General features: G+C 53.6%; 6 protein-coding genes across 16 annotated transcripts; 1 reads left to right on the top strand and 5 right to left on the bottom strand.

The window, feature by feature from the left end:
* Positions 1-4,674: 4,674 nt before the first annotated feature.
* CNOT9 (CCR4-NOT transcription complex subunit 9) lies at positions 4,675-17,399 on the bottom strand. Of its 3 annotated transcripts, none has more exons than XM_073304963.2 (8): positions 17,238-17,399; positions 13,353-13,532; positions 12,390-12,505; positions 10,811-10,920; positions 9,050-9,159; positions 6,889-6,987; positions 5,937-6,027; positions 4,675-5,214 (listed from the first exon to the last, which is right to left on the bottom strand). In XM_073304963.2, exons 1-8 carry the CDS (start codon positions 17,259-17,261, stop codon positions 5,039-5,041), a joined length of 906 nt encoding a protein of 301 aa, XP_073161064.1. In that variant the 5' UTR covers positions 17,262-17,399; the 3' UTR covers positions 4,675-5,038. The 3 variants fall into 3 exon arrangements, with proteins under 3 accessions (XP_073161064.1, XP_073161065.1, XP_073161063.1); XM_073304964.2 differs by having other exon boundaries at positions 4,675-5,207; positions 5,936-6,027; positions 17,238-17,398; XM_073304962.1 differs by lacking the exon at positions 17,238-17,399 and having other exon boundaries at positions 13,353-13,565.
* A 30-nt stretch (positions 17,400-17,429) lies between these two features.
* USP37 (ubiquitin specific peptidase 37) lies at positions 17,430-70,234 on the top strand. 4 transcript variants are annotated; one of them, XM_073304955.2, is made up of 24 exons: positions 17,430-17,664; positions 20,181-20,397; positions 22,939-23,110; positions 23,665-23,765; positions 29,949-30,130; positions 30,508-30,582; positions 31,205-31,302; positions 35,794-35,878; positions 37,213-37,374; positions 38,302-38,433; positions 41,098-41,221; positions 41,578-41,783; positions 42,923-43,040; positions 44,462-44,541; positions 47,424-47,588; positions 49,819-49,884; positions 51,513-51,663; positions 55,914-56,169; positions 58,261-58,427; positions 60,894-60,954; positions 63,383-63,498; positions 64,947-65,016; positions 65,313-65,451; positions 66,190-70,234. In XM_073304955.2, exons 2-24 carry the CDS (start codon positions 20,242-20,244, stop codon positions 66,275-66,277), a joined length of 2,970 nt encoding a protein of 989 aa, XP_073161056.1. In that variant the 5' UTR covers positions 17,430-17,664; positions 20,181-20,241; the 3' UTR covers positions 66,278-70,234. The 4 variants fall into 4 exon arrangements, with proteins under 4 accessions (XP_073161056.1, XP_073161059.1, XP_073161060.1 ...); XM_073304956.2 differs by lacking the exon at positions 17,430-17,664 and adding an exon at positions 18,421-19,520; XM_073304958.2 differs by lacking the exon at positions 38,302-38,433.
* A 1,480-nt stretch (positions 70,235-71,714) lies between these two features.
* VIL1 (villin 1) lies at positions 71,715-114,493 on the bottom strand. 2 transcript variants are annotated; one of them, XM_073304961.2, is made up of 20 exons: positions 114,346-114,493; positions 88,291-88,386; positions 87,906-87,980; positions 87,015-87,211; positions 86,132-86,240; positions 85,373-85,483; positions 84,478-84,680; positions 83,155-83,233; positions 82,543-82,641; positions 81,690-81,843; positions 81,313-81,413; positions 80,484-80,621; positions 79,446-79,604; positions 78,707-78,886; positions 78,236-78,381; positions 77,106-77,250; positions 76,276-76,464; positions 75,387-75,455; positions 74,823-74,957; positions 71,715-73,294 (listed from the first exon to the last, which is right to left on the bottom strand). In XM_073304961.2, the coding sequence occupies exons 2-20, from the start codon at positions 88,363-88,365 to the stop codon at positions 73,181-73,183; spliced, it is 2,478 nt and encodes an 825-aa protein (XP_073161062.1). In that variant the 5' UTR covers positions 88,366-88,386; positions 114,346-114,493; the 3' UTR covers positions 71,715-73,180. The 2 variants fall into 2 exon arrangements, with proteins under 2 accessions (XP_073161062.1, XP_073161061.1); XM_073304960.2 differs by lacking the exon at positions 114,346-114,493 and adding an exon at positions 91,020-91,181.
* Positions 114,494-116,442: 1,949 nt separating this feature from the next.
* Positions 116,443-142,112, bottom strand: CTDSP1 (CTD small phosphatase 1). 2 transcript variants are annotated; one of them, XM_073304954.2, is made up of 7 exons: positions 141,761-142,112; positions 129,469-129,617; positions 126,245-126,346; positions 125,003-125,059; positions 124,090-124,182; positions 123,149-123,334; positions 116,443-121,903 (listed from the first exon to the last, which is right to left on the bottom strand). In XM_073304954.2, the coding sequence occupies exons 1-7, from the start codon at positions 141,825-141,827 to the stop codon at positions 121,775-121,777; spliced, it is 783 nt and encodes a 260-aa protein (XP_073161055.1). In that variant the 5' UTR covers positions 141,828-142,112; the 3' UTR covers positions 116,443-121,774. The 2 variants fall into 2 exon arrangements, with proteins under 2 accessions (XP_073161055.1, XP_078710884.1); XM_078854758.1 differs by lacking the exon at positions 141,761-142,112 and adding an exon at positions 131,141-131,818.
* Positions 142,113-160,351: 18,239 nt separating this feature from the next.
* On the bottom strand, positions 160,352-185,152 carry SLC11A1 (solute carrier family 11 member 1). Of its 4 annotated transcripts, none has more exons than XM_073304949.2 (15): positions 185,020-185,152; positions 178,250-178,377; positions 174,073-174,195; positions 172,776-172,895; positions 171,362-171,468; positions 170,383-170,453; positions 168,342-168,409; positions 167,037-167,192; positions 166,341-166,499; positions 165,619-165,708; positions 165,010-165,129; positions 162,613-162,762; positions 162,392-162,465; positions 161,734-161,887; positions 160,352-161,067 (listed from the first exon to the last, which is right to left on the bottom strand). In XM_073304949.2, exons 1-15 carry the CDS (start codon positions 185,036-185,038, stop codon positions 160,954-160,956), a joined length of 1,653 nt encoding a protein of 550 aa, XP_073161050.2. In that variant the 5' UTR covers positions 185,039-185,152; the 3' UTR covers positions 160,352-160,953. The 4 variants fall into 4 exon arrangements, with proteins under 4 accessions (XP_073161050.2, XP_073161051.2, XP_073161052.2 ...); XM_073304950.2 differs by lacking the exon at positions 185,020-185,152 and adding an exon at positions 178,509-178,705; XM_073304951.2 differs by lacking the exon at positions 160,352-161,067 and having other exon boundaries at positions 161,744-161,887; positions 165,619-165,688.
* A 9,668-nt stretch (positions 185,153-194,820) lies between these two features.
* On the bottom strand, positions 194,821-205,484 carry CATIP (ciliogenesis associated TTC17 interacting protein). Its single transcript, XM_073304942.2, is given in 10 exon segments — positions 194,821-195,080; positions 195,555-195,643; positions 196,350-196,426; positions 197,436-197,560; positions 198,552-198,719; positions 199,424-199,510; positions 200,362-200,417; positions 201,377-201,577; positions 202,739-202,807; positions 202,810-205,484. Coding segments are annotated over 10 exon segments (1,134 nt in total). The 5' UTR covers positions 202,859-205,484; the 3' UTR covers positions 194,821-194,867.
* Between the last annotated feature and the right edge of the window lie 7,765 nt (positions 205,485-213,249).

Genomic DNA, 213,249 nt, shown 5'->3' with positions numbered 1-213,249 from the left:
ACCCTACCCTACCCCCAGTGCCCCTCACTCCCAACCCGCAGCCCCCTGCTAGCCCAGTGCCCCCAATCCTGATCTGCAGCCCCCTGCTAGCCCAGCCCCCTCCCCTACCCCCAGTGCCCTCACTCCTGACCCACAGCCACTGCTATCCCAGCCCCCTCTCCTACCCCCAGATCTGCCAGTGCCCCTCAGTCCTGATCTGCAGCCCCTGCTAGCTCAGCCCTGGGCTCTCCATCTCCCCCCCCCCAGCTCTGTTGCTCCCCCCACCACTCTGGTATTATATCCAGCCCCGGTGATTTGAACATGGAGCTCCAAGCCAGACACCACCCTCCAGAAACTCATTTCCTTCATGATTTAATCTGGATTTGACACAAACCTTGGAGGGGAAAAAACCAGTGCCTTAAATTGCCCCCTGAACTCACCTCTCCTTCACTATGGGGGAGGGCAGAGCCCAGTGACTGGGGGCAGGGGGAGCTCGCTGGAGAGGTGTCTGAATCCGGACACCCTGCGCTCACAGCCGGGCGGCGCCTCCTGGGTGAGATGTGGAAGGCAAGTCCGTCTTTTGGGAACTCCCAGGCAGTGCTGGGCTCCTGGATGTCCTTGCAGGTCACAGGGCCAGGGTCGAAGGGGAAGCAGCATCTCCAGCGCCTGGCAGGTGGTTCGGATCCAGCTCGGAGACAGTGATTTGGGGAGTTTAAGGACCCAAACAGGTTCTGGGGCTACTCGTGACAGCCGCGAGGGGTGCAGAGGAGTCATTCCCACGCCACCGTTACCATCTGAATCTCTGCCCCCCTCTCCGGCATAGCAGCTCGAAGCCGCAGCTGACGGCGGAATCACAGTGTCGAGGTTTCCATCGTCTTCCCTGGGCGCAGGATCAACCCTCAGTCAGCAGCAATCTGGACACGGCCCAGCGCACCTGGGAGACCAGCCCCGGGACCACCTGCCCAGGCCTTGGGCCAGAAATGGTCTCTTCCCACGTCATTTCTCGTGGGCGCAACGCCCATGCACACGTGGAGCCAGGCCGCAGCTCCGGGTGGGTCGCTGGGCACTGCTGCATTCGGGGCCCAGGTCGGCCACAAGGAGGGGTTGGAGCATTCACGCAGCAGTGGGCCCAAGACGCCAGAGGACGCCCCAGGGGCAACCGGAGCATTTTCCTCCTACCATGCCCCAGCAGAGCTGTCAGCAGGCAGCGTGTGCCCGCAAAACCCTGCCTGCAACCCAACCCTCCCCCCTGCCACCAGCGATTAGTGAGGGGGCTTTGAAACCCAGGCGGGGGATGGAAATTCAGGGGTGCCTTCCGGGCACAGCACCGAGAACCGTGCGCCAGGGAGACCTGGCCGGGGCCCAGAGCGTGAATGTGATCCCCCCAGGGTGCCAGGAAACTGGAACCGGCCTGGAGGGAAGCCCCCTTCTGCCCTGGCTCCAGCAAGCAGGAGGAAGGCACCCGAACCCAGCAGCATCTGCCAGGGAGACGCCCCGGCCCCATCTCCTGCACCCCAGGGCTGGAAGCAACTGAAGGTGGGACCCAGACAGATTAAAATAGACTCTCGGCTTTGGCAGGGCCCCACCGGGACCTGAAAAGGCCTGGCCTGGAGAGCTCTGGGGCTGGGAAAGGGACGCAAAGGGCCGCGGGCAGGCAGGCAGAGGTCCTGCTCGGTCCCAGCCCCATTGCCTCCTGCTCTTCCCACAGGCCCACAGGGTGCAGGACAAAACCTCGCAAACAGTTTCAGGGGCAACCCCCATTGCAGGGGCTAGGCCAGCCAGAGAGGGTAGCTCAGAGCTACGGCGAGTAACGAGACCCCGTGGCCAGCAGCCCGACCGCTTTGCTCACACGCTGTAGCCCGTCCCCGGCTCCCACAGCCCTAGAGTGCGTTGGGGCGCGGTGCTCCTCAGGGGTCCCCGGAGAGCAGAATAGCCAAAGCAAAAAGGAATCGGGGGGGACAGCCGATGGACCGACAAGGGCGGGGAGGCTGCAAAGGATCCAGGCAGAGGTAGGGAGAGCCCAGATCACCTATGAGGAGCCGCCTTGCTCTACAGGCCCCACTACAGTAACACCAGCCTGAGCCGCGGGCAGCAGCTCACAGAGGGAGGTGGGAGACACAGCTTCTAGGCCCAGCTCGTCTAGCCCCGTCCATGCCTCAGTTTCCCTGCCTGCTACAAGTAGGCCAGGTGCTGTCAGTTCGCAGCTGGGAATGGCTCCGCTGGTCCCTACCCCGCAGGAGCCCGGATGGATTTCTGAACTCAGGTTGCCCTTGAGGTGCTGCGAGCCAGGCCGGGAGTCCAGGTACCAGCTGCTGGGTGGAGGATTAGGCTGTTTGTGCTGGCGGGAGCTATCTGCAGCCCCGACAGGCCCAGTGGAGCCCAGCTAAGCCTCTGCATCCAGCTCTGCTCCGTCTGCTGGCCGCTGGCGCACGGTCATGTCGACGCTCTCAGCCAGCGCAGCCCGGCCGCTCCCAGGGAGGCGCTTGTAGATTTCACCCCCACAGAAGGGAGGTAAATTTATTTTCTCCCTTGTGGGCAGCACCTGGCATCTTCCCATGGGACTCATGCCGACAAGGTCCACCACAAATCACCAAACTCTTGCCAGGGTCCCCCGCACAGGAAGGGGGGAAAGCCCCCATCCAAGAGGAGGCCACTAGCCAGGCTGAGAGAAGCTGGAATTGGGTTATGGGGACGGCACAGACCTAGTTCACGCCTGGATCCCAGCCTCATTTACCATCTGCCTCTCCATGCAGGAGCTCAGGAACGGCCCAAGCAAGCCCCGCTCTGGGATCTTGCCCCAGACTCGGCTTGTTTTATCGGAGGTCCCTAAATTGCACTTGAAGCAGATCTGCAGCCCCAAGTGAAATGCAGATGCTCTAGCAGGATTGAATCTTCAGGCTGGCATGGCGGGGCTTGGGCAGAGCCAGCGAGGGGCGGGTAATCTCTGCAGGGGAGCTCAGAGCTAGCTAGGAACCCCACCTAGGAAAGAGAGCACACGCTGTCTGTTAACTGCTCCGCAGGAGAGCGGCTGCTTTGAGCCCAGCCAACAGGCCCAGGGAGGGGGAGTAGAAAGGAACCCCACTCGCCTCAGAAGCAGGGCAGCGTTTCCCTGGAGGTGTTTCAGAACCAGAGATTTCCTCCAAAGCCCACCCAGCGATACACTGTAGGACCTGACAGTGGATGGCTTCGGCCAAATACAAGATTAAGAGCCATCGCCGTGTTCCACTCATGTGAATGGCGCAGACAACACACAAACAGCTCCTGCAGCCAGACGCAGACAAGACCGTGGGGTGGGTCTAGACAACGGACGGGTCGGGGAGAGGTAGGGAGACACCCACTGAAAACTGCCAGGATCCTCCCTAGAGCGGATTCACCCCCCACTGCTGAAGAACCAAGGATCTGGGAGCCTCAGGGTGCGCTTGGCAGGCCTCCCGGATCTCCTGCCTGCAGACGGCCCCCTCTCTGATCCCACACTCAGAGATCAGACAGGAGCAGTGATGCTTTGGGTTTTTCTTTATTAAGTTTAAGTTACAAAACAGAAGCATTTTTAAGTCGCGTCAAGGCGGGGATGGAAAAAATGAGACTATCTGTTATAAAACCAGAGCCCGGGGTAAGGGAGGGAGCCTGGCGCTCTGTCCCCGTTCCGCAGGGCTGGCTGCGGGCTGGGGGAGGAGAGACCTAGAGGGGGTTAAGACACTGTTGGCACAACAACATGGCCGATGATCAGCAAAAAGGGACAAAGCTTCTCCCCAAGGAAGCGCAAGATTTGGCTGCTCAGTGCCGCGGCCAAGCCCAGCTCTCACTGCAGGGCAAGGGCATGGCAGTCGCCAGGGGATCCCGGCTTCTAGCCTTGCTGGACAAGTTACGGCCAACCTGCCTTCTCTGCTGCCCAGCCTCCCCGCTCTGTTCGGCTTGAAAAGCTAGCCTGTCCCTCTCTACGCAGGCAGGGGCGCGCCTGCCTTTCCAGACGCCTTAACAGTTGCTGGGCTGAGGCAGATGCCAACCTGGGCCAGGGGAGAAGGAGGACGGACAGACAGGAGAGCCAGAGCCCTTGTGTATGGAGGCAGCCTTGAGGCCTGGCACCCGAATAGCTGATGTCCCTGGAGCCCTTGGCACCTGCCTGAAGTCACTCCTGCCGGTCCCCCTGCCGCCCAGAGGCAGGATCCCCTCATTCAACGGGCTTTGGACAGCAAAGCGGCTGAGCTCACACATGCACGAGCTGCTGCCTCTAAGCCTGGACAGCAAAGCGGGCTTTCGAACCCAGCTCCGTCCTGCCGGCTGAGGGCAGCACTAGGAGGAGGTGCTCTACTTCAGTCCAGGGGATGCCGGACAGCCAGTTCACGGTGCTTTGAGTACAGCAGTCACCCAGCAGCCGGAGCAGCTGAAATGCGCAATTTATAGCCCAGAAACACTACCCTGCTGTCACCTCCACCCCGAAGGAAGGGCCCAGAACCCAGGACGTCAAAGCCTTTCACACCTGGGTTAATTGCAAGTTCTCTCCCTTCCCTCGCTCCCCCAGCACGTGGAGCGCAGATGGGCCTCGCTCCAGCCATCGCCAGTCGCGAACGGAAACCACAGCCAGGGCAGGCACTTGCAGCAACCAGACACTCCGCCAGAAAGACGCTGCTCCACGTCGGACGGAGAGAGAGCCGCCCCATGGGCGAGACGCAGCCGGTTCGCGCTCTGAGGAGGGGATAAAACAACTGGGTCAACTTTTATTGAGCTCGCTCGTCTAACAGACTTGTAAACGGTGAGCGTGACAAGGAATGCGAGGGAGGCAGCCCGTGCCCCACGCACTGCCAGCACGGAGACTGCGCTACGGGGAAGAGTCCACATCCGGCCCGGCCCCAGGCAGGTGCCAGGCGAGCTGGGAAGAGGTGGTGCTTGGCTTTTAAGCTGCAGTAACAGTATGTGCTGGTGTCACAATCCCCCCGCGGCTGGGAGGCGGGCAGTCCGGAGGCCGCCCTGCGCACACAGGCGGTTCTGGAAGAGGTCATCGGTTCTTGGGTCTCTGTAAACCTGAGCTGTTTCCTCCCTGGTGCCCCACCCTCCGCGGGTGTCACTGCGGGGGCAGCGGGATGCCCCTGGGGTCGGTGACCTGACCCTCCTGCAGGTTCTTGACGAGCTGCGCCAGCCAGCGCTTGGTGGTAGTGTCGTCCTTCAGCACCTGGGCGAAGGTGGTGTCCTTCAGCTGGTCAGGAAGGCACTGTCTGAGAGCCTCTCGTGCCCTACATCAGGAGACGAGAAACAGGGGGGCCAACAAATAAACTCACATTGACAAGAGGGGAGCACGCCCCCTGCTGGAACATTACAGCCTGGGCCAGGCCTTCCCCGTGTCTTCAATAGCAGGCTGCTCTGAACGTGCCTGGGAACATGACTGTAGCCATGACCTCCCCTCCTTCCCCAAACCCAAGAGCTCCAGGCAGATCCCCCACATTAGACCCAAGGGCCCCCCCAGTTCCAACACATTCCCAGTCACAACCCCCTTCCAGGACATGAGGGGAGTGGCACGTCTGCAGAGTCAGAGGCTTCAGAGCCTGCCCAGTGAGGGACAGAGTAAATGCAAATATAGCGAGCCGGAGAAGTGGCCCCTCATTACTCCACCACTCTGCCTTCCATGAGCCCTTTGTAGCATAGCCCCACAGGAGCGAGGTGAAGCTCGCGCAGCAGCACCGGCCCTGGTCCCTACGTTTCAAGTTGCGCTGGGACAGTTGTAATTTGTGACCATTTGACCTGCCGAACCTGCGTTACAAGAGTCAGGCAGAGCCAGCGTGGCCGGCAGGTGCTGCGCGAGCTCATGGGTCTGTATCAAGAAAGGTCCCGTTCCGCTTCCAAGGCTGAGTGAGAGGCAGACACGCGAAGCGGGAATCCCAACGGAATGGCACTTCCAGCAAGAGGGGGAAGCACCTTTGCTCTCTGCCCCACAAGAGCCCCTGAAAACTCCTAAAATGTTTACCTTGGGTTATCGGAAAGGCGAAGGTAGCAGCGGACCACGTGTTTCAACAGCCTTGCGGACGGCTCCTTGGAGAGCTGTAGGACCATCTTACCCTGTTCGACAAAGGAGCGGCTCCAGTTAGAGAAATGGTGTTTAGAAAAAGGACTAGGAAGTGCTCGACTTCAGTGGTTTTGTTTCATTCTCCCAGGACTGGGACCGGGTTTTGGCAGCCACCAAAGCAGAGAGGACTGGTGCCTGCTGGCAGGCAGACTGTCCTCTTTCCAGTCTAGCTTGTAACACTAATAGGAGATGACCCCAACTCAAAGACCCTGCTCAAACTGGGGCCACTACTGTGGGGCTCTCTCCCACCAAGACCCACTTACAGCTGGATGGACCCAGCTGTCATTACAGATTATATCACCAGGCCATTTCCTTCAAAACTTGTTCATATTCAGCCCAGGACCTGCAAGAGTTCCATCTCCCTGATCTTTGGTCCAAGGTTCAGGATGGAAAGCATTTCCCAGGGCTAGGGTTTCAGCATCCACTCACTTGGTTTTCCTGCAAGTGACAGCATCCCTCTCCTTAGAGCCATAAAGGAGGGATAACGAATGTCTGATAAGCACTGGGCAAAAATCTACATAATCCGACCTCAGGCCCATTGGATATTAACTGATCTATGCGGCTAAAATAGCTCTTTTTGCATTGTTTATGTCCCACCTCACTCCCCTTACTGAGGGATCTTCCTTGGAGATTCTAACTGTGCAGGTTTTAGTCAGTCTAGTCATAAATATCCATGATGTGTTTTACACTCATCCCAGTAAGAGTTAGATGAGAAGCTGCAGGTGAATTTACAAAGCTGACCATGGGAAGCCTGCATAGGACGGATCCTTGGCAGCAGGTGCTATCATGAGTAAACACAAGCTGGTTGCTCCAGTGTAACCCCGTTAGTAAGTGAAGAGAGCAACCAATCCTACCAATATCATGGCGACATGAGAAAACCGCTCATAAGTCTGGCAGATATACGCCAATCCTGTATCATCCAGGAGGATCTTCTGTAGAATAAATGTAGCAACCTGGAACAGAGGGGAGAAATCACTTAACCAGCTGCGCCTGTAATGGACCACGTCCTGTTTGTTCTTCTGACAGCAACCCCTACCAACTGCAAAACGGACACATGCCAAGAGCACCAAGTATTTCAACAGGGGTGGCTAACAGGTTTACCCAGTTTCAAACCAGAAGGAACAGTTGGTCTTTACACAGCACATGGAATTCACTGTGAAAGGGAGAAAGAAACAAACAGATCAGGACCCACCAACTCAAAGGGGCACCAGACCCTGCCTCGAACAACAGATGCAAAACCTGCAGACATCTCTCCATAGCTACAGGGATATACACCCCGCAACACCTTTCAGGATCCCTGGCAGCTATACATACCTTTCACAACACATGGTGCACCTCATCCAATGCCCCAACAACAACGATGTGGGTGAAATCAATACACCCCCGTATAAACTCGCACAGGAAAATGATAAAAGACAAACACACCATGTGCCCTGCGGGCGGACACCTGTCACAAAGCGATCGCTCTCTATCTGACCTACCAGTCCTCGGCCTCAAAGGAAACCCACAGAGCACTTTCAAAAGACGAGCCTGGGAGCTTCAATTCATAACTTTGCTAGGCACTAAAAATCATGGTCTTAATAACACTGGATTTACGGCTTATTACAACCATCTGTAACCCACTAACCCCCTTTTTTGTCCTATGACTGCAGGGGTGCTAATGGGCCACTTCACCTTGAATGTGTGTGAACACCTTACATTAAACCATTTGTTTCACCTTGTATTTAGCTGCAACACATTTTGCAAACCCGAGGGAGAGCTCAGCGTAGCCCGAAAGCTTGTCTCTCTCCCCGCCAGAAGTTGGCTCAGTAAGATATGACCTCACCTATCCTGACTCGCCAATATCCTGGGGCCAACGCAGCGACAACAACGCTACAAGGGGAAGACAGGCAGATACAACAGCAGGGCCGTGTTGAGTCCCGTGTTCACTCAGGCTACGTCCGCACTACGGCGCTCACCACTGCACGACGCAGCTGCGCCGCTGTAAGATCTCTCGTGCAGCTGTTCTACGCTGGCGGGACAGAGCTCTCCCGTCGGCATCATGAAACCACTCCCCACGAGCGGCAGTGGAAGAAGCTCCCACGCCAACACAGTGCCGTGCACAGCGGTACTTATGCCAGCATAAGTTCGATTGCTCGGGGGGGAGGGGGCATGTGTGTGTGGAATATTCACACCCCTGAGCGACGTAAGGTTTGCCAGCGTAAGGAGCAGCATAGACATGGCCTAACAACTACCGCCATGCTACCCGAGGTAATGGGCAATTCAGACTGATCAACTGTTGAGAGAGGGGAGACAGGGAGGAACACCCCAGGCCACAGCCCTGCTTAGCCATATACAACCTTGCCCAGCTGGCTTGTGGCTTTCTTCTCAAGTGTTACACAGCCAGGCTGCCTTTCTGGAAGAGATGCTTTTATCAACCACGAGTGACTGGGCTAGGTACAGGCATGACGCAATACAATTCTCTGGCCTGTGCTATACAGGAGGCGGGACTAGACTAACGGTACCCTCCTGCCTTAACATCTACGAATATGGGCGAGTGGTGGGGGGAGCGTATATGACTGGGTGGGTCAGTGGTCGGCCTGAGGATGCCAGAAGAACTAGCAAGTGAGGCATTACTGTCACGCTTCAGCATGGCACAGTCACGGTGTTCACCAATTCAGGACAACGGAGACCCAAGACAGGCCACGGGAAGGTCATTCTCCAGCAAGGGGGGGTGGGGGAGTCACCAGCAACACGGCCCCTCACGCAGCACGAGAGCACAGCTAATGCGGGGGATGACGGTGGATAACATCCAGCTCGGATCTACAGAGCAACGTTTTTAAAGGAGATAAAGGGATCAGCAATTGCCCGTTGTTTTACAATGTCAAGTTGCAACAGAGGGAAGTTCAAACTAACTGGTAAGACGCGCTGATCTGCTGCCTGCAGGGACATGATGAACATAACACCTGGGAACCAGGGGGAAGCGGCCAAGAGGCCAACAAAAAGAAATCACTTAATTCAGCTAAAAGCAAATACCGTTTTGGAAAGTTCGCTGCCAGACTCCATGATGCGCAAGCAGAGGGGGATAATTTCTGTTGTCAACAAAAAGTTTATCACTTCTTGCTCATCCGTCTTCACCAGGGCCCCTAAAAACAGACAAAAGAACTTCAGATTTTAATCACTACTGTCTTGGAAAGAGCAGCCTGAGCGAGGAGCCAAATATTTATACGATCACAGTGATGACGAGAACACAAGCTTTGCTCAGGTTTGTCCAGCACAACGGGAGACTTTGGGCACAGCCTGAGTACAAAGAAAGAATATCTGAATGGTTACGGAGTGATGACTCAAGCAGCAGCTGTATCCCAAATTCGGCTTCTGAAACTGTTACTATCCGGTGGGGACAATCCTTTGGATTTCTAGCACCTGCTTTGCCGAAAGCAGCCCACCCACTCGCTTGTCTGGAACTTAAGAGCCATTAACCGGAGTCATTGTCAGCTGAGAGGCCTATCAAGTCCCATGCCACCTGGAGTGGATCTAGCTGACTTGCAGTGAGAAGCAGGAGGGGTTACTGGGAATACGGTACACATCTCATCGGAAAAGATTAAAGCGTTGATGCTACAAACGCTACCTCCTCGCTCGCTGGTTGTACCCCCCCCCCGTTTTTCTCTGTCTGACTTTACACTGTTTGCGTCACATGGCAGGGATTGGGCCTTTTCTCTATGAAAACCAACTAGCACATTGTGACCAACATGCCAAGCGACACACTGCAGAAAAAAGAGGAAGAGAACATGGCTTCATGCAACACTCAATGCCGGGTGACCAAAAAGTCCCTGGAAGCTGTGCTCCAAGTCTCTCCAGGGCATACATCCTCACCACGCTGTGCGTGGGAGTGCAGACTGCTTCTCTGAGACAACTAGTCTGAGTCGAGAACAGTGTGACCGGCATGGGAACATGCTACATAAACCAGTGCCTGTATGCCTCCAGGGATTTTAAAGGGGGCACTGAACAGTCAGTGCAATCCTCACGCTAAATCTGCGGACATTTCTGGCTAGAGAACTGCAGTGGTTCAGCAGAATGAAGCAAATATGCCATTTTTTAAAAGGCAGGTAAAGTCTAAGCTTTGTCTCCTCCCAGCAATAAAACAAACCCGATCTGAATCGTACCATCAGTTGACCACTGGCAACCTTCATGAAAAATGAATGCATTTTAGAGACGCTATCTTACTGTGCTGGGTTAGAAAGCTTTTGGGAAAAAAATAGGGGAAAATGACACCCAAGTAAATTCATGGCAAGAAAATGGAGAAAAACTATGGAAGTCTGACCCCCTCAGTAATTACTTCTCTGGATGGGCTCAGCTTGTAGCTGAAGAAAAAGCAGCTTCCCTGTTCCTGCAAGAGAACTCCCCACCTGCTTTGAGACCAGAACTTCCCAATGGAGCCAATTTTTCTTGTGCCAAACCAAGATGTGGCTTAGGTGCATGCTATCGATACATCAGCCATGCACTTGTATTCGGTGTGACAAACCCCGCCAGCAACACAGCCGTGGTCCAAAACTCTAGGGTCTTTTCTAGCACGGTCACGTAGAATTTATCTTCACAATTCCCACTAGTATTAATGGGAGTCACGCTGGTAAGCTCTCCGCACATCAATGGGAAGTTAGACATTATCACATAACTCAGAAGATTACGTAGGGAAGGACAGCAACAGTGATTTAAGGTGCTGCTACACTAAAGGAATGGGATGAATTGGCCCATAGGAAAGGAGGAGCCAGTGCTCCCAGTGTTTGCATGACTGCTTACCAATCACTCCAAGGCTGGTAAGCCGCAGGTATTCAAATGGACGAGTCTTGCTAACTGTGTGCAAGAAGGGATACAAGAAGAGAGGGATGTGAGCTGCAAGGAAGGCTGACCTGGAAGAAAAGGCAGAAGACACATTGAACATATACCATGAGAAGCCAAGTGGGCTAAACAGACCACACAATCCAGTGACACAGCGTGGTACATCTGCCTCCGCCTCACCAGACAGTAACACCCATCGCTCTAGGCGGGCAGGCAACGTATCCTCCTTTACAAACGGAGAGAGGGGAAGTGACATGCTGCGGGCCGCACCATCAGTGCAGGATGGGCAGGCAGGTGACAGGTCATAGGTATCGCTCCCAACAGGCTAAGGATCTCACATATCCACATTTCTGTATTAACCCATCTCCCCCATCCTGATCTGCTTCTTGTCTCCCCCACATTACAGCTGGTCTTGTAGGTTGCAGATGCTTTGGTGCAGCAACTTATTTACCAGGTGCATGCCCAGCCCCCGGCTGGATGGGACCTCAATCTGCTTGGCCTCCAGCTACTACTACAGTATAAATATTACACAAGACCAACCGTCACCACAGCACTCAGTCATCCCTGGCTCCCAGCCCCAGAACCCATTTCTGATAATGGGCTGGAAAGAATTCTGATTGTGGGAAGTCCCCAGATGAAGAGGTTCCCCTGTTGACATACCATTTCGAAAGCCCATCCTAGGGGAGCTCTCTCTACTGAACTGAATGACTGTGTTCAGAGTAAAGAGAATCCACCCTTCAGATACTGATCTTGAATTTTCATATTTTTATGTAGTTATAAAGGAATCCAGTGAAAAAACTGGACTATTTCCCTGAAGACTGGCTTAAGGAGCAGTGCTGTGAAACCTTGTTTGGCAGAGGCTGAAAGACATTCTGCTTCCTAATTGTTCCCACAGTTTCGTTACAGGGCCTTATTCACATGGAGAACAGAAACATGAGAGAACATGGCCATTAGGCCGGATTTCTTCTGGGTTTCAGTCACTGTTCTTTAGGGCGAGCCCCTGGATTATTCCTTTCCTTGTCGTCAAGCAACAGGGACAGTGAGGCCCTAGGATATTGGAGGGGCAGTGTTCTCCAGCAAATAAGGCACCTGACTGGGACTCTGGACGTGGCACTTCCACTGACCTGCTGAGTGACTTTGGGACATTTTCCCTGGCTGTGCCTCTCTTCCGCCCACCCATTGTTGTGTCAAATTACACTGCAAGCTCTTATTAGGTGCTAGCACAACAGGGCCCCAATCTCAGCTGGAGTGTCTGAGGAAGACCAGGTTTTAGAGATTAGAGTATTTAAGGAAATCTCAATATGCAAAGTCCTACGTTTGGGGTTTCTGTAAAGCTGCATGCAAAGATCCACAAAGGAACTAGTGACAAGACAGTGCTGCTGTCCATCGTATAGTGCCATATGCCACACTGCCTTTAACATGGAGGCAATATAAATGAACTTACCACTGGCCCAAAGTAACACAAAACAAATGATTTACACAGCCCGACACACAGTTTACAGGTACTTCGAGGCTAGCCAGTATGACTGATGACAATTACCTGGTTTCTGGATGCGACGCAACGCACTGCAGGAGCGCCAAAGCATTGCAGACTCGGTTAGATTGATGGGCTGTCAGGGTTGGAGGGTTGATTGATGGATAAATATTTACAATTTCCTGAGAAAGTTAAACAAAGCAAATTAAAGGAGAAAACTGGACCAAGCTGCAGAAATTCATTCGCCTGATAAGCGGCTGCAAGTGCCAGAGAGATGGCTGCCTCCTGTTTGCTACATCACTGCCTCATGCATCATTTTAAAAGGAAGTTATGTAACCTAGGGAACTCAAACTTTGCCCAAGTGAGGGCTGCACCATGCAAATTGCCAGGTATCAGGGTGATGCATCTATTTTGCATGTAATTAAGCAGATTACAGCTGCCTTTAATTGTCAGTTAGATACCATGGTAACTGATGCCCTGGAAGTACCAACAAACAACAGCGGTGCAGTTCACTGTGCCTAGAAGTCCCAGCATGCAAAGCTCTATCCTGATCTATCATATGCTGGGACCTCTCGTCTCCGTGAAGCGAAGATGCTATGGGTACCAAGAAGGATGAACTGCGTGAGCACAGGGGGCAGTTATAAGGAAGTGACTGAGGAGGAAAAGTCTGCCCCATGCCTGTCGATTACTAACATAAGCCCTTTCTGACTTTCTTCCCTTGCTCCACGTGTATGCTGAACAGGAGTTTCTCAGTGCCCGTCCCTCTTATTTTAATTTAATTCCTCAAAGGAAACTCCCAGGTCTCATATTCAGAGAGTCAAGCAGCAGCTGTGGAGTGTGGTGGACGGCTGAAGAGGTAAACAAGGAGGGACATGTGTGTTTTTATTCAAAAGGCTCTCTTGCAGTAGGAAGGGTTAAGTGACTAAGGAACTGAGGAAACCCATGAGACACCACATCAATGAGCGAGCTCTCCCCAGTCACCTGCACAGCACCCTGAGCATCATTTCAGTGCAAAGGAAAAGCACCCACCTGCAGAAGAGCTGCGATTGTGCCAAATGAGTGCCATAGCATTGGGGCCAGGTCCGGGACTGATTCACGCTTCTTACTCAGCTCCAGCAAGGCATTCTCACGGGTCTCGGGGCTGGATAGTTCATTAATCCACTGATAGATCTTCTCTCTATCCACCTGAGCCAGTGCTGTCGGCACAGGCTTGAGGGAAGACAATAAAACGTGTAAGTACATCACGGTTTTTTCGGATTCAAACCAGACCCTTTTTACTTTGAGAGAGACAGATGAAGCCAGGCAGTTAATACAACCTCAATTAGAGGAGGAAGAAAGCAGCAGACCTGCTTTTCTAATAGTGTTCTGGACACAGATAATGGTCTCAGGTCAATGCTTATCATTTCACCTGCCACGAAACATGGACAGGTGCTTTGCTTCAAGGAATAAATCTCTCGCTACTGTAGTTTCTCTGTATCCTCTGGCAAAATGTTATCTAGCAACTTCCTTCAACAACATTCAGCGAATCGCATGACTTCCCATCGATACAAGCAAAAGACTAGGACAGGTTATTTTTTATTCTTTTTCCACTAGAAATCTATGCTATATCACAGCACCAGCCCTGTCTATGTTAAGTATCTTTAGACCCTGCATTCAAAGTGTATGCATAATAAAAATGTATTTAAAGGAGTTCTTAAGACACGTTAGTTTAGATTCCACTGGTTTTAGACCTCCAAAAAGCTCAAGACAGCAGCTTTTCAACACAAGCGACTCTCACTCAAAACGACAATAAAATAAGGGTCCCACATAAATGAAAAAGATTCTAATTATTTCATCACCCTTCGCATGGTACCCCGGGGCATTTTAAAAGTATTGCTAAAGAGACATTGTGCTACAACTAGATGTTGCACAAATCCATCTTGCTTGCCCATGAACGTCAGTCTCTTCCCTAAGTATATATCTTAAAGGAAAACCCCTTATTAATTTGCTGTGTGGTAAAAATCCTTTCCAGAATAAGACAGAGAGAACTGAATCTGTACCCACACTCGGGTAATATTTTTAAGATTAAAGATGACAGTTTTTAGAAAGATATTTCCATACCCACTTTCTCACGAGATCAGTGAAAGAATAACATCTTCAGTGAGTTCTCAGGTAGAAAAGAATCACATTGGGGAATCCAGGATTTTAAGATCTCTCTGATTTCCTTTGCAGAAAAGCTAAACTTTCATTAAAAAACAGTCTCATGCCTTTGTGAATGCTCTTTACAACAGCAATACAAAACTAATGCATTGCTGCTCTATTAAACTGACAATCTGGTAGTTTAGGTTGAAAATTCAGGTGTAACTAGATATGAATAGGACTATTTTCTTGACGTTTAGACCAACTAGTTACAGTGTAGTTAGATTTAAGCATTCCCTTGCAGTGTCCTCTGCAACTCAACTCTTTCACAAGAACTAGGAAGTGAAATCAACTAGTACCAGAAGTGAAACTGTACATCAGGAACCAATCCTTACAGAACTGTTCAAGTTAGAGATGAGATGCGTATTAGGGTCCATCTAATTCTTTGGGATACCATTCCACAGCCTCACTTCTCAATATCAACAAGTGTTTCCTGATACTTAGGTAAAGTTTTCCCTCTTAATTTCATCCATTCGGCACAGTTATATCCCATGCACATTCTAACTAATCCTTCCCCACCCTTGGTATTTATGCTATTAAAAATCTGTAGACTTAATAACCCTTTGTTCTTATTCATTTAGAAAAGTATTTGTTTAGTGCCATCAGATTATCTGTAGATGTCACACACAGTCAATCCCTGCCCTGCAAAGCTCACTACACATTTTAACTCTTCATCTTTCCTCAAATCAATCCTTCTCGCCCCCTCTCCTCTCTTCCTGTTTTCCAGATAGCTTTCCAGAACCTCAAACCAGGGTATCTCTTGAATGGTGAAAAGTGAGAAATTTATTCTGTTTTAAGAGTGAGAAGTGTAATCCTATAACAGTGCTTAGAAATACATGGAAAACTGGAAGGTCTAATTTGTATTAGTTTATGACGATTGAACGACAAGCCCTTTGACAGATAAACATTCGGGTCTATTTTGCTAGACATATTGGAAAGTTCAGTTCAAGTTAACAGTTCAAATGTGATGACTCCTCAGCAATGCATGCACAAATTTATAGTGTCCAGTGCCTTCTTAAGAAAGAATCAAATTTCTCCCCAGACCCTACAGATTCCCATCTGTTTCTTTTCCCTGAAAGTCTCATCTGCTTTTAATGCAGTCATTGATAAAATACTCTAATTTTCAACTTGCTGTTTTCAAGGCTCACAGTCTCATTCTCCTTCCCTAAGATCCTGGTGAAGGTCAAGTGCTGTATGTAAACATTGCAGATACTTATCAATGATCTTACTAAATGTACTCTGTTGCACCTCATGTATGCAAGAGTGATGCCATAGCTGTCTTAAAGCACCACGCACTGAGCGCTTGTGAATCACTGAAGAGCCCACAACACATTTCACAAGAGTAAGGGCATTTACCTGCAGTGACCCTGCCAAATGGCAACTCTGATAATTCCATAACAACCTTGATTTAGCCAATTGGAGACTTCTTTAATTAAGAAACTGCCCCCCAAGCATTCTGGGTAAAAAACATTCATTATCACACAACGTTGCCGAATTGTGTGTGTTTCTCTACATATACTGTTAGATGATCAACCTGATAACACCAGAATGAACCTTTATTTAACAAGAATGAACTAGCAGGTCTGATTAATTTGTATTTTCACTCTCATGCTTCTATTTCAAGTTTTCTGTCGTTTATTGTTTGTGCTCCATTCTCTGGACCTCCCCTCTATTATGTTATGCCCCTTTCAGATTAGCATCTAAATGCAGGCTCTGCCAGCAGTCTCACTATGTAGAAGGCCAGTGCTCTGCCTTATTACAGTTTTGTAACAGCAACTTCTTCCAACCTAAAAAATAAAACCCCCTGTTTATAGGCCTAACAGCCTTGCCTAAGGATAGGGTTATGTACTGCAGCCATCAGCACCGGGCTGCATTTTGGGCCCCATTTACATTTCTAAATATAAATGCAGGTTGGTGGACAGTAAACACATTTCATCACAGCTCACAGAGCGTATATATATATTGAAGACTTTTTAAATTAGCACTCAACAACTTGCTCTCCATTCACATCAACCAGTTGTTTTTATTAGATAACTGTCTAAAAACAGTTTATCGCAAGGAAGCCCAGCCTATAGCTGGGGGCTTAATGGGAGGTACAGCAATCCCTTATCCACTATAAAACAGGATAGAAGCATTTTGCTCTGAAATCGTAAGGGACGGCTAAAACAGTTAACTTTCTGCTTTCACCCGTTTGCACTCCACGCATGTATTTAGTCCAGGAATGATTCTTTACAATCATGGCATTAGACTGGCTAGGAAAACTAAAGGCTGCTGGAATTAGATACCGCTAAGTGCTTGGGTGACTCATATTTGTTTTTGTTTTCTAAGTCCGACTAGGACTGGCAGTAAATGAATTTTAGAACATCCCTACAACTCCATCTCCCAGCAAACCAGCCCGGCGCCCGCACGCGGCGGCAAGGCCTCTGCCGGGCTCGAGGCGGGATGTTTCGCCCCGGGAACCCGCACGTGCCGCGGGGGGGGGGGGGCGCGAGAAGCCCCCCCCCGCAAGGTCTCAGCCTCCCCGCGGGCACCAGCGGTGTGTCCCCGCCCTGGCCCGGCAGGGACCCCGGCGCTCGGGGGGGGGGGGAAGAGGCGCGCTCTGGGAAGGGCCCCGGAGCAGAGGGTCCCGCGGGGCCGCAGGGGGGGCGAGGCGAGGCCAGGCCGGCGGGGGGGGGCGGGACCCGGCCGCTCCGGGCGAGCTGCGAACGGGGACCCGGCGCCGGGGGCGGGACTCACCGCGGCCGTGGCCAGGCTGTGCATGTTCGGAGCCGCCGCCGCTCGCGCCGCCCAGGGCCGGGATCAGGAGGCCGCCGCCGCCGCCGCCGCCATGGGGCCCAGGCCGCCTGCGCGCCGCCGTGACCCCTGCCCTCCGCCCTCTCGCCCCGTCACGTGCGCCGAGCGCGCGCAGCCGGCGGGCGCGGAGCGAGCCCGCGCGCGCTGAATTGTGGGGCAGGGAGCGCTCCCTGTCCGGGGACGCGGGGGGCAGCCGGCGCCTGCGCGCGTGCTCCGCGGCGTGGTGACGTGCCCGCGCCGGGCGGGCGGGCGTGCGTGTCGCGCCGCGCGCGGGGAGTCTCGCGCTGCTGCCCGCTTCCCGCCATCTGCCTCCCCCGCCCCCCGGTCTCCCTGAGGAGCGAGCGGGGCTTCGGGAGACGCCGAGCGGCAGGTAGCGGGGCAGGGGCAGGGGAAGCCGCGGGGGCGGCCGGGGAGGGGCCATAACCCCCCCCCCACACACACACACACACACACGCAGACAAGGGGAGCCCGGCTCCCCCCGGCGCTGCGGTCCCCCCCCCCCGGGGACCCCGGCCCGCCCGGCCGCCCACGGGCAGCCCCGGGGTCGCTCTCTAGCCCTGCGCGTTAGGCGCCCCCCCCCCCCACGCCACACAGGGAGCGCGGCCCTCCCCGACCCCCCCCCCTCCCCCCGGCCTGGTGCTCCCTCTTCGGGCTGCCCTCAGCCCCTCCCCTCCGCGCTGTGCCCCCCACCCCCCTAGGCGGCCCCTGAGCCCGGCCTGTGGCGTTTGGGACGCTCCGGGGGGGGCCCTGCCCTTGCCCAACAGCTAGTGTGAGCCCCCCCCGCCCCCCCCCACACACCCCGCGCTCCAGGCCTTGGTTTCCTCTGGATCCCCCAACCTAGGGGGGCGTGTGGGGAAGGGCTGGCAGGTCTAGCGACCCCCGCTGGCCTCAGCACCGCAGTCCTGGGGCTGGACAGAGGCCTGATGATGAAGAAGGTCAGGGCCTGTCTTCCTGGGGCCTATCGATATCGAATTGCTCTTTGGGAAAGAAAAACAAGGAGGAGTCCGGTGGCACCTTAAAGACTAACAAATTTATTTGGGCCTAAGCTTTTGTGGGTGTGAAACCCACTTCTTCATGCACCGGAGCAAGTGGATTTTTTTTACCCCCCCGAAAGCTAATGCCCGAATAAATTAGTCAGTCTTTAAGGTGCCACCAGACTCCTCGTTGTTTTTGTGGATACAGACTAACACGGCTCCCCCTCTGATATTTGGAAAAGAAAGTGTGCCTCTGATTCCCTAGTTCTTTCACCATCAAAAATGCGGTCGGGGGCAATGTCATGGTCAGAAAATGTTTCTCTGTTTGAATGTCTGAGGAGGTGTGAGTCTGTAGATTGCGGTCTTCCGTCCAATTGGCCTGTCTACATTGTTGGGAGAAAACTAAAGGGGAGTGGAGAGAATAAGCTGCAATAAAAAGTGGCAAAATACTTAAGTACTTAGCTTTAGCCATTGACAGCAGTCTGGTCTATAGATATGTTTACGCTAGACTTTTGCTTAATTTTTCCCTGCAGTGCAGCTCTACAGGTGCCATTAATGAAGGAAGCACTGGTTTTGACTAACGTGTATAACCTTGCTGAGAGCAGATCTAGCTGACACCTGTATCTTGTGTGTATTGGCGTCTCCCACCATTACTTTCACTAGCAGAGCAGAAATGGAGAGAGAGAAAGTCTACACTAGGGAATGGTGATGGAATGCAACTTCTTAGTCTTGTGTTTTTGGATAAACTGCATCGCCTTTCATGGAATTTGTGTCAGAGTTAGTGATGAAAGGGCAGGTTCAGTAAGGCACTCTGCTATACATATTGCTGCTGATTAACCTGCGGGAAACACCCTCATTGTCTTTAAAGAAACTCCCTTAAAACTGTGTTGTTCAAACTTGAACTGATTTGACCCTGCTATTTAGTTACTGTACCTTGTGTCTAGGTTGTAATTAAGAATAGTGTTTAGTCAAAAGTTAAATAGAAAAGGGTGGTTATGTGTGTGTTCCTATTATTAAAAACCAAGGAAAGACAGAAGCTTTGATCAGACAATGCCTATCAAAACATGAAGTATTTACAGAATAATTTGTCATGTTGTTTTAGTAATTTGTATTAGTATTGCTTAGAAGCCTCAGTCAAGTTGGAGTCTCATTGTACTAAGTGCTGTACCAATGTAAAAATACAATCTATACTCAAAAGTTTGCAATCTGGACCAATGACAAGATGCAACAGGTGGCTGAGACAGAGAAATGTGTGAGTTTGAGGTGACAGTGATTCAAGCATGTAAAATACAAAGAATAAATTTTGTTACTAAAAGCAGATTTCTCATTAGATGTTTCATTGTCTAATTTTGGAAAAAAGTGGTTTCCTAAAAAAAAAAAAAAAAAAAAGTGTTGTTTTTTCTCCCCTACCCATCATCATTCCCTGCTTGATCTTAGCTAAAGGTGGATTTGTTTTGGAAACTCTGTGGAAACCACATTATTAGATTTGCAAGATCTTTTGGTGTCTCACCCAACATTAAACATTTAGGGGTTAAAGCAGAGCTCTCCAAACTGTGGGACACACCCCATGGCTGACCAACCGGGAGGGAGATCCACCCACCTCTGCTCCTGGCCCAGTGCTCATCTGTGGCCTCAGCCCCCTTACCCTTGTCCACATTTCTCTTCCCCCCGCCTCACCCCCAGCCTGGTGGAGGGGGAGCATAGACGGGGTAAGGGGGTCATGACCCTTAAAAGTTCGGGGCCAGTGGGTTAAAGTAATGCTGTCCAAATTGTGGAAGATTTCTTTATCTATGTTTTGTTTAATGTATTCTATTTTTTCACTAAACTCCTGCAAAATACGCTATTCCTTATTTTTACACTTTACGCAGATATATTTGCCAGTTACCAATTTTAATTTTCTTATTTTTAACAGGTTTCAAGGTGAAGTAAATTTAGTTAATCTGTTATAAGTTATTTATTTGGGAAAAAAAAAAATGGCTCCACTGAAGGTGCATGGACCTGTCCGGATGCGTAGCATACAAACTGGGATTACAAAATGGAAAGAAGGAAGCTTTGAAATTGTGGAGAAGGACAACAAAGTGAGTCTAGTGGTTCACTACAATGTTGGAGGAATTCCAAAGACATTTCAGGTACTCCAAATATCAAGGTGTTTTGTATGAGCAATGCATGGATTGTTCGCTTTTGTGAACAGCTGTCATCTCCAAGACTACTAAGTATCACACAAACTTCCCCCTGTGACTCTTCCTTGGTTTTCATTTCCAGAATACTAATCCTTTTGTATAACCATACTTTAAATTATTCAGGTGTATTGTTGGGTGGAATGCCAAGGCCGGAGTGAGCAAACCGTTAACTGGGAAGAAATGAAAAAGCTTAAGACATGAAAGAAAATGACCAAACTATATAGTATCTTGCTTTTTAATTATCTTTTTGAAACTCTTTTTGCTTATTTGATAAACTTCCAGAGCACGTATGTGAAGACCTATTAGGTCACCTACACCTTGTCTGCACTAGCACTTTTTCCAGTTGAACTGCTGAAAATTCCCAGTGTAGACATACCCTTAGTCCAGGTGCAAGACTCTTCACTGTTGTACATGGACTACAGTGCTGTCCAGTCTAGATTTTAAATGTGCCAAGAAACCTGACTTCCACCACTTCCCTTGGGAGACTTGATAGATCTCGCTGTCAGGAAGTCTCATACGTTCAGCCTAAATTCTCCTTCTCTTATTTACATCCCATTCCTCCTAATTATTTTTTAAATTGCAGTGGGTGCCCCAAACACCATGTCCAGACACACATGAAGATACAGTGCTTGCCCTGAAGAGCTTACAATCTAAAAAAGACAAAGTATAAAAGCATAAAAGTTGGGTTGGAGCCAGTATGGCAAGTCCTATGTTTTCTATGTAAGAAAAAGATTAGCTTGTGTGATTCTTCGTCTAAGTGCTACTGTATATTTAATATCCCTAAGGACTGTCTGCCTTCTTACCTGAGGAGTCCTGGGGAGGGTTCCCTTCAGTGGATAGGATGGATTTAATGGTCCAGAAGGTACCTGCTGAATCTACATTAGGAACGGAAGAGCAAAGTTGTGTATTATTGGCAGGGAATTTGTTTGGATTGGTGAGATGAGTAAATCTAGTATCATGTGCTACCAAAGGTTTTAATGAGCATATTGGTAGAAAAATAGGGATCATGCCAACTGTAAGTTGATAAACAAAGTGTGTGAACTTAATTCTCAGCAATTTGGTGATATTCATGTATTGAAACAACAGTTCCTGTAATAGGAAACACTGGGAGAAATTTTAAAAGTCCCTTTTTCTGTCTTCAAGTTCAGATTAATCAGAAACCTCTTCATCTGCAGGTTTGGGAGACCCTATTGTCCTGTTATAGAGGCAAATTGAATTAAATCTTTCTCTCTCTGGAAGCTAGCAGCTCTTCATACTTGTAAAAAATGATTGTTAGTGGTTCCTAGAGGCCTCAGCCGGGTTGGGGCCCCATCATGCTAGATTCTATATACAGACATATATAGTCTCTTTGTCCAAGAGACTTTATAATCTAGTTTAAACAAGACACAACTGGTGGCTGGAGAGAATGGAGGATGATGAATACTGTTATGTCTTCAGAGCTTTTTAAGTTGCAACAGGAGGTTTGACCTTGGATGGTGACAAGATTGAGAGTCTTTTCTGGTGTGCTTGTTTTAGGAGAGAGTGGAAGATTTGAAGGCCCCACTTGAATTCTTGCTGTACTGAAAGTTTTCAGTTAATTAAAAAAGCAAGGGTTGGGCATAAAAGATGGTGGAAGGGTAGCTTCACCAAATGAAAAACTAATCACTGACTGAAGTGGATTATGTCCACACTAGAAATGTTACAGTGATGTGTAACTTGGTTCCTGAAGTTACCAAGAACTCTGTTTATTCATCTGTTTAAAAAAGTTTTCCTCAAGGTACGCGCAACCAAAAAAAGTATCATTGGTCAGGTGATTTCTCGTAGCCAACCTAGCAGAAAGTGAGAAGGAATATGTAGATTAATTAGGGAGGGCAACTTTTTTTTATGTTAACGTTGTATTTGTTGCACTAGTAAATTTTTTACTCTATTAAAAAAAAAAAAAAGAAACCAAGTTAAATGTGTACTGAATATTCAGCAGTCTTTTGATACTTACTGATTACCAAGCCAGTTTTTTTCCAACTTGTCAAGAATTTTTACCTTTTAGAAACTTTCATATAGTTTAGCCCTCAAAAGTCTTGAGTTATTGAACAACAGATAAAAATCTGAAAAAAAATGCTAAATTGATTAAAAGTTTCTTTAATTTTGATATCTCTGGCAGCTAAATGAAATTTTACTGACCTCTCATTCATTTAGGATTGAGAGAATCAAGAAATTTGAATCCAGTGAAGAAAGTTTCTGAATGTTGTAAACACTTGAAAATAGGGGCTTGTCAGTGATAGTGTTGCCTTTTCTGAGTGGCATTTTAAAAATTCATTAACCATATTAACTTAAGGTTTAGTGATGACTCAGTATGGAGGAGGGGGAAATACTTGTATTTAAGTACATTTTCTTTCTTTATAACTCTTGGCCAACATAACTGGTTTTGGAGTTTTTTTTTTCTTTTATTGTGGAAGTACTTAAATAATTTAATTTCTTACAGTGATCTACGTTATACCTTTACTTTCTTTCCAGCTAAGCCATAACATTAAAACTGTGGTCCTACGACCAAATGGTGGAAAATTGTGTTGCCTGATGCTAACCCTAAAGGATGCCAGCTTCCTGACGATTGATAAGGTACCATCTAAGGACGCAAATGAAATGAGGATGTATCTGGATGCAGTCCTCCATGACCGGGTTCATACTGGTAAGCGCAAAACAATGCAAATTGTGTTAATAGCAGGTTGGATAAAGATAAGATTTTGAATTAGTTTCAGTTCACCTTTGACCATTTTGTCCATCTTTGACCATCTTCCCTTTTTTTAAAGCTGTTTGTTCCTTTGCATTGCTTTTGTTTGAATACTTTTCTTTGGGCCATTGAACCCAATTTTATTTTAACGTTTATGTAACTTCCCTGCAATGTTGGCATGCATAGTATTTAATGTATAAGTGAGTTGGTATTTGAAAAATGGTTACCAATCATTTACCATGTTCAAAGACATGCACAGTTCCTTCTCCTTTCTTTGAACACTTGGGTTTGTTGCACATTAAGTACACAGACTGTAGGAGGAAAATGTGTAAACTTTTGCTTTTTAAACATATGCACTCCTGATGTTGTATTGTCTGCCAGATATAGATTCTGGTTTTTACACATACATCTGGTGAATGTTTTGAAAATCTAGCCTTAAATGATTTCTGACAAAGAAAGCAAGAATATATAAAACTACAAGTAAACTAAATGGCATGTGCATTTGTTGTCAGCTGTGAAACCGTCTCAGGGATCTGGCAGCTTTGGAGGTGTTCTGGGCAGCAGGACGACCCAGAAGGAAGCTAACAGGCAATTTCCATATATTGAAAACCAGGTTTGTTAAACAGTTTGTTTACACATCAGATCTTTGCTCTTCCCCCAGTTCCTTTTTATTACTTCCTCTCTTCCCCCCTCATTTTGTGTGTATGTTGCATATTGTAGTAGCACAATAGGTGATTCCAGTTTGTGTCCCAAGCCTTTTGAATCAGGACAGGCTTAGAGAGAGAGAGAGACACACCATTAGTTGACCACTTGGTAGGGTAGTGGGAAAAGTGTGTTCCAGTCTTCTGTATGATCCAGGAACATCATTGACTGGTTCTGGAAGGGTGCATTTACTCCTTGTTGGATAGGCAAGTCAGTCTGCTGGAAAAGTGTAGTAAAGGAGGAAAACATATACTTAAGGGTCTGCACCCAGCGTAGTTCTGAACGTTGCTTTAAGTTTTTTATGCTGAAACACTGCACAGAAGTTGGGTATGATAGATGAAATAAAAATGCAAAGCTCATGTATACGGTAATTGGCAGATTTGGCTGAAAGTGACATTTTGCATAGTAAACATCTGTTAAACAGTTTTTGGTATCAGATTAGTCTGATTTTAATCTTTCGTGAGATTCTCTTCAGCCTTTCAGGCAAAATCGTCAGACCTACTTTACTGAAACCCACCTTTCTTGAGGTCGCTTTTTGTTGACTCCTTTGCTTGTTGCTGTGACGGTTCTTGGGATACCCAGGACTGCAAGTCACCTTGCTCTACCCCCAGTCTTCACTGAAGGAGAGTCTTGTTGTAGCGGGGTGTCAGCTTCCTGACACCACCAGCCTTTCAGCCATTCAAGCACTCTTCTAGGCTATGCCAGCTCTAACTTTCAGTTTAACAGTAGCTGCAACCCATCCCTGAGTCCCTTTTACTCCTGACAGAATTCTGCCCCCTGTGGAGGTACAGAATTCATATGGCCCACATTTTCTTGTGCCCCCCTGCACAGAAAAACAAAAAATAAATCTGCCAGGGGACATGCGCCTCGTCCCTGGAAGTCCAGGCAGTGTATCTGTCAGGGGGTTGGACTAGATGACCTTCTGGGGTCCTTTCCAACCGTGATATTCTATGATCTGTTCCAGTGTGCCTAGAGCAGCCTCAGAGATGGGGGAGGGGGGCTGGGCATGTGTGCCTGCATGATTGAGCATTGTCTTGGGGGTGCAGGGCTGGGCTTACGTGCATGCCAACAAGCGAGAGAAAGAGAGACTCTGTTCCTCTTGCTTGCTACTGCAGCTCGCTGGCATGGAAGGGTACAGCTTTTTATTATGCATGAGGCAGGCTAGAGGCAGAAATGTAGCAGCCTGCCTGCTACTTAATTGATCTCATTCTCTCAGGCACAAATGTAGCAGCCTGACTGTGTAGTAATGTTGTTAAAGTTGCTGTTGATGGTTAATCGTTCTCATTCTCTAAGGCAGAAATGTAGCAGCCTGCCTGGTAGTAACATTGTTAATGTTCCTATTGTTAGTAAACAGTTCCCATTCTCTGTCAATTTCCCCAGGAATCTGTGAAAGTTTTAAGGCCGCTACATTACCAGAGTGGTGTAAAGGAGTCTTATTGTAAATGACAGTAAGGGAATCCTCAGCTAGGAAGATCTGTGTGCCTTCTCACTTTTTTTTTTATTTTTTTATTTTATTTTACTCTATCCATTTAAAAAAAAAAAGACTTTGAGGGCAAATAAAACATTTACCAAGCAGTCAATAAAATGTCAGGACAATCAGAACTAAACACTTCCCAAAGTACCCTGCTAGGCCCAGATGAAGTTACCAAAGGGCAAAGGGAAGAGGAGTACTTGTGGCACCTTAGAGACTAACCAATTTATCTGAGCATGAGCTTTCGTGAGCTACAGCTCACTTTATAGGATGCGTACTGTGGAAAGTGTAGAAGATCTTTTTATATACACACAAAGCATGAAAAAATACCTCCTCCCACCCCACTTTCCTGCTTACCATGCTTTGTGTGTATATAAAAAGATCTTCTACACTTTCCACAGTACGCATCCGATGAAGTGAGCTGTAGCTCACGAAAGCTTATGCTCAAATAAATTGGTTAGTCTCTAAGGTGCCACAAGTACTCCTCTTCTTTTTGCGAATACGGACTAACACGGCTGTTACTCTGAAACCTGTCAAAGGGCAAAGGGATATTCGTTCTTTTGCACAATGTGAACAGCCTTCATATCACGCATCAAAAACAGCTACACCAGCTTCTTGTGCTTGAGAATTCCCCACAAAACTTCATGCGCATGGGAACAAATTATTTTGCACATTGTGCAGTGTTGTTCTCAGTTATGACAGATGGTCTGTAATTATGGCTCATTTTGCATCAAAAAAAACCAAACTGAAGGAAGATGGGCTGAAGAGGAAGGCAGAAATAAACATCAGAAGACCATTACAAGTCCACTGAAAAACAAAACACCGTCAGAGAGAGAACGTGTGGAGGTGAGTGGAAATATAAGAAAATGTTATAATGCAGAAAAATAAGATAAGTAGCATAGAACAGTCATAGCGATGGGATCTTTCCACTTTCTTTGAAATCTTCAATAGACGGCTCTGTTTTTAAATGACTTTTTTGTAAATGATGATTGTCATCATTTACTATACTATAAATCTAAATTAAAATCTAGAAATTCAGAGCTAAATATATGAATAAATGTATTAATCTAAGATTAAAGCTGTTACATGGATGGTAAATCTTTGTGCTCACTCAAGACTTATCTAACTTCTTCTGCTTTCAGATTTGTACAGCATGCATGACGACACTAGCAGGTGCCAACATCCCCCTGTCAAAGACTGACCACCCGCTTGTGAGGGGAATTTCTTGACAGCAGGGTACAGAATGGTGGTTCAATTCCTTGTAGGACACAACTGACTGAGACGTACTTACCTGAAGTGTACCTCAAAGAAAAGGAAAACTTAAAGACAAGAAAATCACTGTTATCTTTGTTAACTATTGTGATGATGAGGCAAGATCAGTTCTGAAAGTACTGTTTGCACCATTACAGCCTTATTGCAGTGGGCATGTTAACTCTTTTATGGTGGATACGGTGTTTTAGATGCTGTTAATCACTCAGCTGTTTCACAGGCTGTACTCAAAGCAGTAAGTGAGTACCAGATTGATTATGCAAATGTTGTAGTAATTGATACTGACGATGCTAGTTACATGAAAATGTCATTTGATTTTGTGTTTTCTACACGGTTTCCAAATTCTGTGCATAATACCTGTTTGGCACATATTGTTAACTTAATTGGTGAATCATTTAGAAAGCCTTTTCAGCTGGTTGATACATTTTAAGGTGCTTCAAAAACATGTTCTATAACTCTAGTTGTAGGAAAGCGAGGTACCTCCGTTTCATGAACCAGAAACCACAAGAGGAGTCTCCAGATGCCAAAGCATCCATGCCTCCTAGCCCAGGTGGAACACGCTGGAACAGCTGGTTCCATGCTGTCAGGTATCACTCTAAGAACTTTCAGTTCTACAAAGAGTTCTTTAATGAAGAGTGCAATAGCAGCTCCCCAGTTTCTGTGCAAACTATTCTGAAAATGCTGAATGACCCAACTAAAGTACAGATCACTTTTCTAGCACGTAATTTTGTGAACAAATTCTCAGTTTAAATCTGGCATTTGAGAACATGAAGCCTTGCACAATTAAAGCATTTGACCTTCTGGAAGAACTACAGATATATACTACAGATATATTTCAGTTCACATCTAGAGCTCCCTTCAGAAAGCACCTCAGAGTTCTTCAAGTTTAAGGAGGCAGAAAACTTATCTCCTGTTAAAAGATTTGCTGGTCTAGATTTCTTTAAAGAGACATTCCATGAAGCATCTGAAAAGCTTGACAAATATTTGTCATTTGGACAACCAGGTCTAAATTCTCTGAAGGCTTGTAGGTTATTCGATCCTCATCATGTTTATATCCTGCCAGAGCGCTGTGAATACTTTCAAATAATACCTGTTTTTTCTGAGGTATCTGAACAGGAGCTAAAATTGTACAGGGAAAAGTTTGTGCCTGAAGCTATTCAATGTCAACCTATTTTTGTAGACCTCTAAGTGTTTTGGCTTTCAGTGACCGAGAATTCCAAATATCGCCAAACCGGCCTTGAGTTGCATAAATGCTGTCTGAAATTCTGCAGATGCAGAGAGAAATTTTTCACTGTACAATTTGATCCTTTCTAGCAGAAGGAAATCACTAAGTGAGAAAAACTTGAAGGCTCTTTGTTTTCTGTACTATAATTTAGATGACAATACTGGATTGCACTGAAATGCGGGACAATGATTAGGAATACTATGACTTTCATATGTGAAAGTCTGAGCAATTTAAAATGACATTCTCCTTTTTTTTCCCTTCTGTAATGTAATTTAAATGAAAATCCAGAATTACTACTGGAATGCAGGGTATTAGTTACCAAATGTTTGTAACTTAATTTTCATGTGTTTAGGAAATGACGAATAGTTGTTGTGACTTTTTTTCTGTATTGTAGTTTAAATATATTACCCAAACAATTGAAACTGGTGTGATTATATTGCATTATTTTGACAAATAAAATATGCGGAGTTTTGAATTTTTTTGGTGCCGAGTTTTGAATTTTTTGGTGCAGAATTGGCCCAGGAGTACACTTTGAATTGTTGCCCTGTGATATCCATCCCCTGACACTGGCTACTCACAGAAATTCCAGATCCTCTGCTCTGAAAGGTACAGTGTACCCCAGTTTACCAGTTTTACCTTAAACCCTTGGTCCTGTATACACACAGCACTTATGAGCATTTACAATAAAAATAAAGATTTAACTAGAAATAGAGAGTGGTGGAAACAAAAGGTGGTTATAATACAAAACAAAATCCACAAAATATGACCCCGGATCTGCACTTATTAATGGTTACCTTTCCTGTTTAATAAAGTAGATTCCCCCCAGAGTACAGCCTGTTGCAGAGCTGCCTAGTTTCTCAAGAGCCAGGATCCAAATGTTTCTGAAAGCACCCATGCTCCACAAGGGGGTTTTCTCAGTGAACGGATACAGCGTGCTTCTTTGTCTGTTATAGTGAAAACAGCATTTTGTTTCTGGTCAAAGACAGGGTGAACCCCTGTCTTGTGAAGTGCTACCTTTGAGTGTGTGTTTTTTGTTGTTGCCCCAGATGGTTTCTTCTTCTGAGATTTAGTATTGTGCAAGTCTAAACAATTGAGCCTTGCGTTGCATTACTAGTCAAACAGGGTGGAGTAACAACTCTCTCCTGCCCAAGTGGGCCATCACTGAGACATAGTGACTAATTTCTACTCCAAATCCATAAAGCATACTTTCAATGTAAATACATTATTCCTTAAATACTACCCATACATACGTCTCACAACGATGATGAATCTTGACATGTTATGAGCTTTCTGTACCTTATATGTAACTCTTTATGGATAAATATCCTGTAAGATGTGTTTGGTGTAGTGAGTTTATCAGGTCTGAGGTGAGAGTTGTTTGCAAAGAACATAGAACCCTTTGCCATGGTGCCTAGATCAGTCACTTTACTGTAAGTTTCACTCCATATTCAAAGGCTTTCAGTTACATAACAATTCTGTGAAAGTACCAAGTCAATCCTTTTATTGCAACCTGAAACGGAAGTTGTTTTAAGATTATTCCAAACAAATTTTCAGTGCTGCTTAGAGTCTTAAAATAAAAACTAATGCTGCATACAACCTGGTTAATCCCTCTAGTTCGGTCCTCAAGACTGAAACCTATCAGTATTACTTAGAATTAGCCATCTATGCCACCTCTTTCCATGGCATTACATTTGTTTTTGTTTGGTCAACAGCAACAGGACACTGTTCTTAAAAAATATCTGTCTTAATATTATTGCACTTTATTTTATAGCACCCAAAGGTGTAGTAGGTGCATCTCAGAAGACCTAAGACATGGTCTGTATCTGAAAGAATTAGTGTGCTGTAGAAACAACATCAGTGACGCTGACAGTGTGGGAGGGGAAGAAGGGTAAAGTTTGCATGGATACTTCGTGTATGCATGTCCATAATGTGGTGGTTTTTACAATGACTTTTCACATATGCAATCTTTACTCCATCTGTGCAACATTAAACTCTACTGTCCTTAAACTTTTGCATTTCCTTGTTTTCATATACTGCATTTGTGGGAGGTACATGTAAATGCCACTTTAGAATAACAATAGTCATTTTCAGTTTTGATTATTGTGGATTTCCCCTGCTGGATTTTGCAGGTTCCTTCCAAAAGAGTGACTGTGGAGGGAAAGGAAGAAAATCCATTTCGAAAGGTGCTGGGCAGCCCAAGTAGAACATCTGTTAAGACTTCCCCAGGAAGTGGAACACCTAGCAACAGGATTAACATTTCAGTGTCTCCCACTTCATCAACTCCTCACAGAACGGGCTTATTGGAAAACCGGTATGAAATAAAGTTCCTTCAATATGCTGTCATCAAAATTTAGCACTATACAAATGTGTAATCTTAATAACAATTTACTGCACGTACAAGTACGTATACGCCCTTTTGGTTCATTTTTATAATTTTTTGGTTTGCTTTGAAAAAAGTGTTAACAATCACATTTCCAGCTTACGGCTGGTCCATTGGCTCTGGGAACAACCTAAAAGAGCTGTGTGTACAGAATTCTTTGTTGTATTTTAGATTTTAAACTTGAAAATAGTGAAAGGTTAGCAGGAAATACAGAGAGCACATGAGGCATGCATGGTGGAGGAAGAGGTTTGACTTTGTCTGTCTGAATTAATGATTCCTTGAAATGATTTATTCTTGTGCTATGTTAGTGAAAAGAGGAAAAGAACACAGCCCTCTGGTTCAGAGATGAATGAAGATTATCCCAAAGAGAATGATTCTTCATCGTAAGTTGTTACTTATTTTTGTAGTTTCTGATGCAAATTCCTCCTGTGTGTGCCCACCTACTCTTTAAATATGAGTCTTGTTGAAAAGAATACCCAGATCTATCTTTGTCAAAATAACTCTGTAATATATGTTTGGAAAGGGTTAAGGCCTAGGGAGTGAGAGAGAGCACTATATAGGTATGTTAATTCTGTGTTAGTATGTTATCTGCAGACAATGTGTTTGCCTTGTAAGTTAGCACTAATCGAACACATCTTCTATAATGGTGTTGGATGCTAAATAAATATCTGGGATATTCGCCTTTTGGTGGTAATTTGCACTGGTTTTGACAGAAGTTGTCTTACTGGGTTTCAGCTTTGACTTGTAAGAGGTCACAGCACAAAGGGGGGTGGTATTTAATACAGCAGAGATATGTAGGCTGTGTGTTTGACATGATAGTGAAAAGGCCTTTTTAATGAATTAGTTGGCTAAATTTGTTTGCTGATGAGGTATACAACATAATTCATAGTTAATTATAACAAAGGCCAAAATGAAATATCTAAAAAAATTTAAAGTGTAAACATTAACTAGGAAAAAGCTGTACTTCACATAACTGCTCTGACTTCAGCTCCCATTTATCTGTAGCAATAACAAAGCTGTAAGTGATCCAGCATGGAAGTTTTTAAATAGTAGCAGAGAGAAACAGCTGAATCTGAAACAGACAGAGGAGAACAGGACATCAGGTAAACATGCATTTTATTTCCTTTCCTCTAGCCTAGAAAAAAATGTGGTCTTGCTCCACTCATATCCATTAAGAAAGCTGCTGCAAAAATAGTTTCCTAGCCTGTCGCTTTGACCATGTCAGCCATCTCTTTGAAGTCCCCCATTGGCTCCCCCCTCTATTACATCAAACGTAAGCTACTTGTATTCACTTTCAAGGCCCTTCACAACCTATCGTAAGAACGGCCATACTGGGTCAGACCAAAGGTCTATCTAGCCCAGTATCCTGTCTTCTGATAGTGGCCAATGCCAGGCACCCCAGAGGGAATGACCAGAACAGGCTATCATCTGGTGATTCATCCCCTGTCGCCCGCTTGTGGCAAACAGAGGCTATGGACACAATCCCTGCCCGTCCTAGATAATAGCCATTGATGGACCTGTTCTTTGTGAACTTACCTAGTTTTTTTTTAACCCTGTTACAGTCTTAGCCTCCACAACATCCTCTGGCAAGGAGTTCCACAGGTTGACAGTGTGTTGTGTGGAAAAAATACTTCCTTTTGTTTGTTTTAAATCTGCTGCCTATTAATTTCATTTGGTGACCCCTAGTTCTTGTATTATGAGAAGGAGTAAATAACACTTTCTTATTTACTTTCTCCACACTAATTGTGATTTTATAGACCTCTATCATATCCCCCGTTAGTTCTCTTTTCCAAGCTGAAAAGTTCCAGTCTTATTAATCTCTCCTCTTATAGAAGCCATTCCATACCCCTAATCATTTTTGTTACACTTTTCTGAATGTTTTCCAATTCCAATATATCTTTTTCTGAGATGTGGCGACTACATCTGCATGCAGTATTCAAGATGTAGGCGGTATTCAAGATGATCCCCCTTGTTCACATGCTTGTTGGCCCACTCAAAGAATTCTAGTAAATTAGTGAGGCATGATTTCCCTTTACAAAAACCATGCTGACTTTTCCCCAAGAAATTATGTTCATCTATGTGTCTGACAATTTTGTTCTTTATTATAGTTTTAACCAGTTTGCCCTATACTGAAGTTGGGCTTGCAGGTCCAAGTTTACCTATCATCTCTCGTTCACTATTGAATTCTCAACTTTGATTAATACCAGCCTCCGTTGGTCACATGCTGAATTTTCAAACAAGCGCCTTTGTGCTTTCTCCCACGTTATGGCTCATTCTTGGGAGGAGCTACCCGTAAACATCTGCTGCACATATTAATTAGTCTCCTTCAAATCCTTCCCTAGCTTTTGTTTGCCATGATGCCTACAAAAAACTTGGCAGTGTTTCGGGCACTGGTATGCTGGGACCAGTATTCATTTCAGTGTTCTTCGCTGCAAGTCCCATGAGCCAGTGGCGGCTCCCATGGACCCTAAGTGCGGCTCCCTGTTGATTGTGCTCTCTGGCAGCACAGAGGGGCTGCAGCTAAGGCAGGCTCCCTGCCTACCCCGGCCCCACGCTGCTCCCGGAGGTGGCCAGCATGCCCCTCCGGCCCCGGGGTGAAAGTGGGTGAGCAGAGGTCTCAGTGTGCTGCTCCTGCCTGCAAGCACCACCGTCACAGCTCCCATTGGCCGGGAACGGGGAACTGTGGCTGGTGGGATTTGCGGGGGTGGTACCTGCAGAGTGGGGCAGCACGCAGAGCCATGTGCCCTCCAAAGGCTGCAGGGGCGCGTTTGTCCCTTCCAGGAGTGGCGTGGGGCGGGGGCCACCCGAAGTAAGTGCCGCCTCTTCAATGGGCAGGTTCTGAATAGCTCTTCCACCATCCAACCTGAAGTCCCCCAGAGCCAGCCCGCAATACTCTCTCCTGCACCCCAAGCCCTTGCCCTAGCAATGAGCCCTTTCCCAGAGCCAGACCCCCATACCTCCTCCTGCACCCCAAGCAATATTACCAGTAACAGTAATATTACCATATCAACCAACAAAGAACTTGGAGTGTTCAACCGTCTGTGTCGGGTTGACGTGGCGCTCACATTGAAGGTTTTTTTTGCCAAAGTGGCCCCCACTTCAAAAAATAACGAAGAGCACTGATATATTTTTTTTGACAAATATTCTCTCAGGGAATCTTTTCACTACGGAGCTAAATTGGCACTGCTGTAATTGATGCAGCAGTATCGATTTAGCTGGTCTGGTGAAGATGTGCTAAATCGATGGGAGAGTGCTCTCCTGTTGATTTCTGTAGTCCACCTTCCCGAGAAGCATAAGGTAGGTCAGTGGGAGAGCGTCTCCCGTTGACGCAGCACAGTGTAGACTGAAGTAAGACTGAAGTGTAGACTGAAGACAGTGGTAAGTGGATCTAGTTATGTCGACATCAGTACCATTATTGACGTAACTGGAGTAGCGTAGCATAGATTGATTTACCGTGGTAGTGTAGACCAGACCTCATTGATTCCTTGTGCTATCCACCTGTTGTTTCTTGTCTTATACTTAAACTGGAAGGTCTTCGGGGGCAAGAACTGTCTTTTAGTCTGTCTTTACAACACCTAACACAGTGGGCTCCTGGTCCATGACTAGGACTCTAAGGCTTTATGGTAATTCAAATGATTAATAAAATCATAGAAATGTAGGGCTGGAGAGGACCTTGAGAAGTCATAATAAATAGTCCTGGCAAGTCAAGATAGTTAAGTGGCAGACACAAACTCTAATGCAATTCTTTTCTTAGAATCATGGATGTGTAGGACTGGATGGACTTCAGTAGGTCATCTAATCCAGTCACCTGCGCTCAAGGCATGACTAAGTAATAACTAGACCATTCCCGACAGGTGTTTGTCTAATCTGTTCTTAAAAAAAAAAAAAACTTCTGGTGACAGAGATTTCACAGCCTCACTAGACAATTTGTTCAGTGCCTATCTACCATGACAGTTGGGAAGTTTTTCCCTTGCTGCAATTGGAGCCTATTGCTTTTTGTCCTGTCCTCAGAGGTTAAGGAGAACAATTTTTCACCTTCCTCCTTGTAACAACATTTTATGTACTTGAAAACTGTTATGCCTCCTGCCGCCCCCCAAGTCTTCTGCAAACTAAACAAACCCAACTTTTCAATCTTTCCTCATAGGCCATGTTTCCGAGACCTTTAATCATTTTTGTTGCTCTCCTCTGGCCTTTCTACAATTTGTCCATATCTTTCTTGAAATGTGGTGCCCAGAATTGGACACACTACTCCAGTTGGGGCCTTATCAGTGTGGAGTACAGTGAAAGAATAACTACTTGTGTCTTGCTTACAACACTCCTGTTGATACATCCCAGAATGCTATTAACTTTTTTTTGCCACAGTGTGACACAGTTGACTCATATTTAGCTTGTGATCCATTATAACCCCCAGATCCCTTTCCTCCGTATTCCTTCTTAGGCAGTCATTTCCCATTTTGTATGCATGCAATTGACAGTTCCTTCCTAAGTGGAGTACACACACTGAGAGACAGCAGCCTGGGATAGGGATAACTGGCGTAGACTTGTTCGAGAGGGAACATCCACTTTTGAGGAAAATGGCCTTGCCCTGGTCGCAGAAAAACGCCATGAGTTTTTGAAGATAATCGTTAGTGGCTTGGATATCTCCTCGGTCAGCTCCTTCAGTATTCTAGGATGTAGTTTATTGCAATTCTAAAGGTTGAGCACCTTGTTCACAAAGGGGAATGTAATCTAGATCTGCCTTTGTGAGAAACATTGGCTGGTACAGATTTAAAAATGTGAATACTCTTCATTTTGGTATAGCTCAGACTACGATTTTGCTAGTCGAACAAGTAAGGTTGATGCTGAACTGATGAGTGAAGTCTTTTTTTAAAAGGATAGGTTTTAAAAGGACTTCAGAATTAGAAAGCGAAGTTCTCTGTTTATCTGCAAGTACAGGTGGCAGCAGTAAACGTCCTTCAGGCTGTGCAGTTCGCCTGAACTCTGCATCTTCCATCCCAAAACCATGATGAAAGTGAACAATAATTCTCTGAACATTTAATAGATGTGCTTGAATGTTGTGAAGTTATGGTTTTACGTGGCAACATTTATTATTCGAATCACTGGGGTGTGAAAATACATCTCATTTGAAACACTTCATGTTTTGCCCGCAAATATACATTAATTTAGCGTGAAATGGAGAGTAGGAAAAGAAACTTAATTTTCAGTACAGGGTATTTGTTTTGAATTTTGTGTACACTGTATTGGAAATCATAGGAAGGATTTGTGTGTCTATTTTTCATGTTTGAACAACTGACAAATACACATTACATTGTTTCAGTTGTTGGTTCCACATTCTAACAGCCCTTTTCAAATAAGCAAATCAGAATTTCAGGGTGGAGGTATCCAGTTGAACTTTAGCTTATATGAAAAAAGTACATGCACTTAGTATTTAGAGCTAGTACTTCCTTCATTACACAACTCTGAAAAAATTACTTGGTGAAAAGGTTTTTAAACCTTTTACATATTAAGTATAGTCATTTATCTTCCTCAAGTACAGTATGCATAGCTGAGCTAGTTGGAATAAATGACACATGTTTTTTCTGTTGCACTTCCAGGGGTTTTGCCTCTACAATCATCCTCCTTTTATGGTAGCAGGTCCGCATCAAAGGACTACTCCACTGGCAATTCCAACCTGGACAGGTAGGCATGACTCTGTAGTGTTATGTCTACTGGACAAAGAGCTGTTTTTCAGGAATTTAGGCATTTGAATTTTCGTGTGTTTACCAAATGCTATGCATATTTTATTCATGAAAACAAGTGCATCTCATTTTTTTAAAAATAAATAATGCAAGATTGCTGAAACTTGCTCTCATTTTGTACAAGACTTGGGTTGTCGTGTGGTCTGTATGCATATTGGGCTAGACGGGCTTCCTAAAATCTCTTAATTTGCACGTTGTAAGATTTCACCAAGAAAAACATGGGTTGTATTAAAGTCATATACAACATACCTCTCTGTTGAGAAGCTCTGCTGTTGAAGGGAGCTTTGCTGGTGCTGGGTATAGGAGTCACTGTGTCAGTGAAGATCAGAGCCCCATATTCAGTTCTATGGGCTTGATTGTTTCACACCATGTTACCTGAGGGATTTGGAAGAATCTGGGATCAAAACCAAACTCTGCAAGGAAAAGAGTGGATGGTTTAATGGTCTGTGTCACATTTAAAATACCTAAACTCTAGAATTCCTGGTTCAAATGCCAGTGAGATTGAATCAGCCTTCATCCTTCCCAGGTAGATAAAGTGTAGTTATTTTTATAAGAAGTAGCTGTATTCCAGTAGTGCCAGATTGGGGCCACGTTGTTCTGGGCACCAGACAGATACAGTTCCTGCCCCACATAGTTTCATATTATACCAGACAAAGGGTAGGGAGAGAGGAAATATTATCCATATTGTAGAGATGAGGAACTGAGGTATAGAGATTAAATGACTTGCTAGGGGGTTCACATGGAAAGTTAATGGCAGAGCCATAAATTCAAACTAGATCTCCTGACTTGTGGTCTAGTCATGCCTCAGACCATCCTTCCCAGAGTTTACTATGTGGGGATTTGTCCAATGGTACTTTAAAAACAAAAGACTTATCTGCTGTGGGGTTTGGTGGATGTTCTGGAGCAGTGTTTCCCCTTCCCATATGGAGCCCACTATTTTGCAATGTAGTGCGCACCAGTTGTTTGCCTGGCTGCTACCATTCATTACAAAGGCGGGACCATTTTATTAGTGAAGCGATTCCTGTATGTGAGTTCTGTTTTGAGATTCTTCAAGACATAATCTAATAAAGGTAGAGTAGGACAGCATTCTCTCCTGCAACTCAATCCCATTTAAATTGCCATAAGTAAATAGGCAGCACCTTGACATGTGCTATGGATAAGGCTGATACGATTGTCATTTTTGTCATCAGCTATAATTGTTGTCTTTGCTACTGTCTTGAAAGAACAGTGCACTTAAAAACTTACATTTTATTCCCCTTTTTTTTTGCACTGTAGGTCTAGCATATCAAGTCAGACGCCCTCAGCCAAAAGAAGCCTGGGGTTTCTCTCTCAGCCAGCCCCACTTTCTGTTAAAAAAATGAGATCGAATCAAGACTACACAGGATGGAACAAACCTCGAGTGCCCCTTTCCAGCCACCCACAGCAACAGCTACAAGGGTAAGTTTCAGCTACTTTGATACCAGACTTTTTTTCCCCTGTCATCTGAATGTGAGCAGACTGAAGTGTACTAATTACATAGAAACAAATTCAAGACCTGGTTCTGAAATGAGTGAGAATTGTGCCTGAGTAAGGAGCCCTTTTCCCAGTTTGGGAAAAGAAAATTGTTCGCTAAAATGCTAACCTGGGAATTTAGTAGTTGATATAGTGAATCCAACAAACTTGTGAAAGGAATAAGCTTGTTTGAAAATTATTCTCTGTACCAAATGATCAATCACAGTATTTTTATATCTAGATTGTAGAAATACCCATAGATGCTTTCCAGATATACAAGATGACTAATGGGTTGCCAAGTTTCTGATTGGGGTTGCAGGCTCTGGGGTGGGGCTGGGGATGAGGGGTTTGGAGGGCATGGGGTTGGGGTGTGGGAGGGAATATGGGGGTCCTGGCAGCAATTATCGCAGCTCCAAGGAAGTGGCTGCTAGGTCCCTGCAGTTCCTAGGTGCATGGGCAGCCAGGGGGGCTCTGCGTGCTGACCTCATGCCCGCAGACACTGCTCCCACAGCTCCCATTGGTCGCGGTTCCTGGCCAATGGGAGCTGCAGAGCTGGCACTTGGGATGGGGGCAGCGCCATGGAGCCTCCATAGCTGCCCATGTGCCTAGGGGCTGCAGGGACCTGGCGGCCACTTCCAGGAGCCGCACGGAGCTAGGGCGGGCATGCCGACTGGACTTTTAACCACCCAGTCAGCAGTGCCGACCGGAGAGTCCAGGGTCGCTTTTTGACTGGGCGTTCTGTTTGGAAACCGGACACCTGGCAACCCTACTAATGGTCTAGGAGGGAGGAGCTGTGTTGGAGCAGTTGGGATGGAGAACAGCAAACGGCTTAAAAGGTCAATGTTCAATAATATCCTTTGTTGTTGTTTTCAGATTTTCAAACTTGGGAAATACCTGCTACATGAATGCCATTTTACAGTCCTTGTTTTCAATTCAGTCGTTTGCTAATGATTTGCTTAAGCAGGGTATCCCTTGGAAAAAAATTCCACTCAATGCACTTATCAGGTAAACTTCATTTGCTTGGGTGCGATATTTTCTTTTATGGTAACTTTATTTAAGAATATAAGAACGGCCAGACTGGGTCAGACCAAAGGTCCATATAACCCAATATCCTGTCTTCCGACAGTGGCCAGTGCCAGGTGCTCCAGAGGGAGTGAACAGAACGGGTAATCATCAAGTGATCCATCCCCTGTTGCCCATTCCCAGCTTCTGGCAAACAGAGGCTAGGGACACCATCCCTGCCCATCCTGGCTAATATCCATTGATGGATCTAGCCTCCAAGAACTTATTTAGGGTTTTTTTAACCCTTTTATAGTCTTGGCCTTCACAACATCCTCTGGCAAAGAGTTCCAGAGGTTGACAGTGCACTGTGTGAAAAAAATACTTCCTTCTGTTTGTTTTAAACTGCTGCCTATTAATTTCATTTGGTAACCCCTAGTTCTTGTGTTATGTGAAGGAGTAAATAACACTTCCTTATCTACTTTCTCTACACCAGTCATGATTGTATAGAGCTCTATCATCCCCCCCCCCGTCGTCTCTTTTCCAAGCTGAAAAGTCCCAGTCTTATTAATCTCTCCTCATATGGCAGCTGTTCCATAACCAGAAATTCCTGTTTTACTCTATCTGCAAACTGGACCTTGGGGTGAATTTGTAGGACATGGTGCTTGAGTACAGGCATGTAAGAGTTGGTTGTGCCTTCAACCCTAGCTGGAATGTAAAATTAGGAAAATGGAAACAATTCTTGCTGTCTCTGAAAATCCATCATAATTTGGGAATTTATAAGTGTATTGAGGGACAGATTTTAGAAACATAAAGTAGGGTGCAAAGAAATTGCCGTACTGTGTCAAATCAGTGGTCTCTCTAACCCAGTATCCTCTCTGAGATTGGCAGAACCAGCTGTTTCAGAAGAAAGTAAAGCAAATCCATAAGACAAACATGAAAGAACTTCCCAATAGAGGAAGCATCTTTCTAGTCCCTGTCAGTTAATTGTTGGCTTATGCCCTAGCACATGAGGGTTTATGTTTTATACTTTTTTTACTCTACTTTATGTAACTGTAGAGGTTTACTGTCCATAAAGATGTCTGATCTTCTTTTAATACTACTAAGCTTTTGGCTTGTCTCAGTTATACCTTGTGGCAATGAATTCCACACTGTGTTTTACACAGCACATGAGTTATGTGCTGTGTAAAACTGTCTCTCCTCTTATCAGTTTTAATTGTGTTGCCTTTCAAATTTCACGGACTATCCTCTGGTTCTTGTATTACCAGAAAGGGCAAATAGTATTTGCTCTACCCTCCTTGTACCATTCAGTATTTTATATATTGCTCTCATATGCCCTCTTATTTGTCCCATTTCCCAGTTAAATGGTTCTAGTCTTTAATTTCTCCTTTGGAAGTCTTTTTATGTCTGTAATTACTTTTGTTATCTGTCTTCGGACCCTTTCTATTTCTGTTTTATCTCTCTTGAGCTCCTTGAACTCTTCCTGGACTGTTTGGACTTGGCAGTTCTGTATGCCATTTGAAATGTCCTTTTGCCAGGATTTTCAATACGACCTCAGTCATAGAATAACCATGTTGTGGACTCTTTGTCTAATGTTACTGTCAACTTTGCAGATAGAGTAAAATAGGAATTTCTGAAGACCACCCTTGTGCTCTCAACTAAGTCCTGTTCTTTCAGAGGTCTGTCAAATGGGCCATTGTGCATATTTTTCCAATTCTAGTTGTATAAATGCACTGTAAAGCTGCACTAAAGACGGTGCCCTATATCCTTACAGGCAAACTAGGTAGATAGCTCTTGTGACCCATTATAATAGGATCTTCTCATGGAGGGCCATGTGCAATTGAGTGTAAAGGTACAACAGGACTGACTTAAATGCATCATAGTGTCTGTCTTCTGTTGCTTTGTTTCAGGCAAATTTATCCAATTCTTTTGTTAACTAATAGTTAGTTTTCTTTTTCGTATGTCACTTGCATGTATATGTGCTGCTGCCTTCCTCAATATCGAGGGTTAATATGTGTCTGCATATATAAAATCTGATGTGTAGATCGTTCTGCTTTGAATGTATTATACTATGGGTATCTATCCATTGAAGAGCACTATGAAATTAACTAGATCACAGTAATTGAAGGTAGGGAGGATCACCTGATTATTAATAAAGTTACCAACAATAATGGTATATCTGAGTTAAAACAAACTTGTCTTGCCAGATTTCTTCAGCCTTTGTTATGTAAATGAATGAAGCTATATGTTGCAACTTCTTGTATTGCAAAAAGAAATAAGACTTGCAGCTGGGTGGAGTGTAATTTATAAAAGTGTTTATTGTCCATAAGAATTAGGGTTAATTATTTATCTATTTATTGTAATGGGATGTTATTTCATAAGAGATTTTACATAACATATTTTGTTATTGTGCTCTTTACATTGGAGGAATTTTTAAATGCCGAGTCCCACTGAAATGATGGCATCAGGAGTTAAGTTTTAAAACACTTGGAATCTAAGAGGGTGGGGACAGTTTGTGAGGTATTATACAAGATGAACCCCTCTGCCTCATCCTCTAATGGAAAACAGACTTGGCAAACGTTTTTAGAGAGAAACCTTCAGGTTTTACACTACCTACCATAAGATTTGGAAAGCCAGCCAACCAACCTTTCACTGCATTAATTTCTCCAGACGCTTTGCCCATCTGCTTGCAAAAAAGGATGTCTGCAGCCCTGAGGTAAAGAAAGAGCTGCTCAAGAAAGTAAAAAGTGCCATTTCAGCTACTGCAGAGAGATTCTCGGGTTACATGCAAAATGTAAGTGCTTTCTCTTCTACAAATTGCTTGTATGCTTTGTGCATTAGCTCAGCAGTAGTCTGTTTGACTTAGTCTATGCCCATTGTGCATTAGCTCAGCAGTAGTCTGTTTGACTTAGCCTATGCCCATTGGAGTCAAATTGATACTGATTGAGCTGTTAGTTGAATGGATGGCTCTTATCCGTTTTGTGGTTATAACAGAACTTACATGTGATCCTATATAAGACCATTGTATTCAGAGTTAGTCTGTGTGTTTTTTCTCTCATACACACACACACACACACGTGTATAGTAGAGAGATTGAAAGCAGGACATGCAGAGAATCATTCTAATCTAAAGTATTTACACCGTTTCTAGGATGCACATGAGTTTTTGAGCCAGTGTTTGGATCAGCTGAAGGAGGACATGGAAAAGTTAAACAAAACTTGGAAGAGTGAGCCAATGTCTGGTGAAGATAACTCGCCGGGACGGGCCTCTGATGACATCTCAGCCACTAAAGTTTACACTTGTCCAGTTATCACTAACTTAGAGTTTGAGGTTCAACATTCTATCATATGTAAAATGTAAGTATTTTTGAGAAAGACAATACTTTTGAAGTTGAAGAAGTAAAAGTTCTGCAGGTGGAAGGAGAGTATTTTCATATTCTGTGATCTTATTCATCCACAAACCAACTGCCACATGTAGTACTAAACAGTTTCCTTCTTTTCCTACATATGATATAAGCAGAAATGAAAACTTTCCAGGTGCTTGAAACTGTCTGCACAGGAGGATTAAGTGTAGTCACAGGGTAAACCCTCACACTACACTGCTCTTTACTGTAACATATTCGCCAAGCAGCCTGCTAGCTTTTAAATCTGTTTTTGCAAGAAAGAGGCCTTGGTTTCAGTGTAGGTGTTTTTTTTGCTTTCCCATCCATGCCCTCTAGACAAGATCAGGGCTTTACAGCAGCAAAGGGCTTGTTCCCAGAAGTAGGCAGGCCACGTTTTCTCTGTCATTCTCCCAGTGGTTTCTTCCAGGGAATAGCAGCTCTCCTGTGGCTCCATAAGGAGCTATGCCAGCAGAGGCTACACAAGGATGTGTCGAGTAAGCACATCTACCTGGTCATTCACCTCTATGGCCAGTGCCACATACATTTGGTACTGTGCTGTTGTTAATCATGTCATCATTCTAGACAACTGTTGTTATGTATGTGTCATATTGTGCTCTTAAAAGCTGTATGATACTACTTGGGTCCAGTTTTTATATCCTGAAATGAAATTAAGGTTTTTAAAGGTGTGCACATATTAGTATTTCATTTTTTTAAAAAATCAGATTTCCTTTTGCTCCCTTGTGATGTTGGGCTGACTCCTTTCGTCCTGAGAGGGATGATGCAGATTGGAGGGCTTTTAGCTATACTACCAGGCCTGTTGACTTTCCCATATGACAGATCCTTTGACCACTCCAAAGTACTTCTTAAAGATCGGGTTCATGTTTGCTCTCAAACTATTACTCACAGGAATTATTTCTTTAAATCATGAAAATACTGAACCCAAGTCCCAAAATTAAAGCGTAAGTTCAGTCAGTGAGAGACTTCATCATCTTGATGAGTTAAAATGGGCTCAGTATGTCAAGATGCATAAAGTTACTGTGAAATAAACCATATAAACTATGATGATTTCCCAACATACGTATAGGCAAAATCACATGTGCTTTTTTGTTGTAGGTGTGGTGAAACAGTCACTAAACGAGAACAGTTTAATGATCTTTCCATTGATCTTCCCCGAAGAAAGAAATTACTTCCTTCTCGATCCATCCAGGATTCCCTTGATCTTTTTTTCAGGGTACATAATGCTTATTTATTACTATTCACCTCTCTTTCTCTCTCACACACACACACACACACACCCCACATCAATATATATTGAGTAACAGAATTCGATTTTGTATATTACCATGCAATGAGAGGGGTAGTCTTACAATGCACATGTATCAGCATTTACTGGGTATTTATAGCGGGGGTTGTAGGCATATGAACTGTCCAACCTTCAAATACTTTGTAGAGATTGTGTGCAAACAACACACTAATGCTTTTAATCTTAAAATATGGTGTAGACACAAACTGATCCTCACAATGCTCCTGGGATGTACATGTTTTACTGTCCCTTAAATAGGGAGATTGAGGTGCAGAAGAATTTTGTAAATCCTAGAGAAGAGTCCACCTCAGATGGGATTAGAACTCATAAATTGTTGGTTCTCAATCCTGTGCTCGGGTGGTTGGACAACTAGTCTGTCTCTTTAAATCAGTACAGAGACCAGAGGCCATATATATCTGTTTAAAATATCTAGATACATGCACAGTAAATAGACCTCCAACATGAGCTTGTTCAAAACTGGAGATAAATATTTCCTGTACAATTCATAGTATTGCATTTTGGTAAGAGTCCCCTCTGAAATCAAAACTGATCAGTAGTAAGATTTTTTTTTTTTTTTTTTTAAATCTGTGAAATCTGCCATGGTCCCTTTTATATACACTGGTCTTCATTTTATTTTGATACACTGATTGGAAACATGGACTTATCCTTTCTAAGGCTGAACAATAAGCCCATTGCTTATGCTTGAGGTACAGACTTCCATCCTTAGTAGAAGAGTAGTGGCATGTTTTGACCCCTGGTTTGTAGAAATGAATTATATAAACAGTGGACAATGTCTAAATATTGCTGCTGTTGTATGCTTACTCCTCGCATGCTGCTTTTCATCTCCTCTAGCTGTCTGTGCTTGAAAATTCTGTTTAACTGTGATACATCAGTAATGATCCCAAAGGCAGAGGGCCTTTCAGGAGAAAAAAAATAGGAGCTTTGGACTAAGGATATGGAGAATTAAATATTGTCCAGTAAGGGCTATGAAAAGCTACATGGTAGATGTTTCTGAGAGGAAAAGCTGAAGGTCTTGCAAAACTACTGTCCTGTCATTTTGAGTACTAATCTTTCTTTGCCCTCTCTATTTTCTAGCTCTATGTTTTTTCCAGATTTGGAAAAAATAATTTCTCCCTAACTAATTCCACCTGTCTTAACTGACAGATCTTCAGTTGTGAGCTTATTTCTTGTTCTCTTATCTGATTCCTTTTTTAGTATGTCATGTTGAAATAAGTCAGTTAAGAAATAGATGACTGCCCTCTTCAGAAAAACACTGGACTGAAAAAGGCCATCTGCTTTCAATGGAGATCTGGTTGAGTCATCCTTATATTTTGCTTTGTCTTTAATAGGCAGAGGAGATTGAGTATTCTTGTGAGAAGTGTAATGGAAAGTCTGCTGTTGTTACACACAAATTCAATAGGCTTCCCAGGTAAGGGTAAAATCCTACTCTGGTGCTTTCCCAAAAACCATGTAATAAAAACAGATAAACGTATTGGTACATAGGACAGCGTGGAAGAGCAGGGCTAAAGTGATGAAGAGAATGAAGAGTGAAATGGTAGATGTAATTAGAGGATTGTACGCATCATTGCTTCTGTATGCAGAGCTCATTGTACACACCAGGGGAGTCTGACATTCCTCCATTCCCTCCCCACCCCCCAGCTTCTTGTGGACGACCGTTCCATCTCCCTCTGTTTCAGGGCTCCCTGCAACCCCTCTCCCTTACTTCATGCTGGGGCCCTATCCTTCATTTCCACGGCATCCAGTATATGCCCCTGTTCACCCTGTCCACCACATGCCCGGGTATTTCTGTGCCCCCATATCATTGTGTCCCATTCTCCTCCCCTGAATCAGGAGCTCTGAATGCCCCCCCCCCTACATCATTCCTCCCCTCCACCACATGCCTGCGGTGCTGTGCTCTGATGTCTCCCTCCCCCATTCTCCTCCCCATGCCTGTGGCTCTGTGCATTCCTCCCTCCCCCCATTATTTATTTCGGGGTACAGTGTACAATGGGGACTGTACTGGCATAGCTACAGTGCCTTAGCTTTGCTGGCATAACCCCGTAGTGTTAGACACAGCTATACCAACAGTAGCTACAGAAGCATTATTCCATCGACCTAGCTTTGTCTTACACTAGGGGAGTTAAACTGCACAGCTGCATCACTCAGGGATGTGGATTTTTTACATGCCTGAGCAATGTAGTTATGTTGACCTAAATTTTAAGTGTAGACCAGGCCTGGGAGATAAGTCATACATGTTATCAACATTTTAAACTCATTTGGGAAGGAGGGCAAGGCTGAGATGGGCAGTGGGGTGAGAATTATGCTGGAACTTGTTAATGGCTGCCATCAACTGATTCTTTGATCTACAGATTATGGTAGACCTGGTTGAAGCTGATACATGTGCTAGCCACATACCTGGGGCTCCAAGCAGTTCCCACTTTCCCCTTTCGGTTTTCCGATTTTTCACTAAAAGCAATAGGATTCTGTCCATTGATGCCTAAAACATTCCCTGAAACTTTGGAATAGATCAATTGTGGTGTTCAAAAGTTACCACTTTACACCCAGACTGACAGAGAAATGCCGTTGAGTTCAATGAAGGACCTCACTTTGCGTGGCCAACCATCCCTTTCACCTTGGTGCTTGCTGTCTTTCTATATCACAGTGAGTATAGTGGGGCTGCAAGGAAGAGTCCAGAGAGGTTTCTCCCCTATATACCCTTCCATCCGGAAAGTCAGAGCTTGCACTGTCTCCTAATAAGGATCAGATCTTTCCCGTTTGGGAAGAGAGGTTTATAGCTGCCAGCTTTGTTCTGAAGAAAGAGCAGAATATCTGGGTTGTAGCTGAGAGGCTAGACAGGCTGATATCATTAGAAATACACAGTACTCTTGAAGCAGTACTGATAGTGTGCTTGGTACTTATAATCACGTAGATGGAATCATTACATAGATTGTAAGCTCTTTGGGGCAGGGATCATCTTGTCATGGTGTAAGTTTTACAGTACCTAGCATAATGGAGCGTGGGGTCCCTAATTTGGACCCTTTGGTGATACCATCATTCAAATAATACCACGTGGTCCCTGCCCAGTCTAAATAAACACAAAATGCAGTGCAAGAGGGAAGGCTCACCACACAGTGAATATTTGTAAGGTTGGTGGTAATTTCATGAACAAAAGTTTTAGAAGTTAGGTAAAGCTTATGACTAATAAAAAAAAACAAACCAAAATTAAACAAAAAAACCCTCTGCCCAGTTTGTGTTAGTGATTGCTCTTCATCCTCTAGTATGCTTGATTTTCAGGGCCAACCAGTCTAAGGCCATGTCTACACTTACCAGTAGATTGGCATTGCTGCGATCAATGCAGCAGGGGTCTATTTAGCGGGTCTGGTGAAGACCTGTTAGGTCGATGGCAAAGCACTCTGTCATCGACTCCGGTGCTCCAACGCCCTGAGAAGAGTAATGTAAGTCGGTGAGAGGGCGTGTCTCATTGACACAGCCGTGTAGACACTGCGGTAAATTGACCTAAGCTACGTCAACTTCAGTTACTTTATTCACATAACTGGAGTAGCGTAACTTAGGTCGACGTACCGAGGTTGTATAGACAAGGCCTAAGTGTTGTTCAACATGTACGCTAAGTCAGTAGGGGATATCTTGAGGGAATATGCTGATGACACTGGTCTATGATCATTATACTTGGCTCTGTTTCCTCACTGGAAGCAATCAGAGTTATTTTCTAGCTCTCTCGTTAGCTGGTAGAAATGAGGACCGGTATAAAAGCCATTTGGCATAAGCTCATCCTGGACAAGAACAAAATGATGTTGATTGAATCAGGAAGTCTCTTGAGTTGACAAAGTCTGATTGCTCCATCGGAGCAGGATGTCTGCCTATTGTTAAAATGGTCTGCAACTTCAGGGTCTTGCTAGATAGAAGCAGTAACCAGAACTGTCTCCTGAGAGGATCAGGCTGAGAGCATATTACACCTGTGCTCTTCATTATGAACTAGCAGCCAGTAAATACCCAAATTAAGTTCAGGGGACAGTTTACTGTCTACAGAACCATAAGTAACTTAGCTCCCAGAACCCTGCGGGACCACATCTCGTCAAGCTCACTACACAACTAACTGTTAATGCAACCAAACATCTGTTGTCAGAAAGCCAAGAGGTAGAAAACTTTTTTTCTAAAAATAAAATGTATTTGAAACTGAGGTGACTATTTTGTGGGTAAAGCAAGCTGGGTTTTGAATGTGTTTATTTACTGGCTACTGTCTTTGGTTTTTAATTTAATGCAGTTATTCCTGTCTTGCCTTCTATCTTTCAGGGTCCTGATTCTTCATCTGAAACGATACAGCTTCAATGTGGCACTTTCTCTCAATCACAAAGTTGGGCAGCAGGTGGTTATCCCGAGATATTTGACCCTGTTATCTCATTGTACAGAAAGCACTCGGCCCCCGCTTACTCTGGGATGGAGTGCGCATTCTGCAGTGTAAGTGTGAAGTGCAGAATTTATCACAGTTATCTATTTATGAGTATTAAGTTCATGTATATGGCACATGGGAGGGGATGGTATCAAATGTTGCATATCAGATCTACTCTAGAGAGAGTCAAATTAATAAAAGACATTTAAAAATTGCTCCTGTCCCCTCAAAGGTCATTGTGATTCCCTTTATGAAATTAAAAGCCAAGTCTTTCGTCTGCTGCATTAATCCATAATGATACCAATATGAGACAATGTGTGGGGAAGGAGGATTACATCTTATGATGTAAGAATGGCGGGAGCTCCTTTGCTTTGAGATGTGTAAAACTAGACAGGACAATATCTAGAGAACACTCTGTAAGGAACAACTCTTGCCCTAACCCCTGCGGCGTGGACTGTTAGAGTTTACCAAGGGAAGTTCCCTGTGAGTCCATAATTCAGCTTTATTTCCAATACAAGTACTAGAATGATTGAGCTTTCATTTCATATTTGGTACACCATGATAGCTCTTACATTAAGATATAACTTCATACCCTTTCACTGCTGATCTTCCCCTGCACCCTTTGCTGTGCTGTCCTGTCCATTAATTTATTTATAGGTTTTTCTATGGTGCTTGTCACCACAGTATCTAGTACCTCACACAATGAATTTGTCCTCACAACAGCCCTATGAAGGAAGGAAGTATTACTTAAGAATGGCTATACTGGGTCAGACCTAACGGTCCATCTAGCCCAGTATCCCGTCTCTGACAGTGGCCGGGACCTGATGCTTCAGAAGGAATGAACAGAACAGGGCAGTCTTTAGTGACCCATCCCCTGTCATCCAGTCCCAGTTTCTGGCAGTTGGAAGTTTAGGGACACCTGGAGCATGGGGTTGTGTGCCTGACCGACTGGGCTAATAGCCACTGGTGGACCTATTCTCCAGGAACTTATGTCATTCTTTTTTGAACCCAGTTATTCTTTTGGCCTTCACAACATCCCATGGCAATGTGTTCCACAGGCTGCCAGTTCGGTGTATGAAGAAGTCCTTCCTTTAAACCTGCTGCCTGTTAATTTCTTTGGGTGACCTCTAGTTCTGGTGTGATGTGAAGGGGTAAATTTCACGTCCCTAGTCACTTTCTCCACACACCCGTCATGATTTTATAGACCTCCATCATGTTCCCCCTTCGTTGTCCCTTTTCCAAGCTGAACAGTCCCAATCTTTTTAATCTTGCCTCACATGGAAGCTGTTCTGTACGCCAAATAATTTCCGTTGCCCTTCTCAGCACCTTTTCCAATTCTAATATATCTGTTTTGAGATTGGGTGACCAGAATTGCGTGCGGCTTTCCAAGTGTGGGGTACCATGGCTTCTCATTTTTACAGATGGCAGACTGAGGCACAGAGTATCGTGCCCAGGGTCACATAGGAAGTGGGGCAGCCAAGGAACAAAACCAAGGTCTCTTGTGTTCCGGTCCAGTGCCCTAACCGCAATAGCATAGTGAGTTAGGATGTGTCTGGCATGTTCAGCAGGATGGCACATGTGTTCTTTATGCTTAGTTTTGAATGAGGGTTTTCAACAGTATATTTTTGTAATTTGAAAACTTTACTTTTGTAAAGAAAGAAAGGAGAAAAACGCTTTAAAGGGTCAGATTTGTAGTGGTTTGTAATGGAATCTGAATGTTCTCAGTCTTAATCTATCCTCCTGGCGAGCAGTAGGGGGTGACAAAAGGTGAGCTGGATGCAGCGGTCTTGGGTTTGGAGAGGAAGTCGGCTGTGTGGATTGGAAGGGATTGCTACAACAGCAGCCAGGTGGTTGGGTATGATGAGAGTTGATGGAATTGAGGGATCCGAGATGAGGGTCAGGTGGATCAGAAAGCTAGTGTGGCAGTTGTATTGGTGAAAACGTGGGCCAGGTAGGGAGCTGGTAAAGCCGCCAGGGCAGGTTGTGGGAGAGCAAATCATGAGTTGGCAGTAGGAGCTGGAAAGATGGTAGGAGTGCTGCAAGCTTTCAAACTGAGAGCTGTCCTAGGGTGTGCCACTAAGAGGAGAATCAAGTTGAAAGGGCTAATTATTTTTATGAACCGCTTTTGTATATTCATAGCATAGAATTCTTACTCTAAATCTCTGTGATTAACCAATACAAACAGGTATTCTCCTTATGGCTTTTTTGGCCATGGGCTGGCATGCAGTAGCCCATGAGTAAAATGCACATTTTTTTCAGAATATAACTGTGGCAATAAATACTTTGTTCTCTTTATAGTTCTCGACCATTGAAAGCTTCCCAAATGGTGAATTCCTGTACTGTAAGCACTTCCACACCTTGTAGGTAAGTTGTAATTCTGAAATGTCCTTGATTTGGGGCAGTTCTCTGAAGAACTTTTGAACATTTAAATAAAAGTCTTGCCTTTCTCTCCCACTTTTGTCTTCCTTTACCATTTTTACTCCTTGTTGATTTTTGTGTTATAAATTACTGTCTCTACAATGTTTTTCATGCTCCAAGAGTTGTCTTGAAATTGCGTATCCAATGGCATAAATATTAAGGACACTTTTAGTGTTCACACAGCCCAAATCACATCTTTCAGCATTTCTCTTATAAGCCTGTTTTCTGAGGTTTATAATTATAACACAGACTAGATTTTTTTCAGTATTAAAACCTACAGTAGCAAGGAAAACTGAACTTGGTTTGTATGGACTCTTTGATAGTTCGACTCCTCTTAAGAACTGGTTGTAACCATAACTGCCAACAAGCTGGTTTGTAAGTCGTTTACCAGAGAAGCAAAATAGTCTCTTATTCCAAGAGCTAGCTCTTTTCTCTGTTCTTATGTTTTGCGCACCAAAGTTGGTTCAGGAAGAGTCATTTAATCCTAGGCTTTATTTGTGGGGGGTAAAGGGACATTGTTTTTACACTTCTTTCTGAGAGGCCAGCTCCTGAGAAACAGTGATAAATGTAATGTAGTGTTGGATAACTTTACGCTGCATAAAAGTGAAGACACTGGAGGATGCATGTAGAGAGCACAGGTTTCTTAACCCAGTGGTTCTCAACCAGGGGTACATGTACCCCTGAGGGTATGCAGAGGTCTTCCACGAAGTACATCAACTCATCTAGAGATTTGCCTAGTTTTACAAGTCTACATAAAAAGCACTAGTGAAGTCAGTACAAACTAAAATTTCATACAGTGACTGGTTTATACTGCTCTATATACTATACACTGAAATGTAAGTACCATATTTATATTCCAATGGATTTGTTGTATAATTATATGATAAAAATGAGAAAATCAGCAATTTGTCAGTAATAGTGTGCTGGGACACTTTTGTATTTTTTCATCTGATTTTGTAAGCAAGTTGTTTTTTAGTGAGGTGAAACTTGGGGGTATGCAAGACAAATCAGCCTGCTGAAAGGGGTACAATATCTGGAAAGGTTGAGAGCCGCTGTTTTAACCTATAGAAAGTGCTTTTATTTTTCACCTTCGTGAGCCCTCCTTCCTTTTGGTTTTAATAAAAAGGCCAAATGGGAAAACTATTACACGTGTGAAATTTTGTCCTGCCAACACTATTTATGATCTACACAACTTGATTTCAGAGAATAATTAAAGTGTTTAAATAAGTTTCCCAAATTAAACAGCATATAATAATGTGTTCTGTACTCTAATGGAGTCCACTTAAGTGAATGTTCATAGAATGTTGTCCATGCACTGTAAATAGCTAAACGCAGAAGTGCAGGGAAGTTCTTTTAATGAATACCTGGTAAAGGAATACAGTAACTTCCAATGTACCAGTAGGTAAGCTAGGATGGAAAATTGATTTGCTAAGTAAATAGATTTTAAATATAGGAAACTGGAGTCTCTTCTAAATTTGCATAACTGCCTACCTGTTACACTCAAATTTCCTTTTTTAAAAGTTTAACAGGTTTCTACAGTGCTAGGAAATTATAGTTGTATTTTTAATTTTCAGAAAGTATACATTCAAATCTAAGAGCTCTGTGGCACTCTATGTGGATTCAGATAGTGAGGATGAGCCATTGAAACGGTCCGTTGCTCACAGTCAAAGATTGTGTGATGTACAGAGCAGAGAACAGCAGCAACAGCAAGAAGAGCCTGAAAAGGTAAAAGATTCTTTCCTCTCTGTAGGATTTACAATACATGTGCATTTTCTGTTATTGAGAGGGGAAAACATACCCTTTTCCTTTCACACGGAAAAAATCCCTTATATGTTTGTGTCTGGGCTGTCAGAGTCTATCAGACTGTGAATAAAACAGATGTAAATACAAGATTGGTTCATAATTAGCACAATTATGCTGCTTTGCCAGGCCATCTGATTGACCTCTCTACGTGTTGGCTTGGGATCCCATTGGCAGCAGAGGTATTTGTATTAGAACTGCACTGAAGTCTTTAGCTTAGGTGTGTCAGCTGCACAACTGTTTTACTATTCAGTCCTTAGCGGGTATTTGAATTGCCTTCTCTTGAAGCTGCTCCCTGACTGAAATAGGATGAAAGTCAGTCATTGGTAATAATTATCCAGTAAAATTCTTTGTTTAAATCTTGGGGCCAGGGTATGCATTGAGGATGGGGAAGAAAAATAATAACATACAATTGGAATGAGTTTGTGGACCCCCAAGTTAAGTGTTTTGGACTCTGTCTCTTAGCTGATTGAAAAGTAAAGCTGTCAGTCTCTGGTGATAAGTGCTTAGAAATGTTTAGAGACCTAGTTTCTGGTATGGGGGCATAATTCAATACATTCTGCCTGTGAGGTCTGTTGTGGCAGATGTTGGCTGCATCCAAAGAAGCTTCTTGCCTGTACAATGGCATTGTAAGTGCAGTAGAACAGAAATGAATCGGGATTGTATGGGAGGGGAATGACATCCTAGAATGGCAAGTAAGACAAACTTTGAGGGTTCTACTTTGCATCTGCCTTAACTGATAAGAGTGCTTCCATTTGCACTCTCCTTTAGGGATGGGTGAGAAAGATGGCAGTGCTGTTGTTGCAAAAATGGAGTAATGCAGCCAATTTATGTGAATAGCAAATCAATCAGATCTAGTCGCCCAGGATTGCTGTGGGGCTGAGTTGAGTAGTTATACTGTTGGTTTGCTCGTATGTAACGATATGCATTGGTGGTCATAAGAGCAGCCCTACTGGATCAGACCCAAGGTCCATCCAGCCCAGAGACCTGTCTGCCGACAGTGGCCAATGCCAGGTGCTTCAGAGGGAATGAACAGAACAGTCAATCATCAAGTGATCCATCCCCGGTCGCCCATTCCCAGCTTCTGGCAAACAGAGGCTTTGGACACCATCCCTGCCCATCTTGGCTATTAGCCATTGATGGACCTATCCTCCATGAACTTATGTAGTTCATTTTTGAAGCCTGTTATAGTCTTGGCCTTCACAACATCCTTTGGCAAAGAGTTCCACAGGTTGACAGTGCGCTGTGTGAAAAAATACTTCCTTCTGTTTGTTTTGAACCTGCTGCCTATTAATTTCATTTGGTGACCATTAGTTCTTGTGTTAGGAGGAGGAGTAAATAACACGTCCTTATCTACTTTCTCTACACCAGTCATGATTTTATAGACCTCTATCATATCTCCCCTTAGTTGCCTCTTTTTCAAGCCGAAAAGTCCCACTCTTATTAATCTCTCCTCATATGGAAGCTGTTCCATAACCCTGATCATTTTTGTTGCCCTTTTCTGAACCTTTTCCAATTCCAATATATCTTTTGTTAGATGGGGCAACCACATCTGTATGCAGTATTCAAGATAAGGGCCTACCGTGCATTTATATAGAGGCAATATGATATTTTCTGTCTTATTATCTATCCCTTTCTTAATGATTCTTAGCATTCTGTTAGCTTTTTTGACTGCCACTGCTCATGGAGTGGAGGTTTTCAGAGAACTATCCACCATGACTCCAAGATCTTTCTTGAGTGGTAACAGCTAATTTAGACCCCATCATTTTATATGTATAGTTGGGATTATGTTTTCCAACATGCATTACTTTGTATTTATCAACACTGAATTTCATCTGCCATTTTGTTGCCAAGTCACCCAGTTTTGCGAGATCCTTTTGTAGCAATTCGCAATCTGCCTGGGACTTAACTGTCTTGAGTAGTTCTGTATCATCTATAGATTTTGCCACCTCATTGTTTACCCCTTTTTCCAGATCATTTATGAATATGTTGAATAGGACTAGTCCCAGTATAGACCCCTGGGGGACACCACTATTTACCTCTCTCCATTCTGAAAACTGACCTTTTATTCCTACCCTGTGTGTCCTATCTTTTAACCAGTTACCAATCCATGAGAGCACCTTTCCTCTTATCCCATGACTGCTTACTTTGCTTAAGAGCCTTTGGTGAGGGACCTTGTCAAAGGCTTTCTGAAAATGTAAGTACACTATATCCACTGGATTCCCCTTGTCCACATGCTTGTTGACATCCTCAAAGAATTCTAGTAGATTGGTGAGGCATGATTTCTCTTTACAAAAACCATGTTGACTCTTCCTCAACAAAGTATGTTCATCTATCTGTCTGACAGTTTTGTTCTTTACTATAGTTTCAACCAGTTTGCCCGGTACTGAGGTCAGGCTTACCAGCCTGTAGTTGCCAGGATCACTTGTGGAGCCCTTTTTAAAAATTGGCATCACATTAGCTATCTTCCAGTCATTTGGTACAGAAGCTGATTTAAATGAAAGGTTACAGACTACAGTTAGTAGCGCTGCAAAATTTCACATTTGAATTCCTTCAGAACTCTTGAGTGAATACTATCTGGTCCTGTAAAAGTGGCAAAGAGTCCTGTGGCACCTTATAGACTAACAGATGTATTGGAGCATGAGCTTTCGTGGGTGAATACCCACTTCGTCGGATGCATGTCATCACCCATGAAAGCTCATGCTCCAGTACGTCTGTTAGTCTATAAGGTGCCACAGGACTCTTTGCCGCTTTTGCAGATCCAGACTAACACTGCTACTCCTCTGAAGCTTGACATCTGGTCCTGGTGACTTATTACTGTTTATCAGTTTGTTCCAATATCTCCTCTAATAACACATCAATCTGGGGCAGTTCCTCAGATTTATCACCTAAAAAGAATGGCTCAGGTTTGGGAATCTCCCTCACATCCTCAGCTGTGAAGACAGATGCAAAGAATTCATTTAGTTTTTCTGCAATGGCCTTGTTGTCCTTGAGTGCTCCTTTAGCATCACGATAGTCCAGTGGCTCCACTGGTTGGTTAGTGGGCTTCCTCCTTCTGATGTACTTAACATTTTTTTTGCTATTACTTTTGAATCTTTGGCTAGCTGGTCTTCAAATTCTTTTTTGTCCTACATGCATGAACCTGACCAACTACCGGTTATCACTAACTGGACCATCTCTTCTCTCTAGAATTTCACCCTCCTCTTTGAACTTCCTTTCCTATCCATGGTCTTGTGCCTGTGTCCTACAGCATCACAGATGGAAATAATCTCTGGTCTGAGTGTGTGGTTATGTAACCGGTGTGGTGGTCAGTTTGTAGTCTCAGCAGCTTGTGTGTTCAGCTGAATGATAAGCACAAACATAGAAGGCTACTGCAGCAGTGGACAAGCTGGCTAACAGACCAGCAACATAAAGATACAGCGTTAGCCTGAGTTTTCCGGGTAGAGTTGACAGGCCTGTCTGTTGTGAAAGAACCATTTATTTTTCTTTTATGCATTGCTATTTGCTGCCCTGATCTTCAGATTTTGGCCTGTCTTGGTCATATCTCCTGAGACTGTCTAAAGCTCATTTGAGACACTGAGTTCTTTTCCCTTCTCTTCTCATCCTGGCCTAGGTTCAGCGGTTCTCTTTCCATCTTCCAGTTCAAGTTGCGTTTATCTCTTGCAGCTGCTGTCCAGCTTCATTAATCGCCTATTGGTGATGACTTTGCTACTTTTATATGGAGGTTACCAGAGGGTGAGGGCTCACCACCACCTGGAAGGGTGTCACAAGGGGAAGGTGTGGTGATCACAGATGGAGAGAGAGCTGTAGCCTTGCACATCTTGCAAATCCTGATGGTTGCAGATCAGTGGTTTTCAGCCTGTGATCTGCAGACCCCTAGGGATCTGCAGACTGTAACATTTTCAAAGGGATCCTCACATTGAAATTTTTTAGGGGTCCACAGATGTAAAAAGTTTGAAAACCACTGTGTAGATCTATTATTCAAAGTTAACGTTCGTCCCTAAAGACATATTGCATTGACTCTGTATATGTGAACTGTATTTAGTATGGTTGATACCCAAACTCCCACTTCCTGACAGTTAACCCAAAAGAAATGTGCACAGTAAATGCAAACTGGATACGACACACTTTTAATTTTTTTTAAAGCCTTTTAGCCTGAATCCATTCATTTGTAGGCTTCAAAACGAAGTAAACCAGAGGGCGATAAATCTTCTGACTTGGGAAATGCTGGTTTCGATGGAATGAGCGAGGATGAGTTGCTAGCAGCTGTGTTAGAGATTAGCAAGAGGGAAGCCTCATTCTCTGTGAGCCATGATGAAGATAAACCCACAAGCAGCCCAGACACTGGTTTTGGAGAGGACGAGGTGCAGGAATTGCCAGAAAATCTGCAGTCTATAGAGGTGGAGAAACCCAAATCAACTACAGAATCAGGTAGGATGAGAAGTAACTTTATCTTAACTGAACAGATTCTATGGTGACTCAGAAGTTGGTATATACAGCAGCAGATCAGAAATATATGAGGCATGAATTGCATGTGAGTGGATTGTAGGCCGTGTCTGATGTACATGGAGAAATATGAATATCAAGTTTTTCCTATCTTTAAAGCTTTTTGTTTATTTAATTTTGAAAACGTTCTAATATCGAACACTTGTAATATGGCTCTGCTAAACTTAGTCATCACCAAAGTTTTAGTGATTTTTTCCATCTCCTGTTTAACAATCACCTCTGTCAATTCACTAACAAAAGAGTTTTACTCTTCCATATTCTGAGTACACTTTATTTTCTATAACTGTCTCCAAATCAGTTGCAATCCTGAGTAGCACAGTAGCAATATCCAAAGACAGTTGTTTTTGTGTATGAGTAATACATTCAAAGGATAAGGCTAAAATCCCTCTGATGCATAGTGAAAAATAAGTAGAATTGTAATTAATTTGGCCTTATGTGTATACAATTTTTAAAAGTTTTTTCCCCCTAAAACAGTACTTTATATTTATGTAAATCCTTCAGAATAAGCCCAACACACTTTTACAGATTGTGGCCCCAAATCCCGCAAATGTGCTTAACTTTACCACTGTGAAGAAGCCCCATTGATTTGAGTGTGGGGTAATTGGATCTCAGCTTTTCTAGTTGGTTAACAGAAATTTTTAAAAGCTTGTAATTTGCTCATGCTACTTGCTTTGGATCAAATTATTTCCGAACTCCACTATGCTGAAAACGCAGTCAGATGAAGTTCCTTCTTTCTTTTCTTTTCCTCTTAAGAGTTAAGAAATTAAATGTAAAAACCTTACTCTACTGAAGGTTGCAGTTAGCTCAAAATGTCAGGTACTGTCAAATGAAACTTCATGTCAGAAGTCAACACGTGAAATAATTCACACAACCTTGTCTGCTCCCGTATTCATATCTACTGTGGTGCATTTTACACAATCACACTGAATTTCATGTACTTTCAATGCAGGTGAAGGGGGAGACCTACCTAGTTTAGATATGATGGAGGGCACACTTTCCCCACTCCTCCTCATAACTGAGAGCTGTGTAATAGCCAGAAACCTTGTGGAGTATTGCTCCTTATAATGAAAGTCTGAGTCACAGACTTAAAAAGTAGAGTTAAAAAATTCTATGTTTTGCTATTCATTTAAGAGGATTAGACAGAGCTGGGTTACAATCCTGACTCGGGTGGTCCTGCATTTTCAGGATATTGCAGATGCTGGCATTTTGCTTCCTGTAATCCTCTGATAACTAATGAACAGATGTGGAAGTCTGCTTTTCCAATTCAAGGATGGGTTCACATTAAGATAGATGGCCTTGCTGTTTTTTTTAGGGGGATTCTGACCATTTACCTGTAGCCAATTGGGGGTTGAAAGTATGCTGCAGATAAGAGAGGTACATATAGTAATGGCAACAAATATTCCCTCCATAAGCTTTGTAAAACAGCTTCTTTCCTCTTTCCATTGCACAGATCTTAAAGGTAAACTACACAGTTGAAAATTACTTGTGCTTTTATACTACTTAAAAATCTGTAGATCATCTAGCTCTAAATTGAAGCAAAAAAATGACAAACCCTAATAGCGTTTAAGAGATTTTGCTGCTTCCCTCAGTCTTATTTAGAGGAAACATAGTGGGTTCAATTTTAGGTTTTTCTGTGGTGCCGGCACCATAGTATGTAAGCACTGTCTAAATCTATGTACTGTAACTCTGGCAAATGTCAATTAGCTGAACTTGGGCCACAGTTGTGAAAGCCTAGCAGAATGGGACATGTTTGTTTAGGCAAAGGCTGCTGGTTTTAAATGAAAGCATAGAGTTTGGGGAGAGAGGGTTTTGATAAAACCTTGCTCAGTCCCAAACCTGTAAGATTTGTTATAACATTCCCCTCTCTCATCAAATCCTTAGGCATTCCTAAGGATTTATTAGTTGTCCCTCTACCAGTAGATGCCACTGTGCTCCAAGGAGTTCAGGGGCATAAAGAGGACTTAGATGGTAACGAACAAGGGACCAGAAAAGCATAAATGTCCTCTGCTTCCTCAGGTCCTGCCAATTTCACTGAGATAACTAAAGATTTTGATGAGAATAAGGAAAACAAAACTCCGGAAGGCTCCCAGGGGGAGGTTGACTGGCTGCAGCAGTACGATATGGAGCGAGAGCGGGAGGAACAAGAACTTCAGCAGGCACTGGCTCAGAGCCTCCAAGAACAAGTAAGAGCTAATACTCCCTTCCCTAAGTCATCTTTTCTAACATCAGAAACCTGATGGCAAAATAAAAGTTTACCCTGGGCTTGGACAATAATTGCAAATTGTCTCTACTGCTAATATTTATCTTCTAGAAGAGACCAGTATGAAGAGCAGAAGATTATTCTAATTCACTAGCGAGTACATTCGGTGAGATTAACTATATTAATCACAGTTAGTATAAACTTTGAAAATCACACCTAGATATTTAAAAGGTTCACCTATACAAAAAAAGGCAAAGCTGTTCCTCACCTAGTTATGTATTGAAATTTAACAAGCCTCATTCTTTATCTTCCATACACCTCCCTAATTCATCCCCCACTTGAAGGCCTTGCAGTGTGTCCTGTCAAGAGACACAGGGAGAAGCAGGTTCTAATGCAGATGACCATCCCCTCAGGCAACCATGCCAGCAACTCTCTTTTTAAATCAGAACATGGTTAGCTCAAACTGTTCCTCTGACCTCAACTGCTGTGGTATCACATGAGGGATAAGGGCAGGTTTCTGAGATAATTAGGTCCCAAACCATTTAGGTTAATATTAGCACCTGGAATTACACCCTGAAACAAAGTGGGAGCTAGTGCAGATCACACTGCACTTCTGACCTGTGCTAAGCAAACACACAGCTGCGTTATGCACATGCTGTTTTTGAATAGTCTTCAGTTCTAGCCCCATGTAGTCCAGTCTTAGGGTTGCAAAGGCTAACTCAACCTTCTAGTCAAACACAAATGGGGACAGAAGTGCTACTTCTGCATCTGCAAACATTTAGAGCTCTAACAGCCCCCCTGGGTTGCTAATGTGTTACACAGATACTGGACAGACTGCTCATCTCCCCTTCATACACACAAACATTGAGGGGAGCAGGAACTGTTCAGCAGCACCCCATGGCCAGGACTGGAACCACCCCCGCACCTTGTGCCCTGTTGTCTTGGGCCTCACTGTCAGTGCTGCCCTAACTCCAACCCTGTCCTGTCCTGCCCTTCATTTCCAGCAACTGCATAGGTGTTGGAAGTAGGGGTGCTGCTGCGCCCCCTGGCTTGAAGTGGTTTCCATGATACGCAGGGTTTACAGTTTGATTCAATGGCGCTCAGCACCCCCACTATGCAAATTGTTCCAGCACTATTGAGCAGATGTAAAAATAAAACATTTTAAAAATTAAAAACAATATTTTATATAGATTTTTTATTTTTATCATCCACATTAGAAAAAAATAAAAATCTAATTTTGCCAACCCTACTTCTTTTCAGGTTTGAAATACCTAGACAACTTGGAGTCAACTTAACCCTTCATCCTTCCTGTATAGACAAATAGAGTTCAATACAGTTTACTGTGATAGGGAAGGAGATCATTTGTTATAAGTCCTTGAACTGAGCACCCTGTCTGCTTTGTGTTGATATTAGATATCATGGTACTCCTTGTAAGAGATGGGGTTGGCCTAGATATCAGGGGGCAAATTTCCCCACCCTCCAGTGTAATTCCTTGTGAGGCACAGTGATGGATTTGCTTCATTTCAGCTGTGCTATTAACACGTAGATTCCTAGTGCTTTTGGAACGGTGAGATGAAAAAACCCTTTGGCAATAATGTAAAATGGATTTAAATGTTACCTTCTGGCGTAGTCACAGTGAGGACCTGCCACCCCACCTGTGATTCAGACATGGCACGCATTCAGACCCTGAATTAAGGAGCCTGTTCATGCAGTAGTGCCGGCTGGCTTTGGAAGCAGCCACATCCAGTCTCTCCTGCTGGAATCAGTGTTGCTACAACACAGACCCCTTTTGAGGGTGGTGGGAGGAGACAGGGCAGAGATACAAAAAAAAGATGGTTTCACTTTTATTATCTATCCCAACTTGTTAAGATTCATTGATGTAACGTTTGCAAAATCCTTTTCTATAGTTGGGAAATACAGACACTTTTCCATGAATTATATATTTTTGTTAAGCTGTAGGCCAAGCCCTCTTTTTTAGCAATTTTAAAATAAATTGTAGCAGATTGTTTCACCTTTTGATTGAGGTTTGTGTCCTCAGTTAGCTTTGGGCAGAAAATTGTGTAAATGTTGTCGTAGGGTCCAGAACTTTATGTGTAAGTGACGGTTTTACTTTTCAAATGGTTCACAAATTCATTATGATGCTTTTCAGATCAGTGATCCAGAGAGTGCTCATGGTGTTAGTAGGGACTTGCTCTGCTGCATACCAAACTTTAGTAGCTTTGACAAGCTTTAATTAAGGTTTGTCCCAGGTCCTGTTGCACTAGAACATTGGATTCTTGCTGGTTGTAAACATTCCTTCACATGGAACTTTTAATGTACTATGTCAGGTTTGTTGTAGAAACCAAAGCCGCACAGTTTCAATGGAAAAAGCACACTACAAGAATTTTAAACAGTGAAGTGTCTCAGTGAACTAAGTTTTTTTTGTTTTGTTTTGTTTTCTTTCCATCAGGAGGCACGAGAACAAAAAGAAGACGATGACCTTAAACGAGCTACTGAATTAAGTCTCCAAGGTGAAATTTATTTAACCGCTTCCATAATGCTGCTTTTTAGGGGACATATATCCATGTGTGTGATTGCAACTCTGAGCATCTGAAAGGCAGCTGGGATTTCATGCCTTTATTTTGTTTGACTGTAGTTGGCTCTGTTCCATTCAGCTTTATTTCATTCAGTTATGGAAGTAAATGCCAGTGAAAATTCTTAACATGAAAACTGCAGTAGTTTATCATTCCTTAATTCAGTTTTTTAAAAATATTGTGTACACAGATATTTGGATCTTGAAACTCTTTGTTCCCGAAAAGCCAGCTGTCTATGGCCGAGAGACCCCTGCAATCTCACAACTGCAAATACCCTCTTGGCTGAATCAGTTCCCAAAGCCCTGGCATATCATAGTTCTGTAGTTTTGGATTAACATTTTAATACACTTAAATGTAACAGATTTGCCCAGGATCATGGATAAAATGCTTTATATCTAATAAAAGAACAGAGAGATTATCCACAGCAAGGTGTAGCCCTGGAGAGCACCCAAAGAGAGCAGGTATGCTGCCCGTGCATTCTAAACTGAGGTAACACATTCAGCCCAAGGCTCAGTTAAGCAGTCTTGTAGGCCTAGCATACGAGTAGGGCAGAACAAAGCCAAAAAACCCCACACCAGAAGAGGGGCAGTTGTGATGATGAAATACAGGAGTATTACTTAAAATTCACTTCTAATCTTGCCCAGGCTCCTTAAATAGTCCTCCCTCGCTTATTATTGAAGAGGCACGGGTCTGCTCTTTAACAGGAATAAAACAATATTAAACACACAACAGTGTAAAAGTATAATTCACAACTGTGATACATCACATTGTGAAGATTCAGCCAGTTACTACCGTGTACTCTTAACCAGTGTCCTGCATTCTTGGGCTCTCTTTGCAGCCCACAGCCTCACTCTTTTATCAGATATTGGGGGTGATGTTTTGGCAAAGCAGGTTCCTTCTCCAGCAGTGGTTGAGTGCATTCCCCCTGCAGCACTTCCGGCCCTTAGTAGGCTGGTAGGGTCCCGCACTGGGAATTTAAAATCCTCTTGATTTGCAATCACTTAATTTTGTTTGACATCCTGAATATTGTCAAATGCCTCTAAGCATGCTGTCATGTCATTCATAATTGTGACAGCAGGTACTTGCTAACAGGGATGCTAATACGTTTTCACTATGACACTGCTGTTCCCTTCTCACATGTAGCCAGCAGTTCTTTTTTTTTTTAAACATGATCCAGTGTTGGTGCTATTGGTCCAGTGTTGATGCTATAACAGTGTAGTAATCCCAGCACTATCAGTGTTTTGGGACTAAGGATTCTCTGTGATTGCGTCTCCATGAGTGACTCACTTGGACAGCCTGCATTTCCCTGGGACAATGTATCTTACAAAGCTCGGAACAAAGAGCATGAGATCTGGCAATAAAGCATTTTCACTTAAGAGGGTTCAACTGCGGAACACACCTGAGAGGAGATTAGACTAATTCAGCGTCTTGACTTTACAGGGCAAGTTGCATGAACCTTCCTTTTGACAAAGTATTTCCATCCTAGCTGGCATGATGACAGTTTTAAAAAACCAGGGAGAGGAGAAGAGCAGAGAACTCGAGTCCAATTAGGACTCACCATGCAAATTTAAATTATCTGGGAAAAGTTTAGGTGCTTCTGTAACAAGTGCTGGGAAAAAGCTTTAGTTGGTTAGCTGCAAAGTCCCAGAAAGTTTAGAACACTGTGTAGGAGAGCCCTTCCGGCTCTAACAGAAAGCCGTGTGCACTTTGCTCAGCCAAGCATTCTGGAAGTTCCTGCAGGGAGCAGCCCTTCTCACCATGTATAAACAATGAAAAGATGGAGGCTGCCAGCAGTAGGTTTAGATGCCAGTTTTAATTGATAAATGTAGTTTGTGAATAGAATTTCTAGTTGAAATATAGAGAAATGCTTCTCACCATGGAAACTTCCCAATCACCAAGCAAAATGGGTGCAGTTCATTTAATGTGGATGTTGACCATGGGCCACCAAAGCTTTTGAAAAACGTAGCTGTGCAGACAAATTAAATTTGCAAAAAAGTTTGCATTGACTGTTTCTGCTCCCTGTAACGCGGCCCTGCTGTAAAAGAGGGTGAAAGGCGTGTGTGCTGCTGCTACTTCTGCATTTTCTGCAGTTCAGGGTCTGTTTCTTGATTCAGAGTCACGGCATAAGTTACCACATTTTTTTGGGTGGGTAGAGAGGGGATGTGAGGTGTTTTTTGTAAATTTTCCAATATCCCTTGCTTTCTTCAGAAGGGAGAGCCTTTAGCTTTAGTATTTCCTTGGTGTTTGTTTATGAAGATTCATTATGAAGAAAAATCTAACCCAACCGTCTGTAACGTCTGTGGTCTGCTTTCCAGTATATGCCAAAAATTCTGACATGGCATCATTGTGTCTTTGTGCCATTTAGAATTTAACAGCTCCCTTCTGGACAGTGTTGGCTCTGATGAGGACTCTGGGACTGAGGATGTTCTCGACATGGAGTACTCAGAAGCTGAAGCTGAAGAGCTGAAAAGGAATGCTGAGGTGACGATCCATTGTTTCAAGCGCTGAATGGGGAACTAATGCCTCTTCACATGTTCACCACTAGATATTTTGGAGCAAGTGCATCTGTTCAGTCTTAGAGGACCTTGTTAAGTAGCAGCCTTCCCATTAGTACACCTCTACCGGATATAACGCTGTCCTCGGGAGCCAAAAAACCTTACCGTGTTATAGGTGAAACCGCGTTATGTCGAACTTGCGTTGATCGACCGGAGCGCTGCTTTACTGCGTTATATCCGAATTCATGTTATATTGGGGTAGAGGTGTATTGGGAAACAATGTATAGTTCAGTAATCTCCCTCTATAAGAGCGTGTCCTACAGTTAGAAGAGCTGCCAAGACCCCTTGGTTGCTGTGAGGGATCTTATGGGTGGGGAGGGGAACAGGGAAACAGAGTAACTTGACTACTGGAAGCATTCTGCTGTGTGAAACAAGTGAAAACACAGGCTGCTTAATTATCAAAAAGGGAGAAACAGCATTTCAGATAGTGTAGTGGTTTGTGATAGTGCGAGTAACTGCTGTGGGTTTCTAGCTCCTGGACCATTAAAGATCAGGCAAGTTGTGGAGGAGGCCGGCCTTGTGAGTCCTGAGTGGAATATAGCAACAACTCCTGCTGTCTGACCCACTGAGGGTCACTCGTCTATCTTGCTTGTAAGGAGAGTGTTGTATGGCATCTAGAAAGGAAAGGATTAATGTTTTTTATTGGGAATTCCTTTAGGGAAGTTTTACTTCCCTTCCAATTGCTGAACCTTCATCAGAGAGCTGTGTTTTCACACCGCTGTTGAACCCCAGTCTATCAGACCGAGGAGGACCAGGAAATCTCTTTAAAGCCAGTCAGCATTATCTGTTCTTAATTGTCACGGCTGAGTTGATGAGAAGAGCTTCATCCCAAATAAGAGGAGAGGGACATTTTCTCCTTAACACTCCAAGAGCAGGGGAAGAGAGAATCTCTAGGCCACCAATCCAGTCTTTCCCTATTGATTTACCTCATTTATCAAATGGTTTGTTTTAATACTGCGGAAATCAATATAGTTCTCTTTGATTGTTCTTTTAACTTCTCTCTGTGGACTTATTGATATCAATGGAAAGTGGTCATTCAGGAAATAGCTTGTCTAGACAAATGGCAGTGCAAAGCAAAATGGAGAGCTTGTATCTCAAAACAATGACTGCTTTGTTGCTGTTCCATTGGCAGATTGTGAATGGGGAAACAAAAACAAAATCTCATGGCATTTTCCAATTTTAAAGGGACACTTTTTCCTCCTGGCCTGATGCAGTGTGGCAGTTCTTATGTTCCTTGATCACATTTCTCAAACAGCTGAACTTTGTGTACAGAGTACCCAAAACCATATTCTAACATGCTGTAAGGCCTTTTGTTCTGAACTAAGTGGAATTAAGAGCATATTTAAAAGCAAATGATTGGATTGTATTTTCCAGATAGGAGAGCTCCCTCATTCCTATCGTCTCGTCAGCATTGTCAGCCATATTGGAAGCACATCCTCTTCAGGTAGGGAATATGATAACTTCGGTATCTCCGTCTCTCTGTTCATGTGGAGATTAAATAAATGTAATTGAAAATGGTTGTAATATTCTTTGAAGTTGCAGAATAGCGTTAAGATCTGTTTTCATAGTTAACATTAATTAGTCAAAAATACCCATTTAGTCTATAAGTGGTTTGTACAACATGATGGCATTTCAGTATTTAAATGTCAGCTAACTGCAACAGGGTATCTAGAAACAACTTACTGATTTGTTTTGAACTATAGCATGAAAATAAATATGGTTTCTCTTTTTATTTTTTAGGCCATTATATTAGTGATGTCTATGATATCAAGAAACAGTCCTGGTTCACCTACAATGACCTAGAAGTGTCTAGAATTCTAGAGGCCTCTGTTCAGTGTGATAGAGACCGAAGTGGCTATATCTTCTTTTACATGCACAAGTAAGAGAATCTCACTTCCAGTCAGTAATCATTTCCCAGTCATGAAGTTCTGTGCTTCTCTCCCTACCATCCTCTTCAGTGGAGTTGTCAAATCTAATATTTGCCAGTGTGTCTTAATTTTGATTTACTGCTGCATGTGATTTTGACTAGCACTAAAGCATCCTCTGAAAGTTCAGTAGCGCAGAATTATCCCTCGCTAATATATAGTGGTTTAGACATACCTTGCAGTCCCTTCTAACCCTATGATTCTGTGGTTCTAATTGTCATAATGAGATCATAGCTAAGAATTAAAGGCATGTTTAAAGAGGATGTTCAGTATTTCAGCTAAGTATTAGCCCTTAGTGTATGTTTTCCTCTGACATATAGTCATATATTTGTAAATTCCCATATTCCCCCCAGCTCTTTTACTAGCATTAATTTATTCTATTTTTGCTGCCCTCTTCCCTGCAAGGCTTAACACGCTCTTAGATTTGCTATAATTTGTTGCAAAAATCTTACTGCAGCTTCCAACTGGTTCTGAATGACTTCAGAATTTCAGGAACCCTGCTTAGAGACCTTTGGTGACAAAGTGTAATTCTTTAGGCTTAACTAGTAGGATCTATAATTCTGAAATTTCCAAGGCTTAAATTAAACCACTCATTTCCTGTGTGTCATTCTCCCTTCCCATAGGACTGTCTTCATCTTGTGCAGCAGCTCTGCACTCACTGATTTCATAATCTCCCTTCTCATGTTTTCTAGGGAAATCTTCGATGAGTTACTAGAAACAGAAAAGAATACGCAGCCGCTTAGCATGGAAGTGGGGCGGTCTGTTCGTCAGCCTCTGTGAAGAGCAAATCCCTTGTTTCTCCTGAGCATGGAGAATTCTGAACTTGCGCAAGACACGCAGGAGTAGCAAACAGCTCAGGGCCAAAACGAGACAAAAAGTAAGGCATATGAGATGCTTCACTTGCAGAACCACGCATGTAAACCTTGGGCCTGAACCATACTTGTAAACCTTTGACATCTCAAAGCACTCCTCCTGTGGTGAGATTTTTATTGTTCCAGAAATATTTTTGTCAGCATGGAGCCTTAAAGAGTTACATCAAGCCACAAGACCACAGCTGCTCATAAACTGATGAAACAATAGTGCAAAAAGAGGCTTGACTTTAAAGTCCATTAACTGTGATATGTGAATGAGGAGGATTTACATATCACGTGGCATTCTACTTTTCCCCTACGAGCAATTAAAGCAATACAGCCTGCAACCTGGCATGTATGGTGTCAGTAATATTCACTGGAACCCTAGATCACCAAGTACGCTATTGCCAGTCTGTCCTGCTAACAGGTGTGCTGACATCATTCAAGTTGACGCGTTTTGACATTCATGAGGTTGTAAATGCTCTGCCATTTACATGCCGTTCCAGGAAACAAACTACTGGTGCTGTGGAATTTATTGCATACCCTACCCCCACTGTGTCATCTTGTACAGGTCATTTTTGTCTTTGTTTAGAAATGAGATTATATTTCTTTCATTTAAAAAGTTTATCCTTTCTAACTGCATCTTCTTCATAGTGTCATTGCATATTGCAGTTTACATCTTTCTGTCAGTATGTCTATTTCTCACTGACTTTACATCACGTTGGGCTGCCTTGTTTTGACTCTGACAGAAGCAGCTAGTGGGGTGGAAGGTAAGCTTTGGCCTATTGGCAGATTCTCTTCCAGGGAAGCAGCGCCAGTGCTGAGCAGTAAAAGGAAGTGAACTAACAGCTCTTCTTTTTACCTCACACATCGGAAGAAGAGCATTCTAGCATTAACTCTTCAGGGTCTGCAGGCACAAATGTTTGTCTCTGTCATCCTCAAGTGGAAAGTCTGAAAAATTCTTTTAGCAGTTAGACCGATCCATAATTTCACATTGTCCCTACAAAGCCCAGGAATCACACAGAGACATAGATGTTTTTATTCTAGCTGCCTGTTGGTTTTTTAGGAATATGGGCTGCTCAACTGGAATAAACTAAATCAGTTTAGAAGCTTTTGAAAACCCATTTTGAGTGTTAACATAAGATATTACAGGGCCGAACTGTTACATTTTATTATCCTAATTGTACCTGGTAACGTGACGCTCATTTTATAGCTGGCTTTGGCAAAAATATCCAGTGATTTAATTTTTATTTGAACCTTCAAATGGTCTTTTATTTAATATGGGCAAGTATTTCCTTAATTGGTATTTACTTTTATTGCAAAGAAATTGTTGCTAATCATTGGAGCAGTTACTTTTCTACCCCTAATTTGGATTTTGTGATTTGAATAATTGGTTACAGAGAGTGCAAAGATATTTGTATTTAAACTGCCATTAGAAGTTTCTCAGGAATAATCCATCCAGAGCTAAGTAGACAAACCATTGCTGTAGAGGACAGCAGGCAAAATAATTCCTCCACAGATCTTGTCAAGTTAAGGCTGATCTTCTGGTCTGTGTACCAAGCGAATCTCAATGAGTTTTGTTACGGCTTGGATAATATCTTATTGGTTGTGTTGATCTCATAGTAACTGGTCTAAGCATTAAACTTCTGTCACAAACAGGACAAAGCTTTTACCTCATAAGGTGCAGCACCAGTAGTATATGACATGTTAATTTATTATAAATCATTATGATTTTGTATTGTCAACAGTGAATGTGTTAGTGGAATGTGCGGGGGGGGGAGTTTAATGTAGGAATTTTCTTTGACTGATAAGGGCACGTACCTATGAAAATGTGGCAAAGATTTCTTCCATCATAAAAGCAAAGCTGCCTTCCTCATCTTAACCAACATCACCCTTTTCCCTACATGCTGAAAGCAGCACCCATGGCGCTTTAAATAACAAATGTACTTCTCGCAGCAGCGAGTTAGCACTGCTGATTGCTTGGTGGGGAGCAAATTATCATGTTGAGGCACAGCACTCCAAATCAGTTCATTTATAATAGAAAACCAAGATTGCCCAGTTTTAGTTGTTACCCTAATTAATGTATAAAACCAGCTTTGATGTAGATCCAGAGTTGAGAGAGCTGATGCTTGAAACCAGATTTCATGGTCCCTCTAGTGAAAACCAGGATCTCACTTAGCATAGCTAGTAACAACTAGTGAACATATGTGTCTTTCACTTTTTTGGCATATGGCAGCTTGAGTGACCCTGTGAACCTTTTCCTGAACAGAGCTGGTTGTCAGTCCAACACTGTACGCATCCACATCCCCCGTCTAAAGATGGATTCTTTCTCTCAGCTCCAGGGTGGCAGTGAGGAAGGAAATCTGTACCTTGTCAAGGGGTGTATGTATAAATATATGCTTTGGGGGTTTTGCACAGCATGGCTAGTTCATTCAGAATCGGGGGGGAGTATGTGTTCCCAGCATTCTGTGTTATACCTAATTAGCTTTCACATTCAATACTACTTGTATTTTTGCAATAACTTTGAAATTCAGTAGAGCTTAGCTCTGTGCAACCTTTACAACCATATTGGATTATATGTAGGACAGACACAAACCAAATAAAAGCCAGCACATGTAAGGGATTTTAGCATCAGATATCTTGGAAAGGAAATCATTTAAATATCCTACAAACCCTTAATGCCTTTATTAAAATGGCCATGTTAATAGTGGTGAGACCTGCTAATGAGAGGTGGTCTTTCTGGGAGATAGTGGAGTGCTGTTGGTCTGAACTATGTATCCTATTAATTAGAAAGGGTTTCTAGAGAGTGCATGTTATAAAACACTCTTTGACATTTCCTGAAATATACAGAGTTGTCAGTTTCAAAAGAACCTGAGAGCCAGTTTAGTTTGGTCTGAGTGTGCTTCAGCATATAAAAAACAAAAGAAAACACTAATGTCATTCTTTCTTCCACCCCATCATCGGATGTCTGCTCTAACTTGTTCTTGAGTTACTCCTTCACTGTATTTGGCTACTTTTTATGATAAATGTATAAATGTTTATGTAAATGAACTGGAATTTTTGTCCCAGATATTGCTGTATGTGACTGAGTCCACATAGAGGACTGTTGTACTGGGATGTGCAAAAGAACAACAACAAAATGCAGGTACTAGCTTCCTAATTAAAGCTTCAGTCTATAATACGAGGATTTAATAATTGGGAGGAGAGCGTTCTGATGTATCTAACCTTGGCTGATTGCCTCCCCAGCCCTGTCTGCATCATGGTGTAAATGGCCTGATTTGGAGTGTCCTCTACTTCCTTTTCTGTGTGTGCTGTATCTGATGTACTGGAAAGATTAGCAGATGCTGTTTGCACTGCAACCAATGGGAGAAGCAGTTGATTATCCAGTGTTAACTTCTTATTTAAATTCACAAAAGGTTTTAGATGCCCGTGAAGAATTCTTTGGTTTGGGGCGGGGGGGAGTTGTGCGTGGCTAGAAAGAACTAACTGGGTCACTTTTTAACTGATCTAATCTAAGATTGTAATCAACTGCCAAAGAGAGAGAATAAAAAGGGGTTATGTATCCTTTGCACTCTGCTGTCAGTATTCCCCATCCCACCGGAGATCTTACGTGCCTCCTGACTACATAATTATTCTTGAAAAACTGGGGGGGGGGGTGGGGGGTTCCAGGTGTGTGTGTTTGAGTGCAGCCAGGATGGATGCCACGTGACTGGGTTAGATTCTGCATTGAGTGACTTTTGATTCTTTACAAAGTTGATGTGGAGCAGCACTTTCTCTGTGTTTTAGCAGATCTGTTCCTCGGTATTCTTTACAATTTTGCTCTTGTTTTTTCCTTTTTAAATGATGTGTAGATAGATTTTTGTGAAATTAAAACCTCTTTATTAACCCTCTGATGGGTTTGAATCTTATTTCCACAAAGATGGAGTTTTCTGTAGACTCATATAGATGTGGATAGTTGAGCACTTGACTCCACTCTGCTTACGTTGGGGGCCTGTACTGTACCTTTAGTGAAGAAGAAACTAGTTTGCTCTGTAGAAGAGTGCGGCTCTGTTCCATTGATATAAAACTACTCAAGATAGTTAAGTCCCAGGCAGATTGCGAAGAGCTACAAAGGGATCTCTCAAAAGTGGGTGACTGGGCAACAAAATGGCAGATGAAATTCAATGTTGATAATAAATGCAAAGTAATGAACAGTGGAAAACATAATCCCAACTATACGTATCAAATGATGGGGTCTAAATTAGCTGTTACCACTCGAGAGAGATCTTGGAGTCATCGTGGACAGTTCTCTGAAAACATCTACTCAGTGTGCAGCAGCAGTCAAAAAAGCAAACAGAATGTTGGGAATGGCAAAAGGGATAGATAATAAGACAGAAAATATCATATTGCCTCTATATAAATCCATGGTACGCCCACTCTTGAATACGTGCAGATGTGGTCACCACATGTCAAAAAAGATATATTGGAATTGGAAAAGGTTCAGAAAAGGGCAACAAAAATGATTAGGGGTATGGAATGGCTGCTGTAGGAGGAGAAATTTAATAAAATTGGGACTTTTCAGCTTGGAAAAGAGACGACATGGGGGGGATATGGTAGAGGTCTATAAAATCATGACTGGTGTGGAGAAAGTAAATAAGGATGTGTTATTTACTCCTCATAACACAAGAACTAGGGGTCACCCAATGAAATTAATAGGCAGCAGGTTTAAAACAAACAAAAGGAAGTATTTCACACAACACAGTCAGCCTGTGGAACTCCTTGCCAGAGGATGTTGTGAAGGCCAAGACTATAAAAGGGTTTAAAAAAAAAAACAAAAAACGAGGTAAGTTCATGGAGGATAGGTCTACCAATGGCTATTAGCCAGGATGGGCAGGGATGGTGTCCCTAGCCTCTGTTTGCCAGAAGCTAGAAATGGGTGACAGGGGATGGATTACTTGATGATTGACTGTTCTGTTCATACCCTCTGGGGCACCCGGCACTGGCCACTGTCGGCAGACAGGACACTGGGCTGGATGGACTTTTGGTCTGACCCAGTCTGGCCACTTTTATGCTCAGTAACTTTTTATTTTGTGCATTTTTTTTTTAGTGACCTTAAGTGCTAGTGAAAGCAGCTCTGCAGAGCATATGTAGGCTCTTCTCTTGTCTGTCAGTCGAGATGTGCATTTATTTCAGTTGTAGCCCGCTTTGGACAAGAGCGTCTAGTCTGTGCAGCTCCAAGCTCTGTCCGTGGTTAATAAGAATCCCTGCTATTCCAGTACTTACTCCCCTCACAAGCCCACGTTCCCTTCTCCCACTGCACTAACAAGTGAGGCTTTCTGGCTAAGGGATTTGCTTTTCGCCTTGGAGATCAGAGTTTAAATCCAAAATGAAGTCACAAGGGAAACTTTATTGTCACATCTCAGTACTGAATGGGAGGGAATTGTATTAATAAAAAACCATGCCAAGTGTGATACAGTTGGCAACATCTGCTGTAGCAAATAGGTCCTGCATCCCTAGGCCAGTGGCTCTCAACCTTTCTAGATGACTGTCCCCCTTTCAGGAGTCTGATTTGTCTTGTGTATCCCCAAATTTTCACCTCACTTAAAAACTACTTACAAAATCAGACATAAAAATACAAAAGTGTCCCAGCCACACTATTACTGACAATTTGGTTACTTGCTTGTTCTGTCTGGATTAAATTTTAGTTTGTACTGACTTTGCTAGTGTTTTTTATGTAGCCTGTTGTAAAACTAGTCAAATACCTACTTAAGCTGATGTACCCGAGAGACTTCTGCATAGTCCCCAGAAGGACGCGTAGCCTTGGTTGAGAACCACTGCCCTGGAAGATGTTACATCAGTTAGAGCTAATGTAGAGACTGACCTACCTGTCACCTTTTTCTCCCACAAAGTGTATCCTGCCTTAGACTGGGGCAGACTTTCTATGTGTTTGTACAGCCCCTAGCACAATGGGGCCCTGATCGGGGCCTGCAGGTGCCATGGTAATACAAATACGACAAACATGGTCAAGGTCATTAAAGTTTGCACTGTGCTTCAGTAAAGTGTATGGCATATGGATTTTTAAAATGTCACTCCCTGCTGTGGCTGGAACCTTTACCTTCAGCATCACAAATATTTGCATAATACTTTTCATGAAGGCTTAACAGCTAATGGAGGCTGCAGTAGTGGGCTGTATACTTTATCTTTAGGAGTGAGGTACCAGGACATGTGAAAATATAAACCGTTTGCTTTGCAAAGATCTGACATCTAGAAAGACTGAAGATCATTCTAATACCACAGAGCAACACATTACTTGGAACCTCAAACCACTGACTAGGGAATGTAAGTATCCCCGCCTTACAGATGGGAAAACTGAGGCAGAGATGTGCTGTGACATCCCCACGGCTGTACAGCAGGTCAGTGGTGGTGCTGGAATTACAGGTCAGAGGTTTCTGATTCCCACCTCTGTTGTTTCTCCCTTGTGTGCGGCCTCAGCACAATCCTGGGTGGAGGTTGGAGAACAAACAAAATAAGCCAGGGTGAAGGAGCCGTGCTACTTGAGAGCCTGGTCACCACTCACCAGTCCTTCCCACAGCCACACCATTTAAGGCAAGATCCCAGCACACAAATTATAGCTGTCAAACCAACCCAATCAGTTGGGTAGCTTGGAAAGTAAAGATTTTAGCCTAGTGGGAGTTCAGTGTTTTCCCTGCCCAAAAAATCACAATGGGGAGGAATGGTTAGCTGTCACCTAAGCAGGGTCAAGTGCACAGCCCCGTTCTCTGAATTAGCTTTAATTTTACTTTCTTAATACTAAACCAAATACATCTCAGGCCAAATCTCACTGCAGTTCTGCTTAGAAGAGGCCTTTTTCCTTCTTGAGCTTCTGTTGCTTCCACACGGGCAGTGCAGCAAAGGCGTTCTGGGGCATGCCGAAGACCATTTCGAAATCATCACTGGACAGGTGCTCCTGAGGGAGGCAGAGGGGCTCGGATGAGGTGGTGGTGGTGACAACTGCAGCCCTGAGGACAGGGCCGTCCTGATGAGCTACAACCTCCCAGCCCTCTGGCTTTGCTGGGTAGCAGGAATTGAGATGGAAGTCAGACCTGGGGCTTTGAGGTAATGCCCTGGGCTACCATCGCTCTCCAGGCTGGTATCCAGCTGCCAGCAGAGAGCTCCAGATCTGACATGTAGATGGCAAGAGCTGAGGGAGGCATGAGCCATTGGAGGACGACCTGGGCCACCAGTGAAGCAGCTGATTATCCTAGACCTTTGCAAGTCTCCCCGGGGACTGGAACACGAGGCCATCAGCTGGAGTTACTCCCTTTCCATTTCGACAGAAGGCCCTAGCCCTGTACGCTGGTGTCTCAAAACGGAGCACAGCTGCTTGCTCCTGGCACTCCTACCCTGCACGTCCCAGCTCCCAGACACTCCAATGACTGCAGCAGGTCAGCACTGGAGAAAGCATCGGGCCCGGGCCCGAGTCGCTACTTTCAGGATACTGCCCATGCTGTGGGCATTCAGAACTGCTTACGCTCCCTCCTCAACTCCGCTCACGGCTCTGCGGGCTGCCTTTCAGCAGACGTTGCAACTGAACCTCCCTGTGCCGGGGGAAGCCTGCAGGAGGCTGGCTCGGAGCCGGTGGCACAAGGCGGCTTGTTTCCTTCTGTTAAAACTCCCACTGAGGATGCTCCCTGAGGATGCTTCACACTTGGGTAATTCTACGGGGCCAGCTCGTGCTCCTCTGCAACCAGCAGGGGACAAAATGCCCCCCCTCTGCAAAGGAACTAAATCCTCTGCGGCAGCCCACCCTCTGCATCTCCAAATTGCTCTACGCGGGGCTGGTACCCCGGTGGACACGGTGCGCCCCCTGGAGGCCCATTTTTTACACCGTGGCTCTAGGTGCTTGGACAATATTTATCATAGAATATCAAGGTTGGAAAGGACCTCAGGAGGTCATCTAGTCCAACCCCCGCTCAAAGCAGGACCAGTCCCCAACTTTTGCCCCAGATCACTAAATGGCCCCATCAAGGATTGAACTGACAACCCTGGGTTTAGCAGGCCAGCTATCCTTGATGTGACAATGCACACAACAAAATTAACCCCGTTGAGCCGCTCACCCTCGAGCAAGACTGGCCCCAAATAATTAACACAGCCCCTTAGCTAAGCACCCTCCCTCCTCCAGACCAAACTAGGAGCTGGGGTTGACCCCTGGGCCCCTGGAACATCATCACCCTTGAACTCGCACGCTGGGTATTAAATTCCTTACTCCTCAGTGTATCTCCACTCACCACGGAGCTGGCCCTGGGACGGGGCTCAGATCTGTGCTTAGCTGGCTGGCTAAGGAGCTGCTCTTTGTTCCCCCAGGGCCCAAGGAAATTCTTCTGTCGCTGGGGCAGGCTCGGACCCTAAAAGCCCACCTGCACTACAGAGCAGGGACAGCTGCAGCTTTTGCCGTGGGCCATGCCCTGATTTCACACACACACACCCTTTCTCACCTCTTTCCTGCTAGGGTCCACTCCTGTGGGCAGCTCATCCAAGGACTTGTTCACCAACAACTCTAGGGGGAAGGTCTGGGTGGTTGCCGAGTTCAAGGTGGTGTTGGCAGTGAAAACCTCTTGGCTTGTGATTTCCTGGAGAGGGGGTCGGAGAGTCACATGGAGCCATCGCCGGACTGTTCCGTAAAGCCCCCACCCTGTGCTGTGTGCCAGGCTTTGCCAAAGTACCCACCGCGTCTCATTGCTGCCGTCCTGACCCTTTATCCTCCCAGGGACTCTGACCTCTAGACTGACCTGCACATCTCGGGCCCTGGAACCCCACACCCCGCCGCAGGGGGAAGATTTCTGCCTGGGGCTGTGCTGCCAGGTGTGGGCAAACCAGAAATCACTCCGATTCCTGACTGAGCCGGGTCCTGGCTGGTGTGGGAGGGGGAAGCCTGGGAGCTTTTGCATCCCTCAATAGCCACGACCAGCGGGCGTGCGTAGCATCGCGGGCAGCTCAGCACCAATGGCCATTTCCTCGCACTGTCCTGCAGCCAGGCTGCTTTTCCCCAAGATACTCACAGTTGTCAGCTGGCTGAACTTGCTGTCCTCTCCCAGCTCGGCTTTCAGCTCCTCGTAGGATTTCCTGTCCTGCAGGAGAGAAGCCAGATCTGAGCTGGGAGGGGCCAGAGGCAGGCATGTGGGGAGAGCAGAGCTGGCTGGCTTTGGAAGGGCTGCGTCTGGGTTACTGAAGTCAAGCTGGGCAGGTGCTGGGACAGAACCGGTCTGGTTGCTGCAAATCTCTCCCCCTGCCACGGGCCTGGCTGGGCCTCGGTCCCATTGCCTGGCCCCGTCTCCGTACAGCCCTGGGCCTTCCCTTCCCCAGCAGTTCTGAGTATATCTCACCAGAGGGGGATCTCGGGAGATCGTCGGGGTGCAGGGAAAGGTGCAGGAGCCCTGCCAAAGGGGCAGGCCCGCCCCCGCGGGGACCAGTTGGGTAGCGACGTTTGCTGCAAACACGGGGGGAAGTGTCTGGGAGTCAGTGGCACCAGTGCTTAGGCTGGAGGTCGGGGATTGTGCTGGGGGTCGTTAAGCGACGGGCACCAGGGACTGGCTGTCTTGGGTAGTTGGCAATGGGAGACGGAGCCTTTTGTGGGGCCAGCCAGCTGGTTCCTGGGGAATGGGTGTCTGTGCCCCAGAACTTCTGCCACACACCCGCCCCATTCACTGGGGTCTTGCTAGAGGCCCCAGACTGGTCTGCCCAAGATCTCCCTGGGCAGAGGCTAGTTGCGTGGGAGCCTCCCACAGGCCTGTGGATTAAGAGGGCATCAGGGCTACCCAGTTAGTCTCTGGATGCCCGGGTTGTTAAATCTGAAGGATGATGTAGCCTTTATGCCCCACGGTTCCCTGCCTGTGCCCATGTCTCCTGCCAGTGGCAAGGGAAACGGGGAAGCCCTGCACAGCCACTCACGCTCCACTTCAGGGGGTCCCAGGCCAGGAACCAGCCCGTGAAAGTTGGGGGCTCGTAGCCTTGTTTCACCACGATGATGGGCGTGTCGGGGTCGCGCCCGCTGGGGTGAGTTCTCAGGTACTCCTGCGCCATCACGGCAGCCGCCGCCTTCTCCGTCTCGTTTGCGTGCTCCCCAATCCAGAAGAACACCTGCGCGAGAAACAGCCCCTCCGTGACAATGCCAGGAGGCCCCAGGCCAGCGGCTTCCCACACCGCCCCCTCGCCATCCGCTAACATGGGAAAGCCCCAACTAGCCCATTCCTGGGCCGGTGGTGGGCCGCGTTCCCTGGCGCTTGGTCTCTTGGGGGGAGGGATAGCTCAGTGGTTTGAGCATTGGCCTGCTAAACCCAGGGTTGTGAGTTCAATCCTTGAGGGGGCCATTTAGGGATCTGTGGCAAAAATTGGGGATTGGTCCTGCTTTGAGCAGGGGGTTGGACTAGATGACCTCCTGAGGTCCCTTCCAACCCTGATAGTCTATGATTCTATGATTCCAGGAGAGGACGGACGGACCTGGGGCTGAAAGCAGGGGGCCAGCAGCCAGGAATTCTGGCTCTGGGCGGCCAATGCGGCCCGGAGGAAGACGTGAGGGGTTGGTAGATTCCCAATTCTAACCCTGGCTTGCCAGTGACTTGCTGCATGGTTGTGGGGGAGAGACGTCTTTCGGCTCCCTTGTCTGTGCTAGGGGGACTAAAATACAGACTCCCTGGGGGAGACAGTGGGGCTGAAGGCTCCCCACATTACCTTGTAAGACCCCTGGCCCTGTCTCAGGCCCCGTCCCAGCCCCACCCTACCTGGTCCCAGGTGTCCAGCAGGAAGATGTCGTCATCCTCCAGGTCATCCTGGATAAAATCGGTGATCTCCGTGGCAATGAATGTGCCGGTCTGATTGGAGCATTCGAAGAGGCGGGGCGTTATCGACAAGGTCTCCTCCTGCAGTCTGTGAACAAGGGGGGAAGGAGGGTCAGAACTAGAGAACCCAGCCTGGCCCTTGGCTCCAGCTCGACATCCAGCTGCTTGACCCCTGGGGGCCAACAGGTGCAGGGGCTGCCCACCTGGAGAACTACCCCGGGCCAACACGCAACGGCAGCCAAAGGGCTTTCTCAGATGGAAGAATATTTGGCTCTGGCCATGATCCTATTTCCTCTGGCTCAAGGTTCCCCCCACACTTGGACTTTGACCTTGGCGGGCAACAGCCTCGTGTTGCCCCCCAGGGATGTCATACCAGGCTGCTGCGTGTCGGTCCTACGTCCAGCACACCTCGGAGCGGTGCTGGCGGCCCGCCCCTTAGTCCCCGGGGCCTGGGCTGGGATGTGCCCGTGGGACCAGAGACCCGCCCGGCACGTTGCAGAGAGGTGGCAACTCGTGTTCTTGAGATGCCACCACCCTAACCTAGAAGGTAGCGCGATGGCCAGCCTGCAGCCAAACCCACTGCTCCCCTCCGGTTCACGGTGCTCTCGGGGGGTGGAGGCGGTGACCAACCCAGCCTGGTCATGACTGCTTCAATGAGGTCAGCCACTTGCCCTTCCTCCTCCTGAGGCTCTGCTGCCCAGGGGATAGAGCACCATACTGGGATTTACGCCTGGCTCAGCCATGGGGTGACCTTGGGCAAGCTGCTTCAGGGACTCGGTTTCCTCATCTGTAACATGGGGGTGATGGCACTGACGTTGACCTCTGTGGTGAAGCGCGTTGGGACCTGCTGCTGGGAAGAGCTAAACACGAGCTAGGGGCCGTTCTCATGGTTCTCCTCAAGTTTATTATAATACAGTGTCTCGAATGCTAACCCTACTACAGCTCAATCCCTCCCCAGAGCTCTGCGGGGCAGGAACCTTCTGGCTGGGGATGGCAGAGTCACGGACAAGACTTGCCAGGGGGATGGCCCCGCGCTCCGTGCCTGATGGGTCCCAGCGGTGCGCAGCCCTTACCGCTTAATGTTGGCATACTGGGATTTCCCACCCAGGGCCACCCAGAAGTTGTCCGGCTCCTGGCCCTCGGCTATTACCAGCTTCTCTGTTTTGGCGATGAGGTCGGCCACGGTCTTTGCCATCTCCCGCTCGTCCCCGCTGCAGCCCTGCGGGGAACCAGAGCGCAATCGGTCAGGACCCCCCGGAGGGTCCGCGCGGCCTCCCAGTGCAGCGCCGAGAACCCGCCATGGGTCCAGCCCGTCCTCAGCGCCATCCTCCCCGCTGGCAGGGGAGCGAGATGGGATCCCGGTGGGATGGCAGCAGGGGGCGGGACCCCTCCAGGGTGGACCAGCCAGGTGTCTGGGGGACCCTACAACGAAGGTGGCTCCAGGCCTCCCCCAGGCCAGGGAGAATACTTCTCTACCCCGAGCACCTCGCCGCTGGCTCAGGTTCTCCGGCCCCCAGCCAGAGGCTCCCGAGCACCATACCCACCTTCCCGTACCAGAGGTAGCAGCAGGCCTGCGTCTTCAGCACGAAGACGTCGTTGGAGTTGAGGGAGCAGGCACGCGGGGGCACCTCGATGGCCTTGGTGTTGTACTCGTTGGTGCCGTGCACGTGGAAGAGGCGGGTGGACGGCACCGGCTCCGTGCTGCCAGCCCGCGAGGTGCCGCCCTGGGGAACAGCGTCGCGGGGGGGAGGGGGGGGGGAGGGAGAGAAGACGTCAAACCGGCCTCCACCCTCACTCTGCGGCCCTGACGGGGCGGGGGAATGGGGTCCGCTATAGCACCGACCTAAGGCTAGGAGCCCCTTTGCCACCCATGAACGCAGCTCGTGGGCCGGTTGTAACAGCCTGGGGGAGCCCACCGCGGCTCCAGCCCCACGGATCAGCTTGCCCATTTCATCCCAAGCCCCACCTTCCAGCCAGTGCCTGAGGCCGGGGGTTTGCCTCGCTTCTGCCCCCCTGGTTTGCGGAGCAGCCTCAAGCAAGTGCTTTCTCCCCGTGCCTTGGTTTCCTCGTTGGCAGAGAGGGGACAGCGCGGCCCGCATGCCCGCTTGCCTGGGGCTCTGGGCTCCGTGGCTGGGGGGGAGCAGAGCTGTCTCCCAGGGGCTGGACTATTGCAGGCAGGTGGGCAGTGCCCGGCGCAGCCCCAGCACCCTCGGCAGAGCCCCGAGTGGCAGGCCAGGGGTGATGGCGCAGGGACCTCCCCCCGCCCCCATCCCTGGCACTCACCGCGTACACCACCATCTTGCCCTTGAAGATGGCCATGAGGTGGGCAGGCTCCTTCCCCATGGGCACCCGCACCTGCACGGCCGCGTTGCTGTACTGCTGGTCCAGGGCGACGGCCTGGTAGGCCGAGGCAGTGATCTCATCCTTGCTGGCATGGCGGCCCTAGGCAAGGGTGAGGGACGGAGGAGAGGGGCTCAGAGTGGGGATCGGGGCCACACAACCCCTGGGACCCCCAGCTGCAGGAGCACCGGGCCCAGGGCTGGGCAGCCGGTGCTCCAACCCCAGCGCCAACACTGACCCAGCCCTGGGAGAGTCACGCAATCCCGAAAGTCAGGGGAGTCGGCACCTCGGAGAGTGAGGTCGGGCCTCAGTTTCCCCATCTGGGAAATAACGATGACGATAAAGCCCCACCCCGCAGCGAATTAACAGCCTGGTTAGGACCTGAGTGGCACGTGGAAGATGCAAACCAGCCCAGAGTGGCCATTGGCTAGCATTAACTGACCGGGTAGAGGGAACCCCCCTGTGTTGTGACCTCACTCCCACCCCCTGCTCTGGGATGTTGCGTCGTGACTGCAGAGCGCTCTGGGGGAAGGGCTGGCCCAGGGTGCATCAGCTCTGGCCCCGTGGTTACAACACGGGAACAAGGAGACGTTACGTGAGGCTGAAATGGGGCAAATTCAAAATGAAGCCAAGGTGTTTACACCCAGCGCGTGATCGGCCTGCGGAACTCTCTGCCACAGCAGGGCGCTGAAGACGAGAGATGAGTCTGGACTCGTCCGTGGGTAACACGAGCAGGTAGCCTGGTCAGTGACGACATGATTTCTGGCAGGGAGATTAACACCTGGCATCGGTGCGAGAGCCGATCTCTGCCTGTTACACACGGGCCGGGATTCGTGGCGGGGGGAGGGGTCATCCCACGCCTGCTGGCCCTGGCCCCCGCTGGAGCTGGGATCTCAGCCGGGGGTCCGGGATGACCCTGCCCTGAGCCCGTCGGAGACGGGATCCCACCCCGCAGGCTGGGGCAGCGGGGGGCCCACGCACCTGCCAGATGTAGATGATGCAATGCAGCTTGTTATTGACCAGGTACTTGTAGAGGATAAGGTAACAGTCGCCCCCGTAGAAATGGCCCAGCCAGTGCTTGTCCACCGGCGCCAGCTCCAGGTCCTCAATGCGCCAGACCTGCCGGGGAGCTGGGAATGAGCCGGGGGCTGGCTCCTACCACCCCACACCCGCCCCCGGCCGGCACTTCGCAGCAGGGCCGTGGGGATGCTGGGGGGGCAGAGTCCAAGGGCTGGGGGCATCAGGAGCTGCCAGCGCCCCCTGCCGTGGGGGTGCTGGGGGGCAGAGCCCAGAGGCTAGGGGTCTGGAGAGCCAACGTCTCAGTCTCCATGTGACACCTGGAGGATGCGCCAGCCTGGGCAGGGGGCCCATGCCGCGTGGCCCTGCTCCATGCCAGCAGCGCCAGCCAGGCCTGCTAACGACGGGCCGCATGGTGCCCCATCACGGAGCTGGGCTGGGTCTGTGAGCCTCCTGCCATCGGCACCGGCTCTGCTCAGCCGCGCACTGGCTGGTCTGGCCTTCAGCATGGCCCCGGGGCCTCCCACTCCTCCCCCCACGGCACCTCGCTCTGCTGACCCTGTCAACACCCACCGGACAGCTGTGCCCCAAGGTCGGGGGTCCCACTGGTCACACGGGGGAGCCCATGTACCCAGCAGGTGTGGGGGGCCCCCGTGTCTCCCTCTGGGCTGAGCCACACAGGAGCCGGGGCTGTGACAGCCCCAGTCCCTGAGCCTGGCTTCGCAGCGGCTGCCGGGTCCCCGGTTCGATCCCCGCTGTTGGCCAGGCCTACGGCCGGCGGCCCGTTCTTTACCTCGACCTCCCCGGAGCCGTCGTCCACCATCTTCTGCTGCGCGGCCACCTCGGGCTTGGCGTGCATGGTGGTGGCGTCGAACTTGACCTGCTCCACTTTGGCTGGGGGAGAACGACGGGCACTGAGGCTGGGGGGAAGGGGTCAGGCCCAGCAGGACCAGTCCACTCACAGCTCGGGGGGGCGGTGGTATCGAGGGACACCCAGCAGCCCCCCAGAGCTGAGCCCCGCCCCCTTCCGCACCAGAATTTGGTGTGGCTGCCACAGGACCCTTCCTCGGCCCCCACCCCCTGCGTGGGAACGAGGGGCTGGCTTGGGCCGCTCTGCCGCTTCCTGGTGCCAGGCCCTGACCCGCTAGTGCCCAGGCCTCCGGCTCTTACCCACTTTGCCCCGGGTGTGGGTCTTGCCCAGGCCGCTGGTCTGGTTGTTGACGGTCCATTTCTGGAAGAGCTGCTTGAACATGGCCGACTCGGCCCTGTCATTCTCGGTCTGCACGGGGGTGCTGGGCGGGTAGTTCTTGGCTTTGATGAACCCCTGCAAGAGCCAGCACCCAGTGGGTGGGGGGGAGCCACAAAAGTGCTGGGGGAGCAGCAGAGAGAGGGCGTCCCCTCTCCAGCCCCTCGTCCAGCCAGCGACGTCACCGCCAAGCCATCGGTGCACCGGGCTATCGGAGAGCCTGGGGCGCTGCAGGGAGAGTGGTGCCCGCTCCCTGATGGGGGCAGCCTTTTAACAGCCCCCCCCCCAAACACTCCTGGGTCTCCACCCAGGTCCCCAGGACGGCAGGTACAAAGCAGAGTGTGTGTGTGTGTAACACCAGGCTCTGTCGCACGGCAGGTTCGACGCAGAGCTCTGGGGGCCTGTCACCTGTGCTGGTGTGAATCAGGAGTGACTCCACTAACAGAAGGGCCGTTACACTGGGTGTGACAGTGGAGCAAGGAGAGGCAGGGCCCAGGCGGGCAGCTCAGGGCCCCACCCACGGACACACCCTAATCCCCCAGGGCTGACGCAGCTAGGAGAGAATCACCTGTAGGGGGCGCTGCGTCCTCTCGGGGGTTTCCCAGCCACTAATCCACAGCACAGGAGCTGTCCAGACCCCAAGGGGTTAATTTCCACAGGGCTGACAGACAGCAGGGGGCACCGTGAGGTCACACCGGGGAACATGCAACCCCCACCCACCCACCCAGGGGTGCGCGGGGCACAGGGTCTCTCTCCATCCCAGCCCCTGCCACTCACCAGGGCTCTGCTCATGGCCTGCTGCTTCTCCTGCTTGCTGGAGTTCCTGCCTTTCCAGACGTAGATGGTCAGGCCACCCTGGTCGAGAATGTAGCAGTCCTGGGGGGTCGGGGGAGAGGGGTCAGGTTGGAGCCCCCCTGCACCACCAGCAACTGGTGGGCTCAGTGGGTCAGGATCCCATAGCCGTGGGTCCCCTCTGCTGGCTCAGCTCCCAGCGGGTCGCCCTGGGCACGTGGGACTGCCCGACGGAGGTGTCAAGTGGGCAAAGGGATGGAGACATCCTTCCTAGCCCGTCGGACCCTCCCCGTCCTCCTGGGCAGGGACCGCTCTGCTCAAATACTGGCGTGGTGGGAGAGCTGGAGAGACCGGCCAGCGGGGGCCAGGCACAGAGATCAGCGAGGTGATGCCAGCTGATGGGTGAGGGGGCAGCATAGGTAGCTGAACCATCCCTCCCGCAGGGCCCGGGGGTTAAAGACCCACACTGGGCCCTGCTCATGAATCTGCTGCGGAGTGACCCTCATCCAGGGCCCTGTCGTCTGTGCGCCCGGCTCCTAAGAGCTCAGGGGAGAGTCAGAGGAAACCCCTCGGGAGCCTCCCGCAGGGGCCACATACCTCGTGCTGCAGCAGATCTTGGGTCAGGGGGCGGGTGGCGACCTCTTGGATCACCAGGTTCCCCTCCGCATCGGAGACGCTGCGAGAAACCAGACACAACCCCAGCTCAGCCATGGCCCAGCGCACAGAGCAGGGCACGCATGGCACGGGGCTAAGAGGGCACTGCCCCTTTAGACGCTGCGAACCTGGCCTGGGATGCTAAACTGTATGGTGCAATTCAGCCACTCAGTGGGGCTCTGTGCGAAATACTTCTTTAACTCTAACCTCAGCCATAACTGGGACAGTCTTAAAAGTCCTTCCGATGAACACAGCTGGTGTATCTAAGCAAGCTACAGAAGTTCATGACATGGTGTCAGGAGTAAACAGAAGACAGAAACAGAAGGAAAACAGCCACAAAGGTTGCAACCAAAAGGAACAAAGCAACAAAGGTGGCAGAATCTCATCACCGTGCCCCAGTTCCGTGCCCCAGAGACAAACCCTCACAACGGACAGCGTGGAAATAGAGATTTCGCATTGCAGACTCCACAGACCCCCCGGTGATGTGCAGGGATCTCCTTTCATTTATGCTGTGGGGAAGCAGGCAGAGCAGATCTCTAACTCCCTGGACTTCCCTGCAGATGGTCACAAAGATGATGCTGAAAGGGATCTGGCTCTGTCTGATGCATGTTTTCTACCTCAGAGGAATGCGGATTACGAAAAAGCAGGTTTCCACCAGAGAATTCAAGAACCAGGGAAGAGCAACGTTTTATGGGAGCTGTGCGCACGTTGGCTGAAAAGGGTGAAACAGGCACACGTCAGAAACAGGCTGGTTCCTGAGTTCACGGCTAAAAACCTTTCACAGCAGCGACAACTGGAGAGAGATTTAACCCTAGCCACAGCTCTCCAGAGAGCAAAGCCGGCTGAGCTATTGACTTTAAAACTGACTTCACCTGACACCGCTCTGACTAGCCCCGGAGGGATTTGCTCCGTAGCTGTTCTTGCTGTCTCTGTAGGAGGAGTATTTCATGATGCAAGCACCACGGGGAGCTACAGGGCACGAAGAAGGTAATAGGGAGAAGGGAGAACGGAAATGCATTGCAATTAACTGGAGGAACTCACTGCTGCAGGAAGCTGCTATACAGCTAGTACTTTGGGGTGTGGATTGATGGGCCTGAAGCCCTTTTTAGCCTTAGATAAGATGCAGTGTGGGCACTCCAGGGCATGGGAGAGTCCTGGGGGGAGATCACACAAGCCCTGCTTGGGCAGGGGTCTCCTCTCCTGACGGGGCTGACAGCTTCCTTCTCCCCACGCTCTGCGTATTGGCCCCTCCCCTGGGTGACTCACTGGTAGAGCTTGAGAGAGGTTTTCAGCTTCTGGTCCACCACGGTGTCGGGGATGGCTGGCTTGATCTCCTTCCGGTCCCCCAGCACGTGGGTGAGAATCTTCATCAGCTCTGGGCAGACCGCCTCATCCTCGCCATCTACCACACCCACATCGGCACGCCCGCCCCGCTCGCGGTCTCGGATGTCCTTGGCCAAGTTCATGCCCTGCACCAAAACAGGCCATGGGGCTGGCGTCACACGTGAGAGCAACCCGGGCCGGGCAGCAGCCACAGGGCAGCTGATTTATGGAATAATACAGGGGGCTGTGGGTCTGGGGTGAGGGGCATCGACAGAGCGGTTGCAGGAGCCCAGGACTGGGCTAGCAGGGGGTTGCAGGTTGGGAGTGAGGGGCACCGGCAGAGCTGCGGGGGGCAGGGCTGAGCTAATAGGGGGTTGCGGCTCGGGAGTGAGGGGCATCAGCGCTGCCATAGGGGAGACCCACTCTCTTGGGGCGGGGCTGACTTGGGGGGGGACCAACCCATTTGGGCTCCCCACCATGCAAAGGGGACTTGCAGGGACAGTTGATCCATGTCCCGTCCCAGCTTCTCCCTCTGCGGAGGGGGTGTTTGGGTCTCCCACTCCCTCAGGTGAGAGCAGAGATGAGGGGCTGAGCCCCGAACACTGCAGGGATGGGGGGCTCCCAGGGAAGGATGAGGGCTGAGCAAACAGCGACAGCAGGCGAGGCCACTGGAGAGACCCCAGTGGGACACGTCCCCACCGGGGTCTCACTCAGTAGCCAGTAAGGGCTGGATGACAGGACCCCAGCAGCAGAGGCTGCCCAAGGCTCACAGAGGCCCCCGGGGCGGGGGGCGGGCGGGGGGTTCTGGCCCCTCCGAGCTGGGATGCTGCCATGCTACCTTCAGCCTCTCAGCGCGGTTGCTCTCCGGCCCGTTCCACTGGATGATGAGCTTGCCCAGATCCAGCAGGAAAACATCCCCCTGGTTGAAGCTGTTCCAGCTCATCTCCACCTGCAGGAGAAGGGCAGCCAGGTCAGTGGGGGAACAAGGGTGTAAAGCACAGGGCTGGAGGCAGAACTCCTGGGTTCTCTAGCGCCAAAGAGTTCTCCCTGGGATGGGAGTTAAAAGTGAATCCCCACCAGCTGGTGGCAGTACAGGGCCTATGACACACAGCAATGCAATTCTGAGTCCCCCCTTGCAGAAGGCAGCATTTCACATACCCTGAAACCAGTGCCTACAGCTCCTGAGCAGGCTCACCCTGACATGAACCTCTCAGGCCTCAGCTCCCCCATTACAATGAATTTCATTAGCTTCATTTGCGTTATGGCCACAGCATCCCCCACCAATCAAACGCAGCTGCCTCTGGGGTGGGGCGCGGCAGCCCTCCAACAGACACACAGCAACGCGGCGCAGGGATTACCTGCCCAGTGCGGAAATGCGGCCACCTCTGGGGTGGGGTGCGGCTGCTAACGACGCACCGCGGCTCAGGGCAAATGTTTAGGACAGGAAGTGAAGGAGAACCGCGTGTGTACGCTGCCCTGAGCTGGCTTTTGGCAAAGGGCCCCAGGAGCTGGGGTTAAGCCCCGAGCCAATTTGCGGCCGCGCTTGGACTGGGGGTTCCGGGGCTTGTGCCAGCCACCCTCCCCCACCATCACCCACCTCTCCAGCCACCACATTCTTCTTGCCCTTCACGTGCAGCAGCCGTTGCACGTTGTACGTGTTGGTCTCCACGTGCTTCATCCCCGAGGCGACGCCACCCTTCTTATAGCTGTGGGGGGGAAGGCCGGGTCAGAGTGGGGAGCCCTGGGGCCCTGCAGCCGGCCCCCCAGTCTGCCCAGGGCTTTGCAGACACGAAGGGGTTAAACTTCCCCTCCCCCCAGAAGGCAGCTTTTTCAGGATCGCTCTCCCCATTCGGGGGCTGGTCAGGGACATGCCCCCATCGCCCAGAGAGTGGGGGGTAGGGGAGGGGGGGTTAGAACCCAGGAGTCCTGCCTCCTCTGCCCCTGCTGGAGCCACTAGACCCTGCTGCCTCTCAGTGCCTGAGCTCCTGTCCCAGCGAGTCTCCGTCCCTGGGGAAACTGAGTCCTTTAGCTTCTGGGAACAGAAACCTGCTGTTCTCCAGGAGAGCTGAGCTGCGGGGGCCTTTGCTTATGTGGCGGGGATGGCCCCCCAGCCTGGCCGTCGCCTGCCAGGCCTGCCTTCCTGGGACCGCTCAGGGGTTCCAAGTCCCTCCCATGGGGCAGGGGCTAGCTGGCGGCTCCCTTTACCCTGGGCGGGTTGTGGATCCAACCTGGGCCCAGACAGCAGGGTCCAGATCCAAAGAGCCCTCCCGTGGCCATGCACCCGCACCAGGGCTGAGAGCGGGGATCGAACCCAGGACCGAGAGCGCCTGCCCCCTCCTGCTGCGGCTCAGGAGCAGGCTGTTGGAGTTCCCGGGAATGGCCCCAAGGGGGCGACATGGTCACACGCGCTATTGGTGCGGGTTGGGGGACGTTATGCCCCCCCCACCCCAAGTGGATCCGCCTCCCCAGCCCCGACGTACATGAGTCCCTGTTTGAAGTGGCCCTTGAAGATGTTGCTCTCGTGGCCCTGGACCTCGCGGTGCTGCACGGCCACTCCGCCCAGGTGCTCGTCCATCTGCGTGGTGTAGATGGCAGCCGCCCCCTGCTCGTCCTGCGAGGACTCCTGGCCCAGCCAGTAGTGGATGTCGTAACTGAAGCTGTTCCCGGTCTTTTGCGTCTGTGGCCAGAGGACACTGGGCTAGCGGCAGGCGCAGCTCCGCGCCCGTTCCGGGGTCTGGGGGCCGACGGCCCGGCCTGGGCTGGGATCCTGCCGTCAGCTAACCGGGAGGAGCCGCTCAGCGCGGCAGCCCCGGCAGCCGGACGCAGGCCCGGACTGGCACGCTCCTATTTAGATGCTGCCACCCGCTCGCTCCAGCCTGCACGGAGCACAGGCACCCGCCCAGCCCTCCCCTCCCCTCCCCTCCCCTTCCCTGGCATTGTGATGAAGCGGGCATATTCTGTAATAGTTTGAAGAGGCCCATGTGTGCCTCAGTTTCCCCTATACGGCCTTGCTCCCCAGAGGGTGGCGGGTGCCTGTTTGCACTCCTGGGTGGGATTGGCGCCCGGCTGTCCGGACTGAGGCACAAACAAGGCCTCCTAAAAATATTACAGCCTATTCCCCCTTCAGCTCGCTTGCCCGGGCTGGGGTGCACACCCCGGCTTGCATACCCGGTCGCCCGAGCGCACGTCCCCACTTGCTGTCACGCACACACTGCCGGGTGCTAAGCAACCCTGCCCCACGCCGTCCCCCCTCCCTCACAGGGCAAGGCAGCAGGGTGCCCCACGGCCCAGCTTGCCACCCACCCGGCCCAGGAGGGTGCCCCGTTGCCCCCGCCCCCGGCTCCGTCCCAGGCCCGGCGCAGAGCCCGTACCACGAGCACCACGTAGCAGTCCCCTTCGTAGAAGTTTCCGTAGGTTTTGGGAGGCACCGGCACCATCTCCATTTTCTGGAAAGAGAAGGAAACGCCCGGAGCTGAGGCCGGAGGGGGCCTCCCCCCGGGGAACCAGGCTCGTGGGGTTGGCCCAGGTACCCTGGTGCCACTGGCCTGAGCTCGCAATCTGTGGCTGGTTAACCCCACCGCCCCTGCAGGCAGCCTGACCTCCCCCGGCGGCTGCCGAGTCTGGGGTGAGGCCGCATCCCCGGGATGTTAGCGGGCGAGGCCATGCCGGTGGCTCTCAGTCCTGGGCACTGACGGATGCAGAGAGCCAGGAGCCCCATCCCTGGCTGGGCCCCCATCACCGGGTCCCACCACCCACCTCGATTCTCCAGATCTGCAGACCAGGCGTGGTTCTGTTCAGCGTCTTGGTGACTTTGGCGGTGAGTTCCGTCATGGTGGGCGGCGCGGCGGGGGCCTGGCACGGGGGAGAGGCAGCATTCGTGACACCCTCGTTAGCACCCATTAATGACAGGGAGACGCTGAGCCGAGCCCCTGCCTGGAGCCTCGCGGGGGGCTCCGTGTGCACCCCATGCGCCAAGGCACCGGCACTGGGCCCGGTGGGGGCTGGGCGGGGGCTCATTTCCAGAGCCGGTTCTGGTGCGGTGCCCCGTTCCCCCTGGTGGTCGGGGAGAGGGGACCCCTGGTACATGTGCCAGCAAGTCCCTGCGCCCGGGGGGCAGCACGGCATGGGGAAGGGCAGCGCCACGGCTGAGAGGAGTTGTCTGGGCCGGGGGGCTGTGGTGGAAGGTGCCAGACGGGCAGCTCTGGGGCAGGGGCAGCGGCCGTGCCCTTGTGCATTATCTGTGCCCAGGCCAGGCCCGGGCTCTGCAGCTCAGGCTGCGGTGGCTCGTGCTGTTAGCTCTGGAGGTGCCCGGTTTAATCCCCAGGCTCAGCCCAGAGAGCAGATGTCACGCTGGGCAGTGGGAGTTTTACAGCTCTCTGGGGTGCGGCGCGTGGGTGGGTGCCAAGCTGGCACAGGGAGGCATGTGGAAAAGCGGATTTCCCTGGGCGCTCTCTGCCAGCTGGGGCCCGGCTGCTGGGACAAATGGGCCCAGCCAGGCTGATAAACATACGTGCTCCAGATGCCAGGGGTTGGCTGCCACCTGCGTGGGAAGTGCCTGCTTCCGGGGGCGGGGGGGCAGGGAAGCCCTGAAGCATGGCCCCCAGCAGGGAGCCGCTCCGTGGGACCATGGGTGCCCCGGCGCATGATCGATGCTTTAGTGGGTTGACCGCGACCTGGATCAAGGGGCTGGCCTGGGGCAGGGCTCACGCCCAGGCTGGGCAGGGGGGGGTGTGACTGTCATCCTGGGGTGTATTAACAGGAGAGTCATGTCCCGCTCTGCTCGGCACTGGGCGGGGGCACCCCACACTCGGGTAGCTGGGGATAAACTGGCGAGAGTCCGGAGGAGAGCAGGAAAGCCGAGCGAGGGCTAGAAAAGCCGTCCCAGGAGGCAGGGGTAGCCGGGAGAAGGCAGGGTGCGGGGTCCTGGGCGCTGGAGGGTTCTAAGACCAGGTTGGACAAAGCCCTGTGAGGGCTGCTCCGGGTTTGCTCGGGCCTGAGTGCAGGGGGCTGGACGTGCTGCCCACTCGCGGTCCCTCCCGCCCCACCTGGTGATTGGCCCTAGGGGCTCACACATGAGCGCTTTGGGCAGGGCCACGTGGCGGGTGAACCTGGCCCTTCCTGCCTCGTCCGAGGGGCGAGATCAGGCGCCGTGTTCCCAGCCCTTCGCCGCTGCCCACTCACCCGCCCTAGACCTCCAGCCGATGAGCCCCCCTGTTCCCGGAGCCAGCGTGTGCCCTCCCTTCTGTGCCATCCAGCCCCATCGGCACCGGATTCCCCTGCCTGGCCTTGTGCTATGGCTGCTCACGGCTGGCTAGAGCCCTGAAGGGTGGCACCCCCCACACCCCGCCCCCGAGATCCAGGTGCACTCGGCTGCATGCCCCCCCATGCTGATCATGCCCCCCGCCCCCGACATTCAGAAAGGTTCAGATACTCGTCCCTCTTGCTCAGCTCAGGTCAGTTGGCCCCTGTGGCAGGACAAGCTGGAGCAACCCCCCACCCCAGGCCCAGACATGTCCCTTGTGGGCTCTGGTGCAGGGGGCCACGATCTGCCCAGAATGGGCCTTTGTTCTGGGTGTGGGGTTCAGCCTGCTCCCCGCCCTCCCCCACTCCCCGTGTGCTCAGCTGGACCCAGCCCTCACCTGCCTGCCCCACACTCAGCTGCGCCTCCACCCAATGGAGGGGCCATTGCCCCCAGATCCCCGCGCCTGTGCAGTGCCGTCAAACAGCGACCAGGCCCGGAGAAACCTCCCCGGGCGGCTCCGCCAGGCTCATCTCAGACCCTGACACCTTCTGTGGCCTGGCCTTGCCTCCGCCTCAGTTTCCCCATTTGTCCCAGGCAGATACCACTCCTGCCCCTCCTCCCCAGGGCTGTGTGGGCGCTGACGTGCAGAGACACACTGTATGGGCTCACAGGCCCTCTGCTCGCCGGCCCTGGGGCTGCCAGAGACACCACCAGGCCGGTGGCTGTCACCTGAGAGTTGAAGGCAGAGGGTCAAGGATCAAGTGGGACCACGGTGCATCCCGGCAGGGGTGGGGCCGGAGGGAGGTGCAGGCGATTGGCACCCATCAGAAATGCAGCCTGCACCTCCAAGGGGGAAGGGGAGTGGGTCTGATTTAGGGGGAGCCCAGAGGGGTCCCTGCTTCCCTGCCCCAGCAGGGCTGTGGGTCCAATCCAAAGCCCAGTGCTTCGGATCAGGCCCTATGTCCTCAGCCCCTTCAAGGGTGTGGGCGCTCGCCCAGGAGCAAGGAGCAGCCCTCATCGATTGGGGGCCTCCACTTCCCACCTGCCCCCCCAGGGCTGCCCTGCCCCCCACCCTGGGAGCAGAGGGGGCTGGAGAGGGCTGGCAGGTAGGTCCCAGCTGTTCGGGGCTGGGCCCTGAGATCCGCCCCCAGGGCCTGCAGGGCAAAGCCAGGCACAAGGGGACACGTGGGCAGGGGCCAGGCCAAGGTGCCAAGACCCGACCCCCCCGCCGCCAGCCCCTTACCTCTCCTGCAGTGCTAGCTTGGCACGGCAGCCTGGAGACGGCAGCCTGGAGACGGCTGGTACCTGTGCAAAGTGCTCTCCTGCCGGAGACGGAGACGGGGCGACCTTTGTCCCCTCCTTCGCCTGGGCCTGCGTTCGCCATATAAGGGCAGGAGCCTGGGGAGGGACACGCAGGCGAGCCAAGGTCCCAGGGTCCCTTGGGAGCTGCCCACTGCCGTCCTGGCACCGTTACTCCCTGTTTATTGCCCGGCATGTGGCATCGTTATCTCGTCACAGATCTGTCCCCGGGGCCCCACCCTGCCTCAGCCCTGCAGCAGAAGGCACCTGGAAGAGAGCGTGGGTCGGGTCCCTGCGGTCTGACGCCGAATCTGGCAGCGCTGGGAATCAGCAGGGACCCGGCGGGGCGTCGCGGGCAGAGAGGCACCGGGGAGAGCAGGCCCAGAGCACTCCGCCCGCAGCAGAGTCCCCGGTTTGGCCGCGCCACGGGCCACCGGGCGGCAGGGACACGCCGCTCTGAACGCGCTGGGCCCACCCAGGTAGATGACACCCCACCCGCCGCCGAGGACTCTGGGTACAGTGCGCCCACCTGCCGCCAGGCATTCTGGGTACAGTGCATCCCACACACCGCCAAGCATTCTGAGTGTGCCGGGTCGAGCGCACCTGCCTGCCATAAACATGCCAGGCGCCTGCCTGCAGGCCGAAGGGCCGCAGAGCCAAGCGGTGAAGCTCCCTGCAGGAGCAGAAGCATCCCCCGCACCGCTGAGTTCTGCATCCCACTGAGCAGAGCCCTGGGGCCAGAGGCCGTCCCAGCCTGCTGCTGGGGTCTGGGGAAATTCCCTGTCAGAGCCGCAGGAACCAGTCCCTGAAGGGTTTGCAGGCTGCGCTGACTGGACGCGCCATGCCCCAGTGCAAAGAACGCTGCCGTTTCCTGCGCCGGGCGATGCGGAGTCTCAGCCCAAGCTGCCGAGCTCCGATCCGGATCTGAACTGCCCTAGAATTTGGGATGGAGTGGGGCCTAGTCATTGCAGCTCCTCTGCAGCAGGAGACTTGATTCAGTGAAACCGGGCCTTCCCTACACCCCCCCCCAGAGGCCTGTGCCCCCCCGACCCCTGAATTTCCCCAACGCCCCCACAGTGGTCAACTAGTTACCAATAGTTCTTGCCAGTTTAGTCACTGGTTGGAAATTTGAACTGAAATTGACACATTAATACGCACTTTAAAAGCAGATATGAAGTACGATAAAACTTCAAAAACAGACTCCACGAGAGACTGCTGAATTGGAATTAATTTGCAAATTGGATACAATTAACTTAGGCTTGAATAGAGACTGGGAACGGTTGAATCATTATAAAAAGTAACCTATTTCCCCTTGTTTATTATTTCCCTCCCCCCCCCCCAGCACTGTTCCTCAGACGTTCTTGTTAAACCCTGGATTTGTGCTGGAAATGGCCCACCTTGATTATCATACACATTGTAAGGAGAGTGATCACTTTAGATAAGCTATTACCAGCAGGAGAGTGGGGTGGGGGGAGAGAAAACCTTTTGTAGTGGTAAACACCCATTTTTTCATGGTTTGTGTGTATAAAAACATCTTCTATATTTTCCACGGTATGCATCCGATGAAGTGAGCTGTAGCTCACGAAAGCTCATGCTCAAATAAATTGGTTAGTCTCTAAGGTGCCGCAAGTACTCCTTTTCTTTTTGATAAAATACTTGTACCTGGAAAAGTATAACAGGTTTGAAAAGTCTGAACAAAGACTAGCCTCCTCACACAGCTCTTGTTTTTGCTGACCATGTCGGCGCATTGGGGTCCGCGATGTTGGCCAACCTTATAATTGAGACTGATGATTTGTAAGCAAGGTGTGAATGAGCTGTCCCCTGACAGCTAGTGATGAGCCAGGGGGCGGGGGAAAGGCTTCAGGACCAGGCTGTATTTACATGAGCTCGCCTACTCTGCCCAGGTATCCAGCAGACAGAGCTGTGTTGCCCAAGTGATTGATTTTGGCAGGTGTTGAGTTTCTGTACTAAACATTTTTATTATATTATCATTAATTTTTACATAAAACATAAGAACGGCCATACTGGGTCTGACCAATGGTCCATCTAGCCCAATACCTTTGTCTTCTGACAGTGGCCAATGCCAAGTGCTTCAAAGGGAAGTAACAGAACAGGGTAATTATTGAGTGATCTATCCCCCCGTTGTCCACTCCCAGCTTTGGGCATACAGAGGCTCTCAGAGCACGGTGTTGCATCCCTGCCCACCCTGGCTAACAACCATTGATGGACCTGTCCTCCATGAGATTATCTAGTTCTTTTTTTTAATCCTGTTCTAGTTTTGGCCTTCACAACATCCTCTGGCAAGGAGTTCCACAGGTTAACTGTGTGTTGTGTGAAGCAGTACTTCCTTTTGTTTGTTTTAAACCTGCTGCCTATTAATGTCATTGGGTGATCCCTAGTTCTTGTGTTATGTGAGGGAGCGTTTCACTTTCTCCTCACCAGTCAAGATTTTATAGACCCCTTTGTCGTCTCTTTTCCAAGCTGGAAAGTCCCCCAGTCTTTTTAATCTCTCCTCATATGGAAGCTGTTCCATATCCCTAATCATTTTAGTTGCCTTTCTCTGTGCCTTTTCCAACTTCAATAGCTCTTTTTTGAGATGGGGCGATCAGGACTGCACGCAGTATTCAAGCTGCGAGCATACCATGGATTTATAGAGTAAAAGTGGAAGAGCTTGGTTTGCCAGACCGATCAGCAAAGTCAATGCTGACAAATGCTGTGAAAAGGCTGCAAAACACCAATCCTCGGGACTGCAGGGACATGCAGAAAGCCTTATAAGCCAGTCACTGTCAAAGCCAATTTTAGAAATACTTTACAAGGCTGGTGACACAACCCAGTTTATTCAAACAAACATGGCTGTCACATCATCCTTTCTCTTTAAGCAAGAGATACCACACGCTACAAACTGGAGGCCAATGTTAAGTGCATGGTCATTTGTTAATCTGGAAGTTGGACACTGGTTCCGACCAAGACCAGCAGATGCTCACTGTCTTTCTGCAAGAAACTCCGCTGACTGGCTAGACGCATGCAGTGCAACAGTGAAAGAGTCAGCCGTCGAAAAAGTGAAGACCTCTCTCACCACATTCAGAGAATGTGCATACGTGTCTGATGAATGCACCGATGCAAATGGCTGTCAAATGTTAAGTCACTGCCTATGTTATCTTGTTGTCAGGGGTCGGCCAGTAGATGAATTTCTAGATGTTCAGGTTATAGAAGACACGTCGGCTGCACCTCTGACAAGCCACGTCTTAGAAGAGTTAAATGCTTCTCAATTGAACCCCAGACAGATGGCTGCTTGTGCATTTGATGGAGCTGCAAACGTCTCTGGAAGACATAGTGGAGTACAAGCTTCGCTCAGAGAAAAGTGTAACTCTGGTCTCTCCCCTACACACCGCAGGGGCCATCTGCTCCGACTAGCGCTAGGACGAGCTGCAGAATCTTCAAAAGGCATTTCAGAAGCTATCAATTGAATGTCTTCATTACACTCTTTTTCAGTCAGAATCCAAAAGGACTCAAGGTCTTGGAAAATATAGAAGATGCACTGGGACTGAAGTTCAAATTAGTCCAACCTGGGAAAACCCGCTGGCTTTCTCATGAGCGATTCTTGACTGTTGTCTTAAAATGACTGCAACCATTGTTATTGGCTTTGGAAAGTATCTACCGAGATGGGATGGATCTGAGTAGTGGATGGTGGATTACTTTTGCTCCTACGTTCAGAGAAGACTATGGCCATTCTCTCTCTTGTAAGTCTACTGTTGAAACCACTTGGTTTCATTCAGGCATCTGCTACAACAGTAGTAGATCTCTGTCCAGCAATGGAAGCCACACTTGGATCAATCAGAGATCCATTGAAAACGTACTGGAAGAAGCAAAGACTTCAGTTCAGACGTTGACTAATTAGGGCACTTAAATTAACTCCTTAAATGAAGAAGACAAGAAGTGTTGTTAAGGCAGCTGAAAAAGTAAAGTACATGGACTTGATTCTTACATCTCTAGAACAACAACTTCTGGATTCCATCAACCTCTACGTAGCTTTTACAGCTGCCTGTCTTATAAAACACCGACAGTTGAGTGGAGTGAGGCTCTCCCAGCAATGGGGTTGCCACGGGACCAGGACAGAACAGAGAATTTGAACACACAGTGGAATACCATATGATGGACGAATGTAGATTTGACTTCAACTTCTTCTTTGTCATCACTAATGGTTTGACCCAATTTTTGTGCTCTGTTTCCTGGGATGAAGGAAGTAGGAATTCATCTCTTGCTACTCCCGGTCACAGCAGCTACAGCCGAGCGTTCTTTTCCCTCGTTAGATAGAATTTTGGATTCCGAAAGAAGTCGCCTTCTGCCTGATCATGAGCATGTCATGAAGGACTGGAAGCACCTGACACACGAGAAGCTACCAAAAATGAATGCACTGCGTTCAAGAAATTCATTAACGGAGCTGTGCAAAATTACAAGAAGGGACCAAGAAGGATGTAGGTATAGTGCTTCATAGTAGGCTTGAGTAGCCAACTGTAATTTGTGTGATGATTTACAAACATGAGTTAAATCGAATAAAATGGTTGTGAAACATTTTTCAGTGTTTACTGTGGTGCCATAGAGCCCACCTTTGCCCTCACGGTCTCACCCCTCATGGGTCCTCCCCCTTCCCCCTGTATTTCTGAACACCCCCCTAATCTGAATTTCTGGGGAAAACACTGCAGTGAAATATTTTTTCTGTGTGATACTTGTTTATATCACATTCTGTCAGCTGCAGGATTCAGCATCAATTCTCCTCCGAATGGAAATAGCAGGGGAGGTTGGTTGATTTTGCTAGGCTGCTTCATTGGCTCATTTGTTCGTGGGAGAAGCCTGAGCCTCTAAAGAGCTATTCCCCTCACCGAAAACACCATGCCAGCTTTTCAAGCAAACGCTTTGCCTCCCCACCAAGGTTTGGCTGAGTTTGAGATCCTCAGTAGCAACAGTTATAATCAACCGATGCCATGTTTTGTAGAGATCATGAGCACGTTACCAACTGCGGGCTCAGGTATGGCTGCAAAGCTTGAGCCACGGGGTGGAGGAGGAGAAGGTGGTAGATCTTCAAGCAGTGGCGGCAGGAGGGGTGCTTGTGCTGGTGGAAGCCGGGGAAGCCCCGGGGCCACCAGGAGCCCTGGGGAGTGAGGGTTGCCCTCACCAGTACGGAATAGGTGTAGCAGCATGCACTCCACACAGGGCCTGGCTCCTCTGGGGTGCTCCGTATAGCTGGCAGGGCCTTCCGCCCCTCCCCGTCTGCCATCAGGGTATTTAAGCAGGAGCCACATTATGGCGTCCACATGCATGGGAGGGTTTGGGGGAGGGACAGGACTTTTGGGCCCTCTTCTCACCTCCACCACCACTAATGCCTCTGTGTGACGGCAGCCATGTTTTGACCCTGTGACAAATAGATAGGAACTGCTTCTGCCAGGAAAAATTTCAGGGGAGCATAGATGGTCCTCAGTAAGGGAAATAGGAAAACCAAAATACTTCTTTCCTTTCTACGCAGCCCCCCACCCCCCAAGAATAAAATATACCTGCATGGAGACAAACCCATCTGGCTCATCTTTACCCTACAGACTTCAAAATCTCTTTCTGAACAAGCCCGTTCATCTCCAGTGAGATATTACCCCAGGAGCGGGGTGGAATCTACGCTCCCTTTGATCAGAACCTTTCTCAGTCAAGGCACCAGGACAAGGGCGTTGCTGCCAGCTGAGTGGATGAACTGTAATGGTCAGAGATTGCACCAGTATAGAAGTATATTGAAGGCGAACCCTAAGGAAATTAAGAGTTTAAATCATCCTCCACATGTCCCGTGTCCCACTACAATGAATCCAGGCAGGGTCCTTTGGAAGCCAAACACTTTATGCTTCCATCCCACCACACCACTGTCAAGTTTTAGCAAATTAGGACAAGTCAGCACATAAGAACAACCATACGTATCAGTAACTTGCTAATGGTAACAATTCACTACCTCTCCCTGCTACAGGTAGCAAGTCCCTACAGAGAGCAGTTTCACACACCCTATGGTGTAAGAAACTGCTCTCTGGAGGAATTAGCTACATCAGTTAGCAGTTTTTCGCAAATTAGGACAAGTCAGAAAATAAGGACAACCTTATGTTCTTGGTGGTGATGGGGGACTTCAACCACCCAGACTTCTGTTGGGAAAATAACCCAGCAGGGCACAAATTATCCGAGAAGTTCTTGGCATGTATTGGAAACAATTTTTTATTTCACAAGGTGAAGAGGCTGTTCTAAGGGAGAGGCTGGTCTAGATTTGATTTTGACAAATAGGGAGGAACTGGTTGAGATTTTGAAAGTGGAAGGCAGCTTGGGTGAAAGTGATCACGAAATGGTCGCGTTCATGATTCTAAGGAATGGTAGGAGGGAGAACAACAAAACACAGACAATGGATTTCAAGCAGGCAGACTTTAGCAAACTGAGGGAGTTGGTAGATACAATCCCATGGGAAGCAGGTCTAAGGGGAAAAACAACTGAAGGCACCTGGCAGTTTTTCAAAGAGACATTATTAAGGGTGCAAGAGAAAACTATCCCACTGCGTAGGAAAGACAGGAAGTCTGGCCAGAGACCACCCTGGCTTAACCAGGAGATCTTCAATGATCTAAAACTCAAACAAGAGTCCTTCAAAAAGTGGAAACTCGGTCAAATTACAAAGGATGAATATAAACAAATAACGCAAGTATGTAGGGACAAAATTAGAAAGGCCAAGGCACAAAACGAGATCAAACTAGCTGGAGACATAAAGGGTAACAAGAAAACATTCTACAAATACATTAGAAGCAAGAGGAAAATCAAGGACAGGGTAGGCCCTTTACTCAATGTAGGAGGGGAGTGGTGAAATAATAACAGAAAATGTGGAAATGGCAGAGGTGCTTAATGACTTCTTTGTTTCAGGTTTCAGAGTAGCAGCCGTGTTAGTCTGTATCAGCAAAAAGAGCAAGAAGTACTTGTGGCACCTGAGAGACTAACACATTTATTTGGGCATAAGCTTTCTTGGGCTAAAACCCACTTCATCAGATGCATGCAGTGGAAAATACAGTAGGAAAATATATATATGTACACAGAGAACATGAAACAATGGGGGTTGCCATACCCACTGTAATGAGAGTGATCAGTTAAGGTGAGCTATTATCAGCAGGAGAAAAAAAACCTTTTGTAGTGTGTGACATTATTGACATAAGCTGGGACCGTATAGATCATTGTTGCAACCAAGGTCCTGTAGTGGCACCAAATCTTGTATAAAGGGGGTCAAATGAGGTGTCCCAGACAAGGTTATGGTTTGCTGGTTATGATTATGCTGTCTTTGGGACACAGAAAGAGACCACACGGCAAGAGACTATACAAAGCTGCTGCAGCTCCTCCATCTTGTCTTCAATCCTGCTTCTGACCTCTGGAGGGACTTGGCTACCCTGACGCTTTGAACCAAGGACTGAAGGACCCATCCCAGCTGGGGATGTTCTCCAGAGACTTGATTTGAACCTGCCGTTTATTCCATCCCTGCTGCAAGCCTGAACCAAGGACTTGGCCATCACTGTATGTCATTGATTCCATTTCACCAATTCTAGCTCCCGTCTGTATCTTTTCCTTTTATGAATAAGCCTTTAGATTTTAGATGCTAAAGGATTGGCAATAGTGTGATTTGTGGGTAAGATCTGACTTGTACATTGACCTGGGTCTGGGGCTTGGACCTTTGGGATCGAGAGAAGCTTTGTTCTTTTACTGGGGTATTGGTTTTCATAACCGTCTGTCCCCATAATGAATGGCACTGGTGGGGATACTGGGAAACTGGAGTGTCTGAGGGAATTGCTGGTGTGACTTGTGGTTAGCCAGGGGGGTAAAACCAAAGTCCTCTCTGTTTGGCTGGTTTGGTTTGCCTTGGTGTGCACAGAAACCCCAGCCTTGGGCTGTAACTGCCCTGCTTTAAGCAATTTGTCCTGAATTGGCACTCTCAGTTGGGTCCCGCCAGAACCAGCATCGTTACAGTGGCGTAGTTGTGATTGGATCCACAGAACCAGGTCAATTAAGCTTTGGGTCAGAACCCCACACTATCCAAATTTGAATTTTGGTATTGAGAGTTTGGTTGGTTAAAGAGAAGTTGCAATGGGTGAGCAAAGAGCATATAAGGGCCTTAGCAAAAAAGCCCTGGAAGATTTGTGCTCAGAAAAGCGGATAAGCTTTGGAAAGAAAGCTACAAATCAAGAACTGCGAGATCTGTAAATGGCCAGTGATCAGGAGGCAGGAGCACAGCCCTTACCTGAGGATACAGAAGCTGCAGATGCAATTGGAATGCAAAAGGCAGCAAACAAATGGCAACTTGGGCATGAACAGAAACTAGCAGAAATTCGATGGCTGGGAAAGCAAAGGATCGCTGCTAAGGAGAGGGTTCACCAGCTGCGACAAGAAACTGCCAGAATTCAGCTCAAAGTCAAAAAAGCAATTGAGAAACTGTATCCTCTTGAAATTTCAGTTTGTAACAATGTTGGTATGTTATATTGCTCTGACCAGGGGGAGGGGGACGCTAACCTGGTGGGAAATAGCTGTTTGTCTGTGCAAAAAAGCAGTTTGTCTGTGAATGAAGTTTCTGAATGTCTGTCTAATGTCTCAGAAGTGAACCTGGAATTAGATCAAGAACAGAAAGAACTCATTGGTCAGGAGCTGATTAAAGTGGATGGTCAGGTTAAAGCCCTAACTGAGGAAGGAAAGGGTAGATTTTTGATGGGTGATGGATTGTTGGCTAGTACAGCTTGTGAAAGTGAACCTGAAAAGGGTAACTGATTTACTGGAAGTAGCTCAGGGTAGAGAGAAGAGCAGCAGTTTGTCTGTGGGGAGTGGCAAGGTGCTTGGTAAGGAAAGTCTGGATGAGCCTAGGCAGCCTTGTGAGCTGATGGCTGTGTCTCGTCAGCAGGGTGGGAAGGCGAGGAGAGTGGAAGATGAGTGTCCCTGGACCTTACCTGTTACCTGGGTGGAGAATTGTGACAGTGAGGGAAACGTGCCTGTGTCTGTCTGGGGTATTGACTTGCCTGTGGAGGGAGCTACCCCAATCTCCAAGCAGTTATCTGTGACCAGCCTTGTGTGCTGGGACCAGGGGAATGAGATCCCAAGCTGGGTGTCTGGTAAAGGAGAAAGTGTGTCCGGCTCTTCTGTGTCTGTGGAGCAGACAGAAGGGGCCTTTCAGCCTGTGATGGTTGAGAATGGTGCAGTTGTCTCAGAGTTTGTTCTGAATTCAACTAAAGCCCAGGAAGGGAAGGGTCCTAAGTTTGCGTCTGCTCGGGAGAATGGCCCTGTAACTAGGTCGCATCCAGTTAGTGTCTATGTAAAATCCCAGAGAGGAGACAATTCTGGCGCTTGTATTTTGCCTGTTGCTAGTGTGTTGTTGGGAAAGGCTGTAGCAACTCTGTCTGATCTGGGTGATACCCTAGCCAGGGCACAAGGAGAGCAGAAAGGTGATTTGATTGTGTTACCTACTGAGGGTGTGGAAACCTGAAGCAAGAAGGAAAAGATTCCTGAGCTTGTGTGTGGCAAAGGGAAGGAGAATGCTTCTGACCTTTTATCTGGGAAGTCTGTGAGTTTGCCTAAAAGGGGATTGTGTAGGAATCCGCTGGATGGACCAGAGGTAATTCTGGATGTCAGAAGAAAAGAAGTACTTGTGGCACCTTAGAGACTAAACAATTTATTTGAACATAAGCTTTCGTGAGCTACAGCTCATAAATTGGTTAGTCTCTAAGGTGCCACAAGTCCTCCTTTTCTTTTTGCGAATACAGACTAACACGGCTGCTACTCTGAAATCTCTCGAGAATGCAGGGGATGGCAGGTAAACTCTCATCTCTAGACACTTTGGATATAACTTGTAGTCTCTCAGTGAACTTAACATCTAATTCCATGTGGAAGCCGAGGTTGGTAAGGGAAGGACAACAGAACTTTGAGTCTGGCTTGTCAGTGAAAATGGATGGTATCTCTTTAAGACAGAGTCCTGCCTTGGAATCCAGCAGTTAAGGATCTGAAAACTGGTGAACTGGCACCTGTCTGTGGTAATGCAAATTACTTGGCTGTCAGGGAGAAGAAGGACTATGCATCCGATGAAGTGAGCTGTAGCTCACGAAAGCTTACACTCAAATAAATTGGTTAGTCTCTAAGATGCCACAAGTCCTCCTTTTCTTTTTGCAAATACAGACTAACACGGCTGCTCCTCTGAAACTTGCTAATAGCTGTTAGCACAGAGAGCACACCCAATCAGCCAGTGAATTCTGTTAAGCAAGAGAAATCAGGGTTTGATCCTTCAGGACAAGGAGGAAAAAGAGAACTTAATTTTGCAAAGGGAAGCCACAGGCTAACCCTAAAATGCCAAAACCCCAATGGTATTGAGCCGAAGGTGTGGCATGACAAACATGACTGGAGATGGACACTTGCAAAGGATTTGTTGTTATTGCTCATGGTAATTTTTGTGACTAATGTGTTGCTGTTACCAAAAACTGTAAAAATGTACAATGTGCCTAATCTTTTGGGAAAGCCCTTGGACACGGTAAAAGGAATACGTGAGAACTCACTTTATGCTAAAAGGCCTTGTTATACTGACGTTTCACAGTTAATGCCTGTAAACAGTCTTGGAACTTTTCACAGGGGAAAAGAGGTTCCAGACCCGATGTCCTGTACGAAAAGGGAAACTGAGACACGCTACCATATTGCTTTCATAGCTAAATGCCAAGATTCCTGTACTATGGACAACATTAATAGCTACATTGACTTGACGTTAATTGGGTTCCAAACATTTGCCAGAGTTTGTATGGATAAAGTAGCTATGTTCTTTAGCTCTTGGCAAGATCACGAGACATACAGGAACCATGGCGCAAAAGCAGATCCAATCCACTATTGTTCTAACCAAGTTTTACCTGGAGTTTGTAAAGAGATTCAATCACGTTATTGAACATGACTTTGATAAACCATTTCGGTTATACACCAATACTTGCTGTAGTAAGACAGAACCAAGGATGCGGAGCTCTTGGGATGCAGTCAGTGATGTTTGTGTCATCCCTTCCTGCATCAATTTTGCGTTGGGGGTGTGACGTTATTGACATAAGCTGGGACCGTATAGATCATTGTTGCAACCAAAGTCCTGTAGTGGCACCAAATCTTGTATAAAGGGAGTCAAATAAGGTGTCTAAGGCACAGTTATGGTTTGCTGGTTAGGATGATGCTGTCTATCTGTGTGTATCATTTTTGTAGTTAAAGTTAGGAATATTGGCTCTATGCTGTCTGTAGTTCAAACTTATGCTCTGCTTCTGGGGGACACCCCAGACAAGTTGGGGTCAGCTCTGCCTAGCCGGCTGGATGGCCCATTAAGGACCATCAGCGACACAGCTGACCCATTGAGAGAAGGCAGACATGCCTGGGGACTCAGCCAGGTGTGCAGGGACCTGCCTAGGGAAAGGACTCTGAAGTGTTTCCAGGCCATGGGATGGGCAGCTTGTCTTTGGGACACAGAAAGAGACCACACGGCAAGAGACTATACAAAGCTGCTGCAGCTCCTCCATCTTGTCTTCAGTCCTGCTTCTGACCTCTGGAGGGACTTGGCTACCCTGACGCTTTGAACCAAGGACTGAAGGACCCATCCCAGCTGGGGATGTTCTCCAGAGACTTGATTTGAACCTGCCGTTTATTCCACCACTGCTGCAAGCCTGAACCAAGGACTTGGCCATCACTGGATGTCATTGATTCCATTTCACCAATTCTAGCTCCCGTCTGTATCTTTTCCTTTTATGAATAAGCCTTTAGATTTTAGATGCTAAAGGATTGGCAACAGCGTGATTTGTGGGTAAGATCTGACTTGTACATTGACCTGGATCTGGGGCTTGGTCCTTTGGGATCGAGAGAAGCTTTGTTCTTTTACTGGGGTATTGGTTTTCATAACCACGTGTCCCCATAACAAGTGGAGATACTGAGAAACTGGAGTGTCTGAGGGAATTGCTTGTGTGACTTGTGGTTAGCCCCGGGGGGTAAAACCAAAGTCCTCTCTGTCTGTCTGGTTTGGTTTGCCTTGGTGTGCACAGAAACCCCAGCCCCGGGCTGTGACTGCCCTGTTTGATGCAGGTTGTCCTGACTTGGCACTCTCCGTTGGGTCCCGCCAGAACCAGCCTCATTACATAATGATAATCAGGACGGCCCATTTCCAACAGTAACAGAATGCCACTAGCCACCAGCTTCAGCCCCCAACTAAAATCTCTCCAGTGCATCATCAAGGATCTACAACCTATCCTTAAGGATGACCCGTCACTCTCACAGATCTTGGGAGACAGGCCAGTCCTTGCCTACAGACAGCCCCCCAACCTGAAGCAAATACTCATCAGCAACCACACATCACACAACAAAAACACCAACCCAGGAACCAATCCCTGCAACAAACCCCATTGCCAACTGTGCCCACATATCTATTCAGGGGACACCATCACAGGGCCTAATCACATCAGCCACACTATCAGAGGCTCGTTCACCTGCACATCTATCAATGTGATCTATGCCATCATGTGCCAGCAATGCCCCTCTGCCATGTACTTTGGTCAAACTGGACAGTCTCTATGTAAAAGAATAAATGGACACTAATCAGACGTCAAGAATTATAACTTTAAAAAACCAGTCGGAGAACACTTCAGTCTCCAGGTCAGTCGATTACAGACCTAAAAGTCGCAATACTACAACAAAAAGCCTTCAAAAACAGACTCCAGTGAGAAACTGCTGAATTGGAATTAATTTGCAAACTGGACACCATTAAATTGGGCTTGAATAAAGACTGGGAGTGGATGGGTCATTACACAAAATAAAACTATTTCCCCTTGCTTATTTTTCCCCTCGACTGTTACTCACACCTTCTTGTCAACTGTTGGAAATGGGCCATCCTGATTATCACTACAAAAGGTTTTTTTTCTCCTGCTGGTAATAGCTCACCTTACCTGATCACTCTCATTATAGTGGGTATGGCAACCCCCATTGTTTCATGTTCTCTGTGTATATATACATCTTCCTACTGTATTTTCCACTGCATGCATCCGATAAAGTGGGTTTTAGCCCACAAAAACTTCTGCTCAAATAAATTTGTTAGTCTCTCAGGTGCCACAAGTCCTCCTCATTCTTTTTTCTTTGTTTCTGTTTTCACCAAGAAGGTTGGTGGCAATTGGATGTCTAACATATTGAATGGCAGTGAAAATAAGGTCGGATTAGAGGCTAAAATAGGGAAAGAACAAGTTAAAAATTACTTAGACAAGTTCGAGGTCTTCAAGTCACCAGGGCCTGACGAAATGCATCCTGGAATACTCAAGGAGCTGACTGAGGAGATATCCGAGCCATTAGCAATTATCTTTGAAAAGTCACAGAAGATGGGAGAGACTCCAGAAGACTGGGAAAGGGCGAATCTAGTGCCCAACTATAAAAAGGGAAATAAGGACAACTAGGGTGACCAGATGTCCTGATTTTATAGGGACAGTCCCGATTTTTGGGTCTTTTTCTTATATAGGCTCCTATTACCCCCCACCCCCTGTCCCGGTTTTTCACACTTGCTGTCTGGTCACCCTAAGGACAACACAAGGAATTACAGACCTGTCAGCTTAACTTCTGTACCTGGAAAGGTAATGGAGCAAATAATTAAGCAATCAATTTGCAAACACTGAGAAGATAATGTGCTGACAGTCAGCATGGATTTGTCAAAAACAAATCATGTCAAACCAACCTGAGAGCTTTCTTTGACAGGGTAACAAGCCTTGTGGATGCAGGGAAGCGGTAGATGTGGCATATCTTGACTTCAGTAAAGCCTTTGATACTGTCTTGTGTGATCTTCTCTTAAACAAACTAAAGAAATGCAAACTTGATGAAGCTATAATAAGGTAGGTGCAAAACTGGTTGGAAAACTGTCCCCAGAGAGTAGTTATTAGTGGTTCACAGTCAAGCTGGAAGGGTATAACGAGTAGGGTCCCGCAGGGATCAGATCTGTGTCCGGTTCTGTTCAATATCTTCATCAGTGATTTAGATAATGGCATGGAGAGTACACTTATAAAGTTTGCGGATGATACCAAGCTGGGAGAGGTTGCAAGTGCTTTGGAGGATAGGATTAAAATTCAAAATGATCTGGACAAACTCGAGAAATGGTCTGAAGTCAATAGGATGAAATTCAATAAGGACAAATGCAAAGTCCTCCACTTAGGAAGGAGCAATCAGTTGTACATTTACAAAATGGGAGCCTAGGAAGGAGAACTGCGGAAAGGGATCTTGGGGTCATAGTGGATCACAAGCTAAATATCAGTCAACAATGTAATGCTGTTGCAAAAAAAGCAAACATCATTCTGGGCTGTATTAGCAGGAGTGTTGTAAGGAAGACATGAGACGTAATTATTCTGGTCTACTCCATGCTGATTAGGCCTCAGCTGGAGTATTGTGTCTGGGTGTCACATTTCAGGAAAGACATGGACAAAATTGGAGAAAGTCCAGAGAAGAACAACAAAAATGATGAAAGGTCTAGAAAACATGGCCTCTGAGGGAAGACTGAAAAAATTGGGTTTGTTTAGTCTGGAGAAGAGAAGACGGAGAGGGGACATGAGAACAGTTTTCAAGCACATAAAAGGTTGTTACAAGGAGGAGGGAGAGAAACTGTTCTTCTTAACCTCTGAGGACAGGACCAGCAGCAAAAGGCTTCAATTGCAGCCAGGGCGGTTTAGGTTGGACATGAGGAAAAACGTCCTAACTGTCAGGGGGGTGAAGCCCTGGAATAAATTGTCCAGGGAGGTTGTGGAATCTGCATCATTGAGGATTTTTAAGAGCAGGTTGGACAAACACCTGTCAGGGATGGTCTAGATAATACTTAGTCCTGCCGTGAGTGCAGGGGACAAACTGCTATCTGTAGGAATTTGCTACATCAGATAGCAGGTTTCTTACAATCCATTGCGTATCAGTAACAGCTACCTGCCGCACATTCCTACAGGGAGCAGTTTCCTATACTACAGTTGGCTGGGTCGAGGCCTTGGTCTTTGGACACAGGTGTGGCAGGGACCTGCCGTTCTAACCTCATCCCACGCTTTGACAGCCCAAGGGCAGGTCAGTATGGCCAGCCCCGTTCTCCTGTGGGGACTCAGCCCAGACCCCCACTGGGGCAGGGGCAGAGAAGGGACCAGAAGCCCCCAGAGCCGCAATGGTGGGGACAGATGGAGGTGAGCTGTTGATCCTGGTCTCTCAGGTCTGGACAGGTCGGGGCACTGTCATAGCTGGAATTAAAGTCTCCCTGATCGATCATTCTTTAGCACCTGCTGCCTGGTAAAGATCACTGGCCTGGTAAATATTTACCCAGCTGATGGGAAGCAAAACCAAAAGAATCCTTGAGAGCTTTCTCTGGAGTCTCACTTTTTGTCCCCATCACCCGAGGGAGCAGCGTGACTCACCCTCCCCTCTCCTGGGACGAAACTCCTGTGGGTGTTAACTCCTGTGGGCGTGAGCTAGTGAGCCCAGGGCCCCCGTGTCCTGCCCACTTGTGGCAAACCTGGGTCTGTCTTTGCAGCCCATTGGCATGTCTTGGCTGGTCCTGAAGCCAAAGCCTTGGCTTACGTGCTGCGTTCAGTTTCTGTTGGAGCCAGGGGTGGCCCTTAATGCAGTGACTGTGCCTATTTCTTCTGGAGTATTTTACCGCATTGCACATGTATACGAGTCCCTCACCTAGCTCCAAAATGCAGCCACTGCTGGGGGGAGGCACAGCAGCGGTCGAACAGCCATGCTGCATGGCGCTCACCCGTCTGGCGCTGAAATGGCCCCACCTCTTGGGTGGGCCGTGGCAGCTGTTTAACGGGCACAAAGCCAAGCTCTGTGACGGTTTAGGACAGGAAGTGAGAGAGAAGCCCATATCCCAAGGCTGCAGAATGGAGTGATCGGAGCCAGGGTCTGGCTGTGCAGAAAGTGACCAGTCCAGACATCCCCCCACGCCCCGCTCCAGCGAGGCCCCCAGCCTGCATTCCCCGAGGGGAGGGGGGGCGGAAAAGTTTGATGGGGGCCATCATCCTGTTTTATTGCTTTACAGCACTGGGGAGTTTCTCCAGCTTATCTTATCTCCTGTGCTGAGCCAGCGTCCCACTCCCACACACAGACCAATGTCTGCTCCTCCCAGTGGGAAAGCAGAACTGCGGGCCCCAGGCTTGGCCTGCTTTAAAGCTGTCAGAGCCCCGGTGGGAAAGATCCCAGAGCTAATTGTGGGGGGGTCCCCATTATACCCCTCGCTCAGCTGCTGCAGCACCCTGACAGCCAGCAGAGGGAGACCCCGTCCCCAGAGCCGGGCTCCAGGAGCGGCTGTGGGTGCAGGTACCAAGTCAGGGACCGGCCTGTGATTCTTCAGGCTGCCAAGGGGGCGGCCGCACCCGAGGGAGCGGCCTGTCCAGCAGGAGTGAGGCCCTTGCCCCGGGCCGCAAAGAGCCTTGGATGCAGTGAAGGGTCCTCAGGCCAAGCAGCCCGCTTCCCTCCAACCCTGGCACCTCGCCACGGCCTTCTCTGCAGGAAGGAGCCGCTGGTTCCCGGCTCGCTCGCGGCGTTGGAACCCCATGCATGCTCGACGCGCTCAGCCGTGTCACCGGGCGTGTGCGCCCGAAACTGCCCTGGCTTTGCTGCCCAGTGGCAGGGTGGGCCCCTGGTGCCCTGCACGGTTCTGGCACAGGAAGGGGCTCAGTGTCTCCTGGTCCCAGGCTTTGCTCTGGGCACCCATGGGGCTCCCCGAGGTGCTGCTTGCCCAGGGGGATCCCCATGCGGGCGCCCGCGGGGCAGCTGATCTCTGGAGCCGAGAGCAGGAAGGACCCGACCCCAGGGACTTGTTGGTGCATGTCCTTGTCCTGCAGAGCCGCGCTTGTCCTGGGGCCTCTGGCGCTGAGGGGCTGGGGATGGTCTGTGCTTCCAGGTTGTGGGTCCCTGGACCAGAGCAAGCTGGGGCCCCTCCCCATCCCTTCTGCCTGCAGTACCCCACACTCTCCCTCGGCGCTCCTGCCGGGGAAATGGGTCGGGGCGCAGGGACTTCCCCCACTCCACCCGCCTGCCCGGCACTCCTGCCAGGGAGCGGGATCGTGGCACGGGGGCTTCCCCTGCTCCCCAGCAGGAGCGCTGGGTGGCCAGAGAGAGTCGGGGTGTGGGGGTGACCATTTTCCCAGGGCCCCCCCAATTGGCCAGGGCCCAGGGCATGACTCCGTTGGCCCAGTGGCTGATTCGCCACTGCCTGCTTCTGTGTCTGCTGGGCCGGGAACTCCTGCCTGGCTCTGGCCTCCTTCCCGTAGCTTCCGTAAACCCAGGCAAGAGGCGGTCAGGGTGCGCCGAGCCGGAGCAGGACGTGACCCAGTTCCCCTGGCCCCTTGCCTCTGCGGAGCCGGGGTAATTAACGAAGGAGGGGCGTTTCCTGGGGCGGACCCGAGTATGGAGGTTCTCTCCCTGAGTCCCAGAGGCACCCGCTCTGTGGGGAACCCCAGTGGCCCTGCGAGACTGAAAGGGCAGGGGGGTAACTGAGGGCAAAGAGCCTGGCCAGTGGGTACCGCCCTGGTGGTGATGGGCGGGCACCAGAGAGGGTGACTGTGCCTAGAGCCAGGCCACCTCAGCATGACAGTTGAGGAGGAGCCACCCCAAACGCCCCATGCGATGGAACAAATACCTCAGCCGATGCCCAGTTTGCCCGGTGCCCAGGCAGATTGCAGGCTCAGTTTGCAGCCCCCCGCTGGCCCCTTGCTATTCAACCAGCCCCAGGAATGTTTCAGATGGAATCGGGGTGCCTGGAGCTGTCATGGAAGAACGAGGCTAATCTACACCCTGAGTTCCAAAAACCGAGGGGGTTGGGGGAGCATCACATTCAGGCCAGACAAGTGCATCCTCAGGGCAACCGAGGCACGTCCCAGCCCCATTCTCTGAGCTGGCCCCGGCCCTGCCACAGCGGCAGCTCTCCCTGAGATGAAGCCGGCACAGAACTATCTGCTGCAATGATCATGCTGAGCTACAAGAGACCAACTCGCCAGGGCACTACCGTGCTGGGCAGATGGCTTGGCACCGACCTCAGCAGGATCCCACCTTCGCCAGCATGAAAGTGCCGATCGGGTGAGTCCTGGATCCACAGACAATCACAGTCCCGGTTAAAGTCAGTGGGTGCCAAGCACCTTCCTTCAGACTCAGAGGCAGGAGCAATTAAGCCCTTTTATGGAGTAGAGAGAGCTGCAAACAGTGGGGGTGACCACCCAAAGCACATGGCAGATCAGAGCTGAGCCAGGGGGCTCTGGTGGGGTTTCTGAGGGTGCACAGTCAGGGGGGCTAGGAGACTGGTCTCAGTCTCTGTGGGTTGCAGGCAGGAAGGCTGGCAAAGCAGTCACAAGGGTGACCCTGAGAAGCAGCGGAATGATGGGGCTTCTTGGGCACAGAGCCCATGGGAGGGGCAGGTGTGGGAATTTCTGAGCAAGGGACCTGCATGCTGGACAGGCTTAGGGAAGCAGGACCATGTGCACAAGGTAAAGAACCAGGTCACGCTGAAGAATCTCCCTGCCTCAGAGCATCTGTTTCTCTGCCCAACAAGTCCCCATGGGCACGCTACTCTGGCCGAGGGGCACCGAGACCAATAAAGAGATGGCACAGTCGGGTGGGCCGCAGGGAAGCCAGCAGTTTGTGTGTCTGCACTGCTTATCCCCCCCGCCCCAGGCTGGGCACGAGCCGGGGGGTCTCCCCGCACAGTGGAGTCCTTCAGCCCAGCTGGTGGCCTTGCAGGGAAAAGCCCTGGGAGCATTAGAAAGGCTGCAAGGAAGAAATATGGTTTCGTGGTGGCGCACAGATTTGCCAGCCCCTGACACTGGTGGCTGAGTGTCCCTGACCGGGGCTGATGGTACATACAAGCCATATGGAGTGCAAGCTGGTTGAGTCACCTGATCTGCGTCAGCGATGGCCAGAAGCAGGGCTGCAGCAGCATTGTTAGCCCTGTCTCAGTGTTGGCCGTCGGAAAGAACGACATTTGTATCCACCCCGACTCCTGAAGTGGCATGTATCCCATCACGTGACACATGGACCAGGGATCACCCAGTGACATTAACAGGCAGCAGGTTTAATACAAACAGCAGAAATTGACGTGTTGTTCCTTGACTTTAGCAAAGCTTTTGACATGGTCTTCCACAGTATTCTTGTCAGTAAGTTAAAGAAGTATGGGCTGGATGAATGGACTATAAGGTGGATAGAAAGCTGGCTAGATTGTCGGGCTCAATGGGCAGTGATCAATGGCTCCATGTTTAGTTGGCAGCTGGTATCAAGTGGAGTGCCCCAAGGGTCGGTCCTGGAGCCGGTTTTGTTCAATATCTTCATAAATGATCTGGAGGATGGTGTGGATTGCACCCTCAGCAAGTTTGCAGATAACACTAAACTGGGAGGAGAGGTAGATACGCTGGAGGTCAGGGATAGGATACAGAGGGACCTAGACAAATTGGAGGACTGGGCCAAAAGAAATCTGATGAGGTTCAACAAGGACAAGTGCAGAGTCCTGCACTTAGGAAGGAAGAATCCCATGCACCGCTACAGACTAGGGACCAAATGGCTCGGCAGCAGTTCTGCAGAAAAGGACCTAAGGGTTACAGTGGACGAGAAGCTGGATATGAGTCAGCAGTGTGCCCTTGTTGCCAAGAAGGCCAATGGCATTTTGGGCTGTATAAGTAGGGGCATTGCCAGCAGATCAAGAGACGTGATCGTTCCCCTCTATTCGGCATTGGTGAGGCCTCATCTGGAGTACTGTGTCCAGTTTTGGGCCCCACACTACAAGAAGGATGTGGAAAAATTGGAAAACGTCCAGCAGAGGGCAACAAAAATGATTCGGGGACTGGAACACATGACTTATGAGGAGAGGCTGAGGGAACTAGGATTGTTTAGTCTGCGGAAGAGAAGAATGAGGGGGGATTTGATAGTTGCTTTCAACTACCTGAAAGGGGGTTCCAAAGAGGATGGATCTAGACTGTTCTCAGTGGTAGGTGATGACAGAACAAGGAGTAATGGTCTCAAATTGCAGTGGGGGAGGTTTAGGTTGGATATTAGGAAAAACTATTTCACTAGGAGGGTGGTGAAGCCTGGAATGGGTTACCTAGGGAGGTGGTGGAATCTCCTTCCTTAGAGGTTTTCAAGGTCAGGCTTGACAAAGCCCTGGCTGGGATGATTTAGTTGGGATTGTTCCTGCTTTGAGCAGGGGGTTGGACTAGATGACCTCCTGAGGTCCCTTCCAACCCTGAGATTCTATGATTCTATAAATTACTTCTTCACAGAGTGCACAGCCAACCTGTGGAACTCACTGCCAGGGGATGGTGTGACGGCCAAAAGTACAACAGGGTTCAAAACAGAACTGGTTATGTGCCTGGAGGACAGGTCCATCAATGGCTATTAGCCAGGATGATCACAGATACAATCCCCTGCTGTGGGGGTCCCTAAAACCTCTCTTTGCCAGATGCTGGGAATTGGATCACTTGACGATTCCCCTGGACTGTTCATTCCCTTTGAAGCACCTGGCATTGGCCACTGTCGGAGACAGGACGCTGGGCTGGATGGACCATTGGCCTGGCCCAGTGTGGCCATTCTGATGTTCTGGGAGGGCCCAGCAGCGACAGGGGGCCTGATGTTTAATGATTCCACAGGCCATGAGCTGAGACCTGACAAAGAGCATGGGGAAGGGGGGATGGAGCACAGGGCCAGGCATTAGCTGGTTTCCCCAAGGACGAAGATTTCAAGCACCGCCGCAGGCCCACGAGGTGTGGCAGGGCCCAGAAGTTGGGAGTGGAAGCCAGGGATGGCTCATTGCATAGTTACCCTAGTTTGTACCCAGCCCCTGCCCCCCTGGTATGAGCCACAGTCAGAGACAGGCTAGGGGCAGGGTGGGCCGTGGGCTGACCCAGTCTGGCTGCACTTATGCCCTCGTGAGGCCAAGTGTTCCACATGGGCACTGACGTTTCTGCAACACAGGGCTGTTGTGATCTGTTTCCTGGGCAGAGCCAGGCTGCCCGGTGTGGGGTCCAGCGACTGCCCCCCAGGTCAGGTGCTTGCAGGAGACACGGGTTAGTCAGCGCCCGGGCCCAACTGGCTGCGCACAACGAGAGTGTCACAGAGCCCCGGCCTCACTGGCTGGCAGGGAAGCGCAGCCCTTAAAGGCACAGTCCTCAATACCCTCCCAGCCAGAACTTGAGACTACAAGGCAACTACAACCCCGCTGACAACACCCAGAGCCTGCCAGCCAACTCCCTGCACGGCTGCCCTGGGACATCGGCTGCTCTGCTGCCAGAAGGCAGCAGGGTGTGTCCTGGGGCTCCGTTGTCTCACCCAGCCATGGCTGGTTCCTGTCCAAGACCCCCTCGGGCATGACTCAGTGTCCCTCGTTGCCCACCGGCCTGGGTTTGGAGAGGGTGTCGCCTCTTTCTCTGCAGCCTGTGTCCGGCTGAGTGACACCCTCAGACCCTCGCAGGGCGGTGACTTGGGAATACGACCGCTATGCCGAATAGCTGGGCCAGACAGCCAGCTGACTGGCCAGGTTTCCGTACGGCTGCTCACGGCCACGCTGTCTGACAGACACTCAGCCAGCTCCCACGGCTGGAGCAGAACGATGCCATGGCCGGCTGGGTGAATGCTCACACATCATTCACACCGGCGTGGGCACATGCAGCGTCCCATGGGCAGGGCCCCTTCCCCTCTCCTGGGCCCTGACCCTCGCCTCACGCAGCCCAAAGCCGAGCACCACGCCCGTGGCCAGGCTGGAGGCGGGCAGGGCGGGCGCGAGGCCACGTGATGGGGCGCTCCGCAGGGGTGCGCTGCTGGCTCGCCAGCTCCCCAGGGCCTGCTGACGGGGGCAGGGAGCCTGGGCCAGGCCTGGTTTGTGCGTGCTGCAGCGGGGCAGGTGATGGCTGGGGCGGGTGGCAGGCCGGGCCATTCCCCATTATCGGGCCCTAGCTGGTGGCAGAGTCCAAGCCTCTTCAAACATTAACCAGCATTTCCTCCCCGGCTCCAGGGCCATTTATGGCCCAGTGCGTGAATGAAGGCACAGAAGTAATTTATAATGTTGACTCTGCTGCAATCTGTGGACTTTCCCATGGCCCCCCAGGTGCCCACGAAGGTGGGGCCCACACGGGCACCCCATGGTGGGGCCCACGCCGCTCTTGCCCTAATGCAGGGCTCAGGGTGGGCCCGGGTATCTCTGCCCACTAGGCCTATGCCGGAAACAGCTCTGCTGTGGGCACACTGGCTCCCTGCCCAGTCAGAGTTTCCAGCAGCAGAGCAGACCCCCTCGCCCCCCCCCGGGTGTGGGGTACAGGGTGCCCCCTTAGCCTGGGACCCCCGAGCCCGGCTCTTCCAGTCCCTGTGAATGGGCACACAGAGGCCGTTGGCTAGCTTGATGCTGTGCCTGGGGACAGGGTTTGAATACCAGGCCCGAGACCTTGCACAGGGCTCTGTATCACTGAGGAGCCAGGACGCCAGGGGGATGGGCTCATGGCGGCTGGTGTTGCTGGGCAGGTGGCTGCACCCACTGGAGCTTTCTCCGAGTGGGCGGCTCCATCCCTGGCTAGAACGAGTGGCACTGACTGTGCCAGGCACCCGCCTGGTGCTCATGGCAGAGCCGTGCCCGTGCCCCATGAAGGACACTGGGCCCGGAAGGCACACTGGCGTCGCTGCCTGCGATGTGGGTGACACCAGCTGTTGTTTTGCGGGAGGCCAGCGGACTGGGCGGGGGGGGGGGGGCGGGGGGAGGTTCTCACACCCCAGATCTGCAAGTTTCCCGGCTCCCTCCCGCTGCAAGAGACAAACTCGCTGTCTTTGCCAGGCGGGCCCTGCCCCACGGTGTCCTGTCCTCTCACTCAGCTTCCCTCACCAGCTGAGCCGGCGGCCCCCCGGCGCTCTGCCCCATCGCCCCTGTGGACACAGGCCTGGAAGGGACCCCTGGTCCCGGAGCCAGCCCCAGGCCACCCCATCAGCTCACCCCATCACAAAACACGCAAGCTGCAGTGTAAAACCAGCCGGCCCCCAGCTCCTGCCGGTCTGGCTGGGCTCGGGGAGTGGGGCCTTGTGCCCTCCAGCTCCTCGGGCCTGTGGGCCACCGGGCTGGGCAGGGCCTGGCACAAGCCCCTCGACTACAGTAACAGAGACACGCCAGCCTTTGCCGACAGCTGCTCCCAATCGCCCGGCCCCGGCCGCCTCTGCGGCAGGCTCGACCCGGGTTTGCCCACCCCACTCAGCAGCTGGCAGCCCCCCCTTACCTGGCGCCGAGTAGCCGGGGGAGGGGCAGCTTTATTGCCCCAAGGTTTGTTCAGGGTCTCTCGGCTGGTGCGGGTTGTTGCTCTGCCCAGGGCTTGGCGAGCCAAGGCCAGGCGAGGGAGGGGAACCCTGCCCGGCAGCCTGGTGATGGAGTAGCCTGGCCCCCTCCCTCCTCCGGCCCGCTAATGAGCTGAACTCCAGCAATTAGTCCACCAAAGTGTGTGTGTGGGGGGGTGCTTGGGCGGGGGGGGGAGCAAAACATGGCCAGGGACGACAGGCAGCTCATTCATGAGGGAGTGGGACAAGCCAACCCCAGCAATGGGGCCGGAAGATGCCAGGGGAGTGAGCTCAGAGCCCTGGGCTGGCAGCGAGTCGGCCGAGCCAGCATGGGGCAGAGCAGGTGCCCGTTGGAGGGGGCTCGGGCTCGGGTGAACCTGTCACCAGCCTCCCCCCGTCCAGGTCACCTATTGGCCGTGCCCCCAGCGATGCCCCCCCAATCCTGGGTCTGAGCAGGAGCATTGTGTGGGGTGTGCGGGCAGAGGCTGGGCAATGCTGGGGGGGGGTCGTCCCATATGGGGCGGAAGGGCACGAGGCTGGCGAACAGTGCGTGAGGGACTAGCGGGGGCAGAGGGGGGGCTGCTGAAGCCTTGCCCAGGGCCAGCCCCATGGGCCTGTCACACGGGCAGGGCTGCTGGCACTTGCAGGCCCTGCGCCAAGCGGGTTGGAGGCAGTCAGGGGGCAGGAGGGCAAGACAAGAGAGACCAGCCGGGCTGCAGCAAGGGGGATACTGGGAACGAGCTGCCAGCTCGCGGGGAGTTCGGGGTCCCCGGGTGGGCGTGGGACCCCCGGCACAGGCGGTTGCTAAGCCCAGGCTTGCTTGGTCCTGCCTTGGCGCAAGGGGCTGGACGTGGTGAGGTCCCATCCAGCCCGGCAGTGCAATGCACAACAAGCCAGCAGCGGGGGCACAGGCCGAGCCCCCGACATGGGGCCAACACTCGGACACGCCAGGGGCTGAATTCCCCAGCTGAGTGGATCCCCCGCTGAGGCCATCCCCCCCCCCGCCCCAACTCACAATTAATTGGTCTCAAACCTCCTGCTTTTCTGCGGCTGGCACAAGGGGGCAGCAGCCTGGGGGTTGGCTCTGCTGTGTAGCCCCCCCGCAGTGGCTCTGGAAGGTGGGTCAATTGTTTGCCCCGCAGGGGGGTGGGGGGAGGAATTAGGAGCCACGTCACCTGAGCCCCTGGTCTCTTAGCCACAAGGCTCCCCTTGCTACAGTGCTGGGGTCACCCCATGCCTGACCCCTCCACACTTGAGTCCTTCATAGAGTTTGTGGGTGTGCGGGGGGGTGACGGGGCCGGCCCCGGCATGTCGCGTATGACCCCAGGGGGTCTTGTGAGAAACCCACAGCACACGAGCAGGGCCAGGGTGGCAGCTGGGGACACTGGAAGCCACCGCCCAAGGACACAGGCAAGGCTGATCCGTATCAGGGCCAGGGTGACAGGGGCACGGTCACCTCCCTTTACCTTCGCAGAGCCACTGGATGGACTGCCGCAGAGGGCGGCTTTAGCCACTCCAGACACTGCCCGGCCCCTGGCAGAGGGGTGGTTAAAAAGCCCCTTGTGCTGCACAGAGCAGGTACGAGCCCCGGGCAAGTTGCACGGTCCCTGGGCCTTCGGGCTACCGCCCCTGCTGCTGCCTGGCCCAGAGCTGGCCGCGCTGGCTGAGGGCGAGCGCGTCACCTTGCTGAGGGCAATCACAGGGGGGAATGGACACGGCCGGGCTGAGGCTCTGGCTTCGGGCCACCGAGACCCACGTGATCAGCGCTGAGCCCGTCAAGCCAGCAGAGAACGAGATGTGGTCACCCCCATGCATGTGGATGCCGGCACCCCCCCCACAGATCTCCTCCCCTCCAGCTGGGGGCAGTAAACTACACACATTAGCACACACCGTTCTGCCCCCGGGGGGTCATGCCATGCAGTGTGTGTGGGGGGGGTCTTTCTGTCACTCACACACGCACACACGCCCCCCCAGATCTCCTCCCCTCCAGCTGGGGGCACACCCAGGGCTGGTGGCTGAATCACTACACAGCAGAACCAGGGTGGTTCTCACGGTATTTTTTTTTTCCTTTAAAGATTATTTTACAGTTTAATCACACAAAAGGCACTTTGATCGGGTTTTTCTCTCTCTCTCCCATAGCTGCGATTCGCTCATGGGTTGTCTCTTTACCCAACAGATACACAGTGAAGACACGAGCAGCCGCAGGCCCGCAGCCCTTTCTCCAAACGCCAGTGCCGGGGCGTTCCCCACATCCTGGCAGTCACCAAACAAAACTGCCCCTGCCCTGCCAAAGCAGGGGGCGCCCAGCAGGGGGCAGTGGTAGCAGGGTGGCACCTCAGTGGCATGAAACCAACCCAGGCAATCAACACAACAGGGCCACGGATTGCTTTTTCCTGATCCAGGGAAGTGCTGGGCTTTACAATACAGCCAGTCAGGCCCAGGCCCGCCAAGGGAGCAGGATTGAGCTCCGGCGGCTCCACGGGGACAGAGACAAAGCCAGATCGAGATGCTCAGGCCAAGCTGGTGGGCGTCAGACTCGGGCACCGGGCAGAGGCCGCGGCCCTAAAGGGGGAATCCCGCAGTGAAGGGAATCAGAATTCATGCTGCCCCGGTGGGGGTGCTGCAGAGGCGCCGATGGCTCTGTAGTGCCCCCCACTGGAGTGGGTTCAGCTCTCTCCACCGAGGGGACATATCGAGTTCACCCCAGCTGTTGATGGGAAATTAGCCCAACAGTCCACTTAGAACCTTGTCTGAGACGCTGAACGAAACATTTCGACCCTATGGAAATGAAACGTTCCCATACAGTCAAAACGAAATCGGTCCAAACACTTTGGTTTGTGACAACGTCTGAGATCTCAACTCTTCGCCCTGATTTTGGAAGAAACGAAATTTCAAAAATCTCTGAATTTCCCATAGGACAGAAATACCAGGTTTTGGCTAATTTAGATAGATAGATAGATTAGATAGAAGGGGTGTATGGATCGATAGATAAATAGAAGGGGTGTATGGATAGACAGACAGATAGATGGGGTGTATGGATCGATAGATAGAAGGGGTGTATGGGGATGGATAGATAGATAGAAGGGGTGTATGGATAGATATCTAGATAGATAGAAGGGGTGTATGGATTGATAGAAGGGGTGCATGGATCAATAGATAGATAGAACAGGTGTATGGATAGACAGACAGATAGATAGAAGAGGTGACTGGGGATAGATAGATGGATAGGAGGGGTGTATGAGGATAGATAGATGGACAGAAGGGGTGTATGGGGATGGATGGATAAATAGATCAATAGATAGAAGGGGTGTATGTGGATGGATGGATGGATAGATAGACGGGGTGTATGAGGATAGATAGATAGAGGGGGTGTATAGGGATAGATTGATAGATGTGTATGGGGAACAGACAAATTTGGAGGTGTGAAATTGACACACAAACCCCAGTTTTTTTCACCTGGCGGTTATAAAAGCAGGGAGGAAAACCACCAAACCACACAAAGGGCCCAGATTTTAAAGAGCTAAAACTTTCCTTGAAAACCCAGCACTGTAAGATGGAGGCGGTTGGATCTCAGGCCCTGGGCACCCCCTGGGGCTTGGGGGGACGGGCAGGCATTTGGAGAAGGGTTGCGTGCATCCAATACAGACATCATCCGGCAGACAAAATACCCACCCCCCTCCCCAAATCCCTCCCTGCTTCTTTACACGAGGAACGACCCCGCCCAGAAAAATAACCATCTCCCAGGAACATCGTTAAAAATACGAGCTGTAAAAATCCTCTGGTGACTTGTGTCGCCGTTGCTTTCCCTAAAAATATATATACACATGATACATATTTATATGAGCTAAATGTGCCCGGTTAAAATACATGACTCCCCCTGCCCTTGCCCCCCACCCCCCGAGACCTCTCCCTGAGGGACATTCCCCAAGCTAAGGCGAAAGAGATCAGCAGCAGCGTCGTGTGGACGGCCACCACCGCAAGGCACAGCCGAGAACAACTCGCATACAAAACAGTTAAGGCCATAGAAAGGGGGCGCTATCTCTGGACGGCACCCCCTAGCGGTGTGGGGCACAAGGGGGTCTTGTGGGGAGCCTGGGGGAGGGAAATGCAAAGCAGGTCTCCAATGAACCTGAATGCAGCCCTGGGGCAATCGGTTCTGGGGGGAAGAGTCTCCCTCTGCCCCAGTCCAAATCCTTGCTCCCCTGAACCCAAAGTAAGAGCTGAAGCTTTGGGAGGTGGGGAGCAGTTTGGTTGCAGGGGGAGGAGGGAGACCCCCGTCCCCATCAGAACAGCCATTGAACCAACCCACTGCCCCACTTACGGGGGGTGGGGCTAGCACCACTAACCTCCGTGCAGCGGTGAGCAAATCCAAGGTTTCCTTGGGAGTGCAATTTATCAGCCCCTCGGCCCCCCAGAGGTTAGGGGGTGGGGGGTGGGCGGGACACGGTGTCCCAAGGCACAGTCTCTACAGGACGCCCCCCAGCAGGCAGGGATTGGTTTGGGGGCATTTAGGGATCTAAACACTGAGAAGGCAGAGGTTTGAGCCAGCCCCAAGGCCAGGGAATCTGCCCCCCACAACCGTTTGGAGAGTGGCAGGGAGGGCTGAAGGCACTAAAGAAGAGACAGACACGATCCCAGAGGAAGGAGCCCCCTGCCCACAGCTGCAGTCAGAGACGTTGCTTGTTTCCGCGGGTGTGACCCCTGCAGGCCTGGCTCCCTGGGGAAGGGCAGAGTTAAGGGGACAGGGGCATCCCTCCAGGCACAGGTGGTCTCTCTCTAAATCAGGCCCATGGAGTTGCTCTTCGCTGGTGTCACTGCAGCCTCCCACCTCATCTGCTGGGAATGCAGCAGCCCCTGGCCACCAGGGAGCTCACGGGCCGGCAGGCCCAGCCCCTCAGACAGGAGAGCTGCTGCCTGCCATGGCCAGCCGAGACTCCCCTGGGGCGATCCCACCGCCCCCCTCCATCCTGTCCAGGGCTGAGGTGGGCTCAACCCAATGGCCCAGCTCACTGCCTGCTCTATCCAACCACAGCACGGGGGCGCCTTGATGGCTTCTGACAGCCACAATGGCAGTTCCTCGGGGAGAGGGGTTAAAGCCCCACAATGCACTGCAGGGAAAGGCAACATTTGCATAAGCCAAGAGGTCAATGGGCCCCAGTCCCAAGGCACCTAGAAATCTGATTTCCCTGTGAGGCCCAGAGGAGATGGGGAAGTGAGAACCGTTTGGCGGGGGGGCACCCGCCATATAACCAGCAGGGAAAGGGTTAACAGCTGCCCAGGAAATCTCGCCTTAGTGCCCATCCCTTGTGCCTGGAGCCTGGGGGGCCAAGCGACCCTCCTCCCCAGGACCCCTGGGCTACTCCAGCAGCTCCTCTCAGCTCAGACCCTCTGCCTCCTTTCCGCTAGCCCCGCCTCCTTTCCACTAGCCCCGCCTCCTTTCCGCTAGCCCACAGTCTCTGTGAGTCCCTCCGGCTCCTCTAGGGCACCTTCCTCCCCCCATCTCTCCCCACGTCCTTCCGCTCTCAGCCCTGCTGGGGGAACCGATCCCCCTCTGCTCAGCGCCCACCCTCACGCAACCAACACCCCTGCAGGCCCCAGCACTTGGCACTGCCCCTCCTGCCCCCCCTTCCCTGCAGGATTCCCCTGGAAAGGGGCCCGCACCCCACCAGTGGGTAACAGGAACCCAGGGCCTTCTGGAGGGGGCAGGATCTGGGACCCAGCTGTCGTGTGGGTCACAGGTCCCGCAAATTCCCTTCGCCCACAGGAGTCATTCCCATCCAGGCAAAGCAGGCAAAAATGCCCCCTCCCCCACCTCCTGGGGGCACTTTGCACCCTGCACTCGGGGGGTGATGGGGTCTCTGTCCCCCATGGCTAAGTACCTCTGGACTGCGTTCCTGGAACCAACCCCACCTGCCTCTCCCACCTCCACGGCAAGCGAGATGGGGCTGGTGAAAGCCCCTGGCCCAGCTGAGGGGACCGGGCTGAGGTCCTGAAACCCTCTGGCTCAATCAGAGCAGACCAGGCTGCGGTCCTGAGCCCCCCCAGCCCAATCAGGGGGGACTGGGCCACGGTCCTGAGCCCCCCCAGCCCAATCAGGGGGGACTGGGCCACGGTCCTGAGCCCCCCCAGCCCAATCAGGGGGGACTGGGCCATGGTCCTGAGCCCCCCAGCCAAATCAGGGGGGACTGGGCTGTGGTTCTGACCCCCAAGCCCAAACAGAGGGGACCGGGCCGTGGTTCTGACCCCCACAGCCCAATCAGGGGGGACTGGGCCGTGGTTCTGACCCCCCAGCCCAATCAGAGGGGACCGGGCCGTGGTTCTAACCCCCAAGCCCAATCAGAGGGGACCGGGCTGTGGTTCTGACCCCCCAGCCCAATCAGAGGGGACTGGGCTGTGGTTCTGACCCCCAAGCCCAATCAGAGGGGACCGGACCGTGGTTCTGACCCCCCAGCCCAATCAGAGGGGACCGGGCCGTGGTTCTGACCCCCCAGCCCAATCAGAGGGGACCGGGCCGTGGTTCTGACCCCCCAGGCCAATCAGAGGGGACCGGGCTGTGGTTCTGACCCCCCAGCCCAATCAGAGGGGACCGGGCTGTGGTTCTGACCCCCCAGGCCAATCAGAGGGGACCGGGCTGTGGTTCTGACCCCCAAGCCCAATCAGAGGGGACCGGACCGTGGTTCTGACCCCCCAGCCCAATCAGAGGGGACCGGGCCGTGGTTCTGACCCCCCAGCCCAATCAGAGGGGACCGGGCCGTGGTTCTGACCCCCCAGCCCAATCAGAGGGGACCGGGCCGTGGTTCTGACCCCCCAGGCCAATCAGAGGGGACCGGGCTGTGGTTCTGACCCCCAAGCCCAATCAGAGGGGACCGGACCGTGGTTCTGACCCCCCAGCCCAATCAGAGGGGACCGGGCTGTGGTTCTGACCCCCCAGCCCAATCAGAGGGGACCGGGCCGTGGTTCTGACCCCCCAGGCCAATCAGGGGGGACCGGGCCGTGGTTCTGACCCCCCAGCCCAATCAGGGGGGACCGGGCCGTGGTTCTGACCCCCCAGCCCAATCAGGGGGGACCGGGCCGTGGTTCTGTTGCCCTCTGGCCCTCCCCAGTTTACAGGAGAAGAACCGTTACGGGACGACAAAGGTCCAGGCTTGAGGCTGGTTTCGAGTGATGCAGCCGGGCGTCTCCCCCATGCCCGGCGGGTGTGAGCCCCACGCGGGGCTCCCCGCCCGGCCCCTCCGCCGCCTGCCACCGCCTCCGTTCCGCGCCCCAGAGAAGCTGCAGGCTGGCGCTGGGGCTTGTGGGTAGATCAGTGGGGCGGCCGGCCGGAGGAGGGGTGGGGAATCGCGCCAGGCTGGCCTCTCGCCCGGCCCCAGGTCACTAGCTGCTAGTCCGGTGCTGCTTTAGCACTGTGTAAACGTCGTCCACTTTGCTGAGTCTCTCGAAGAAAGGCAGCAGGTCCAGGAGCTCTGTGTCGGCCATGTTATCGAACCACGACGCCACCGGCACCTGCCGAGAGACCCCCCCCGGGAGGTTAGCCGGGCGCGGTGCTTAGGCAGCACGGGGCAGGGCCAGCCCTCGCAGGGGTCCCTGGGCAAACCTGCTGGGGGCTCAGCCAGGGGCTCCAGCCTCACGCAGCCAGGAGCGGGCCGTGGAGCCGGCGCCCTGCCCCAGGGCATGCTGGGAGACGGGCGCCTTCGGCACTCTCAGCCCTGCACCAGAAATGCCCGCCCCCTTTCTGTGCCTGCGAGCTGTGCCAGCCAGCCAGGCCACGGGGGGCGTTAACCTGGCATCCCGGCCAATCAGATCCTGGGCTGCCACCCGAAATCTGCCCTGCTGCGTCCCTTGGAGACAGGAGCCGCTTTCGCTTTCTGTCCCAAACGGCCGCACGGTGGCTGCAGGCCCCACCCCAGAGGCAGCTGCAGCTCAGCCCTGGGGGGAGGGATCCCTCCACACAGCGTGCAGAGCCCGGATTTGCCAGGGCGTCGGGCCAGCCCCAAGGGAGCCGTCCCCAAGCGAGTGCCCCCCCCCACTCAGAAGCTCTAAGGGGAAAGGAAAGGCCGGCTGGCCAGGGGCCCAGTGGGCCAGTGCCAAAACCCCAGGATAATTGTGGCTCTTCCAGCGCCCCATGGACAGAGGCCAGTGTGATGGGAGCGAGCCAGCCGCCAGCTCTGAGAAAGCAGCGTCTGCCAGAACCTCCCTGCAGCGAGTGGCAGGGAGAGGGGGTGGGGGAGGCAGCTGGGGACTCTCTGAGCCTTCAAGAGCTCTCCAGTCACCCTGCCCCTCCCAATCTGTGACCACCAGGGAGCAGCCTCTCTCCACTGCCCACTGGGGCCACCCGGCATTTCATATCAGCAGCAGGACTCGAACGCTGCTCCGAAAGCCCAAGGGAGACTCCCCATTTGCTGCGAGCAGTACAGGGCATATGACACACAGCTGAGCAGAGCCGATTCATTCCAGTAGGGAGATGCTGTCCCAGCCCTGGGCTCCCCCCAGACACAGAGCTCAGCCAGTGCGCCTCACTCCTGACTGCTAGCCCAGCCCTGGGACAACGTGAACAGAGTTACCCCAATAACCCATCCCTCTGGTGAGTATGCAGCAATCGAATCACTGGGATGAGACCCCCCCGAACTCGTTTCGCTTGTGATCAGCGTCGCATCTGACCCAGGCCCCCGTTAAAGCCAGTTAAAGCATTGAACACCCTGAGCCACCGCAGCTGCCCCCCGCGGACCCCTCCTCCCCCCCGCGACCTACCGCGTTGTCGGGGTGGAAGACGTAGGAGGCAGGGGAGTTGTCCACGATGAGGATGCGGCTCAGGTCCCGGCCCAGACGGCTCAGATCCTTGACGTAGTTGCCGCGGTGGAAGACGCAGGACTCGCGGAAGAGGCGGGCCCGGAAAGCTCCCCACTTGTCCAGCAGGTCGGCCACGGGATCCGCGTACTGGGGGGCCGGGGGGGACATGGTCAGGCTCGGCCAAAGGGGAGCAGGGGAGCGGCCGAGCCCTGGGCCCTTTGGCTGCTGGCCTAGGGGACTCGGGGGTCCCACTCCACGGGGGACACGTCCTGGACCCTGAGAGCACGGGGGTCCCTACTCAGGCAGCCCCAGCCCCAAAGCCATTGTGCAGGGTTCTGGGCACCCCCCATCCCCGAAGCACTGTGGGGACACTGGGGAGGAGGGGGCGCGATGAATGGCTGAACTGAAGGGGCAGCATGGTCTACTGATCAGGGGACAGGACTCCTGGGTCCTATCTGGGCTCTGGGAGGGAGTGAGGGCTAGTGATTTAGAGCCAGGACTCCTGGGTCCTCTCCTGGCTCTGGGAGGGGAGTGGGGGCTAGTGATTTAGAGTGGGGTGGGCTGGGAGCCAGGACTCCTGGGTCTTATCCTGGCTCTGGGAGGGGAGTGGGGGCTAGTGATTCAGAGCAGGGGCAGGGCTGGGAGCCAGGACTCCTGGGTCCTCTCCGGGCTCTGGGAGGGGAGTGGGGGCTAGTGATTTAGAGTGGGGGGGGCTGGGAGTCAGGACTCCTCGGTCCTCTCCGGGCTCTGGGACGGGGGTGAGGACTAGCAGTTAGAGTAGGGTGGGCTGGGAGCCAGGACTCCTGGGTCCTCTCCAGGCTTCGGGAGTCCCGTCTCCTGGGCTGTAGCTGGGAGGGAGGGCGCAGCCGGTGCCCGCAGGCTGCCTGGCGTCGGGCGCTCACCTTGGCCAGGCTGGCGGTGAAGAGCACGCACTCGAAGAGCTCGCCCATGCGTTGCAGGAACTCGTCCACGTACGGGCGTTTCAGCACGTACACCTGGGGGAGGGGCAGCATGAGCCGGCAGCCGTGGGGCTGGAGGTGGGCAGCGCCCAGCGAGATGGGGCCCCTGGGACTGAGCCCCCTCAGACCCACTGCCCACGGGCCACCAAACGGCTGCCACCCCCCGGGAGCCCTCCCCCACCGATCCAGGGGGACCCTTACCAGGCGCCCCCGCAGCCCTTGCTGGCCCCTGCGCTGGGGAAGAGCCTGGGGCAGGCTTAGGGGGTGGGGGGAGGCGCCAGCCCTGCCCTGCCCCGAGCTCGTTTGCAGCAGCGGGCGCCCTGCGGCTCCCTGGGCGGCGTCCCTCCGGCTTCTCCACCCGAAGCTGCCGGCCGGCTCCGGTGCCAAGTAATCGAGAACAGGCCGACTGCGTAGACCACAGCCTATCCTGGATTACTTGAACCCGGCGCCGGCCTCCGTGCGGGGCAGGGACTTGCCTGCTGAACAGCGCCAGATGGTGGGAAATTCAGCCCGGGGCTCCCCCCAGCAGGAAACCTTTGGCTGCCAGCCCCGCCCCCCACAAAGGGGGAAGGTGGAGTGGGGGGGGACTGCGGCCCCAAAGAGCCAGGCAGCACCATGGTCCCAGTGCCAAGGTCGCTCCCCCCCTCCTGGGCTCTTGGAACCAGCAGGGCTGAGGTCCCCCTTCCTTGGCTGGGCACCCCCAGGGTTGGGGGACGGAAAGGGCGCTGGCTCCAATGCCAAGGTGCCCAGCCCCTCGGTGCCCAGCAGCCCTGGTCTCCCCAGCAGGGGCTAAGCTCCTGGCATCCCCCACGGGGGTGACGGGTGGGGGCCCCCCGACCGAGAGCGCCTCCCTTACCTGGTGCATGATGCCGTCAATCTCGACAGGGATGATGAAGTCGGCGTTGTTCACAGGCTGCGGAGGGAACAGGCGTCAGTGTGGGAGAGGGAGGAGGCCCCCTCCCCGCTGTCCCCCTGGATCCCCTGGCCCCTTCCATCACCTGGGGATTCCCCCACCCATGCCCTCACCCCCCATCCCTGGCCACGCCCTCCCCATCCCCCTGGGATTCCCCTGGCCACGCCCTCCCCGTCCCCCTGGGATTCCCCCGGCCATGTGGAGGAGAGTAGGGGGTGGAGCAGAGGGGAATGGGCTGGACAGGGGAGGGAGAACAGGGGCAGGTCAGGTGAAGGAGGAAGGACATGGGGGTGGGACACTGGGTGGGCAGGGCAGCGAGGACAATGGGACATGGGGGGCAGGCTGGGCAGGGGAGGGAGGATGCGGGGGGCACAGGAGCAGGCCAGACGGGGAAGGGAGACGGGGGGCAGAGGGGCAGGCCGGGGGTGGGGGAGGGAGGATGTGGGTGGCACAGGGGCAGGCCGGGCAGGGGAGGGAGACAGGGGGCTCAGAGGCAGGCCGGGGGTGGGGGAGGGAGGACGTGGGGGGCTCAGAGGCAGGCCGGGAGGGGGGAGGGAGGACGTGGGGGGCTCAGAGGCAGGCCGGGAGGGGGGAGGGAGGACAGGGGGGCACAGGGGCAGGCCGGGAGGGAGGAGAGAGGACAGTGGGGCACAGGGGCAGGCCGGGAGGGGGGAGAGAGGACAGGGGGGCACAGGGGCAGGCCGGAAGGGGGGAGAGAGGACAGGGGGGCACAGGGGCAGGCCGGGAGGGGGGAGAGAGGACAGGGGGCACAGGGGCAGGCCGGAAGGGGGGAGAGAGGACAGGGGGGCACAGGGGCAGGCCGGAAGGGGGGAGAGAGGACAGGGGGGCACAGGGGCAGGCCGGGAGGGGGGAGAGAGGACAGGGGGGCACAGGGGCAGGCCGGAAGGGGGGAGAGAGGACAGGGGGGCACAGGGGCAGGCCGGGAGGGGGGAGAGAGGACAGGGGGGCACAGGGGCAGGCCAGGAGGGGGGAGGGAGGACAGGGGGGCACAGGGGCAGGCCGGGAGGGGGGAGGGAGGACAGGGGGGCACAGGGGCAGGCCGGGAGGGGGGAGGGAGGACAGGGGGGCACAGGGGCAGGCCGGGAGGGGGGAGGGAGGACAGGGGGGCACAGGGGCAGGCCGGGAGGGAGGAGAGAAGATGGGGGGCCCAGGACACGGACTCACCTTGAAGGAGCTGTGCACCAGTGTCTCGTCCAGGTCGATGACCACGCACAGCTTGCTGGCGTCCTGGGGTTTGATCTCGGGCAGGAGGTACTTGACAGCGGCCTGGGGGAGGGCGACGGGGGTGGGGGGGTTGGAGTATCCGGCTGGCAGTGGGCACCATGGGCCAGGAGGCGGGTGAGCCCAGGGCCCCGCACCATGTCCCGGCCGAGGAGCAGGGCTGCCCAGCCCACGGGATGGGGGCTCCTGGGCCAAGCCCAGCTCCGCCCCACCCATCCCCCCGCCGGATCTCTCACTTCCTGTCCTAAACTTCCCAGCAGCAGGGACCCATTAGGCTGGGGAACAGGTCGGGGGAAGAGCCTCTTTGCTTGGGGGTTAAACGTGGGCCCTGGCCGTAGGGAACATGCTGCCCCAGCCCCGCTGCCCTCGGCCCTTTCTGACCAGCCGGCTGGTGTTGCCGTGGGCTGCTCCCCAGCTGCACCCCAGAGGTGGCTGCACCGGGGGCTCCTCAGCAATGCCAACCCTTACTGCTGCCACGCGTGTCTGGCCAGCCAGGCGCACACCGGCCTTGGGTCCCGGGGGCGGCACCGTGCAGCCCCCTTGCAGCCCCCTGAGCCGGCCCTGGCTGGGAAGAACAGGCTCAGCTCGGGGAGCCGCGATGGCGCAGCCAGGCACCAGAGGGCGCCGGCTGCCTTTGGCTGCCCCGGGCGCTGGAGCCAATAATCCTCTGAAACCTGGCGGCCGCAGTCAGGGCTGATCGGCCTAGAGCAAAACCGGGGATTACGTGGGCCGCGCGGGCAGGGCTGCCCAGCTCCGGGCATCGCGGGCCGGCCCAGCGCGCCCTGGGGATGAGGAGAACGCTGCCCTGGGGAAATCCTGGCCCTTCGCACAGCGCCTGCCCATGGCCGAGCGACTGCTCCCCCAGCAGGGGGCGCTCTCCCCTCCCACTCAGGGCTGGCCCCAGTGCCCCCGCGGGGCTCTAGGGGGCGCTGTTCTGCAGGGAGCAGGGTGGGGGTCAGCAGGGGGCGCTCTCCCCTCCCACTCAGGGCTGGCCCCAAAGCCCCCGCGGGGCTCTAGGGGGCGCTGTTCTGCAGGGAGCAGGGTGGGGGTCAGCAGGGGGCGCTCTCCCCTCCCACTCAGGGCTGGCCCCAATGCCCCCGCGGGGCTCTAGGGGGCGCTGTTCTGCAGGGAGCAGGGTGGGGGTCAGCAGGGGCGCTCTCCCCTCCCACTCAGGGCTGGCCCCAAAGCCCCCACGGGGCTCTAGGGGGCGCTGTTCTGCAGGGAGCAGGGTGGGGGTCAGCAGGGGGCGCTCTCCCCTCCCACTCAGGGCTGGCCCCAAAGCCCCCGCGGGGCTCTAGGGGGCGCTGTTCTGCAGGGAGCAGGGTGGGGGTCAGCAGGGGGCGCTCTCCCCTCCCACTCAGGGCTGGCCCCAATGCCCCCGCGGGGCTCTAGGGGGCGCTGTTCTGCAGGGAGCAGGGTGGGGGTCAGCAGGGGGCGCTCTCCCCTCCCACTCAGGGCTGGCCCCAATGCCCCCGCGGGGTTCTAGGGGGCGCTGTTCTGCAGGGAGCAGGGTGGGGGTCAGCAGGGGGTGCGCTCCCCTCCCACTCAGGGCTGGCCCCAATGCCCCCGCGGGGCTCTAGGGGGCGCTGTTCTGCAGGGAGCAGGGTGGGGGTCAGCAGGGGGCGCTCTCCCCTCCCACTCAGGGCTGGCCCCAGTGCCCCCGCAGGGCTCTAGGGGGCGCTGTTCTGCAGGGAGCAGGGTGGGGGTCAGCAGGGGGCGCTCTCCCCTCCCACTCAGGGCTGGCCCCAAAGCCCCCGCGGGGCTCTAGGGGGCGCTGTTCTGCAGGGAGCAGGGTGGGGGTCAGCAGGGGGCGCGCTCCCCTCCCACTCAGGGCTGGCCCCAATGCCCCCGCGGGGCTCTAGGGGGCGCTGTTCTGCAGGGAGCAGGGTGGGGGTCAGCAGGGGGCGCGCTCCCCTCCCACTCAGGGCTGGCCCCAATGCCCCCGCGGGGCTCTAGGGGGCAATGTTCTGCAGGGAGCAGGGTGGGGGTCAGCAGGGGCGCTTTCCCCTGGCAGGGACTGGGCTGGGGGATTTACTGGTTTCCAGCTGAGGTGTCAAACTCCCATTCTGAGGCCACGTGGCCGTTAAAAACCCCCTGGCACTTTGCCCAGCCTTGGGGCACCAACCCCCAAGGCCAAGCCTCAGTTTCCCCCGGGTGACTCGACTCTGCCCCCCTCCACTTTCGCCGGGGCATAGGGTCACTGCTCACTCCCTGCCCCGGCCTGGGCCAGTATGGCTGGGCCCCGGCATCTGGGGACCCCTGGGGGAGGGACAGCCTTTGGCTTGGGGGGCGGGCGGGGAAAACCGCAGTAACCCTGCTGCCTGTCTTCATAGAATCTCAGGGTTGGAAGGGACCTCAGGAGGTCATCTAGTCCAATCCCCTGCTCAAAGCAGGACCAATCCCCAATTTTTGCCCCAGATCCCTAAATGGCCCCCTCAAGGATTGAACTCACAACCCTGGGTTTAGCAGGCCAATGCTCAAACCACTGAGCTATCCCTTCCCCTGCCACTCCCCAGGACACCTGGGTCCCACGCGGTGCCGTCCCCTACTGTCCCAGCATTGGCTTCTGCCTCTGCCCTGTGCTGTGCCGGCATCGGGGCTTGCCCCTGCCCCAGCTGATGGGGGGCACGACCCTGGCCCCTTCCCAAAGCTTTATCATCCCTGGGAAGGGGGGGGTGGGCACGAGGGAAACTGCCCCAAAGCAGATCCCAGAGCCCTTGGGGATCCCTGTTTTTGTGGGGGGAGGGATGGGAGCGATGGCCCCACAGGCGGGGTGGGGGGCTGCCAGAGGCAACAACTCCAACAAAGGAGATGCTCGTGGGAGCCTGGTGCCCCCCCAGCCCCATTCATCCCAGGGGGGCTGTGGGCCAAAGCGGGTCAGCGGGCAGGCCTGGCACAGGGTCCTGAAGGGCCGGGACGAGGAGGGAGAGGTTACGGGGGGGGGGGGCATGTGCCCGTCTGGGCAGCCTCCAGCACTCGGGCTGCTGGGTTCCCCGGGGGCGAGGCCCTGTGGGGCCTGGCACGGCCAGGTGGGCAGAGGGGCGGGCGCCGAGCCAGGCCAGCCGCGGGGCTCATCCCTGGGAAGCAGGATTCTCGTGAGCGGGGGCCGGGCGGGCGGGGGGGCACCCAGAGAAGGGCCCCCCTGTCCGCCTCCGGGGCCCCCCTACCTTGGGCACGACGCCGTTCTCCTCCACCAGCAGCGGGGCGTTGTTGTTGACCGGGACGGGGTCCGAGGCCTCATGGCAGAGGCAGCAGAAGAGGGACTGGAAGATGCTGCGGTTCCGGGGCTTCTTGGACGGCGATGGCCTGGGAGCACCTGCGGGGCACAGGCGGGGAAGGGGTTAATCCACACGGCGTGCCCCCCCCCCCGGACTCTCCCTCCCTCCCCGGGCACCCCTCCTGGTGCCCGGCCTGCCTGCAGCATGCTCCCATGGAGGCGGGCACCCCCCACCCCCAGAGGGGAGGCTGGGCCGGGGGTCTGATAGGGGGCAGAGCTAAGGGCTGCCTGGGGCTCCCCCTGCCTGCTGGCCTGAGCGTGGTCTTGGGGGGCACCCTGGGGGGATGGGAAGTGCCCTGGGGTGTGTGGCAGGTGGGTGCCAGAGACGGTCGGGTAGGGGGTGCGCCCAGGTCACCATCCGGGTCTATTGGGGCCATCATGTGCTGGGGGGCTGGGGGGGGCTGGCTCCTGGGACCAGCAGCGGGGAGGAGCACGAAGCCAGGCGCTGTTGGCCCCTGGGGACCAGCCCCTGGCCCCCGGCCCCGGCCCAAGGGCCCAGGTCCCACCACCCAGCCGGTCCCTACAGTCCCGCGGTCGCCCAGCCGGACAGGACAAGTCACCCTGCAGAACTGCCAGAGCAGGGGGCTGGGGCCAGGACTCCTGGGTTCTATCCCCGGCACTGGGGGGACAGTGGGGTCTAGTGGCTAGAGCAGGGGGCAGGACTCCTGGTGTAAACGAGGGCAAGTTTTGGCCCTTTGTGACACCCACATCTCCAGCTGCTGCCTGCGCTGGCAGGAGCCCAGGCCGCGCCCGGCGGGTTCTCTCCTCGGGATCGCCCTGTTCCTTGCCCGCGTGGGTTGTGTCCTCCCCTCCCCAGGCCCCATCCAGCTGCACGGCCCCTGCCCCCTGCTTCCCCACGGGCCAGGGAACACAGCCTGGCTCTGGGGTGATGTGTGGGGCTGGCGTGGCCAAGGGCTCGAGAGAAAATGCCCACGGGACGGGGCAGATGCAGTGTCTCCAAACTGGGCCACGGGCGCCCAGCCCTCCCCCAGCCTCCCACCGGCTGCTTGTGTGAGGCAGAGCCGGGATGCCGTGGGGATGGGCACCACCCCCAGCCCGGGTACAGCCAGGGGGGCGACAGGCTCAGGAAGGGGGAAGCTGCCCGGATGGTGCACAAGGCAGGGAGCGGGAGAGGCCGCGGCACCAGGCTGGGACCCTGCGGGCAGCTGCATCGGACCCTCCCCCGGCAGAGCCAGGCCCAATGCAAGGTGCCTGCCCCCCTGCGGCCCCCCCCCGCGCTGTTGTGGAAGGGGGGGACTGAGCCAAGGACTGGGCAAGGTTCTCCCACAGGGAACCTCATCTCTGCACTGCTATCCCCCTCCTGGGCTCCCCCCACAGCTCTGCCGGCGCCCCTCACCCCCGACCCGCAGCCCCCCACCATCCAGGGCTCCCCCCACAGCTCCGCCGGCGCCCCTCACCCCCGACCCGCAGCCCCCTGCTAGCCCAGCCCTGCCCCCCACAGCTCTGCCGGCGCCCCTCACTCCCGACCCGCAGCCCCCGCATTGATAATATCAACTTCAACTCCTCCAACGTGCCCCTCAGCGCCCCCCGCCACCACACACCCCCGTTCGCTCTCCGGGCTGCAGATCCCCACAGACCCCTGTGCGGCGCCCGGCACTTGCCGGCTGGCCGGCTGCCCCGCGACTCTCTCCAGGTCTGGATTAACCCGCTCTCCTGCGTAATCCACTTGAGGCGATCACTCCACATGCTTAATCCGGCCAGAGATAACGAGATTCCTTTTGATCCGTCTGCCGGACTCCAGCCGCCCCGGCCAGCCTGGCTGGCAACCGGCAGGGGAGAGCGCCGGGCCGGCAAGCCCCAGCCCCTCGTCACAGGCTCCTCTGAGCCCACATGGCAGGTGCCGACTGGGCGAGCAGGGGCTGCGAGGGGAGCAGCTCGGGCCGCGCTGGGTACAGGGGGCTGCTGGCACCTGCCCTCTGCCACCTTCCCCTGCCCTGCAGCGAGCTGGGAACGGGCCAGTGACCCTGCCGGTCTCACCTCCAGGCACATTAACCCCCCGTGGCCCCCTCTTGCGGCTGCGTGGAGCGCTCAGGCCCTGCCAGCCCCACGCAGGGTCCCAGCCCCTGGGCACAACGGGCAGCGAGGACAAGGTGCTTGGCCCCTGGGCAGAGACAGCCAGGCCTGAAACCCGGCCCTGGGCCCCGTCCCGGGGCTCAGACCCACCCGGCGCGTGCCCAGGGCCTGTCTGCTGCTCACACCTGGGCCGAGAGAGCCCCATCGAACAGGGCTCAATCCCACCCGCACCTGCCTCCCACCCACCCCACTGCAACCACGCCCCTGAAATCCCAGCTGGCCCCTCCCTCCCGCAGCTGAAGGGACCACGTGGCCAGGACACAGCGGGTGGGGAGGGGGAGAGGAGGCCAAGGACACCCCCCCACACACACCCAGGCCAGCCGCGCCATTCCACGGGCACGGGGCTAAGTCTGTACGAGCAGGAGCCCCCACGCCAGATCACCCTGGCATCTCCCTCCCCTCTACGCCAGCCCAGCCCGCACCCCGCCTGGCTCCCCAGGGGAAAGTCTCTGGAGGAGCTGATGGCTGGCGCGTGCCCCTGCCTGCAATGGGGATGACGGAACGGGAGCCCCTGCGATTCACCCAGTGTCCGATTTCTTGCCCTCCCCTGGCATTGGCATGAGGACCTGGCCGGGCGTGACCGGTGCCAGCCGGGGATCCAACCCAGCCTCCCGCTGCCCCCCGGAGATGCCAGCCATGGCCACGTCTGGGCGAGGGGTCATTGCACCGGGGCGATGGGGATAGGATGTCGGTGGGTGGCTGCTGGGTGACACCCCCGCAGTCCCGGCCTCCCCAGCTCGCCGCCTCTGCCCCTCTGGGGTCCGAGATCAGCTCCTGGCACCGGGCCAGCCCGCGCTTCCTGGCCCTGGGTGGGAGCCAGGCCTGGTGCAGGAACCACCCGGGCGAGTGCTGACGCAGGCTGGCGGGATTGTGTGTCCTCGACGCAGGGAACGCACAAATATTTAGAGAGAGGCCCGCAGGAATGCAGCCTCCATGGGGCCAGAGCCGCTGGCCACCCACAAACTCACCCCTGCAGAGCACACTCGCTGTGTGTGAGTACACGGCCTGGGCCCCCTGTAGGGACAGGTTTATGCACACACACGTGGGCACACCCACACACAAGCACACGCACAGGTGGACATGCTCACACACGCACGGACACACAGATCGGGGCCTCCCGGGCTCGGACTTGCTGGCTGCATTTCCCCGTCAAACCCGCCCGGGCTGCCCTGGGGCTTGTGACGACGCCTCGCGCTGGGCACCGGCTGGGCTCCAACCCGGGACCTGCAGCGCCGAATGCACCAGCCTCTGCCAGCCTCACCCCTAGAGGGGGACGCTGAGCTGCCCTGGGCCAGGCCAGGCGCCATCGGCTCGGCCAAACCCCCAGATCCCTGCAAAACACCGACGCAGAAAACTGAAAAATTAACGCCCCCCCCCCCCGCCCCCATTGGCCTGGAGACAGAGACGTTTGGTTCTCACCCCGCCCGCCGGCCCACGCCGGCCCACGCACGTGCAGCCACGAAACCAAACGTGGTCCCCTAACTCCGCTGAGAACAGCAAAGACCACCCGCTCGGCCTCCAAGGAGACGGGAAGATGACGCTGATAAACGTGTCGGCCGAACGTGGAGGAGAAAGGCAAGGGTGCGAGAAGAACGGCGGCCGTGTTGTGATCGGCGCAGTCCCAACGACAGCTGAAGGCCGATCGATCCAGCTGATCCAGGTGTTCCACTCACAAGACTCCCGCCAGCCGGCGTCCCGGCTGATCAATAACCTCCCCAGCCACGCAGCTCCTCCCCTGCTCTGCCCCCCCTCCCCAGCATCCCCACAACCAACCGGTGTGCCCAGCCCATGGGAGACCCTACAATAACAAACCAGCCCACGCCGCACAGCCCCCCCCCAGTAACACAGCCGCTCTGGTGAGCGACCATACAGGCTGAGACACATCGGCTGGCACCTTCTGTCCGTCGCCCACAGCCAGGGGTACGCCACCCACCTGCCCCGCCGGGACCCTGGAGGGGCAGAGGGCAGTGGACCCTGCGCTGGCCTCACCAGAGATGCTGAGCGTGGGACAGATCGGGGGGGGGGGGGGGCTGGTTAGTGCTGGCTGCCCTCAGGGGTGGGCGTGTTCGTGGGGTACCGAGCGACCCCCTTGGAGCAGCAGGGCGAGGGGCAGACTCCTGGTCCCACCACGCAGGGTCTGAGTGTGACTCCCCTAGGGGCCTCCTGGCACGGGGCTGGGTATGATACCATGGGCAATGAGCGGGGGGGCTCACAGCTGTGCCCTGGGACAGCCCCAGGAACTCGGGGCAATCCTGGGGCGCTCCCGCAGCCCCCCGTCTCCCTCGGGGGGGCGGATGGGAACAAAGATTTTCTCCAGGGGCTTGGCTGGCACTGGCCAGGGAACAGACTTCACAAGCGGGGAGGGGAGGGGGTTGGCAGGCTGGAAACGCTGCCCAGGAGCCTGTCCGCCAGGGGAGGGGCAGGGTGGAGTCCTGGGGAAGTGGCAAATTATTAACCAGCAGCAGATTCCACCAGCCCCGGCCCAGTCCCTTCCCCTCCAGCAGGGCCACCTGGCGCCGTCTGGACAATGGGTGACGCCGCCCGGCCGGGATGCCCGTCGCCCGGCCCACAAACGCAGCCACCTCTGGGGAGGGACGTGGCGGCCACGTAACAGCCACGCAGCACAGGAAGCCAAGAAGATCCAGCAGCGGGGACGTAGGGCGGCAGCCCGGCCGCGCCCACCTTGGGGCGACGCCCCGGCCGAACGGGCCCACCCAGCAGCCCGGCCCCAGACCCACAGATCTCGGTGGCAAGGCAGCAGCTGCCAGAGCATAACCCGCCCCCCTGCCCCCCTGCCCAGGAAGGGAGATCTCCCCGCCCCGAAGTGAGGAGAGCGCCCCACTCCCTGCAGCACAGCGCCCCCAGCGCCGCACGGGGGCCAGCCCTGCCCGCGAGGGGGGAGCGCCCCCCACGGAGCCCCCGCCCCGGGCTTCACTCACACGCCGCAGCCAGGGATCGACCGGCAGGCCACCAGCGTGGGCGGCTGAGTCCGGGTTGTGCCCGCGTGCCCTGCGCGTGCCCCCTGGCGGCAGGGCAGGGATGTCGGGGGCCCAGGCCTGCGCCCTCCCACCCCCCCAGCCGTCTCTGCCCACACGCCCCCCGCTGCTAAACGGGCACAAGCAGCTTCGCCCTGACCCGGCAGCCAGGTGCCTCCCGGGCCGGGCTCCACGGGCTGTGGGAACCGGCCGGCCCAAGGGGGTTCCTCTAAACGCCCCCCACACCGAGCCCCAGCGCGGGGAGAGCCCGGGAAACCCCCCTCCCCGCCCCGGCCCCGCCCCAGGGTCTCTGCCGGCCACCTCCCTGGCAGTTGCCACGACAACAGCTTTGTTTTGGTTTTCTGCTGCTTTCGACCTTTGATCCCAAGGATGAGTGCCCCCCCGCCCCCCCCGCCCCCCCCCCCAGCAGGGCCAAGAACCCTGCCCAAGAGGGTCCTTGGAGCCGAGCGCTCAGGGCTGCGGGTCGGGAGTGAGGGGCACCGGCAGAGCTGTTATCCCAGCCCTGAGCCCCCCACAGCTCTGCCGGCGCCCCTCACTCCCGACCCGCAGCCCCCTGCCAGCCCAGCCCTGAGCCCCCCACAGCTCTGCCAGCGCCCCTCACTCCCGACCCGCAGCCCCCTGCCAGCCCAGCCCTGAGCCCCCCCTCCCACAGCTCTGCCGGCGCCCCTCACTCCCGACCCGCAGCCCCCTGCCAGCCCAGCCCTGAGCCCCCCACAGCTCTGCCGGCGCCCCTCACTCCCGACCCGCAGCCCCCTGCCAGCCCAGCCCTGAGCCCCCCACAGCTCTGCCGGTGCCCCTCACTCCCGACCCGCAGCCCCCTGCCAGCCCAGCCCTGAGCCCCCTCTCCCACAGCTCTGCCGGCGCCCCTCACTCCCGACCCGCAGCCCCCTGCCAGCCCAGCCCTGAGCCCCCCCTCCCACAGCTCTGCTGGTGCCCCTCACTCCCGACCCGCAGCCCCCTGCCAGCCCAGCCCTGAGCCCCCCACAGCTCTGCCAGCGCCCCTCACTCCCGACCCACAGCCCCCTGCCAGCCCAGCCCTGAGCCCCCCACAGCTCTGCCAGCGCCCCTCACTCCCGACCCGCAGCCCCCTGCCAGCCCAGCCCTGAGCCCCCCACAGCTCTGCTGGCGCCCCTCACTCCCGACCCGCAGCCCCCTGCCAGCCCAGCCCTGAGCCCCCCACAGCTCTGCCGGCGCCCCTCACTCCCGACCCGCAGCCCACAGCCAGCCCAGCCCTGAGCCCCCCCTCCCACAGCTCTGCTGGCGCCCCTCACTCCCGACCCGCAGCCCCCTGCCAGCCCAGCCCTGAGCCCCCCCTCCCACAGCTCTGCTGGTGCCCCTCACTCCCGACCCGCAGCCCCCTGCCGGCCCAGCCCCAGGGCATGTCCCTCTGCAGGGTCAGGTCTTCCTGAAGAGAGACCAGCGCCGTGCCCAGCTCAGGCGACGCTGAGCCCCTGGCATTTGCCACCAAGGCTGCAGCCGAGTTGGTGCTGCAGGCTGGATACAGACTGGGGCCCCCTACGGGGGCTGGGCTGGGTCTCTGCTCACTTTACCCCCTGGGGGGCTGGGGGGGCCTGGGCTAAGATGCACTCAACCGAGGGCATTGGGGAGAACCGTGGCCAGGACACCAGGGTTCTCTGTACCTGCCTCCACCCACGCCCTTCCCAGCAAGGACCGGCCCCTGCAATGAACCCCGCCCCTGCCCTGCCCAAGGGCTCCACCCAGCCCCCTCCGTCCCCGCTCGCTCCCCAGCCTGAGCCCTTGTGCAGCCTCGCTCGGGGGCTGTGAAGCAGCTGCCGCATCCCCCTTCCCCAGAAGTGGCTGCATTTCCACAGTGCGCGGCGCTGCTCTTGTGCCCTGGGCCCGGAGCCGCTCACATGCCAGTGGGCGTGGGGCAAGGGCAGAGCCCTGGCAGCCGTTCTTAATGCGGGAGGTCAGGGAGAGGCCAGGGCAGGACGGGGAAGGAAGGGACAGGCCCCTTTCTGACCTTCAGGGCCTGGCTTAGCTCCAGGTCCCTTCAGAAGTGCCAGGGACCCACCGGGGCACAGATCACTCGGCCTTGGCAGCCGGTACAGGCTAGTTCCAGCCTGTGCCCAGCCTAGTGACAATGGCTTCTGCCCTTCCCCCGATCTCCAGCCTCTCCTCTGTGCTCACCCTCCTCCCGCTTCCATGCCCACCCCTGCCCCCTTTGCAGGGGGTTCACCCTTCTTGTGCCCAGAGATCCATCCCAGCCTGTGCCCGCCCTGAGCCCCAACTCCAGGGCTTCTCTGCTGCTGAGCCAAAAGCTGAAGTGTACCCCCCTCCTCGTGCCTCCAGCCCAGTCAGACCCCACAAGCCCCAGTGACGCCCCCTCTGCTCGGCTTCCACAGGGGGCAGCTGCTGCCAAAGGAAGGAACAAGAGGTGTCCCCCTTACCCCTTCCCCCAGCCGAGCAGATAACACGGCAGAACTGCTCCAGGGGTTCCCAGCAGCGAGACCGGGGAGCAGGGACCAGCTCCTCCGGCTGCCAGGACCAGCTCCTCCGGCTGCCACCTCTGTCCTGGCGGAAACTGCAAGCTCCAAATAAGTTTCCCCTGTTCTTGGGCTGCAGCATCTCCCTGAGGCTGCAGAGGGATGGTGGCCCTGGGAGGAGCACGAACCCTCCCGTTCATCCCACAATGTTAATGACTCTGAACCCTACTGATGACAAAGGTCAGGGCAACCTCTGGTGGTTTGAAGCGGAAAGTCTAGCCAATCTGGCATTGTGGGCGGAGGCCCCAAAACGCCTCCCCCAGTTAGTTTGTTAATTCATTGTGGACAGCCACCCACGCCAGTTGTGTGGCAGGAACGCTGATGGCAGGAAACTGACGAATCAGACTGAGCACCCTATGAGTGTTTCCAGGATGCTCCTTGGCCGCAGGGTTACTGGCATGCCCCCTCTGAAGCCACATGGGCCGAACCCCGGGCAGGTGCTGGGGGCACAGAGATCCGGTGTGGGTGGAGCCCAGGAAAGGGGCCGTGGGAAAGGCGTTTGACTTAGTGGGTGAATGGACAGAGGCAGAAACATTGACAGGGTGCTGGGGGGCACTGTTCAGGGGCAGGGAGGAAGAGGGGGGTGAAATGGACCGACGTGAAGAAGGCCCCTGAGAGTGAGATCTCGAGGGTGCGGAGCTGACCCCCCCCACACACACACACACACAGATGAGGTAGAAAACCCCCACGGGCGGTCGGGACACTGACCGACCAGTGCACCAGACTCTGGAGAATCCTGAGGGCAGGGAACAGGCCCTGGCCGAAGCACACGGTGAGACCCAGGCCACTTCCCAGCCCCCATGGGGAGGTTCCCAGGACACTGCGATTGTAACAAGCTCCAGCAGCGTTTCAGCCTGGACTGAACCTGCCGGGTGAACAGCCGGCATCTCCCACCAGCTCCACGGATCCGCAACTCCCCAGCCAAGCGGCCGGTCAGCCCAGCCGAGAGCCCCCAGAACACGCACAGCTGCCCCCCAGCGGTCCAGGCAAGTGGCTAGCAGCAGCAAATCAGGAGAGCTGTGGTTGTTCCCAGTTGATCTCAGCACATGGGGCATGTTTGAGATGGGATTTCCCTCCCCCTGGGCCTACAGGCTCCCAGGCAAACAGCCCAGAGCTTAGCAGCACCACGGCCTAACTCCAAAAGTCAAGGAATCTGCAACCAGCCAGGTTTGTGCACCCCCGACACGCAGGACTTCACACCAAAAGCTGGCGCAGACTCAGCTCCCCCAACCTGGGAAACTCAGTTCCCTGCCGCCAGAGCTGAAGGAGACTCCCCAGGGGTGGCTAGCAGTATAGGTGTATGACACACAAATCAGCAGCTCTGACTCCAGCCAGCAGGGGGCAGCCTGGACACATAGCGAGCTGCGGGTTAAGTTAAAATGTTGCACAGATATCTGGATTATCGGGTCTGGGATTTACACCAAGGGGGAGAAGTTTGGCCGCGTTCATTCCCCTTCCCCTCCCTCCGCCACGGCAGAGGCTGCCGGTTGTAGGAGTTTCACTGGCATTTTCCCATTAACAGGCCTGGAAAATAACCCCACACAACAGCTCCGGCCACAGCTAGGCAAGCGTCATCCCTCCCCCGGCCGCCACATGCTTCTCCTCTGCCCTGGGGAGACCCCCCAGTCTCTGTGCCGCATTCAGTCCTCGACCACTCTGCCATTGCGCTCCTGCTTGCGGGGAGACGACGCCAGCCTCCGAGCAGCTGCACGGAGAGCAACAAACCCAGCACCATGTGGTCAGTCACCGGGAGCTCCCGGTCCTCCTGGCTCTGCCGGTGCCCCTCACTCCCGACCCGCAGCCCCTGCTAGCCCAGCCCTGGGTTCCTCCCCCCAGCTCTGCCGATGCCCCTCACTCCCGACCCGCAGCCCCTGCTAGCCCAGCCCTGGGTTCCTCCCCCCAGCTCTGCCGGTGCCCCTCACCCTCGACCCGCAGCCCCTGCTAGCCCAGCCCATGGCCCTGCCTGTACAGAAACCAGTCAGTAGCGCTGAACCCATCAGCAGTTGTGCTGTGGACTCACCCTCTACTAGGGACCAGGCCAAGACCCAGCAAACTCATTTTCACTTGTTCCCCCGGGTAGGATCCGCCCCCCAGCTCCCCAGGGCTGAGCGCTCAGGAAGTGGGGGGGGGTCCAGCTACCCCTGCCGTTCCTCCAGGCCCCTGCTGCCCCTGAAACCTTGAGCAAGTCCCTGCCCCTCTCCCTCCCTCCAGCCTGGTCCCGGCTGGGATTTCAGCCGCTGCTTTGGCTGCTCAGGCTCCAACCGCATCGACGCCGGAGGCTGGGATCCTGGCACAGACCGGGCCTCCGCTTCCCCGGACGTGCAGATGGGGCGGCGTCAGGGCTGCCGGCCGGAGGGATCCAGCACGGGGCCAAGACGCCGGCATTATTACCCTGAGCTGGGGGGCTGCACACAAGTATCATCTCAGGCAGGGGGTGGGGGGCGAGCTCTATCCCACCACCAGGGGGCGCTGGGGCGCAGTTGCCAACAAAACCATGGCTGAGAGGCAAGGCGGGGCGGGGGGGTGGGGGAAGGCATCACAAGACCCAGGGGGCTGGAGGTTATGGGGGGCAGGGGGCTCAGACCAGGCCATGGGGCTGCTGAGAGGAGGAGCAGAAAGCTCCCAACACCCCTAGCTCCCAGCGGGTCAGCGTTAGACTGACACCTGTCAATCCCAAAATCAATCCCCAAGTCAGGGTAGGAGACCCCGTCCGGCCACCAGCCCCTGCTGGTCCCCGACCCCAGAAGAGCCACAGGGCAGGACTGAGCCCAGGTGAGGGAGGTGGCACGGCCTAGCAGCCTGGGACTCGGAGGGACCCAGGTTCAATCCCCGCTCTGCCAGGGGTCCCTCTCCTCTCTGCCTCGATTCCCCCTCTGTGCTGCCGGGGTGAAAACACCCTGCCATGTAACTGCCCTGGGGAGCGCTTCGCAGGTGCTGGACAAAATGCCCTACATCCGAGCCGCAGAAGCCAGGCTGGGTCCACTTCCCAGACCTCCGCCCCACCTCTGATGTTCCCTGGGCATCAGGATGTGCATCTTACCTGGGGATGGGGGTCTCTGTGTTGGACCCACTCCCCTTAAGATACAGGCAATAAGACCCCCTCCCTGCCCCCAGTCCCAACATCCTCCAGTCCAGAGCCCAGCGTCAGATCCTCCGAACCAGAAACTCTGCCCCAGCACCTCAGGCCTTGCCCTCCCTCACCCAGGGCGAGCCCCTCCCCTAACAAGGTCCCAATCTACAGCGACCTACAGCCCAAGGGCCGGTTCTGATCTTGGCTCTACCGGGGTGAATCCAACCCAATTCCCCGGAGAACAGTTCCCCCGGCGTATGTCCGGGGCAGTTGTTCCAGATTCACCCCGGTGGAGCCGAGATCAGAACCTGGCCCTTGACCGTCCTCTGCAAGTGTCCTGACAGTCGGTGCCCAGCCGATGATCTGGCCCATTGCGGTGCCAGCCTGGGGAGACCTTGGACAAGCACTTCCGCACTCCCGGCTGAGACCAGGCCAGACTCATTGCCCCTAAGGGGACAGCTCCGATCCCATGCAGCAGCATCCCACCCCCTCCCTGCTGCAGCTGGCCTGGCCCGGAGACCCCTAGAAGTGCCCAGGCATGGAGGAGACGGCCCAGCAGCGGAAGGGGGTCCAGGGCACCGATGGCCCCTTCCCTCCGCCCTGACACCTAAGGACATGCTGGGCCACAAGCCCAGCTGACAGAGCTGGGATGCCAGGCGGGAGCCAGGTTATTTCCACAAGGCTGCGTCAGTCCTTTCAGAAACCCACCCCCCTCACCTGGACCTTGAGGAGCACCTGCGATTCTTCCCCCTCCAACCTGCCCAGGGAATCAACCTGCCCCACTGTGGCCAGAGACCCCCAAGTGTGGCTCTAAGACCTCCAGCAGGCAGGGATCCGTGCCCAGCGCCAGGTGTGACCCCCAACAACCCCCAGCCATCCACACCCTTCCCCACGCCCCGGCCAGGACCTGGAGAGCCCTGCGCAGGCCGAGCAAACACCAGGGCAGAGTCCAGGACGCTGGAGTGGGGCAGTGGCTTCTCCTCCAACCGGGGGGGGGGGGGGGCTGACCCCTGGCTGCAACACCGCCCCCGCCCCCGATGCCCTGACTCCTACTGACCTGGCCTGAGAAGCCTCCCTGGATCCAGGGGCAGAAAAGCAACACTTGAAAATAAACCCGGGCGCTTCAAAACCAACGCACCGGGCGGTGGGGGGGCGGCTGTTGGACAGAAACTCCTGCCCCCCGCCCCGGGTTTGCACCCGCCCAGCCCTCGCCTCATGCCCCCCACCACCCAGAGCTTTGGGTCGATCGGCCCCACCTCGGGGCGCGGCGGGGAATACCCGGGGCTCGCCCAGGGACTTGGAGACAGCGCCGAGCGCTGCGGGAAGGGGGCGGGGGTAACGGGAGCAGCCCCCTGGAGCAGAGGCATCCGACCCAGAGGCGAGCAGAGGCTGGGGGGGGGGGGTCGCTCTGCGGAGCATGCGCCCCCCCTCCCGGAATCGTGCCCGCTTTGCACAAGTCAATTTGGGGTGGAAAGCACGCGCCGCTGCCCCCCACGCGGGGGGGGGTGCAGTTACCTTTCTCCTGCAGAGGGGTGTTCACCTCTTCCTTGCTAACCTGGGTGATGATGGACTGACTGTCCATTAGACCAGAAGGGTTGGCTGGGGGGGTCCCTCCTCCGCCGGCTCCTCCCGCCGCGCTCCGAGCCTCCAGGAGTTACTTCGGGGGCGGCCCGGGCGGCGGGGAGGGGGGGGGGAAATTGCCCCCCCCAAGAAAAAGGAAAAAAGGGGGAGGGGGAAACGGGGGGGGGGAAGAGAGAAAAAAACAAAAAAGGGGGAGAGAGAAAAAGACGCCCGCGGAGGAAACTTTGTTACAACATGGAGTTTCCTCTTCACAAATTTCTGCTACAAACATGGAACCCGGACGCGGTTTCAAGGAACCCCTTAAAAGGGCGATGGTGCCCCGGGGCCCAGCCACCCTGGTATGGGGCGCGCCGGCCGCCAAGGTAGGAAGGAGATCCCCCCCTTCCCCCTCCGCCCCCGTGAGTCACTCGGGCCCGCTGCACTGCGCCCCAGCCGCCCGGGTCCCCGAAACGCCCCCGAAGCCAGCCCGCAATCCACCCCCGCAAATATCCGGCAGAGTGGAATTGCTTTTGTCCAGCCCTGAAATGCAGCCAACTCTGGGGTGGGGCAGGGCAGCTGTTTAGTCGAAGCTTGTTTACCTGGTGCTGAGATGCAGCCTCCTCTGGGGTGGGGCACAAGCACGGTTTGTCCAGGAATCACTTAATGCCGCGGTGCAGCCGTTTCTGGGATAGGATGCAACAGCTACACAACGGTTTAGGACAGGGAGGGAAGAAGAGCGTATCCAGACGGTCACTGGAGGAGGATTCCAGCCTCTTCCACTTAACAATGAGTTGGAATGGAGCCGGAACAACGGGTTTAACCCCCACGCACACACCTGGGAACAGCAACAAAGGATTTTCAACAGTTACAAACCGCGGGCCTCAGTTTCCCATCTCACCACGGTAGCAAAGCAGCCCCTTGCACCACCCCGCTTCAGTGCCAAACTGTACAGATCCCGCAGCACCTGGCTTCCCTAGGCGGTCTCCCATCCATGCACCAGCTAGGCCCGGCTTGGCTTCTTATGGCTGTTACGTTAACTCCAGCTCAATAACTTCCATGTTGCCCCCCACCCCAGCCTGAGCAGAGGCCCGAGGGTCCCCTTCACACACAGGCACCGGGGGATCCAAGTCCTTGTGTCAGGACGACCACACCAGGGTGGCACCAATGTGGCCCTTTTTTAGGAACTGCCAAGGCCCTGGGGCTCTGAGTGGAGCCAACTGTGGCCCAGCCTGCCCCAGAGCCAGGTTATGACAGAGCTCAGGAGCTGGGGTCTCCACCATTCCTGTCCCTAACTACCCAGCCCCTGCCCCAGGGCATGCATCTCTGGCCCCTTCTTAAACACCATGGGAGGAGCAAATGCCTAGTCCCACCCCCTCCCTCCCAGGTCTGGCAGGGGACAGAGAAGAGAATTTTTTAAGTGACCCCTCACCACCACCACCACCATCCAAAAGCAGGAGGGACGGTGGCAGAAATGTGCTTGGATCCAGGCTAACAGGCCAGAGTAGTAGTCCCCAACAGCTTGTCTCAGCGAGTGGCTTTCTGCCCCAGGGCAACATTTCACTGCGAGTGTCCTCCCAGCAGTCCCTAGGGTTGTGGTTTCCCTGCTGCGTCGGGACGTGGGCGGAGCAACCGCAAAACGCTGGTGAACATTTCAGCGGCATTTCCCGGCCCACCGAGGGCACCTGTCGGAGCATGAGACGCATGTGGCAGACATGAACTGGCTGATGCTGCTCATGACCCTGGGCCCAGCCACTGACATCCCCTCCGCGTCGCTGGAGCCCAGCCCCAAGCACAGGCTGGTGGGATCCCATCAGCATGCAGACCCGGGACGACCAGCAGTGGGTGAAGAAGTTTAGCATGAAGAAAGTGACGTTTCTGGAGCTCTGTGAGCTGCTTGCCCTGACCTGCCAGCATCAGGGTGGCTCCAGTGGTCCAGAAGCAGGTTGCTAGAACCATCTGGAAGCTGGCTACAGCTCTGAATAATGTCCCTGCAGCACTTGCCAGTTTCGAGAGAATGGGGTTTCCAGACTGCGCTGGGACAACTGATGGGATTCACGGGCCCATAGTTTGCCCTCAAGAAGCATAAGTATGTAAATCACCAAGGCTACTACTCCATCATTACACAGGCCCTTGTGGGCCAAAGAGGCCGGTTTATGGATGCCCCCATGGTCTGCACAGGAAAGGTTCATGCTGCCAGGGTTTTCCACCCATCGAGCGTCTACCTTCATGGACAGGCCGGGGCACTATTCCCACCAAGTGACATTGTCATAAATGGAGAAACTCCCACCATGGTTATTCTAGGGGACCCCATGTACCCTCTTTTGCCGTGGCTTATGGAACCGTCTCCCGATCTCTGAGGCCCTGGCAAAGGAAGGTTTGATGACACACTCAGCAGGTGCAGAATGTTGGAGAACGTGCGCTTGGCTGACTGAAATCCTGCTGGCGCTGTCTATAGACCCATTTGGACTCCAGGGTCACCAAGCTGCGTGAATCTCAAGGTGTGCCCCTGGCCCCTGAGCGGACCTAGGATAGTGATGCACTCTGGAGCTGGTACACTCAGCCAGACAGTGCACAGCTGAAGCAGGATGAAAATGTGCCACAGAAATCAGGGGTGCTGTGTGAACCCCCATTATAGCCTTGCCCAGGCCCCTGGAAGAGAGAGAACAGTAAGTTTATGAATGTATTTGCACAGCAATGCTAGCAGGAGAGGAAGCATTATCCCTGGATGCTATGAATGCAGGGGGGATTGATGGTCATGATTTTTTAATTATGGCTGAAATGACAGCTCGGCAACTGGGCAGGGCCGTGGATTGTGGGACAGGAACTGTGGATTTCCAGTATTCATGAATTGCGCTGAAAGATGTAGTGAGAAATTGAGCCAGGACAGTTTCCCAGCTGTGCCCTCTCATAGCTTTATCTTTAATCCTTGAAAAGTACACATATCATATGATGTGATGGCAAGACACTTGCAATGAAATTAAAGCCTCTCTCTGTTAACATGCCTGTGTGACAACAAACCAATGTCAAAGGACTGACTGGTGGCCAGCTGCCACAAAAACACCAAAACCAGTAATAAAATAAACCATGTAACAAACATTGAACGATGCAAAAATCGTGCAAACCCAATACACCCCCTACGTCTGCATGTCCCCTGGGCCCCGTTCTCCTTTCCCACCACGAGTAGCATGCACTTGGGAGTGGAGGGCTGCAGGGGGCATGTTTGCTCTGTCCCACTAGCATTGCATAGGCCACCCACCTAGATTATTGTCCAATGCGTTCCTGGCCTGCAGGACGCAGTCAGGGTGAAGCAGTTGCCCGAACTATCATGGCTATTCACACAGGCAGCCTCTCCAACAAATCTTTCTTCTGCACTCTTATCTGCCTCGAGCGCCAGTCCTCCTCCAGGAAACGCGCTGCACGGCTCTCCTTCCGCGCTGCAGCCTGAACGTACCTTTCCACTTCCCACGTCAGACAGATCTGTGTGTGGACAGAAGAGAGGTTTGGCTCGAGCCTGGGTCTGAGCCCGGGCTTACACTTCACTGTAGACATACCCTGGGTGTATCCTAGTCACTGCCAACCCTGTGCGAATGCTGAGAGGTGAAACACATCACATCTTGTATGGATCCCACAGCAGCTATGGGTGTATGGATTATCTGATAGGATAGCTCCATTTATGCCTTAAGACAGAGTATATGCTACCTGGTTGAGATTCAATGGCTGTGAAGCATGGTTTACATTCTGCCTGTGTAAATCTGGAGTGACTCCGCTGACTTCAAGGAAGACATTTCTGATTTAAGCGATTGCAACTGAGAGCAGGGTGTCCCCCCCTCCGTTGGAAAATCTGGATTGTTGCAAAACCTCAACCTGACCATTGCACTAACAACGGGTTTTGTAAGTTGTTGCTTTGGGCTTTTCCCCCTTCAACGTGCTCTTTAAACAGATAGTTGAAGGGGCTGTGTGTTGAAATAAACACATTTGAGAGGTGCTCACAAATGCACTCAATAGCCTGCCATGTCTGTAGGCGTTTCCCACAGTAATAAATGCACTTGTGTTCATTTCAGGCTTCAGACGTACACAGCTAGCAGAAACTCTGTGTGGCTCAGATCCCGGAAATGGATCCCTACCCCTGCCTGGAGCCCCACGAAGTTACTCTCGGGGATATAATTGCTCAGGTGCACAAGTATTTGCAGGATCGGGACCCAAGCTATCAACTGCTTTGCCTTCATTCAGGGTGTCTGTCACTTTAATTGCTGGGCAATTTTGCTGGCTTGTATCTGAGGGATAATTTTACAAGTGGGGATCTGGTTTTGGACAGACCAGAGAGCCAGATTTATCTGCCCACGGAAAACAAAAAGCATCCCCTGGACAGTTAAGAGAATCGGGGAAATTAGTCATGGAAAAGGACCATCAGGCTCTCTCCAATCCTCATGCTGGGCCCTATGGTATATTTCCTAGAGCATGTCCAGTCCGGTTTTAGATACCCCATCCCTTCCTCGGGCAAGCTGCTCCCACAACCCAGTGGATCGCACCATCAGAAGCTTCCCCTGATGTTCAGCTTACGTTTCCCAACTTCATTTCATCCCATTTCTCTTATTTAGATCCCCAAGAGCCGCCCTAACTAACTCCTCTTTCTCCAGCATCCATCCTTCCAGCAGCTCTCTGCTCACTGTGTTCTCCAGCTTTTAACCACGCTGGACAGGTCTTTCTCTTTTAACCATTTCTTGTGAGGCACTGTTCTCCCAGCTCCCCTCTGTATTTTTTGAGGTCAAAATTGTTTTTCAACAGGAAATTGGGGGTTTGACTGCTCTTTTTTTTTTGGTAAAAGTGTCTGCTTTCAGTGGGAAATTGTATTTCTTGGTTAAAAAAAAAAACTGAACAAAACATTGCAGCTGAAAACCTCCGTGTTTTGACTTGAAAATGCTGCCACCTGCCGCATGGGAGTTGTAGTTCAGTTATGTCATCTCCCCTTTCTGTTCTATAGGCCAAACTCCCTGGCCAAACTCCATTTCCCATGATGCACCATGACAATAGGCTTCCATGATGCACTCCCCTCTCCAAGAGGTGCGATCGAGAGATGGTGCACCATGGGAGATGTAGTCCAATCAAGGAGCCCAGCCCATGGAGGAGAATGGAAGCATGAGGCATGCAAACTACAGCTCCCATGAGGTACCATGGCAGCATTTCCAAATAGCAATATTTTCTTCTTTGGCAAAAATATTTTGGGTTTTGAATTTATGCTGAAAAATTAAAAAAAGTTTCCATGGAAAACTTTTAAAAAACAATTCCACTGAAATGTCCCCCGAGCCCTCCCCGCCCTTGCGTTTTTCAACCAGCTCTCCTCATTTTATTTTCCTCCTGCATTATTTCCTCCTGCATTTCAAATCTTTGTCACACCCTTTCGCTGCCCTCAGAGATATTTGCAAGGCCTCCCAAGCACTGGTCCCTCTCAGCCGTGCGTGCGTGCGGGCACACAATAGATCCTAAACCCTGCGCACACAACAAAACACCGCACGCACAAACATTTGCACAGAAGCAATTTTTTGCGCACACGGCCTGTCAAAAATTAAAGGGAACATTGTTCCCAAGCTAGTATCCTCTTTAGTTCTTGATATTATTTGTATTACTATTTACTGTAGGGCCTAGGCCCCAGTCATGGACACAGAATCTACTGCCCCAGGTGCAGTACAAACACAGAGCAAAAAGACAGCTACTGCCCCAAACCATTTAGGATTTGTAATGAGATTTTAAATCCACCAGTCCCAGCAATCAATTTCTTTTTAAGTAAATAGCTAACAATTTTGGTGGGCCCCACAATAAATCATGTTTATTGACCCTGCAAGCAACGCTGGTTAAATTTAAATTTCCCAGAGAAGATATTGTCAACATGCCAGTGCAAGCATGATTAATAAAGAATTAAAGGAGAGTAATGTAATTAATGCAAATCAGCGTGGGTGTACGGAAAATAGATCCTGTCAGGCGATTTTTGTGTGTGTGTGTGTGTGTGTGATGAGATTATAAGTCCGGTTGATACAGGTAATAGTGTTGATATAATAGACTTAGACTTCTGTAAGGCATTTGACTTGGTACTGCACGACATTTTGATTAAAATACTAGAATGATATAAAATTTAGACACTTTAAATGGATTAAAAACTGGCTAACTGAGAGGTCTCAAAATGTAACTGTAAACAGGGAATCGTCATTGAGTGGGTGTGTTTCTAAGGGGGGTCCTGCAGGGATCGGTTCTTGGCCCTGTGCGATTTAACATTTTTATTAGTGACCTGGAAGAAAACATAAAATCATCCCTGATAAAGTTTGCAGAGGACACAAAAATGGGGGACGGGTAAATAAGGAAGAGGACAGGTCACTGACCCAAATCTGGATCGCTTGGTAAACTGGGCACAAGCCAACTATATACTGTAAATGTAAATATGAACATCTAGGAACACAGAGTGCAGGTCGTACTTACAGGATGGGGGAAGCAGTGATTTAGAAATAGATTTGGGAGTCATGGTGCATAATCAGCTGAACACAAGCTCCCCAGCGTGACCCTGTGGCCGAAAGGGCTAATGTGATCCTGGGATGCACAAACAGGGGAATCTCGAGGAGGAGCAGGGAGGTTACTTTACTTCTGTATTTGGCCCTGGTGCAACCACTGCTGGAATCCTGTGTCCAGCTCTGGTGCCCACAGTTCAAGAAGGAGGTTGATACATTGGAGAGGGGGCAGAGAAGAGCCACGAGAATGATGAAAGGGTTAGAAAACCTTCCCTAGACTCAAGGAGCTCCACCTATTTAGCTTAACAAAGAGGAGGTTAAAAGGTGATTTGACCGCAGTCTGTAAGTGTCTATATGGGAAACAAATATTTAATAAAGGGCTCTTCAGCCTAGCAGAGAAAACTCTAGCACGACCCGATGGCTGGAAGTTGAAGCTAGACAAATTCAGACTGGAAATAAGGCGCACATTCTGAATGGTGAGAGTAATTCACCACTGGAACAATTTACCAAGGGTTGTGGTGGATTCTCCATCACTGACAATTTTTAACTCAGGACTGGCTGTTTCTCTAAAAGATCTGCTCTAGGAAGTCTTTGTGGGGGAAGTTCTCTGGCCTGTGTACAGCAGTGCACACCAGCTGATGATCAGAATGGCCCCTTGTGGCCTGGGAATCTCTGAAAAGCAAGGACAAGCCTTTTAAAATGAAATTTAAAATTACTTTAAAAACGTTAAGTATGCTGAACATAGGTCGGGTAGTTTCATACTGAGTTGGGAGCCTTGCAGTAAATAATAATAATGTACGACCAGAGCATGAGTCAGTTAATGATAAATACCTAATTCTTATTTCATATCTTTTATCAGCAGATCTCAAAACACTTTACAAAGGAAGTCAGTATTTAAGCATAGGGAATGGTCCAGTGAATTGGGCACTAGCCTAGGGCTCAAGAGATCTGGACAATACCCCCATCTCTGCCACTGACCTACTGGGTGACTTGGACCTGTCACGTCTCTGCTCTCTGCCTCAGTTTCCCCTCCTCAGGCCTCTGTCTGTTTAGATTCTGAGCAACTGCAATGGGATGAGAGCTTTTTTATTGTCGTCCCTCTGCTGAGGCCTTGCTGGCTGGCTTCTCATGGGAAAGGGAATCAGTGAAACCAAGATGTGGGTTTTTTTTGTTTTAAACACTATCTGAACCAGTCCTGGAACAGAGGTGGTCACAAAGGATACACAGCCAAATTCTCTTGAAGGGATTTCAGCCCCTCCACCGGTGCCCAGTTTCCAGGGAGCAGCTTCAGGCAAAGGGGCAACTGCCTTGCTGCTTGCCACCGGTGCCTCCAAAAGGAGTTGAAATCACAAACTCACACCAATGCAGCGTTCCTTCCAAGATGGCTCACGGGCTGAGAAAGCGAAGGTGTGAGATGACATGTAATGGTGCCACCTGGTGGCTCCCACCACAACATTGCTCTCATCAGACTGTTTAAACCTGCTTCATCCTGAAGCCCAATGAACGCGTGGGAGAAAGGGCATCTTTGTTACAGTTACCCCTCCTACCCGTGTATTTAAGGCATGCTACCTCACAACCCCTACCCCTGCAAACCTCCATCTAGCGCAAAGCAGGGAGAGTCCATGTGAGATTCCTACACATTAAAAAAAAAAACACAAGCAGGAGGGGAAATTATATATAACAATAATGAACTCCCACCACCACCTTTGGGGAATAAACCATGACAGTGTTTTACAATCCTTCACAGGCTCCATTTAACCCCCTAGTCCACCCTTCCCTCTTGTCTCATGAGGTCTGTCTGCAAATCAGCACTCTGCTTGTATGTTACATCCCCTTTTCACCGTCTCTGTATTGTCCATTGAGTCTGGACGTTCGCTGGTGTGAGGCCTGGATGTGAGGGCACGTCTACCTAGCGACACAGCTGCCGTGCTTTAACGGAGACGCCAGGAGAGAGCTCTCCCATCGGGGCAGTTAACCACCTACCCAGGAGGTGGTAGCTATGTTGGTAGGAGAAGTTCTCCCGCCCACACAGCACTGTCTGCACGGGGAGGGGGGCGGTTTAGGTCAGTGTAACTACCTCAGTCTGGGGTGTGGGTTTTTCACACCCCTGAGTGATGCAGTTACAGCAATATAGGTCTGTAGTGTAGATGAGACCTACTTCTGTGTTTGCACAGTGCCTAGCTCAGTGGAGGGTTGATCTTCGCTGGCCCTAAGTGCTCCCTTAATAAACGTAATTACTAACGAGTGCTCGCGTAGGAAAAGTTACCTGGAAGTTGAAATGAAGCAGGACCATGCTCAATAAATCGAGAAAACAGCAATGATTGTTTCCTCCAGAGCCCCCTGCTGAGCATCGGTGGCAAATTAGCCGACCTGCCGGGCCTGATCCTGTGGCTACATTCACACAAATACAACTCTAACCTGATAGAACACGAATCACGAATTCGGCTGTAACGCGGTTAAGCAGCACTCCCGGGCGGGGGGTGGGGTGGGGGGGGCTGCACGCTCTGGTGGATCAAAACAAGTTCGATATAACGCGGCAAGGTTTTTTTGACTCCCGAGGACAGCGTTATATCGGGGTAGAGGTGTATCCTCTTGGCTTCAGTGGTAAAGCCGAAGGGCCTGCTCCAAAACTGCCTGAAATCAACGGGAGTCTTTCTAAGGCCTTTGGGTTAAATCCCAAGTGTGCAGGGCCGGCAGGATGGGGCCCCTTAATCAAACACAATGAAATCAAACACAACTGCTGCCACTGAGTCACCAGGGTGACAGGAGCCCTAGCACTGGGTCAGACAGACAGACAGACATCACCGCCTTCCAGTGCAAACCGAACAGAACGAATCAAAGAGATTGTTTGCAGGACCAAGCAGGGGGCAAAGCAACAGTCCGAGGCCAGTGGCGAGGATATTATAAACATCATGGGACATGGAGAAGCTGAGGAGGGACAGACTGACAGATTTGAGGGGAGTGGTTTCAGGCAGCTGGGTTCAGTGCCGTAAGTGAACGCAAGAGTCTAAGACAGAGAGTGAAAAAGCTCATCAGAATTATGGCTGGAGAAGCTTGCCGATAAAGAAATCTTTCTTCTTTAAGCTGGGAACAAGCAAACAGTATGCATTTTAATATGGCAAAATGTAAGGGTATGCATCCAGGAAGAACGAACGCCAGCCATATGCCCATTGGTGGACTCCCTCCTGCAAAGCATTGACACTGAAAAAGATTTGGGGGCCCTGGGGGCTGATCAGTGGAACAGGAGCTTCCAGTGTGATGCTGTGGCCAAAAGGGCTCATGCGATCCTGGAGTAAAGAGGGGAATCCCGAGGAGGAGCAGGGAGGTTATTTGACCTCTGGATTTGGCCCTGGTGCAACCACTGCTGGGATCCTGGGTCCAGTGCTGGTGCCCACAGTTCAAGAAGGAGGCTGATAAACTGGAGAGGGGTCAGAGAAGAGCCATGAGAATGATCAAAGGATTGAAAACCTGCCTTAGAGTGAGAGACCCACGGAGCTCCATCTATTTAGCTTAACAAGGAGAAGCTTAAAGGGTGACTCGATTGCAGTCTATAAGTACCAACCAGGGGAACAAATATTTAGAAATGGGCTCCTCAGTCTAGCAGAGTCATGGATAACACAACCCAGTGGCTGGAAGCTGAAGCTAGACAAATTCAGCCTGGAAAGAAGGTGTAGATTGGTAACACTGAGGGTAATTAACCATTGGAACAATTGGCCAAGAGTTGTGGCAGGTTCTCCATCGCTGACAATCTTTAGATCAAGAATGGCTAGTTTTCTAAGGGATCTGCTCTAGGAGCGATTGGGGGGCAGGTCTCTGGCTGGGATTATCCAGGAGGTCAAACTAAATGATCACCATGGACCCTGCTGTCCTGGGAATCTACTGTTCATCTCTCCTCCCCTCTGCTTGAAACCTAGGCCAGGTGGCATCCTGGCACGTACAGACGCATGGGGGATTCCAGACGGCCGTTGCCCTCTGTGCGGGGTTTGACCGTCAATAGGCTCGTGCTCTTTTCAGCAGGGATTGGGGGCAGGGAGGGGAAATGAAACAGGTCAATGGTCCAACCCTTTATACATCAGTGTAGCTCCATTGGGATCAACAGAGTTACAGCAGTGCACACCAGCCGAGGATCTGCCCCGAGGAGTTGAGGGGGGTCTAGGCTGTGCGGGTAGACTACGGGGGGCCCACTGCACCTGCATTGCCCCCCGTGGGTGAATAGACAGTGGATGGACCAGGCCCACTCTGCCCCCCAAACCCATCCTGTGCAGCAGTTCAGCCAGCCCCCCAGCCACTGTTCCAGTCCCGCTGGCGTGATATGGGGAGACGGCCTGGCAGCCTCCCTCGTCAATTACCTGGAGTTGCGACTGGCAGGGACCACTGCTCCCAGCATGCATTGCAGCTCTCAGGAGCATCAAAGGGGAGCATTGCATGCTGGGGCTTGTAGTGTCTGCAAGTCACACCTCAGCAGTAAAGCACCAAGAGGCGTCATCCAGTGGGAAAATGCAGCAGGCCGCGGTTTGGCCATTCCTGGGCCTTCGGGTGCTTGGTCAAAATCTGCCCAAGGGCCCCAGAGCAGGATCTGGCATTAATCACCAGCTCTGGGACCCCGTGAGCCCCTTAAGATGATCAGGGACAATGCTCAGAAACCTCCACCGGCTGCTGCAGGCCCCCACCCCCTTCTGGGAGCCACCGACATGCCTCCCCCCTCCATCTCCCCTCCATGGGGCAGCACCACGATTTGCCAGAGAGCAGCTTTCCTGCAAACCACATGGGCTGACCAAGGCTGCAGCGCAAAGGCCCCTGCCCCGAGGAGCTAGCAGTCAGACCCGAGCTAGGAGGGTGCCCCGAGGAGCAGAGCCCACAAAGAGGGCGGCACTGGAGAAGCGGGAGGCGGCTGCAGGGCCCTGGGGCTCGAGAGGTTTACAATCAGCCTGGAGAACAGGCTGCAGGTGACGGTGCCATGGTGGCCCATGCGGCACAGTGGGAATGTGGGAGAAGGAGCGAAGCCGGATGCTGTATCAGGAGGGTCAGGGATTCACTACTAGAGAGCAACCCAGGGAATCGTTATTGCTCATCATTAACGGGCCCACAACGCTGAAGCCAAGAGACAATGCAGGGGTTGGCTGGACAGGGGCCGTCCGTCTGTCCTCCTCCTGCTGGCATCGAACGTGTCCATCCATCCCTCCTCCAAGGGGCAGCTGGGTGAACGGAGACGCCCTGCAATGGTGCAGGCATTTCTTCTCACACCAACCCCAGTGGGGTCCTCTACCTCCAGAGTCCCCCCCCAGGGCTCAGCGCTCCCCCTCTCTCGTCTAGGATCTCTATGGAGCTAGGGGGAAGCAGCAGGGGGCTTGGGGCCAACAGGACACAGGCGGCCCCCAGCTCTGTGAGCGCATCACATGGAAACAGCCCCGTCTCCCGAGCTCAGCCCCTGGGCAGAGCCGTGGGGAACCCGGACAGGACAGGAGAAATGGTTTGAAGAGCTTGTCTCTTCTCTACCCACCTGCTGGCTGTCCAGCCCCCTTCCCCCCCCCGCATTGCTACATCAGCCATGGGGGCAGGGGGGGGAGGTTCGCATCCGCTATCCTGATTCCTACTGATGTCCAAGTAGCCATGGCGGCCAAGCATCCCTCCCATCTGTACCTGGCCCGATGCCTGCGCCCTGCCCTGTCTGACCCAGACCAGGCCACGCTGCCCTGCCTACATGGGACCTCCCAGCATGGTCAGTGCAGGCCGTTCTCGCCCTGGACAGAGCCATCTGCCCAGAGAAAGCTCCAGCAGGTCCAGACGCCGCAGCCTGCCCACCCAGCAACACCAGGTGCCACGAGCCCATCGCCCCAGCACCGGCTTCTCAGTGATGGAGCCCAGTGCAAGGTCTCTGTCCCAACACTCCCATCTGCCCTCCCCCAGCCATGGGATTGGCCCGAGAGACGCCCCCTTCCACAACCTTCTGCCACAGTCCGGGCCCCACAGACAGTGACACCGTCACCCAGTAGGGGGCGCTAGTGAGCGCAGGAGACAACCATCCTGGGAGCCGGCCCCAGACGGTGGAACTCACTGCCACTAGAGAGAAAGGACCATGGACCACACCATACAGGGAACGGAATGCCAAACTCCCCTTGGTGACTTGGTTTCCCCTCAATAAGTTCTTCTCACAAAGACACACTGAATACCCCCATCTTCGCCATCTTTCTCCTCCTCGCTGGGAAGGGAAGAAAGACTGACTGTTACATCAATACGTAAGTGCACAAGAAGCCCCCAGCACTGCGGGGCTGGGTTGTGGGTACGGCCCTGGAGAGATGGAGAAGTCCTTCCCTTGGGGTCAGGATTCCCAAACCTCGCACCATCCCAAAGCCGCTACTGCCCAACGTTTGGGTTTCTTAACTCCTCCCACACACCCCCGCATGCCTAGCCACACACCCTCCCCCCTGGGCCCAGCTTTACCCTCCAGCTATTCACCAGCTGCCCCCAGGGCCCCTCTCCCTTAGCCAAATTCAAACTCTCTTAACCTTGCCTCCTGGCTCTTCTCTGAACCCCGCTCCCTCGCTCTCTGGCAGGTTCTGAGCACAATACGCCAGATGGGGTCTCCGAGAGGGGCCCACAGCTGCAGCCAGGATCTGACAGCCCCCCCCCAAGCTGTGCAAAGGGGGGGACCATGCCCGCACGGCCATGGGTTTATTTTCCTAATACTGCCCCAGCCCATTGCAATCTCAGGTGCCCCTGGCCGGGTGCTCTCCCCTTGGGGGGTGCAAAAGGGGTGGAGCCGACGTGTGTGCATCCCCCTGCCAGGCCCACAGTGGTAGGAGGTGTCGCCGTCCCACTCCTGCCCAGCCATCGCCCTTTTAAGGGCGCAGAAATTCTTCACATAAACAAGAGCTTGATCCTGGGAGCTGAGGCTCAGCAGCGGGGATTCCAGGGGGCCCCTCACCCCAGGGTGCTGGGGGGGCTCGCACTGGATACCCCCGACCCGCCTGCAGGGAGGGACAGGGGCTCAGGGGTGGGACCCAAGGGCGGGGGCTGGGGAGCCGCTAAAAGTTGCCCCGGTTGTTCAGCGAGGAGTTTGGGGTCTGGGGCAAGGGGGAGGGGAAGGGCGGAGCGGGGGGAGCCTTGAAACAGCTCAGGGAGCGTCTAGCAAGAGCAGCTCCGGGCCCGGGGCGAAGAGGCGACACCAGAGGCCGCGAGGGAAGCGCACGGAGCGGGCCGGGGAGCTGCCAGGGCCCGGCCCGGGGAGGCGGCAGGGCGAGAGCAGCCGCCCCCACGAAGGCCCCGCAAACTGCGCCCTGCGTCGCTTTTTGCGCGGGGCAGGAATCGGCGCAGCGACCACCGACCCCGGCTTTTGCAAACCGCGCCCCCCCCGTGCAGGGCCCCCGGGGAGCGGCGGCGGCCGCAGCCCGGTCCCTGGAGACGTCCCGCGTTTGCAAACCCCGGCGCAGCCCGGGGCTCTGCGCGGCCTCTTCCGGCGGGGGGTGGGGGGGTGCAATGGAGGCCGCTCCCTGGCGGGTCGGGCCCGAGGCAAGGGGCCGGGTGCAAATTTCCTTTCCCTTCCCAAGCGCGCAAGGCGCAGGACAAGCCGCCTGCTGCAGAGCGAGCCCCTTGGCTCAAGCGAGCTCAGGGCCGCGCGGGGAGGCGAGCCCCTCGCCCTGCCTTTAGGAGCCCAGGCTCTAGGGACTCGGTAGCGGGAGGGCGGGGGTTTCCCCCTCCCCTGCCAGGCGGGGGGGCAGATTTGCCACGTGCTCATCTTGCCAAACGGCCCTTCTCTGGGGGAGCCCCCTGGGAGCTGCCCCTGGCCCTAGGGCACCGCAGGGCCATGCTGGGGCAGGGTCACACCCTCCCCCCAGCGGTTACAGCAGCCTCCTAACTGACTCTGGCTGTAACATCGCAGCCACCATTCTCCACACCCCCGAGCCCTATTTGTCGCTCACTGAACCACTTGCCGCAACAGCATCTTGTGGCAGGGAGTTCCCTGGGCTAATGACACCCTGTGCCATTTCCTGGTCTCTCTTCTGAACCGCCTGGCTTGTTAGTGTGACCTCGTGTAACCACTGGGCTCTACGGTCACGGTAGCGAGCCCCAGCAGCCGGGCCTTTCCTCTTCGTTCTGCAGATGGATCTGCAGGAGCAGACCAGACCCACTTTCTTCCAAACCGTTCTCCGACTTAGCAATTTTCTCACAGACTCCGGCTGGAGGGGACCTCGAGAAGTCACCAAGTCCAGCCCCCAGCGCTGAGGCAGGACCAAGTAACCCTAGACCAGCCCTGACAGGTGTTTGTCCAGCCTGGTCTGAAAACCCTCCAGCATCGGGGCTTCCACCACTTCCCTGGGAAGCCGATTCTGCAGCCTGCTGTCCTGTGCGTTTGTCCTAATATCCAACCTAAATTGCCCTGGTTAGATTAAGCCCATTACTGCTTCTCCTGTCCCCAGGGGATGTGGAGAACAACTGATCGCTCACTGGCCTTTTTAGAACAGCCCTTCACAGATTTGAAGGCTTATTAGGCCCCCCTTCAGTCTACTTTCCTTAACTCTGAGTTTAACCTTCCCCCGCTGGGCACATCAAGAAAGAAACGAACAAATTAAAAGATCGCCTTAAAAAAACCACTATTTTTTGTACCTTGCAGAACGAAAGGATTAATTGTGATGATTGAATGTTTGTGTTAAGAACATAGGAACGGCCAGACTGGGTCAGACCCAAGGTCCATCCAGCCCAGTGTCCTGTCTGCCGACAGTGGCCAGGGCCAGGTTGCCCCAGAGGGAATGAACAGGACAGGGAATCATCCAGTGATCCATCCCCTGGTGCTTCCAGCCCTGTGGTTCTAGCCACTACAATGATGCACCCAGGGTTCAAAAAGTATTTCCGTTTGCATAATCCAGCTCTGTTATTTCTGAGGCCACAGCACCAAGAGGCAGCTGCCGAGCTCCGGGCCCCACGGTGTGCGAGGTGCTGTGCAGACGCATCACAAGAGACAGACCCTGCCCTGCAGAAGTCTGCCTGGCGATTTACTTTTTGCATTGCGCTCCGGGGAGCTGGTTAGGAAATGTGGGTGGAAAAATCTTGAGCCAAAATATTTCAGCCGGGAAGTGAAATGTTTAGACAGCCAAATGCTGCTGCAGTGCCTCATGGGAGTTGTAGTTTGGGCTGGGCTCCTTGGTTGGACTGCATCTCCCCTGCTGGGAATGCTGCGGTGTGGCCGAGAGGGCTCCCCACGGAGAGGACCAGAGCCCTACGACTGGAGGCAGCTACTGCAGATCTCCTTTAGCTAGCTGAAGGACCAGGCGTATGTGGAATTGCCTCGCGGCTTTGTCCGCAGCACCTGGAGTCCCTCTCTCTTCAGCTAGGCGAGGTGCAGGCTACCATGGCTCTGCTAGGAAGCAGCATCTGAGGCCAGGCGCTGGTGACTGGGAACCAGGACTCCTGGGGTCTAGTCCCTGCTCTGCCACCCATTTGCCTACTCCGTGTCTTGTGGCGGGGGCCTTCCCTTAGTCTACGGTGCTGTCAGTTTCACCAGCCACATATTCTCACAGACACAAAGCCATTAGGGTATTTGAGGGCTCACCGGTGGGGCCTGCCAGTTCTCTTCTTCTACCACAGCTCCTTTTAGGGGCTCCTCTCTTCACCAGCACAGCCCGTCCTGCCTTGATCTCGCGCTCTCTGGGCTGGAATGATTTTCTTAGGTGTAGCTGCTGCCTACCTTATACTCAAGCTAGCAAAGAAAACGCAACGCTGCCAAGGCAGGACAAACGCAAGGCATGGCGCATTACACAAAGGGTTTACATGAAGTAATAATAAGTAATTGCCTGGAGCTGGCAGATCCCAGGTGATCTGAAACTGGGCAAAGGCCCAGAGAACAGGCTGTGGGAAATACACTGGGCAGGGCTGGAGGGCACCTGCTTGGGCTTTTCCCTGCCGCTGAGTGCAGCCGGGTTATTAGCACTCCGGGACCCCAGGGGAGGTCTCTGTTCTCAGCACTAATTGGAAGAGGAGCATCTCTGGGGGCTGCTAATTCACTTAGGCCTGAGTGCCAAGCGGCTGTACTGGGGATTGAGGAGATTTTGCCAGCTCCCAGATGCAGCTGTTAGCAATTAACCGTGCGGGGGGTGGGGGGGCTGCCTGCTCCGGAAAGCTGCGTACAGCTACGGACGCCAGGATACTGTAGCCCGGATCGTGGGGGGCTGTGGGCCTTGGGGAGTGCTGAGCAGAGAAGGGGAATGCCAAGCCCTGTTTAACTCTGTCCCTGCTGCTTGCAGGTAGCCCCTTCTCCAGCCTCCTGCCACAGGTTCCTTGCCAAGCCCAGGGAGCCGGTTTTGCCATTGCACCTGATCCCATCACTCACCACTGGACAGGTGGTGCCCCCTGGTGTCTGCACTGCGCTTCCAAGCAGGGGGTGCAGTAATTCTAAGGGAACAGGAGCCCCTGGGCATCTGCTCAGGATCCCTGCCCTGCCTCTAGCTCCACCCTGGGTGGGACCTCCCAGCCCACCCCGCTGCCCTTCCACAGCCAGCCTGGAGAGCTGCTGCTTCCCGGGGTACCCTCAGGGAGACAAATCCACAGGTCTGGGCTCCCCAGCCTGAGCCCACCCCTCCACAGGACACACCTGGCTGCAATGCATGCTGGGACCTGTAGTCCCCTTAGTCCTCACCTCTTGATCTGCTCCAAAGGAGGCCGGACCCTAGGGTTCCCCCCCTGTTGCCCAGGGAGCACCCTGATCAGTCGGAGCCACCGGCCGCACCTTTGGGGCCGCAGGTTTGGTTAACCCCTCTGTTGCTGCACTGGAAGGCCCTGGGACCCTCAGAGTTGCACCGGTTTAATTCCACTGGGCGAGACCCCGGCCTGCTCCCGGGACGGGCGCAGCTGTACAAGGATAGCGGTGCTCCCACGCGCCAGGCTCACTCCCCTCGCTGGAAAGTCTCTGTTTGATTTCGCTCTGGACTCAGGCCGTCTGCGTCACAGAGCTCCACGAACTCCACGAGACCCAAAGAGACGGGGGCCGAAGGCGGGTCGGGGCTGGGCCCTTGTTTGGGTCTATGAAGGGCTGGCAGGTTTGGGACTAGATCCAGCCCTGCGTCAGCCAATGGTTTTTAACAGTAGATGCTCAAGTGTCGCCCGCCCTGTGGCTGAGCAGGGAACGGGCGACTTTATGACATCCCGAGAGCGGGAGAGTGGAGCCATCGAAAGGGGATCTTTTTGCCAGACTGTTTCCAACGGGTGGGGTTTGCTTGCGACGGTGAACCCTAGTTAACTCCAATGCCTGACACACACTTGGGACACAGGTGATCTCTGGTAAAGATTCCACACCCCGCTGTCCGGCGCGTCACGCCGCTCCAAGCCGCCCTGCAAAATCAGACGTGATGCTCCTGGCGTTTCTGAGGGGAAAACCGAGCCGATCCCCTTGCCCCTGCTCTTTTCTTTAACCCTTTCAGGGCCCCTTCACGCGGCACGAAGCAGCAAAATCAGGAGCAAACACAATTTAACCAGTGCACTCCCTAGCAGGCGACTGTAACCATTGACTGCGGCAGCAGCTCAGCGAGAAGAGGGCTGGGTCCCTTTGGGCCTGGGAGTCCAGGGCTGGAGGGGGCGGCCCCATGCTCCAAACATCCGGGATGAAATTCCTAGCGTCACAGCCCTGCAGCCCCAACCCAGCCTTCCTCCATTGCAAGCAGATACGCTGAGCTCCGTGCACTCTCCGGGGAGGGGACCTGTCAGGGGCGAGACCCTGACGCCCTTGTCTGTTCTGCCTGGCCACAGTCAACCCAGGGCATTTGCCAAAGTCCCCCCTGCTGTTGATTAGCATTGCTGCACTATGCCCGTTGTCCTCCACCCCAGAGGTGGCTGCATCCCAGGGTGCCCTGGGACGCGCTTTGGGATAGGAGGCGATGGGCACACGGAAAATCTTCCTATTCTGGGCTATGACCTGTGGCTGACCCTGAAGGGTGACAATGGACTCTTGCAGGGAGGCTCAGACCGAGGACCAGGCTGGCCAGTGGGGCTGGCTCGGTTCCAGGGGTGGCTCGTTTCTGCTCCCTCTGCGGGGCCTGCACCAGCCAATGACCAGACCCTCCTGTAGGAAATCCTTGAAATCAAGTTTATTCACAGAGCGGCACTTTCCCGGGACTTGGACTCCTTCTCCGTGAGTCTCCTTCCGGGATACTGCAGCTTTTACTCCAGTCACAGCTCCGGCCCCTCCCAGCCCATTCCCCGGACCCCAGCCAGCAAGGGCTACTCACAGTGGCATCCCCGGGGGGCTGAGTTACCTCCATGATCAGTGTGAACTTAGGGTCATTATTTCACGGGCAGGTCGGGATTGAGGGGCACCGGCAGCACTGGACGGGAGGAGGGGACCAGAGCTAGGATAGCAGGGGGTGCGGATCAGGATTGGGGAGCACCAGCGGGGCTGTGGCAGTGGGGGGTGATCACAGGTGCCCGCGAAGGTGCTGATTGGTCAGCGCTGCCCCCCACGCCCTGAGCTTGCTGAGAAGGGGAGATGCCCTGGGATGCTGCATGTCCGTCAGTCCGGGGGGGTAGCAGGGAGCCCAGCCCTGAACCCCGGCCCTGCCGGTGACGGTGACTGTGTGGCGATGGGTTCGTTCCCGCCTGGGACGGCGACAAATCCAGAGGCAGCCCAGGCCTGTGGCGCGAATGCCCGGCGGGTAGGGGCACGACGCGTCACCGGGGCCCTGCCCAGCCAGGCGGGTCGGTGGAGGGGAGCCCGTAGGAGAACTGGCTGTGGTGTCCCCAGGCCAGAAAGTCAGCTCCGTGTGCAATGCAGCAAGTCCAGATCTACGGGGGGCGAGAGAGAAAGCGACTGAGCTGCTGATTGGGACAGAGCGCTGGGTTGGGGGGGACAGAGCAGCCTGGGGGTGTTGAAGCAAGGGGGGGGAGAGGACCTTGTGACCCCCACTCGCTCTCTGCCCCAGATTCCAGCCTGCGCGGTGGGATCAGAGCCCCTGCCCTGAGCCACGCTCCAGAGAGAGACCAGGGCCTGGTACCAAGCCCACCACCGACTGGGGCCTGGGGGTCGGATAATGCGGCAGCTGGTTCTGATCCGCCCCAGGCTAGGGTCTGCCCGTCTCTGACCAGCCCCTATCCCGCCTCTGCAGACAGCAGGTGCTGCTGAAAACCCAGTGGGTGCGGGCAGGGGCTGCCCAATCTCGCTCTGATCACTGGGGCTGCGCTGTGAGGGGTCCCCCTCATTGTTCCCCTATCTGACCAGCAGTGGGGTCCCCTTTGGAGTCAGTCACTGGGGAGGGACACGAGGTGCAGGACTTGGCAGAGAACTCCCAGGGCCTGATCCCCCCAAGAGCTCACAATCACCCCCCGCCCAAGTACTCCCTCCCAGCCCAGGACGGGGTCCCCCAGCCCCAGAGCACAGGCCCCCCCAGCCCCAGAGCACAGGCCCCGCCCCCTGCTGCCCAGGGGCAGGCAAAGCGCTCCCAGCCGCCCTACCAGGTAGGCGGTGAAGGCCACGTAGCCGGCCAGCACGAAGGCCAGGGGGATGTAGTAGGCCATGCTGCCCAGCGTAGGGATGTAGATCACCACGAAGTAGAGGTTAATGGCGCAGATCAGCCCGGCGATGAGGATCATCAGCGCCTTCCCGACGCTGCGGAGACCAGAGCCCCGGTGAGCCCGGCCCGGCCCCCTCCCGACAGCTGCCTGGGTGGGGGTCCAACCTCTCTGACTCTGCACGGGCCGGCCCCGCTCCGCCCTGCCTCCGGCCCCGTGCAGGGGGGCGCAATGGCGCGGGAGGGTCTGACACGCGGCTGAGCCTGCCCGTGCGGGGCCGTGCGCCAGGGCACAGCTCCCACGCCCTGTGCTGCCAGCCCGGCCCTTGCAGGCCCAGGCCCAGGGGGCCGCGGCGAGCCCATGGCAAGCACGGCCTGCCCACCTGCACCCACCTGCGACCCTCCCCCGCAACCCAGCCACGCAACTGGCTGAAGGATGCCCCTCCCCCAGGGCCTGAGGAACCCCAAACGCCTCCAAAGTTCTGGGGTCCTGCTGCTTGTTCATTTCAGCATTTGGGGGGATCTGGACGCTGGGCGCCCCGGGGAGGCTGCCTGCGCCCCAGCCATCAGCCCGGCGGGGAGGTGGGACCCCAGATACTCACACGCCGTTGGTGAACTCCTGCATGAGCGGCCGCATGCTGGTGAAGGTGAGAACCGGGAGAACGGCGAAGGGCAGCTGCAAGGCAGCGGGTCAGGGTGAGAGGGGAGGGGACTCTGCTCCCAGGTACCTGCCCCCGCCCCACCCCCCACTACCACGTCTGGCCCCCCCTTGCCTCCCCACCCGCCGAATCCGCTGTGCCCAAGGTCCAGGCCCGGCTCTCACCAGGATGCTCTGCAGCACATTGAGCAGGTCGTTCATCCCCGTCAGGTGGCTGACGTCCTTGAAGGCAGCGACGAAGACGGTGGGGAGGATGGCGAAGGAGCGGGTGAAGAGCACGCGGGTGAAGCGGGACCAGCGCAGCTGCAGGAACCCCTGGGGAGGGGACAAACGGGGACGCCCCGTCAGTGAGCGAGAACGACACCGGGCGCCTGACGCCGCAGGGTCACTGGCGGGGAGGAGGGCCCCGGAGCCTGATCTGCCCCTGCAATGGCCGGACTGGCAACGTCCAGAGATCAAAAACCAGGAGATTGGCTCCAAAACTCATGAGATTTTTCAAAGCAATTCTACTGCGTTTTTCCGAGCAGGGTCTTGACGTTTGGGCTCCCCCGAGCCCTCCCCAGGGCGTGGGCGTGGGACAACCTCCTGCCTGCTCTGGAGACCGTGATTTCTGGCCCTGGCTGCAGGAGCTCTGACTTCCCACCTCTGCCTGTCTCCTGCCCAGCCAATCATCCTGTCCCCTACCAGTTCTCTCCCCCCTCAACCCCGCGCAGTTCAGGCCCCCCTCACTTCAGCCCCCATCACCCCCACCACCTCAGTTCACCCTCCCAGCACTCACTCCTGTGCTAAGAACCCACCATCAATACAGCCCCCCGTCCCCCCTTGTCCCCCAGAGGACACTCCAGAGCCGGACGGCCCGATCCTGCAGGGCAGGGCGTGTCCTCCACTTCCGTTGCAGACTCTAATTCCCGAGAATCTGCAACGGAAGTGGAGGACACACCCCGCCCTGCAGGATCGGGCCGTCCGGCTCTGGAGTGTCCTCTGCTGAGTAGACACCCCCTGCCTTTGGCCCCCCCAGCCCCAGGAGCTCAGCACAAAATAAAGAGCTTCCCTTCCCAAAGGCTCCTGCCCCCTGGTGGGGAGGGACGGCGCTGCAGAAGGAGCAAAGCTGGGGTTCAAACACACGTTAACTAGGCTCCTCACCACCCGCAGGAGTCACCCCGCCCAGGGAAGGTGGGTTAAAGCACCCACTCGCCGCCCGCGTCCACACTGGGTTAGTGACTGGGTGAGCCAACCCGTGTTTCAAAGCACGCTCCATAGCCTGGGGATGGGTGGAGAATTTTGAAATTTTCGGTGTTTGTTCCTAATTGGAATGAAATCAAGTTCTGAAATCTCAAAATCTGCCACAAAATGGAATTCCTGTTCTCTAATTAATGTCAGTGGGGAGTGAGTTCCATAAATTAACCTCAGTAATCCTCTGCCCGGGTTAATATTATTAATAGCATGTGGCCATGAGTTCCATGGGTTGTCTATGCTGTCTCCCCATATCCAGTTGTTGTTACTCTCCCCCTAGCAGCTGTCACTGCAGATTCTGTTCCTCTTCCTGTAACTCAGGATTAAAAAGAAGAGGGTGTCTAACCCTGCTGAACCCCGCGCTGTCATATTTTTATGCTACTCAGCAGAAAGAGGCTGTTAAAAGTTTCCTCCTCCACTCCCTTCCGTGAGACCTGCTGAGCTAAGCAAAGCTGTAGAATCGTGGCTTGCAAGGGCTCCGCAGAGGGCGCTTCAGTCTCGTGGTAGGACAGCAACGCCCGGGAGAAGGGAACATGCTGCCTCTGGGGTGGGGCGCCGCAGCAGCGAGCAACAACGCAGCCCACCAGGTGTGAAGAGGGAGGGTGACGGGCTGATGTCTCGAAGTGAAAGCGCAGCGGGAGTTTTAGGGAGGCAACCTGAGTTCTGCAGACTGGAATTTGCAGAAAGTTCCTGGGAATGGCAAGAGATCAGGGTCTTCCTTGCACCCCACCTTTGCACCTTAGCGTTCCCGCCAGTCTACAGACACTTACAGCTGCTTGTCCTGGGGAAGGGGCTGAGGGGAAATGGAGCAAACTCCCGATAACCCCGCAGTGGTTTTTCCCCAGTGGAGCTGTGCCAGGCACCCGGCACCAAGCTGAGGAGTCTGGTATAAATGCCTGGATTAGGGGGAGAGAGACAGACCCCACTTCCAGCCAGTGCTTCCAATCTGCTTCCTTTCGGGGACAGCGAGCCGGCAGGCATGGGGGCATTTACTCTAGCTCCACCCAAGCTCCCAGAGCAGCCAGATGTTTCTGGTAAGAGGCTCAGCAGTGAAATAGTTAAACGGTGCGGTTGTTGGTGTCATTAGACTCCAGAGTCAACACCCCACTGGGGAGAAGGGGGCAGTTCACACCTGGCTCGGTGCCGTGATTGGACGCAGGCTCTCTGCAGACTCAGGCAGGCAGCAGGGTCACAGCTGCACGTTTCTCTTTGCAGCAATAAGGGCTGGAAACACCATTACACAAACCGAAGCGTAAATTGTGCAGAAGCCAATGGGCCTCTGGGGAAGCGCTGTTTCCCCCCCAGCCAGTATCAACTCCCATCTCTCACCTCCATGACAAACTGCCCGGCGTAGGTCCCGGTCATGGTGGAACTCTGCCCCGCTGCCAGAATCCCGATGGCCCAGATATAGAGAGCAACAGCGCCGAAGTAACAGCCCAGAATGACGCCCTGAAGGGGGACAGAGTGGAGCCCGTGTTAGCACGGTCCAAAGAGGAACCCCAAGCCCTCCCCTGTGGGGTTGGGGGGGCGGGATCTGCTCCCGGCCTCTCCTACCCCAGGCTGGCAGGTCGGGGGAGCGGGAGGCTGCTCAGCTGTAACCCCTTGGTCCGGCTCTCAGCTGGAGGGGAGGTGGCAGGCTCTGGGCGTGATGGGCGGGGTGGGGTCTGAGTGTGTGGGTGTGTAAGGGGTGGGGGAAACAGAAAGGACCCTGATGACTCCAGCAGGGACCTGGGAGAGGATTGTGGGCACCTGAAGGCTGAGGCCGGTGCAGGGGGTGCTGCCAGACAAAGAGCCTGCCCTGGGAGACCAGAATGGGCAAACCCTCCGCCTCGCCCATGGGGCTAAGGCTTTTCCTGTGCCACTGAGCCCCACGTGCCCCCTCCCCAGCAGCCCAGCCCCAGCTCCCGGGGCAGGGGGGTGTCTGTGCCCCCGACTCACCCCTTGGTAGATGTCCACGGAGACCGTCTCGTTGTTCCTGGGGAAGATAGGGGCGTACTGGCTGACGCTGCTGTTGGCACAAACGTTGTACTGAAACACACGGGGCACGGGGCCACCGGTCAGGAGGCTGCCTGGCAAATGACCTCGCTGGGGTGGGGGCAAGGGGGAGGCACTGGCAGGGGGCAGGAGCAGGCCGGCCCTACAGCGGGCTGAGCAATCAGCTGACCACGCCTCCCCGCATCCCTGCCCTTAAGGCTGCCCGGGGCCAAGCGTGTGACGGCCATGCCCCCACGGCGGGACCAGCCCCACCTGCAAGAGTGCCTGTCAGATCCCGGGGGCGGGTGGCCCCCATCGCTGCAGGGTGGGTGTGCTCCCTGCTGCCCTCTAGTGCACGCCATGAGTCCGACAGGTAACAGCTCCCCCTAGTGGCTGGAAAATGGGGGGGGGGAGTTGCCCCGTTGGCTCCTGGGGTAGCGGCCTGGCTTTTTAGCGCGGAAGGTCGAGAGTTCTAGTCCCCAAGGCAGCTGGTGCTTGTAGTCGCTAGGGGCTCTGGTGGGGCAATAAGCTTTAAACTCAGCCGAGGATGATCACACAGCCTCTCGCAGGGCAGGGCATTGAGACAGAAGCCCGGGGTTGGCGGCGGCTCAGCAGAGATGGTGGTGGGACCGGGGGCCTTGAGTAGGGGAGAAGGCCCCCCCCGCCCCCTGGTGACGGGTACTCACCACGTCCTGGTTGGTGCGGTGGTAGAAGGCCTGGCCGAAGACGGCCATGACGAAGAGGTTGATGAGGAAGGAGACGAAGAGGGCGATGCAGGACTCGATCAGGAAGTACTTGTTGGCCTCACTCACCGCCTGCCGCTCGGAGCGCGTCACCTCGCGGGTCTGGGCAGGGGCACACAGCAGGGGGCTAGGCCGGGGCAGGGGGAAGCCGGGCTCAGCAGCCTGGGACAGGGCTATGGGCCCCCTGGGGAGCTCTGAGCCCATGGCGGGGAGGGCATGCTCAGATGGCTCATGGGACTATCATGGGACATGGTGTGGGGCGCAGCCTGGGGCTTGATGCCCCCACCCAACGGGGCGGAGGAGCCAAGCATCTGTCTCCTGTTCCCAGGGCACTGCCCCCAGTCCCACCCACTCTCCCACCTCCTGAGTATCCACCCTGTGGCCTCCCAGTCCCACGCTTCGCTCTCCTGCCCCGCTGCATCCCCACCCCAGCTGTAGCAGGGGCAGGGAGTGCTACAGCGCCCCCCTCTGGCAGGTCAAGGTATTGCACCCATGGCCTCCTAATGCTGCTGATGGCTGTGACTCCATGGTGCGCACACCAGACCCCCTGAGGGCCACAGAAGCACCCCCCAGGACGAAGGGGGAGGACCATTGATTGGCATCCATTGCAGGGACAGGCGCCCACCCCTGAGCCCTGACCTTGACCAGGGAGGAGTGGAGATAGATGTTGTGTGGCATGATGATCGCGCCCACGATGCCCACGGCCTGCAGCAGCTCCTCCCGTCCGCAGCCGCGGCAGTAGGGGAAGAATATGCCCTTCAGCACCTCCGTCTGGACAGGCCGTACCACCACGTACTGGGGACAGAGGAGGGGAGAGCGGGCTGCAGCCGGGTCCTGCACGGACACCAGGGACCCGCTGCGCTCGGTGGCACCTCACGGGCAGGCTGAGGTGAGGTTCCCACGGGGGCACTGCTGATGCTGCCCGTGCCAGGTCTCCCACAGAACAGCTCCAGTGAGCCTAACTCCGGCTCCACGACCCACTCTGCCCTTGCCGGCAATGCTAACGCTGGCCGGCCAGGCAAAGAGCCAGTGAGCGAGCAATCCCCTGAACAGCTCCCGTTGGGGCAGTCCCCCTCCCCAGCTCCATGGAGTCCCCGCCGGGCCCGACGAGGTCACAGCACACGACCACAAGAATCCCCACCCTGCGCCGTGGGGGGCAAAGCACTTCGACACGCCCTAGCCAGGGCCGACACCCCAAAGTCCACGGTCTCTAATGATCGCAAGCAGCCGAAAGGCAGCACCTCCCAGCACCCTTCCAAGGAAAAGCACCGGCTGCCAGTTCGTTCTCCCTGGAGGGGATGTTTCCCATCCAAATAGTGATCAGGCATCCCCCTGCTTAGCTTGTGAGACAAGCAAGGACCCCGGTCCAAGGAAGGGATTGCAGCTGATGCACCCCTATAAAAATAGCTAAGTCCTGCACTGAGGGGCTGGTAGCTGCTATGTTTGGGAGCAGGCCTGTGGAGGAGCCCGGGCAAGAGGAAAGACGCGCCCGTCTGCTCCCCCCACCCCAGCGCTTCCCAGAGCAGGCTCCAGCCGTGCCCAGTGCACTGAGATTTCTCTTTGGCCAGACGGGTCTGTGAGACCAGATAAGGGCTGCCCAAGTGGCCCCTCCGTAACACGGGCAGCTTGGATCCCCACCGCGGCACGCTCGCTGAGCACAAGGGCAAGTAGCCTAACCAGGTTTAAGAGGGAGCGTGAGAAACCTGTGAGCGGGATTAGCTGATGGGGTTGCCTGTGATAGCAGGGGACTGGACTCAGGAGGCACCTTCCAGTCGGATCTTCCTGTTCCCCCTCGGCCACAGGTGGCCTCTGTGGATTCTCAGCCTGTGGTCGTGGCCCGAGGCAGTTCTGTGGTGAGAACTCAGTGCCGTTCCTCCTCTGCCCGTACGCAAGGGCTGGGTAAGGCAGCGCTAAGCACAAAGGAGCGGGGAAATGTCTCTTTACCTCGTAGCCAAAGGTCACTGCCATGATAGTGATCAGGAGACCGAAAAAGGCTTCCAGCTTCCGGAGACCTGGAGGGGAAATGGAGAACAGGGGAGCTCCACACTGCAGCCGGGCTCAGACAGGCAGCTCAAACCCAGCCCCTGGGACCAGGCCGCACGTTTGGCTTGGGGACAATCTCACAAACTCGGAGAGTCTGAGGCTGGAAGGGACCATCATGAGCATCTCGTCTGACCTGCACCTCGCAGGCCGCAGAACCTTGCCCACCCACCCCTGTAACAGACCCCGGAGCTCTGGCTGAGTTACTGAGTCCTTACAGCATGGCCCAAAGACTTCGAGTGACAGAGAATCCACCCTTTGCTCTAGTTCACACCAGCGAGTGACCCTGGCCCCATGCTGCAGGGGAAGGCGAACCCCCCCCAGGGTCTCTGCCAATCTGACCTGGGGGGAATTTCCTTCCCAACCCCAAATCTGGCGATCAGTCAGACCCTGAGCATGTGGGCAAGACCCAGCAGCCAGACCCCTGGGACAGAATTCTCTGTAGTGACTCAGGGCCCTCCCCATCCGGTGTCCCATCCCCGGCTGTTGGGGATACTTGCTGGTAGCAGTCGAAGATCGGCTACCTGCCATTGTAGGCAGTGTCATCATCCCAGCCCCTCCGTACACTTATCACGCTCAGTCTTGAAGCCAATTAGTATTTTTGCCCCCACTGCTCCCCTTGGGAGGCTGTTCCAGAACCTGGAACAAACCTTGGTTACAAACCTTCCTCCAATTTCAAGCCAAAGCTTATTGATGGCCAGTTTATATCCAGGTGTTCTTGTGTCCACATTCACACTTAAGTTAAATAACTCCTCTCCCTCCCTGTTATTTATCCCTCTGACTTATTTATAGAGATAGATCATCTCTCCCCTCAGCCTTCGCTTGGTCAGGCTAAACAAGCTGAGTTCTTTTAGTCTCCTCTCAAAAAGCAGATTTTCCATTCCTCCGATCACCCTAAAAGCCTTGCTCTGTACCTGTTCCCGTTTGAAGTCATCTTTCTTAAACACGGGAGCCCAGAACTGCACACAGTATTCCAGATGAGTCTCACCAGTGCCTTGTATAATGGTACTAACCCTTCCCTGTGTCTACTGGAAATACCTCGCCTAGGATGGCATTAGCCTTTTCACAGCCTCATCACATTGGCAGCTCACAGTCATGCTGTGACTGACCAATACACCCAGGTCTTTCTGTGCCTCGGTCACGTCCAACTGATACCTCCCCCGCTTATAGCACAAATTACTGTTGTTAGTTCCTAAGTGCACAGCCTGGCACTTTGCACTGTTAAATTTCATCTCATTTCTATTACTCCAGTTTTCAAGCTGGTTCAGATCTTCCTGTATGATATTCTGGTCCCCTTCGTACTGACAATACCACCCGACTTTGTGTCATCTGCAAATGTTATTAGCCCACTCCCACTTTTTGGGCCAAGGTCATTAATTAAAATCAGATTGGTCCCTAGACTGTCCTCTAGTAACCTCCCTCCAGCCTGTCAGTTCCCCTTGCAGCATGATCCATCATAGCCTGTGTGATGCAGGCCCGTGGTTCCCAACATGGGCCACACTGTGTCAGACCCACCTCTCTCCGCCCCCTGGCTCCCTCACTGCCGGCAGCCCCCACGGTGCAGATCTCACCGGGCCACCTGTGTCTCCCTTCCATCCTGCCGAGAAGTTGCCGCCCTCTGACTTGGGTCCTGGCTGGGTTGACGCCACGGAGGAGACGAAGCCACCCCCCTGGCAGGGAGCGCGGCGGGGAGCTGAGTATTTTGTTAAGTGTTGAGTTGATTTTTAAGAAGTCCCAGGAGAGGCCAGGGCTACAGAGAGCAGCAAGCTGGGCAGATTGGTAGCCAAGAGAGGAGGCAGCTTCGCACTGGGAAAGGGAGCATGGAATGGACCAGCCTGGGAAAAGCCTCCTTGTTCTGCAGCTTCCTAACCAAACACCCTCCATCTAAACTGGGTAGGTGGCACCCGCAGCCCCCGGCCCCCAGCCCGGGGTACCAAGAACTTACCGTATTTATCCAGGAAGAGGAAAACGAGGGTGTCGATGATGGTGATGAGGACTCCGCCCCACAGGGGGATGCTGCGGGGGGGGGAAATCAGAGGTTACTGCTATGACGAAGGCAGGGGAGGGTCATTCCTGACGCCGTCTCGTGCTGGACAAGCAGCCCCGTTGCTAGAGGAAGGTGCGGGGAGGGTTCGTCTCTGCTTGGGAAAAGCTGAGCTGCGCTTTCGCTTGCTGAGTGACTCTGTCTCCGGTGCACCAGCATTCAGGGAGCGCGACGCGCTGGGCTAAATCCAAGCCCCGGAGCTCCGGCGTTAAGAGCAGGTTGCAGAGGGACGCTGGCTTCGTAGAGCCTCAGGCCAGAAGGGGCCGTTGTGACCATCTAGTCTGACGTCCTGTAGGCCACAGGACTTTCCTGAATTCACTCCCGTTGGCGCTAGGGTGGATCTTTAGAAGCACACCCCATCCTGATTCACACCTGGCCAGCGATGGAGCCCAGGGGGCTCAGGACTTTGGGTAACAGGGCTACGCAGCTTTGGAGGGATCTGGCTGGAAGGCAGCCTGGTTTGACAGCAACTAAAATCTGTCTCTGGGTCCTGCTTCTAAACCCAGCCTAAAAACCACAGGCAGTCTCAGGAGAAGGCCCAGGACTGCCTGAGCCTAGAGCTGGAGTCTCCCCGTGCAAGCATGCGGGTGAGGAAAGCAGGCAAAGCCCAGCTCTGAGATATCTAGCTAATCCTGCCTCTCTTAGAACCAGCTGGTCCTGCATTTGGTCCCTGGGGTTAGGAATCAGCGCTGCTAACATGAGGATCCGGCATGCTACAGGGATCGTGTAACAAGCTGGCTTGGTTTGTACCTGTGATGTCACCCACAGAGAGGATAAGGGACTCACTACTGCTGAAAGCTCAGGGAGTGCTCTTTTAGTTCAGGTCCCTGGGGTTCTAGGCCCGGCTTCCCTAGCACCCAGGAGTAATTGTGGGTGTTACCGTCCGGCCGAGAGGAGGCTGAAAGCAATGGCCGTCCCGATCACCTCCTGCATGTCGGAACCAATGATGGCGATCTCGATCATGATCCAGAGCAGCACGCGCGGTACCTGCAGCAAACAGGGCCAATGGCACAGTCAGGAACCCCAGCTGGCCGGCTCGGACTCCAGGCTGGGGCTTCACATAGCCAGGGACCTCAGAGCACTTTATCAAACCTTGCAACCCCCATGTGACCCATGTTACTACCCCCATGTTACAGATTGGGAAACTGAGGCACAGAGACATGCCCCGTGCCATGCATAGAGCTGGGAATAGAACCCAGGAGTCCTGGCTCCCAGTTCTAACAACACACCTGCCCCCTCCGAGGTGACAATAGACCCAGAAGTCCCCAGTCCCAGTCTCCCCTACTAGACCCCTGCCCAGAGCTGTGAACAGAACCCAGGAGTCCTGATTGCAAGTCTGCTGCTCTAACCACAAGCCCACAGTTCTCCTTGCAGCTGGCTGCTCTTTTGCTACAAGTAGTGAGAGTAGGAGGGGTGGGTCAGGTCTGATTTTCTGGGGGTTTGGGGATCATTAAAAAGTCACTGGTGAGGCCTCATGATAACCTCCCTCTCCTCTGGGGTATAATATACGGTTGGATTCCTCACCCCGATTGCAGAGAGCTCTGATGGGGGAACAGCCTCCCGCTTCCTAAAGGGCTTGTCTGCTCCTGCCGTTCATTTGAGCTACCCGGGAGCTTAGCGAGGTAACCATATACTCCACTTGACGCTAACCCCACACTCTGGTCAGCCCTCCCCTCGGGAAGAACCTGGCGTGGGCTCGCTCTGCGTCTCAGAGCCCCAGGGCTGTTTGCCCGGGGTTAATTAGGATTCTCTCTAGCCACATGTCTTATGGGCTCAGTGTGACCTTAAAGTTTGTAGAATTCTCTAGGGAATGATCCCCACGTTCATTGAACGGGCTGGGCTAGCAGGGGGCTGTGGGTCGGGACTGAGGGGCATCACCAGAGCCCACACAGAGTGTGTGTGTGTTTGTAAAGCACCGTCCTGCACTGTAGCTGGTTGTGTCCAATCCCACCAGCCCCACCCTTTCCAGTGACCCCAAATCCACCCAAGGGTTGAAAAACCCAACGCAGCCATTTGATGCTGCAAAGCCGGGCATGAATCTGAGCTGCGGGGCTGGCGACCGAGGCCAGAGGAACCCAGACAAATGGCTGCAGCCTCCTCCTGGGCTCGCTGAACTCCTGTCTCGCCGGCCAGCATGCCCGGGCCAATGTCAGCAGCCTGGGGGCTCTCCCTGCAGCCCAGCCCGGGCTCGCTGCTCTCCGGACCTCAGTGGCCAAAGCTCCCCGCCATCCGCCCCTGCGGGGTGAGGCTTCCGGCTGCGACCCGCGGCGCCCACCCGGGGCCTCGGCACTCACCTTTGGGTAGTACTGATAGCAGACCTCGCCCAGGTCCATTCCCGTGACGACACCCAGCCTGATAGCCAGCCGCTGGCACAGCAGCCCCAGGATGGTGGCCCAGAGCAGCACCCACAGCAGCTAGAGCAATGGAGGGGCAGGCTGTTGGAGGGCAGAGCGGGCACGCGCAGAGCCTCTCAGCAGGGGCTCCAGGAGCCAGCCCAGCCCAGGAGAGATCGGGAGACAGAAGCTACAGACCCAGCAAAGCGCCGGCGGCTTCACCTAAACACACCAGCCCTGGTCCTGTCCCCAGGGGAGTCGGTGGTAAAACTCCCATTGACTTCACTGGGGCAGGCCCACTGCCTGCAGGCTGAATGACTCTGGGTCAGCGAGGGATAGCCTGGCCCAGTGCTTCTCAACCAGGGGTCCAGGCCCCCCTAGGGGGCCTCGAGCAGGTTTCAGGGGGGCCGCCAAGCAGGGCCAGCGTTAGACTCGCTGGGGCCCAGGGCAGAAAGCCGCAGCCCCACTGCCTGGGGCTGAAGCCGAAGCCTGAGCAATGTGGCTTTGTGGGGACCCCTGTAGCGTGGGGCCCCAGGCAACTGCCCTGCTTGCTACCCTCTAACACCGGCCCCGGCTTGTGTATGCAGAAAACTAGTTATTGGGGCACAGGGGGGCCGTGGAGTTTTTATAGCATGCCTGGGGGGGGGGAGCAGGGGGTTAAGAAAGAAAAATGTTGAGAACCTCTGGCCTAGGGGTCCGGGAAGGTCCCCTCCATACCCCAGACAGGACTTTGAACCCACCGCAGTAGAGCCAGACCCCAGGGAACCCACACCAGAGCCAGCGTGAGCGGAGAGGGGGGAGCTGGGGCTGTGGCCTCAGTTGTGTGGGGCGGCTGGGTGTGCGGCATACACCTGCTACCTCGTTACCTTAATGATCGGTGCTTGCTGGGGGGCTATTGTGGTACAGCCTGCAAACCCCAGACCTGGGATCATGGCCCCGTAGTGCAAGGCGCGGTACAGACCTGTCCCAAGGCGCTGGGAGCCCCAGGGTGGTACTGACAGACGCCAGACACGTGGTGCCTATGGTATGGCAAGCTTGGCCCATCCGCCAGCCTGGCACATCCCCTACCCCGTGAGCCGTGCTGGGAGCCCGGTGCCTGCAGGCAGCCAATGGAGGATGCTCTCCCGGCCGCCCGCCATGACCCGGCCTGGTGCTGTTAGTGGCTGGGAGCCATCTCGGAGGAGCATTACACAAGGCTGCTCTTCCTGGCTGAGGCCGGCACGGGTGTCACTGGGGAACGCCCCCCCCCCCCGCTCACCTTGAACCCAGCGACGGCCCCACACTGCAGGTCTGACTCGATGTTCCCCGGGTCCAGAAAGGCAATGCTCATGAGGAACCCAGGGCCGGTGAAAGCCCACAGCTTCCGGAAGCTGAAGCCGGGCTGTGAAGGGAAAGTTGCATCGGGGGTTAGGGCAGAGGGGAAGCAGCCATCATGAGCCCCTTGTCCTGGCTTCCCCACTGCTCGGCATAGGGGAGGCACGGCTCCGAAGGGCCAATCCCTCTAGGCGCCCCGACGGCAGGGTTGGAATGCGCCGGCATGTGCCACGCTGGGCAACGGGCACTTTGCAAAGCCGCATGTGCCCAGATCTCCGCAGCTCGAAGTGCAGAGGAAGAGACCAGGCTGGGGTGGCGGGGCTGGGGAGGGGCAGGCGTGGAATGATGGGATACGCAGGCCTGTTGAGTGACACCTGAGGGCAGCATCCTGCCACATCCCCCACCCCAGCCACTGGTCCCACAACCCTCCCTGCACCGCACCTGGGGCTTTGGCCAAGGGAATTGGCCTCAGAGCCGTCCCTGAATAGCCCGCTGCCGGAGCTGGCCTGTGGGGGTTGCCGTGACCAGTGTGAGCCCCACGCCCGGCATCAGACAGGTTCTGTTCCCAATGCACCATCATACGCGCAGCCGTGTAGCCGCTCCTCTAACTCAGCTGGCAGGGCCTTTTGCTTTGGGGACTGGCGACCGGGGGTTCGATCCCCACTGCCGCTCGGTGGTGTCTGTGGGGCGGTCCGTGTTACAGCAGCTTGGCTGACGGATTAATTCTTCCATTGCCCAAGCTGTGCCCGCAAGGGGGGTTAGGGCGAACTAAGGATGTCACACAGGGCGTGACATTTTTCACAGCCTGAGCAGGGTGGAGGCCAGGCCTGTGTGTGGCCCCCATGTGTCACATCAACCCCTGCTTCCTTTTCCCCGACCCTTGAGTTCCTTCCGTCCCTTCTAGCGCAGGAAGGGCCTGCCCCCTCACCTCCTGGCTCCCAGTTCCTCTTTCTTAACCCTGGCAGCGCTGTCCTTGGCTGAGGTCAGCATCTCTCTGGTCTCGTGTCTCTCACTTTCTCTGATTTATGAAATGGTGCGGGCCAGAGGGTCTCTATCCCCGACCAGAGGGTGGGGATTGGACCAGCCTGGCTGTGTCCAGGCCATCAGCACTACGGTCTCTAGGCAAAGGCAGCCCCAACTCTTGGCACCAAGGGGAGATCGGCCCCTGGACACATGCCCCCACCCCCGTCAGAGGGCAGGAGAGGCAGCTGCCCTGAGTCAACTGCCACGGCTAAGCTCTCCCCAGCGACCCCCTGGTACCTGCCTCTGGTGCCCACTGGGCACTCAAGCAGAGCTGAGCGATGGCCATGGGGGCTGGCTCTCCCATAAAGACACAGGAGCCCACCCTACTGCCATGCTCAGTGGGCTGTGGGGTGCAGGGAGTGGGACAAGACTAAGGGGTCTGATGGGAAAACCCCAGGTCCCCCCCACAGAGAGTTACTCCCCATCCCAGCCTCAGCCCCCACTGGGCTGATAGGATACGTCAGTGCCGTCTAGCATGGCAATGGGGCAGGCTCCCCTCCACCTTGCAGGGGCAAACTCTGTCTAGCGGGAGACAGGAGATCACTGCCCAGGGCCCATTTGGTCCTGGTCCTCTCTGCTGGGCCTGCCAGCCAGGAGGCTCATAGGTGCTGACTCCATGGGTGCTCCGGGGCTGGAGCACCCATGGGAAAGAATAGTGGGTGCTCAGCACCCACCAGGCATCCGCAGATCAGCTGTTCAGCGGCAGGCAGCAGGCACTGGGGGGAGGGGGCGGAGCAGGAGTGGGAAGAGGTGGAGTCAGGGTGGAGCCTGTGGGGGGGGGAGCAGGGACAGGAAGAGGTGGAGTGAGGGTGGGGCCTGGGGGGGCGGAGCGGGGGCGGGAAGAAGTGGAGTGAGGGTGGGGCCTGAGGTGGGGCGTACTGGGGGCAGAAAGAGGTGGAGGGGGGGTGGGGCAGTGGGGGTGGTGCGCGGCGGGGGCAGGAAGAGGTGGAGTGGGGGTGGGGTCTGGGGGGGCGGAGTGGGGGGCAGGAAGAGGTGAGTGAGGGTAGGGCAGTGGGGGAGGGGGCGGAGTGGGGCAGAAAGAGGTGGAGTGAGGGTGGGGCCTGGGGCGGACTGGAGGCAGAAAGAGGTGGAGTGGGGGTGGGGCCGTGGGGGTGGTGCGGAGCGGGGGCAGGAAGAGGTGGAGTGAAGGTGGGGCCTGGGGTGGGGTGGGGCGGAGCGGGGGGGCAGGAAGAGGTGGAGTGGGGGTGAGGTCTGGGGGGCGGAGCGGGGGCAGGAAGAGGTGGAGTGGGGGTGGGGCCGTGGGGGTGGTGCGGAGTGGGGGCAGGAAGAGGTGGAGTGAGGGTGGGGCCTGGGGTGGGGCGGGGCGGGGGACAGGAAGAGGTGGAGTGGGGGTGGGGCCGTGGGGTTGGTGCGGAGCGGGGACAAGGCCTCGGGGCAAAGCGGAGGAGTGAAAGCACCCCCCCGGAGGAGAGAAGAAAGTCGGCGCCCATTAGGAGGCTGGTTAATTCCCCCTGAGATTTGGAAACTTAGCCACTAGGAACTGGTGTGAACCCCCCTCGCCCCTCAGCTCATGTCACCCCGGACAGCAGCACCTGGTGATGGGTGCCGTGCCAGGACTCGGGGAGAACTCTCCCTGACCACCACCCTGGCCGGGATTGGAGCCCCTGCCTGAGAGGTCAGCCCACCTCCAGGCCCTGAGCCATAAGCTCCCCCAGAGATGGGCCAAGCCAGCAAACCCAGGATTCAACCCCCACTTTGCTTTGCAGAGGTTGAAACCAGGATCTTAGTCCCCATTCACATTCTGCATGTTGAGCCCAGCTCCAGTCCCTGGCTGGGGTTTGTAACGGTGATCGGCAAAGGGAGAATATTGGGACAGGCCCACTGATGATGGATGACAAAAGCTTGAAAGAGATTTTTTTAAATGTTTTTTTCTGCTTATTTTTTTAACCACAGAAAATACCAGGCATGTCAGCTCCTGTCTTCCCTGCATTTTGACGGCAAATTCTTTGGAAACCCAGAGACATGCAGCGGGAGGCCTTACCTGAAAGAGGCTAGGCTGTTAAGCCTTTCACATGGACAGCCTTTCTCCTAACCATCCTCAAGGCATTTGAGTTCAAAGAAAACAGAGCACTAAACAGTCTGAACAAGACTCACTTCCCCTCCCAGCTAAGCGGGTTTCACTTCTGCACGGTGTGCGCTGTCCCAATCCCGCTGGTGCGCCGGGCTCCCCGGAAATACAGTGAAGCCACAAAGCCTGAATTTGTAATGCCAAGAGCTCCCTTCCTTTTAAAAACCCAGAACAAGAGCCACCCTTGCCCCAGTTCTCAGCACTGCAGGTCACCATCCCAGTGCAGCCTCTCATGGGTATGTAGCAAAAACACTGCGTGGGTCTGTTCTCACTAGCATCCCGCTTGGAAGAACCAGAATGAAACTTCTTCTATTTCGCCTTTCTGGTGTTGGAGAAAAGCCCTGGTGGCTCGGCTCAGACGGGAATCACAGGCCAATAGGCTGCCCTGGTATCCCCTGTGCCCGGAAACCCCCACTCACCCACTGCAGAGGGGCTTTGGGGTCCGTGGATGTCAGTGGGGACACAGCGGAGGGACCATGGGAAAACCAGCGAGGGGAGGCGGTGTGTTCTAATGGCAAATGCGTCAATGCAGGCAGCAGGAGACCTAGGGGCTAGTCCTGCTTTTGACTTGCTGGGTGACCTTGGGCCGGTGACCGCAGAGCGCTGTGCCTCAGTTTCCCCATCTGTAAAGTGAGGATAATGCCACTCGCCATGCAGTGTTGAGAGGTAAAAAACGCTATTGAAGAAGTGCAGATGATTATTATTAGTGACCAGGCCAGCTCTACCTCACTGTTACAGAGCTCAGCACTTCCACGAGGAGCTGTTCATCCAGAGATCTCAGAGCACTGCAGCAAAGAAAGCCAACAGCATGAGCCCCTGTGTACAGTAGGGGAAACTGAGGCCTGGAGCCGGGCTGTGACTGGCCCACAATAAAATAGAACCCAGGCATCCTGATGACCAGCCTGGTGCCCTATGGACTGGCCCAGTCTGCCTCCCCACTTCAAGTGCCTGCTATGCTTGTGGCAGTGGGGAGATCAGTCCTCCGTGCCGAGACATTGGTGGGACCTACCCCTCCCACATCCGGGATGGCGATCTTCTCATCCAGGTACGTCTGATCCCGGCGTGGCTGCGATTCTGGGGGTCCCATTGTGCTGTAGTTCTGGCCCCTCTGATTCCGCTGCTGGGACCTCCTGCTGCCTGGGGAAGCCAAACCAAAGGAAAATCAACGAACATGTCCATTTCGCTCCAGCATCCTCCGGGGAAGGCATAACTTGCCCCCCCCATCCCCACCCTGAAATATTGGAGGGTGCCCCCAGAAATCCTCTCACCTGATATGGACAACTGCACTCACCCCGCAGCTGTGGCTCGGCTCCTCCGCTGTGGGGCTGGGCCCAGCTCCCCGTGCTGGGCGTCGTGACCTGGTGCGTGGGGTCACAGCGCCCTCAGGTTTGGCCTGGCAGGGGAGCACAATGTGATCCCGCATGCTGGATCACATCGGTTTGGGGTCCTTCTCAAATAGGCAGCCCGGGGCAAACTGCTCCTTTCGCCCCCCACTCTGAGCAGCCCTGCCCCCTCCATGGCACCCCCGCCAATGGGATGCAAACGCATTGGGGGTAACGTGCATATGACTGCAGGCACCTCTGGGTCCCCCTACCTGTATCTTGCGCCTCAACTTCCAGCAGCTTCCCAGGGGTGCCAGGGCAAGGAGAAATCAGTACATTGCTATTCCGTCACCTTGGTAACCAATAACCGGCTCCTGATGTCCAGCCGCAGAAGGCTGGTCCAGGCAGGCAGAGCTACTGTGGCTGACTCACTCTGGTGTCGGCTCATGTGGGGCCCACTAGCATCAACCCGGGGGTACAGCAGGGGTTGGGGACTCTCTCTGTGCCAGAGGGAACTAGGGGCTTGCACCAGGGGGCTCCTTCAGGGAACTCCCTAGGAACAAGCCATAAGGCTCAAAAAAATGTTTTTTAAGTACATCAGAAGCAGGAAGCCTGCTAAACAACCAGTGGGGCCCCTGGACGATCGCAATACAAAAGGAGCACGTAAAGACGATAAAGGCAACGCCGAGAAACTAAATGAATTCTTTGCTTCAGTCTTCACGGCTGAGGATGTGAGGGAGTTTCCCAAACCTGAGCCGTCTTTTGTAGGTGACAAATCTGAGGAATTGTCACAGACTGAAGTGTCACTAGAGGAGGTTTTGGAATTAATTGAGAAACTGAACAGTACCAAGTCACCGGGACCCGATGGCATTCGCCCACGAGTTCTGAAAGAACTCCAATGTGAGATTGCGGAACTGTTAACTATGGTTTGTAACCTGTCCTTTAAATCAGCTACTGTACCCAATGACTGGAAGATAGCTAATGTTACGCCAATATTTAAGAAGGGCTCTAGAGGTGATCCTGGCAATTACAGACCGGTAAGTCTAACGTCAGTATCGGGCAAATTAGTTGAAACAATAGTAAAGAATAAAATTGTCAGACACATAGAAGAGCATAAATTGTTGCACAAAAGTCAACATGGTTTCTGCAAAGGGAGATCATGTCTTACTAATTGATTAGAGTTCTTTGAGGGGGTCAACAAACATGTGGACAAGGGGGATCCAGTGGACATAGTGTTCTTAGATTTCCAGAAAGCCTTTGACAAGGCCCCTCACCAAAGGCTCTTATGTAAATTAAGTTGTCATGGGATAAGAGGGAAGGTCCTTTCATGGACTGAGAACTGGTTAAAAGACAGGGAACAAAGGGTAGGAATAAATGGTAAATTTTCAGAATGCAGAGGGGTAACTAGTGGTGTTCCCTAAGGGTCAGTCCTATTCAACCTATTCATAAATGAGCTGGAGAAAGGGGTAAACAGCGAGGTGGCAAAGTTTGCAGCCAATACTAAACTGCTCAAGATAGTTAAGACCAAAGCAGACCGTGAAGAACTTCAAAAAGATCTCACAAAACTAAGTGATTGGGCAACAAAATGGCAAATGAAATTTAATGTGGATAAATGTCAAGTAATGCACATTGGAAAAAATAACCCCAACAATACATACAATATGATGGGGGCTAATTTAGCTACAAGTAATCAGGAAAGAGATCTTGGAGTCATCGTGGATAGTTCTCTGAAGAAATCCACGCAGTGTGCAGCGGCAGTCAAAAAAGCAAACGGGATGTTAGGAATCATTACAAAAGGGATAGAGAATAAGACGGAGAATATCTTATTGCCCTTAGAATCATAGAATATCACGGTTGGAAGGGACCTCAGGAGGTCATCTAGTCCAACCCCCTGCTCAAAGCAGGACCAGTCCCCAACTAAATTATCCCAGCCAGGGCTTTGTCAAGCCGGGCCTTAAAAACTTTGAAGGAAGGAGATCCCACCACCTCCCCAGATAACCCATTCCAGTGCTTCACCACCCTCCTAGTGAAATAGTTTTTCTTAATATCCAATCTAGACCTCCCCCACTGCAACTTGAGACCATTGCTCCTTGTTCTGTCATCTGCCACCACTGAGAACAGTCTAGAGCCATCCTCTTTGGAACCCCCTTTCAGGTAGTTGAAAGCAGCTATCAAATCCTCCCTCATTCTTCTCTTCTGAAGACTAAACATCCCCAGTTCCCTCAGCCTCTCCTCATAAGTCACATGCTCCAGCCCCCTAATCATTTTTGTCGCCCTCCGCTGGACTCTTTCCATTTTTTCCACATCCTTCTTGTAGTGTGGGGCCCAAAACTGGACACAGTACTCCAGATGAGTCCTCACCAATGTCGAATAGAGGGGGACGATCACGTCCCTCGATCTGCTGGCAGTGCCCCTACTTATACAGCCCAAAATGCCGTTAGCCTCCTTGGCAACAAGGGCACACTGTTGACTCATATCCAGCTTCTCGTCCACTGTAACCCCTAGGCCCTTTTCTGCAGAACTGCTGCCTAGCCCCTCTGTCCCTAGTCTGTAGTGGTGCATGGGATTCTTCCGTCCTAAGTGCAGGACTCTGCACTTGTCCTTGTTGAACCTCATCAGATTTCTTTTGGCCCAATCCTCCAATTTGTCTAGGGCCCTCTGTATCCTATCCCTCCCCTCCAGTGTATCTACCACTCCTCCCAGTTTAGTGTCATCTGCAAACTTGCTGAGGGTGCAATCCAAACCATCCTCCAGATCATTTATGAAGATATTGAACATTAATGAAGATATTGCCCCAGGACCGACCCTTGGGGCACTCCGCTTGATACCGGCTGCCAACTAGACATGGAGCCATTGATCACTACCCATTGAGCCCGATGATCTAGCCAGCTTTCTACCCATCTTATAGTGCATTCATCCAGCCCATACTTCTTTAACTTGCTGGCAAGAATACTGTGGGAGACCGTGTCAAAAGCTTTGCTAAAGGCAAGGAATAACACATCCACTGCTTTCCCTTCATCCACAGAGCCAGTTATCTCATCAGAGAAGGCAATCAGGTTGGTCAGGCATGACTTGCCCTTGGTGAATCCATGCTGACTGTTCCTGATCACTTTCCTCTCCTCTAAGTGCTTCAGAATTGATTCCTTGAGGACCTGCTTCATGATTTTTCCAGGGACTGAGGTGAGGCTGACTGGCTTGTAGTTCCCCGGATCCTCCTTCTTCCCTTTTTTAAAGATGGGCACTACATTAGCCTTTTTCCAGTCATCCAGGACCTCCCCCTTATATAAATCCATGGTACGCCCATATCTTGAATAGTGCATACAGATGTGGTCCCCTCATCTCAAAGAAGATATGCTGGCATTAGAAAAGGTTCTGAAAAGGGCAACTAAAATGATTAGGGGTTTGGAACGGGTCCCATAGGAGGAGAGATTAAAGAGGCTAGGACTTTTCAGCTTGGAAAAGAGGAGACTAAGGGGGGATGTGATAGAGGTCTATAAACTCATGAGTGGTGTGGAGAAAGGGAATAAGGAAAAGTTATTTACTTGTTCCCATAATATAAGAACTAGGGGCCACCAAGTGAAATTAACGGGCAGCAGGCTTAAAACAAATAAAAGGAAGTTCTTCTTCACTCAGCGCACAATCAACCTGTGAAACTCCTTGCCTGAGGTTGTGAAGGCTAGGACTATAACAGGGTTTAAAAGAGAACTGGATAAATTCATGGAGGTTAAGTCCATTAATGGCTATTAGCCAGGATGGGTAAGGAATGGTGTCCCTAGCCTCTGTTTGTCAGAGGGTGGAGATGGATGGCAGGAGAGAGATCACTTGATCATTACTTGTTAGGTTCACTCCCTCTGGGGCACCTGGTCTTGGCCACTGTCGGCAGACAAGATACTGGGCTGGATGGCCCTTTGGTCTGACCCAGTCTGGCCGTTCTTATGTTCTTATGCCTTTTACAGTTAGTCCCCGTATGTGCACCTGGTTTGGAGCAGGGTTACTCCCTGCCACCTCTCCAGACCAGGGACACCTATCCCAGGGGCTGGCAGGGAACGAATAGGGCTGAGAACCCACCCCCGGCTCCTCTTGTGTATTCCTCCCTTTCACCCCCCTCCCCACCCAGCTAGCCCTTCTCCCACCCTTCCTCTGACTGGCAGCCCTATGGGGACCCCGATAGTGCAGAAGGGGGAGGAGCTGCCTGGCTCTGGGTTTCTCTTTAATGGAGCAGAGAGATTCTCGGGGCTACACGGAGTTTGTTAAAATCGGCTTTAAAAGGACCGAATCCATTAATCCCAGAGGAAGGGCCCAGCCGGCCCGCATAGGACTTGGGGAATTGTTATTGTTTATATTCCCATAGCATTAAGAGGTCCCAGCCAGGATCACAGCCCACCATGCTAGGCGCTGTACATGCACATGGCAAGAGACAGTCCCAGCTGAAGAGCTCACAGTAAGAGATAAGACAAAGGAAGGACCATTACTCCCATTTCACAGATGGGGAACGGGGGCTCACACTGTTAAGTGATTTGGCTGCCATTACACATATACAGATGGGCTGAGTAGAATTTTCTTTACAAGGATCTGCAAAGTTCTGGCTTTTCCCCTGCTGCATTCCCATGGGAGCGGGATCCCCTTCTCCCCACCATCGGACTGGGCCTGTTGCCAGGAAGTGGTGGTTATCTGGCAGCCCCCACCAAGATTGAAAGTGCCACTCAGCGCTTTGGGGATACCAGGACAGCGTCTGGTATTTCAAAAGGTGTCAAGTTCAAAACTATTTTGTTTGAGCATAAGCTTTCGTGAGCTACAGCTCACTTCATCGGATGTAGCTCACGAAAGCTTATGCTCAGATAAGTTGGTTAGTCTCTAAGGTGCCACAAGTCCTCCTTTTCTTTTTGCGAATACAGACTAACACGGCTGTTACTCTGAAAAAAGTTCAAAACCGGTCAGAGGAAACAACTCTGTCCAACAAAGGGAATTAGACTGCGGAACTCATTGCCACAAGAAGCAATTGAGGTCAAGAACTTAGCAAGATTTTGTAAAGGGGCTGGATATATGTGTGGCTAACAAGAAGATCCAGAGTGATCATGCTAAGAAAAGCTCTGGGAGGGTTATTAAACTGCCCTCTCCAGGTCCTGACCTGGTCTCTTCCTATTATCCAACATCGGCTATTGCAGGCTTCTAACGCTTTCCTCTGGAGCAGCCAGGGCCAGCCACTGCCCGAGACAGGATACCGGGCTAGTGGGACGTGGGACAGTCTGGCAACAGTCTGGCAACGCTTGCAATCCTGTGTCTGAGAATTCATCTGTGCATGTTTTAATCAGCCCATTAATCCTTTAAGGCACTCGATGAGTACCCAGATCAGGGCCCTGTGGCATTGGGTGCTGCACAGATGCAGCGTGACAGCCAGTCTCTGCCCCAAAGAGCTAACAGTCTAAATAGACAGTCTGTCCCGGGGGGTAGGAGCGGGGAAGGGACTGATCAGAGCGGTGGGCAGCAAATGGCATATTAGAGCAGCCAGCAGTTGGGCTTGTTTGATTTCCTTCGGGTTTTGTACTAGTTTTGAGTGGGGTGTTGCTGGCGGGGGATCAGGCCTGGATCCTGGAAAGTCTCGTAGAGACTCCAGCGGGGTTTGGTCCAGGCCCCAGTTAACAGAGGGTCAAAGGAAGGAGGAGGGGGCAAAGGAGGCGAGGGGGTGGGAAGCAGGGCCTGGAGGGCAGCTGGAGAGAGGCTGAGGTGAAGATCTAGGGAGGGGATGGGTGCGAACAGCTGCTCAGCAGAGGGGAAGAAAGTTCACTGGTGTTTCCCTTGGAAGGGGAACTGAAGAGAGAGGTTGGTGGCATGCCCTGCCCACACTGTCTGCATCCCTGTCCCTGCAGCTGGCACCGAACGGGGAGGAGGGATCGAAGGGGAACCGAGAGCAGCGCGCCGGGGCCCCCAGGCCGGTTGGCAGCCAGTGGGTCATGCCATCAAAGGGAGCCCTTGGCAGGGCTTCCCTTCACCCCCATGTCCGATCCCGTTTGCCCCATGGCTGGTCCCTGAGCCCCATCCCCCTTGGACACCACGTTTCCTGGCTGCCAGGGGCTCCTAGCGGGGGGTTGGGGGTGATGCTCCGGGCCAGGGGAGGCGGAGAGCCTCTTCCCAGACAGGGCCCATGGGTGGGAGTCCGGCCCCCAAACCCCGGGGCCCAGACTGCAGGGAAGGCCCCTGCCCTGGCCCCGAGGGGATGGGCTGCAGGGGATTTCCCCTCCGGCTCTGAAGCCCCGGAGTCCCGGCTGTGCTGGCTCTGGTCTGCCGGGGGCTGTGGGGAGACGGGGAAGCAGCCGGGGAGCGCAGCGCCCAGCCTGGAGAGCTGGGGGGAAAGGGACCCCAGCGGGCCGGGGGGCAGATGGGGCCCGGGGAATGGGGGGCGGGGGGGGGGGAGCCCGGAGCTGTCCGGCAGGAAGAACCGACGGGAGGGGGCGCTCACCTGGCTCCGGGGGCGCCATGTGGGCTGGGGTCCGACGGTCCCGATCCGGGGAAAGCAGCCCCCCGCCGCCCGCCCGGCAGCTCGGCGCCCCTGGCCGGCCGGAGGAGCCGAGGAGGAAGTGCCCCAGGCTGGGAGGGAGACGAGCTTTGTACCTCTCCCCCCCCCCCCCCCCCCGCCAGCGCTGAGCTCAGGGACGCATCAGCATCGGGAAGTCCGCAAGTGCCTCCCTTTCCCTGGGGGCGGGTTTGGGATCATCCCCCCCCCGGCTCAAACGCGGCGGGGACTGGCCCTTGCTACCGACGAGTGGCCCCCGGGCAGTGAGTCGCGGGGGGGGGGTCCTCAGCCGCCCCAGCCGGTCAGGTGCCGGGATGGGTCCTAAGGCTCGGGGTTGAGCCGGGGGGAGGGGGCGGCAGGAGGGCAGCTCAGCTGGCCTGTGGAGAAAGAGGGTGGGAGACGTCAGGACTTGAACCCAGGGCCCTTCATCGGCATTAGATACACACACAGGCGAGCCGCCAGACTGGGTCAGACCCAAGGTCCGTCCAGCCCAGTGTCCTGTCTGCCGACAGTGGCCAGGGCCAGGTGCCCCAGAGGGAGTGAACAGAACCGGGAATCATCCAGTGATCCATCCCCTGCCACCATTCCCAGCTTCTGGCAAACAGAGGCTCAGGACACCATCCCTGCCCATCCTGGCTAATAGCCACTGATGGACCTGTCCTCCATGAACTTATCTCCTTCTTTTTTGAACCCTGTTATGGTCCTAAAGACAAACTGATTTATCTGAGCACAAGCCTTCATGGGTAAAAACCCCACTTCTTCAGATGCCCCTGAAGAAGTGGGGTTTTTACCCACAAAAGCTTATGCTCAGATCAATCTGTTAGTCTTTAAGGTGCCACCGGACTCCTTGTTGTTTTTGTGGATAGAGATTAACACGGCTACCCCCTGATACTTGTTATGGTCTTGGCCTTCACAATGTCCTGTATGTGAGCTTATGAACTCCACACCACAATGTCCTCTGGCAAGGAGTTCCACAGGTTGATTGTGCGCTGTGTGAAGAAATACTTCCTTTTGTTCCTTTGAAACCTGCTGCCTATTAATTTCATCTGCTGGCCCCTAGTTCTTGTGTTATGAGAAGGATTAAGTGACACTTCCTTATTTACTTTCTCCATATCAGTCATGATTGTATAGACAGCTCTCATATCCCCTCTTAGTCATCTCTTTTCCAAGCTGAATGTCCCAGACTTTAATTGCTCCTCATACAGCAGCTGTTCCATCCCCCTAATCATTTTGGTTGCCCTTCTCTGCACCTTTCCCAGTTTGGATGTATATCTTTTTTGAGATGGGGTGACCAGAACTGCATGCAGCATTCAGAATTCAAGGTGTGGGCGTACCAGGGATTTAGAGAGTGGCATTATGATATTTTCTATTTTATTCTCTATCCATTTGCTAATGATTCCCAACATCCTGTTCGCTGTTTTGACTGCACATTGAGCAGATGTGTTCACAGATCTAGCCACGATGACTCCAAGATCTCTGTCTTGAGTGGGAACAGCTAATTTATTACCCATCATTTTATATGCAGAGTTGGGATTATGCTTTCCAATGTGCATTACTTTGCATTTATCAACAGAGAATTTCATCTGCCGTTTTCTTGCCCAGTCACCTAGTTTTCCCTTTGTAACTTGTCTCAGTCAGCTTTGAACTTGTCTTGAGTAATTTTGTATCATCTGCAAACTTTGTCACTGTGACCTTGCACTCCATATGATTTCATGAAAATATGCTAATGAGTGTGAACCTAATGTAACTGGAATATGCTTCATGCAAAAGGTCTCTTGTGAGGTATCATTACAAAGCTTGTCATCTACTGAGTGTGGTCATCCTATCTATATGAATGTATCATTCTTGTATCTGAAACTAGGCATATCAAATATAACTCTGAGGTCCTACTGTAGTTATGCAAAGTGTGGGCCATTAATGGTGGTTTAGAATCTTGATGGCTCCCATCAACTAGGACGATTGGCTGTAAATGGCTCTGTTTACCTGCAAGCCTTCCTGTGAGTCAGGCCAGGAAGAATGAAGGCTGGGGGTCCCACAGGACATGTGACCATGTCACCTGGTACTGGAATCCATCTTAAACCTGGTGCTTTTCCATTTAGAAGGAGGGGTGGGGACCCAGAGAGACAAAAGATTCCTGCCTTGTGCCAAAGCCATATAAGTGGGTGGAACAGAACAAAGGGGGAGGCCATCATGAGAAATCCCCTAGCTACCACCTGAGCTGGAACAAGGACTGTACCAGGGGAAAGAATTGGGCCCAGACTAGAAAGGAGTCTAGTCTGTGAAAAAAGCTTATTGGAACATCACTGAGGGTGAGATTTACCTGCATTTAGTTTCCTACTGTATTAGGCTTAGACTTGTGTGTTGCTTGGTAATTTACTTTGTTTTGTCTGTTATTACTTGGAACCACTTAAATCCTACTTTTTACATTTAATAAAATCACTTCTGCTTATTAATTAACCGAGAGTGAGTAATTAATTCCTGGGGGATCAAACAGCTGTGTATATCTCTCTATCAGTGTTATACAGGGTGAGCAATTTATGAGTTTACCCTGTATAAGCTTTATACAGAGTAAAACAGATTTATTTGGGGTTTGGATCCCATTAGGAACTGGGTATCTGGGTGCTAGTGACAGGAGCACTTCTTAAACTGTTTTCAGTTAAGTCTGCAGCCCCCAGACGTGGTTCAGACCTGGGTCTGTGTTTGCAGCAGGCTGGGATGTCTGGCTCACCAAGGCAGAGTTCTGAAGTCCCAAACTGGCAGAGAAAACAGGCTCAGAGGTAATCTCAGCGCATCAGGTGGCAGTCCCAAGGGGGTCTCTGTGATCCAACCCGTCAGTCACCTGTTAACCCCCTTTTCCAGATCATACAGGAATATGTTCGTATGCTACTTACCAATTTCCATTATGAAAAAGACACACACTGAACAGGGCTCATCCGGGGCAGCAGGGAGACAGAAACACACACACGACCATTTTCATCTGTTTCAATTACAGCTCTAAATGTGCCAAAAATCACGAGATGAGACAGCAAAGGTTGAAGACATCACCTGAACTCTGCTCCCCTTGTGCATACACATCACCAAATAGTCCTTAATCACACGATCACAGGTTTCTGCCCTAGAGTTATAAGGGGAAAAAAAGAATTATATTATCTGAGAAATAGCGTGTGATTTCCTTAGCAAGGACTGTACAGTATTGTAAAGCAGATGTGACTGGGGGCAGAGTTAAGGTTATGTGTCCTTTATGTGTCTTTAATGTCCTGATTTATGTCTGGTTTAATGCATAACAGTAATGTTACATGAACATGTTTGTAGCTTACTTTCGCCCTCCCCCACATACACACAAAATAAATATATAAAAGGGGAAGAAACCCCCAGGGCTTTTAGACTTGACCAGTTCGCAAACTGCTTGAATGTGAGCTTATGAACTCCACACCACAAATTCTCTCCTTCAGCGGAAGCTGCAGGCGCTTCAGAAACATCAAGATTTCTGCTTTGAAATGAGGCCACGTCTACACTACAATGGCACAGCTACAGTGCCGTGGCTAGGCCGGCATAACCCCATAGTGTAGACACAGCCTGCACCTCCCTGAGCGACAGCAGTGAGGTTGACAGGCGCATTCTGCCATCGACCCAGCTGTCTGCATGCCTGGGGTTAGGTCAGCAGAGCTGCGTCATGCAATGGGGGTGGATTTTGAACACCCCTGGGTCTTGTGTTTATGTCAACCTACATTTGAACAGGAAACAGATCAACAGAGCCAGACGTGTACCCAGAAGCCTCCTGCTGTGAGACAAGCCCAAGAAAGAAACCAACAGAACTCCACTGGCCCTCACGTACAGACCTCAGCTAAAACCTCTCCAACGCATCATCATCAGTGATCTACAACCTATCCTGGACAATGATCCCTCACTTTCACAGGCCTTGGGAGGCAGGCCAGTCCTCGCCTACGACAACCCGCCAACCTGAAGCATATTCTCACCAGCAACAACACACTGCACCATAGTAACTCTAACCCAGGAACCAATCCATGCAACAAACCTCGATGCCAACTCTGCCCACATATCTACACCTGCGACACCATCCCAGGACCTAACCAGATCAGCCACACCGTCACCGGCTCATTCACCTGCACGTCCACCAATGTGATCTACGCCATCATGTGCCAGCAACGCCCCTCTGCCATGTACATCGGCCAAACTGGACAGTCCCTACCTAAGAGGATAAATGGACACAGATCAGATATTAGGAGTGGCAATATCGCACTAACTTCGTTATCCCGAGCCTGATTCTTTCCTGCATATTTATACCTGCCTCTGGGAATTTCCACTCCATGCATCCAGCGACGTGTGTAGTCACCCGCGAAAGCTCATGCTCCACTACGTCTGTTAGTCTAGAAGCGTCTTTGCTGCTTTTACATTTGAACCATAGACCAGGCCTGAGTTTACGGAGAAAGATTTCTGCCCTGAAAACGCCCAGCCCAGTGGGGTGCTGCCCCATGGTGGGCGATTGTAGATGCTGCTGACAAACAAACAAAGCACAAGGGGCCTCTCAGTGTCATCTGTGACAGCAGGCAGGGAGCAGGGCTTCTGCTCATTTTTTCATTCTGAAATACAAGCACGACATAGACACATCAGGGCAAGCGCTTCGATCCAACAGCACGGACGAGGCCCCAGTCCTGCACAGGGATACCCCTGGGCAGCCCCGTCCAGGAGGGCAAAGGTCTGGCCCGGCGTCAAATTTCCCACCTGACCCTGCTCACTTCCCCGTTGATTGCAGTATTAAAGATCTCCCCACATTTGGGGTAAGTGCTCGGGACCACAGCCTGCCCCTGCATGTTGGACCATAGGCTTGTACCGACTCGATCGCAATTTTTGCCAAGTCCCTCACTCCAGCTCCTATTCTCAGAGCTGCCTCGGGGCCTTTCTGCGGTCACTGCCTTTGATGCAAAGGGAGGTGCGGTGCCGGTCACTCTATTTGCGGCGTGAAGACGCAGAATTATTGCAGTGGAACGGAAGGGGAGGCTCTGGCCCCGGCGGGGTCCCCTGCTTTGTGGGGCCCACCGGGGTGTCTGGTGACGGAACTCGCACGCTTCGCGAGACACGGCACCTGGGCTGGGTGCACAAGGCTTTGCCGACTAACCCAAACCGGCAAGGACCAGCTCCAAAGGACGGAAGGGAGGGGCTGCACCGGTGCAGGGCAGGGTGGGGACGGGCGGTGACGGGGGCGAGGCAGCGTTGGGGGTTTGGCCAGTCAGGATTGCTCGAGCACAAGAAATGTGAAGGTGCTGAAAGACACAAGGCTCAAGAAGGGCTTTCAAGGCCATGACCGAGGCTGGACTGGGTTGGGGGCGGCGGGTTTCAGGCCTAGCAGATGCACGGGGGAAAGCTGCAGCGAGCGGAGCGGCAGGACACCGGGACCGGGGTGGCGTTCGGAGCGCGCCACACAGGCTGAGGAGCAGGAGCCGCCGAGGGCTGAGCCGCAGGTGCAAGCAGCCGGTGCAGAGCCTTGGAGCGGTGACAGACTGCAGCTGTGATGACTGGAAAGGGGAGCCTTTCCCGGAGCAGCTGGGTTCAGCCCGACCCTGTGATGCCCTCAGGCGCTCTACTTCCCCGGCCTGCACTGCCCACTTCACCGGTAAAGCCTTGAACTGAGTCAACTTAAGTCGACGTACAGCCAATGTTGTCATTAAAGCAGGGGTTCGCATGCACACTCTGCTTTCTGCTGGCAGGGCGTGTCCTCACCAGGAGCGTGTCCACCCACTGAAGTGGGGCATTGCGATTATCCCTGATCTACAGGTGGGGAAACTGAGGCACGTGGCAGGGTCATCAGCTGTGAGCCCTGCACCAGGCTGACAGCTCAGGCTGTCAGGGGGTGGGGGCGCCCCAGCTGTGAGCCCCACACTGGGCTGACAACCAACAGGCGATGTAAGTCACGGTGTCTACCGACACCGCATCGCCCGAACCACATTGACCTAAGCACAGCGCCTCTCACGGGGGTGGAGTTTTGAAGTCGATGTCGCGGGTGACTTACGCTGGCAGGCGCGACGTTGCAGTGTAGACACTGACAGGGTGAGGGTGACGTCGGCTGCCTTACGTCGCCCTAACTTCGTAGTGCAGACCAGGCCGAAGTGTCTCCCTGTATCCTGGCCTGGGTGAGCAGTCAGGAAAGGTGCTGCAGAGTCCGTCAGCGGCTATGGGGCCTCACCCGGGGCCTGGCCCTGGCCCTGAGACGTGCCGACACCGGCGGGCACTTGGCACCCTTCCGGATCAGGTCTTTACAGCCGCTCTTGCTATTGCTCACTGGATCTAGCCGCCTGGGCCCCCCATCTGTTCCCCCGCTCCTGCCCCCAGCAGTGAAAGAGGCAGCATGACATGGGGGCGAGGGCCAGTTTCCTGCCTAACTGTGTCCCCCTTGTCAGGACTCTGAGCTGCTAATCACTGGCTCTGTGCCCCCCTCCCCCCCCCACCCTTCCCTGGATTGCACCCTCGTCAGAACAAGGCAGGATTTCAGCCCCGGTGACCTGCTGCCTCTGGCTGACTCGCGGGACGTGGGGGCTTATGGAGGGTATGACACACACACTGACTCACCTCACCCATCGCCCTGTGCCGGGGCTGGGGCAGGGAATCCCGGCGCCAGGTCTCAGCCAAAAACACCCCCCTCCCACCCAGCCTTGAACGGCTTGAGAGCTTGGGGGCTGCAGAGATGGGAGGGGAACGGGAGGTGGGGGGAGGAGAAATGTGCTGAATTTCTCCCCCCCCTCCACTACACAGCCTGCAGGAGGGATCATTCAGGATCTGCTGGGGGGGTGGGGGGGCTGCCTCCATGCAGGGTCACAACTGTGGGGAGGGGGGGAGGACGCACCTTCCTGCTGAGTGCAGTGCTACACCCCTCCAAAGGGGCGCCCCCCAGGCTGGCTGCCCAGTGCCAGTGTGGAGAGGCCGAGCTGCTCCTGAGCATGCTTGTCCCCCTGCAGCCGCCAGCTCCAGCGGCTGCTTCTGGTGCAGCGCCCCTCCACGCACCCCACCCGGCAGCATCTCCCACAGCCCCAGGGTTTGCAGGGATCAGGGACACCAGGGCTGCGTTAATCCTGCTGGGGTGTTGTAAAGGCGCCCTGAGCAAGCTTGTACAGGGCAGGGGGGGTGTCTTCTGCTGGGAATCGCCAGCCCAGCCTCCCCCCAGCTGCGTGAGCTCTGTGGGGAAGTCTGTGATTGCAACATTTTGTAGTAACCAGGAGCTGCTCGCCCCGGGGGAGCTGGCTGGGTTCCTGTCCGGCACTGGTGAATCACCCTCCAGGCATGGAAAGCCAAGGCCAAACAGGGACAGTGGGCTGGACCCAGCCCATTGCTCTGTCCTCCCTGTACACAGATAGGAGGTCTGTCCTCTGCTCCAGCCCATGAGAGCCCCACTGGCATTGCAACAGCAGCACGGTCTAGAGGTTAGAGCAGAGGAGGCGGGACTCTCAGCTCCAGGGGTCTGTTTCTAGCTCTGTGGGGGAGGGATGTGATTCAGGGTCTGGGCTGGGAGTCAGGATGCCTGGCTTCTATTGCACCCTCTGCCACAGACTTGCAGGGTGACGCAGGACAGGTCAGAATCGCTCTGTGCCTCAGTTTCCCCCCATCCCATGGGGAGAATACAACTTACCTTTGTTCCAGTGGCTTGAGAGCTGGGCTGGAAGGGACGGGTATTATGAGATGGGCTCTTGGCCTTCCTCAGGTGGTGGTGACAGTGCGGGTAGGGGAAGGGGGAACACTTACAGGCCCGCAGCCCCCTTATCCTCATCCTGTCTCAGACCCTGGGAAGGGGGAGGGGGATTGAGGACCAAAAGGGGCCAGGCCTGGGTAGACTTCTGCACCTGCAATTCTGTGTCCTGCAAAACCCTGCAGGGGCAGAAGTTTGGGCAGCCCAAGCTCTTGTCAAAGGCATCAGCCGTCCCTGCATTACAAGAGGAAAGGTCAATTTCCTGATCTTTCTGGGCTGAGTCAACACCAGGCTCCTAACCCGCCCACGCAGCTGGAGTCAGAGACCTCTGGCTTCCATCTCCACCTGACTCCTGCAGGCTGGTGGCCAGCCAAGAGAAAGGACCCAGCTGCCCCTGCCTAAAATTGCACAGCACTGCTGACCTGTGGTTTCCCGCCCAGCCTGGCCATGTGTCATAAAGCCAGGGGCGAGGGGACAGGCCAGCCTGCTGATCTCAGGGCCTGTCTCGTTCCAATGGATGAATACCGGGCGTTTAATTTCATCTGTTCTTTTACATGTTACCAAACTCCCCTCATGTATCCAGCTCACCTCTGTAACCAGCCTGGGGCGCGGCCCCGCTGGGGAGCACTGCACCCACCAACCCCTGCTTTGGGGGCCTGGCGGATGGCTACCCGCGTGCACCGGTGCTTCAATGACCAGAGGCAGTGCTGGGTGTGGATACGCCCAACGGGCTCCCATTAGCCAAGGGCCGGGGTGTAGCAGCGCTGTTGCAAGTTCTCCCCATCACAGCACCTTAGTCCGAACGTGGCAGACCGTGTGTCACGTTACTGACTTGAACTGGGACCGTATAGATCATTGTTGCAACCAAGGTTCTGTAGTGCCACCAAATCTTGTATAAAGGGGGTCAAATGAGGTGTCTAAGAGGAGGTTATGGTTTGCTGGTTAGGGTGATGCTGTCTGTGTGTGTGTATCATTTTTGTAGTTGAAGTTATGAATATTGGCTCTGTACTGTCTGTATTTCAAACTTATGCTCTGCTTCTGGGGGACACCCCAGACAAGCTGGTGTCAGCTCTGCCTAGCCTGCTGGGTGGCCCATTAAGGACCATCAGTGACACAACTGACCCACTGAGAGAAGGTAGACATGCCTGGGGACTCAGCCAGGTGTGCAGGGACCTGCCTAGGGACAGGACTCTGAGGTGTTTCCAGGCCATGGGATGGGGAGCTTGTCCTTGGGACACAGAAAGAGACCACACGGCAAGAGACTATACAAAGCTGCTGCAGATCCTCCATCTTGTCTTCAGTCCTGCTTCTGACCTCTGGAGGGACTTGGCTACACTGAAGCTTTGAACCAAGGACTGAAGGACCCATCCCAGCTGGGGATGTTCTCCAGAGACTTGATTTGAACCTGCCGTTTATTCCACCACTGCTGCAAGCCTGAACCAAGGACTTGGCCATCACTGGATGTCATTGATTCCATTCCACCAATTCTAGCTCCCGTCTGTATCTTTTCCTTTTATGAATAAGCCTTTAGATTTTAGATGCTAAAGGATTGGCAACAGCATGATTTGTGGGTAAGATCTGACTTGTACATTGACCTGGGTCTGGGGCTTGGACCTTTGGGATCGAGGGAACCTTTGTTCTTTTACTGGGGTATCGGTTTTCATAACTATCTGTCCCCATAACCAGTGGCACTGGTGGGGATACTGGGAAACTGGGGTGTCTAAGGGAATTGCTTGTGTGACTTGTGGTTAGCCAGGGGGGTAAAAGCAAAGTCCTCTCTGTCTGGCTGGTTGGGTTTGCCTTGGTGGGCACAGAAACCCCAGCCCTGGGCTGTGACTGCCCTGCTTGAAGCAATTTGTCCTGACTTGGCACTCTCCGTTGGGTCCCGCCAGAACCAGCCTCGTGACACCGTGGTCCAAGGCCAGAGGGTCTGGGGGTTACGCCCCCCCACGTAATCGACCGGAGGACTCCCCCAGCCCCATTGGCAGTGACTCCCCCAGCCCCACCCTGACTCCTTTTCCGCCCCGGGTTTAATGAACAGAGCTCAATGCTTGGAAGCTGCTACCCGCCGGTTTAATGCCCAGAGGCAGCCGGCCCTTCACACGCGGCCGCGGAAGGGGCTGGGCTTGTCAGAGGCCTGGAAGGCGCTGCCCGGCGGGCGCTGGGTGGTGAACGGGGCGAAGAACTCGGCGGCGAAGGCGAGGACGTCGTCGGGCTTGCGCAGCAGCAGGAGCTGCAGGAAGTCGGCCAGCAGGGTGCGCAGCTCCGGGTGGCGCCGGGCGTAGGAGGCGTGGCCGGCTTGCAGCTCCTCCTGCAAGGGGAAAGAGGCCCCGCCTCCATCAGCCTCGCGCCGGCGGCTTCGGGGTAACGCGCGGGGGGCGGGGAGGGAAGCCACAATCTCCAGGCAGACCGGCGCTCAGGCAGGCCTGGCGTCCTGCGCCCGGCTCCAGAACTGGCAGGCAGCCGCCCACACAGTGAGCCGACGGTAGGGCCAGGAGACGAGACGTGCAATCCAGCCTCCGGCCGCCTCTCCAAAGCTCCCGGTGCTGGGGCAAACCCTCCGCGGCACCCTCACCCAGCCTGGTTCTGCTTTGACCCCTGCTTCCCCCCACTGTCCCCCGCTCTTCCCTCTCCCATGCTGCAGCGCTCTCAGGTCCCGCCGTTCAAACATCTCCATTGCAGGCTGGACCAGTGACATCCCCTCGGCCTCCCCCCACATGCCGGGAGCTGCAGCCTGGGGGCGGCTGGTCCGACCTCAGAACAGCCCCGCGCTCCCCCAACTCACCTTCCTGTCCAGGAACTGGGAATAAAGCTGCACGTCTTCCTCCCAGTCCAGGGACTTCTTCTCGAAGACAGGCCGGGGCTCCGCTTCATCTGGGAGAGTGGGGAGAGCGAGCAGGTCTCATGACACGGGATTCAGAAAACGGGTTTAGGGCGGGAGCCCAGCGTGTCTCTTGTGCCCAGCAGCACCCGGAGGGGCTAACCCGGCTCTGTCCGTTGTACCAATCCCATGGGCCACCCCAGCTTCACCGTTATTCCGCACATCCCGCGCCCTCTCACGGTAGCAGCAGGAAGAGAGCTCAGGCCCAGATCTCCATTGAAATCAGTGGGCGTAAGCAGCCTATCTACCTTTGAGGGTCTGGGCCCCAGAGCCTCCTGCTCCAAGACGTGAGCTCAAGGAGTCCCCATTAGCTGTCAGCAGTATGGGGCCTCTGACACACAGCAGGGTGGTTCCAATTCAACGCCACAGAGGGCAGCGGGGACGCATGCTGGCCAGCTCTCTTAGTGCTGCCACTAGGCCGTTCCACTGGTGCCTGGGTCAGCGGCGGCAGAAGAGGGTGACGGTCTGCAATTCCCAACACCGTGGGGACACGCCTGTGTCCAACCCTCCGTGACCCCCCGCACGCCCACTCTGACAGCGCGTCCGCAGCCTGGGGAGGGACTAGCCGCTCCTGGAACCAGATCAGGAGTCTCGTTTCAGAGAGCTCCGGCACAGACCCGGGTACCCTTCGTACCATCGGACCCCCTTCCCCAGCCCACGACGCTACCCCCACCTCCGGACCCCCTCTAGGCTCCTTACCTCCATCGATGAGAACGGGCAGCTGCTGGAGCAGCATGGTGGCCGGGGACCCAACCTGGACACGACGGGCCAAATGTCTGGGTGATGGAGAGGAGCGGGTGAAGGACCTGGCCCTACACTGTTACCTTCCACCTCCCCAGGCCTGGCTGTGGGGCCCACCCGCCGCGGGGACCTGGGAGCCCCCGCGCCTGGCGCAGAGACGGGTGCCGTGGATTCGTTATTCCCTCGTACGTGCCTGGACGCGGGCGGGCACCACCGCTCCGGGGGCAGCCGGGGTTGTGCGGCCAGACGTTTCTCTGCCGGGGGGTCGCCTCCCCGGCCAAGGGGCCGAGTGTGGCTGGCTCCCCGCTGTGCCGCTGTCAGCCCTCCGTGCCGACGGACGGGGAGGAAGCGCCAGGATGCCTTGCACAGCACGGGGTGCCCTCCAGCTCGGCAGCAGGGCAGGGGCGCTCTCCTGGCGTGACCCTTCCTGGGCCATCAGAGCAGGCAAGGGAGGGATGGGCTTGCGCTGCCCTCTACTGGGCAGGCTCCCACGGCCGATGGCAGCTGGCAGCCCCATAGCGAACGGAGCTTCCCCTCCTGCTGTGGGGCGACAAGGCCCCGGCTTTGATTCCCGCTGTCATCTGCACAGGCCCGGAAAGGCTGCAGGGGAGCTGGCAGCGGGAGTGGGGCGAGAGGCCCAGGGAACTGCACTGCCCCTAGTGTGGATCCAGGGATGTTTAATAACCAATGTCCTTTTAGAAACAAAGCGGGTGACTGGCTCAGGAGCTGGAGGACAGGATCTGGAGCCCCCCACCCGCCCCCATAGACTAAATCTGACCCCGTTGCCCTGGGAGATAAGTGGCAGGAAGCAATCCCAACCTCTGGAAACCCCTGGAGCAAGGCTCCCCCCGCTGAGCCCCTGGGAAGGAGGTGCCAGGGTGGCCCAGCATTCGAGGGACACAGGCAGGCTGTTCCCAGGCCCCAGGGAGGGCAGAGGCGGGCGGGCCAGGTACTGCCCGCACAGAGCGAGAGCTAAGGAGCGGCCCCGGGAGCGCGAGAGCCGAGCAGGGCTCGGGCGGGTGACGGGCCGCTGGGTTCTCCTACCCGTCGGAGAGGAAGTAGAACTGCCAGGTCATGGGGATGCCCTCGTCCGGGTACACGGCCCTCTCAATCCCAAACACCTCCACCTCTGTCATGCCCACCAGCTGCTTCTGGAAGCCCATGGCAGTCTGCAGAGGGAGAGATGGGTGAGAGAAGCAGGGAGCAGGACAAGGCCTTTTAGCCTTCAGGCTGGATAGTGGCCCCCCCAGCCGCCCCACCCCTCAGCTGCTACAGGCCAGGAGATATGGGGGAGGGCATGGAGGGAGGTCACAGATTCATAGATTCCAAGACCAGCTCCTCTGGCTGCAGGGGACGCAGAAAGTGCCCCTCCAAAAGCGGCCAAATCTTTATTCCTGGGCAGGCCCCTCTTGATTCAGAAATTGTCAGTGACGGATTATCCACCACGATGGCTGGGAAATTGCTCCAGTGTGAATTCCTCTCACCGCTACAAACGGAGGCCTCATTGCCAGTCTGAACGTATCTGGCGTCAACTTCCTGCCATTGGATCGTCTTGACCTGGCTCTGCCAGCCCGAAGTGCCCATTATAAAATACGGGTTCCCCACGTACATACTTACAGACTGCGCTCATGTCACCCCTTAACCTTCTCTTCCTTAAGCTAAACGGCTGGGGCTCCTTCAGTCCGTCACCACAAGGCAGGTTCTCTAACCCTTTCATCCTTCTTGTGGGTCTTCTCTGCCCCCTCTCCAGTTTATCCCCAGCCTGCCTGAACGGTGCCCACCAGAGCTGGACACAGGATTCCAGCAGCGGCCGCACCAGAGCCCAGTCCAGAGGTGAGAGAACGTCTCTGCTCCTCAGGACTCCCGTTTCTACGGCCCAGGATCGCGTTAGCCCTTTAGGCCACAGGGTCATACTGGGAGCTTGTCTTCTGCTGATTACCCACCACGACCCCCAATTCTCCTCCCACACCCAGGCCCCCTCCCCAGTGGATCTCCCTAAACCCTCCCATCCACCCTGCACCCCACTGTCTAGGAGCCCCTTCCCCATCAGGGTACAGGATCCCCTAGTCCCTGCCCTCAGGGTGGGGCGACCGCCCGCCTGGGGCAGACACTTTCGGGTGCAGCCGTGCCCGGGCGGAGGGCAGCTTCAGCAGCACTCACGTAGGCGGAGGTGCAGACGTGGGCCTCGGTGTCGAAGGCCAGGAAGGTATCCTGGGGCACGGCCCTGCGCTTGGCCAGCACCCGCAGCACCAGCAAGTTGGCAGCTTCCAAGACGAGGCCATGCAGGGAGGCGCAATTGTAGGAGAAGCTCTGGGTCTGGGCCTCATGCTGCAGAGAGATGGGGGGGAAGGGGACTGATGGGGACCCAGCCTGGCACGTGGGATCCCCAGGACCCAGCATCCCAGGCTGGCTCTGCAACCGGCCTGCACCCCCAGAACAAGAGGGAGGAAGAAATTCACTAGCAACCACGGGGCCCTGGGGGCGGGGGGTGGCTCAGCTCCCGAGACCCCAGGCTGGCCCTGCTCGTGACACACGCTGAGCTGCTGCTGGGAGGTGGGGCCCCCTCCTGCTAAGGAACCCCAGGCAGGGAGCGCTAGGATGATCGGGGCCCTGTGCTTTGGGGTTTGCCCCCTATTTCTCCCCACAGAAACCTGCGCCCCTAGTGAGACTTGCCACCCACACTCCGAGGCTGGGGGCCATGAACCCGCCCCCGACTGCTGACTCAGAGCACCCCCCGCAAGACCCTGAGGCTGCCCTGTTAGTGCAGCCGACCTGCCCCCCACCTCTGCCCCCCATCTCCGCCAGCACCAGCAGTGGGAGCCAGAGACGGGCGCAGGCGACGGCGCCCCCTGCTGTTTGGCCACGGGACAGCCGCAGCCCGTGGATCAGGCTTAGCAGGGCTGAGAGCATTTTTCAGGACAAACGGGTGTGTGGGATGGGGAGGGAAGCCCTATAAGGAGCTCCCCACCCCAGCGCGCTGCAGGGGGCCAGCCAGGCTTTCAAATCCCTGCAGACACAATCCCCCCCCTCACCTCTCCTTCCTCAATGATTTTCGTGACGACCAGCCTGCCTCCGCGCTTCACTACGTGGGTCTTTCTGTCCAGGGGGTGGGCTCTGAACTGCAAGAGGGAGCAAATACAGCAAAGCGAGGCATGCAGGGCAGGGGTGCAGGACCTGGCAGGGTGTAGGCTGCTATGGCCAGGGGTGTTGGGGGCATATCCCCCCTGGGGACACTCCGGCCTCCTGGGGTCTCATCTCATTGTTTCAATAAAGCCTGGATCCAGAGTGGCTCACCTACTTGTTCCCCACTCAGACACCCAGCGAGAAGGGAACCAACCCTCATGCTTCAGTGCTGCAGGGATCAGGAAGGATGTTTCCATGGGCAGCACTGTATGACTGGCCCGGTGCATCATGGCAGGTTCCACCTTCTGAAGACACAGGTATTGGCCATTGCCCAAGGCATGGTGCCAGGCCATGGAGACCAATGGTTTGATCCAGGAGGGGTGCTGGCAGAGAAGCTGGGGCGATGGCCAAATCCAGGGTGTCTGGGGGCAGGATGGACCGGCGATCTGACCCAGAACAGCAGCGGCCCAGCTGTCTCTCCTGCCAATCATCCGCAGCGCAGGAACCACTGTGAACGCTGCGATTCTGCCCTGAGTCAGGACGCTTGCCGCAGGGCCCAGTGACTCCTGGAGGGGCACGGAGCCACCTACCCCATAAAGAAGTGGGAGAGAGAAACACCCCCCGCCGGTGGTTGGAGCACCGGGGCGAGGAGCAGGCAGGATCCAGGTTCTAATTCCAGCTGAACCCCGACTCGCTGGGTAAGTCCCAAGACAGTGCTTCCAGCCCAGAGAGGACAGCTGAGGGGGCCAGGGACCTCTCCGGAGATCTACCTCAGGGAAGGCAAGGCTGCGAAGGAGCCAGATAACAGCGGGTTTATCTTGCCCTCTGACGGCGACCAGGCAGTTACCTTCACGTATTCATGCTGATGCTGCTCCAGGGTTTCCAGCCGCTTTGATATATAAGCTGATGGAGAGGAAACAAAAACTACGCTCAGCCCAGATCATGGCCAGAGTTCCCCGCCATCCCTCCTGCTGGCCTGGCCTGGTCCCTCTGGCCTTGACTGCAGGCGCCTTGGAAATGTACCGGGAGCCCAGGGCTTGCCCAGTATTTCAGGGAGTCCCGGCACCCTGTCTGCCTGCCACTGCCCAGCCCCTGCCCATGGGTGCCCCAGGGCGGATCCCAGCGGAGAGCTGTCCCTGCTAGAACAACAGGACCACCAGGGTGGGACTATTTGTCCACGTGCTCCAGCTGGCGGTGGACCTGTTTGCGCCGTTGCCTCTCGGCACCTTCAGCAGCACTGGTGGGAGCCAATTACATTCAGGCCCAGAACCGCGTGTCCGGATCTCCATGCCACGGACCGGCCCATTTTCACTTCTGGGGACAGTGGGAAAATCCTTGTTCCTTCTTGGCGGCCAATGGAGGGAGTTTCCTGGGATGTCCTAATGGTTGCATGCGCCATGCTGGAGGGGGCAAGGGCGGGGTCCCCCATTCCCCTGGCCACAGGCGGGCAGGGGCTGGGAGTGCTGGCAGGTGCAAGACCTCATCTCGCTCGTGAGCGACGCCCGTCGCCTGGTGATCTGCGGGGCACCGGCTGCGGGTGCAGGGCCCCAGGCCGCAGCGCTGGAAGGAGGTGTGGGCCAGCTGGCGAGGGTCAGGCCTGCCCCCCGCGGGCGCTTACGGCCACTCCTGCCTCTTGCCGGAGCCAGATCGCAGGCACCAATGGGCCAAGGCTGGGCAGCACTTGCATCTCGTCTCGGCACGTGGGGCTGAGAGGATTGGGATGGGGGACTCACCAGAGCAAGAGGGGCTGGGGAGGAAGGGAGAGAAATCGGGGCCCATCTGGCATCTCATAAGCGGGTGTCTCCCTGCCCCAGCCCGCTCCCCCTTGCAGACACTGGCTCAGCGGCGCCTCCTAGGCCTACCCGTGATGGAGGAGCCGCAAGGCACTTCGTTGACGGTGCTCTGGCTGGCGGCGCGGACCAGAAAGCAGTCCTGTTCCTGCCCGCCCTGCTCCTCGTAGCAGGCCGGCTGCACCGAAACTGAGAACTGCCCAAGCGGCTGGCTGCTCTCCGAGACCATGACCAGCGACTCCGCGAAGAGACAGGGGCTCAACTCCTCCGCGCCTGGGAGACAGGACACGACGACAGCCCAGGTCACTGCCACACCCAGACCTCCAGGGGCTCCATCCATTCCTCCCAAAGCCCCCAGTATGGCTAGATGCCCCCCCCCGCCAAAAAGTCAACCCTACTCCTCCCTCCTTCTGCCTGACCAAGGGTCTCAAACATCCATTAGTAAAGCCTCAGAGACCCACAAGGCAGGGTCGGTGTTACGGTGCTATGTAACACATGGGGAAACTGAGGCACAGCAGGAGGCAGGGACTTGCCCTAAAGTCACACAGGAAGGCTGCGGTAGAGCAGAGGGTCTGAATCCCAGTGCCTGCTCTGACCACTAGACCCTGCTCCTCGCAAGAGCCAGGAAGAGAACCCAGGAGTCCTGATTCTCAGTCCTGTCTGTTAGTCACAAGACCACCCATCTCCTAAGCACGCCATGGAGACGGAAGTCTTTCCCGTGCACCCACATTGACAACAGTGTGTTTGTTGTGGGTTCCTCAGTAAACACATGAAAGGGAGTTCAGAAAAGAGTGAGAGGGGCTGATCAGCGGGCTGGAGGGATCAAGCCAGGGGGAGAGATTTAACAAGCTGTGTCTCACTTGGTCAAGGGGTTGTGGGGAAGGGATGGCAAATATCTCAAGGATGTAAATGCCAAGGGGTGAGATGGATTCTCTGACATACTCCAAGGAGAAGGCAGTACCGCAGTCAGAATGATCACAGAATCATAGAAATGTAGGACTGGACTGGACGGGACCTCAAGAGGTCTAGTCCAGTCCACGGCACTCATGGCAGGACTATCCCTGACAGGTGTGTGTCTAACCTGTTCTTAAAATCCTCCAACGACAGAGATTCCACAACCTCCCTGGGCAATTTGGTCCAGTGCTGCACTCCCCTGACAGTTGGGAAGTTTTTCCTTCAACCGAAACCTCCCTGGCTGCAATTTAAGCCCATTGCTTCTTGTCCTGTCCTCAGAGGTTAAGGAGAACAAGTTTTCTCTCTCATTCTAACAACCTTTTATGTACTTGAAAACTCTTCTGTCCCCTCTCAGTCTTCTCTTCTCCAGACTAAACAAACCCAATGTTTTCAATCTTCCTTCATAGCTCATGTTTTCTAGACCCGTGGTCTCCAAACTTTTTGGCTCACGCATCCTCGGGGTGAAGAACGGAGACTTACCGCAGGCGGGCCGCCGGAGGGGAACCCCAGCCGTGGACGTGCAGAGCTGCCGCCGAAGGGAGAAAAACGGCGGAGTGCCGTCCGTCGGTGCTCCTGCTGCCACGCACCCCCCGGGATCATCTCGTGCACCCCAGTTTGGAGCCCACTGTTCTAGATCTTTAATCATTTTGTCCTTCTTCTTCTCTGGACTTTCTCCAGTTTGTCCACATCTTTCCTGAATGTGGCGCCCAGAACTGGACACAAGGCTCCAGCAAAGTGAGGTCTCAGCGTGGAGGAGAGCGGAAGAATTAGTGCTCGTGTCTTGCTTACAACACTCCTGCTAATACAGCCCAGAAGGATGTTTGCCTTTTTTGCAGCAGTTTGACACTGTTGACTCATGTTTAGCTTGTGATCCACCAGGACGCCCAGATCCCCTAGGCAGTCATTTCCCATTTTGTATGCGTGCAACTCCTTGTCCCTTCCTGAGTGGAGGACTTTGCATTTTTCCTTATTGAATATCATCCTATTGACTTCAGACCATTTCTCCAGTTTGTCCAGATCATTTTGAATTTTAATCCTACCCTCCAAAGCACTTGCAACCCCTCCCTGCTTGGTATGGTCCGCAAACTATCCAAGTGTACTCTCTGTGCCATTAGCTAAATCATTTATGAAGATGTTGAACAGAATTGGACCCAGAACTGATCCCTGCAGGACCCCACTCGTTATGCCCTTCCAGCTTGACTGTGAACCACTGATAACTACTCTCTGGGAACAGTTTTCCAACCAGTTATGCACCTACCTTAAAGTAGCTCCATCTAGGTTGTATTTCCCTAGTTTGTTTATGAGAAGGTCAGCCTTACTAAAGTCGAGATATACCATGTGTACCGCTTCCCCCCCCATCCACAAGGCTTGTTACCTTGTCAATGAAAGCTATCAGGTTGGTTTGATGCGATTTGTTCTTGACAAATCCATGCTATTACTTATCACCTTATTATCTTCACGGTGATTGTAAATCGATTGGGATGGGGCAGAGCAAAGGGACAGGTAGGCTAGCAAGAAACATTTGCTAACACAGATTTCTGTGAAGGACAACCCTGCCTTGACCCCTGGGGATGGTCCCAACCCAGCCTTCCCCTATCTTTGACATCTACAAAACACACAGGTGCGAGTGGGCATCCCTCGCTGCAACCGGAGGGAAGTTGGCATTTAGCGAAAGCCACAACAAATGCGCCATTGTAATCAAAACCACAGCAACCTCAAGAGATGGGGTATCAGCCACAGCAGCATCTCAGGCAGAAGTGAAACCAGAAGAATACACCGTGGGATGCTGACAATGTGATCAACTCCAGCACCTGCGGCAACTGGAGGAGGGGTCGGGAGTCACGACTCCTGGGTTCTGTTTCTGACTCTTGCCGGGGAGTGTGATGTTGAGGCGAGAGAGGGGGCTGAGAGAACTAGGAGTCCTGGGATCTGTTCTTAGTTCTATCACTGTCTTGCCACCTGACCTCTCTCTCTGCCTCAGTTTACCCCACCATAAAATTAGATGGCAGCATTCCCCTAACAGAATAGTAATAAAATAATAATCATCTGAGTTTACACAGCAAACTGGAAATAGCTGAGTTTCACAACTAGGGCAAGTTGAAAATTTTTCATGGAAACTGAAAATTCAGCTTTTCACGGAAAGTGCCTGCCTTCCACCTTTTGATTCTTTATCAAAAAACTGAATTCCTGAAAACTGAAATAGTTCCTTTCCTGAGGTGCCTCCTGGGAGTTGTAGTTTGGGAGACTCACGCTCCTATTCTCCTTGATGCACCCCCTCCCTGAGAGGGGAGACCATGGTGCATCATGGGAGATGTAGTTTGACCAGAGAGTCCAGACAATAGAGGAGAATAGGAGCGGGACGCATCGGAACTACAATACCCAAGAGACACTGCAGCAGCAGCTCGGATTCCAATTTTTCACCAAAAACTTGACAGATATTTTCCATAGGGAGGGGGAAAAAACATTTTGTGACCAACCCTCCTCACAATCCCTGGGTGCCAGGGAGAAGCCTCATTACTCCCATTTCACAGATGGGGGAAACCGAGGCACAGCAGGGGGGTGTGATTTGCCCAAGATCAGCCAGTGAGTCTGTGGGGCTGGGAACAGAATCCAAGTCTCCTGCCTTCCAAACCCCTCACTCATAGGGCTGTTGAGGGTTAATTATTGCTGGGAAGGGCTCTGCGATCCTCCCACGTAAGTACAAAGTACTGTTATTATTCTGCAGAGCACAGCGAGAGGAGCAGCGGGGACTGGGGCGGGGTGGGGGTGGGGGAGTAAAGGCAGGCTGGGGAGCCCAATAAAGACCCCTTACGGATGGGAGGCCAGATAGGAGACTGACTCTTCAGTGCGTCACCTAATGATCTTTAAAAGAAACGCAGGGATAGTTTTGCTTGTCAGACGGTGACACCCTGGTGCAGCCTGGGACGGTGCGCACCACAGACAGGCCGCTATCCTTTGTGCCATGGAGTAGCTGCATTAGCTGTAAATCAGAGGCTGCTCCAGCCCCTGGGCCCAGCCACTAGAGAACGACACGGTCTCACACACACACATGCGCCAGACTCCCACGCCACCCCAGAATCACTGACACGGGTGCCAGTAAACAGGCCGGGGCCTGAGAGCAGGCAGGTTCTGCCGTCAGATGTTCACGGCCAGACACGGCTCTGCCGGCAAAGTCACACGTCCACATACCCAGCCCCGAGGACGAGCGCGTGGTGCTCGAAAGCGCGTCTCTTTCACCAGGAGCAGCTGGTCCAGCAAACGATATTACCTCCCGCACCCAGCCAGCAGCATACATGGCTCTGCACGGGGCCACAGGGGGCCAGGTGAGCGGCTGGAAACGTGTTCACAGGCTCCCCTCCATCACGGGGGGCGACCGCGGCTGAGCAGCGAACCCCTCACCCTGCCGGATAACGGCGACCCGAGCAGCACCCACCGATGAGCGAGAGGAATTCAGAGGCCCCCTCGCTGGCTGCTAGGACCCTCTGCACCCGCGCTGGCGAGTCGGCATCACCCATCCCTTGGCGAAGAGCCAGGCGACGCTTTCAAAGTCAGAGGAGTCAGCTCAAAACCCCCACGGCTGGAGGCCCTGCACGGGAGAACCAGTGAGACCCCTGTGCATGGCCACAGGGGAATCACCCCTACCCCTCTGCGCACGGCACCGGGGAGGGACCCCCATCCAGGCCTCCATCCCCTGAGCCCTCCATGCAAGCCCCAGATAGAGCCCTCCCCACAACTATCCAGCCCCCCCAATGGAGCACCCCCCACCCTCTGTGCACACCCCTGAGGGGGAACACCCCCACCCAGGCCTCCACCCCCTGAGCCCTCCATGCAAGCCCCAGATGGAACCCTCCTCCCAACCACCCAGCCCCCCGAGGGAGCACCCCCCCGCCCCATGCGCATGACCCCAGGGGACCCCCTTTTTCATGCAAGCCCCAGATCGGGCCCTTCCCCCAGCCCCACCCCAGGGGAGCGCCCCTAACCCTCCATTCAGGGCTCGCAAGGAGCCCCCCCCAAAGACCGCACGCAGAGCCCGGAGTGACCCCGAAATCCCTGGCCAGGGGGAACCCCACGTGGCTTGGGAAACCTCCCCCACCCCACACGCGGCCCTCGCCTGCAATGTATCCAACGGTCTCCGCAGCAACCGGGCCCGCCCCGCCTCTTAAAGGGACAGGACAGCCAGGACTGGGTCAGGTCCCGTGGGGGAGGCGGCCCCCCACTCGTGTTCGCGGGGTGGGGTTTGGAGGGGACCCCGTAGTGGGGAGAGGTGCGGTTCGCAGGGCAGGGGGGCTGGGCATGGGCTGCCCCACCCCTGGGGGCTGCGAGCGGGGCTGGCCCAGAGCCTAAGGCAGGGGGCAGCTGGAGAGGGGCTGAGGCTGCGGCGAGGGGCGCTGCAGAGAGCCCTGGGATGGATTCACAGCTCCCCCGGCAGCCCCCCTCTGTGCCTCGCTGGGGACCCTCTGGGGTGTGCAGTGGGGCAGGGTGTGCACCGTTGATCGGGCCCCCCACCCCCGCCCCCAGCAGCAGCAGCTGCCCCCTCCCTCAGGCATCTCACCTCAGGGGAGTCACCCAGGTCAGACAGGCACAAAACACCCCTCTGCAGCCTCCTGGTTTTCGCTGGGCTCCCATGGCTTACGGAGCCCCCCTCTTCTGTTCACAGGGGGGATCTGGCCGGATTCCCAGCCCACCTGCAACCTCCGGCCTGGCTTGTGCATGACACAGCCCTCTGTTAGTGACTGGGATCGCTTTCCATAAACTAATGGGTGTGACATGTGCGTGGTGTGTTCCCTACTCTGTGCTAGTGGGTATCAGAACTGGTCAATTGTGTGTCATATGCCCCCTATTGCTGGTAGATAAGGAAGATTCTCTTTCAGCTCAGCTGGCAGGGGCCTCCTGTGCTTTTAGTGTGGGAGTTCTGTCCCGTAGACACCCACGAAGCTCTGACTGCCCCTGCTGTTCAGAAGAAAACCAGGCAGGCCCAGATACTCACAGACTGAGGTAGCTCAGCAAGGCTCAGCCCCTGCTATCCGGGTGCTACGTCTGGCAGAGCGGGTGGCTAGCCCCAGGGACAGCCCAGCTCTCACCCCAGTAGCCAGGGGCTACTCGATCGTAGGAGACCACCTGGCCATTCCCTCCCTTGTCCCTCGGGTTCGGAGCCCCCTTGTGCTTGCTCAGCAATCCCACTGCATTCCCCGGCACCCTGCTATTGCACCCTCCCTGCCACGAGCTCCAGTTCAGCTCCCCAGGGATGGGACCTGGGCTCTCCATGACGGGGAGGGGGGCAACCTTCCACCTTGCCGGGCCCCCAGGAACCTCGGGGCTGCCCCCCCCCCCCCAACAGAACAGGTCACAGCCACCCTCCCTTCGAATTCTGAGCAGGGAGACCCTGGAGCCTACGACTCCCAGCAGGCTGTTCCCCTCACTCCCCTGGATCTGCGGCAACAGATACTGGATCTAGCTCAGCTGCAGACTGAGCGATCTAAGAGGCTTTTCCCATCACTACCACATAGGATCCCAGGAGGAGGAAGACGAGGTGTCATGCATACAGGTTGAGGTCTCCCCTCTAAGTGCCTCCACGGTTCATTAACCACTCCATGGTGGCCTGTTCTGTTCATTCGCACTGGGCCCCGACCACTGTTGGAAGACAGGATAGGTTGGATGGACCATTAGTCTGCCCCACTATGGTCATTCTTATGCCAACTATGCGTAGCACCCCCCAGCCCCCCAGATCAGTCCACAGTTCCTTGGTGAATACCCCGTGCCCCTCGGCTTCCCTGACCCATAAACTAGCAGCCAGTCCTAAAATGAGGAACGTGGGAGAACAGCTGGGCTGGGGGGGGGGGGGGTGAGAAGGGAGATTAAGATGCAGAAGGTTAAATTTCTCCCTCCCTTTATACTGTGTTTGGTGGCATTTATTTCACAGGCCCAGAGTACTCCACTCCTTCCCAGCACAGATGTCGGCAGAATCGGAGGAGATGACTCAGGGTGTATTCGCAAAAACTGAGACCTCACTTTGCTCAGGGCTGATGCTGAAGCAGGAGTTGATGTCAATAAAATGATGGGGTCTAAATGAGCTGTTACCACTCGAGAGATCTTGGAGCCATTGTGGATAGTTCCCTGGAAACATCCACTCCATGTGCAGCGGCCGTCAAAAAAGCGAACGTTAGGAATCATTAAAGGGATAGATAAGACCGAAAATATTATGTTGCCTCTATATAAATCCATGGTACGCCCACATCTTGAATACTGCGTGCAGGTGTGGTCACCCCATCTCAAAAAAGAGATATTGGAATTGGAAAAGGTTAAAAAAAGGGCAACAAAAATGATTAGGGGTATAGAACGACTGCCGTATGAGGAGAGATGAATAAGACTGGGACTTTTCAGCTTGGAATGGAGACGACTAAGGGGAGATATGAAATAGGTCTAAAATCATGACTGGGGTAGAGAAAGTAAATCAGGCAGTGTTATTCACTCCTTCTCATAACACAAGAACTAGGGGTCACCAAATGACATTAATGGGCAGCAGGTCTAAAACAAACAAAAGGAAGTATTTCTTCACACAACGCACAGTCAACCTGTGGAACTCCTTGCCAGAGGATGTTGTTGTCACAGAGTCCCTGGGCGATGCTCTGGAACTGCTCCCCATGAAGCCAGTCAGGACTCTGGGGCAGTCTCCTTTCTGTAAGCAGCCTGTCTGCAGGACACACAGCTCACACAGCTTCCACCTTCCTGGGTCTGACCTCGGAGCATTCAGCATCCTCTGCCCCTCCGTGCCTTTCCCACAGCGAGTCCACTCAGGCGGGGCTCCTGGGGAAGCCAGAGGGTCCTGCATCCCAACTTTGCAGTCAGACGGGACTCTCAGCCAGCCAGTAAAAAAGAGGTTTATTAGACGACAGGAACATGGTCTAACACAGAGCTTGTAGGTGCAGAGAACTGGACCCCTCAGCTGGGTCCATTTTGGGGCCAGTGAGCCAAACAACCATATCTGCACTTCACTCCATGTCTCCAGCCAGCCCCAAACTGAAACTCCCTCCAGCCCCTCCTCCTCTGGGCTTTCCCCTTTCCCGGGCCAGGAGGGCACCGGATTCCTTTGTTCTCCAACCTTTAGCTCTCACCTTGCAGTGGGGAAGGGCCCAGGCCATCAGTGGCCAGGAAACAGGGTGTCGGCCATTCTCTGTGTCCAGACCCCTGCACACACCTGCCCTCTAGGGCTCTGCAATGATCATACGCCCTTATCCCACCCCCTAGCTACTTAAGAACTGCCTAGGGGAAACTGAGGCACCACCCCACTATTCAGAGGAACCATTAAGAACAGTCCCACTTCGTCACAGTTGTGAAGGCCAAGACTATAACAGGCTTCAAAAAATAACTAGATAAGTTCCTGGAGGCTAGATCCATCAATGGCTATTAGCCAGGATGGGCAGGGATGGTGTCCCGAGCCTCTGTTTGTCAGAAGCTGGGAATGGGTGACAAGGGATGGATCACTTGATGATTCCCTGTTCTGTTCACTCCCTCTGGGGCACCTGGCACTGGCCACTGTCGGAAGACAGGATATGGGGCTAGATGGACCATTGGTCTGACCCAGTCTGGCCGTTCTTATATTCTTAGGCCCAGTTATTTGTGGTTCCCAATTCCTTATTCAAAGGCCAAAATCTTTTAAAAAAATTCCAATAAGGCCCTGGGCTTTGACTGGCTCTGTGTGACGAAGCACTTCCAGGGGCTCCTGACTGACACGTCCCTGCCTCCACGACACCATTAACCAGAGACAAGGACCTGCCCCTCCCAACACTGAAGCTTTCATTTCTGGCCCAAACTCCGCTGAGTCTCATACCCACATTTCTACTGGGCATTTTCTTTGTTAGTAACCCTACAATAGACAGGGATAAAGCACCAGGCAGCCAATGTGTTGCCTTGCCATGGCCCAGCTACTTTAGAACAGCCTAATGGTGGCAGAGATGTGTCGGGGGTGGGGGGGGAACCTGAAAAATATTTTGTCACATACTCCAGCTCTTTATTCAGCTAGTTAATTAACAAATAATTACTAATTTGATTGAATTTTATAATAATCATGTTCATTTTGGTGAAATTACTACAAATTTAATCTTACATGGAGGACATGAAAAAATAAAAAAGGATTGTTGGCCTTTGAATAAAGAATGGGGACCTGTGGATAAAGCACTGGGACCAGCTTCAGCCTGTGGGACACACCAGGGAGACAGAGAGCGGCCTCAGTCATCCTGGCAGAGCCGGTGCTAAAGAGGCTGCAGGGAGAGGGAAGCGTCACAAGGGGGAAGCTGCTCCCCATGAATTGTAAGGAGGGACCCACACAACAGATTCAGAGATTCCAGACCAGCAGGAACTGTTGGGTTCCTCTCATCTGATCTCCTGCATAGCAGAGGCCAGAGACCTGTCCCCAGATCATTCCTTCAGAACTAGGACATGTTTGAAAAAACATCCCATCTTGATTTTAAAACTGCCAGTGATGGAGAATCTGCCATGCCCCTTAGTGAATTGTTCCGATGGTTAATTATGCTCACTGTTAAAAATTTACACCTTATTTTCAGTCTGAATTTGTCTAGCTTCAACTTCCAGCCATTGGATCATGTTAGCCAGTGGTTCTTAACCTTTACTGCAGCCTGCACCCCTTTGGTTCTCAAAATATGTTCTTGCCCCCCTTAACAAAAATCGTTGGGAGTAGGTCAGTTCTTTAAACCTAGATATATTTTTTGTTTGTATATTTCAGGAATCATGTATCATGTTAATAAAGACATAGGTCTGATGAACCAAAATAGTTGTACTTACGTGCCTGTACTTAATTTGTTTCAGAGTAACAGCCGTGTTAGTCTGTATTCGCAAAAAGAACAGGAGGACTTGTAGCACCTTAGAGACTAACCAATTGATTTGAGCATGAGCTTTCGTGAGCTGCATCCGATGAAGTGAGCTGTAGCTCACGAAAGCTCATGCTCAAATAAATTGGTTAGTCTCTAAGGTGCCACAAGTCCTCCTGTTCTTTTTACTTAATTTGTGTTTTCGATGATTTACCTTCTAAAAAAATCTGGCCTGTCTCGCACCCCCAGAAAGGGCATCTCACACCCGCAGGGAGTGCGTGCACCCCAGGTTAAGAACCAGTGTTAGACCTTCCTCTGCTCAATGGGAGAGCCCACTGTCAAGTATTTGTTCCCCCTATAGGTACTTTTAGACTGTGATCAAGGCACCGCTTAACCTTCCCTTTGTTCAGCTACACAGATTGGTCCCTTGGAGTCTCTCACTCTAAGGCAGGTTTTCCAGTCCTTTAAATCTATTTCCCCATGGTAAGTATCCTCACACCTTCTTGTCAACTGTCTAAATGGGCCACCTTGATTATCACTACAAAAGTTTTTTTTCTCCTGCTGATAATAGCTCATCTTAATTAATTAGCCTCTTACAGTTTGTATGGCAACTTCCACCTTCTCTGTATGTATATATCTTCTTACTGTATGTTCCATTCAATGCATCCAATGAAGTGGGCTGTAGCCCACGAAAGCTTATGCTCTAATAAATTTGTTAGTCTCTAACGTACCACAGGTCCTCCTGTTCTTTTTGCGGATACAGACTAACATGGCTGCTACTCTGAAACTAGTCCTTTAAATGATTCTCGTGGCTCTTCTCTGACCCCTCTCATATTTATCTACATCCTTCTGGAACTGCGGACCCCAGAATTGGACACAGGATTCCAACAGCAGTCGCACCAGTACCAAATCCACCTTTCTCCTACTCGCGCTTCCCAGTTATCCATCCCAGGCTCGCATTTGGCCCCTTGGCAACAGCATTGCATTGGGAGCTCGTGTTCAGCTGATGATCCACCATGACACCCCCACCCCCCCAAGTCCTCTTCAGTCTCTGCTTCCCAGGATCGAGCCGCCATCCTGTACGTCTGGCTGCATCCTTTGTTCCTCAATGGATACGTTGCATCAACCCCGCCCACCAGCCACCTTTCTTCCACGGCACAGTGCTCTAGATCCTTTCAGCCCCCTTACGCCAAGCATGCTCTAGGCCCCTGCAAGGGCCTTACCCTTAGGGAGAATCCACTGGGAGACCTAGACTCCTTCCCCAGCTCGCAGGGCAATGACTCCCCTTTGCAAGAGAGAGAGCCAGTCAGGTGGGGAGCTTAACGGGGGGAGTTGCTTCTTCAGCACCATTAAAAACAAAACCACATTTCCACGATGCCGCAGCTACGCTGTAAACAGCTGACCAGAGACGTGAGGGCGACGCTAGAGAGGCCTGGGCTGATCAGTACTGGGACGGGAGACTCCCAGGGGAAAACCCACGGTACATGGCAGCGAATGAGACCTGTGAGTCAGCAGAGGGCGCTCTCCTCCCCACGTCCGTGCCGATTCTAATACCCCAGCCTGGTACCGGGGGGGATGTGTGGGGCTGAACAGGGGGCACACTCCCCACTGAGCGTGTGCGGACCCCAAGCAGGGCGCTAGGGGGCGCTGTGCTGATGGACTTGCGCCGCTTTCGGCGGAGACAAGCCCAACGCCTCCTCCCGCAAAGGCGCGGCAGGCGGCCAAGTCGATGGTTCAAAGTTTACCCCAGCTGGGGTGATGCCTGGCAGAGCCAATTTGGAGGCCTCTGCCTCCGCTCTTCCCCGAGATCCCCACCTCGCCCAGAGCTGAGGAACAGCAGCCTTGCGACTTCCGAGAACCCCCGACACCGGGGAATAGGTGGGTCGGCTGCTGCCCCCTCGGCCCCACCCTCACCTCCAAATCCATGCGAGACGCTGCTGTCGAAACCCCCTTTCTCGCTGCTCCCCCTTCTCCATCGCATCAGCGACAACTTGCTGCCTCTCCGAGGCCCTGCCTGACGGTCCCCTGCCACACCCCTCAGCTTCATTACCCTGGTGCTTCTGCTGTGCCATCCATACCAGCCTCGAGTGCCCCCTTGTCCTCTTCTCCCATGAGCTCTCCCAAGCGGCCCCTTGTCCACGGCACGAACTCCACCCCCCAAGTCAG

Source organism: Lepidochelys kempii, chromosome 11, assembly GCF_965140285.1.
Source record: "Lepidochelys kempii isolate rLepKem1 chromosome 11, rLepKem1.hap1, whole genome shotgun sequence".
Classification (NCBI taxonomy): Eukaryota; Metazoa; Chordata; order Testudines; family Cheloniidae; genus Lepidochelys; species Lepidochelys kempii.
Note: the sequence above shows the minus strand (reverse complement) of the source record. Positions and strands in the feature narration are given on the sequence as shown.

Excerpts from the sequence above, each read along its gene's own strand:
- USP37 (XM_073304955.2), top strand. The coding sequence starts at position 20,242 with ATGGCTCCACTGAAGGTGCATGGACCTGTCCGGATGCGTAGCATACAA. Across the intron at positions 41,222-41,577 it reads TCTCGGGTTACATGCAAAAT|GATGCACATGAGTTTTTGAG; the intron begins GTAAGTGCTTTC and ends CACCGTTTCTAG. Across the intron at positions 58,428-60,893 it reads CTCAGAGCCTCCAAGAACAA|GAGGCACGAGAACAAAAAGA; the intron begins GTAAGAGCTAAT and ends TCTTTCCATCAG.
- CNOT9 (XM_073304962.1), bottom strand. The coding sequence starts at position 13,565 with ATGTACTTACACGTTTTATTGTCTTCCCTCAAGCCTGTGCCGACAGCA. Across the intron at positions 12,506-13,352 it reads CAATCGCAGCTCTTCTGCAG|GAAATTGTAAATATTTATCC; the intron begins GTGGGTGCTTTT and ends TAACTTTCTCAG. Across the intron at positions 10,921-12,389 it reads GCGTCGCATCCAGAAACCAG|GTCAGCCTTCCTTGCAGCTC; the intron begins GTAATTGTCATC and ends CTTTTCTTCCAG.
- SLC11A1 (XM_073304949.2), bottom strand. Across the intron at positions 166,500-167,036 it reads TCCACTCCTCCCTGGTCAAG|ACCCGCGAGGTGACGCGCTC; the intron begins GTCAGGGCTCAG and ends GCCCCTGCCCAG. Across the intron at positions 161,068-161,733 it reads TGGCCTTCACCGCCTACCTG|ATCTGGACTTGCTGCATTGC; the intron begins GTAGGGCGGCTG and ends CGCCCCCCGTAG.
- CTDSP1 (XM_078854758.1), bottom strand. The coding sequence starts at position 131,588 with ATGTGCCTGGAGGTGAGACCGGCAGGGTCACTGGCCCGTTCCCAGCTC. Across the intron at positions 125,060-126,244 it reads TGGTGCACAGCTCCTTCAAG|CCTGTGAACAACGCCGACTT; the intron begins GTGAGTCCGTGT and ends TTCCCTCCGCAG. Across the intron at positions 121,904-123,148 it reads TCTTCCACCCCGACAACGCG|GTGCCGGTGGCGTCGTGGTT; the intron begins GTAGGTCGCGGG and ends GTCTCTCGGCAG.
- VIL1 (XM_073304960.2), bottom strand. The coding sequence starts at position 91,160 with ATGGCGAACGCAGGCCCAGGCGAAGGAGGGGACAAAGGTCGCCCCGTC. Across the intron at positions 88,387-91,019 it reads AAGCTAGCACTGCAGGAGAG|GCCCCCGCCGCGCCGCCCAC; the intron begins GTAAGGGGCTGG and ends CCCCCGTGCCAG. Across the intron at positions 79,605-80,483 it reads GCATCATCTACATCTGGCAG|GGCCGCCATGCCAGCAAGGA; the intron begins GTGCGTGGGCCC and ends ACCCTTGCCTAG.